Here is a 269,293-nt window from a genome sequence, read left to right as displayed (position 1 = left end):
GGGACCATATGGGATGCTGGAGGATTGATCCACGGTCCATCCTCAGCTAGTGCGTGCAAGGCAGACGCCTTACTCTCTGTGCCACTGCTCCAGCCCCCAGTTTTCTTTCTCTTTCTTTCTTTCTTTCTTTCTTTCTTTCTTTCTTTCTTTCTTTCTTTCTTTCTTTCTTTCTTTCTTTCTTTCTTTCTTTCTTTCTTTCTTTCTTTCTTTCTTTCTTTCTTTCTTTCTTTCTTTCTTTCTTTCTTTCGTTCTCTCTCTCTCTCTCCCTCCCTCCCTCCCTCCCTCCCTCCCTCCCTCCCTCCCTCCCTCCCTCCCTCCCTCCCTCTCTCTCTCTCTCTCTCTCTCTCTCTCTCTCTCTCTCTCTCTTTCTTTCTTTCTTTCTTTCTTTCTTTCTTTCTTTCTTTCTTTCTTTCTTTCTTTCTTTCTTTCTTTGTCACACCATGAGGTTCTCAGGGGCTCTTTCCAGAACTGTGTTCTCAGGGCTTCCTCCCAGTGGGGCTCAGGGGGGCCATAAGGGATCAGGAACAGAACTTAGAGTTCCCACAGGCAGAGATTCTGCTCTGGCCTTCTGAGTTTCTCTCAGGCCTCCAAATCTACCTGTTTTGTTTGTTTGTTTGTTTGTTTTGAACCAATCTGATGGTGCTCAGAGGCTCCTCCTGGCTCTGTACTCAGGAATCACTCCTGGCGATGCTCGGGGGACCATATGGGATGCCCAAGATTAAACTGGAGTCAGCCATGTGCAAGTCCCCTACCCACTGTACTATCACTCTGACCCCCAAATCTACCTTTTTTTTTTTTTAACAAACTAAAAGTGACCCCAATGGTGCCTGAGACTACAGGATGGCTCTGAGTAGCAGATTGCCCATTGTAAGAAGCAGTAACAGTACGTGGAAAAGATAAATGTTTGGGTCAAAGTGATAGTACAGCAGGGAGGGCGTTTGCCTTGCATACAGAAGATCTGCATTTGATACTTGGCCCCCATATGGTCCCCTGAGGTCTGCTAGGAGTGATTCCTAAGTGCAGAGCCAGGACTAACCCCTGAGCATCACAGAAGATGGCCCAAAAAGAGAATATTGGGAGTATACGTTTTGTTTTGGGGTCACACCCAACTGTGCTCAGAGCTTATTCCTGGCTGTGTTTAGGCATCTCTCTTGGCAGGACTCAGGACTATGTGGGGTGCTGAAGTTTGAAAACAGGTGTATACAAGGCAAGTGCCCTGCCTACTGTACTATCTTTCTGGCTCCTGGAAAAGATTTCTTGAATGAATGAATGAATGATAGAAAGCCAGAGTGGTGGCACAGTGGTAAGGCATTTTGCCTTGCACGTGGCTGACCCAGGATGAACCTGGGTTTGATCCCTGGTGTCCCATATGGTCCCCCAAGCCAGAAGTGATTCTGAGCATCACTGGGTGTGGGCCCATGGGCCCACCCCCCATAAAAAAAGGAATGTCCAGAATGCCACCACTTGCAAAGGAAAATCTTTCTTCTTAGATACTCACCTCTGCTCTTTTGCCAACTGTTTCTTCAATCCCACTTCGGTTTTTCTTCTTTTATTTTTTGGGGAATAATGGGTGGTACCCAGCTATGCTCAGGGCTGCTGATTCCTACCTCTGTACTCAGTCATCACTCCTGGTGGTTCCTTCCTCCCTCCCTTCCTCCCTTCCTCCCTTCCTCCCTCCCTTCCTCCCTTCCTTCCTTCCTTCCTTCCTTCCTTCCTTCCTTCCTTCCTTCCTTCCTTCCTTCCTTCCTTCCTTCCTTCCTTCCTTCCTTCCTTTCCTTTCCTTCCTTCCTTCCTTCCTTCCTTCCTTCCTTCCTTCCTTCCTTCCTTCCTTCCTTCCTTCCTTCCTTCCTTCCTTCCTTCCTTCCTTCCTTCCTTCCTTCCTCCCTCCCTCCCTTCCTCACTCCCTCCCTCTTTCCCTCCCTTCCTCCCTTCCTCCCTCCCCTCCTTCCCTCCCTCCCTCTCTCCCTCCCTCCCTCCTTCCTTCCTTCCTTGGTGTTTTTTTGGGCCACACCTGGTGGTACTCAGGGATTACTCCTGGCTTTGCACTCAGAAATCACTCCTGGCAGGCTTGGGGGACCATTTGGGATGCCAGGGATTGAACCAGGGTCAGTCCTGGGTCGGAGACATACAAGGCAAACACCCTGCCACTGACTATAGCTCTGGCTCCTCCTGGAGATTCTCAAAGGGACCGTATGGGATGCCAGGGATCAAGCCCAGGTCAGCTTGCCCATACTAGCCTTGCATTCTCCCAGACTTTGACCTGACAATGCTGTGAATTAAGGCTCCACTTTATTACAAGGCTCCTAGGTTCCCTGGGGGCTAAGAATATGCTCCGGGCCTGTGTCTTCATCACCTTATGAGTCTGAATCTTGCGACTCACTCAACCAGCCTTTGTATCGCCCATCACAGGGGAGGCAGCAAGTCACTGTTTACCTACTTTATAGGTGTGGAAACTGGGCCTGTGAGGCCTGCCTCCCACGTTGGCCTGCTCTGGAACCAGCTGGGCCATTCCTGCTGGGCCACAGTAAAAACTCCAGCACTGCTTCTGCAACCCCTGTCCCCATCAGCTTCTACATTTTCCTTCACGGGGATCCCCCCTTCCCTCCTCAGCTCCTCCTTTATGTCCCTTTGCCCCTTAGGCCAGTGGCAGAGATGGTCAGATGGAGCAAGGGCCCTGAAATTAGTCACAACCAAGACATTGTTCCTATTTGTAGGAGCCTGAGAGCTGCAGAGGCGGCTGTGGGTGACTATTAAGAGACAAGCAGGAGCTAGGGGCCAGTGGGACAGAGCCAGGAGGAGGGCACTGAACTCTGAGCCTGCCCCCAACCCCAGCTCTGTAAAGGGCCAGCTCCTGCCCCGCATTCTCCTCCCATGCCCCTCAGAACTTCCTGATCCACTGAATAACCCTGAGATGGCAAAACAGGCCAACTCATCTCTGGCAAACCAGCCGGGCAGGTCTTCTGGTGCCAGGTTGGAGGGTGGGGTAGCAGGCGAGCCGGTCACGGTGCAAGGGCATTCACCTGCAGGCTCTGTGCAGAGAGAGGGCTTCGGTGAGAAGCTGCCTGGCATATAGCAGCGGCCTCTTAGATCCACAGATGGGAGGCGGGATTCAAGGGGACCTTACTAGTGGCAGTTAGAAGCGATTTGAGCATATTTTGTGTATCTGTTTGTGTTCTGTAAGTCACACCTGGAGGTATTCAGAGCTTCCTCTTAGCTCTGCACTCAGGGATCACTCCTGTCAGAGTTCAGGGAGCATATGAGTGCCAGAGGCAAATCTGTTTGGTTCAATAAGATGTTCTTCATGTCAAGAGAGATCTCTGAGCACCAAACTAGGTGTAAGCCTTGAGCACAGTCTGGCAGGGCCTCAAAACCCAAACAGGGTACGGAGAGATAACACAGCGTTAAGGCATTTGTCTTAAGGCAGCTGATCCAGGACGAACGGTGGTTCAAATTCTGGCATCCCATATGGTCTCCTGTGCCTGCCAGGAGCGATTTCTGAGTGCAGAGCCAGATGTAACCCCTGAGCACAGCCGGGTGTGACCCAAAAACAAACAAAAAGAAAACAAAAACAAAAACACTCAAACTGAACAGAACAGGACAGAGAGAAGGTTTAAAGTCTTTGCCTGCAAGCTCAGCACCCTGGGGTCCCCTGAATCGTGGGATGGACCAAGTTGGGAGTAGCTCCTTGAACACCACTGGGTGGAGCCCTAAATCTAGAAACAACAAAGACTCCAGGCTGCACAGATTGAAGGCTGCAAAGTCAGAATACCTAGGTTGGGATCCACATTTTTTTAAATCTTATTTTATTCTTCTACTATTCATGTTATCTGCCTCCATCTCTTTGTCGTTGTTGATGTGGTTGCCATGACAGTGGCCTCACAAACCGTCAGGCTTTGGTGCTTTGATGTTTTGAGGAGGGTGACACTTCCGTTGGCAGGGCAGTCTCCCTGCTGGCCTCATTCTTGGTTCAGACACGCAGGACGGATGCAGGTTCAATCCCAAGGTATCCCATATGGTCCCCAGAGCCAGGAGCAATATCTGAGCGCAGAGCCAGAAGTGACTCCTGAGCGCTGCTGGCTGTGCCCCTCCCACAAAAATCAAAAACAAACACAAAAGAGTCACGCAGGTTATATTCGTTGTACTCACTAGGAGGCGCCATGTGCTCACACACAGGCAGCCCAGCATTGACACATCTCCCTGAGATGCTTGGAAATACCAGGCTGCAAAGTGACCAGAAGACACTGTTCACCGCAGAACAGCCACCAGAATCGCGCCTTCATGAGCTTTGGTTGTTTGAAAAAGACGCCCCAAAAATAAATAGAGCAATAGCACGGTGGGTAAGGCATTTGCCTTGCAGAAGGTTGACCAGGGTTTGATCCCTGGCATCCCACTCCTGAATTCATTCTGAGCACAGAGCCAGGAGTAACCCATGAATGCCGCTGGGTGTGTCACCCCCCCCCCCCCAATGTAACAAAGAATAGAAAAAGAAAAGAGACAGGTTGGAGCGAAAGCACAGTGGGTAGAATGTTTGCCTTGCACATGGCTGACCTGGGACCAACCTGGGTGAGATCCCAGGCATCCCATATGGTCTGAGTGCTGCAGGCTGTGGCCCCCTCAAAAAAATACAAAATCAGGGACCAGAGAGATAGCATGGAGGTAAGGCATTTGTCTTGCATGCAGAAGGATGGTGGATTGAATCTCAGCATTCCATATGGTCCCCCGAGCCTGCTGGGGGCAATCAATTTCTGAATGTAAAGCCAGGAATAACCCGAGCGCTGCCGGGTGTGACCCCAAAACCAAACAAACAAACAACCCCCCCAAACAAAAACAAAAACAATCTTCCCATGAGCAGAATCCAAGTGGGTGGTGTTAGGATGAAGGCCCTGGCCTCCCGGGTAGCAAATGTCTGAGTGAGGTTCTAGGGGTCATCATGTGATGTGCTGAACTAGTACCTGTGAGAAAAACACAAAACGCTGTCCCCTCCCCAAGCTCTGGCTTTCTTAGGGACATGGTCAGCCTTGATGCTTGTGAGGAGAGTGTGAGAGGTTGTTGAGGGGGATTCTGCGAGAGAAACTGCGGTTTCTGAGTGGGGTGCTGAGGATCCAGCCAAAGGCAGTGAGTGGCAGGGCTCTGACCATTGTCACTCACATCACAACCTTCGGACCATGTCTGAGTGGACACTGCCACCTGCAGGCAGCTATCTGCATGGCATTTAGAGATGAGCTTTGGGAGACTGGGTTTGCATTCTGCCACCTCTTCAGACATTTTAATTTTTTTATTTCTGGGACACACTTGGTGGTGCTCAGAGGCTACTCCTGGCTCTGTACTCAGAAATCACTCCTGGCTGGAATGGGGATCATACACGATGCCTGGGACTGAACCAGGTTGGCTATGTGCAAGGGAAATTTCCTACCCAAAGTACTATCACTCTCGCCCTTTCTTTTTTCCCATTTGTCATTTATTCCATATTAATCGCCCATTGTTTTTTACCTTTTTTTTGGGGGGGGACATTTAAGAATGCTCAGGAAATACTCTTGGTTACACGCTCAGGGATCACTATTGGCATTACTTGGGTATATATGGGATGCTAGGGATTGAACCTGGGTATACTACATACAATGTAAACACTTTATCTGCTATACTATCAGACTCCAGTTTTTAGGTTTTTTTTTTTTGGGGGGGGACACCCATTGATGCTCCTGAAGTAATTACTCCGGGCTAGACTCTGGGAACCATAAGGGATGCTGGGAGATTGAACCCTGGTCGGCCATTTCCAAGGCAAACACCCTACCTGCTGTACCATCATTCCTGCCCTAATACGGATTTGTTTGTTTGCTTTTGTTTTGGGGCCACACTGGGCTGTACTCACATCTGGTTGCCTCAGGAAATCAAACCTGAGTTTGTCTCATGCAGGACAAGTACCTTACCTCCTGTACCATCTCTCCAAGACCCTTATTCAGATGTTTGGGGAATTGTGTTTGAGCCTTATCTTGGCAGGGCTCATTGGATCCTCCTGGGTGTCTGGCCATGATTGGCTGCTTGAGATCTCAAGAAACCATGTGGTGCCAGGGATCCAATCAGGGTCAGCGCGCATAAGTGCATAAATCCCTCAACTTCCTCTGTGGTGCCCGAGTTTAACCAAACGTGAATATCTGAGATATAGCTAAAGGAACAGCACATGCTGAGGCCCCGAGCTGAGCCTCAACTCAGTCCCAGTCCTGACAGCAAGACAGTGCTCGGATGTGGGCTTACGAGTCACAGCATTGGCTTGTCTGGATCTTTCAACGGAGCAAGCTTGGGCAGGTGGCAGGAGGCTGAGCCCTGGCCTGTCCCAAGCTTCTAACACAGGAGCATCTGCCAGACTCTGAGCTTCAGGATCCTCAGCTGCCACCAGCTCCTTAGTGACTTGAGGTCCAGGTGCCACTGGAGACAGCCTGGGACCTGGAAAGGGCAAAGGGCCTAGTGTGCACTATGCATTCAGTCACTTCTCGCTCTGCACCCCTTTGTAGTGGGACCCAGAGTCTGAGGCAGGAGCAGCTTAGCCACCCGCGTGCTCCTTCCAGCCTGGCCAGTAGCCATGTGTCCCCTTTGGACGGTGTCTCCCTGCGAGCACACATCACATCCTGTGAGCACCACCCCCACACGCTGAACCACCAACTGAGGGGCCTGCCCAGCTCCCCTACTGCCCGCCTGCTCCCTGGACTGGGCATGCTGGATGCAATGAGGTGGCTGTAGAGTTTGAAGGGCTACTGACAAGTATTCTTGTAGAATTTGGAGGTGAAGTGCTGTCACTTTCTCATTTTGTTTATTGACTAGAAACTGTACCCCAAAACCATGCTCAAGGATCACTCCTGGCAGGACTTGCGGGACCATCAGTGATGCTAGGGATGGAGCCTGGGTTAGCCGGGAATAGGGCTGAAGTTGGTCATTCTGGGCAGTTCCAAACTCTAAACCCTCTGAGCCAGCAGGAGGCAGAACAGAAAGGTTGAAGATATGGTCTCCGTATGTCCAGTGGGCAGTAGGCAGCTAGGCCCAGAGCTTCTTCCTTCAGGGATTGACCTGGGGAAGGTCCCTCCCAATGTGGCATTTTCACCCTTACCTGCTCCTCAAAAGGCTAAAAAACAGAGCACAGGCTCTAGAGCTTGACTTCGACTCGGTCCTGGCTCTGTACACACTGGCTGTGCGATGCCAGGCCAGTCCCTTGGTCTCTCTGAGCCGGTTTCCCCCTGGGGAAATGGGATGAGGGGTGGGAGGCCTTTAGCTGTAGATCCTCTTGGGGTCAGTTTGGGGGCTGGGGACACAGGGATGGGAAGACAGTCATCACCACGTGACCTAGTGTTTATTTACAAAGAGGGGAGAAACGGACATTGGAGACCCAAGCACATTACAGACATGAAGTGAGAAACCCACATGTCTGCCTGCTTCTTCTCCGGCTCGGGGACCCCTCCTGACCCCACTTGGGATTTGTAGAAAAAGAGAGCTGACAATTTCCTGCCAGGGACTCTGTGCCTGGCTCACACCTGTGTGCCTGGGAGCCATCCAGGCCAGGATGGGATCAGTCGTTCAAGTCCAGGTCAAACTCTGGGTACAGCTCTTTGGTGGTGACACCCCGGATCATGGCTGGAAGGCAGAGAGGTGGGTTAAGGTTCTTAGCTCGAGGAAGGACCTGACCCAAGCTCACCTGCTCAGGTCCCTCAGCTGCACCCTTATGGCCCAAAGGAGTCCCCTTTGGGGTCCTGAGCTGGGGGCTGGACTAAGAGCAGGACAGTGATATCCTCTGTGTCTGGGATGCACGGATGAGGCCCAGCTCAGCGCTACCCCTGAGAGGAACAGTGCCCTGCTAGTCCGCCCTGTGGCTCACCGAGTTTCCCCAGCAGCATCTGCCCCACATCCTTGATGTCGTTGTACTCATGGAGCTGCGAGATGTGCTGGGCCAGTTCATCCTCACAGTAGCCGCTGGGAAGAATCATCAGGACTGAGCGTTTAGGACAGGAAGTGGGCAAGCACTGGTCTGTGTGCAGCCTACCCAGGATTGATCCCTGGTACCACCACCATCCCACAGCTCTGCAAGAGCAATCCCTGAGCACAGAGCCAGGAGGAAGCTCTGAGCACTGCTGGGTGTGACTCACAAATCATAAACACAAAAAAAACCCATAAGAATAAAAAGGAAGCCATGGCCCAGGGTCGAGTATGAGGCACCCAAGTCAACAGAAGTTCACAGGGCACCGGGGAGAGTTTGATGGGCTGAGCGGAGAGGCTCCCGAGCACCTCCAGGATCTATCAGGGAACACGGGGCAGAGAGAGGGAAAGAGAGAGAAACAGAAAAAAGGAGAGAGAGAGAGGAACAGAGAGAGAGAGACATGAGAGAGAGAATGCTACTCACAACCCAAGGAGGGAGGTCCCAGGCACACAGCAATGTGGACAGAGCCTGCTCCCAACGTCTTACATTACTGCAGGGATCTGCCCATCCCTCACCTAGCAAATGTCCCTTTGTCAGTCAGGCCCTGGGGTACAACCCTGGGGTTCATTCCTGACACTCCATGCCCCTGTGAAAGAGAAAAAGCAAGCCTAAAGGCTGCTTGGACTGGGGGCAGGAGCCGGCAATAAGGAAAAACCCAGGGACCACAGGGAGTTCCATCAACAATGACCCTCAGAAATGGGACAGAATCTATGCAGAGGCATAGAATGGAGACCCCAGGGAGGGTTCCCACAATCCTGAGACCCCTTAAGCCAATTCAGAGGCTGCTGAGAGACCCCAAGTCCAGCACCTCGGTTTCCACGCGGGCTCCTAGACACTCATCCAAAGTGATCTTCCATATGTGGGCCTGGACACTCACTCAGATTGGAGCTGGGCGATCTCCTGGTCTAGCTCCTCTTTCCTTTCCATCAGCTTCTCAATGTCCAGGTGTAGGGAAGCCTGGCCGGTGCCTTCAGCCTGGCCTGCCTTGGGAGAGGGCCGCTGAGACCCCAAAAGACATGAGGTCCCTCAGTCATAGTTCAGAACCTCCCAGAGGGTCCTGCAATAGCCACCCCACTCTGCTGAGTAAGTGACTTCCCCCACTCCAGAGATGACATTTCCCAGCTTCCTTGGGAATCCAACATGGCCAATAAAACTGTTTGTGAAACTGGGTCAGTAATGGAAGAGTCATGTATGGGCCTGTGCTTTCGCAGATAGTCCAACCTTTCTCTGGCTTTCTGGGTTTTGGTTTTAGGGTCACAGGCATCATTGCTCAAGGTTTATACTCTGGCTCAGTGTTCAGGGATGACTCCTGGTGTAATTTGGGGACCTTATGCAGTGCTGAGGATTGAACAGGGTCAGTTGTGTGCAAGGCAAATGCCCTACCCACTGTCTATCTCTCCAGATGCCTAAACCCAATTCTTTTTTTTTTTTGTTTGTTTTTGGGCCACACCCGGTAACACTCAGGGGTTACTCCTGGCTATGTGCTCAGAAGTTGCTCCTGGCTTGGGGGACCATATGGGACACCGGGGGATCGAACCCGCAGTCCGTCCAAGGCTGGCGCAGGCAAGGCAGGCACCTTACCTTTAGCGCCACCGCCCGGCTCTAAACCCAATTCTTTTTTTGTTTTTTGGGGGCCATACAGGTCCGATGCTCAGGGGTTATTCCTGGCTAAGAACTCCAAAACTGTGGCTGGTAGAGCTCAGGGGACCATATGGAATGTTGAGGATCAAACACAAGTTGGCAGAATGTATGGCAACTGCCCTACCCCTGTACAATCACTCCAGCTGTCCAAACCCAGTTCTAACTGAAGGGCCAAATAGGCCTTGAATTGACCTTAAGAGATGAGTCGGGGCCGGGCGGTGGCGCTAAAGGTAAGGTGCCTGCCTTGCCTGCGCTAGCCTTGGATGGACCGCGGTTCGATCCCCCGGTGTCCCATATGGTCCCCCAAGCCAGGAGCAACTTCTGAGCACATAGCCAGGAGTAACCCCTGAGCGTTACCGGGTGTGGCCCAAAAACCAAAAAAAAAAAAAAAAAAGGAAGAGATGAGTCAAATTTGCTTATTTTGCAGAGCCGGAATCAAGCCTAGGGCCCCTCACTTCCCCCGCAGAGCTCACAGCAAGCCTGAGAATGATGGTTTATTTAGCTGGATCCCTGTGACCACAGTTCAGTAGACCCATCTTCAGGAAATACATCAGATCAGTGTCACATGCAGTCCGGGAAGGGAACAAGGGAGAAGGGCCCTGCTTTCAACAGTCTGTCTCCAAGGAGGGAGCAAGCTGAGCTGCCGGGGGTTGCCGGTCAGAGACCCACGTTCCATCCCTGACAGCGCAGGTCTCCACAGTGTACATGGGCAGCCACTGAATTCTGAGGCTGCAAACCAGGATTCGCCTCTGAGTACTGTTGGGTATGGCCCCAAACCAAAAAATTAAATAATATAAAATGTGAATATGAAATAAATAAAAGTATAGAAAAAAGAAAAGTTCATTATAAATGAACTCATTTACAATGGTCACTCACGAAATATCTTTTATCCCAATGTTTTGTGAATGTCACCACTGGGCTGTTTCCTGTTCCTGTTTTCTTTCTTTTCTTTTTGGCACATCCCAGGAAGTGCTCAGGTCTTTGCATTGACTTTGCATTCAGGGATTACCTTGGAGGTATTACGGAATCACATAGGGGTGCTGGGAATCAAACCCAAGTCAGCTTCATGTAAACTGTGCAGTCACGCCAGCTCTCACAGCTTCCTTTTGGCTCTGTGATCAAGGATCAGTCCAGAAAAGACTTGGGGGAGCACAGGGTCACCTGCATATAAGTGCCATTTTGTTTGGTATTTTGGTCAAACTTGATGGTCCTCAGGGCTTACTTTTGGCTGAGCTCAGGGATCATTTTTGATGGGGTTCCAGAGATCCTCCATGGTATCAGGAGTGGAATAGGAATTAGGCACATGCATGGCAAGTAGCTTAAACCCTGCACTTTCTCTGTACTCAATTCGTAAGTCTGAAAGTACCTGGGAGGGGAAGGTTGGGGTAACCTGGTGGGTGTCTAAGAGGGAACAGAGATGCAAGCAGGAGTGAGGGGGTAAAGGGGGGAGAGAAAGTACATCGGGTAAGGAATTTGCCTTGCATGTGGCCGACCTGGGTTTATTCCCCAGCATCTCATATGGTCCCTTGAGCACCTCCAGGAGTGATTTCTAAACACAAAAGCAGAAGTAACCCCTGAGCATTGTCATGTGTGATCCCCCTCAAACCAAAACAGACAAAACCAAACCAAACCAAAACAAAAAGAAGCTGCAGTATGGAAGGACCTAGAAAAGTATTGCTTGGGACATAAATGATAGTACAGCAGCTAGGATGCTTACATTACATCCTGCTGACTTGGGTTCGATCTCCAGCACCCCATCTATCTTTAAAGTTAGATGGACAGGGCCGGAGCAATAGCACAGCGGCAGGGCATTTACCTTGCATGTGGCCAACACGAGACTGACCTCGGTTCAATCCCCAGCATCCTATATGGTCCCCCGAGCCTGCCAGGAGCGATTTCTGATCGCAGAGCCAGGAGTAACCTCTGAGCGCTGCTAGATATGGCCCCAAAACAAAAACAAAAAAAGGCAAAAGGAAAGGTCAACTGTTGGGGATGGGCCTAAGGTTCTGGTCCAGCACCCACCAACAGGAGGGTGGAAGGAAATGGAGATGGAGACATACTCACCGGGGATCGGAAGGTCCCACGGACACCTCTGGAAAGGCCTGGGTGAGTCCTGGAAAGGAAACGAGGAGATAGATTGGAGCACAAGGTGCTGGAGTGCAATTAGCATTGTGGGTGCGTGATGGAGCCGAACATAGTACCAGCGGGGTGCCTTCACCCAGCTGCCCCAAGTTCCATCCCGACACCCCATATGGTTTCCAGAATCTCCCTAGGAGTGACCTCTGAGAGTAGGGCCAGAAATAAGCCCTGAGGGTCCAGAGCGGTAGAGCAAGCGTAGGGCGTTTACCTTGTATTCTGCCAACTTAGGACGGACCTGGGTTCGATCCCCAGTGTCCCATATGGTCCCCCAAGCCAAGAGTGAGTTCTGAGCGCATAGCCAGGAGTAACCCCTGAGCATCGCCGGGAGTGGCCCCAAAACCAAAAAGACCCCCAAATAATCCTGATCATTGCAAAAAAGAAAACAACAGGGTGCAACCAGGGATGCACCAGCTAATTAATTGGCCACGGGACCGGGATCTGCTCTTAAGGGAGCCTCACCTGGAGGTATTCAGGGGCTACTGCTAGGAGGAGCAGGCGGTTCTGGGGGATCCAACACGACTCCTCGCATGCAGAAGATGGAGAGAACCAGTTAAAGTGATCTCTAGGGATTGCAAAAAATAGAGCTTTGCAGAGTTTGGCAAGGGTAGTGTATATCTTCCCCGCAGAAGACGCTCCTCGCTCACCCTCGGCGCCTGGGCGTTCGGGGTCCCCATCTAGGGGGAGTGTGCGATGCTGGGGGATCCAGGTTGGGGACCAGAGAGCATCCTTCAGGACCTGCCAGGTAGTGGTCCCTCTCCAAGCCGGAAGCGCCTCCGCCAAGCCCCGGCCACCGCTGCGCGCGCAGCCGACAAGTGGTGACGTCGACAGTTCCGCGTCAAACCAGGACTTCCGGGAGGCGGGTCGGGGCGTTCGCACTGGCCAATGGGATTAAAGAATACGGGCCACGCCCCGAGCTCCGCCAATGAAAAGTATGGCCCCGCCCCTCCTGGCCGCGCCCCGCGGCGACTCCGTGCGTCGCGTCGCGGGGCGCTTTTCTCGGACGCTCGGACGGAACTCGCGAGATGTTGCCCGAGTCCCCCTCCCCGAAGTTGAACATGGAAGAAACTCGGAAGATGAAGCTCGCCTCGGCCCGTAAGATGGTAAGAAAAAAAAAGAAATAAAAATAAATAAATAAAAGCGTTGAGACGTGGCTTCCCCCCCTCCCCGGCCACGGCCCAAGGCCCAACGGTGGCCGGCAGGGGTCAAAACGCGTTGCTCAAAGGCACCCTGGGGGGGGGGAGCCCCCTTGCCTGCCCCGGCCCGAGTCTTTCCGCCTGTCCCGCCCCCGGCTAACCCTCCCGGGGACTCCCTCCTGGTGACTTTGGTTGGGGACTCTCGGCTCACTCGTTATTTCAGCCCCCACCCCTCCTGCCACCCCCTGAACCCGACTCTGGGGCTCCCCTAAGACTCCCCCAGTTTAGGGTCCCGAATCCGGGGGGGCAGCCACAGTGCTCAGGAGTCAGGACGACCCTTTAGAACTGTCCTCTCTTCTTAGAACTCCTTAAGCGCCCCAAGTCTGCAAGCACCGAGAGTCTCAGGCCCTTTTTGGTTTCTGGTCCTGGGCCCTCAATTTCCAGTGGGGAAGTGATTAGGGTCCCTGAACCCCCTTACTGGAGGAGGCCACGGCTCTTAACTTGGATTTGAGAGTGTAGAAGGCACTGCCCACGTCTCTGTTTTGGGGCCACACCCAGCTGTGCTCGGGGATCACTCCTGATAGGAAGGACTTCAGGTTTCGGATCTAAGGGGGATCCGCCCAACCTACTGTACACACATCCCCCCCCCCCCAACACTTTCTCCAGGCCCTGGGTGATAATTTAGTTTGCATTTCTCCGATGTTTCTTAGTTTCCAGGTAATTTAGTATTTTCACCTGCTTTCTCACCGTCACATTCCAATTCTTGGGCCCTACTCAGAGCACTCTAGAGTCAGTTTGGAGGACAGATTCCTCCGGAAAGTGAACTTCAGAGCAGGCTCTGTGCCCTCCAAGTACCCTTCACCATACACACACATGTACTGCGAGAGTTTCAGAATTAATAGGGACTTGTGATACCCCATTCTGCTGACTTTTCATGAGACATAGCTTTAGATACTAGCATCTGTGGGTGAGGAGGGTTTGTGGCCTTTGGGGCTTATGCTGTTTAGGTTCCCTGGTCAGCTGGAGAAGACAAAGGGAGCTTCTGATCAAGGTGTAACCCTGATCCACTCCAGGACTTAAATTTAAATGTTCTCTTCTCTACTACGATCATGTCTGGTTTTGAATTTGAACCCCAGAATTTAGAGTTGGAACTATCAGTTAGACTCCATCAACCTGTGTCTTCAGCCACTGAAGCTCCCAGCCCCTTGCAGAGTTAGTGCCTCCCTGGGGCCAGTCGACTAGAATTTAGCAAGTAGGCTGTGAATATTAGTAGTTGACACATGCATTGCTTGCTTTTCTGCAGCTCCGGGACTATGAGATCAAGCACAACATTATTCCTGGCAAGAGCGGCAAGAAGAAGAAGATGTGCAGAGACAATGACCAGGACACTGCCACTGTTGAGGACCACCAGTTACCCAAAGGAGTAAGTCCTGTCTTGGGTGGCTTTCTAGGGTCCTGAGGGCTAGGGGAGGTTGTTTGTTCCAGGGATGTGGCAGGAGTGGTAAGGTAAGGGTTTTGGAAGGAGGGCCTCAGGATTGGACAGGAGTTTTGACCAGGAAGTTCTGCCTTTGAGAGAGTTAAAAGATGATGGTGGGTGTGTCCCTGGGCCACCAGCATGGTGAATGGGTTCAAGAAATTAGACTCTGATGTCTCCTCTGTCAGATGCTTTAGTCAGCAGATTGGGGCCTTTCAGACTGACCCACCACGGCCCCTCTTTGAGTGAACCCCTTGATTGGAAGTCTTGGCTCCTAAAATGAAGAAGGTTGTGGTGGTTAGGGGCCCCAATAAGAGGGACCCTAGGGCACAGTGAGAAGAGCCTGAGTTGGGACCCTGAGGTCAGGGACTCATCTGTTACCAGGCAAAGGTGCAGCCCTTTATTCTTTCCTGCGGGGTTTCTGTGCCCGGAACTGGGGTCTGCCCTGGCCCCCTACCCCCCCACCCGCCCCCCGGCCCCGATTACTTGGTCTCTCTCTGACTGCCCTCTTTCTCCCTGGCCCTTGTCTGCCCTGCCCTTCTCACTGCCTCTAGATTGAGGACATACTGGAGGTGCTGGTGTGCGACCTGAACCGTTCCAATGGGGTCGCGCTGTCCCCATTGGCCGAGTGGCAGGTGAGGCGGTGCTGGCCCTGCTGCCGTGCTCTCTGCCGCTCTGCATGCCTCAGGCCACTGCTTGTGTGTCGCTCTGCTTCTTCCTCGGCCTGTTTCTGCCGTGCCCTCTGCCCCTCTGCATGTGTGAGGCCGCAGTCCTGCTGCCCCACAGCTCATGTGTCGCTCTGGTGCCCTTTTAGCCTGTTCTTGCTGTGCTCTGGGCTCTTCTGTGCTGTTTGATTATTGGGTTTTCTTTTGTTAGTTTATTTATCTTCTTTTTTTTTTTACTCTACTCTTTAATGCCTGTCCACGGGGGCTGGAGAGAGAGAGAGAGAGAGTACAGCGGGTAGAGTACTTGAACCTGAGTTCAAGCCCTGAGCATCATCAGGAGTGATCCCTGAGCTCAGAGACAGGAGGAAGGCTTGAGAACTGCCTAGTGTAGCACAGAAAAAACACCCACACACAGAATAAGAAAAACCATCTGGGAGCAGGTGGCTATCACCTTAAGTGTTAAGGACAACTGGGGAATAGCTTCCGAGCAGGGGTGGTGCTTCTGCTTCTTAGACCTCAGTTGTGCTGCTAATGAGAGAAATGTATTCCCAGGCCTGATGTTCTGGGTCTCTGACCCTCAAAGGTCTCTGAAGCCTCCCTGGTAGTTTCTCACTTTACAAAGTGATGAATTTGGGACCTGACAACTAATATAGTAGGTAAGGCCTTTGACTGGCTTAGATTCCCCAGGACCCCCAAAGTCCTTCAAGCCCAGTTCAAGAGGGATATAAAAAGGCAGAACCAAGGTAAACCCTAAGCTAGATGGGTATGGGTCCCACACCAAATTGAAAACAAAGTGCTGAATTAGTTTTGGCTTGACAAAGAGGTGTGGGCCAGGAGAAGGGAGTGTGTGGGAGACAGGAGGGAGGTGAGTTTTTCAGAACTTTGCTGCCAGGAAGAAAGATTTCTTTTTTTTTTCTTTTTTTTGGTTTTTGGGTCACACCCGGCAGTGCTCAGGGGTTACTCCTGGCTGTCTGCTCAGAAATAGCTCCCGGCAGGCACGAGGGACCATATGGGACACCGGGATTTGAACCAACCACCTTTGGTCCTGGATCGGCTGTTTGCAGGCAAACGCCGCTGTGCTATCTCTCCGGGCCCAGGAAGAAAGATTTCTAAGCCAACTAATGAGTTGCTGGGACATTGGCTCTCTTTGTTCCATTTTGTTTTATTTTGTACCACACCCAGTAGTGCTCAGGGATTACTCCTGGCTCTGCGATCAGAATATACTCCTGGCAGACTGAAGGTACTGACCATAATGGATGCTAGGGTTCAGACCTGCGTCGGCCAGGTGCAAGGCTGGAGCCTTCCCTGCTGTGCTATGGCTCCAGCCAGGCTGGGTCTCTTTTCACTTTCCTAATCCATTTCACACTCAGCCCCCCTCATCTAAGTGAGGACCATTACCTGTCTCCCACTAGACTCCGGAACACAGAATGGGCAGGGGGAAGCCAGAGAGTGTCAGATGCCATTTCCCTGGGTGGGGTCTCATCCTCCACCGAGAGTCTGCGCCAATTCATCTTGACAGCAGCAATCTGTCTAGCCCAATGGCTGGGTTCTGAGACAAAGTCAGGACAGCCTTGGGGATACAGATCAGTGGAAGGGGTGGGGAGTGACTTTAAATAGGCAGCAGGCTGGAGGGTGTGCTGAGGATTGGGGTGGGGTCACTGGCATATGTGTGGCATGTAGTGGGCAGGGGACAGCCGAGTAGAGCAGGAGGCGGAGACCCCAGGTGGATGTGATGTCTCTGAGTGTGCTGTAGGCTTGTCTGCCACAGACTTCCTGGGAACTGCTGCCAGGTTAGGGGAGGAGGCTGGGCTGGATAGAGGAGGGTGGCATGGCATGGCCTGAAGCTTGCCAAGAGCAGCGCTCACACCCCAACACTCAGGTCTGTCAAGTTGCTGTGAGTCACTGGTGGATGCTTGCAGAGGAAGCCCAGGCCTGCAGGGAGGAGGTGCGCTGATATTCTGACTGCACCCATAAGTGTTCAGTCCTGCCTCTGCCCAATCCTGTGCTCCACACCCCATTTTCTGTCCTGGAATCAGAATCAGAACCAATGGTGTGAGACGAACAAAAAATAAAATAATTTGAGAGCTAAGAGCAATGATACAGTAGGAAGGGCGCTGGCCTTGCACAAGGCTGACCTGGGTTGGATTCCCGGTTAGATCCTCGTAGGGTTTCCTGAGCCCAGCCAGGAGTAACCTCTGAGTATTACCAGAAGGGGCTCAAAAACCAAAAAGGAAAAAGAAGAAAATCATTTTAGTGGAATGTGGGGCCTGAGGAAAGAGGCTGAGGATTCCTACACTCCAGAATCGGCTGCAGATTCCTGGGTGGAAGGACTTGGCACTCAGAGAGAGCAGCGCTCACAAGTGGGTTCAAGGCCTCCAACTGATCAATGTTTCCCTCCTGCAAGCCTGCTTGGACCAAAGCCAAGAGGCCTGGAGAGACCTAGAGGTCCCAGGGCTGGGGCGCCCAACTCCTCCAAAGCTCAGTGGTCCTGCCCTTCCCTCTTTCCTCTGTGACCGTATTTGTGACAGCACAAGCCCAGAGGTCACCACCCACAGGCTGACCTGGTATGGCTCTGAGGGGGCAGTCGATTTGGGGGCTCCAAAGCTAGATATGAGGGACTCTTGTGAGCCAGACTCCCTTCTCCTTGAGAGAAGGCAGTGACTTACTGAGGGCCAGCCAGGCTGAGTGTGGAGTGTGAGCTGGAGAGGCAGGGGATGCCTTGGGTCAAGCATGTGGGTGGAGAGGGGTGGAGGTGGGGGGCTATCTCTAGCTTCCTGCTGTCTCAGTCCCAGGGATATAGCTGAGGGGGACCCATCTTCCCTTGCAGTGCTCAGGAGGTTTCTGGTGGGGAGGTGGAAGACGTGGAAGTGGCCTTGGATATTTCTTTCTCTCTCTCTTTCTGCCTTCAGCTGTCAGGAGAGGCTTCTAGAATCTTCTGGCTGCTTCTGCCCCAGCAAAGGTCTGAGCAGGCAGCATCTCTGGGGAGGAGAAAGAGCAGGAGAAAGGCCAGGCGCTTCTGGGCTGATGTGCCTGGGCCTGGCAGACACTTGGGAGACGCTGCCTACCCAGAGCTCTGGAGGCTGCCAGTGCATGGAATCCCTGGGAGCAGACCCCAGTGTGCAGACAAGAGGGTGGGCGGGCAGATGCCCCTGCTTTGAGCCCGAGCGTGAGCAACTGTCTTGGCTGCAGCTTCCCATACCCCTTTTTTGCACCCCTGCAACCCAGAAACTGGGAGCCCGCCTTCCTGCCTGACCCTTCCCTACTCTCTTCTATGACAGGAACCTACAGACCAAGCCCCTCAGCCAGCTGGTGTGGATGACACTCCGTCCCCAAGTGTCCCATCGACCCCTCCCCGGGACCCCACCGCCACAGCAGCTCAGGTTGGTCTCGCCAAGCCTCCCCTCAGTCCTGCCTCCAGGCACAATCAGCTCTTCCTTGAGGTTTGGGGGGGGGGGGGCTGCAGGCCGTGGGCATGAGCTTGCCTGCTGCCCCAAGGAGCCTGTTTACCAGAAGTGAAGACCATTACCTGTCTCCCACTAGACTCCTGGAACACAGAACGGGCAGGGGGAAGCCAGAGCGTCAGATGCCATTTCCCTGGGTGGGGTCTCATCCTCCACCGAGAGTCTGCGCCAGCTCTCTCAGAAATTGAACGGACTGATTTCTGAGGTACTATGAAGGTTCCCCAGTGGGAGGAAGTGGGGAGTGTCTGTGGGAGAGAAACTGAGACCAAGCCGTATGCAGGAAGAGGCCAGGAGCATCAGGGCTGTGTGTGGCTAGTTATTATCCCTCCCTGAGCAGTGGGGGCTAGACAAATGACAGGGTTCTAGGAAGAACCCAACAGTGGGTGCCTCGGGAACAGGGTGGGGGTAGAGAAGATCCTGAAGGCGTTTGCCCCAGGGGGTTTCCTGGTGGAATGGTCAAGTAGGCAGAAAAGGCACCTGGCTGGTGGGTGGGCAGCGAGTCTATGTAGCCTCAGTGATTCCTGCTCTGATCCCCCAGCCATCACCCTGTGTGAAAGGCCAAGGTGTCATGTCCCCAGCAAGCCTGAAAAACCTGGAGGTAAGTGGGCTTGACCCCTGGGTCCTCCAGCCACCCCAAAGCCTGCAAACAAAACACCTCAACTCTCCCACATTGGGTGAGGGTGACCCCATGTGGGAAGGCTCTAGGGAGGAAAACCAGCTCCCAAGTGGAGACAGGGATCCCCTGCCTGTGAAGAAATCCCAGATACCCCTAAACCCACTAAACCCTAATATCCCACCCTCTTTGCCCCATACCTCCCTTCCCCCGATGTGCCTCAGAGTCGGTATCAGGAAATCTCACTGGCCCTGGACAAGAGCAACACGGAGAAAAAAGATCTTACCAGCCAGATCCTTGAATTGGTGAGCACACATGCTAGCTTGAGCCCATTTCCCCTGGGAATTCTAGACAGTGGGTGCTGGTTCCCTTTCAGATAAGGAACCCTGGCACATGCTGTCCCCAGATTTGTCTCCCGGAGTCCCCCAAACTCACTAGGTCTCTTTGTCCAAGAAGGAAGCTCAGACTGACTCAGCCACACACTGAGGCTTTGGTCTCAGTCCCTGAGGCAGAATCAGTGGGTGTCAGGGCCTCTCTTTCCATTCGCAGGCTTGGGTAGGTGCACAGGAACTCTCTGGACTGAAGGACCCTTCCTGACCCCTTTTGTATTTTGGGGACCTGCATTCCACTCCCAGTGCTGCCTTTCAGCTCCCACAGAGCTCTGTGACCCAGAGCTCTTGGGAGCTGTACACGGGGAATGACTCAAATCACAGAAGGGGCCATCTTATTTTATTCTTCATGTCACAGAGGGAGTGACAGGAATTGGGGCTCAGAACTTATTCTGGCTCTAGCTCAGGGATGTCTACTGGGAACTGGGGACTTGTGTGAAGCAGGGGATTGACCCTGACCAGTACGTGCCTGCTGTGTTGTCCTTTTGGGCTTGGAGAAGTGTCCACTTAAACTTCTGACCTCCCTGTGGTTAGGGACGACTGTTGGGAGGGCCCCCCAGCCACCATCCTCAGTCACCCTCTCTGCCTCTCTCCACAGCAACAGCAGCACCAGTGTGCAGTGGATCAGCTAGAAAAGGTGCTGGTTTGTGGGAACCCTGGCACCCTCTTTCCCTGTTGCTGCTCCCAGTTATCGACCCCACTCCCACCAGCCTAGACTCGCCCTCTCCTGGGGAAGCCTAGAATCTGCCTCACTTAGGACCTTGATGTGCTTGAGTGGAGCTCAGGCTTCCTCCTGGGTCTGTGCTGGGCATCACTCCTGATATGCCCGGAAACCTTATGTGTTGGCCAGCTTCCCCAGTGCCTTCCCCGCTGTCCTGTTTCACTGATCCCCACCTTGGTCTTGAGATGGGTTCCTGGTGGCCAGGGTCGGGGTCCATGGGTCTGCTTCAGCACTGCCCTCCAGTAAGGAATATGGCCCCCTCTGCCCACAGGAGAAGAAGGAGTTCGAGCAGAAACTGGCCAAAGAACAAGGGTCGCTGCGTGAGCAGTTACAGGTGTGTGGCCTATATGGCTCCTCGATCCCAGAATCCTCCCCACCTCTCGCGTTCTTGTCCTTACTCTAGTGTGCCTGCCACAGGTTCACATTCAGACCATCGGGATCCTGGTGTCGGAGAAGTCGGACCTGTACGCGGCCCTGACCCACACTCAGCAGGCTGTGAAGCAGAAGACAGGTGAGCCCCGCCATCCCTCCTGCCTGCTCTCCCCTGCCCGTGGGGCCACGCAGCTCATCTCTGTCCTGCAGGGGAATGTGAGGACATCACCAAGAAACTGCACGCATCCCGGCAGCGCGTGGGCGACCTGGAGCGCACCCTCTCAGCCCTGGCCACGCAGCAGAAGCAGGACGAGAAGGTGAGGGCCCTGCCACCCACAGCCTGGGAAAGGCACCAGAAAGGGCCAGAGCTGGAACCAAGCTGCCCCCCTTTGCTGAAAGGGAGCACAGCGCCCCTGGTGGCCATAAGAGGAGGCAGATGGGAGTGGGCCCCAGCAACCCTCCAGGCCCAGATAGGGACCTGCCCTGTGCCCATTGCTTTGGGCCTAGGCCACAGAAGAGCATCTGGAATGTGAAGGCCCAGGGCAAGGCTGAAGAACGTTCTGGGGCACGAGTGGGTGCAACAGCTTCCTCCAAAGTCCCAGAAAAAGACTAGGGCACACAAGCCTCTTTGTTGAGTTTTCTGGGTCCAGGAGATGGCCCGGAGTCCTCACCTGCCTCTTGTCTCCTGGGCACTGAGTCTGGAGCACGATGTGGGGACACAGCAGGGCAGCTGTGTGCACTGGGAAGCCATGGTGGTGTCATCTGGGAGCGCCCACTTGCCCCGTCCTGATGTCCCCCTTCTGGATTTGCAGCACAACAAGGATTTAACCAAGGAAAGAGATGATCTGAAGACGGAATTATTTCAGAAAAAGTACGAGGGTTTCAGGGTAGCCCGGGGTCAGCTCACAGCCTATGGTGAGGGTCTGAGGAGCTCAGACAGGTCCTGGCTGGCCCTGATCTTGCTCTTGGCCCTGCTGCCCCAGCAAAGGTGTGCAGGACCTGCAGGATCTGGTCAGTGAGCTCCAGGAGAAGCTGCGTGAGGCGCAAGCGGAGACGGACAACACCCGGCAGAGTGCGGTCGACCTGCAGAAGAAGCTGGAAATGACAGAGATGCTGCTGCTGCAGGTGATTTGGGGCTGGGTTGGAGGGGGGGGGGGGTCCTGATCCTGGCACTGACCCTGTGGGCCCACTGGGGCCTAGCCCTGTCTGCCTGGTTTCACCCCCTCTGCTCTCCCCTCCAGTTCACTGGCCCAACAGCAGCATCGGACAGTGACCCTCAGGTCGCTGATGCGCTCGGGGAGAAAAAGCAGATGGAAAAAGAAATTGAGGAGGTGAGGCTGGGAAAGTGGAGTGAGGCAGTACATGAGAACCCGCAGTGTTGAAGGGGCCTGACCAGGAATGTTCTACAGCTGAAGAGGCTGCTAAAGCAGTTGCAAGTGGAGCGAGACCAGCACATGGAACAGATCAAGGCCCAGGATGAATTTTGGCAACAGAGAGTCCAGCAGGCATTAGAGCAGGTACCACGAGAGCTGGGCCCCTCAGGGACTGGGCAGTGCCAAGGGTGGGGCGCACACTTTCTCTATATGTTCCCCAGCATGTTATTGACTTATTTGGGGAATGGAGCTGGGCCATCCCTGGCATTGCTGTGGGTCTTTCCATTTTGTGTGTGTATGTGTGTGTGTGTGTGTGTGTGTGTGTGTGTGTGTGTGTTTTGGGGTCACACCCAGCAGTGCTCAGGAGTTACTCCTGGCTCTGTACTCAGAAGTTACTCCTGGCAGGCTCGGTGGATCTATGGAATACAGGTTCGTCCTGTATTGGCCACATGCAAAGCAGACGCCTTACTGCTATGCTATTGCTCCGGCCCATATTGTGGGTCTTTCCTGCTCTGTGCTTTGGAGTGACCTTGGCAAACCCAAGAATTCTTGGTTTCATTCCGGGATCCAAGCAGGGTCAGTGGAAAAGTCTTAAACTGGGACCACTGTGATGCACAGCAGGTTAAAAGTTTGCCTTACACACTCCAGAACCTACGTTTGATATCTGTTATTCATAGGGTTCCTCAATCCCCCCAGGATTAATTTCTGAGCACAGAGCCTGGAGTAACTCTGGAACATCTCTGGGTGTGCTCTTTCCCTCAAAAAAAAAAAAAAGACCTAGGTTGGGCCCAACTTTACCACCCTGATATAATCCTGTGCTTTGGGCAGAGTGCAATATTGAAGGAAGAAAACGGAAAGAACATCACATACATTCAAGAGTTGGAAGCCCGCATGGCCAACCTAAAGGCCCAGTTGGGTGAGTGACTGGGGGTCCCAGGGCTGTGGGGTTGGGTTTCAACTGGGCCAAGGAGCGGTGCAGCAGGAGTTTGCAATGCCCTGGGAAGGGGCCTGTGGTAGGCAGATAGAAGCGTGAGCAGGAGCTGGGCAAATCCTGCTGCCTCTGGGCACCTCTGTGTCATCATTGGTATGGTGGATGCTGGCAAGCGAGGGGGCATCATCCCTCCCCAGAATATTTTAGCATCAAAAAACTGAGACTCCAGGCTGGAAAGATAGCACAGTGGTAGGACATTTGCCTTGCATGCGGTCAACTCAGGACGGACCAGGTTCAATCCCTGGTATTCCATATGGTCCCCAGAGTCTGTCAGGAATGATTTTATTTTTGGTCACACCTAGCGGCGCTCAGGAATTACTACTACTGGCTCTGTGCTCAAAAGTTGCTCCTGGAAGGCTTGGGGACCACATGGTATGCCATATTTGAACTGGGGTCTCTCTTGTGTTGGCCGAGTGCAAGATAGATGCCTTACCGCTGTGCTATCAGTTCAGCCCCCAGGAGTGATTTCTGAGCACAGAGCTGGGAGTAACCCCTGAGAGTCGGTGGGTGTGGCCAAAAAAAAAAAAAAAGAAAGAAAAGAAAGAAGAGCCTGAGCATTGCACAAGTAGTAAGGCATCTGCCTTGCTCATGCTAGCCCAGGATGGACTGCGGTTTGATTCTCTGGCATCCCATATAGTCCCCCAAGCGAGGAGCGATTTCTGAGTGCATAGCCAGGAGTAACCCCTGAGCATCACCGGAAGTGCCCCAAAATAACAACAAAAAGAAACACTGAGACTCCTGTCTGGAGAGAGGGAGCCCTCTCCTCTTCTGCCCCTTCCCTAAACTATATCAGGGGGCTCAATGAACTGTGAAGGGAAAGGATGTTTTTTTAAAGGACTTGAAATGGGCAGGCAGAGTGGTAACACAGGAGTGGGGCGTTTGCCTTGGTTGTAGCCAACCTTGAACAGATCAGGTTCAATCCCTGATATCCCCATATGGTCCCCTGAGCCTTTCAGGAGTGAATTCTATGCTCAGAGCCAGGAGTAACTCCTAGTGCTACCGGGTGTGACCAAAAAAAAAAAAAAGAGTACTTGAAACATCAGAGCAGAGAAGGGATCAGCCCACTCAGATGCGGGCAAAGGAACCCCAAGTTAGGTGCTAGTGCGGGGAGCTGCAGGGAGTCCAAAGAATTTCACTGTTGGCTCCCTCCTTCAGAGGCTCCGGCCCCTCAGGAGCCCCCTGTGAGGCCCACTGGGCTCTCGGAGATGGAAGAAGAGCTGCAGGCAGAGGCCAGGAGGCTGCAGGAAGAGCTGGCAAGCCTGGCCCAGCAGCTGCAGGCGCAGGTCCTGGACAACCAGAACCTGAGCCAGCTGAATGCCGAGCAGGGCCAGCGCCTCCTGCAGCTGGAGCGCGAGGCCGAGGTGTGGACTGAGCAGGCCGAGGCGCGCAGCCGCATCCTGGAGACCATGGAGAACGACCGCACCACCATCACGCGCGCCCTGGCCCAGAACCGCGAGCTCAAGCAGCAGCTGGCCGAGCTCCAGGACGGATTCGTGAAGCTGGTATGGCCCTGCATACCCGCCCGCCCCACCTTCCTCCTGCTCTCTTGTGGGGACAGATCCTCGCCTAGAGATTGGGTTTATACAGTGGAGGGGCTGTTGAGGCTCAAGGAGAGGCCCTGGAGGCCCAGGGCCCTGCCTAGATGGTGGGAGGGAGGCGGGAGGCATCTCCAGGGCAGGGTGGCGCTGACCTGACAGGCCCCTCTCTGCAGAGCAATGAGAACATGGAAGTGACATGCTCCTTACAAACTGAGCAGCATGCCAAGGACCAGTTGGCAGAGAAGCTCGGCAAGATGCATGAGAAATTGGCAGAGATGAAGGAGACGGTACGCAGGGTCCCGCAGGGGGCAGGTGGAGGGACTGCCGGAGCCAGGTTAGCACATAGACCTTCAAGTCCTGTCTGGGGTAGAGACCTGTGATGTCCTTGTGATATTTAGGATCTCAGCTGGGGCTACGGTCAGGGTCAAGGCTGAGGCAGGGAGCAAAAATGTGACCCAAGGAGTGATGACACGGGGACTCTCCTGTCACTCATAACCCACAGCAGCAGCTCAGGCGCCTCAGTGCCAGGGCAGGTTCCTGGGAGGAGGGGTGGGCATGAGGCAGGGGAGGCCCCATTCAGGCCCAGAGTGGGACTCTGAGGGGCCTGTAGGGTACAGGGCACCCCAGGTGCTGCACCTTTTCCGAAGTCTCCTGGCCCTGGTTCGGCCCTCCTGCCCCTACCCTCATGCCTGTGTGGTGGCCACAGGTGGAGCTGAAGGACACCGAGGCGCAGTCCCTGCAGCAGCAGCGGGACCAGTATCTGGGCCACCTGCAGCAGTACGTGGCCGCCTACCAGCAGCTGGTCGCTGAGAAGGAGCAACTGCACCAGCAGGTGCTACTGCAGAACCAGCACCTAGACCGGCTGCAGCACGAGCAAACTCAGGCCAAGGACGACCTGGACGAGGCCCAGGAGGAGCTGAAGGAGGCCCAGGTGAGAGGAATGTAAGCCCAGGCCACAGATTGCAGCCAGCTCCCTGGTCCTTTTCTCATGCTCTTCCCTCCCTCACCTTTAGGGACTCCTGAAGACCACCCAGGAGCAGAAACAGCAGCTCCAGTCGCAGCTGACAGCACTGCTGATGCCAGTGAAGGGTGAGGGCAGGTCCCAGGAGGGAGGAGCCGCCTTGGGAGGTCGGGCGCAGTTCTACATAGGGAGGAGAGGCAAGGCCCCACTGCAGGTCCCTGTTTTCCCTGGGGTGTCTGAGGCCCTGGGGCTCCTTCACAGAAAGTGAATTGGAAGAGGAAGAAGTGGAAAGTGACCCAAGGAAGCTGAGTCTGCCGGACGACCTGGAAACTAGAGAGGCCATGGTGAGCCTGAACCCCGTCCTTGGCTCTGAACCCCAGTCCGTGGCTCTTGGTTTGCTTCCCCGTCCCACCCAGGAGCCGAGGGAGGGGTTCTACCCAGGATACCCCTGCAAGCACCCCATGGCTTCTGTTCCCTCAGCTGGAGTTCTGCAACTCGGCCTTAGCAGAGGCAGACAGGGAGCGGGCCAGCCTGCGTGAGCAGCTGAGGCAGGAGAGAGCCAAGAACCAGTGTCTGGCCCAAACCGGGGCAGCCTCGAAGCTTTGGCTAGAGCAGGAGGCCACAGTGCCCCACACCGGGGGCCCCACTGTGCCCCAGGAGACACACGTGGCCCTGAAGGAGGCCATGGATTTGTTGCAAGTGAGCAGGGGTCCCTGAAGGTTAAGGGGGGAGGGACATTCATGCCCTGGCCCAGCTGAGCCTGCTGTCCCGGCTCCAGGCTCGCTTTGCGCAAATCATGCAAGAGAAGGTGGAGCTGAAGGAGCGTGTGGAAGAATTAGAGCATCGCTGCGTCCAGCTCTCAGGGGAGACAGAAACGATCGGTGAGTGGGGAGCGCAGGAGCTGCCCTGCCCATGGGGATCAGGCCCTGCCCCTGAGCCTGCCACTCTCCCTCTCTCTGTAGGGGAGTATATCACCCTCTACCACAACCAGAGGGCCGTGCTGAAGGCGCGGCACCGGGAGAAGGAGGAGTACATTACCCGCCTGGCACAGGACAAGGAGAACCTGAAGGTGGGCCGACCCCTGGGGCAGGCCTGGGGGTGGGCAGACAGGGCCGGGTGCTCAGTGCCGCCCCCTGCAGGTGCAACTGATGGAGCTGCAGGAGCTGGTGTTGATGCTGGTTAAGGACAGTTACTCCGCCCCAGGCACAAAGCCCCCCACCACAGTGCCCCTTGCCGGCAGCATGGCCGGCACCCCAGAAGGTAGGGAGAGCCTTGGAGGGTCCTGTGGGTGGCCAGCGGGGAGGGACATCCTGGCACTCGGTCTCTCTCTCTCCAAAGAAATCGCACAGGAGAGCAGCCCTGCCTCCGTGGAGCTGAGCCCCGCAGGGCCCCCAGCCGAGCCCTCGCCCACCACCAACCCCACGGCCTTGAAGATCATGCAGCTGCTGAGAGACATGCAGAACTGTAAGGAGCAGGCCGGCCTGGGCTCTGCGCCTTGCTCCCCCTGTATCCCCTTTTTCTACAAGGCTGATGAGAACGACCAAGTGAAGATCACCATGATCTAGCTCCAGCCCACTCCTCCCTGCCCTCCTCCTCTGCTTCTTTCTGCTGAGGAAGGAAGGGAAAGACTGTAGTGCTTCTGCGGGGAAATAAGGACAGACACGTCCCTCAGCGTTCTGGTGCTTCACCCTAGCAATGACCGTGAGTGAGGCCAAAGGCACCAGCCCTACAGGCAAACAGCCAAACAGCGTGGCCTGTTGAGATGAGCCTGGTGTTTGGTCTGTTGACATGTCCTACAAAAAGTGCCTCCTCTGTCTTTCAAAGGGTGAGCAGCGAAAGTAGGGAAGAAATGCTGAGGAAAACTATGGAAGGGAGACAAACCCTGGCATCATGAAGGGCTTGATGATACTGCCCACAACCCAAAAACTAGACTGCAGTCATCCCTTGGACTTCATTCCCCCAACACTAACCCACATGTATTTGGGAGTCAAAAATGTCCCTAATTCTAGACTTCAGAGGTTCCTGAAGGCAAAATCATCCACTCTAGGCCATAGTAGAGATGGAATAGAAAACCCCCCTGTCCGTAATTCGGCCTCGGGAAGAAACTGACCAGAAATTCCCACCTCTGCCCCGCCGCGTCCCCATTTGTCTACTCAAATGTTCAGCTTCTAGAAAAGCCAAGGTCAAAACTGGAGGTTGATTGCCCTTATGGAGAGCCAAGGTACGCCTCTCTGAGCATTTTACTTACCATTATGTCTGGTGTGGCTGGACGGAGGACAGTAAGTTGCTTTCTTTGCGCACAGCACCCTGGCTTCCATCTTCAGCACCCCTTCTAGTCCCTGAGTACAGCTGAGAGTGAGCCCTGAGAACCAAGCCAGGATTAAGCCTTGAGCACTGCTAAGTGTGATCCAAAAACCAAAACAGGACAAAAACTTGGTCCAGGAGGTCAGAGAAGAGGCTCTTGAGACAATTCAGTGCTCTGCAGGTCCAAGTCTATTCTTTAGAGCACTGGACTCCTGAGCACAAAGCCAGGAGTAACCTTGAGACACCCCCATACCAAAAAGAAAGCAAATTTAGCACAGGCACAGGGGCTTGGTAAGACTTGGAGATACTGGAGGGTGTGGAGGCACCCAATGCCTTAGAGAGACCCTCCTTCAGAGGGCCTCACCCCAAAAAGGCACTTTGGGGGCAAACAGGCCCCCCCTTTGGCCCAGGTCATAGCTGGGCCATACCTAGACTTTAGCCTATGGGCTGCCATGGCCCAGAAAGGTCTGAGCTGGGAGCGCCCTATCCCAGGACAGATTGTCTTGCGGGAGGCACCCAAGGAGTGGGTTGCTGACAGGGGCTGAGTTCTAGGCACTACTGGGGTGAGGGCAACTAATTTATTGGTGGCAGAGGACAGGGAGGGAGGAGGGGATGGACTGCTGTCCCCGAGACTCACTGTCCTATTTCCACTTGGGTTTCAATAAATGGATGTGGATCCATCCTAGGGCTATGTGTGTGTCACTGGGCAGGCTGAGTCCTGCTTGCAAAGGGCACTTGCAGTCAAGGCTCGACGACACCTGGGGCCGGAGCAATAGTAGAGCTGTAGGGTGTTTGCTTTGCACGGACCTGGTTCGATTCCTGGCATCCCATATGGTTCCCCAAGCCTGCCAGGAGCGATTTCTGAGCACAGAGCCAACAGTAACCCCTGAGTGCTGCTGGGTGTGACCCAAAAACTAAAACAACAAAAATCAAGGCTCAACACCTTGGTGGGGTGCTCAGGTTGGACAACAGATGGCACCACCCCAAGAATGCTGCCTTCAGGTCCAGGCCCTTTCCTGGCCCGGCCTCCCTCTCTGGTGGCTGTTACCCCTCTCCAGTGGCCCCCAAGGTTTCCATCTGTTCACCCTCCCCCCCTCACCCGAGTGGCTAGAGCAGATTTTACAGTTGAGACCAGGAACCTCTAGGCCTGTCTTGTACTGGCCTAAAAGGATGGGACCTTCTTCCTAGCCTTGTGCTCCAGTGTTGAACCCTGGGCAACCCCTAAACACCCCAGATAACACAAGCCCACAGACATTTCTTTCCTATCATTCAGAAATAGATTTTATTCTCAGATGAGAGCAAGACAGAGCGAAGTCAGAGATCCGGTCAGATGGCTGCATAGCAGTGGGGGCTGGCTGGCCTCAGGGCTGGGAGGACCAGGGTCTCATGAGGGGTCACTGTCCCTGCTGCTCTGATAATTGGTCCAGTCAGTGGTGCAGCTGGTGCCCAAGACCCAGGTAGATATTTACTGCTCTTGAGCCTGCTGGGTTCCACTCATGTGTCCTCTAGAACTTGTCCTTGCTCTGCTCATCGTATCCTGTCACTCCTGAACTGTCTGTCCCTGCTCAGCCTCTGGGTTGGCCTGCTCTGAGGTCCTGCCTCAGTTCCTGCTTCCTCCCTCCTCTCTGGCTCTGCAGACTAAATTCTTTGCAAGCCTCACCCTAGCTTCCCAAAGGGCTGATACCGATGAATGAGGAATCAGATTAAACTGCTGGAAATACTCAGGAATTTCTGGGCTTGGTGTGTGCTACACTCCCCCCTCCCCCCCCCCCCCCCCCCCCCCCCGAGAGCTGCTGGGACTGCAGTGGGGTGCCCAGGCATGAGGAAGCCAGGTAGAGTGTGACTCATGCCCTTAGCATTTTTTGTGACACATCATTTCAGTGAGTCCCCGAGTGCCTCTCGGCCTGACCAGTTGTCACAGCAGCTGCATCCTCGTCAAGATCTAGCCCTCTGCTGGGCAGCATGGGCCCAGGGCTGGCTATGGTTCTGAGCAACAGTGGCCCAACAGATAGTGTGACTGCCCAGTGTCCCCGGCATTCTGGATGTCTGGTAGGTCTTATCTGGTTAGCAACTGGATCCAGTGGCATTGCCCGCTCCTGTCACACCAACCCCTGGTCCACCCTGGTGATTCTCAGAGCAGCTGTTGATGAGCCAAGTCCCTTGGGCTGGGGTGAAACATCTGGGCTGCTCTGGGGGAGGATCATCGTCTCATTCCTTCCCTGACAGCCTGCTATGTCAGGCTTTATAAAATGTGTAATAGAAGGGGCTGGGCGGTGGCGCTGGAGGTAAGGTGCCTGCCTTGCCTGCGCTAGCCTAGGACCGACCGCGGTTCGATCCCCTGGCGTCCCATATGGTCCCCCAAGAAGCCAGGAGCAACTTCTGAGCGCATAGCCAGGAGTAACCCCTGAGCCTCACAGGGTGTGGCCCAAAAACCAAAAAAAAAAAAAAAAATGTGTAATAGGAGTCACGCATTAGTTATTAACCAGGTTTTTGGTTTGGTTTGGGGGCCACACCTGGCATGCTCAGGGGTTACTTCTGACTCTGTGCTCAGAAATCACTCCTGGTGAGGCCAGAGAGATAGCACAGTGGTAGGGTGTTTGCCTTGCACGCGGCCAACCCAGGACATATGGTGGTGGTTCAATTCCCAATTTCCCATATAGTCCACCAAGCCTGCCAGGAGCAATTTCTGAGCACAGAGCCAGGAGTAAACCCTGAGTGCCACCGGGTATGACCCAAAAATACAAAAGGAAAAAAATCGCTCCTGGCAGGCTCGGGGGACCATATGGGATGCCGGGAATCGAACCAGAGTCCATCCTGGGTTGGCCACGTGGAAGGCAAACGCACTGCTGTGCTATTGTTCTGGCCCTAACCAGGTTTTTTTTTTTTTTTTTTATTACTGATAAAGTTTGGCCGAATTCCATTTCTGAAAGCCCACCTCTGTCCTCATTCTCTGCTTTATCTTGTTCCTTTGTTTGACCACACCAGCACAGCTGAAATCTGTCTTAGCACCTCTGGACAGTTGGCTGTACATTTGTTTTTGGTTTTTGCAGGGGGGAACCCACACCCGGTAATGCTCAGGGGTTACTCCTGGCTCTGTGCTCAGAAATCACTCCTGGCTTGGGGGACCATATGGGATGCCTGGGGATCTGACTGAGGTCCGTACTGGGTCAGCTGCATGCAAGACAAACTCCTCCCTACCACTGTGCTATTGCTCCGACCCCTTGACTGCACATTTGGGCCAACTCAGAGCCTGAGTAGGGTTCTTGAGGTCTCCCCAACAGCTCCCTCTTTTCTATTTTTTTTCCAGAGGTGGGAGGCCAACACCCTGTTGTGCTCAGAGCTTACTCTTGGCTCTGCACTCCAGGATCACTTCTGGCAGGGCTCTGGGGCCATATAGGATGTTGAATCCAGGCTGGCTGCATACAAGGCAAACACCCTACCTGCTATATTGTCTCTCTGGCCCCACTGTTTCTCTTTTGTGGGAGCAGTTTGGGCAACAACTGGCTGCACTCAGGAATTATTTCTGGCGGTGGTTGGGGTCTCATATGGGATGCTAAGGATCAAACCCAGGCCAGCCGGGTGCAAGGCAGACACCCTACCCACTGTACTATATCTCTAGGCCCTCTAATTTTTATTTTGTTTGTCCTGTGCACCTCTGACTAGGGAAGGAAAATGGATGAGAAATAATATCGAATAACCCATAATCTTTAGTTTTAGAATAAACATTCTGAAAAAGTGACAAAGCTTGTCAGGAGCCAGAGAGATAGTACAGCAGGAAGGACATTTATCTTGGATGCAGCTGGCCTGGGTTCAGTCCCTGGCATGGCCTGAAATCCAAAACCAAAGAAAGTAAAATCAAACGATTATGGTATTGGGTCCACAAAGAGTCTGGACCTTGTGTGAGGCTGAGTAGTCTCCATCTGGGGTGCACTGACTCTGAACTCTTTTGTTTTTTCGGATCACACCCAGCAGTGCTCGGGTTATTTCTGGCTCTGTGCTCAGAAATCGCTCCTGGCAGGCACTGGGGACCATACGGGACGTCAAGGATCAAACCCGGGTTCATCCCGGCTTGGCACACCACTATACTATCTCTCTGGCCCTTTGCTGACTCTTGTTTGTTTGTTTTTGGTTTTTGGGTCACACCCGGCAGTGCTCAGGGGTTACTCCTGGCTATCTGCTCAGAAATCGCTCCTGGCAGGCTCGGGAGACCATATGGGATGCCGGGATTCAAACCACCGACTTTCTGCATGCAAGGCAAACACCTTACCCTCATGCTATCTCTCCGGCCCCAACTCTTGAATGCACTGTCTGAGCTGTGCCTCAGGTTGTAAGAGGGGAGCCAGGGAATCCCAGCCAATTCCCTGACATTGATTCATGGCTCCAGATTGCTCAGACCCTCTTCTCAAGGGAGTCAGGAGTTACTGGCGTCCCTGAAAGAGAACCCATGGGTCATAGCCAGGTGTTCCCCAAGTTACAGATCAACCAGGCAATCAGGACTTCTCACTGCTGACACTCTACATCTTTCCTGCCTGCTGGAGACCTCAACTCCCTGGCACAATTTCTCACCTCTTGTCTGGGCTACCTGTTAGCTGGCTTTACCTAAGGCCTCTAAGGGAGCCAGAGCGACAGCATAGTAAGGAAGGAACTCGCCTTGCATGTGGCCAACCTAGATTTGATTTGCAGCATCCCATATGGTCTCCTGAGCACTGCCAGGAGTAACCCCCGAGCATCATTGCATGTGGCCCAACACACACACACACACACACACACACACACACACAGCCCTCTAGGTGTCATATGAACCCATGCCACAGAGTCAGAACCTATTGAATATTGAAATGGGGGCACTCTACCACACTCCCTGTTTGTATGGAACCCTAAAGCTCTACAGACAGGTTGGGGTCAGTAGTGATAATGTTCAAGGCTGGAACTGGATTGATAGCACAACGAGTAGGGTGTTTACCTTGCACACGGCAGCCCCAGGTTTGATCCCTGGCATCCCATATGGTTCCCCTAGCCTGCCAAGAGTAATCTGAGTGCAGAGCCAGGAGTAATCCCTAAGCACTGCTGGGTGTGACCCAAAACAAAAAGGGACTGGAGAGAAAATAAAGAGCATAGGGTCATTGCCTTGAAAGTGGAGGACCTAAGCTCAATACCTTGTACTCTATGGAGATGAAGTGATAGCACAGCAGTAAGGCGTTTGCCTTGCATGTGGACAATACAAGATGGACCCTGGTTTGAATTCTGCCATCCCATATGGTCCCCCGAGCCTGCCAGGAACAATTTATGAGCACAGAGCCAGGAGTAGCTTCTGAGCACCAAGCGCTGGGTATGAACCCCCCAAAAAATACCTTGCACCTATATAGATTCCTGAGCCCTCCAAGAGCAATTCCTAAGTACATATTCCTTGCTCTGCACTTTGAAACTATTGTTTTAGTTAAAAGCCAAATTTGTATATTTTTTATGTATTATGGGTATACCTTAGTAACGGTATTGAATCTATATAGTGCTTTGGGAATATTGCCATTTGGAGGGGTGTTTGGGTCACAACTGGAGGTACTCAGCTTACTGATAACTCTAAACTCAGGGATCACTCCACATTCAATCCTTGGCATCTCTATAGTGTCCCCTGAACCTGCCAGGAGCGATTTCTGAGTGCTACTGGGTGTCCCCCAAAAACAAAAAAAAGAGTTGGATTTCAAGGGGCCAGAGAAAAAGACGGGGTGGCATTTGCCTTGCACAAACCCATTCTTGGATGTCTAAGGGCAGAGAGAAAATTCACACACTGACTGGTCTCTGAGCTGCTCGGAGAGCTGTAGGACACAGGTCAGCCCCTCCCCAAAGCAGAAGGGATGGTCTGTCAAGTGAGGGCCCCGATGGGCAACAGACAAGCCATGATGGGCTCATCCCAAGTCAAGAAAGAGCTGCCAGTTGAACTCTGACTTCTAAAGTCCCAGCCAATTCTTTTCTTTTCTTTTTTTTTTTTTTTTTTGGGCCACACCTGGCGGTGCTCAGGGGTTACTCCTGGCTGTCTGCTCAGAAATAGCTCCTGGCAGGCACGGGGACCATATGGGACACCGGGATTCGAACCAACCACCTTTGGTCCTGGATCGGCTGCTTGCAAGGCAAACGCTGCTGTGCTATCTCTCCGGGCCCCCAGCCAATTCTTGATGCCTTTTCTCAGCGGCACTCAGGTTACTTCTGGCTCTGTGCTCAGAAGTTGCTCCTGGTGGGCTCAGGGGACCATATAGGATGCCGGGAATAGAACCACCATTGTCCTGTGCTTTCTCTCCTGCCCCTCTTGATGCCTTTTCTTTTGGGGGGCCACACCCAGCGGCACTCAGGAGTTACTCCTGGCTCTCTGCTCAGAAATCGCTCCTGGCAGGCACGGGGGAACCATATGGGATGCTGAGATTTGAACCACTGTTGGTCTTGGGTTGGTCGCTTACAAGGCAAACGCCGTACCACTATGCTATCTTGATGCCCTTTCTAACAGTGAGCATTCACAACCCCTCCAACAGCTCAGGTTCTTTTTGTTTTGTTTTGTTTTGGATCACATCCAGTGGTGCTCAGGGGTTACTCCTGGCTCTGAACTCAGAAATTGCTCCTGGCAGGCTCCGGGGACCATATGGGATACTGGGAATCGAGTTTGGGTCCATCCCTGGCCTGTCCCTTGTAAAACAAATCCCCTACCACTATGCTATCTCAGGTTCTTAAGGAGGACTGCCTGGCAGCCATGCCCAGCAGGACATGTAGGACACTGGGATTCCTCTTAAAAATCCTGATAGCCGGGCCCGGAGAGATAGCACAGTAGCTTTTGCCTTGCAAGCAGCCGATCCAGGACCAAAGGTGGTTGGTTCGAATCCCGGTGTCCCATATGGTCCCCTGTGCCTGCCAGGAGCTACTTCTGAGCAGATAGCCAGGAGTAACCCTTGAGCAACGCCGGGTGTGGCCCAAAAACCAAAAAAAAAAAAAAAAAAAAAAAAAATCCTGATAACCATTACTTCCAGTGACCTTTGTTTTGGAGATCCCAAAGGATTCCTGACCTGCAGCTAGGCAGCACTGTCCTCTGTTAGAGGTTTTTTGGGTTTGATGTCTTTCTTGACAGTTCAGGCCCGAATGAAGCAATTGCAAAGGATTTCATTCCATGTTCCCCGCCTTGCAGCCAAGTCTCTCTCAGGGGAAAACAAACACCTTTCCCCTCCTCCTTCCAGGCTCATTGTATTTATTTTTATTTTATTTATTTTTTGGTTTTTGAGCTACACCAGCAGTGGCACTCAAGGTTCCAAGCTCAGCAATCACTCCTGGCAGACTTGGGGGAACCATATGGGATGCTGGGATTGAACCACTATCATTCTGCATGCATTCTGAGATGAACCCCTGGGTTATTCTCGGTTAGCAAGGCAAATGCTCTACTACTGTGCTATCTCTCTGGCTTCAGGCATGTTTTTTTGTTTGTTTGTGTTTTTTTGCTTTTAGGTCACACCAGGCAGCTATCAGGGGTTACACTCCTGGCTCTATGCTAAGAAATCACTCCTGGCAGGAACAGGGGACCATATGGGATGCCGGGATTTGAACCACCGTCAATCTGCATGCAAGGCAAATGCCCTTCCTCCATGCTATCTCTCTGGCCCCCAAGCTTGTTTTTTTTTTTTTTTTTTTTTTTTGATTTTTTGGGCCACACCCGGTGACGCTCAGGTGTTACTCCTGGCTATGCGCTCAGAAGTCGCTCCTGGCTTGGGGGACCATATGGGACGCCGGGGATCGAACCGAGGTCTGTCCTAGGATAGCGCAGGCAAGGCAGGCACCTTACCGCTAGCGCCACCGCCCGGCCCCCCCCAAGCTTGTTTTAAAGACAGGTCTTGCTAGAGTGATAGCACAGTGGAGAGAGTGTTTGCCTTCCATGCAATCACCCTGAGAGTTTGATACCCGGCATCCCACATGGATCAGCTATGCCAGGTGTAATCCTTGAACACAGTCAGGAGTGAGCCCCTAAGCAAAGAGTCAGGAGTGACCCTAAGCATCATCAGGTATGGTCCCTTCAAAAAAATTTAAAAAGGGGGGACAGAGTTGGTGCATATTGAATGCTCTCATCTGGACATCTGTTGGATGTGGAGGAGCAGGCTAGAACCCTACAGGAGTCTGTATTGGAGCACTTTTCTTAGTGCTCCCAGGCAGAGCACTTTGGAAAGAAATGAAATGTGTATCAGAGGTGACCCAGGTATTCTCCATGCAGGTTTGACTCTGATGGCCACTGGACCATCCCTGGCACTGTGCAAGAACTGGGCTAAGAGTAAGGAAAGGGGGCCTGGAGAGATAGCACAGCAGCATTTGCCTTGCAAGCAGTCAATCCAGGACCAAAGGTGGTTGGTTCGAATCCCGGTGTCCCATATGGTCCCCCGTGCCTGGCAGGAGCGATCTCTGAGCAGACAGCCAGGAGTAACCCCTGAGTACCGCCGGTGTGGCCCAAAAACCAAAAAAAAAAAAAAAAAAAAAAAGTAAGGAAAGGTGGTGCAATGTGGGTGCAGAGGCTTGTGATGGGGAGTCCCCAGCTCTGGGCCCTAGAAGGCCTAAGGTCAGAGCACTTATTTCTGAGCTCTGGGACAAAAGCTGTGTGTGTGCTCTGTTCTCACTGTTATCTCTGCTTAGCTGTGACCTTAAACAAGTCCTCTACCTTCTCTGAGCCTGTGTACTTTGAAAATGGGATGGAGGTAAGGGTTGAATAATACAGAGGTTAAAGCACGTGCCTTTCATGCAATTGATCTCAGTTCAATTCTTAGCTCTTGGATTAAATCACCAGGAAGGGTCTCCTGGCCTCCTGAACTCCACTTAAAAGGTCCCTGGCCCTCCAGTCTTCTCAAATAGTATGAGATAGAGAAAGGGGGTTGCAGAGGAAGTAGTGTCTACTTCACTGGGTGTTCTGAGAGTTAAATGAACTTGTTTTGTTTGTTTGTTTTTGGGTCATACCTAGCTGTGCTCAGGAGTTACTCCTGACTCTGTGCTCAGAAGTCGCTCCTGGCAGGCTCGGGGTGCCATAAGGGATGCCAGGATTTGAACCAGGGTCTGTCCTGTGTTGGCCTCATGCAAGAAAAATGCCTTACTGCTATGCTATCGCTCCAGCCCCTAAATTACCTTATTTAACTGAAGTTCTCAGAGTAATGACAAATACAGGGCATTATTATCATCACTGTTACTACAAGCAGCTACAATGAGAGAGAGAGCAATACTCAATAAACGGTGTTAGAGAACCCAGAAATACCCTGAGGAACCAGAGCAATAGTATAGCAAGGAGGGCACTTTCTTTGCATGTGCCTAACCCGGGTTCAATCCCCAACACCACAAGGTTCCTTGAGCCTGCCAAGAGGGATCCTTGAGCGCATAGCCAGGAGTAAGCCCTAACCACTGCTGGGTATGACCCCAAAGCAAAATTAAAAAATTTATTTGGTTTGTTTTTGTTACATTTGGCAGTGCTCAGGTGTTATTCCTGGGGTGGGTCATTCGACTTTTGCGCTACTCCAATGTCATAGGGGAAGGTAGGTTTTCTGCAAAGACAACCGACACAAAGCATGATGTAGGAGACACACTAAGTAGAGTTCTGATTACTAGATGTTAACAAGGAGGAGGCTGTCCCCAACTTGCTGTGGCATGTTGGGCCAACTCCCTTTCTTCACTGGCTTCCCTCCCCTGCAGCTACAACTGCGCAGCTCAGATGGTCTTTTTATGTTTTGGGGGTCCTATCCGGTTGTACAGGGGTAACTCCTGTCTCTACACTCAGAAATCACTCCCGGCAGGCTCGGGGGACCATATGGGATGCCAGGGATCCAATCCACGTCAGCTGCTTGTGAAGCAAAACACCCTACCCGCTGTGCTATTGCTCAGATTCCTTACTAATAGATTTAATGGCAAGAAAAACATTTTCCTGGGCTTACAGCACCATCTAGTGTGAATGTGAAAATAACACATGAGGGACAGTTTTAGTGCAGTTAGTTGTTCTTCCCATGGTCTCTTGGAAGATCCTGGGACAAACTAATAATCCTGTGAACTTGAGAGAAGTCAGTGTGTCTCCCACTGAACCTAATCCATGTGCACAACAACACAGTAAGTCTAAAAAGCAGATACGGGGGCCGGGCGGTGGCGCTAAAGGTAAGTTGCCTGCCTTGCCTGCACTAGCCTTGGACGGACCGCGGTTCGATCCCCCGGTGTCCCATATGGTCCCCCAAGCCAGGAGCAACTTCTGAGCACATAGCCAGGAGTAACCCCTGAGCATTACCGGGTGTGGCCCAAAAATCAAAAAAAAAAACAAAAAAAAACCCTAAAAAGCAGATAGATGCTTTGATGAAGGAGAAAAAGGAAGTTCGTGGATGCAGGCAACATACGTTTCAGGGGCCAAGAAACCCACAGATGACCCCGATTAACCCAAAATTAACCCACCACAACTGACACAAGTGGAATGTCACGTCATGCTTTCAGATTTGTAGGAAATGGAAAGAAAATGCCCAGGCTGAGCATCCCCTGGTCATGAAGGTTCGATTTCAAGCACAGAGCTGGGGGTAGCCCTGAGCAATGTCGAGTACCGCCGCCCCCCATTTATTGAGAATTATTACCATGTTTTGAAAGGGAATCTTTTATTTATTTAAGCTTTAGGTTTTGTCTAGAGGCCACACCCTGTGGTGTTCAGGAGTTATCCTTGGTTCTGTGCTCAGGAATTTATTCCTAGTGGTGATTGAGAAACCATATGGGATGCCTGGGATCGAACCCAGATTGATCATGTACAAGGCAAGCACCCTCCGCATAGAACTATCACTGCAGTTCCCAAAAGAACATGATAAATAGGCATTTGCTGAAAGTTCTGAATCAGTTCTTTTTTTTTTTTTTTGGGCCACACCCGGTGACGCTCAGGGGTTACTCCTGGCTATTGGCTCAGAAGTCGCTCCTGGCTTGGGGGACCATATGGGACGCCGGGGGATCGAACCACGGTCCGTCCTAGGCTAGCGCAGGCAAGGCAGGCACCTTACCTCCAGCGCCACCGCCCGGCCCTGAATCAGTTCTTTTTTTTTTTTTTTTTGGTTTTTGGGCCACACCCTGTGACGCTCAGGGGTTACTCCTGGCTATGTGCTCAGAAGTTGCTCCTGGCTTCTTGGGAGACCATATGGGACGCCGGGGGATCGAACCGCGGTCCGTCCTAGGCTAGCGCAGGCAAGGCAGGCACCTTACCTCCAGCGCCACCGCCCGGCCCCTGAATCAGTTCTTTTTTTTTTTTTTTTTTTTTTTTTTTTTTTTTTTTTTTTTTGGTTTTTGGGCCACACCCGGCAGTGCTCAGGGCTTACTCCTGGCTGTCTGCTCAGAAATAGCTCCTGGCAGGCACGGGGGACCATATGGGACACCGGGATTCGAACCAACCACCTTTCGGTCCTGGATCGGCTGCTTGCAAGGCAAACGCCGCTGTGCTATCTCTCCGGGCCCCTGAATCAGTTCTTAATGCACCTTGTTTCATTGACATTAGTGAAATAACTAATAAGCTAAAGGTTGGTCCTGCACATGGTTTGTTGTCTTAATATAAATTAAAAAGTCCTGGAATTGATGTGGGGTTGGTGAGGCCTTACTGGACTCAACCCGGCTCCCGCAGCCCCTACAGTCTTTCAGTTTTGAAGGTTTCAGGATGAGGACGGAGAGATTCACAAAGCAGTCAGATGAAGTTTCAGGAGTCAGCCAGCCTTATTTCACAGTCCCTACCACCATGTACATCTCCTCACATGGCCTCCCACACTAAGCTTTTTCCTCGAAGTTACCTCTCTACCCTACTGGCTTCTCTTGGCCTCTGTCTCCCTTTCAGCTGCCTCCACCAGGCTTCCTAACTGGCTTCCAGGCTGACTAACTCCCTTTGGTGATGTTACTGCTGCTGCTTCTCTGATGATACTGAATTGCTGATGCTGAAGCTGATGCTGTATCTCTGATGATGGCTTTCCCCTTATGATGCCTCTTATGATGATGCCTCTGTCTCTCTCTCTCTCACTTTGCTCTCTAACTCTCCTTCTTATTCCCTCTCTCTCCCCCCTGCAGACTCTTCTACCCACCCATTCCAGGTGTGGTCAGTTCTGATCATTCAGGTGGGATAGATGAGTTGGGGAGGGGGGATACCCACATTTTCCACCTTTTTTATATTAATACAGAAATATTATTGATAAGTCCTAGTGTTGGTGTGGGGAGATGGTGAGGCCTTACTCGTGGAGTTATCACTGGAGGTTGGTCATTGTCTGAGTCAGCACTGTCATGTGATTCAATTTTGTAAATAGAATCAGTCTTCACTTGTGGAGTTAGCACTGGAGGTTGGTCATTCCTGTTAAGATTTGAATTCGGGGGCCCAGAGAGATAGCACAGCGGTGTTTGCCTTGCAAGCAGCCGATCCAGGACCAAAGGTGGTTGGTTCGAATCCCGGTGTCCCATATGGTCCCCTGTGCCTGCCAGGAGCTATTTCTGAGCACACAGCCAGGAGTAACCCCTGAGCAACACCGGGTGTGGCCCAAAAACCAAAAAAAAAAAAAAAAAAAAAAAAAAAGATTTGAATTTGGAAAAAAGATTTGAATTCGGATCATGAATTTCTAATTTTTTTTCCGAGTTTTTTTTTTTCTGGTGCTGATTCTGAGGCTTTTGGCTTCAGCCATATCCCCGGAATAAAGCTGATATCTTCTGAAGCCTGACTGCCTGTTAGCTTTCTACCCGCCGCATTCACCTCAGAATCGCCGGCTGGACAGGGTGGCAGATGCATGGTCCGAGCTGGAGGAGAAAGACCTCATCCTCCATCCCTCCATCAGCCAGACCCATCAAGGGCTATTATGCAACAATGGTTGACCCAGGTTCGATCCACAACACCCCATATGGTCCCTCAAGTTCACTAGGTGTGATCCTTGAGCACAGAGTTAGGAGTAAGCCCTGAGCACTGCTGAGTGTGACTCATTCCACTCAAAAAGGGAGAAATTTCTCTTTTTTTCTTCTTTTTTTTTTTTTTTTTTTTTTGGTTTTTGGGCCACACCCTGTGACGCTCAGGGGTTACTCCTGGCTATGCGCTCAGAAGTTGCTCCTGGCTTCTTGGGGGACCATATGGGACACCGGGGGATCGAACCGCGGTCCGTCCTAGGCTAGCGCAGGCAAGGCAGGCACCTTACCTCCAGCGCCACCGCCCGGCCCCTTTTTTTCTTTTTTTGGCTTTTGGGCCACACCCAGTGATGCTCAGGCTCTGCCCTCAGAAACTGTTCCTGGCTTGGGGGATCATATGGGACGCTTGGGGATCAAATCGAGATCCATCCTAGGTCAGCTGCGTGCAAGGAAAATGCCCTACTGCTATGCCATTGCTCTGGCCCCTCAAATAAAGGAGAAATTTCAAGAGTGGTGTTAATTGGGCCCGGAGAGATAGCACAGTGGCGTTTGCCTTGCAAGCTGCCGATCCAGGACCTAAGGTGGTTCAAAAACCGGTGTCCCATATGGTCCCCAGTGCCTGCCAGAAGCTATTTCTGAGCAGACAGCCAGGAATAACCCCTGAGCACCGCCGGGTGTGGCCCAAAAAACAAAACAAAACAAAAAAAAGAGTGGTGTTAAATAATGTCTCATTCTGATAAGCGTGGTCGGCCCATTAAGTTTGAGGGGTCTGTGTTCTAGGAAGCCCCCTGGAACAGAAACAGACTTTACATGCCCTGGTGGACTCACATCATAAGGAGCAGGAGATAGGCAGACAGGCACTCCCCAGGGTGCCTCTCCCAGTACTGCTCTCTGTAATAGACGGTGATGGATTCACCTACAAGGGGGGAGGGCAGAATAAATCAGAAGCGGAGCAATCTCACCGCACTTCCACAGCTGTCTGCCCAAAGAGGAGGGTCCCTCAACCCTTAACTCTTGGGAAGTGGAGGGTAAGCCTATTGCCCAAAGCCACTCAACGGTTCCAGAACAAATCCCTGTGACCCTGGAGTCCCAGGCACAAAATTTCCAATCTGGGAAAGGATCTGGAAGAAGCCCACCGGACAACCTGGAAGGGACTGTACTCCATGATTCCTGGCTCCACATGGCTCTTAAAGTTGCAGGTCAAGGGGGCCGGGCGGTGGCGCTAGAGGTAAGGTGCCTGCCTTACCTGCACTAGCCTTGGATGGACCTCAGTTCGATCCCCCGGTGTCCCATATGGTCCCCCAAGCCAGGAGCGACTTCTGAGCACATAGCCAGGAGTAACCCCTGAGCGTTACTGGGTGTGGCCCCCCCAAAAAAAAGTTGCAGGCCAAGGGTCGGGGAGATAGCATGGAAGTAGGGCGTTTACCTTGCATGCAGAAGGACGGTTCAAGTCCTGGCATCACATATAGTCCCCCGAGCCTGCCAGGAGTGATTTCTGAGCGGAGAGCCAAGAAAAACCAAGCCGGGGGCCGGGCGGTGGCGCTGGAGGTAAGGTGCCTGCCTTGCCTGCGCTAGCCTAGGACGGACCGCGGTTCGATCCCCCGGCTCCCATATGGTCCCCCAAGAAGCCAGGAGCAACTTCTGAGCGCATAGCCAGGAGTAACCCCTGAGCGTCACAGGGTGTGGCCCAAAAACCAAAAAAAAAAAAAAAAAAAAAAAAAAAAAAAAAAAAAAAAAAAAAAAAAAAAAAAGAAAAACCAAGCCCTGCAAGGTGTGACCCAAAAACAAACAACAACAAAAAAGTTGCAGGCTAAGTGTCCTAGATTCAACACACAAGATGAAAGGGGAAGGCAAGAGCAGAGTAAGAATAAATCCAGAGGATGCATGAGTGGCAACCGAGCAGGACCCAGAGCAGTGACTGCCCACCTGGAACAGGGCAGCAGCATCACTGACTCGACCAACCATTAGGAGTGGGGAGAGGGTGACCCCGCCCCACAGTGTGCCACCCATGATGAGTATCCCTGTTCTCTCAGCTCTGTGGCTAGCCACACCTCTGCTCTTGTGCAGATATATGTCCAGGTCTCTGGTCTTGTTTCTTCTTGCTCTCTCTTGGCTAAGAATAAAATCCATGTTGAATGATGGGAAACCAATGAGTCTGTGTGTGTTGTCAGGGGGTACTCAGAAGGCAGTGAAGGGCTCAGCATTGGGACACAAAACTCGAATGGTAGTGCACGGGTAGGGTGCTTGCCTTGCATAAAGCAGAGCTGGGTTCAATCTCTAACACACCATATAGTCCATAGTCCCCTGAGCACCACCAGATACAATTCCTGTGCAGATACAGGAGTAAGCTGAGTACAGCTGGGTGTGGCCCAAAACATTCCATAAAAATCAACATTGGGCCACAGGACTAGGGGACGGTCCTTTCATGTCCAAGACTTGGAATGTACCTGGAGGTTCCTGGTTTCATCCTGTGAAACCTACTCTGGCCAGTAGGGGACAGGCAGGTGGACACCTCTGAGGCTACTGCAGAGGGAACAGGGGGAGGAGGCACCAGAGAGGGAGACCAGGCCAGAGAAGGGCCTGGACTGAAGACAGCGTTCTCAGGGCACTGTCAGTCTCTCTTCCTCCTGAGCACTCCACTAAGGTGTCGAGCCTTGACTGCAAGTGCCCTCTGCAGGCAGGACTCAGCCTGCCCAGTGACACACACACAGCCCTAGGATGGATTCACATCCATTTATTGAAACCCAAGTGGAAATAGGACAGCGAGTCTCAGGGACAGAAGTCCATCCTCTCTTTCCTCCCTGTCCTCTGCCATCAATAAATTAGTTGCCCTCACCCCAGTAGTGCTTAGAACTCAGCCCCTCTGCCAGCTCCCTGCTCCCCAGGGTGCCTCACCAGGGAAGGCAGTGCTCCCAGCTCACATCTTTTTGGGCCTTGAGAACCCATAAGCTACTGTTTGGGTGTGGGCCAAGAAGGGCCTGTTTTTCCCCAAAATGCCTATTGGGTGAGGCCCTCTGGTGGGTTACTCTAAGGCAGGGGTCTTCAAACTACGGCCCGCGGGCCACATGTGGCCGCAGAGGAGTCTGATCCGGCCCGCCAGCAGTGAGCGCTGTTTGGTTGCCAAGATACCTGCCAGCATATACACTCAGTGTATATCCAAATATCAGGAACCATGCACTCAAAATGGTAACCATCTTTGGTAGCACTTATGCCTGTGAACAGACTTTTTCAAGAATGAAACATCTGAAATCTCCAACCAGATCAAGATTAACTGATGCCCACTTGCATCACTTGTTATGGCTGACAAATATGGAACCGGACATTGACCCTTTCATTAGCCAAAAACAGGCCCACAGTTCCCATAGAAATACTGGTGTGTGATCTGTTTATTTATAAATGGTTTTCATTTTATTTATATAAGATATGTGCAGTGTGAGTAGGAATTAGTAAATCATATAGTTCGGCCCTCCAGCTCTCTAAGGGACTGTAATCCGGCCCCCACTTTAAAAAGTTTGAAGAACGGGGCCGGGCGGTGGCGCAAGAGGTAAGGTGCCTGCCTTGCCTGCGCTAGCCTTGGACGGACCGTGGTTCGATCCCCCGGTGTCCCATATGGTCCCCCAAGCCAGGAGCGACTTCTGAGCGCATAGCCAGGAGTTACCCCTGAGCGTTACCGGGTGTGGCCCAAAAACCAAAAAAAAAAAAAAAAAAAAAGTTTGAAGACCTCTGCTCTAAGGCATTGGGCCTTTCCACACCCTCCTCTGAGTAATTGTCTTACTGAGCTTCGTTGTCTGTGATTGATTTGCTTGGTTCTTAGTTTGGGATCTTGGGGTTACTCATGGCTTTGTGCTTGGGGGTTCAGTGGTCCAGGGAACAGATTTAGACCTGCACATAGCCTTGCACTGTCTCTGGAGCCTCCACTCCTGGCTTCTGGACATCATTTTAAGCAAGAAGGGGAAAGAAGCCTCCTGGTTCACCCAAAGGTGGCCCATAGCCAATTCTTTTCTTTTTTTTTTTTTTTTTTTTGGTTTTTGGGCCACACCCGGCAATGGTTAGGGGTTACTCCTGGCTGTCTGCTCAGAAATAGCTCCTGGCAGGCACGGGGGACCATATGGGACACCGGGATTCGAACCAACCACCTTTGGTCCTGGATCGGCTGCTTGCAAGGTAAACGCCACTATGCTATCTCTCCGGGCCGGCCAATTCTTTTCTTTGCTTTTCCCATATATAACGTTTCAGTGGGAGCAGGGGTACAATTCCTCTCCAGTCTCTTTCTTGGCCTACTTTTTTTTGTTAGTTTGTTTGTTTTTTAAGAAAAATTCTGTCCTGACTCTTCTCTTGCCTAGTGGTAGGACAATTCTGCCATAGAGATACCCTGAGTCATATGGGGAGAACATTTCAGTCTCTGAGACTGTCATTTCTATTACCTGATGTCTGGTATCTAGTAGGGGAATATTTCAGTAGCTCAAAACCTTGTAACTAGTATTATGGGCAAATGTCTGAGGTCTACTCTTTACATACACTTCCACTCCAATTCCTGGGCAATGGCAGGTACTTGTGCCCTCTGGATCATTGTTCCTGGGGGTCACAGACTCCCCTGAATACCCAGCAGGGGCCAAGCCAGGTTGTGGGTAGTTTCATAGTGCCGGGGTTTGGGTTTGTCTTCCTTCCCTAGTTTTTCTCAGCATATTTTTAGGACTTGTCAACAGACCAAACACCAGGCTCATCTCAACAGGCCACACTGGTTGGCTGTTTGTGCGTTGTTGGTTGGCTGCTGCCTTTGGCCTCACTCATGGACATTGCTAGGGTGAAGCACTTGGAGGCTGAGGGAGACGCAGCATGTGTCTGTCATTTGGGGTGAAGGCCTCTGGAGGGTCACTCTAAGGCACTGGGCCTTTCCACACCCTCCTCTGAGTAATTGTCTTACTGAGCTCCATTGCCTGTGATAGATTTGCTTGGTTCTTTGTTAGGGATCTTGGGGTTACAAGAAGCGCTACAGTCTTTCCCTTCCTCAGTGTGAAGGAGCAGAGGAAGAGTGCAGGGCGGAGCGGGCTGGAGCTAGATGATGGTGATCTTCACTTGGTCGTTCTCATCAGCCTTGTAGAAAAAGGGGATACAGGGGGAGCAAGGCGCAGAGCCCAGGCCGGCCTGCTCCTTACAGTTCTGCATGTCTCTCAGCAGCTGCATGATCTTCAAGGCCGTGGGGTTGGTGGTGGGCGAGGGCTCGGCTGGGGGCCCTGCGGGGCTCAGCTCCACGGAGGCAGGGCTGCTCTCCTGTGCGATTTCTTTGGAGAGAGAGAGACCGAGTGCCAGGATGTCCCTCCCCGCTGGCCACCCACAGGACCCTCCAAGGCTCTCCCTACCTTCTGGGGTGCCGGCCATGCTGCCGGCAAGGGGCACTGTGGTGGGGGGCTTTGTGCCTGGGGCGGAGTAACTGTCCTTAACCAGCATCAACACCAGCTCCTGCAGCTCCATCAGTTGCACCTGCAGGGGGCGGCACTGAGCACCCGGCCCTGTCTGCCCACCCCCAGGCCTGCCCCAGGGGTCGGCCCACCTTCAGGTTCTCCTTGTCCTGTGCCAGGCGGGTAATGTACTCCTCCTTCTCCCGGTGCCGCGCCTTCAGCACGGCCCTCTGGTTGTGGTAGAGGGTGATATACTCCCCTACAGAGAGAGGGAGAGTGGCAGGCTCAGGGGCAGGGCCCGATCCCCATGGGCAGGGCAGCTCCTGCGCTCCCCACTCACCGATCGTTTCTGTCTCCCCTGAGAGCTGGACGCAGCGATGCTCTAATTCTTCCACACGCTCCTTCAGCTCCACCTTCTCTTGCATGATTTGCGCAAAGCGAGCCTGGAGCCGGGACAGCAGGCTCAGCTGGGCCAGGGCATGAATGTCCCTCCCTCCTTAACCTTCAGGGACCCCTGCTCACTTGCAACAAATCCATGGCCTCCTTCAGGGCCACGTGTGTCTCCTGGGGCACAGTGGGGCCCCCGGTGTGGGGCACTGTGGCCTCCTGCTCTAGCCAGAGCTGCGCGGCTGCCCCGGTTTGGGCCAGACACTGGTTCTTGGCTCTCTCCTGCCTCAGCTGCTCACGCAGGCTGGCCCGCTCCCTGTCTGCCTCCACTAAGGCCGAGTTGCAGAACTCCAGCTGAGGGAACAGAAGCCATGGGGTGCTTGCAGGGGTATCCTGGGTAGAACCCCTCCCTCGGCTCCTGGGTGGGACAGGGAAGCAAACCAAGAGCCACGGACTGGGGTTCAGAGCCAAGGACGGGGTTCAGGCTCACCATGGCCTCTCTAGTTTCCAGGTCGTCCGGCAGACTCAGCTTCCTTGGGTCACTTTCCACTTCTTCCTCTTCCAATTCACTTTCTGTGAAGGAGCCCCAGGGCCTCAGACACCCCAGGGAAAACAGGGACCTGCAGTGGGGCCTTGCCTCTCCTCCCTATGTAGAACTGCGCCCGACCTCCCAAGGCGGCTCCTCCCTCCTGGGACCTGCCCTCACCCTTCACTGGCATCAGCAGTGCTGTCAGCTGCGACTGGAGCTGCTGTTTCTGCTCCTGGGTGGTCTTCAGGAGTCCCTAAAGGTGAGGGAGGGAAGAGCATGAGAAAAGGACCAGGGAGCTGGCTGCAATCTGTGGCCTGGGCTTACATTCCTCTCACCTGGGCCTCCTTCAGCTCCTCCTGGGCCTCGTCCAGGTCGTCCTTGGCCCGTGTTTGCTCGTGCTGTAGCCGGTCCAAGTGCTGGTTCTGCAGCAGCACTTGCTGGTACAGCTGCTCCTTCTCGGCGATCAGCTGCTGGTAGGCGGCCACGTACTGCTGCAGGTGGCCCAGATACTGGTCCCGCTGCTGCTGCAGAGACTGCGCCTCGGTGCCCTTCAGCTCCACCTGTGGCCACCACACCAGCATGAGGGTTGGCGAGAAAGGGCTGAACCAGGGCCAGGCGATGCGGGGGGTCACGCACTGACTCTGAAAAAGGCACAGCACCTGTGGTGCCCTGCCTGTGCCCCTAGAGGCCCCTCATAGTCTCACCTCCCAGAAACCTGCCCTCACACTGTGGCTCCTGAGCTGCGCTGTGGGTGATGAGTGTCTGTCCCTACTGCGCGGGTTTCTTTTCTGCTTCCTCAGCCTTGACCCTGACCCCAGCCCTAACTGAGACCTCCTAAATGTCACAAGGACATCACAGGTTTCTATCCCAGATAGGAACTGACAGTCTGTGTGCTGACCTGGCCCCAGCATTTCCTCCTGTGACCACCCCCCTGCGGAACCCTGGGTACCATCTCCTTCATCTCTGCCAATTTCTCATGCATCTTGCCGAGCTTCTCTGCCAGCTGGTCCTTGGCGTGCTGCTCAGTTTGTAAGGCGCATGTCACTTCCATGTTCTCATTGCTCTGCAGAGAGGGGCCCATCAGGTCAGTGCCACCCTGCCTTGGAGGTGCCTCCTGCCTCCCTCCCACCATCTAGGCAGGGCCCTGGGCCTCCAGGGCCTCTCCTTGAGCCTCAACAGCCCCTCCACTGTATAAACCCAATCTCTAGGTGAGGATCTGTCCCCACAAGAGAGCAGGAGGAAGGTGGGGCGGGCGGGTATGCAGGGCCATACCAGCTTCACGAATCCGTCCTGGAGCTCGGCCAGCTGCTGCTTGAGCTCGCGGTTCTGGGCCAGGGCGCGCGTGATGGTGGTGCGGTCGTTCTCCATGGTCTCCAGGATGCGGCTGCGCGCCTCGGCCTGCTCAGTCCACACCTCGGCCTCGCGCTCCAGCTGCAGGAGGCGCTGGCCCTGCTCGGCATTCAGCTGGCTCAGGTTCTGGTTGTCCAGGACCTGCGCCTGCAGCTGCTGGGCCAGGCTTGCCAGCTCTTCCTGCAGCCTCCTGGCCTCTGCCTGCAGCTCTTCTTCCATCTCCGAGAGCCCAGTGGGCCTCACAGGGGGCTCCTGAGGGTCAGGGGCTTCTTGAAGGAGGGAGATGACAGTTAAGCCCTTTGGACTCCCTGCAGCCCCCTTCAGCACCAGCCCCTAACTTGGGGTTCCTTTGCCTGCATCTGAGTGGGCTGATCCCTTCTCTGCTCTGATGCTTCAAGTCCCTTAAAAGAACATCATTCCCTTTCAGAGATCATTCGAGGTCCTTGGCAGTCAGGGAAGGGTCAAAAGAGACTAACAGAGACTGTGGGAATCCATCTTCCCAATCACAAATCTCAGTGTTTCGCTGCTGAAACATTCTGGGGATGGATGGTGCTCCCCTCCCCTGCCATCGCCCACCCTACTGAGGAGGACATGGAGGTGCCCAGAGGCAGCAGGATTTGCCTAGCTCCTGTTCAGGCCTCTATCTGCATGCCAAAGACCCTTTCCATACTGACCTCCCTGGGCATTGCAAACTCCCAATGCACCTCTCGTTGGCCCAGTTGAAACCCAACCCCACCGGCCCTGGAACCCCCAGTCACTCACCCAACTGGGCCATCAGGTCAGCCATGTGGGCCTCCAACTCTTGAATGTATGTGATGTTCTTTCCGTTTTCTTCCTTCAACATTGCACTCTGTCCAAAGCACAGGGATTATAACAGGGTTGTTAGGTCAGGCCCTGCCTAGGTCATTTTTTGGTGGTAGGGGTATACCAGGAGGTGATTTGGAGTTACTCCAGGATCTGTGCTCAAAAATTACTCCTGGGAGGCTGTAGCAATAGCACAGCATAGAGCCTTTGCCTTGCACATGGCTGACCCAGGACGGAACACGGTTAGATCCCTGGCATTCCATATGGTCTCCAGCGCCAGGAGCTATTTCTAAGCGAATAGCCAGGAGTAACCACTGAGCATCAAAGTGTTTTCCCCCCAAAAAAATTACTCCTGCGAGTCCGGGGATATATGAATACCAGAAATCGAACCTATGTTTGGATGTGCATAAAACAAATATTCTACCCGCTGTGCATGGCATTGGTCCTAGCTTAGGACTCTTCCACTGACCCTGCTTGGATCCCAGAATCAAAAGATCCTGGGTCAGCCAAGGTCACTCTAGAGCACAGACTGGGGATGTCCAGTCCTCATCCCCCAAAACAAGCCAAACTAATAACACACTGGGGGATGCATAGAGCAAGCGTGAAGCCAGGTGTCCCCCACCTCTGTGGCGCTGCCATGTCTCTAAGGGGCCCAGCTCTCAGTACCTGCTCTAGGGCCTGCTGGACTTTCTGCTGCCAAAATTCATCCTGGGCCTTGATCTGTTCCATGTGTTGGTCTCGCTCCACTTGTAACTGATTTAGCAGCCTCTTGAGCTGTAGGACATTCCCAGTCAGACCCCTTCAACACTGAGGGCTCTACCCCACTCCCCTCTCCCAGCCTCACCTCCTCAATTTCTCTTCCCATTTGCTTTTTCTCCCCGAGCGCCTCAGCGGCCTGAGGGTCACTACCCGATGCTGCTGTGGGACCAGTGAACTGGAGGGGAGAGAAGAGGGGGTGAAACCAGGCAGACAGGACTAGGCCCCAGTGGGCCCCACAGAGTCAGTGTGGGGAGCAGGACCCCCCTCCAACCCGGCCCCACATCACCTGCAGCAGCAGCATCTCTGTCATTTCCAGCTTCTTCTGTAGGTCGACCGCTCTCTGCCGGGTGTTGTCAGTCTCCGCTTGCGCCTCACGCAGCTTCTCCTGGAGCTCACTGACCAGATCCTGCAGGTCCTGCACACCTTTGCTGGGGCAGCAGGGCCAAGAGCAAGATCAGGGCCAGCCAGGACCTGTCTGAGCTCCTCAGACCCCCACCATAGGCTGTGAGCTGACCCCGGGCTACCCTGAACCCCTCGTACTTTTTCTGAAATAATTCCGTCTTCAGGTCATCTCGTTCCTTGGTTAAATCCTTGTTGTGCTGCAAATCCAGAAGGGGGACATCAGGACGGGGCAAGTGGGCGCTCCCAGATGACACCACCATGGCTTCCCAGTGCACACAGCTGCGCTGCTGTGTCCCCACATCGTGCTCCAGACTCAGTGCCCAGGAGACAAGAGGCAGGTGAGGACTCCGGGCCATCTCCTGGACCCAGAAAACTCAACAAAGAGGCTTGTGTGCCCTAGTCTTTTTCTGGGACTTTGGAGGAAGCTGTTGCACCCACCCGTGCCCCAGAACGTTCTTCAGCCTTGCCCTGGGCCTTCACATTCCAGTGGCTGTTCTGTGGCCTAGGCCCAAAGCAATAGGCGCAGGGCAGGTCCCTATCTGGGCCTGGAGGGTTGCTGGGGCCCACTCCCATCTGCCTCCTCTTGTGGCCACCAGGGGCGCTGTGCTCCCTTTCAGCAAAGTGGGGCAGCTTGGTTCCAGCTCTGGCCCTTTCTGGTGCCTTTCCCAGGCTGTGGGTGGCAGGGCCCTCACCTTCTCGTCCTGCTTCTGCTGCGTGGCCAGGGCTGAGAGGGTGCGCTCCAGGTCGCCCACGCGCTGCCGGGATGCGTGCAGTTTCTTGGTGATGTCCTCACATTCCCCTGCAGGACAGAGATGAGCTGCGTGGCCCCACGGGCAGGGGAGACAGGCAGGAGGGATGGCGGGGCTCACCTGTCTTCTGCTTCACAGCCTGCTGAGTGTGGGTCAGGGCCACGTACAGGTCCGACTTCTCCGACATCAGGATCCCGATGGTCTGAATGTGAATCTGTGGCAGACACACGGGAGTGAGGACAAGAACTCGAGAGGTGGGGAGGATTCTGGGATGGAGGAGCCATATAGGCCACACACCTGTAACTGCTCACGCAGCGACCCTTGTTCTTTGGCCAGTTTCTGCTCGAACTCCTCCTTCTCCTGTGGGCAGAGGGGGCCATATTCCTTACTGGAGGGCAGTGCTGAAGCAGACCCATGGACCCCGACCCTGGCCACCAGGAACCCATCTCAAGACCAAGGTGGGGATCAGTGAAACAGGACAGCAGGGAAGGCACTGGGGAAGCTGGCCAACAGGAGTTGATCCCGGAAACACATAAGGTTTCCGGGCATATCAGGAGTGATGCCCAGCACAGACCCAGGAGGAAGCCTGAGCTCCACTCAAGCACATCAAGGTCCTAAGTGAGGCAGATTCTAGGCTTCCCCAGGAGAGGGCGAGTCTAGGCTGGTGGGAGTGGGGTCGATAACTGGGAGCAGCAACAGGGAAAGAGGGTGCCAGGGTTCCCACAAACCAGCACCTTTTCTAGCTGATCCACTGCACACTGGTGCTGCTGTTGCTGTGGAGAGAGGCAGAGAGGGTGACTGAGGATGGTGGCTGGGGGGCCCTCCCAACAGTCGTCCCTAACCACAGGGAGGTCAGAAGTTTAAGTGGACACTTCTCCAAGCCCAAAAGGACAACACAGCAGGCACGTACTGGTCAGGGTCAATCCCCTGCTTCACACAAGTCCCCAGTTCCCAGTAGACATCCCTGAGCTAGAGCCAGAATAAGTTCTGAGCCCCAATTCCTGTCACTCCCTCTGTGACATGAAGAATAAAATAAGATGGCCCCTTCTGTGATTTGAGTCATTCCCCGTGTACAGCTCCCAAGAGCTCTGGGTCACAGAGCTCTGTGGGAGCTGAAAGGCAGCACTGGGAGTGGAATGCAGGTCCCCAAAATACAAAAGGGGTCAGGAAGGGTCCTTCAGTCCAGAGAGTTCCTGTGCACCTACCCAAGCCTGCGAATGGAAAGAGAGGCCCTGACACCCACTGATTCTGCCTCAGGGACTGAGACCAAAGCCTCAGTGTGTGGCTGAGTCAGTCTGAGCATCCGTCCTGGAAGTGAATTTCGGGGACTCAGGGAGACAAATCTGGGGACAGCATGTGCCAAGGATCCTCATCTGAGAGGAGTCCCCTTGGCACCAGCACCCACTGTTAGAATCCCCAGGGGAAATGGGGCTCAAGCTGGGCAAGTGTGTTCAAGAAGGGAAGGGCAGGGACCTCACTTTATGCTCACCATTTCAAAGATCTGGCTGGTAAGATCTTTTTCCTCCATGTTGCTCTTGTCCAGGGTCATTGAGATTTCTTGATACTGACCCTGAAGCTTATGCAGGGAGAATGATGAATATGAGAGTTTAGGGGTGTTTGGAATATCTTGGTAGGTAGGGGATCCCCTTGTTTCCACCTGGAAGCGGGGTCCACTTTCTGGAACCTTCCCACGTGCAGTTCCCCCCCCACACCCACAATGTGGGAGAGTTGGAGTTTGGGCCTGCAGTTTTCTAGGTGACAGGAGGACCCAGGAGTCAAACCCACTTACCTCTGGGTTTCTCAGGCTCGTTGGGGACATGACATCTTGGCCTTTCACACAGGGTGATGGCTGGGGGTCAGAGCAGGAAACTTAGACCTGCTGCCCTTTCACCTGCCAGATGCCTTTCCTGCCTTACTTGACCCCCTCCCCCAAATGAACAAAAGCCTTTGGGTTCTTCCTCTTGCCTCCATCCTGCTCCCTGAGCCGGGGCACCCAGTGTTAGGCTCTGTTAAGGAACCCTCGATGTGGTTGGAGTGATAGCACAGCATTATTTGCCTTGCATGCGGTCAACCCGGGATGAACCCTGATTCGATCCTCAGCATCCTATATGATCCCCCAGCCTGCCAGAGCGATTTTTGAGGGCAGAGCTAAGAGGAACCCCTGAGCTAGAGATCTGAGTGTGGCCCAAAAACCTAAATAAATAAATGTTTCAAAAAAAAAAAAAAAAGGAATCAGCCCTCCTTAGAGAGAGATAAAACTAGCCACACACTCAGCCCTGCTGCTCCCGGCCTCTCCCACCCTTGGGACTCTGCCTAAGTTTCTCTCCCACAGAGACACCGCTTCTTCCCACCTAGGCTTCCTCTTCAAGGTACCTTAGAAATGAGCTCTTTCATTTTATGAGAGAGTTGGTGCAGACCCTCAGTGGAAGATAAGACCCAGCCCAGGGAAATGGCATCTGACGCTCTGCTTTGCCCCTGCCCGTTCTGTGTTCCAAGAGTCTAATGGGAGACAGGTAATGGTCCTCACTTCCGGTAAACAGGCTCCTTGGGGTGCCAGGCAAGCTCATGCCCATGGCCTGCAGCCCCCCCTCAACCTCAAGGAAGAGCTGATTGTGCCTGGAGGCAGGACTGAGGGGGAGGCTTGGCCGGGACCAACCTGAGCTGCTGTGGCAGTGGGGTTCCGGGAAGGAGTTGATGGGATACTTGGGGACAGAGTGTCATCCACACCAGCTGGCTGAGGGGCTTGCTCTGTAAGTTCCTGTCACAGAAGAGAGTAGGGAAGGGTCAGGCAGGAAGGCAGGCACCCAGTTGCCGAGAGGGGGTATGGGGAGCTGGGTATCCCAGCCAGGATAGTCAACCATGATCAGGGTACCTGCCTGCCCACCTTGCCTCTGCGTGCTGGCAGCCTCCACAAGCCCTGGGCAGGCAGTGTCTCCCAAGTGCCTGCCAGGCCCAGGTACATTAGCAGAAGGAGGCTGAGCTGGGCAGGGCTCACCGCAGCTCCAGAAACTCCCAGCCTTTCTCCTGCTGTCCCTGTTTCTGGGGTTGCTGCCTTCTGAGATCTTGGCTGGGGCAGAAGCAGCCAGAAGATTCTAAAGGCCTCTCCTGGGGGGTGGGTTAAGTGGGAGGGAGGGAGAGGAACAGAGAGAGAGGGAGGGAAAGAAAGAGGAGGAAGGCACAGAGAGGGTGCACCAAGGCCACTTCTATCTCGAGCACCCTAAAGGAAGATGTGACCCTCTGAGCTACACCCCTGCAGCTGGGGATAGCAGGAGGCTGGAGACAGTCCCCCTTTTATTCCCTGGACCCCACATGCTTGGTCTAAGGCATCCCCTGCCTCTCCAGCTCACACCCCACACTCAACCAGGATGGTCCTCCAATAATTCACTGCCTTCTCTAGAGGACAAAGGAGGCTAGTTCTGAAGAGACTCTCAGGTTTGGCTCTAGAACCCCCAAATTGACTGCCCCCCCTCAGAACCATGCCAGGTCAGCTTGTGGTGGTGACTTCTGGGCCTGAACTTGCCATTTGTCATGACAAGCTTGCCACAGGGGGAAGAAGGAAGAGCAGGGCCACTGAGCTTTGAGGGAGTTGAACGCCCCAGCCTTGGGACCTCTAGGTTCCTCCAGGCCTCTTGACTTTGGTTGAAGTAGACTCAAGCAAGGGAAGTATTGATTTGTTGGGGGCCTTGAACCCACATGTGAGCACTGCTCTTTGAACACCAAGTCCATCCCCTAGAGTCTGGAGTGTAAAGTAACCTCGGGCCCTCCCTTCAGGCCCAGCATTCTACTCTAATGGCTTTCTTTTGGTGGCCCTCATACTGTGGGTAGGGTGCCTGTCTTTTTTTTTTGGTTTTTGGGTCACACCCGGCAGGGCTCATGGGTTCCTCCTGGCTCTATGCTCAGAAATCGCACCTGGCAGGCTTGGGGGCCCATCTGGGATGCCGGGATTCGAACCACCATCCTTCAGCATGCAAGGCAAATGCCTTACCTCCATGCTATCTCTCCGGCCCCAGTGTACCTGTCTTACACTCAGCCAACCCGAGTTCAATCCCCAGCATCTCACATGGTCCCCAAGCATGACTGTGATTCCTGAGTGCAGAGCCAGGAGTAATCCTTGACCATCATTCAAGTCTTACTCCTGGCTCAGTGCTCACAGACTTCTTGTGGTTTCAGTCAGGTAGTGAGGTCACTGCCATGTGATGTCAGGGATTGAACCCAGGTTGGCCACATGCGAGCCAAGATGTCCAATTTGCTGTATTATTGCTCCAGTCCATTGTCCAAGATTTTAATGAGCAGAAGAGCAAAAAAGAAATACAAATGGGGCCGGAGCAGTGGCACAAGCGGTAAGGCATCTGCCTTGCCCGTGCCTGCCTAGGACGGACCTTGGTTTGATCTCCTCACATCCCATATGGTCCCCCAAGCTAGGAGCGATTTCTGATCTCATACCCCTGAGCGTCACCAGGTGTGACCCCCCCCCCAAAAAAAAAAAGAAATACAAATGGCTGTAATCATCCAAGCAGTGGAGGACAGTCTGAGGAGGAAGCAAAGTGACCCACAAGGAGCAAGACTGTGGCCTAGCGCATGAAGAGTGGTGGTGGATGAGAAGTGAGCAAGTACTTCTTCACGTATCACTTAGCCAATGGAGGCAGCATGACCCCATTGGAGTGGTTCAGGTCACACACCAGCACCTCCAGTATGTTCTCAAACTTGAGTTGGTGAGACACAGGAGCCTGGTCTCCCTGAGCCTGCCCCACTCTGGAGGCCTAGGGACATGCCTGCCATCCTCTCCTAACTCTGTCTCAAAGGCAGAACTTCCTGGGTAAAGGTTGAATGCATCTCACTGACTGAGCACAGCCTGGGCATGTTGGGCCAGGCCTCCCCCTCCTTCCAAGACCTTGTCACTCCTGCTGTACCCCTAAAATATACTCTCCCCACTCCCAGGACTGTGGGAAGCCACCCAGGGCAGGACTCACTCCCTTGGTCAACTGTTGGCCTTCAACAGTGGAGGTGTCCTGGTTGCTGTCTCTGTACTTCTTCTTCTTCTTGCTGCTCTTCCCAGGAACAATGTCGTGCTTGATCTCATATTCCCGAAGCTACAAAAAAGCAAAGCAGTGCATCTTCAAAGCCTCCATCTTCGCAGCCTAGTTGGTAAATTCTAGTGGCCTGGCCCCCGGGGAAGCCCTAACTCTGCAAGTGTCTGGGATCCTTAGTGAGAGCCAGGGGCTAACACAATATGGGGGTAGGGAGGGACAGGACTGATGGAGTCTAACTGCTGATTTTTTTAATATAAAATCTTTATTTAGGCACCATAATTACAAGCATGATTGTATCTAACTGCTGATTCTATTTTTTTTTTTTTTTTTGGTTTTTGGGCCACACCCGGTAACGCTCAGGGGTTACTCCTGGCTATGCGCTCAGAAGTTGCTCCTGGCTTGGGGGACCATATGGGACACCGGTGGATCGAACCGCGGTCCATCCAAGGCTAGCGCAGGCAAGGCAGGCACCTTACCTTTAGCGCCACCGCCCGGCCCTGCTGCTGATTCTATTTTATTATTTATTTATTTATTTGGTTTTTGGGTCACACCTGGCAGCGCTCAGGGGTTATTCCTGGCTCTATGCTCGGAAATCGCTCCTGGCAGGCTTAGGGGACCATATGGGATGCCGGGATTCAAACCACCGTCCTTCTGCATGAAAGGCAAACACCTTACTTCCATGCTATCTCTCCAGCAACCTAACTGCTGATTTTAACTCCATATTTTGGGGGTTTGCCTCAAAACCAGATGTGGTAGTAGGAGAGAAGAGGAATGTTTAAGTCCTGGAGTGGGTTGGGGTTACACCTTGGTCAGAAGCTGCTTCAGTTCTCCAGCTGCCTCTGGGACCTGAACACAGCAGAAGCTCCCCAGATTATGAACTCTCTTCTACCACTATAAGTGGAGCCCCAGGCTCCAAAACCAGGATCTAGTGAGACCTAGAAGCAAACATTGACACAGAAAATAATCCACACAGGGGCTGGAGAGATAGCACGAAGGTAGGGCATTTGCCTTGCATGCGAAGGACGGTAGTTCAAATCACAGCATCCCATATGGTCCCTTGAGCCTGCCAGGAGTGATTTCTGAGCATAGAGCCAGGAGTAACCCCAGTGCTGCTGGGTGTGACCCAAAAAACGAATCAAAACAAAACAAAACCAAAACAACAACAATCCCCCCCCCAATAACTCACACAGTGAAAAGGTACAAGAAAAGGGGGTTGGGGTGGGGGAGGCACTGGAGTGATAGCACAGCAGTAGGGTCTTTGCCTTGCACGTGGCCAACCCAGGATAGACCCAGATTTGATTCCCAGCATCCTATATGGTCCCCAAGTCTGCTAGGAGTGATTTCCGAGCACAGAGGTAGGAGTAACCCCTGAGCACCGCTGGGTGTAGCCCAAAAACAAAAAAGAAGGGAGGGAGGGAGGGAGGGAGGGAAGGGAGGGAGGGAGAGGAGGGAAGGGAGGGAGGAAGGAAGGAAGGAAGGAAGGAAGGAAGGAAGGAAGGAAGGAAGGAAGGAAGGAAGGAAGGAAGGAAGGAAGGAAGGAAAGAAGGAAAAAAAAGGTACAAGAACAGGTTTAGGAAATCCAGAACTCAAGCAAAGAATTCCACCACATAAGCCTTCTGCTCCTAAGGAGGAAAGCAGTTTAGTGGATGAAGCCTGAAGAATGAGCACCTGCTTTCCTGCTTTTATTGACAAGAACCAGGCCACACCCTAGGGTGGGAAAGGTATACCAAGTAGGGAAATAATCCAATAATCCCATCATCAGGGGCTGAAGTTGTGGCACCTTTGCCTTGCACGAATTAACCTAGGATGGATTGAGGTTGGATTCCCCCAGCCCCCCATATATCCCCCAAGCCTGCCAGGAGCGATTTCTGAGTGCATAGCCAGGAGTAACCCCTTAGCATCACCAGGTGTGGCCAAAAACCAAAAAAAAAAAAAATCCCATTACCAGATCACACCCTAGGGTGGAGTATAAATATTGATTATGGTGGGACCAGTAATCCAACATCCCACAACTGTCAGAGTCTAAAACTTTCTCTCAACAGAAGTCAGCAAAACTTGGTGTCTCAAGTCCCTACTTTATTCTGTGCCTCTCACAGTACCTGTGTGAGTATGTGGGGGTACTTCAAGAGCAAAGAACCTGCTTTGAAGTTCACTTTCTGGGGAAACCTGTCTCCCAAACTCACTCTAGAGTGCCCTGACTGGGACCTCAAAATTAGAATGTTAGATGAGAAATCAATTGAAAATACTAAAGTGGGGGCTGGAGAGATAGCATGGAGGTAAGGCATATTTGCCTTGCATGAAGGACAGTGGTTCAAGTCCCAGCATCAAGTCCCAAGCCTGCCAGGAGCGATTTCTGAGTATAGAGATATGAGTAACCCCTGAGTGCTGCTGGGTGTGCCCAAAACAAACAAACAAAAATACTAAATTGTCTGGGAAAATGTGAGAAAACCAAATTAAATTGTTGCTCAGGGTTTGGAGAGAGATTTATAGGGGTGAAGGAGGTTGGGGAACCCTCAATAGATCCTGGAAACTGCAAAGGGTGATGGACCCCGCCAAGAGTGGGGATCACAGTTAAGTGTGGCCCCCAAATAGTCACCGGGACACGTGGTCAATTGCCTTATGCACTCTTTCAAGTCAAGAAAGGGTGATGATGGGGCCGGAGAGATAGCATGGAGGTAACGCGTTTGTCTTGCATGCAGAAGGACGGTGGTTCTAATCCTGGCATCCTATATGGTCCCCCGAGCCTGCCAGGAGCAACCCCTGAGCGCTGCCGGATGTGACCCCAAAACCAAAAAAAAAAAAAAAAAAAAAAGGAAGGGTGATGGCTCCAGTAATGTGGGGCCCACAGTCCCTAGTCATCTCCCAACTGAAAATGGGGTTCCCGATCTAAGGGGCTGAGACTCAAAGCTTAGGGCTCTAAAGTATCAGGATGGGCTCTGAGAAGTGATGACAGTTCCAAAGGGGTATCCTGAGTTCCCAGCATAGTGGCTACTCTGTCACAGGGAGGGACCTTATGGCAGCCATCGAGGTCCCTGGATCCCAGAGCTGAACCAGGGAGCCCAGGGGAGCCTAAGGGGGAGTCCAGGAGGTCAGTTTCTAGGGCAGGATGATCTGATCTGGAGAAGGGAGTCACTGGCCAAAGTCCTGCAGAGCCATAGAGTTGGAAGGGGGCAGAGGGATTCATCTCCAGAGAACATGCTCTGAGCAGTGCAGACCTCAGATGGCCATGGGCTGAGCTGGAGAGTCCTGGTACCATTTTCTTACCATCTTCCTGGCTGAGATGAGCTGCTTCTGCCTCCTTTCTTCCATGCTCAATTTCGGGGAGCTGGACTGGGGGCTCATCTGAGGACTTTGAGGTGTCTTTGAGGAGTTGTCCATAGGGCACAGAGTTCCTTCCAGCAGTTGACAGAAGTGCGTAGGGCCTTAAGGCGTGAGGCCTTGAGAAGAGTCGAGGAGGAATCGTTGGCGGTGGGCGTGGCCTGGCACGTTTGTGGGCGGGGCCCAAACTTTCCAACCCCATTGGTTGGTGTGAAGTTGATAACCTGGGAGCTCCAATGGCCAGAGGGACTGTGGGCGGGGCCTAAAAGAGGCGCTAATCTCTCCGTTGCCTCTTCCGGCTTCCCTGGTGGGCCTAAGGATGCTCAGCTCTATGGTCCTCACCCTGGACCTTCCAGTACCACTCACACCCCCAAGATGGGGACTTGGAGTCGCCAAAGCTCCCAGGGTGAGCCAGGAAAAGCGGGAAAACGTGTCCTTTTTTGCACTCGGACCCTTTCTGAACTTTCTGTAGCTATTTTCACATTTTTTTTCTGTCCCCCAAGATCACTTTCCAGATTTCTTCACCCTTTGCCTGGGAATCTCCTGATCCTCTGAGCAGAAGCAAGGAGTAGCCCTTGAGCATCACTAGGTGTGGCCTGCAAACCTTCCCCAAGAGCAGATCCTGATCCTCTTAGTTAATTAATTGCATCCCTGGCTGCCCCCCTTCTCATCTGCCACCCCTCCTCATCCCCCACAGTGTAGCTTGTACTACAGTACCCCATGCTCCAGACTGCCTTTCAGAGTTTTCTCTCCAGCATTCACCCAGCCCTTCTGATCCCTGGTGAGTTATTGGTCTCCACTACCCGCTTTGCCCACTGGCTACCTGCCAGTATCCATGCTGGACCCAGATATTCAGGCCCACCCACCCAGCTGATCCCCCGCAACTGACCCCCAACATCCAGACCTCTTGATGGTCCTTCTCCAGGCCATTTTATTTCACTGGAAAACTCCAGCCGTCTCTTCTGCATTTTTCCTTCTTTCTCTCCTGCTCTTTTTGCTTCAAAGCAGCAGCTGAGATCTGGTCTGTGTAGGGCCACTCTGGAACTTTCCAAGTGGACTACTTCTGCTTACTCAGAGTCACAAATGGAGGGTCTGCTCTGCACCCCTCAGCCATTCCATCCAACAGTGAAATTTGCCTCATGGCCAAAGACCATGATCTCTTCTGCCCTAGGGTACTTTGGGAAAAACTGACCCTGTTTGCAGTGCTTTTTCTTTTCTTTTTCTTTCTTTTTTTTTTTTGGTTATTTTTTTGGTTTTTGGGCCACACCCGAGATGCTCAGGAGTTACTCCTGGCTGTCTGCTCAGAAATGGCTCCTGGCAGGCACGGGGGACCATATGGGACACCGGGATTCGAACCAACCACCTTTGGTCCTGGATTGGCTGCTTGCAAGGCAAACGCTGCTGTGCTATCTCTCCGGGCCCTTTTTCTTTTCTTTTCTTTTTGGTTTTTTGTTTGTTTGTTTGGTTTTTGGTTTTTGGATCACACCCGGCCGCACTCAGGGATTACTCCTGGCTCTATGCTCAGAAGTCATTCCTGGCAGGCTCAAGGAACTATATGGGATGCCGGGATTCAAACCACCGACCTTCTGCAGGCAAGGCAACACTTTACTTCCATGCTATCTCTCCGGCCCCACAGTGCTTTTTTTCTTTTTGCCAGTTTAGGCTTTGCTCCTGGCTCTGTCCTCAGGGATCACTCCTGATGGAACTCGAGCCACTGTGATTTGCCAAGAATCAAACTGAGGTTGACAACCCATAGACCAGCCCAGCGCTCTGCCTGTATTAATGTTCTGGCCTAACCAGTACTTTTTTTTTTTTTTTTTTGACACTCAGGGGTTACTCTTGGCTATGCGCTCAGAAATCGCTCTTGGCTTGGGGACCATATGGGACACCGGGGGATCAAACTGTGGTCTGTCCTAGGCTAGCGCTTGCAAGGCAGCACCTTACCTCTAGCGCCACTGCTTCGGGCCCTAAGCAGTATTTTTCTTCCAGTTCCTTCTAAGATGTTGCCTCTTTTTTTGCAGCTGAACTTCCTTAAAGAAGCCTCCAGATACCCTTTTAGACACCTCCATGGCATCTTAAGCTTCCACTCCCAAACACTTTCAGACTTGTCATGAATTGGGTCTGGAGAGATAGCTCAGGGGTTAAAGTGCTTTCTGTGCAAGTGTCCAACCCCCATTCTCTTCCTGATACTAGCGGGTCCCCTCAGCTCTTCCAGGAGTGAACCCTGAGCAGAGAGCCAGAAATAAGTCTTGGGAATCTCCCAGTATGATGGGCAGAAAAAGAAAGAAAGAAAGAAAGAAAGAAAGAAAGAAAGAAAGAAAGAAAGAAAGAAAGAAAGAAAGAAAGAAAGAAAGAAAGAAAGAAAGAAAGAAAGAAAGAAAGAAAGAGAGAAAGAGAGAAAGAGAGAAAGAGAGAAAGAAAGAAAGAGAGAAAGAGAGAAAGAGAGAAAGAGAGAGAGAGAGAAAGAAAAAAAGAAAGAAAGAAAGGAAAGGAAGGAAGGAAGGAAGGAAGAAAGAGAGAGAAAGAAAGAAGAAAGAAAGAAAGAAAGAAAGAAAGAAAGAAAGAAAGAAAGAAAGAAAGAAAGAAAGAAAGAAAGAAAGAAAGAAAGAAAGAAAGAAAGAAAGAAAGAAAGAAAGAAAAAGAAAGATAGTTGCGTTGCTTTATATGCAAATGACCCCTGTGGTTACCCTGCCTACCAGGAGTGATCCCTTAGCATTGCTTGTTTGGTACCAAAAACTAAACAAATCAGTAAACAGTTAAATAAAGAAAATAAAATAAAATACAGAAAACAGTAGGGCCAGAGAGATAGCATTGAGGTAAGGTGTTTGCCTTGCATGCAGAAGGACAGTGGTTCAAATCCTGGTATCCCATATGGTCCCCAGAGCCTGCCAGGAGCAATTTCTGAGTGTACAACCAGGAGTGATCCCCGAGTGCCGCTGGATGTGACTCAAAAAAAAAATGGCAGAAAAATAAAGAAAACAGTAGGTACAGTGAACTGTATTTATGTCAAGTGGTGACATCTCTCAAAACAATGGGACAAAGGGTGTTTCATGAGTAACCATTGTAAATAGGTTCATAGGGTGGCTTTTCTTTTTTTCTTTTTTGGTTTTTGGGTCACACCCAATAGTGCTCAGGGGTTACTCCTGGCTCTACACTCAGAAATCGCTCCTGGCAGGCTCAGGGAACCATATGGGATGCCGGGATTCGAACCACTGTCCTTCTGCATGCAAGACAAACACCTTATTTCCATGCTATCTCTCTGGCCCCTGGCTTTTCTTTTTTATGTACTTTATGCTATTTATTATTTATCTACATTTTTAGTTTTGTAGTTTGGGGCCATGCCCAGCAGTACTCAGTGGCTACTCCTGATTTGGTGCTCAGGGGTCAGTGGTTCCCATGGGCACTGTGAGGACCATGAAGTCTCAGAGATAGAAAGTGGTCTCTGGCTGGGCAGGTCCACCATGAGCCTGGGTAGACTGAGGGGGACCGGGGCTCTGGTGATATCACTCTAGCACCCATATCGCTACAGGAGTGATCTGTTATGTCTGGCTAGAGTTTGGCTCCCTCATGGCCCCAGACATGTGTTAGGACAATGCTGAGGTGTGGCCTATGGGAACTGTGAGCACAGGTTCCTGCCTTGAGCTCAGAGTTGCTCACAGCCCATAAGACCCTTTGGCGAGGAAAAATCCCAGGAACTCGTGGACCAGTCTGGGAGGCTGATGGATAACTGAGAGGGACTTGGGCAAGGTGCATCTCGGTGTGGTTGGGATAGGTTGGGGGAGCTGCTGGCCAGAGTTGGAGTGCAGGCAGAAGGAGGAAGAGTAAGAAAAGGCTGCCCATGGGTTTGGAGCAATAGCACAGTGGGTAGCATGTTTGTTTTTTGCACAGGGGCCAACTAGCATCCCATATGCTCTCCTGAGCTCAGAGCCAAGAGTAATCCCTGAGCATCACTGGATGTGGCCCAAAAACACTGAGCCTGGGGCTGGAGTGATAGCATAGAGTTAGGGTGTTTGCCTTGCATGAGGCAGACTCAGACGGACCAGAGTTTATCCAGGAGCAATTTCTGAGTGTAGAGCCAGGAGTAACTCCTGAACGCCATTGGGTGTGACCCAAAGCCAAACAAACAATCAACAAAAACACTGAGCCACATGTTGGTGATTATCTTTTGTACTCCAAACCTCCAACCTGACCCCAAGATGGTCTGCGACTAGGGGTTCTTCCACCCTTCACCCCATTTCCCCAGGAGGAAATTGGCTCAGAGAGACCAAGGGACTGGCCTGGCATCACTCAGCCAATGAGTACAGAGCCAGAACTAAGCCCAAGTTAAGCTCTAGCGCCTGTGCTCTGTTGTTTAGCCTTTTGGGGAGCAGGTAAAGGTGAAAATACCACTTTAGGAGGGAACTTCCCCAGGTCCATTCCTAAAGGACAAGGAGGTTCCGGGCCTACTTGCCTGCTGCCTACTGGACATGCAGAGACCATATATTCATCCTTTCTTTTCCGCCTCCTGCTGGCAGCACTGACTCAGAAGGTTGAGGGTTTGGAGCTACCCAGAGTGGCTGACTTCAACTCCGTACCCAGCTTACCTGGGCTCCATCCCCAGTACCACTGATGGTCCCACAAGCCCACCTAGGAATGACCCTTGAGCATGGTTTTAGGGTATGGTTCATCATCAAAATGAGAGTAACAGCGCTTCACCCCCAAATTCTACCAGAGCACTCTCCAGCAGACCTTCTTCTGACCCTGTGGCCCCCTCACTGCACCCAGCCATGACCAGTCATATCAGGAGTGGCACTGTGTGTGGGGGTGGTGCCTGCAGGGGGGTGACATGGGGCAGACACCAGCTCCAAAGAGGACACATGGCTTCTGGTGGCAGACATTGTCCTGTAGTCTATGACAAGCCAAGCCATAGGGAGCATGGGGGTAGCTGAGTGTCTCCTGCCTAAGCATCCGGGTCTCATTGCAAAGGGGTGCAGGGTGGGAAAAGGACAATACCCAGAAGTTAACTTAAGGCTCCCAAGGCTGAGAAGGGGAGACACTCCAGGGAACAGGGCTGAAGCTGGCAGAAGGACTGAGTTCTAGGCACTACTGGGGAACTGGCAGAGAAACTGAGTTCTAGGCACTACTGGGGTGACTAGTTTATTTTTTATTGCTTTATATATATATATATATATATTTTGGTTTTGGGACCACCCCTTGGCAGCGCTCAGGGGTTACTCCTGGCTCTGCACTCGGGATCATATGGGATGCTGGGAATTGAACTGGGGTACCATGTGCAAGTCTATGCTATTTACTGCTGTGCTATTTCTCCAGCCCCAAGGGGTGACTAATTATATTAGTGGCAGAGGACAGGGAGAGAGGAGAGGATGGGCTGCTGTCCAAGACTCACTGTTCTATTTCCACTTGGGTTTCAATCAATGGATGTGGATCCATCCTGGAGCTGTGTGAACAGGCTGGGTCCTGCCTGCAGAGGACATGTGCTTCTGCTCAAGGCTTGACACTTTGGTGGAGTGCTCAGGAGGGAGAGCAGGTTGGCAGCTCCCCTCTGATCCCCATGCCCATGCCTTCAGATGCTCGTACCCATGTCTTCAGATCCAAGCCCTTCCCTGGCTTGACTTCCCCTCTAGTCCTGATTCTTCTGTCCCCTCTGCAGTGCATCCAGAGTGTCTGCCTCCCACCCCCTGGTGGCCAGAGCAGGTTTCACAGGATGAAACCAGGAACCTCCAGGTATTTTCCAAGCCTATCTTGGACTTTAGGGGACCTTCCACCCAGCCTTATGCTTCAATGTTGATTTTTGTTTTTGGTGTTTTGATCAGGGATTACTCCTGGCTCTTCACACAGGAATCACTCCTAGCAGAGCTTGAGGGGCCATGTGGTGTGACAGGGATAGAACCTGGGTCAGCTGTGTCTAGGCAAACACCCTACCTACTATACTATCATCTGATATTGTACCCCAATGTTGAACCTTGAGCATCCCAGACAACATAAGCCCACAGACACATTGGTTTCCCATTGTTCAGAAATGGGTTTTATTCTCAGCCAAGATAGAGCAAGACGGAGCGAGGTCAGAGACCTGGACAGATGCCCACACAGCAGCAGGGGGGCTGGCTGGCCACAGGGCCGGGAGAACAGGGGGGAACTTGTCATGGTGGCACACTGTGGGGTGGGCGATGTCGGGGTTGGAACATTCCCCGAGGGCAGCATGGTGAGGCTGAGCGGCCATAGATACACGTGTGTGTGTGTGTGTGTGTGTGTGTGTGTGTTTGCGCGCACGCAGATTGAGAAGAATTTCTAGAACAGGCCGGGAGCAATACCACAGAGGGGGCACAAGCTTCACCAACGTCACCTGGGTGTGCCAGCTCACCACTACGATGGACTACGTCACAGAGAAAGGAGGGGCAGGGCCTCGGGGGGAGCTGGGGAGTCTCGAAGTGGAGTCACGGTCCAGGCAGGCTTGGAAAGGAAAGTCTCCGAGGTACAGGAGGGATCTGGTTAGAGGTCGAAGGGGGGCCGGGGGCTCTCAGGACGGGATGGACTTGCCTGCCCCGATCGGCTGGCAGTTGGAGAGAAAGCAGAGGGAGAGAAGGGGAGAGAGAGGACAGAGAGAGCTGGTAAGGCCAGAGCAGAAGAGGGGAGGAGGGTGGAGAGAAGAGGTGGGGGAAAGGGTGGGAGAGGGTTCTGGGAGGAAAGGAACCAGGGGTTTGGGAGTGGGGCTGGAGACTGGGCGCCCTTCCTCTGCCACACACACTGGCCTCTCACGCTGCCAGGCAGGGCACCCCCAGGCCGCCTCAGACATGCCACTTCTGCCTTCCCGTTTCTCCCCTCCCTGCATCCACCCCCCAACTTTCAACCTACAGGCTCAGGGTCACCCTGGCCTTGGAGGAGCCGTGCGCCCCATTTCTGCCAGAGTCGGGAGAAAGAATACTGTTTGGTTGAACCCCAGGGGACAAGGCTAGAAGGATGGCTGTAGAGGATAGGGGCCACTGGAGACCCCCTCAGACTGGGCACGGAAGCCCGGGCGTTCCAGGAAGGCACCCTGAGGAGGTGGTGCCGGGCCAGGTGGGCCAGCAGCAGGATGCCAGGGGCCCCAGGTTTATAAGTCTAAGAGGGGAGCCTCGGCGGCGGGTCGGGGGACCGCTGGTCGTGTAGGTGAGGCTGGGCCCTTCCTGCTGGGGGAAGCAGAAGGGCAGGAATCAGTGTTGGGGAGAGAGAGGCAGGTGGCTTGCTGGGCACAGTGCTGGCTGGTAAGGGCAGCATTGAGAAGCCGGCCTGCCCCACTGAGCTGACATACTCCTCCACTTGGCTGAAAGGTGCCGGTCACCCCAGCACCCCTAGGAGTAGCCCTGCAGGAGGGACCGGGTCCCTCAAAGCTGCCCAGCCAGGGATGGGCTGAACCTTCTAGTGGTACAAATTGATTGTTTTGGGAGCTGGCTGCCTGCTCTGAATAGGTTACACCCCCAGGAGGAAGTTCCAATGATCCGGGCTGCTTGAGTCCAGTCCAGCCCTGCCCCCTGTGCCCCCACAAAAAAACCTTTTCATGTTTCTGCCCTTCTACTCAAACCAGAAGCATGGAGCCCCTCATCTAGCTCCTGCAACTGGTGCGGAGCCTGTCCCCAGCCAGAGTGCTCCACTCCGGGCTCAGCCCTGGAGGTCTCGGGGCCGGTGACACTGAGTCCCAAAGTGTGCCGAGAAGGGAGGTTGAGAGAGCCAGCCAGCAGCAAGGACAGAAAGAAGACAGAATAAATCTGGAGCTGCAGAAGTGGGGTGGGGTGCTCAGTGGCCCTGGGTGTGCCCCCCCCCCCCCGCCTTGCGGAGCTGGTGCAGCAGGGGGCAGACACACCGTTCATGCAGCAGGTTGAGAGGGGGCATGTACCTACCGTGGCTGCTTCTCCTCAGGGGTCACTGATAGTGATTCTGAAAGACAGCACGAAATCAACATGGCAGTTCACACGCACGCACGCATTCGAGGAGCCAGGCCTGCAGGGGGCGCCACGCACACGCACAGGCGTGCACACACATGCGGAGAGGAGGCCCCCCCGGGGGGCCCCCCACATGCACACGCTGACATACGTCCCACAGATGACACGCATTTGCCTCCCCCGTCACCCTCACTGGTCGGCACGTGCAGTGGGGCCTGGGCCATGCAGCCACGGGGGACAAGGAAGCCGAGTCACGACACAGAAGCTCACCCACGCGTGGGGGTCTGCACCAGCTCACTGCATGTGTGTGTCAGGGGGCTGAGTGTTCGGGCTCCGAAGGGGCAGGCTTTGCCGCTGAGAATCCCGAGGAACTCGTTCCACCCAGAGCTCCCTAAGGTCCCTTCAGCCTGTCCGACTCAGGCGGCCTGACTCAGGTGCCTGGGTTCTGGAAGGTTCTTTAGGCCGGCCCCATCCCTGTCCCTAGGTAGCCATTTATTTTGATCATTTTTGTTTTGTTTTGTTTTGTTTTGTTTTGTTTGGGGCCATATCCGGTGGTGCTCAGGGATTACTCCTGGCTCTGAGCTCAGGGGTAATTCCTGGCAGTACTGGGGGACCATCTGGGATGTCGAAGATCAAATCCAAGAGTTCCCCCCACCCCCACAAGCCAAATGCCCTAACTGCTATGCAATCACTCTGGCTCCATGGAAAGTCTTTTCTTGCTGCACTCTGGCTTTGGCCAGTGGCTCCCCCAACCTGTTCCAACCCCTCCAGCCCCTCAGTGGCCGGGCCCTGCCCAAGTCCCCCCATAGCCTCCCAGACTGATCTGAGTTTCTAGAAGTTTCCCTTCAAGGACAGTCACTTCAGGGACTCCAGCGAGTGAGCAACTTCAGTCTCCAGGGAATGAGCAACCCTGGGACCTGTGCTCATATTTCCCACAGGCCACACCTTAGCATCAGTCTGGCACATGTTTGAGACCATAAGGGAGTCACACTCCAGCCTGGCTTTAGCAGATCACCCCTGGTGTCTCTGCTTTGGTCCCCTAGGGTCCCCACCTACCCCGAGAGAGGGACACATGTGTGATCACAGGGTAGCAGGGCAAAGGCCTTAGAAGGAACATTTCTGGATGTTCCAGGACCAGGCCAGCATTCGGGTCCTGTCTGCCTGCCCCCCACTTCTGCATGATCACTGTTAAACCAGCCCTGTCTCCAGAGAGCCTGACCACCAACAATGTGGAAAGTGAGCTCCAAGCTCCAAGCTCTCTCTACTCCATAGAAGCTCAGTCAGATGGAGACAGGGCAGGCTGCACAGACACTCTATTCAGTGACAGGTCACACAGGGTGGGAAACACTTCCAGGCCAAAGGGTCACAGTTCAGAGGGCAAAGCTTCAAGAAGAATCACAATAAATACTTTATGGGGGGAGAGGGAGCCCACACCTAGTGGTGCTCAGGGCTTACACCTGGTTTTGCACTCAGGACTGCTCCTGGCAGTGCTGCAACAGCCGCATGCAAGACAAATGCCGCTCCAGCTCTCAGGAATTGCTTCTGGTGGGGCTTGGGGAACTGGACTAAATGAGGTTCGGGGATTGAACCAGTGTCACCCTCCTTGATGTATTACCACTCTGGCTCCAAACACAATTCTTTTTTACTTGAAAATTCCATGAATGGGGTGGACTGTGCCGGTTCCTGCCGCTTACACACACTGACCAGATAGAGTAGGGCACAGGAAACAGGAGGGCCCTGGGATTGATCCACGGACCCCAATACCTTTCCGGGGCTCGGGGGCTGCCCGTACACTCACACGGCTGTGCACGCCCCACACATGTGCTGCTCATCCGTGCCACACATCACACACACACAACTCACACACATACACACATGTGCTCCTGGGGGCCAGAGGCCAGCCCCCTCCTGGGAAGGGGAGGAAGGCACTAGGGGAGTCCCGAGTGCATCGAGATGGAATCTCTCTCCAGCTCTGGGTTTAGCTCCTCCAATCTAGCACAGTAGTAGGCTCAGAGGCTGGGAAAGAGAAGTAGAGGAAGGACAGGGCGAGAGGAGGGGGAAATGCCAAGTAGGAGAGAGCGGAGAGAGGGAGAGGAGGGAGCCATGCAGAAGGCTGGGAAGAAGGGGGGTGTCTCTCCCCAGAAACGAGAACGGGACTCAGCGACCCCCTGGGGGTGGGGGCAGGCTCCGCCAGCCCGCCCTTTTTCTCACCCCTCTTTCAGCTCCTGCACCCACCTTTTGAGGCCTGGGGATGGAGAAGGGCCTCCTGGACCTGCTGCTGCGCACCCAGAATCCGGCCCCACTTCCCTCCCAGCCTCAACCCCACAACCCCAGGGGCCGTGCCTCCACCGCACTGCACTGCACTCAGCCCCTTTTCCTTACTCACCTGGGGACCCCCGGCGGGGCGCGGTTGGGGCGCGAGGGCACCTGGGGGGGAGGACCGAAAGGGTCAGGGGAAGCCCCCGGCCTGGAGGGCACGGGGGGCGCCCCCCCCAGGGCGGACCCAGCAGGCGGAGGCCCAGGAGCAGGGCCCCGGGATCCGGGCCGGGCTGGGGGCACGGCGGGGGCTCTGCGCTGCGGCGTGGGGCTGGACGTGGGCGACCTGGTGGTGGGGAATAAGGATGCAGAAGAAGACAAGGGAGAGAGGGAAAGAGGTGAGCGGCCCCGCCCACCCAGAGGCCGGCCCCGCCCACGCATATAAAGCAAGCCCCGCCCCGGAGCACAAGCCCCGCCCTCGGCCCCCGCCCACCACAGGCTCCCCATATAAGGCCCCGCCCGGAGCCCCGCCCAACCAGCCATCCAAGCAGAAGCCCCGCCCCGCGAAGCCACGCCCTCTCTAAGCTCCGCCCCTCGCTCCAGGTGGGAGCCGTCCCCGGTCCTCCTCCTCCTCCTCCACCCGCGGGCCCCGGGTTCGGGGGGCTTTCGCAAGGGGCCGGCCCTGGTACCTGCGTCCGGCCGGTACGCTCTGCACCTGCAGCCAGGAGTCGTCCACGGGCGGGGGCATGGGCGTGCTGACGGTGGTCGTGTTGATGTCCCCGATGATGCTGAGCGCCTCCTTCAGGGCGTGGTACATGCGCAGCATCTCGTCGCGCCGCTGGGCCTGCTCGGCCGACTCCTCCATCAAGGTGTTCTGGTCCCCGCACGAGTACAGGTTGGCCAGGAGCTCCGAGAAGATGAACTCCTTGGTCTGCAGGAGGGAAAGGAAGGGAAAGAGCCGGGGTTGGGGATCTGCGCCCTTTCAGGGTCCTCAGAGCTTGGGGACCCACTTCTCCAAGCTCCTTGGGTCACTCACTCTGTTGCCCAGGAACACAGAGGTCCAGAGATGAAAAGGGATCTTTTCTATTCCAGACTGGAAGGGCACTTGGGGCCTTTCAATCAGCCAGAACGCTTGTTCTCCCTTCAAATTTTTTTTACTTTTATTTTATTTTATTTAATTAATTAATTAATTAATTAATTAATTAATTAATTTTGGTTTTTGGGCCACACCTGGCGGTGCTCAGGTTACTCCTGGCTGTCTGCTCAGAAATAGCTCCTGGCAGGCACGGGGGACCATATGGGACACCAGGATTCGAACCAACCACCTTTGGTCCTGGATCGGCTGCTTGCAAGGCAAACACCGCTGTGCTATCTCTCCGGGCCCTTTATTTTCTTTTTTTGGCCACACTCAGTGGAATGGTGCTCCGGAGTTACTCCTGGCTCTAAGCTCAGAAATTATTCCTGGTGGTGCTCAGGGGACCATAAGTGATGCCTAAGATCGAACCCTAGTCTGCCATGTACAAGGGAAACTTCCTACCAACTATGTTATCTATCGCTCTGGACCTCAACTCCCTGTTCCTGAAGCTTCAGTTTTCTTATAGGTAAAATGAGGCCTTTTCTTCTTCTTCTTTTTTTTTTTTTTTTTTGGTTTTTGGGCCACACCTGTTGACGCTCAGGGGTTACTCCTGGCTATGCGCTCAGAAGTCGCTCCTGGCTTGAGGGACCATATGGGACGCAGGGGGATCAAACCGCGGTCTGTCGTAGGCTAGCACAGGCAAGGCAGGCACCTTACCTCTAGCGCCACAGCCCGGCCCCCTTTTCCTCTTTTTCAAGCGTTTGCATGCATGATTGGACTCAGAGAAGTATGTGACAATCATACATTTTCTGAGTGCTCTAGAAGCAAAAGTATAGGTAGCAGGTGAACTGTAATATTTGTTTTCATTTGCTTGGTTTTAGGTCATAGCCAGATTTTGGAGCTTCTCCTGGCTCCGTTCTTGGAAGTGACCCACTGGTAATGCTCAGGGAACCCTATGTGGAACTGGAGACCAAACTGGGTTGGCACATGCAGTCCTGGGGAACAAGCTAGGTTGGAGTACCTTAGCCCCTGTACAATAATGCACAGGTAGGTTAATAATCTTCATAAAAGGCACCGAAGAGACAGTATAGAGCAGTGATGGCTAACCTTTTTGAGCCCGAGTGCCCAAACTGCCGCACAAAACCAAAGAATTTCCTCAAAAGTGCCAGTACGTCAATTAAATTTTAATATCAAGATTTTAGTATCTGGGCCGGGAGAGATAGCACAGCGGTGTTTGCCTTGCAAGCAGCCGATCCAGGACCAAAGGTGGTTGGTTCGAATCCCGGTGTCCCATATGGTCCCCCGTGCCTGCCAGGAGCTATTTCTGAGCAGACAGCCAGGAGTAACCCCTGAGCACTGCCGGGTGTGGCCCAAAAAACCAAAAAAAAAAAAAAAAAAAAAAAAGATTTTAGTATCTAAAAACTATGCGGCACGTGCAGCATATCTTAATTGTGGACCTTCCCACATGCCAACTGCAAGGTTTTCGCGTGCCACCACTGGCACGGGTGCCATAGGTTCGCCATTGTGGGTATAGAGGATAGGTGCCTTGTACACAGCTGACCTGGGTTCAAGTCTGGTATAACATTTATACAAAATCACCTGAGCACCATCAGGTGATCCCTGATCACAGAGCCAGGAGTAAGCCCTGATTACCTCTGGGGTGGTGCAAAAACAAAAACAACCAACAAACCAAACAAACAAACAAAAAAACCTCTCCTTAAATGTCCCAGGTAGGGGCTGGAGTAATAGCACAGTAGGTAGGGCATACTCAATTGAATCCCTGGCACCCCATATGGTCCTGAGAGTTCTGACAGCAGTAATTCCTGAGTGTAGGGCCAAGAGTTATGCCTGTGCACATCCAGGAGTAGCTGAGAAACAAACAACAACAACAACAAAAAAACCCGAAAAGTCCCAGGTATTGGGTTGAGGAGATGGTTCAGGGCTAGTAAGAGAACTGCAGCAATGGTACAGTGGAGAGGCACTTGCTTTTCACGTGGTTGACCCAGGTTTAATCCTGGCATCCCATATGCTCCCCTGAATATAGAGCAAGGAGTAACCCCTGAGTATTGCTGGGTGTGTCCCACTCCCCCCCTCCAAAAAAAAAAAAAGACAGTAAATAGGCTTTACGCTCCAGAGGTCCAGTTTTGATCTCTGGCAGCAAATAATACCCTGAGCACTGCCAGGAGTCACACTTCAGCACAGAGCCAAAAGTAGGCTGTCCCTGAGCACCCTGGCTGTTGTTCCCCCCTCCCAAATATCCAAACAAACATAAAGGGAAAAGTCTTGGGGGGGGGCAGGAGCAATAGCACAGCAGGAAGGATGTTTGCCTCGCACGGAGCTGACCTGGGTTTGATCCCTGGCATCCAATATGGTCCCCTGAGCCTGCCCGGAGTAATTTCTGAGTACAGAGCCAGGAGTAACACCTGAATGTGTGTGGCCCCTGAATGGGTGTGGCCCCAGCCTCCCACCACCACCACCAAAAAAACAAAAAGTCCCAGGTATGATCAAGCAGACTCTGAAGCTATATTGGAACTATTCATGGAGCTATGTTGAAGATTTTATAACCAGAAACCTGGATGTCATCTATCTGTTATGAAAACATGATTGGGTATCTCCTATTAGCTTGACACACTTCATATTTATTTGTTCTTTAATTCTATTGTTAGATGTATCTAATAGATGAGGGAACAGATGCTCAGAACTCATGTTTTGCATGTGGGAGCCCTGGTTTCCATACCTGTCATCACATGATTCACTGAACACTGTGCCAGGAGAAGTCCCAAGCACAACTCTCAAAGAAAATAAGTCACACAAGAGGGGCCGGAGAGATAGCATGGAGGTGATTCAAATCCTGGCATCCCATATGGTCCCCTGAGCCTGCCAGGAGCGATTTCTGAGCGCAGAGTCAGGAGTAACCCCCTGAGAGCTGCTGGGTGTGACCCAAAAACAAAAACAAAAAAAAATCACACAAGAAATATTGCCAAACCTGGGACTGGAGAGATAGCATGGAGGTAGTGTGTTTGCCTTGCATGCAGAAGGACGATGGCTCGAATCCCGGGGAGCTATTTCTGAGTGTAGAGCCAGGAGTAACCCCTGAGTGCAGCCGGGTGTGGCCCCCCCAAAAAGACAACCCCCAAAAAAGAAGAAATATTGCCAAACCTGGAAGTAAATCCTGTGCTAACTCCTCAAAGATGGTAGCTTTTCACTAAACTGGATCAAAGTGGTTCTTTGGATGAGTGTCTTTCCAAAGTATGCTCCGGGAGTTCTCAAAATTACAGATTCCTGGTACATGTTTGGAACAACTCACGTACGTAAGTTCTCCCCCTTGTTTATTTCCTTTTGGTTTTTGGGCCACTTGCAACAATGCTCGGGAATTACTACTGGTGGTTCTCAGGAGACTGTATGGGATGCCGGGGATTGAACTCAGTCAGTCCCATGCAAGGCAAACATCCTACCCATTGTGCTCTACTATAGTATAACTCCAGTCCCCTTTTTAATTGTAAAAATCCTGAAATCTAAATACAGATTGAAAGTATTTTCAGTAAAAGAAAAAGTCTGAATCATAAACCAGAGTGACAAAAAGTATAGAAAATGATCTTAATTGTTCTTATCATAATCATTTTGGTTTTGGGGTCATATGTAGGTCATATGCAGGATTTATTTCTGGCTCTGTGTTCAGGGATCATACCTGGTGGAAGGGTCAAAGGACCCTCTGGGATTCTGGAGATGGATCTGGGGTTGCCTGCATACAAGGCAATGGCCTTACCAACTGTGCTGTCCTCTCCAGTCTCCTTTATTTATTTTTCTTTAGTTTTTTTTGGTTTGTTTTTGTTTTCGGGTCACACATGATTGTGTTCAGGGTTCACTCCTGGCTCTGTACTCAGGTATCGCTCCTGGGAGGTTCAAGGGACCACATGGGCTGCCAGGAATCGAACCTGGATCAGTTGCATGCAAAGCAAGCAAGCAAGCAAGCACCCTACTCACTCTACTATTACTCATAAAAGCCTCCTACCTTTAATTATTTTTAGGATGAATGATATGTCAAAAAGATATTATTTTGAGCAGACCGAGTTACCTAAGGGATCAAAATTAATGTTGCCCTCTTTTACACCTCTTGCCTAGTAAAACTGTCTAGGAATAGAGGAAGCTCGTATCGCATTTCTTTCTTTGGAGTGGGGTTGGCTCACACTGGGGGTGCTGAGGGGTGCTGCGTGAACAATTTATTTTTAGTTCTTTGTTCAGGAGTGACCTCTAGTGTTGTTTTGGGGAGTCATCTGCAGGCACTGGAATCCGCTGTACCTTAACCGCCCTATGTTCTCTCTGGCCCCTTGCCCAGCCTTCCCACATATCCAGGGGTCCTGGACAGCAGCCCTGTGTCCTCCCTCCCCAGCTTCCCATCCCCGCAGTGGAGACTCACGTTGTTGATCATGAGGTGCATGATGGTCTTGGGCATGAGGTCCCGCACGGTCTTGTTGACGATGGCCATGTAGGAATCCACCAGGTTGCGGATGGTCTCCACCTGCCGCTCCAGCTGCGGGTCCATGGAGTGCATGAAGTTGTCCGAGCCATTCTCCTCCGACTCGCCACTCGCCTGGTAGTGACAGGACAGGAAGGACCTCAGGCTGTGTCCAGGCAGCCTGGAGCCAGGTGCCCCACCACAGCGTCTCAGCCCCTTTCCAGGGGCTCAGAACACGAAGGTACAGAGTTGATGCTGATGGTGCTGATGTTGGGGACACCCACATGCCCCTCCAAGCCCACTTCCTCATGCACACTTGCAGGCGCTGCCTCTCCACACCCCGTACCTCTCCAGGCAGCAAAATCTCCCTCTTTAAGCCTGATTTGGGGGGGGCACACTTGGCAGTGCTCAGGGGTTCCTTCTGGCTATGCATTCAGAAATCGCTCCTGGCAGGTGTAGGGGACCATATGGGATGCTAGGGATCGAATCCAGGTCCGTCTCAGGTTAGCATGTGCAAGGCAAATGCCCTACCACTGTGCTACTGCTTTGGGCCCTGATCTTGGCTTTTGGGTCTCCCAGTCTATGCATAAGGGGAGACACCCCTACACCCTTTCTGAGTGCTGAGGGTCTCTGAGCAGAGATAGCGCCAGGTGGATGTTTCCTGGTGGGAGAGGGGAACACTTACTTTCTCCTTGTCCTGAGGTACCAGCATCCAAACCAAATGGGTCACCATGCCAACAATGCCACCACCATCACCACAAGCGAGCAGGGCCGAAGCAGGCAGACAGACAGACAGACACACACATAGAGAGGGAAAGAGGAGAGATTGAGTGACCCCAGAGCACCAAGTTCTGATTCCAGACATTGCCATAGAGCAAGGAGGTCACAAAAGGAAGCCCAGCCAAGAAATGCCATTGGGGTCACTTACCCTTGGAGAAGGGGGAAGAGTTGACCTTAGAGCAGGCCTGGGGTGCTCCCTGCTGAGTCTACCAAGGGTGGGGAACTGTGGCAGGAGTTGGAACCCTGAGGAAGGTGCTCCTCATTGCTTTTAGTTTTGTTTTGTTTTGGATCACACCCGGCAGAACTCAGGGGTTACTCCTGGCTCTGAGCTCAGAAATTGCTCCTGGCTGACACGGGGGACCATATGGGATGCTGGAATTTGAACCACTGTCTGTCCTGGATCAACTGCGTGCAGGGCAAACGCCCTATTGCCGTGCTATCTCTCCAGCCCCCTTTATTTATTTGTTTGTTTGTTTATTTATTTTTGGTTTTTGGGTCACACCTGGCAGCACTCTGGGGTTACTCCTGGCACTACGCTCAGAAATTACTCCTGGCAGGCTCGGGCGACCATATGGGATACTGGGATTCGAACCACTGACCTTTTTGCATGCAAGGTAAATGCCCTACCTCCATGCTATCTCTCCGGCCCCCTATTTATTTATTTATTTATTTATTTATTTATTTATTTATTTATTTATTTATTTATTTGAGGGGAAGCCTGCCAGGGACCGAGCCTAGGACCTCACTTACTTGCCTTACTGAAACGCATCCCTGGGCTCCAGGCTTCCCACCCTGTTACCATGAGCTCTTTGACTCACCCCAACACGCTCGGGGTACACGCCAGCCCTCAGGAAGGAGGCCTTCCAGCTATCCACCTCCTCCTGAGTCTCACAGGCCAGCTCCAGCTGCCGGTAATCCTTGTACACATTCCTGCAAGAATGGGGAGATCAGGGAGAGAGGGGTGAAACCCAATCTTCTCGGGTAAGAGGGTTCAGGGCCTACATAGCCTGGGCTTCTGGCACTCCTGGGGCCGCATCTCTGGGTCTCTCTGGCCCAACTTTCATTTTCCCTGTCGCAAAGATTAGTCAGTCATTATCATCATTCCCGCCTGCCTGGGTCACTGTGAGGCTTCTGGGAACCCAATAGTGAAATGCATGGGTGGAAGGTTCCAGATACTTCTTAGCGCGGGGCTCCCTGGGAAGGGGACAAGGGCTGACAAGGGCTACCCCACTGATTGTGAAGGGTCAAAAGGGGCGAAGGGGATATGCAAGTGGGAGAAGGGAAGGAGAAGGAGACAGGAAGTGGATTCGGAAATGTCTTTTCACGATGGGGAAAGCCCATGGGGTAGCCCTTTCCGCCTATCTCTGACCCCCTCCCACTCAGTGGGGTTGGTGAAGGGCTGGCAGGGGGCAGGCAGGCACCTCTGCTCCGTGTTGAAGAGGGCAAAGATGTGTTTGCTGGACATGAAGCCCTTCTCCACGTCCCGCAGTTTCAGGTTGTCCACGGACAGCATGTACTTCTTCTCCTTCTCCTGGGGGGTCGAGGCAAGGGCACCCGTGAGGGGTGTCTGTGGCTGTCTAATCTTCCCCTCCTCCTATGCAGACATGCCTGGGCACCCCGAGTGGAAAGGCTGCGGGCAACCCCCCTCATCCCACCCACACACGCCAGTCCCGGATGGAAGCCAGGCCAGCCCCTGCCAGAGACCCCACGTTCTGGGCCGCTCTCGCCCCCCAGTCTGGCTGCTGGGACTTTGGATAAGACTCTGACTTCATTTCCTGATGGCAGAGACAGGAAAGGGGGGCCAGAGGCCCCCGCAGCTTCAAAGAGCTGGTTCAACCCGCAGCCCCCCCCACCCCCACCCACCCCGTCAGCTACCCATGTGTTTGCAATCAGTGCACGGCACAGGCCAGAAATGGTGAGTACGGACAACATGTGTGTGCTTGTGTGTGCGCTCACACTAGCGGCCTGAGCGCACAGACCGACGACGCCACGTGTGCGCCTGGGGCCTGGGGTACAGGGGGCGGGAGAGGGGGGCAGCTCTGAGTCAGGGTCTGTGTGTGGCTATGCATAGAAGTGTGTGTTGTCTGCGTGTCTATGTACTTGTGTTATGTTTGAGTATATAAGTATCTCTGTGTGTGTCTATTTGTCTCTCTTGTGTGTCTATGTGTTTGAATGTTTGTGTGTCTAAGGTCTGTGTGTGTCTGTATTTGTATCTGTGTCTTTCTGTGTGCCAAAGTGTCCTTGAGTGTGTGACTTTGTGTATCTGTGTATCTAAGTGCCTGTGAATGTATCTCTGTGTGATTCTGGGGGTCAGGGTGTGTGTTTTTGCATGTCTGCGTCTGTGTCTGAGCGTGTTATTGTGCATGCGTGCACTGTTGTCATTGTGTGTGGCAGCTGTGAAAGCCCCCCTGTTAGTCTGACCCTCCCGGGGTTCGAGGTTTGGATCCAGGATGCGGCTGTGTCCGTGGTGAAGGGTTGGCAAAGGGGTGTGTTTGCGGTGGGTTGTTGTGCCAGCAGACAGCTATGTCCCAGGGCGGGGGCTCTGGGGTCTGGGAGGGGGTACCCCAACAGAGATTTCTCGCCCAGAATCACAGAACCGGGCCGGGGTGGGGGCTGATGATTGGATCTCAGGCCCTCAGGGCCAGGGCAGGAGCTGACCCAGGATCTCAGGTTGGAAAGTGGATTGGGGCAAGGACCCAGTTTCTCTGCCCCCACCCCCAGCGACATAAAGCCCTCTTTATGGTGAAGGTGGCTGGGAGCCCCCAGAGTGGTGGGGAGGGATGGGGGAGGAAGAAGGAAGTGGGACTGGCCGCCAGAGAACATCTGGAAGCATTGGGGCCGCTGGGCAGGCGGCTGGGGGGTTGGACACTAGGTAGGGGCGGCCCCTCCCTCCCCACCCCTCCCTTCCTGCCGGCCGGCCCCCTCCTCAGGCCCCTCCTTCCCAGCCTCGCCGCCGCTCACCCCTGCCACGTCAAGAGGCAGAAGGGGAGTTGGGAGCAGAGAGGGGAGCACGGCTGGCTGGGCTGGGGCAGAGGGGACCCTGCTTGGTGGTGCCGGGGCTGGGGGCCTTGGAGCTCCAGGAGAGGGGCCGCCACCGGATGGACAGACAGCAGACACCTCCACTCCGTCTACCCAGTGTTTAGACTATCTGTTCAGGATCCCGAATTGCACAGTAGTCTGCACATTGGTTAGGCTGGGCTGGGTTAGACCCTCGGAGCGGCGCAGCAAGGATCGACCACCTGGACCGGCCAGCGGCCCCCAACTGGAGCCTGGAGCTGGGGCAGGGGGGCGGGAAGGGTGGGTTTGGGGGTGCTGGGAGGAGGCACAGAGCAGACGGAGGGCAGAATGAGGGTGCTGATGGGTGCTAAGGAGGACTGAGAGGATGGGGGGGGGATCCATGCGGGTTGGGGACGGGGGCGGTTGCCTGCCTGCCTCCTTTTCCCAAGGAGCAGAGGACTGGTGGCGGAGGGTCTGGGGGTCTGGGAGGGACAGACTGCTGCCTGCTCAGACCCAGACTACCCATATCCCCATGTCCCCAGCTGTGCTAGTATGAAAATTCAGTCACTCCCAACATCTTCCCTCACCAGTACCCCTACCCCGGGTGCAGAAGCAACTAGCCCTCACCTCCACCCAGGCATCAGAGTACACGCAGCCCCCCCCCCCCAAGATCACCAACCCTGTCCCAACCCCGCAGCCCCAATCCACACATCTTTCCTTGAGCCCACAAACCATGCAGACACACACCCACAAGAGGGGGTACACAGATATGCCCCCAACACCCACTACCCATTTACTTAGAATATTGATGTGCTGGCGCACAGCCTCCCCCCAATCTCCCCACACCCAGTCTCACTCCCACCCCCACACACTCAGATGCCCCAAAATACTCCAAAGAGTTCCCCCCCCCCCAGATCAGACAGTATAGGAGCCCTCCCAAATATTCCGGTCCCCAACATCAGGCCCTCCCTCAACCCCGCCATCCTGCAACTGCCCCCAGCCCATACTGGGGCCCCCATAACACAGGAGCACAGGGGCGGGGGTGTCGTCCTCTGCCCATGGGGGGTGTCTGGGGAGCAGGAAGCAACCCCCCCACCTGCATGCGTGTGCCCACGCCACCTCACGCTCCCCAACCCTGCCGGGGGGCCCCTGCTCGGGAGAGGCTGGGTTGGGGTAATGAGGTCCAGATGGTTTGGCGCCCCCGCCAGTGACGGCAGAGGTCCCCGCCCAAGGTGGGGGGCCCCCATCCAGGGTGACTAGGAGGGGGGCAGGGATCAGGAAGGGGCTCGAGGCTCAAAAGCACAGCCTCCATCCTCCCTGCTCCCTCATGATGACCCCCCTCCCCTCACATGGCGGCCCCCAAGGGATGAGGAGGGTCTGTCTCTTCCCCCTCTCAGGCCAGCTGGAGTTCATTACCACAAGCCCCCACTCCCAGCCCGCCCTCCCTGTTCTCTGGTCACCTCTGGAATCCAGATGTGCAAGCCACAGAGAAGCCTTCTTAAAGGGGACCCGTATTGGGGGGCTGTGGGGCGTAGGCTGGAGCTGTGGGGGTAGGCAGCCCTAGAGGGTGGCGGAGCCTTTGGATAGGGCCTCTACAGAACCCCCTTAGTCCTGGCCCCTCAGCCTGCAGGCCCCCTGGGTGTCTCCTTGGCTGACTGGGTCTGGGAACTGGGGTGCAGGGGTTAACACGGTGTCTGGCAGTTGGGCTCTATGTGTCATGACTTGGGGAGGAGGCCGTGCGCCTTGGTGGGGGCAGAGTAGGTTTCTGGCTTGGCCGAGGCAGGGAGGGGCACCCACACCCCTGCTCACCCTCTCCAGAGCCTCTGCTTCCTACTCTCCATCTCCTTTTGGCCTGGATGAGCCCCAAGAACACTTGCACCCCACTTCTGTCCAGTGCCTGAGACCTGATGGGGTGGACCCGGTCCACTCCGAGCTCATGGACAGCCCCTTGGTGTCCAGGCACCAACTCACCTCATCGTCCTTGTACCAGGACAGATTCTCGGCTGTCAGCACGAACCAGTATTCTTTCGACCCGCCCTTCATGATCCCAATGTTGTTGATGGTCAGCCAGCCCTTCCGGATGACCTGCAGGGGACGGCGGGGTCAGTGTGCAGGGGGGCAGGCAAATCCGCAGAAGGGGGGTGAGGCTGGGAGAGGCACCCCAAAGCCCAGCGCTTTAGCTGGCCCTTTGCAGAGGGTGAGGGCCAGATCTGCCTGGGGGAGGTGCACCAAGGAGGATGGGAGGGGGACCCTGGTGAGGCACCCTGGGCTGTAGGAGCCACTGAGGTCCGCAATGCTGGTGGCCTGGGTAGGGGAGGGTTAAGTTCCCCATCCTTGGAAAGATTCGAGCCGAGCTGGGGGGCCTTTCAGGCAAGACCACACTGATGTCTTCTCATGGTTCAGCTCCAGGTCCAGCTCTTTCTGACCTCAGGACTGGCTCCTGGCTGCGGTGGCCCCATCCTCGGGGGGCAGTCCAGAAGTTAATTCCCAGACCCTCCTCCACCCCCAATATAAGTCAGAACCTCTCCCCCCCACCCCCACCCCCCCGCCAACTCTAACCTCTTAATCCCCCTATGCTTCTCTATGATGTTAAATGCAGTTGCAAAGGAACTCTGTGTGTGCGTTTCTGCATGCAAAATGTACACATGTGAGCGTGTCTGTGAGTGTGTGTGCGTGTTTTATCTGTGGCTTCAGCCACTCCTGTAACTGGTCAGCTCTCTGGCTCCCTGCAAATCCAGCATCTCGAAGTCCTTGGCAGACCATGAGGGATGAGTAAGCCTTCGTGGCAGGAAGACGGGAGGGGCTTAGGTCCTGATCCCCCACAGGACTGGGGGAGTGGGAGTTGGTGTGGGGGGTAAGCAGGAAACGTCTTCTCCTCCCAGGCCCAAGGAGTGTCAAAGATAGATCTCTTGCCAGGGGCTGGAGTGACGGCAAAACGATAGGGCATTTGCCTTGCACATGGTAGACCCAGAATGGACCTGGGTTCAATCCCGGGCATCCCATATGGTTCCCTGAGCCTGCCAGGAGCTATTTCTGAGCACAGAGCCAGGAGTAACCCCTGAGTGCCTCCGGGTGTGGCCTAAAAGACCCCCACCAAAAAAAAAAATAGAGTAAAAAAGGAATGTCTTTTCAGCAGAGAGAACAGTTCTGAGTCCCTGCCTCTGCCCATAGTGAGAGGTCCTAAATCATAGGCTCCACCCAGGGAGTGCAGGTCTGATCCACAGACCCCACCCACAGTGGGGGTTTCTGAGCATAAGCCCCGCCCCTCTCCTGGTCTTGACCCCCCCCCTCACCTGCTTTCAGTGCATTCAGAAGAGACCCCCATCATGGAGTAGATAACCCTGTGCAAACCACTGGAAAGGCCCCAGGGTAGAACCAACTTCCTTTGGAGGCATCAGCATTTTCCTGTACTTGCTCAGAACCATTCCCATCAGAACCCCAGGGGAGCCCTTTTCTGTTCATCCTGTTTCATTGAGGGCCACTCTGGGGTCTTCTTGCTTCTCTGTTTCGTTTTGAGAGAAGGGGGCACACCTGGTGGTGCTCAGGCCTGACTGATTTGGGGTCACTCCCGATGGTGTTCAGAAAGTGCCAGGGTTGGATCCTGGCCTTCTGCATACAAAACCTGTGCTCAGTCCTCGGGAGCCCAGGCTTTAGAGTGAAGCTCCACAACTGAGCTCACACCTGAGTTCACATCCTGTATTCCGGGTCCCAGGGCAGCACCAGATGTGCTCGTCACCCTGTATTCCCTGGACCCTCAGCTCTGCTTTCCTCCCTGCTCACTCGAACTCTCCACCAAGGCATTCCCTCTCCACCACTACCTTCTCTTCCACACCCTCTGGGATCTTCCCATAGAGAGACAGTTGCCAGGGTGAATTACTCTCACTAATTCCTTCTTCTATAGAGCACTTGCTGAGCACCAGGCATTGTAGATTTACTGATGAAAAAGACCGACCCTGTCCTTTCCCTCTTGGGATGTGGGTGTGGGAAGAAACTAGATAGGAAGCCCCAAATCACGCAAACACCTAAATTGTCACAAAGACACCACAACCTTTGAAGTAGCTCAGAATCTGGAAGCTCATGTATAAAACAAGGACTGAAAAGGCTCCTGCTGAGAGATGGTTCAGCAGAACAGGGAAAGGAGTCTCAACATGTCAGTCATGGCTGCTGGCTTAGAAACCTATCTGTTGGGGCCGGAGAGATAGCATGGAGGTAAGGCATTTGCCTTTCATTGAAGGTCATTGGTTCGAATCCCGGCATACCATATGGTCCCCCGTGCCTGCCAGGAGCAATTTCTGAGCATGGAGCCAGGAGTAACTCCTGAGCACTGCTGAGTGTGACCCAAAAACCACACACACAAAAAAAAAGAAAGAAACCTATCTGTCATCCACATATCCATCCACTTATCCATTTATGCACCCACCCACCCACTCACCCTTTCATTCATCTACACACCCATATATTCACCCATCCATCCATCTATCCACCCCATCCATCTATCCACCCACCCATCCATCCAATTCATACACCCAAATATCCATTCATCCAGCCAGCTAGTCATCCATTGCATAGACCCATTAATCGATCCATCCACTTACCCATTCACTTCCCTTTCTCTCCATCTATCCATTCATCCACCCATCCATCCACCCATCCATCTACCCACCAATCTATCCATCCATCCATCCATCCATCCATCCATCCATCCATCCATCCATCCATCCATCCATCCATCCACCCACCTATCTACTCAGCCATCAACCTTTTAAGTTATCTATCTATCAATTAATCAATTAATCCAACCATCTATCCAGATAGCCAATCATCCATTCACTTGTGCATTTACAAACCTATCTATCAACCCACCCATCCACTTACCCACTTACTTTCCATTCATCCATCCATCCACCCACCCACCCAGTCATATATCCATTCACTCAAAAATTATTTAAGAAGCACATACTGAGTGCCAGTCCTCTGCCAGGCATTTTTATACCACGAGGTCATCTTTGCTGGAAGTAAATGCTTAGCTCAAGCGCACAGACAGGCTGATGAGACTAGGCAGTGTGGCCTTACTCTGGCCTCAGAGCATGTTTGGATCCCCATAAGCTGGTGTGTGCAAGCGGCTCAGCTCAAGGGTGCCCTTTTACCCCCTGCACACACACCCCAGAACCAAGAGACACCCTCCACCCCTCCCACAACACAAGGCAAGAGCCCCGGTCCTGGTACTTACCAGAATCTCATCCTGCAAAGAGGTAACCATAGCAACCACGAGAAGCATCGGGAGAGAGGAGAGAGGGTTACTGAGGCAGAGTGGGAGACTTGTGGCTGGCAGCTGACAGGCTCCTTGGCCCAGTGGGCGTGGGCCCGTTCCCCTTGGAGAGGGGCTCTCAGAGCCTGGCGTCCATCTGGTACCCTCCATTCCTCGGCCTGCGCGTGGGGCCCACTCACCTGGTTCCCTGAAGCCTTCTTCTTGTTCATCTGGCTGCTCCTCTGCTGAGCACTAAAGGGGAAGAGAGAAGCGCCTTAGAACATCTCAGCTCTCACTCACTGCTCAGTGGGCTCAGCCAGCAGGCCTGAGGCCTGTAAACATGAACACACACTGACACATGCCTGCTGACCTGTGCATCCAGAACACGCACCTAGACACACGGAGCATCCACCTTTTCTGCGCAGAAATACTCACTTGGCGAAGCCGATGAAGTCCTCGTGGTTGGTGTTCATGTAAGCCAGCTCAATGTCGATAAGAAGCATGACCTTCCGGGACACGCAGGCCAGCGGGTAAGTGGAAAAGACACCACAAAGTTTTCAAACGCAGGAATCGCTGGGAGAAACACACTTGCAGCCCATATCCAAATCCACCATCAGGAAACCCAGGACTCCCAACCCTCCCTCCATAACTGGAAGTCACCCAAGAGTTCAGATTAAGACCGAGGGCTGGAGGACAGATGAAACCTCTGAGTGACTGGTCAGAGAAGAGACTGGGCCATTTATGGGATTTGTGCCTATGCATCCCATCCTGAATAAAGACATGTCAATAAAGCTACGAGTCCCTTCCATGCACGTCAGACCAATAAAAAATATAGATCTGTTGGTGCAAAGTGAACTGTATAACTCAGAGTAGAAGTGTGAGTCAGTATCCTTTCCCTTTTTTGGGGGGGTGGGTTCACACTTGCAGTGCTCAGGGGTTACTCCTGGCTCTGCACTCAAAAATTATCCCTGGCAAGCTCAGGGGACCATATGGGATGCCTGGAATCAAGCCACCGTCTCCTGGGTTGGCCGTGTGCAAGGTAAATGTCCTTTCTCTAGGCTCTCTCTCTGGCCTCGTGTATCTCTCCTTTTTTCAGTTTATTTTTTATTTTATTTTATTTATTTATTTATTGTTTTTGGTTTTTGGGCCACATCTGGCAGTGCTCAGGGGTTACTCCTAGCTCTGTGCTCAGAAATTGCTCCTGGCAGGCACGTGGGACCATATGAGATGCCAGGATTCGAACCACCATTGGTCCTGGGTGGGCTGCTTGTAAGGCAAATGCTCTACCACTGTGCTATCTCTCTGGCCCCTTCAGTTTATTTTTGTTTTTTGGGGTGGTTACACCCTGAAATGCTTAGGCATTACTCCTATCTCAGCACACAGGAATCACTCCTGGCAGTACTCAGGGAATCCTCTGGGATACCAGGGATTGAACCCAGGTCAGCCACATGAAAGGCAAGTACCTTCCCTGTTGTGCTCTCGCTCTAGCCCCATCAGTACTATTTCTTTTTTCTTTCTTTTTTTCTTTTTGGTTTTTGGGTCACATCCAGCGGTGCTCAGGGGTTACTCCTGGCTCTACACTCAGAAATTGCTCCTGGCAGGCTCGGGGAACCATATGGGATGCCGGGATTCGAACCACCGTCCTTCTGCATGCAAGGCAAATGCCTTACCTCCATGCTATCTCTCCGGTCCCATCAGTACTATTTCTTGACAGGCAATATTGAAAACATGGAGACGCACATGGTCACTCTGAGAATCGGATTGTACAGATCAACTCTTCAAGTGAGCACACACACAGGACCCACATGGAAATGGTAATGGTGTGTAATTGAGACAACTATGACAAAGTCAGTGGCCAGCAGAAGGTGACGCAGACGAAGGCAGTGGCTCCACAACAGCCACTAGCATGCTCTGCTTCATGACAAACTCCTCCAAGGATGAAGAGGGAAAGATGGGGGATGTGGAATAATGGTGACACGTATCCCTTGCATGGCTGAAACCCTGGGGTTGTCATCCCTGGTACAGCAAGGAGAAAAATTAAAAAAAACAACCCGGGCCCGGAGAGATAGCACAGTGGTGTTTGCCTTGCAAGCAGCTGATCCAGGACCAAAGGTGGTTGGTTCGAATCCCGGTGTCCCATATGGTCCCCCGTGCCTGCCAGGAGCTATTTCTGAGCAGACAGCCAGGAGTAACCCCTGAGCACTGCTGGGTGTGGCTCAAAAACCAAACCAAACCAAAACAAAACAAAACAAAAAAAACAACCCAGGAGGACAATTTCTCAGTAATGGTGTGGAGACCCTCCATGCTCTTGAAATGTGAAACCCCACAGGGGTGCAGGCCAGATTTTTTGTTTTGTTTTGTTTTTGTTTTTGGGCCACACCCGGTGATGCTCAGGGGTCACTCCTGGCTGTCTGCTCAGAAATAGCTCCTGGCAGGCAGGGGGGATCATATGGGACACTGGGATTCGAACCAACCACCTTAGGTCCTGGATCGGCTGCTTGCAAGGCAAACACCGCTGTGCTATCTCTCCGGGCTGCAGGCCAGATTTTGACCTTCCTGGAGTTTATGGAGAAACCATGGAGCAGAGGCAGCAGGACTGGCACCTGTCTAGCAAGTCGGGGTGCCTGGCAGATGTGGGGGTCACTATTTTCCTGAAGCTAAGGAGGAATGATGAACAGTGAGGGGAACTTCTCCATGATGAAGCAGGAACTTCAGGGATCTATGTGGTCCTAAAAGAAACAATCTGAGGCTGGGAACAGGGGGTATCTTCCCCTGTAGACAACCATTTTATGGAGTGTCTATTCCTTTTGGACAAACAAAAGGACAATCAGAATTAAGGGTCAGGGACACACTGACTGGGACTCAAAGAAGCACCAAGTCTATGCCTGGTTCTGCTAGGGCAGTGGGCGTGTAGAGCAGAGGATCAAACTCAGGGCCTCCCAAATGTGAGGCAAAAGTTCTACTGCAGAATCATATCCCTGGTCCTATTCAGGATTTTATTTATTTATTATTTTGGTTTTTGGGCCACACCGGCGGTGCTCAGGGATTACTCCTGGCTGTCTGCTCAGAAATAGCTCCTGGCAGGCACGGGGGACCATATGGGACACCGGGATTCGAACCAACCACCTTTGGTCTTGGATTGGCTGCTTGCAAGGCAAACGCCACTGTGCTATCTCTCCGGTATTCAGGATTTTGTTTGTTTCTTCGTTTTGGAAGCCACACCTAGAGGTGCTCAGAAGTTACTATTGGCTTTGCGCTCAGTGATAGCACAGTGGTAGGGTGTTTACCTTGCACACGGCCAACTTGGGACAGAGCAGGGTTCGATCCCCAGCATTCCATATGGTTCCCTGAGCCTGACAGGAGCGATTTCTTAGTGCAGAGCCAGGAGTAACCCCTGAGCACTGCCAAGTGTAGTCTAAAACCAAAAAAAAAAAAAAAAAAAAAAAAGGGACTATATGGGATGGGGATGCTGGGAATTGAACCTCAGTGCAAGGCGATCACTTTGTTTTGCAAGCAACATTGCTTCAGCCCCAGAAACATTACTCTTGACAACAAGCATAGGGAAACAAATATGGTCCCTCTGCTCACCAGAATATTATTCGCCTTAAAAAGGAAGGCAATGGGGGCCGGAGCAGTGGCGCAGGCGGTAGAGTGTTTGCCTTGCAAATGCTAACCTCAGACAGAGAGCGGTTCGATCCCCTGGCATCCTATATGGTCCCCCAAGCCAGGGGTGATTTCTGAGCACATAGCCAGGAGTAACCCCTGAGCATCACTGGATAAGCAGTGATAGACAACCGGAAGTGTGTTTGCCTTGCACATGGCCAACCTGGATTGGATCCCCAACGCCACATATCTGATTCTCACCAGCAGAGATCCCTGAGCAAAGAACCAGGAGTAAGCTCTGAGTACCACTGGTTTGGTTAAAAACAAAGGCAAAAAAACAAAGAATGGTAGTAGTGATTGTACCATCGATGACTGAATGTCAATGAACTAACTATAGGCCTAAAAAATGGGTCAAATGACAAATCTTCTACTATAAATAGTGCATAGTACAACAGCGAAGGCACTTGACTTGCAAGTCCCTGAACACCCACCGAGAGAGAGAGAGAGAGAGAGAGAGAGAGAGAGAGAGAGAGAGAGAGAGAGAGAGAGAGAGAGAGAGAGAGAGAGAGAGAGAGAGAGAGAGAGAGAGAGAGAGAGAGAGAGAGAGAGAGCAGGAAGACAAAATGCGGATGGCCAAGGACACCAGTAATGTGGCAGACCAGACAGGGTTAGGGCAGGGTTCTGGGTTCTGGGCTCACCTGATCTTTGGTGCGCCCCTCGCGTTCTCGAATGTGGGTGGTCACAATCCGCTCCATCTCTTCCCGAAGCCGTGGGTACTGCTGGAGCTGGGAAAGGTGGGAAGCGAGAAAGCCAGGTACACAGGGGGCAGTGGGCAGGCAGCACCCGAGTCCCACCAGGGTCCAGGGATCAAGGCATGGTGTGGGGGAACACAGAAAAAGCCCAAGAAAGGGAAGAGACCCAGGCGCCCAGGAGGCCAAGGACACGGTGCCATAAAGAATCCACCCTGTCCCCATGCGAGATCCAAAGAGCAATTCAAGGGTCTTAATGGTGCAGGGCCTCTTCACTGGCCTAACAGGGCCACTGGGGATGGGAGCGGAGCGGGGGTGGGCATCAGGGAAGGTCAGCCATCTGGGCCAACAAACAGGCCACAGGCACCCCCCAACCCCTGCTGCCATCTTGGAAACCGAGTCCCCAGAAGCCTAGGTTTGGGTGAAGCAGCTTCTGCCCATCCTCAGGGCTCCCCCTGCCTGCTCAGAGGCTTGGAGAGAGTCAGGTTGGGGGCCCCTGGCAGAGATGAGCCCCTGGGGTGACAGTTTCGAGGTGCTAGTTGACCCCGAATCAGGCTGGGCACAGGCAATGCTCCTTCTGGGCTGGCAGGGCCGGGCTGGGAGGAGGGGGGAATGTCACACGGAGGACATGCAGGACCACAGGCAAGACCATGCGAAGTCGTGGGGGGCATGCGGAGTGGGGGCGCCAGCAGCATGAGCAGCACCCGCGGGGGACCTGGGGAGCACCCATTGGGCATGACCCACCCGGGATGGCCCCTTTGTGGGCCTCAGCCTGGCATTGTCCATTCTGGGTCAGGCTCCAACAGGCTGGCCCACCTCTCTAGCTCGCTGCCTTTATAGTCACTGAGGCCAGAGCAGACTTGGTGCCAGACACCCCCACCCCTCAACCCAGGCCTACAAGCTCTGCCCTCAGCCCCACCCAGAAAGCCGAAATGCTCTCAGGCTCCCAGCAGACCCTGCAGAATGTCACCTCCTTCAGGATGCCTTCCCCGCCACACCCAGAGCAGCTGGGAGCTCTCTCTGCCCCTACCCCAGCTCTTTGCTGTCTAGCTCTCACTGATCCCTGGCCTGAGGGCAGATGCAGAGGGAGTGAGAATGAAGGATGGATGTCTTGGCTGACACTTCCGCTCCCCCAGAATGGCTAAACTACTGATGGTGGGCCCCTTCTTCCCCTCTGCTGGCCCATGCTTTCCACTCTTGGCATCATGGGGCCCAGGCAGGTAATGTGTGTGTGGGGGGGAAACGACACTTTCAACAGGAAGGGAACTTCTGGGGTTCCCAGGCATGGGGTGAAGGGAAGGAAGGGCCCCGCGGGAGACAGAGCAGAAGGAGGGGAAAGGAAGAGGCTTCGGGCAGCCGGCCCAGGGGAAATGTGGAAGATGCCACATTCCAGTCCCAAGCCCCAGATTGGGGTGATGAGCTGGGGGTGTGGCTGATGGAGCCAAGCAAGGAGGGAGGGGTGAGCGTCCCCATCATCTCCCAATCTGGGCAAGGATTGGGGGGCTGAGTCACAGCCGAAGGCCTCCCTGAAGGGTGGGGGCTCACAGGAAGGGAGGGAAGGAGGGGCAGGGTCCACAGAGCATGGCCAGGCCGCCACGTGTCCACCCCACAGGGCAGCCCTGGCCCTTTCCAGAAGCTCCAGCTCTTTGAGCGTCTTTTTCCATTCAGGCTGCCTCAGAACGTTTCTGCCTCACAGCCAGTTTTCCAATGGAACCTTTTTTTTCCCTCTCCCAGACCTTGGCTGTGGGCCGGAGCACCCCACTGGCAGTGAGGGATAGAGGATAGTTGAAGCCAGTCCTGGCCTGACACCTCTCTTTGGACTTGTCTAAGCCTCAGTTTCTCCCTGAGTAAAATGGGGTCAGGATTGTGGGGAGGATCCCAGTGGGGCACATTCACGCTCAGTTTTGGGCTGGAGGTTTTATCCAGAGAGGAAACAAATCCCAGCAGAGGGCCAGAAAAATAGTCCAGGGGTGAAGGTGCTTGCCTTGCTCCAGGTCAACCCAGGTTCGATACCTAGTGTGACTCCTTACCAGTCAGTAGCTAAGCTTAGACCATTTAAGAAGGAAAAAAATAAATAAATAAAGACAAAGATGAGTGAATTTGGCTGAGCAAAAAAAGAAAAAGAAAAACACAGGGGGCCGGAGCAATAGTACAGTGGGTAGGGCGTTTTGCCTTGCACGTTGCTGAACCAGGATGGATCTAGGTTTGATCCCAGGCATTCCCATATGGTCCCCAGAGCCTGTCAGGAGCAATTTCTGAGCACAGAGCAGGAGTAAACCCTGAGTACCACCAGGTGTGGCCCAAAAACCACACACACACATACACACACACACACACACACACACACACACACACACACACACAGAAAAAAGAAAAGCAAGAAAATAAAACCACTATTCATTAACCAATCAAGATTCCAATCCCTAAATCATTTTAAAACTTCTTGGTTAAATGCTTTTGCTGATAATAATTTTTCTGCTTATGTAAAAAATTTGTATATGGGGCCGGCACGGTGGCGCTAGAGGTAAGGTGTCTGCCTTGCCAGCGCTAGCCTAGGACGGACCACGGTTCAATCCCCTGGTGTCCCATATGGTCCCCCAAGCCAGGAGTGACTTCTGAGCACATAGCCAGGAGTAACCCCTGAGCATCACCAGGTGTGGCCCAAAAACAAACAAACAAAAACAAAAAATAATTTGTATATAATCTCTAGCATCCCATCGAGTCCCCTGAATACCAGCAGGAGTGATCCCTGAGTGCAGAGCCAGAGGTAACCTCTGAGCACAGAGCACCAAAAAACCACATAAAAAGACATTTGAACATGGGGAGGCCAAAGAGAGAGAGTACAGGAGGGAAGGCACTTATCTTGCAAATGACTATGACATCTGTTGCCCCAACTTCCATCCCCAGCACCAGATACGATGCCCCAAGAACCACTTGAGCACTGGCAGAACCAGAAATAAGCACTGCTAGATGAGGCCCCAAAACCCAAAACATGACTAAAGTTGGTGAAATAGAAATGAAAAAAGGAAAAATTCCAATGTTCCTTGTCCTCTCAAGGGGCCCTAGGGGGTGCCAGGGACTGAACCCAGGTCAGCCACATGCAAGGCAAGCACCCTACCTGCTGTTCTATCCTTCAGGTCCTGATCAGCAATTTGGTGACAAGTCCATGGAAATGTGTAATTTGTCTACCTCTCCTGCAATACTAGGCATTTCTAAAAACCTACCTTTTCCACACAAATTCCTGTACTAAGACATGTAAATGAAGATGGATTTGCCTTGTCCTTGGCTTTTGGGCTACACTTGATGGTGCTCAGGGGCTACTCCCAAAAAACCTGTTCAGGGTTACTCCTGGAGGTGCTGAGGAAAACCTAAGGTGCGAGGGCTGGAACTGAGACCTCCCTGGGTCAAGCTGTGCTCCTGCCCTTTGAGTCATCTTCCTGGCCAGCCTTGGACTTTGGACCACTCTGGTCTCCCTCCATTTCTACTTGAAGCTTAGCAAGATCAATCGTTGCTTATGGGTGCTGAACTGGGCCAGAAATTCTACCCTTCACGATCATGATTGCTCCTCTTTTGGAATGCAGTGCAGCAATGTATTCTACAGTGTGCGAAAGCCTGTATCTAGGAATCAGCTACCAGGAATCTGTCCTGAGGAAATAATTTGAGAGGAAACAGAAAAATGTAGAATTTCACTGTTGGGTGATTTACCATTGTGAAAAAAATTGGAGACAAAGGAAATATCTACCCATTGGAAAATGATTAAGTTACATCATCATAGCTCCATTTCATAGACTATGTGTAACAGTGCTACTCCCCACCAAACTATGTTGCTTTTATTAAGGGCAGAGGCCAGGTCACACCAGGCAGTGCTCAGGACTTACTCCTGGCTCTGCATTCAGGAATCACTCCTAGTGGGGCTTCAAGGGACCAAATGGGATACTGGGGATCCAACTCGGATCATGCCTTACATGCAAGGCAAGTGCCCTAACTACTATACTATCACTCTGGCTCCCAAACCATCTTCTAAGAGAAAAAAAACACACGTTAACATATCTACAAAGGATAACTTAAGTAAATAAACTTATGTATGAAGAAGGGGAGAAACTGGGTAGAATAAGTTGATGGAAACTCCTTGAAGAGCAAAGTTGGGAAGTTATTAAAGTTCTGACAACTGGTCTGGAAAGGCAGTGCACAGGTTAAAGTGCTTTCCTCACATTTTATCTACCCCGGGTTGAACCCTGGCATCACAGATGGTGCTTCTAGCACTGCCAGGAGCCAGGAATAGCTCCTGAGTATGGTCCCCAAATAAACTAAAATATAAACACACTTTCCCTAAAAAAAAAAAAAAAATTGTGAGTGAATGCTGATATCCACTGTCCGGTCAACTCTCTAGAAATTTTCCCTCGAGTAAAGAAAATGGGAGGGGTTGAAGAGAGAACTCAAAGGTTGGGGCATGCGGGGCCCCTGGATTTGATACCTGGTACTACCTAGATCCTTCAAGCACCATCTGAGTGCTCCCTTGCCAAAAAGTCAACTGTATTGGGAGACTTCACTCTAGCACAGCTTGAGAAAGAAAAAACTTAAGGCATGTGTTGCCAGGGTCCAAGCTGCCCAAGTACACGTCACCTGCATCTCTCCTCCTGAGAGGTGCACTTTTCTACTTTGATGCCAGGCTGCATACTGGGGCTCTATGCACCTTTGGAGAAGCTGGCACTGTCTCTTAAGGACGTTATATGTTTCTTTCTTTATTTTGGGCAGGGGGTTTGGGTCACACCTGGCAGTGCCAGGTTACTCCTGGCTCTGTGCTCAGAAATCTCTCTGGGCAGGCTCGGGGAACCATATGAGATGCAGAAAATCGAATCGGGATTCATTTAAGGTTGGCCATGTGCAAGGCAAATGCCCTACCGCTGTGCTATTTGGCCCCATTACTCTCTTTCTTATCCTCTCCCTTGCCTTCCTTAGTACCTCCAAATAAAATCTGTGTATACTTAAAAAAAAAAAAAGAAGCTTGAAACAAACTAAACAGCAGCAGGATATTGAAGATATCAATGATACCTTCCTTCTACAGGACATTTTATCAATTCAAGGGCAAGATTTTGGGGGGAGGGTACCTGCATGCCCCTCCCAGCACTGTTGCTAGTCTGCCAGTGGTTCAGAGGGCCGAGGGTGCCATTATGAAGGGCTCCTTGGTGTCGGGGAACACCAGAACCACATGAGGTGGCACTCAGGAGCACATCTGTGCAATCGCATGCAAACTCCTCTGGCCATGTCCATTGAGAAAGTTTATTATTTTGTTTATTTGTCTTTTGGGGCCACACCCAGCAATGCTCAAGGATTACTCCTAGCTCTGTACTCAGAAATTACTCCTGGCTGTGCTCAGAGGAACATATGGAATGCCGGGGATTGAACCCTGGTTGGCTATGTACAAGGCAAATGTCCTACCAGCTGTGCTATCACTCCAGCCCCACCAAGGAAGTCTTGATGCTGTGCATAGGACTGACCTCATTTTGGTTCCATCTGGTGGATGCTTGTTTGGTTTGGGGGGGACACACCCAGTGGTGCTCAGGAATTACTCCTGGCAGTGCTCAGGGGAGAATAGGGATGTAGCAGATCCAATGGGGTCACAAGGCAAATATGGCCTACTGCTATATTATTGCTCCAGCCCCAAACAAGGTGTCTTAAGTACTTAAGAAATAAATATGGGGCCCAGAGAGATAGCACAGCGGTGTTTGCCTTGCAAGCAGCCGATCCAGGACCAAAGGTGGTTGGTTCGAATCCCGGTGTCCCATATGGTCCCCCGTGCCTGCCAGGAGCTATTTCTGAGCAGACAGCCAGGAGTAACCCCTGAGCACCGCCGGGTGTGGCCCCAAAACAAAAACAAACAAAAAATACTTTAAGAAAATAAGTACTATATCTCTAGCTTCTGGCCTTGCTATTTGGAAGGCACACCCAGCAGTGCTCAGGGATTACTTCAGGCTCTACAGTCAGGAATCAATCCTTGAGGTGCTTGAAGACCATATGGGATGCTGGGGATCTAACCCAGGTTGACTACATGTAAGGGAGATGCTCTGCCCACTGTGCTTGGGCCCATTTGAATAATTTTATAGTAATCATGAATGGCCAGAAGAAAATCCCCATCAATCATTTCACTATGTTATGCAAAGAGAATCTTTTTTTTTTTTTTTTTTTTGGTTTTTGGGCCACACCCGGTGATGCTCAGGGGTTACTCCTGGCTATGCGCTCAGAAGTCGCTCCTGGCTTGGGGGACCATATGGGACACCGGGGGATCGAACCTCGGTCCATCCAAGGCTAACGCAGGCAAGGCAGACACCTTACCTTTAGCGCCACCGCCCAGCCCCACAAAGAGAATCTTTGCCAGAAATGCACAGACATCTTACTAGGTAGGGATCTTTGCAGAGGGTGGGTGCCTTTTCATCCCAGCGTTAGCATTTCTCAAATTTGAACTGCAACTGTCTGATCCTTCTCAGGGAAGAAAAAAAAAATAACAACAACAAAAAAAAACAGCTCTAAAAATCTGTTGGTCTTTTTTCTTTTGTAAAGGGAGTTGTGGTGGCTTAAAACAAACTCCTTTTTTTTTGGGGGGGGGGGGAGAGTCACACCCGGCAGTGCTCAGGGGTTATTCCTGGCTCTACACTCAGAAATCGCTCCTGGCAGGCTTGGGAGACCATATGGGATGCCGAGATTTGAACCACAGTCCTTCTGCATGTAAGGCAAACACCCTACCTCCATGCTATCTCTTCAGCCTCCAACAAACTCCTCTTTTTTAAGGTTTAACCAGAGTGAGACTGAAAAAAAATGCTTTATCTTTAAGGCTCAGAAGTGGCAAGTAGCCTAAAAACTCTGTCCAGCCAGATTTTAATTCACCTGGAATAGGCTCTGAAAGATGCTCAAATTCAACACACACACACACACACACACACACACACACACACACACACACACACTCATACACCCTCAGTAAAATTTGGGTAAGAGTGAGATCGAATTGTGCTAAAGTCGCCTGTGACCAAGTTATAGGAATGAGCCACAAAAGCCATGATACTGATTTGCAAGCGATAACATAATACAAGCAGATTGCCCCACCCCTGTCCCCCAGAAGGAGCTTTTTTGAGGTGTGTCTGGGCTCCTGCCCTCTTCCTGCCTCGGATCCTGGCCCATTTACATTTTAGAAATAGTCCCCCAAGAGAAAGATTCTCAGGTAAGGGCTATTTCCTGCTATCTGGATCAAAGTCCTCAAAAAGCCCCAAAGAAAACAAGAAGGAAAAAGGTTCCTAAAAGTCAGCTGATGACTCAAACAGCGGCTGTCCCTGACTCATGCAGCTCAGTAATCCCAAGATGCTTTTAGGCAAACTGTTTTTGTTTGGTTTTGTTTTTGAGAGGTTGGGATAGCTCCCCCACCCAGGCTGCCCTGATCCTCAACCCTATTTCATGAGTTTCTAGGTCTGAACCCCACTCTGTCTTTTCTCTGACTCTTATTTTTTGTTGTTTTTGGCATTGCTGAATTTTCTTTTTGTTTCTTTTTGGTGGGAGGTGGGACAACCAGTAATACTCAGTCACTAGGGCTTTTTCCTGGCCTAGTGAGGTAGACCTAAGGCAAGCAAGAAACTTACCCGCTGTCCTATCTCACCAGCCCCAGACAGTTTATATATTTTTGGGGTGGGGGATGGAGTGAGCCACACCCAGCAACACTCAGGGGTTACTCCTGACTGCGCTCAGAAATCACTCCTGGCAGGCTTAGGGGACTATATGGGATGCTGGCAATCGAACCCAGGTCCATCCTGAATTGGCCCACATGCAAGGCAAATGCCCTACTGCTGTGCTATCTTTGGCCCACCCAGACACTGGTTTGTCATCAGCAACGTGGGGCTAATCCTGCCCTTCTTATAAGGTGATTGAGACAATGAAGTCAGGTCCCAAGGACAAGGCCCAGGGCTCCAGAAATTGCTCATGGCTTGGGGGACCATATGGAACGCCGGGGGATGGAACCGCTGTCCGTCCTAGGTAGCGTGTGCAAGGTCAATGCCCTACCGCTTGTGCCACCACTCCAGCCCCTCCCCACTGTCATTCCTACTGGCACAAATGGGCCACCCAGATGTCCCGGTGAAGCCGAGTCTTCGGGTGGGGACTGGCCAAAAGCAGTTGGACACACACAATCAGGGGCGGGCATAGAACCTTAGAGCCAGGGTCCCCGCCAGCACAGGCATTTGGGCCTACTGGGCCGCCAGCTCTGTTCCCGGTAGGCCCGCCCGGCTGCCCCGTACCTTTTCGCTACACTTTCTGATGGTGGTCGTGAGCTCACTGACTACCATATCCACACACTTGATACTGGGCTCTTTAAGCTTCTGCACCTGCTTTTTCACTGTGGCTTCAAAAGCGAGGTCAGGTGTGAAGAGGCCCGTCCTGCACCCAGGATTGGGGGAGGGGGCAAGGGGGGAATAAGAGGAGCAACCGCAGGGCGGGCAGGGCAAGGGGGGGGACAAGAAGCCAAGCAGGGGCAGAGGCCAGGGGCAGAGGATGGCACGGGCATGGGGAAGAGAGAGAGAGACATAGACACAGAAAGAGAGAACAGAAGACACGGTGAGCATGGGCTGGGGCCTCCCTGCGGATGCCCCCCAGGATGCGTATCCCCTCCCCAGGTGGCCAAGCATCCCCCAGGGGGTCTGGGTGGGGTCAGCTGGCAGGGCCCAAGCCTCTGCTCCACGCCAGCCCCCATACTGAGTTCGCACCTTCTCCCTGGGAGGGAGGCCTCCTTCCCAGCCCTTAGCTACCCCGAGTTTGCTCCAGCCTCTCTTTCCAAGTGCTATTCTTAGAGGGCCAGAGCAATCATACAGCCGGGAGGGTTTTTGCCTTGCACGCGGCCGACCTGGGTTCAATCCCGGCACCCCTTATGGTGTCCCAAGCTCTGCTTGGAGTGATTGCTGAGTACAGAGCCAGGAGTAAGCCCTGAGTACTGGTGGGTGTAGCCCAAAAGAAAAAAATACAGAAATACAAAAATCCCCACAAAATCCAAATCCCATCTTTGCCCAAATGGTTGACGTGACCAGGATCCCATCCAGCCCTGGTTTTCAAGGCTAAGTTCTGCACTCGCTTTGTCCTGACTCTCCATAGCCCAAACCCACTCTCTACCTTCCTACCTATCTACCACCAGGGTGGCTGAGTCCAGCTATCCAAGCTGTGCACTGCCCAACTCCAGGGATTGTGTGTGTGTGTGTGTGTCTCATTTGCAGTGGCGGACACAGATGCCGCCTCCTGAAGCCACAGTTGAGCTCCCAACCCCTCTTTCTCCTCCTGGGATGCCCTAACCTCCCAAAAGGGTCTGGAGGGACTCTGTTGGGAAAGACAGAAAGAGAGAGGAGAGCCAGGACAGAAAGAGTGGAGATGGAGAGAGGGAGGCGTGCCAAGGCAATGGTGGGGAGAGGGACAAAGGGCGGCTGGAGAGCGGACTCAAACAAGCACTGAACTGCGAGTCCAAAGCCTTGGCTTCCAGGCACAGCTCTGCCACCTGCACCCACCTTGGGCCCATCGAGTCAGCACCTGCTGTGAAAAGGGGGTCACCCCCACTCCCTCCCTCACTCCACACCCCGGGGGGAGGTCAGGTCAGGGGGTTCTTGAGGAGAGAAGGGGGAGGCTTCAGTCCCGGGAAAATCAGATGTGGATGGAAGGGAAAGGTGGGTCCCAAGGCAGGGTCCTGAGTGACGGTGGGGTGAGAATGGGGAGGACGGAGGCCAGTGGGGAGTTGGGGAAGCCTGAGTAAGTACTAAATCTGGCTCTGGAGCCCCCCCAAAATGAGCCCCCCGGGTCCCTTTCTGAGCTTGGAGAGCTTGGTGGGTTGTCATCCCTGGGGTCTCACTGGGGGGGGGTTGCAAAGGAGTGGGCGAGTCCCCTGTGCCCCTGGAGTTCTGCTGCCCTGGTGCATGGTGGCTGCCCCCCACCCCGCTGGGGCCTAGACATGCTACAGGGAGGGCGCGGGGAGGGCGCTGCACAATGCGGGCAGGCGGCGGTGGCGTTACCTTCTTGGTGCACTGCCTAACGGTGCTGATTAGTTCCGAGATAACCATGTCCACACACTTGAGACACGGTTCTCGGATCTTCTTCACCTGCTTTTTCACAATGGTCTCAAAGGCCATGTCTGGGGTGAAAAGCCCGGTTCTGAAGGGCCCGAGCGGGAGAAGGGACGCAGCGTCAGCCTCAGCGGCAGCTGGGCACAGACAGCCAGGCTAGGGGCCCGTCCCCACCCGGCTCAGCCCGCGGCCTCCCTCTGCCTGACTCTGGCCTTGCCTGTCCCCCTCTGTGAAACGGATTGGGATATTGTCTTTTTGTTGTTGTTGTTGTTGTTGGGTCACACCCAGCAGCTCTCAGGGGCCACTCCTGGCTCTACGCTCAGAAATCGCCCCTGGCAGGCTTGGGGGACCATATGGGATGCCGGGATTCGAACCACCATCCTTCTGCATGTAAGGCAAATGCCCTACCTCCATGCTATCTCTCCGGCCCCATGGGTGGGGATATTGTCACGTCACTCACTGTGAGGGACAGTGGGGACAGGTAGGACCAGGTGGGCATGTCTAGATGTGCTGGGCACAGGCTCGACCTTTACTGGTGGGGAGGGGGGGGTCTGTCCAGGCAGAATATTGTGACCAGAAATAGTTTGAAACCAGCCAAGCTGGCTTCTCTCTCTTTTTTTCTGGTTAGCTGGGGAGGTCCCCAACTGGCAGTTTTTGGGATAGATCAGGGGCCACTTGGGCCCACCTGGCAGTGCTCAGGGGTAATGCAGAGCTGGCCTCAAACCCAAGTGCTGGCATACAAACCTGTGCTGCAGCCCCTTGAAGAAGCGCATCCTTGCCCTGGCCTAGGTTTTCTCTAAGCTTCCTGGGACTCTAGTGTTTGCTTTTATGATGAGGGATTTTTTTTTCCCCTGAGTCTCCACCAATGCAGTGACTGTCTGTAAACCCCACATCGCTTCAGGATTGAACCCCTGGGGAAGTCGGGTATTATGGCTGTGCTTGGCACTTGGTAAGGAAGGGCCACTACCTGGTCTATTAGCTCAGTTTGGTTAAGGAAAATGGTGTGGATAGGCGAGTTTGAGGGGTGAGTGGCCTATCTCCCACACGCCCACTTTCTTGCTTTAGGCTCCAGCCTTGCTCTTCACTAGGGGAAGAATGGGGCTCTGGAAGGTCTGAAAGGGTGAGCACCCCGAGTAGAGACCCTTAGGACTGGGGGTGCTGCTCACCTGGGGAAGAGCAGGGGACCCAAGCCCAGAGGGTATGTCCCTGCACACCTGTGTCCTGAGTTCTGCCCAGCTGGTCCTGCTATGGGGGACAGCAGGTGGCAGGGAGGACAGCTGGCTCAGGGTCCCTCTACATCTTCCTTCCAACCAATCCAGAGAGCCAGAAAAGCAGAGTGGCGAAAACTGGAGCCTGGAGCTCTGGGTTTAGCCAAAGGGGAGCTCATGGCCTCACTCCCTGAACCCCTGCACTAGCTTCCCCCACTCTCCTCCCACCTTCTGGAATGCAGACCCCATCCCTGGCCCCAATACATGCCTAATGCCATGAATATTCTTGATGGCGTAGCTGATTTCTCTTCGAAGCTCCTTCTCGTCAAACTCCATCTGGGTGGGGGAAGAGCGAGAGAGCACTGGTGGGCGAGAAACCAGGCCTGTGAGGCAGTCAGGGCTCAGCAAAGAAAGGGACACAGAACGGCCAGGTGGGGTTACCCCCCCCAAGGTCTCCTGTTCCTCCCAACCCTTCTTACCTTGACCAGCTCAAAGGGGAAGCGCTCGTGGAAGATCCGGTTGATACGGGCTCCCCCAGACAGCTCGTACGTGTCAATCTGGTCACCGGAACCCTCAATGCGCTTCTCAAAGTCTACTGCAAACTGTTGGACCATCCTGGGGGCATTTGGGGGAGAGGACAGGGCAGGGGGGTATGTGTGATAGACTGAGGGGATAGCAACAGCCCTAGGAGATGGAGGCTGGGGGCAGGGAGTGGGGCAGAGTTTGGGGTGTTTGGGGGTGCCTCACTGAAGCAGGGCCTTGGTCTTGCGGCTTGGGTCGTCAGGGCGGAAGTTCTTGTATTCGTCCACCTCTTTCTCGATGGACAGCAGCTGGCTCTGCAGCTTGTTGCGAAGTCCGGGCAGGGTGTCCCGGATGTGGTTGGTCAGTTGCTGGAAGGGTGGGGGTGAGACAAGGATTGAGGTCCCAAAGTCATAGGTCAGAAGCCAGAGCGATAGTACAGTGGTAGGGCATTTGTCTTGCACACAGCCAACCCTAGATGAACCCTGGTTCAATTCCCGGCATCCCATCTGGTCCCCTGAGCCTGCCAGGAGCGATTTCTGAGCACAGAGCCAGGAGTAACCCCTGAGCGTCGCCGGGTGTGATCCCACCCCCTGCAAAAGAACCCAAAGTCACAGGCCCAGGCAGGGCCCAGAATGCCCATTTGGGCCATGCCCACCAGGACGAAAACTTCCTGTGACAGGTAAGGCTGAGCGATGTTATCAATCGAATGACTGAGTGAAGAAGTTGATTTTTGTGGAAGCTAGAAATCTAGATATTTCCTTGTCTCTTATTTTTGGGGTAAGAGGTTTAGGCCAGACCTGCTAATGTCTAGGGGCTCTTCCTGGCTCAGTACCCAAAGGAGTCATGTTTAGAAGTGCTCAGGGACTATGTGATGCCAGGTATGAAAGCTGGATCTCTCACATACAAAGCAAGTAATCATCCCTTTGATCTTGCTTTTGCTTATGTTTTTGTTTTGGGGGCCAAATCAGCAATGCTCAGAAGTTACTCCTGGAAGTGCTCATGGGACTGGACACATGGGGTGCCAGGATCAAACCTGGGTTGGCCATAGACAAGGCTATACTCCAGCCCCAAACTCACTGACCCTTGGAAACATTGAACTATCTAACTGGCCAAAAAACCTAGATTTCTTTTTCTTTTTCTTTTTTTTTGGGGGGGTCACACCCAGCAACCCTCAGGGGTTAATTCTGGCTCTACACTCAGAAATTGCTCCTGGCAGGCTCAGGGGACCATATGAGATGCCGGGATATAAACCACTGTCCTTCTGCATGCAAGACAAATGCCTTACCTTCATGCTATCTCTCCGGCCCCAGAACCTAGATTTCTATTTGAGATGACATATTAGACTTAGTTTTTCAATACTCTGAGGGCCAAACTAAGTGAACTGTGGACAGGGACAGCTAAAGGTCTACCCCCTAACACTTTAAGGTATAAGATTTTCCCTAAGGAATTGTTGGACTGGGATAGAATAATGCTCAAAAGTCAGAGGTCGGGGCATACACTTTGTATGCAGGTGCCCCAAGTTTAACCCCTAGCATGACAAGGTCCTCTAAGACCACCAAGTTTATTCTTCCCTATCTAAAATGAAATGCTTTTACTTTGAGACTCACTTAGGCATGCTTCTTATGTGTGTACTGCATGTAAACATGCACCAAAGAAGGGGCTGGAGAGACAGCCCAGCAGTAGGGCATTTGCCTTACACGCAGAGGACCCAGGATGGACCTGGGTTCAATTCATGGCATCCCAGATGGTCTCCGAGCCAGGAGCAATTTCTGAGCACAGAGCCAGGAATAACCCCTGATGCAGTGATCCTCAAACTATGGCCCACGGGCCACATATTGTATTTGTATCTGTTTTGTTTCTTCATTGCAAAATAAGATATATGCAGTGTGCATAAGAATTCGTTCATGGGCCCGGAGAGATAGCACAGCGGCGTTTGCCTTGCAAGCAGCCGATCCAGGACCAAAGGTGGTTGGTTCAAATCCCGGTGTCCCATATGGTCCCCTGTGCCTGCCAGGAGCTATTTCTGAGCAGACAGCCAGGAGTCACCCCTGAGCACCGCCGGGTGTGACCCAAAAACTAAAAAAAAAAAAAAAAAAAAAAAAGAATTCGTTCATAAGTTTTGTTTTTACTATAGTCAGACCCTCCAATGGTCTGAGGGACAGTGAACTGGCCCCCTGTTTAAAAAGTTTGAGGACCCCTGCATAGGGTGTGGCCCAAAAACAAAAACAATTGTAAACAATATTACTTTGTTTACATACACAACAAACAACAACAAAATGCACCATGGAACAGTCTTATTACCACAGTCATCTTGGGACTCACAGCTGAAGGAGGTCTCAGGGGGTAAATAACAAAGCTGGGATTGAAACCCAGGGCAGGGGCCTCCGGGGTCCCAGTTTTGCCCCTGCACACACTGCTCTCCTCACTGATTGTCCCACTCCATACATGTGTGCACCCTCAAACACACACACACACACACACACACACACACACACACACACACACACACAGAGGTATACCTCAGTTCTGGAAGCCCTGGTTTGTATTTTATATTTGTTTTGTTTTGGGATCATATCCAACAATGCTCAGAGGTTACACCTGGCTCTGATCTTAAAAATTACTTCTTGGGGCCAGAGAGATAGCACAGAGAAAGGGCGTTTGCTTTGCAAGCAGCCGATCTAGGACAGGTGGTGGTTCGAATCCTGGCATCCCTTATGGTCCCCTAAGCCTGCCAGCAGTAATTTCTGAGCAGAGCCAGGAGTAGCCCGAGTGCTGCCAGGTGTGAGCCCAAAACCAAAAAAAAATTACTCCTGGTTCACAGCAGTAGGGCGTTTGCCTTGCACGTGGCTGACCTAGGATGGACCTCGGTTCAATCCCTGGCATCCCATGTGATCACCCAAACCAGGAGCGATTTCTGAGCTCGTAGCCAGGAGTAATTCCTGAGTGTTACAGGGTGTGGCCCCAAAACCAAAAAAGAAAAAATTACTCTGATTGGGGATATAGAGATAGCACAGCGGTAGGGCATTTGCCTTGTACTTGGCTGCCCCAGGACCGATGGTGGTTTGATCCCCGGCATCCTGTATCGTCCCCTGAGCCTGCCAGGGGTGATTTCTGAGTGCAGAGCCAGGAGTAACCCCTGAGCGTTGCCAGTGTGACCCAAAAAGTAAATTAAAAAAAATTAAGGGTGGGGAAAAATTTACTCCTGGTGGTGTGCTTGGGGGACCGTATGGAATGCCAGGGATTGAATCTTGGTGGTGAGAATGCTAAGCAAGTGCCCTGCCAGTCATACTATTGCTCCAACCTCTGGAAGCCCTGTTTTAATTAAGGAATGTTCTGGCAAGTCCCTTCAATCCCTTACTATCAACATCAGCTTCTGCCTAGTTCATAAAGGCTCCTCAGTCCTGCTCAAGCCCATTTCAGAGCCATACTCCATCCTGAAAGGGCAAGAGCAGGTCAGCAAAGCTCTGGGACTTGGGCAGAAGCGCTACTTCTCTGGGCTTGTGGGTGGCACCAGGGGGCTGCTAACCTGGCTGGTCACCTGCACAAAATGACCATCAGTGATTCTCTGGCTGGCTGGACTGAACCCCTACCTGATTGAGCACTTTCTGGAGGTAGGGGGTGCCCATACGGTCGGCCAAATGGCGGTAAGATGGGTGTGAGAGAAAGAACTTGCGCTCAGCAGCCAATGCAGCCGTGATGTCCTTCTTGCCATCAATGTCCTTCTGGCTCCGGTTCACCACCCCGATGTAGCCTGCAGAAGGGGTCAGAGTCAGGGCCACGGGCGTAACGGGCAGTGCAAAGAGTGGACCAGGGCCTGCCACCTGCTGAAGGGGACGGAGTCACCCACCTCTGCGCAGAGGAAGCAACTTGTTTTCCAGCACGTCTCGGGCATCGGTGCCCTCATCCATCAGGTCCAGCTTGGTGATGACGCCAATGGTGCGCTGACCTGGTGGACAGCAGGAGAGGGCTAACTACCGCGGCATCAGCCCTTGCACAGGAGACCCCATGCACACCCTCTCATCCTTGCTTTCCACCCTTTTTTTGGGAGGGGGCCACATCCTGCTGTGCTCAGGACTCTCTCCTGGCTGTGCACATTGGCATCATTCTTGGCAGAGCTTAGGGGATCCTATCGGGTGCTAGCGATAAACCCAGGTCAGCTACTTGCAAAGCAAGTGCCCTACCTGCTGTACTATATCTTCAGCTCCTCTCCCCCCAAGGTCATGCAAAATGACCTTTAAAGGCTTAAGTAAAATAATAATAACAATATTAATATTAATGGGGCTAGAGTGGTGGCGCAGGCAGTAGTACAAATGCCTTGCACACGCTAACCTAGGACAGTCTGCAGTTCGATCCCTGGTGTCCCATATTGTCCTCCAGGCCAGGAGTGATTTTTTTTTAGGCCAGGAGCAATTTCTGAGCACATAGCCAGGAGTAACCCCTGAGCATCATTGGGTGTGGCCCATAAACAAACAAAAAAAAAAACCAAAATTAATATCAATAATAATAAAAGTATAAGTTGGATCCCCCACTATTCACTTAGACCCTCAGACGGATCCTCTACACTGAGAAAAGACTCCAGGTCTTTGCGTGTCCATCCCCGGGGTACCCACCCTGGGGGTCCACCTCCTTGGCAATCTTAAGAGCATCAGAGTTGGCCAGGTCAGAGTTGGCCGGGGATACGGCCAGGATGAGGCAGTTCTCCTTGGTGACAAACTGCATCAGCATGTCCCGGATCTGGAACTCGATGTCGGGAGGCTGGTCCCCAACTGGAACCTTGGTCATTCCAGGCAGGTCTACCAGGGTCAGGTTCAGCACTGGGCAGGATGGGAGAGAAGGCAGGCTCAAGGTGAGGCACAGGGTGAGCATTTTAAGGGCAAGGGGCTTTTTAGACAGGGTCTGTAGTAGTCTGTGGCCAGAGGTTGGAGGACTTAGGTTAGGCACTAGAGGCATGGCCAGAGTTGAGCAGAGCTGGAGGGTGCAGCCTGGGATTAGATGCACTGAGGCAGGTTGGCAGTGGGCAACAAAGGCTGCAGGTGGGCAGAGGCCAGGGAAGGGCATTCCCCAAGGGGTATAGTCATATGTGGGCGAAGTCTTGCAGGATGGGGTTTGGAATTGGGTATCCTCAGGCTGCATGAGCAGAGCCCAGGCGAAGGTACTAAGGAGGGTGTGAGGCTACCCCAAAGGTCCCCTAAATTGGCCCAGCAGGGCCAGGGCAGGGCCAAATCTCACCATGAGGTGAGTAGACACGAAGGTTGATAGGGACAGGAGAGATGCCTTTGTTGGTTCCCGTGACCCGGTCGGTCTCAGCCTCGATCTCCAGGCGCACCTCCTCAAAGTCGGTGAATTTCTTCCCCTTGCAGTGCAAAAATTCGGCATATTCTGTTCCCCAAAATGGGGGAAAATGTGATAGAGATAATATAAGCATTCTATATAAAGGACTGGGTCCCCTTCTCGCTGGGAACACACCCCCCACATATTCACACACAAAAGGATGGACCCTTCCCTAACAAGACTTGAGCTTTCCTGGTTTGGTTTGGGCCAGGGCTACACTTAGCAGCCCTCAAGGGTTATTACAATTCCTTGTTTGGTGGGAGACATGCGGTCAGCCATCTTCCTAGCCTCTCCAATTTAGATTTTACAACTTTGGGGGTGCTATACTCAGGGGACCAGAAACTGCCAGAGATCAAACCTGGGACACCTACGTGCAAAGACTACACTCAGCCTGTTGAGGGCTGTCTCACATAGTCAGAATTTCTTCTTGTTTATTTCTTTACTTTTTCGGGGTTTGGAGGCCACACCCAGAAGCGATCAGGAACTGCTACTGGCTCAGTGCTTTGGGGTTGCTCCTAATGGCACGAAGGCAGGGCCAGGGGGTGTGCTGGGATTCAAACTGGCAGCTTCCAAAAACAATACAGGTAGGTTCTCTAGCTCACTGCAATATCTTTCTGGCTTTCCCACAATGCATTTTATTTATTTATTTATTTATTTATTTATTTATTTATTTATTTATTATTTAGGGTTTTGACTATGCTCAGTTGTAGTCAGGGCTCACTCACTCCTGGATATGTGCTCAGGAATCACTCCTAGCAATGTTTAGGAGACTTACGCCTGTCAGGAATGGAACCTGGATCAGCCACATGCAAGGCAAGCGTTTTATCCACCGTAGCATTTCTCTAGCCCTATAATGCACTTTATTTGGGGCCGGAGAGATAGCACAGCGGTAGGGCATTTGCTTTGCATGCAGCTGATCTAGGACTGATGGTGGTTAGAATCCCGGCATCCATGTGGTCCCCAGTGCCTGCCAGGGGCGATTTCTGAGCGCAGAGCCATGAGTAACCCCTGAGTGTCACCGAGTGTGACCCAAAAACAAAAACAAAAAATACTTTATTTTACCTTTTTTTTTTTTTTGATTTTTGGGTCACACCCGGCGGTGCTCAGGGGTTACTCCTGGCTGTCTGCTCAGAAATAGCTCCTGGCAGGCACAGGGGACCCTATGGGACACCGGGATTTGAACCAACCACCTTAGGTCCTGGATCGACTGCTTGCAAGGCAAACACCGCTGTGCTATCTCTCCGGGCCCTATTTTACTTTTTTTTGGGTTTTTTTTTGGGTCACACCCGGCAGTGCTCAGGGGTTGCTCCTGGCTCTAGGCTCAGAAATCAACCTTGGCAGGCACAGGGGTCCATATGGGATGCCGGGATTCGATCCACTGTCCTTCTGCATGAAAGGCAAACGCCTTATCTCCACGCTATCTCTCTGGCCCCACTTTATTTTACTTTTATGTGTATGTGTTTGTGTGTGGGACCACATCTGGTGGTGCTCAGGGATTACTTCCGGTTCTGGATTCAGGGATTCCTCCTCCTGGTGAGGCTCAGATGACTCTCTGTGGTGCCAGGGATCAAACCCAGATCAATCACGTTTGAGGCAAATACCTCAACCCATGTATTCTCTCTCTGATCCCAACCATGATGCAGTCTAACCCCACTCTCCAGATGTGGACCCAGGTCATAGAGCAGGCAAGTGTAGGGGTTAGGCTAGCCCAGTGGTCGGCACCCTTTTTTTTTTCAACTGAGCCAAATCTCGCCAAAACCACGATTGAAATTTATTTTGAGAGCCACACAGGGCGCGCACTGACAGAGAGCGGCCGCCCGGCACACAGAAGAGCCAAATTAAAAGTGTAAAGAGCCAAATGTGGCTTGAGAGCCACAGGTTGCCGACCACTGGGCTAGCCCATTCCTCCAGGTGGGCTAGAGAGGCCAGGCCTGGCTGCTGAGGGGTAGAGGTTGAAAGCAGGACAGACAAACCTGTGGAAGAATTGACCAGCTGCAAGACCAGGGGCCTTCGGGTGACAATGCCAGATCCACGGGGTAGGAAGTCCCTGCAGAGAGATGAGGGTGAGAGCAGGATCAAGATCTGAGGAAGTTAATTTGTCACAGGGACCTGTTATGAGGTACCCAGAACTCCCCAACTTATCCAAAAACTTCAGATCCCCTCAAAAAATTGTGGCTTAGAAATGTGGAGAAGAAGACCCCCAGGTGTCCTGGGTCTCAAAGTTGGTAAAGCGACACTGCCAGGTGACAGCCAGCAATGTCCAGACCTCTATACTATGTAACCTGGGTTGGTTCTGCGCAGAAAAGAAGGCCCTACCCCATTCCTGCCACTGCCATTCAAACCTGGAGAAACTGAGGCATTAGAGTTCGTGTCCACAGAGCAGATCCCAGAGAACCACCAGGCTGCACCTCCTCCCTTCCCTTCTGTTGTGGGGAAAAGCAAATCTCACTTCTCCTCACTTCCCCTTCCATAAGGGCAGATGTTGCAGATGTTGAAGCTGGGTGATGGTGGCAGAAGGACCAGGGAAACTCATACTTCCTAATGCACTCGCATGCCAGGCTCTTCATGGGCAGTGCCTCGGGGACTCCACACAGGAGCCCTGGGAGATGAGAGCTGGGATCGTTCCCATTTTACAGATGGACATTTGGAGGCTCTGGACACCCACCTGGCTTCTACCACAGCAGGGCCTGATCTGAGTTGGTTGACTCTGCTCTTTAGCACCTGCAGACCTCATCGTGGAAGTGCCACACTGAGGGGTTCAAAGTCACTGCTGGCCCCCCCACCCCGAGCAGGTGTGTATCACTGAGATATCAGCTCATGCCCAAGTGTCAACCTCAGGGGGGCCATATCTGGTGGTGCTCAGGGGTGACTCCTGGCTCTGAGTTCAGGAATTACTCCTAGAGGGGCTCAAGGAACCACATGGGATACCGGAGATTGAACCCAGGCTGGCTTCATGCAAGGCAAATGCCCTCCCTGCTGTCCACTCTCTTTGTGTGTTTTTGTTTGTTTGGTTTGTTTTCGGGTCACACACGGTGGCGATCAGGGGTTACTCCTGGCTCTGTGCTCAGGAGTTGTTTCTGGCAGGCTCAGGGAACCATATGGGATGTGGGGACTCGAACTAGAGGCCGTTGGGGTTTGCCTCGTTTAAGACAAATGCTCTACTGCTGCTGTGCTATCACTCACTCTGGCCCCCTCTTTGTATGTTTTTATCTGTGGCCATACCTGGTTATACTAGGGGCTACTCCTATCTCAGTGTCTCAGGTGTCTCTTTCAGTGGTTGTCAGAAAACCATATGATATGGGGATGAAACCGGGGTCTCTTTCATGCCAAGCATGAACTCCAGTCGTCTAAGTTCTCTCCAGCCCTCTGGCTAACTCTTATAGGGGCCAGTTCTCTCTGCCCTGTCTGTTCTCATGTCTACACACTGTGTTCTATACAGGCCAGCACAAAATAAGAGGAAGGCCCAGTGAGGGACAAGGCTGCTGGGACCAGCAGTCTTGGGATCTGGAGGACCAGGAAAGGGTGGAGCAGTCCAGAGACCCACAAAGTCCCTTCCTCCAGGGGAAGGACAGGCAAGGACATTTCAAATTCCTACAGGGCTGCAGCAGAGTCAGAGTGGGGGTCTGCTTCTCCCTCCCAGAGCAAGACCCCAACTCACAGAACTTCCTGCACTGCAGACCATGGGGGCCCATATTACAGAGTGACCCAATTTGCAAGATCCATTAATCTTAGGGAGGTCACACTCTAGTTTCCTGTCCTTACCCAGCCCCACCTCTAGGGGGCACAGTGGCCAATGGCCCAGCACCTACCATGGGGAAGGAAGAGGGTGACAAACCTCAGCTTTATTCGTCATTTCTGGGTGCCAGGCCAGCACTTTTTATTTTTGCAAGGCAAGCCTGGAAGCTCTCTACCAGTTACTATGCCCCATGGCCCAGCAGCAGGCTTGGCCAGGTCCTTCCCACACAGTAACTGAATGTTCAAATCCTCAAAACACTGCTCACAGCAATGGTGAGAGGCCAGTCACCTTGGCCGAGGCAATCCACGAGACACATCAGATGCCAGTTCCACCCCACATGTCTGCTGGGCCCCAGCTCCCAACCCAAAGGGCCAGATAGGGGCCCATTTTTTTAAATTATGCCTTTGGGGGGCTGGAGAGATAGCACAGGGGTAGGGCATTTGCATTGCAAGCAGCTATTACAGGATGGACAGTGGTTCGAATCCCAGCATCCCATATGGTCCCCCATGCCTGCCAGGAGTGATTTTGAGCATAGAGCCAGGAGTAATCCCTGAGCGCTGCCGGGTATGACCCAAAAACAAAAACAAAAACACCAACAAAATAAAAGTCTTTGTGAGGGGCCGGGTAGGTGGCGCTGGAGGTAAGGTGTCTGCCTTGCAAGCGCTAGCCAAGGAAGGACCGCGGTTCGATCCCCCGGCGTCCCATATGGTCCCCCCAAGCCAGGGGCGATTTCTGAGCACATAGCCAGGAGTAACCCCTGAGCGTCAAACGGGTGTGGCCCAAAAACCAAAAAAAAAAAAAAAGTCTTTGTGGGACCAGAGAGATAGCACAGAGGTAGGGTGTTTGCCTTGCACACAGCCAACACAGGAGATGGTGGTTTAAATCCTGGATAGTTTGGGTTTTTGTTTGTTTGTTTTTGGGTCACACCCGGCAGAGCTCAGGGGTTACTCCTGGCTCTATGCTCAGAATTCGCTCCTGCAGGCTCAGGGGACCATGTGGGATGCCGGGATTCGAACCACCGTCCTTCTGCATGCAAGGCAAACACCTTACCTCCATGCTATCTCTCCGGCCCCCTGGGTGGTTTGAATTCTGACATTCCATATGGTCTCCCATGGCTGCCAAGGGTGAATTTCTGAGCACAGAACTAGGAATAACCCCTGAGCGACATCAGGTGTAAACTCCCCCCCAAATGTTTTGGGGCCACACCCAGCTGTGCTGAGGCCTTATTCCTGGCTCTGCACTCAGAAATTACTCCTGGCAGGCTCGGGGGACCATATGAGATGCCAGGGATTGAACCCCGGTTAGCTGCATGCAAGGCAAACACCCTATCAGATGTTCTATTGCTCTGGCCCCACACTCGGCTATTTAAATGCGACACGGTGGAAGTGGGTCTGGAACACATTGGGAGCAGCTGCTCTGTGCCAGGCCCAGAGCTGGGCCCTGGGGATGGAGGTGATGAGTCAGTCTCCCCCCAGGAGCGGCAGGGGGGGGCCGAGCCAACTGAGTAAACAGATAATGCAATGCAGTGTGAGAGGCGAGGAGCACAAGGAGGTGCTAACAGGGGGGCTGAGGGGTGCCTCCAACTCTCCCAGCCTTGGCTCCGTCAAGGGTGACCCTCCTCATGGTGGGGATCCCCCAGGGCTGGGAAGATGGGACCATCTGTTCTCCCAGAAACTGGGGTGGCGTGGGCACCTGGGGTCCACCTGCTTTCCCATCAGCTCTTCACCCAGCAGTACCATGGCAACTACTCGTTGCTATGGGAACCACAGGATGGGCTGGGGCTCCCCACAGAGAGCCCCACGCAGAGGCCTGGACCTTCTTCTAGGCCTCCCCCATGCAGACGGGCTGGCTGAGGGGTTCAAGGGGTGCTCAAGGGTGCAGGAGCCCAGAGCCCAGCTGCAGGGGAGCTCAGGGGTCTACCCCAAATCATGGATCCCCCACTTCCGGCGGGGCTGCTTCTAAAACAAACGCCTTCAGGGAGCAGAGGTGAAAGGATGGGGTGTCACTCCAGTCCACCCTCTCTGGGCCCCAAGGTGAGTATTGGGGTGGTGCCTGGTGGGGAGCCCCAGGTCTGCCATCCCTGGGGCTCCAGAACTCAGGCTGTATAGACAGTCCTCAGGGAGCTTCCGAAAAGGCCCCCCTCTTCCAGCATGCCGGATGAGAACTGTGGGGAGTGGAACAAGGGGTGCACCTGGATTTTACCCCACACTGTCCGGTGATTTCAGGTTCCCCTTCAAATCTCAGGGTCCCTGGTGCCACAGTTAGGACCCAGCACGCACCAGAGGATTTGAATCTCACTGCTTCCTGAGGTCTTGTGCCTCTGGCTTGGATGTAAACGGGCTCTGCACATGAGCCATGCAATACGTGAGGGGGACGTGAGGCTGCGGGGGAGAGGGGATGGTCTCTGCAGCCTTTGCCTGGGAGCTCAGCCCTGCCACTTGCAGGGCAGCCATCAAGGAAGCAACCCCAGGGCTGGAGAGATAGCATGGAGGTAAGGCATTTGCCTTGCATGCAGGAGGACGGTGGTTCGAATCTCAGCATCCCATATGGTCCCCTGAGTCTGCCAGGAGCGATTTCTGAGCATAGATCCAGGAGTAACCTCTGAGTGCCACCCAAACCCCACCCCCCAAAAAGAAAGCAACCCCCCCTCCCGTCCCCAGCCTCCTGTCCATGGATCCCCACACTCCTGCAAGGACCCCACAGAACCCTAAGTCTCTCCAGGCAGAATCGACTCTTCTTGGAATTGTGACCCCGACAGAGAGTGATGGGGTGAGGAAAGGGATCAGATCAGGAGACCAGAGTAGTTGAAGTGAGAAAGGAGGTTGGGATGGGACCAGCACTCCCAAACTGCTGCTGGCATAGATGGTAGAGAGCCTGGGGGTAAGGCCCTATATTCTTGCTCTGGGCTCCTGACTCCTGCTCATTTACTGGGACACAGGAAGTGTCAAAACATGGTTCACAGGGGCCAGAGAGATAGCACAGCGGTAGGGCATTTGCCTTGCATGCAACCAATCCAGGCATCAAATCCCGGCATCCCATATGGTCCCTCAAGCCTACCAGGAGTGACTTCTGAGCACAGAGCCAGGAGTAACCCCTGCGTGCTGCCGGGTATGACCCAAAAACAAAAACTAAAAAAAAAAAAAAAAAAAAAAAAAGGTGGTTCACAGCACTTTCCCTTCTCCTGGGTCCACAGCCTGTCTGGGTGCCCTAGAGACATTTGCTGCATGCAAGGCAAATGCCCTATCGCTGTGCTATCTCACCAGCCCTGGAAGCATCCTTTGGATGGGTGCCTTAGACCACCTGTTCTCCTCCCCAGGGTGTGGTCTGGCTCTCCCTAATAAAGACCCGAGTCTCAGAAAAATCACTTGCTGTGTTGGTTTTCCACCACTGAGCTATCTGCTTCTTAGGAGTGGAAGGCTCGTGTGAGGAAGTTCCTGAAACTGTTTTATCTCCTTAACCACATGTGGATTATTTCCTGCATCAGCGTTTGCTTCCAGACTCATGTCCAATGCCTTGGACTTGGGCCATGAAGCTTTTTAAGCAATTTTTTTTTTTTTAAGCAACCTGGTAGTTTCCCACCCTGACCCCTAAGCCACACACTTGTCTCTGATGGGTGCTGCCACCCCTCAGAGAAGGAAGAGCTGAGATCTAGAGCCAGAGATCCAGGATGTGTTTCCCAGGGGTGCTCAAGGCCAGAAAAGTGTGTGCAGGCTGCCTGGTGGTAATGATCCCCCTAAAGCCACTTGTATCCTACGCTGAGGTCATAGACACATGCCAAAGGCTCATGACTTGCTGCACTTCAGTTTCCACATCAGGAAAATGGGTTTGGGAGGAGACTCTGGGGAAGACTATGGGGAGGAAGGGCAGTTTGGGCGAGGAACTTATTGAGCAAGAGGAAAACCCAGGCAGGTCTCCGGGAAGCGGGTCATGAAATGATGCAGCAGGGAGGGCCTGGTAAGGCCAGTCTCCTGGGGACTGGCTGGAGGCGGACCCTGGTCAGCACCAACCCAACCTCGGCCCTGCCAGCAGAAGGCAAAGGGGGTCCTGTGGTCAGAGATGCCCTCAGAAGCAGGAGCTGGGGTGTGGTGAGAAAGAGAGAGGGGACAGGCCAAGAAACACAGAGGGAGGAAGTGAGGTTCCTGCCATCAACAAGGGCCCCCCTGTTCCACTGCCCAGGAGGCCCCAGGCACCCCACCCAGGACTGTCCAGTGTGTTAGTATTAAGCCCAGCAGTGGAGGCTGGAATATTTTCAGGCCATGTTAGCTTCGGCCTACTCCAAAGTTTAGATGCTTTGAAAGCCAGTAGTTCTATTCCAGCCACCTCCTCAACCCGTCCAGTTCCCAGCTGTGAACTCATACATGGGACAGCTCCCCGTCCCCACAAGTCAGGATTCACTTCCCAAAGGCTCGCTCAGTCTTCGTTGTGCAGAAGTGGAAACCGAGGCACACTAAGAGGGAAGATAGCATTGCAGACTGGGGGTCCGGGCAGCTCTGAGCCCAACCTCTGTGGCTTGCCATAATTCCTCACCCCTTATAGAAACCTCTTCCCTCTCTTTCCTCCTCTCTTTAACTACCCCTTTTCCTTCCTTTCAAGTATGTTTCTTCTAAAAAACATGTATTTGTCGGGGTCAGAGAGATAGATAGTGCAGCGGTAGGGTGTTTGCCTTGCATGCAGCCGACCCAGTACAGATGGTGGTTCAATTCCCAGCATCCTATATGGTCCCCCAAACCTGCCAGGAGTGACTTTTGAGTGCAGAACCAGTAGTAACCCCTAAGCACTGCTGGGTGTGGCCAAAAACCCAAACACACAAACAAACAAAAGAAACCAACTTATATTTGGGGCCATAGCATAGCGATGGAGCATTTGCCTTGCATGCTGCCGACCTGGGACGGACCCAGGTTTGATCCTCGGCATTTCATGTGGTGCCCCAAGCCTGCCAGGAGCTATTTCTGAGCACAGAGTAGAGTGAGCACCACCTGGTATGACACAAAAATAAACAGGGGCCAGAGAGATAGCCTGGAGTAGGGCGTTTGCCTTGCATGCAGAAGGAAGGTGGTTCGAATTCCGGCATTCTATGTGGTCCCCTGAGCCTGCCAGGACCCCTGAGTGTTGTTGGGTGTGACCCAAAATAAAAACAAAACAAAACAAAAAAAACAAAACAAAGAAAAAACCTCCATAACTCCATATATTTGGGGGTTAGAGAATGTACAAAGATTAAGGTGTCTGCCTTGCAGGCAGTGTGGTGTTTAAATCCCAGCACCCCATATGGACCCCTCAGCACTACTGGGAGTGATCCCTGAGCACAGAGCCAGGAGTAGCTCCTGAGCACTGCCTGGTGTGGCCCCCCCAAACCCAAAATAAGTAAATAAATAAAAAGGAAAAAGAAAAATCCTATGGCTGACTGGCGAGATAATGCAGGAGCTAAGGTATTTGCCTTGCATATGACTGACCTGCATGGATACCTGAGCACAGAGCCAGGAGTAAGCCCTGAGCAATGCCAGATGTAGCCCCTAAAAAAAAAAAACAAAACAAAAAAAAAAACACCCAAATAGCAAACAAATCATGTGTTCTTACTTTGGGACAAAAAGTTCAGAAAACACAATATGTTAAAAAAAAAAAAAAAAAAAAAAAAAAAGAGGGGCCGGGCGGTGGCGCTGGAGGTAAGGTGTCTGCCTTACCTTCGCTAGCCTTGGAAGGACCGTGGTTCGATCCTCCGGCATCCCATATGGTCCCCCAAGCCAGGAGCGACTTCTGAGTGCATAGCCAGGAGTAACCCCTGAGCGTCACCAGGTGTGGCCCAAAAACAAAACAAAACAAAACAAAAAAAAAAAAAAGAAAAGAAAAGAAAAGAAAGAAAAAGAAAAACCATGTGGCCAAAACATGGAGCGCATCATGTCAACATTTCATTGTGGGTCATCGTCGTGGCTACCAGGATGGCCAGGGACTCTGCCAGGGGCTTTAAAATCTGCACCATCACGAGGTCTGGGGGGTGTGATGGAAGAATTCTAAAATTAGATGTGATGGTGCTTGCACAATTCTGTAAAGACACTAAAAATCGTTGAATCAGGCTTTAAAAATGGCTATTTACAGCATGTAAATTAGATCCTAATGAAGCTATTTAAGAAATTTTCTGCTGGGACTGGGGAAGGAGTACAGTAGGCAGAGAAATAGTCCTGCAAGTGGCTGGCCCAAGTTCAGTCCCCGGCATCCCACATGATTTTCTTAGGCCTGCCAGGCATGCTCCCGGGACAGAGAACTAGGAGTAAGTCCTGAGTATTTGTCAGGTATTTCCCCCCCCCCCAAAAAAAAAAAGGGAACCTATATCCCAGGAATTAGAATAAGGAAAAGGGGGGCCGGAGAGATAGCACAGTGGCGTTTGCCTTACAAGCACCCAACCCAGGACCTAAGGTGGTAGGTTCGAATCCCCAGCGTCCCATATGGTCCCTGTGCCTGCCAGGAGCTATTTCTGAGCAGATAGCCAGGAGTAAACCCTGAGCACCGCCGGGTTAGCCCAAAAACCAAAAAAAAAAAAAAAAAAAAGAATAGGGAAGAGGTTGGGTGGGAGTGTGTGCACCCAACGTGTGAGGTCCTGGATGTCAGGTAAGGAAGGAGAGAGGAAGACAGGGGAGGGGAAGGAAGGCAGAAAAGAAAGAAAAGAGAGAGAGAAAGAAGGGAGAGAGGGAGGAGGAGAGGGAGGAAGGAGGAATGGAGGAAGGAGAAGGGGAAGGAAGAGGAAAGGGAGAAGAGGGAGGAGAGAGGGAGAGGAAGGAAGGAAGAGGAAAGGGAGAAGAGGGAGGAGAGAGGGAGAGGAAGGAAGGGAGGGAGAGAGGGAAGAAGGAAGGAAGGAAGAAGGAAGGAGGGAGGGAGAACAGAGGAAAGGGAGGAATGAAAGAGGAAGGAAGAGAGAAGAGGGAGGAGAGGAAGGAAGGGATGGGGAAAGGCAGAAAGAAGGAAAATAAAAGGAGGGGAGAGAAGGGAGAGGAGGGAGCAGGGAAGAAGTGACACAAACCAGCATCCTCTTACCTAGTTGGGGGTGCAGCTTGTGAGACTGATGTGCCCACTTTCCTGGGGTACAGGGGTGCTAGGAGGAACCGGAAGCTCAGAGACTCACCACGTGGCCTCACTCCTGGGGCTCTGCCAACTGTACACGGGGCTATTTAGCAAACTATCAAAACTGACCTATATCCAGATACTGATTATTTCTTGTCTTTTCAAAAAAAAACTTGTGTGGGTCACTCCTGGTGGTCCTTAGTGCCTTAGAGCCACACCTGGAGGTGCTGGGGGGGCCAGGCAGTTTGCCAGAGATGGAACCAGGACCTCCCACACATAGCCGCCTGCTCTGCCATCAGCCACATCCCTGGATCCTTCTCTCCCTTCCTCCTTCCTTCCTTTCTTTCCTTTTTTCAGGTCACACTCAAATACTCAGGGCTTCCTCCTAGCTTTGTGCTCAGGGACCGCTCCCGGGGACCCTTTGTGGTGTCGGGGATCAAAGCCAGGTTGGCTGCCTGCAAGTCAGCGTCCTCCCCTGCTGTCCTATTGCTGTGGCCCAGATCCTTATTGCTTATCTCCAGCAGTTTGAGGAAAAAAGAATTTTATCTGTGCCCTTATATCATCTCCCAGTTCCTTTAAATCAGGGCTCCCACCTTTTTCATAGCAACTTGGGACATGGATTATTTTATTTTACCACATTTTCCTGCATTTTTCTATAAAACCAAGAAGAGAGGAATAAAGGAAGGCTAGGGGCCAGGGGCTGTCACCCCACCCTAGGCTAAATGTTAATATTACTTGATGGCCAGACCCTCCCACATCTGGGAGGGGTCTATGGAAGTAACAAAGGGTTGCCTGAAAAGGGGGGGGGATTTAGAGAGAGATTCAGCAGAAGAGTCAGCAAGAAGCAGCACGGGGATTTGGCAGCATGGAGAGATAAGAAACAAGTTTAAGTGCAGGGCTTCTTATGGAGCCTGCTTAAAAGGTTTAGCTTAGAAGCCACACTTGATGGCGAGGGCCTGGAATAAAGCTGATGTCTCCTGAATCTGATTGCCTGTGGATCATTCCCTCACCGCTACTCTGAACCCGCAGACCTGCCGGCTAGAAGGGGGTGCAGGTGCTGGCCCAGCCAAGAAAGGCTTCATCATCATCCACCACCATCCAGGACTCTATAATTAATATGGAATTCTACAGGGCCAAGTGATCTCTAATGCTTTGGTGGGGGAATAAGTAAGGACAAAACTAAATATCCAAGCCAAAGTCAATTGGACCTAAACTTTAACAATCTAAACTTAAAGGGGCCTGTTACACTGGGGCAAAAGGGGTCAAAGGGTGGTAGAATATGAAGCACCCTGGTGCCATTGGTGGAAGGAGGTTGACAGAGGTGGTGGAAAGGGCCCTCGTTGTACAACTGAAATTCAGCTCCGAAGGACTTTGTAGATCACAATTGTTTCAATAAAATAAAATAAAAGATCTCCCAGTTCCAAGCCTCAGTTTCCCTATCTTTATTCAGAAAGGCCAGTCGCTCCCTCAAGCTCTGCTTTGATGATGGGTTCCAACTGTGCCAGAGAAGACTATACCCACTGGAGTGGAGGCATCGGGTGCCCATGTGCCGGCCGGGTGCCAGCTGGCCTGTGTGTGCTGAGTCCAGCCAGGATGCGCCAAGGAGCACATGGACGCAAGTGCAGTGACTGTCCTGTCCAGACTGCAGTCTCCTTTGCTGTGCTAAGACCAGATGCCCTGAGCAGCTGGGGAATAAGCATGGGATATGCTTTCAGCCCAAAACAAGACTCTTGAGCTGGTGAGACAGCAGAGCGGTAGGGTGTTTGCCTTGCACGCAGTCACTCCAGGACAGACGGTGGTTCGAATCCCGGCAACCCCATATGGTCCCCCGTGCCTGCCAGGAGCGACTTTTGAGCACAGAGCCAGGAGTAACCTCTGAGCACTGCTAGGTGTGACCCAAAAATAAAAACCAAATAAAAAAAAACAACAACAAAAAACAAACCAAAACAAAACTCTTTCCTCCCCTGCAGTCAGACATTGGGGTCCACCCACAGCCTAGTCAGCTCAGTGAGCTGGGGAGGCTGGTCAGAGAAGGCTTCCCAGAGGAGGTGCCAGCTGAGGGAGACTTGGGGAGATGCATGGTGGGAGGGTGGAAGGATACAGTGCCTGGAGGTCACATAAAGGGGCCCCCCAGGGAGCACACACAGCCCAGTTTTTCCAAGCACTGAGGCCCAGTCTGGGAAGCAGTCTGGGTAAGAGGGTTCTCGAGTTCCAACTCAAGAACAAGGCCAGGTTTGGAGGGCTTAAGCAGAGGGAGTCGGGGATCGAAGCGACAGTACAGCGGGCAAGGAGCTGGCTTTGCCACCCAGGTTTGATTCCCTGCACCCAATATGGTCCCCCAAGTCCACCAGGAATGATTCCTGAGTACAGAGCCAAGATTAAGCCCTGAGCACTGCCAGGTGTGACCCCAAACCAAAAAAAAGCAAGGGTCAGGTTGGAAGGTTCTAGAGAATTCCACACTGCGGGTGGAGATTAGACGAGAGTGGGGCAGAGCGGAAGCGGGGTGTAGAACCCACAGGCTAAAAGACTGAATCAGAGGTGGAGAGAGCTGAGGTCTCTGAGATGCTCTGGGGTCTCTGCTGGGCACAGGACAGGTCTCTATATCCAGGGGTGGAGAGATGGTACTGGGGGGACAGTATTTGCATCGTGAACTCCCCAGTTCCACTCAGGGTCCTCTAAACATAGCCAGGAGCAATCCTCAAACACGGTAGCCCCTGAGCACTGCAGGGTATGGCTTAAACACACAAATGCACACACAAGGCATCTAAGAATCCCCAAGACCAGAAGCCACTGTGGCCTGGAGTTGTTTCCTGCTTCTGGCTAGACTCGAGTCCTGGGATGAGAAGTATGTCAAAGAGCAAGGAGGAAGCTAGGGGTGTGAGGGTGAAATGGGCATGTGGCTCACTGCCCTGTCTGGGCCATTTTAGCAATGGAACCCCCTAGGAGGAAAGAAACTGCTTCTCCCACTGTGGGTTGCTGATTCAAGAAGACAGTGGCTGGGACCAGTTCAATTCGGGACTGGGATGTGGGATGTGGGAGTCCCTCCCCGACACCCTGGTCCTCACTGCAGAGAGGCAAGGCAGGATGTGTGTGTGTGTGTGTGTGTGTGTGTGTGTGTGTCTCCAGACACAGACAGGGAAGACCAGGATGAGAAGGGCAGTTTGGGTGGGGTGGGGTGGTATCTACTCCAGGATCAAGCTGACCTGGCAGAAGGTCAGTGAGACATTTAGATTCCGCTCCTGGGCTAAGCCCCACTCGCCCTTGCCTGCTCTTCCAGGCCCTGCACCCCAGTCCCACCCCTTTCCCCTAGATTCTAGATTCCGACCCTCTGACCCCAGGCCTGGCTGGCGCCAGAGCAAGATCAGATGAAGTGCACCGGGCTCACCTTTCATTCTGGCGCTCTGGGGCCACCACCTGGCCTCCCCCAGCCCAGGTCTCCAATCTGAACAGGGAACAGGCGAAGTTGGGGAAGGGGAAGAGGAAGGGGCAGGAACAGGTCCTGTGCGAGGGGGTGGAGGCTGTCATGGAGTTCTGGGACCCTGCTCGCCTCTCGGCCACCCTGCCCTTTGTGGATTTCTCTGTGTCCCTTCCACCTGCAGCCTTTGCTTGGTGCATTGTTGTCCTCCTTTGGCTTAAGTGCCCCCCAAAAGTCACCTTTTGGGGCAGGCTTCCTGTCCTTCCTGTCACCTTCTCCAAACACACAACAAATTATACTCTTGGGGTGGGACCAGCCTGCTCCTGACCCTGCACCAGGGCATGTGGGGTGGATGTCTAATGGCTGTGGGGCCCTCGACTCTCCTAGACTCAGGCTAGTATCTCTCAGAACTCCCTAAATTCCTTGGACCCCTCAAATCTGAGAAATGGGACCACAAGAGTTGCCCCTGAAAAGTGCAGGGCCCACCCCAGAGACAGACTCTCAGAGGCACAAGAGCAGTAGCCAGCAGTGGGCTGGGACTCAAGAGGGATGGAACCCACCCACCGCCTGGCATGCATACCCTCTACTTTTTGGGTCCCCCCATAGTCAGCACTGAATGGGCACATCCTCTGCCCCCAAGTTCTCCCAAGCAGGGTCACCAACACATCCTGACGAAGGTGCTATACTTAGCCCCATTTAACAGACCGCACTGCACCCTAGAATCCTTTTTATGCCTTATTAAAAAAAAAAAGTGGGGGTGTGATAAAATATGTGAAGCTTTAAAAAATATTCAGGGGCCAAAGAAATAATGTAGTGGGTAGGACACACTTGTATTGCACACAGCAGACCTGGGTTCGGTCCTGGACACCCTATATGGTGTCCTAAGCCCTGCCAGGAATAATCCCTGAATGCAGAGTCTGGAGTAACCCCTAAACATCTCTGGGTATGGCTTGAAACCAAACAAAAATTCAAGGACCAAGAGATAGTACAGTGGATAGGAGACTTGCCTTGTACGCAGGTTACCCAGGTTTTTCCAGAGAACCCCATATGCTCCCATAAGCCAGGAATGATCCCTGTCAGCAGAGACAAGAGTCATCCCTGAGCACCAAATGTGGCCTAAAAAACAAACCAAACCAAAAAATAGCTCCAGACAAGTGCCCTGAATGTGGCTTAAAGTCAGTGTATGTGGTCTGAAAGCAGAGCTGGGTTCCAGTCCCAGCCCAGCACGGTCTCTTGAGCACCCTGATTGTTTTATTTATTTATTTTTGGTTTTTGAGCCCCACCTGGTGACGCTCAGGGGTTACTTCTGGCTATGCGTTCAGAAATCGCTCCTGGCTTGGGGGACCATATAGGACGCCAGGGATGGAACTGTGGTCCGTCCTAGGTCAGCATGTGCAAGGCAGACGCCCTACCGTTTACGCCACCACTCTGGCCCCTGATTGTTTTATGTTTTGTTTTATTTTGGTTTGGTTTGGTTTTTGGTAGCCCCGGCGATGCTCAGGGGCTACTCCTGGCTGTCTGCTCAGAAATAGCTCCTGAAAGGCACGGGGGACCATATGGGACACCGGGATTCGAACCAACCACCTTTGGTCTTGGATCGGCTGCTTGCAAGGCAAACGCCGCTGTGCTATCTCTCCGGGCCCTAATTGTTTTATGTTCTATACCACACCTGAATGTGGAGAGGCTTAACTCCTAGCTCTGTGCTCAGGGATCACTTCTGGTGGGGCTCCAGGGACTTTAAGTGGTCAGCTGCTGAATCCCGTTCAGCTACATGCAAGACAACTTTCCTACCTGCCTCACTATCTATTTGTTTGTTTGGTTTTGGTTTTTGGGCCACACCCAGAGGCGCTCAGGGGTTACTCCTGGCTATGTTCTGAAGTTGTCTCTGGCAGGCTCGAGGGACCATTTGGGATGCTGGGGATGGAACCTGGGTCTGTCCTAGGTTGTCTGCATGCAAGGCAAACGCCCTACCGCTGTGCTATCACTCTGGCTCCTGCCTCCCTATCTTTAGGGCCCAAAAGTAGTGCCTGAATATTGCCAGGTATGACACCACAAATTCAACAACAGCTTCTAATCATTTTGAAATACCCTGCACCACTCTTTCGGTTAAGACTCTTCCATGGCTGCCCTCACCTCTCTTCTGCTGTGTCTCCTGCCGCATGGTTCCTTTCTAGTCAACTGTTCTGTCTTTGCTACGCCTTGTGCCTTGTTCCTTAGTATGTCGTGCTCTTTCTTGGGACCGAAAGCCTCTTTCCTCCAGTCACGTGGCTTCCCATCCTTCCCTTCTTATCTCTGATGCCACCTCACCACAATCCCTCTGACCTCAACCTTCACCCTATGAGTGCCTGGAAGGAACCTCATTCTTCCTAGTACCTCCTCTTAGGGCAGGAGGAATTCTGTGTGCCCCAACATCCCATCCAGGCTGCACAGCCTTGGCCCCGCCTGCCCCGATTGCTCAGGGACGGACGAGATGCCACAGAGATTCTTGAGGGACTGCACTCAGGTGACAGGGCATAAGAAATTGGGGTCAGAGCAATAGCATGGCGGGGAGGGCGTTTGTTTGCCTTGCACACAGCCAACCTGGGTTTGATCCCTGGCATCACATATGATCCCCCGAGCCTGCCAGGAGTCATTTTGGAGTGCAGAGTCAGGAGTAACTCCTGAACACCCCAGAGAATGACCCCACATCCAAAACAAAACAAAAAAAATATATGTGTGCCTGGAAAAATCCTTTGTGGCTGCATGCTTCTGGGCCAGCTCCACTATGCAGCTGATATGGGGGAGTCAAGCCTGGATGGTGTCACCTCTATGAACTCGGATGCATTTTCCATTTCCTCTCCCAGTGGGATTGCCGCAGTCCTGGGGGTAGAAGCTGTTACTAAGTTCAAGGGCTTGGGGACCCAACCAGAGGCAGGGAAGTGGGAGCTGAGGAGGAGGGAACCCAGGAGGGAGCAGGCAGGAGGGTGTAGTGGAAAGAGCTGGGTCTCAGTGTCCCACCCCCTGTGCCCCAGCTCTGGCCTGCTCACTTTTCAGCTTGGTCAGCCCAAGCGATTTCTTGCAGGGCCCAGTGACCATGAGGTCAGAGTCCGCAGTTCATTGCGAGGTTCCACAGGCAGATGCATGAGCTGGTGGCATCCCCAGGACTGGCCTGCAGAAGCTTTCAGTGCAGGGGTGTGACCTCCAAAATGGGATGGAATGAGGAGGTTGCTAGCAGCACTCCACCGTTCCCCTCCCACCACCACCCCCAGCCTGATGGTGGAGACACTTCCCCAAGAAGCTGTTCCTATTCCCAGGTTCCTAGGCCAGAGAGAGGGACAGAGGCCAGCAGCTGGCCCCTGGAGGTGGTGCAGGTGGAAATGGGGAGCTCTGGAGGGCAAAGACTCCAGCCTTCAGAGCTGTGACCTTGGACACTGCTGCCTCTCACCTGGGGTTCAGTGTCCTGGGGACCCTGGATCCTTTGGGTGTGCAGAGGCAGCTGTGAGGCCTGTGGGAAGGACTGGGGGAGTTCTGCTACTGCCCCTGCCCAGAGCACACCGCCTGGGCTGTTTGGCACTCCCAAGAAGTGCCCCCAGACTCGTCTCTGGTAAGCCCATCTGCTTGTCCCTTGCTGGGGTGTCTCTGAGCTCTGGGGGTCACGTGAGCAGGAGTGGGGGGGTTCTGTGAAGCCAGTCCCCAAAAGACAGACTGCCTTCCCCTCTGCTGACCAGATGGGCTGAGCCACCCCCACAGAAACATGTTAGGGGGAGCCCTCCCCCCAGGGCTGGCACTGAGCCCCCAGGTCACCTGAGAGGCAGAGACCAACACGGGGGTGGGGGAGCTAACTGTCTATGGAAGAGACAGGCCAGTCTGAGCCCATGGGAGCCCAGGAGCCTCTCCCCCCAGAACCCCATTCCTCTGCGGGGGAGCCCCCCCCCAAGGACTGCATTTCCCTGAGCCATGAAGGTCACTGAAGGAAAACTAGGGTTCCCTTAGAAGGCGAGGGGGGGAAGGAAATGGGGGGGCAATGCCCATTCTCAGCCTCCTCCCTCAACCTGCCCAACCCCCCAGTCTACTTCAGCATCTCTCCCTTGGCACCCCCAAATGGGAAGCCATCTCTGCTTCCCATTTCTGGGGGATCCTCGCGGGGGGGGGGGGAGAGTAAACAGGTCACCACCGCAGCACCCCAACACCTTGGTCCTTTATGGAGAGGCCACCCTGCCCCTCCCCACCCCACCTGAGATTGTGGGATCAGCTGCAAAAGGGGATTAAGTGCTGCAAATGGCTCCCCACTCCCAACCAAGCAGCCTGGCGGCTTCTCGGTTCTCCCCGACACCTCTTCACCCTCCAGCAGCGGCCTGGTGTCCGGCCAAGGAGAGGGCGACATTGACAGCGTCCATCCCTCCCCATCAGAGCCAGGGTGGCCCCCCCAACACCAGCACCCCGCAATGCCTCCCCCCCTCGCCCTTGCACTGCGCGCGGATGGTGGCGGCGCTGCAGAGAGGTGCACCATCCATCTGGGGGGGGCCTGCCACCCTGTCAGAGGGGGATGAAGGGTGGTCCTTCGTGACACCCAGCATGGAGGGGGGCCCTGCTCCAGAAAGGGGGGTGCTGCCCGCCCCTCGGGGACTCTAGGGCTGGGAGGAAAGGAAGGAAGAGAGGGAGGGAGGCAGGGAAGACAGGAGGCCTTGGTGATGCAGACGCCCTTGCACCCTTGGGGAGGGAGGGGAGCAGGGTCTTACACCCCTAAAAAGATGGGGCTTAGGGAGTATGTGATGCTGTGTCAGGAGGCGGGATGAGGATTGCAAATCCTGGGGTTTGGGGTGGGGAGCACTGAGGGGTCCCCCAAAAAAAGGGGCCAAGGGGGCTCCCCAAAATGGGGCAGGGCCTCCTCTCTCTGGCTTGGAGATGGGGCTGCGGGGCTGGGGGTGTGGGGGAGGTTTGGGGGATGTTATTAGGGGGGATCCTGACTGGAGGCCTCTGACCCCCCTGAACCCCACGATCACCCACCCCACCCCCCACCTACCTGCCTACGAAATTCTCCAGCACCGAGCTCTTGCCGGCGCTCTGGCCGCCCACCACGGCGATCTGGGGCAGGTCGAGGTCCGCGTTCTGGCCGATGGCGGCGAAGGCATCTTGCATGCGGTTGACGAGCGGGATGAGGTCTTCCATGCCCCGGTTGCCCATGGCTGCGGCGATGCGGGAGAGCCAGCCGCTAGGGCTCGGGGCTCGGGCTCCGCCGACTGCCTGCCTGCCTGCCTGCCCGCCCGCCTGCCAAGCACCTCCCGAGTCCAGCCGGCACCGCCGCCGCAACGCCGCCAGAGGGCGCCCGCGCAGCTCTGCGGGGACACCTTCGCCTCCTGCGCGCGCGCGCCTCCCGAGGCAGTCTGGGAATTGTAGTTTTCTCCTGCTGCAGTTTTCTTGGCCCTCAAGGGGCGGGGGGAGCAGGGAGGGTGCACCTAAATAAAAAGGAATCATTTCTGGAAAACCGACAGAGCTCGCTCTGCTCCCAGGTTCCTCGGATTTTGGATTGTGGGCAGAGTGCTTCCACTTTATTTTCCGGATAGGGAAACTGAGGATGGGGATTGTATTGGGACACTACTTAAAGGTCACTAGAGGTCTATTGACCTGCATGCAGTTTCCCCTGGGCTTCATGAAATCTGGGCCTCATGACTCTAGACTCAGACTTTACCTTCTCTGAATGTCCCTTCCCGTGGCTGGGCCTCAGTTTCTGCGTTTTCAGAAGGAGAAAGGTAATTTAGTCAGCCACGATTCATCTGTCTTCTCTGAGTAAGGTCTCACCCACTTTATGAGCCAGAGGTAAGTGTCATTCCAGTTCATCTTACACTCAGGGAGTAGATGGAGAATTAATAAATACAGTAGCTACAGTGTTTGTCTTGCATGCAGTTGACCAGGGTTCCATCCTCAGTCTCAGGGATTACTAGCTCTATGTTCAGAAATTGCTCCTGGCAGGCTCAGGGGACCATATAGGATGCCAGGATTTGAACCACAGACCTTCTGCATGAAAGGCAAACGCCTTACCTCCATGCTTTCTCTCTGGCCCCTCACTTGCTCCTTCTAAGCTGTCTCCTAGCCCTGGGATTCTCACTAGTTGATTAAGGAGCTGTGCAGACATAGAACCAAGCATGAGAGAGTCCAGGCCCAATAGGGGCAAATGAGACTCAAAGAAGCCCACAAGGTCAGGCTAGCCTCAAAGAGAGTTCAAGGGGCAGAGGCAGGTAGGCTTTGCCTGTGTGAGACCTTGAAGTTGGATTCCTGGTTCCACATACTCTGGTGGAACCCAGCAGCCTTGAACCTGAGTAGCATCCGGTCCCCTAATTTGAGTGTCATTAGAATGGGTCACCAGACTCCCTGCGCATTTATTTCTTGGGTAGTCCCCACTGTGAAGAAAAATAAAAGTTAGCCTAAGTTCAGTGGTAAGAACACTTTGGAATATAAGGTGGGGCTGGAGCAGGCGTGAGGAAGTTGTTTTGTACACAGTGGTCAGGAAGGACATTGGGAACTAAAAATCTTAGTCATGCATCTCCTGAAGGAGGTAAGAGAGCCACCCACAAAGTCAGTGAGAGGACAGCGAGGAGAGGGATTTGTCTATGCAGGTAGAGGGGAATGAATGATCTGGCCCTCTTCTCTCACCTGGGGAATAGTGACTGTTAGCAGGTTCCTCCTGGAAGCCCTCTTGGCTTCCCCTGTCCTCTGAACACAGACAGGCATCTGAGCAGCTGTCCTGGCTGGCCAGTTCCTGGGCTCTGAGATGCAGAGTAGTCAGGGAATAGAGCTGAGAGGTGCCCACTCTAGGTTCTCCTCACTACCACAAAATTGGGTTCCCGACTTCTGGGTTCTCACTGCCAGCCTGGAAGCCCAGGTAGGACTTAAAGTTTGCCAGAAATGCAGAATCTCAGGCCTCAAAGGCCGAATGGAAGGGCCGGAGTTATAGCACAGCAGTATGGCATTTGCCTTGCATGTAGCTGACCAAGGATGTACCTGGGTTTGATCCCTGGCACCCCATATGGTCGCCAGGACAGGAGTAATTTCTGAGTACATAGCCACGAGTAACCTCTGAGGATCACTGGGTGTGACCCAAAAACAAAACAAAATAAAACAAAAGGGTTAATGGATCGCAACTTTCATGTAGGGTCAGAGCAATAATACAACAGGTAGAGTGCTTGCCTCACACAGAACCTACTTGGGTTTGATCCCTGGTACCCCATCTTATCCCCTGAATCCCACCAGAAGTGACCCGCCCCCTGAGTGCAGAACCAGCAGCAAGCCCTGAGCAAGGCCAGGTGTGGCCCCAAAACAAAATAAAGCAAAACAACATTGAAGAAGCCCTGCTAGGTCTTAATCTTCACAACTTGCTCTTATCTGAGTGTTGGTGACCCCAGGTATTACTCAAGGTCTATTCCTGGCTTTGTGCTCAGGAGTGACCCCTGGCATTGCTCCAGGGGCCCTGTGCAGTGCTGGGGAATGAATCAGGGTCATCCATACCAGAGGCACTGACTTTGGGTATCCCGCGAGGCAAGAGCCTTCATTCCTGCACTATCTCTCTGGCCCACTATTGCCCTGGTGGTCTATGCAGAGCACATTCCGGTTGAGATTTTGGGTCTATCTGCTGTCAGGCCTATTTGAACAGGCACCCTGGGGGCTTGGGAGCCAAGGTTTGGGCCAAGGAACCACATAAGCAAAGGCAAAGGGACCATAGGGAAACAAGTCTGAAATCTCTGAACCTGCTTCTCATGGAATTCTGTGAGGATGGAAGGGAACCTGAGCAAAGATTCTCTCCCTTGCCAGAAGCAGGGGACCCTCTGAGCCCCTGGTGTGACGTCTGGATGTCATAGCAATGACTTTCACCAATTCACTGAGCTGCAGGCATGAACCCTCCCTCCAGAACCCCCTGTGCTAGCAAACAAATGAAGGGGGCATTCACTGAGCATGCCTTCCCAGCTGAAGTAACCTCTGGATTGACTTTTTTTTTTTTGCTTATTGCTTTTGTTTTTTATTTATTTTTATTTTTTTGGTTTTTGGGTCACACCCAGTAGTGCTCAGGGGTTACTCCTATCTCTATGCTCAGAAATTGCCCCTGGCAGGCACAGGGGACCATATGGGATGCCGGGATTCGAACCACCATCCTTCTGTATGAAAGGCAAATGCCTTACCTCCATGCTATCTCTCTGGCCCCCTGCTTTTGTTTCTTTTTTTTTTTTTTTTTTTGGTTTTTGGGCCACACCCTGTGACGCTCAGGGGTTACTCCTGGCTATGCGCTCAGAAGTTGCTCCTGGCTTCTTGGGGGACCATATGGGACGCCGGGGGATCGAACCGCGGTCCGTCCTAGGCTAGCGCAGGCAAGGCAGGCACCTTACCTCCAGCGCCACCGCCCGGCCCCGCTTTTGTTTCTTTTGATTTTGTGGAATGTGTTTTCAATGTGGTGGTGAGTCTCAGAATGCCTCTCCTTTAACAACTTTTTTTCTTTTTTTTTTTTTCTTTTTTTTTTAGTTTTTGGGTCACACCCGGCGGTGCTCAGGGGTTACTCCTGGCTGTCTGCTCAGAAATAGCTCCTGGCAGGCACGGGGGACCATATGGGGCACCGGGATTCAAACCTTTGGTCCTGGATCGACTGCTTGCAAGGCAAACGCCGCTGTGCCATCTCTCCGGGCCCACAACTTTTTTTTTCTTTTTCTTTCTTTCTTTTTCTTTTTTATTATATATATATATTGGTCTTTCAAGCCTTTATTGAAGAGCTATGGCCCTAAGATTTAGATCTTGTTGAAAGCAGCCACATCCATGGACTGTACGTAGTCCTCAAAAGCCGTGATCTGCTCCTCCAGCATGTCTGTCCCTACTTTATCGTCTTCAACCACACACTGTAGTTGAAGTTTTTTGATTCCATATCCCTTTGGTACCAGTTTTGAAGAGCCCCAAACCAAGCCATCTGCTTAAATGCTTCGGACGCACTCCTCCAACTTGGCCATATCTGTCTCATCATCCCAAGGTTTCAACATCTAGTAAGATGGACGACCTGGCCACAAGTGCAGGTCTAATTCTATTTGAATTCCATTATCTCCACAGTGTTGTATGCCTACTCTCTGTTTGGCTAAGAAAAAGGTATTGACTTACGCAACAATTTCTTTCCCACAGAGGAATGCTGCAACAGCCACTTTTAGAGCAGTTGCAGACCAGTTAGCTGTGGTGTGTATTATATTTTTTGTTTATTTAGTTTGCTTTTGGTCACAAATGCCGTGTTCATGGTTAACTCCTGGCTCTACACTCAGGGGTTATTCCTTGCAGGTTCAGGGGACCAAATGGCATGCTGGGGATCGAACCTGGGTAATCTGTGTGCAAGCAGACATCCTCTTTGCTGTGCTATGGTTTTGGCCACATCCTCTGTGTATAGTGTTTGACACTTTTTTTTTCAGGGTCACACCCAGTGATACTTAGGGGATAATCCTGGCTCTGGACTCAGGGATCACTCCTGAGTCTGAGCTCAGGGATTACTCCTGGGGGAATCATATGAGGTGATGGGGATCAAACCCAGATTAGCTACTTGCAAGGCAAAGGTCCTTTCTGCAGTACTATCACTCTGCCCTCACCACTTATGTATGTTTAATGCATATGAAATAAAACACTTTGCCTTCCTTGCCATACTGTCTCTCAGGCTCCTCCCTGGGAAATCTTAGGGCCACACAGCATGGACCCCAGTCTGGACCAGCTGCCCCCGCAGTTATGACCTATGTCACAGTGGGCATTGGAGACAACTATTTTGTGCATGACCTCTCTTTCTACTCTGCTTTGGCCCTATCATCCAGTTCTGAGCAATGTTCTGTATATTTGATATGAAAGGAGCTGTGATGATGGATGGAGGTGGAAGAAAAATCCACCAGTTACCATCTCAGGGGCCCCTCGGAGAGCACCCTGGGACCTATCCTGGAGTCTTCTCACCCCCCTGAAGATGAGTCAGCCACAGAGACTCTTCAAGATGACTGTGTGACCTAGGGAAAAGAGGAAAGCAGGGCCAGGTCCAAAACATAGCTCATCATCTTAGCCATCTGAGACATGCCTCCCTCTAGCTTTGCTACAACTGTCAACTCCTTTTCCTCCCTCCTTCCTTCCCTTTCTCCTTCCTTCCTTCCTTCTTCTTCCTTCCTTTCTCTCTCTTTCTCTCTCTCTTTCTTTCTCTCTCTCTCTCTCTCTCTTTCTTTCTTTCTTTCTTTCTTTCTTTCTTTCTTTCTTTCTTTCTTTCTTTCTTTCTTTCTTTCTTTCTTTCTTTCTTTCTTTCTTTCTTTCTTTCTTTCTTTCTTTCTTTCTTTTTTTCTTTCTTTCTTTCTTTTGGTTTTTGGGCCACACCCTGTGACGCTCAGGGGTTACTCCTGGCTATGCGCTCAGAAGTTGCTCCTGGCTTCTTGGGGGACCATATGGGACGCCGGGGGGATCGAACCTCGGTCCGTCCTAGGCTAGCGCAGGCAAGGCAGGCACCTTACCTCCAGCGCCACCACCCGGCCCCCTTTCTTTCTTCTTTCTAACCACACTCAATACTCCTGCCTCTTCACTCAGGGATTCCTCTTAGCAGGCTTGGGTGACCATCAGGGGTGCCAAGGTTAGCCATATGAAGGCAAGCATCATGCCCACTCCCACTATATTATCACTTCAGCCCCACAGCTGTAAATTTCTTTCCCAAGCAATCTGACAGAAGCCTCTTACCCCAACCTGAGTAGTAAGATGTTCTGGGGGCTGGAAGGTATCAACCTGCCTTGAGTTGCTAACCCCTGAATAAACTTATTTTTTGGTTTTTGGGCCACACCTGGTGGTGTTCAGGGGTTACTTCTTGCTCTGAGCTCAGAAATCACTCCTGACAGGCTCAGGGGACCATAGAGGATGCTGGGGATCAAACCTAGGTCAGTCCCGGGTCTGCTGTGTGCAAGACATAATGCCCTACCTGCTGTGATATCATTCTGGCCCCTGAATAAACTTTTATCACATCAACTCTCTCTCTTGAACAATTGGCCTTTGAATGATAAGCACCTAAACTTGGATTCAGTAACACGAAGCCCACTCTTGAAGGACAACCCTCAGATCTTATGGATCTTTTTTTTTTTTTTTTTTTTTTTTTTGGTTTTTGGGCCACACCTGTGACACTCAGGGTTACTCCTGGCTATGCGCTCAGAAGTCGCTCCTGGCTTGGGGGACCATATGGGACGCCGGGGGATCGAACCGCGGTCCGTCTCCTAGGCTAGCGCAGGCAAGGCAGGCACCTTACCTCCAGCGCCACCGCCCGGCCCCAGATCTTATGGATCTTATGGATCCTGCCATCTCCCTATGTCTGGCAGTAAGTACATATAGATTAATGCCTGTTGGTGAATGACTGGATGAAAAAACAAATAAATGAGTCTCAAAGGATCAGACCCCCAAAAGATTTAGTGACTGTGAGATGGCTTCATCCAGGCATGGTAAAATAAGGCCGCCATTCAATTTCTTTAGTTTCTTTTTGCTTGGGGGTCTTACTTCTAGCACTATGTTCAGGGAACTTTTTTTTTTTTTTTTTTTTTTTTGGTTTTGGGGCCACACCCGTTTGATGCTCAGGGGTTACTCCTGGCTATGCGCTCAGAAATCGCCCCCGGCTTGGGGGGACCATATGGGACGCCGGGGGGTTCGAACTGCGGTCCGTCCTACGCTAGCGCTTGCAAGGTAGACACCTTACCTCTAGCGCCACCTTCCCGGCCCCTCTCTCTTTTTTTTTTTTTTTTTTTTTTAGACACTGTGATTAACAATATTGTCACTTGGGCCGGGAAGGTGGCGCTAGACGTAAGGTGTCTAGCAAGCGCTAGCGTAGGACGGACTGCAGTTCGATCCCCCGTCGTCCCATATGGTCCCCCCAAGCCAGGAGCGATTTCTGAGCGCATAGCCAGGAGTAACCCCTGAGTGTCGAATGGGTGTGACTCAAAAACAAACAAACAAACAAACAAAAAGACAATATTGTTACTGAAGGAGTTTTATGCATATCATTTATTTCCTTTCTGCACAAATGGCTGGTTTTTATTTTTTGGTTTTGTTTGGTTTGTGAACCTCCCAAATGGTGCTCTGAGAACCCATTCCACTGTGTAGATAGATATATCACCATTTCTGTATCCACTCATCTATTCTTGGGAACTCAGGCTGTTTAAGATTCTGGCTGCTGTGCATTGTGCTGCAATGAATATAGGAGTATAGGAGTGCAGATGTCATTTTTTTAATTATGCTTTTGGACCCTTGGGTCCAAAGAGTAGAATTGCTAGGTCATCAGGAAGTTCAATTGTTAGTTTTTTGAGTTCTGAGCATATAGACTTCCAAAAAGGCTGGAACTGTAATTTTGTATGTTATAGGCACCCTACCTAGTAGAATGGTGATGAGGATGGAACCACTCCTTATGGTCTGGGCCTGGAAGAGCTCAGGGTTATGCCCAACAGTGCTCAGGAGACCATGAGGAGTTGGTCATGGAACTCAGAGCTGCCAATCTGCTACATATGTGCTCTGTCACTTGAGCCATAACCCAAGCCCTTCACCTCATTCTTTGGGGGCACATACCCAGTGTTGCTTGGAAATCTTGTGGTACCAGGAAGTACATGTGGGGCTCCTAAATGCAAAGTGTGTGCTCCAGTCCCCTTTGAGCTGCCTCCCCAGGCCTCTTCCCTCATTTTAAAACAGAAAATCTTAAAACAAACAAACAAAAAAAAAAAAAACCCAGAAAATCTTAACACAATGATTTCAGTTCTCACAGCTCAAGCTTCCATCCTTTCACTCCACACTGCTCAGAGCATTGTCAGGTATGACCCAAAATATGAAAAAAGTTATCTCTCATGCAAGGTGCTCCATCTGGGACCAGAGATGTAGTGCAGCATGTAAAACACTGCATTTCATTCAGCTGATCCTGTTCAGACCTTGACATACCATATAGTTCCTGGAGCTCCAACAGTGCTATTTGATCTGTGAGTGCAGAGCCAGGAGTAAGCCCTGAGCACCACTGGGTGTGACCCTCCATAAACAAACCAAAAACAAAATGGAACCGTATGTTTACTAACTGGTCACATTCTTTGGCAAATTCTTATTATGTTGTGCTTTGGGGCTCTAGCCCAGAGTACTCAGGGACTTAGTGACAAAAGACCAATCCCCGTGGCTCTTGGGAAGCCTGAGGAACTGGGGGTGCTGAATGGGTGACCAAACTCAGGCCTCCCACATTCAGAGCGTGCACTCTTTTTTTTTGTTGTTTTTTTGGTTTTTTTTTTGTTTTGTTTTTTGTTTTTTGGGTCACACCGGCAGTGCTCAGGGGTTACTCCTGGCTGTCTGCTCAGAAATAGCTCCTGGCAGGCACGGGGGACCATATGGGACACCGGGATTCGAACCAACCACCTTGGGTTCTGGATCAGCTGCTTGCAAGGCAAACACCTCTGTGCTATCTCTCCGGGCCCCAGAGCCTGTACTCTTGCCCTCTGCATTCCCATCAGTCCCCTAGGCAAAAATCTGATGGGAGTTGGGACAAGAGGGAAGATTTGACAAAGTCACTCTACAATTTATCTGAAGAAAGGAAAAATCAATCTTGCCGAAGGAGACTCAGTAAGAATGTTTTCTTGTGCCATCAGATGTTAAACAATGTTCCAGGTTGGCCGATGAGACAAAGTGATATGGGGAATGCAATGAGATTCCTGGGGCAGGAGCGGCCTGGGCTTTGATCCGTGAAAGCAGAAGAATCTATTTAGTGATAAAGGCACAGCTCAGTCAGAGAAAGAAGACTCCAGGCGACCACTATAACCTGGGACTTAATTAGAATGGATAAACCACACCGAAAGCACCTCCATTTGCAGAATTTTGCCTGCAAGGGACTAGAAAAGCAATTAGTACCAAGCTAGCCCCAAAGAGAGTTCATAAAATGATCTCACTCATTCATTGTCTGGTTTAGTCTAGAGGCACAGCACGGGGCTGGGAGATAGCATGGAGTTAAGATGTTTGCCTTGCTTGCAGAAGGATGGTGGTTCAAATCCCGGCATCCCATATGGTCCCCTGAGCCTACCAGGAGCAATTTCTGAGTATAGAGCCAGGAGTAACCCCTGAGCGCTGCCGGCTGTGACCCTTGCCTTACATACCGCTGACCAGGGTTCAGATGGTCCCCCCAATCCAATCAGGAATGATTCCTGAGTGCAGAGACAGGAGTAATCTCTGAGCACTTCTGGGTGTGATCCCAAAGCAAAATAAAACAAAAAGAATCTGGTGGTGGTGCAAAGAGATAGTTGAGCAGGTGCATTTTGTTATGTTTGCCTTGTACTCGGTGACCTGGGTACAATCCCCAGAGTTCTATATCATCACCTATGCCTGCTAGGAATAATTTTTTTGTTTTGTTTTGTTTTTTGGGTCACACCCGGCAGTGCTCAGGGGTTATTCCTGGCTCTATGCTCAGAAATTGCTCCTGGCAGGCACGGAGGACTATATGGGATGCCAGGATTCGAACCACCGTCCTTCTGCATGCAAGGCATATGCCTTACCTCCATGCTATCTCTCTGGCCCCGTACTAGGAATACTTCTTTTTTTATTATTTTTTTTCAGGCCACACCCGTTTGATGCTCAGGGGTTACTCCTGGCTAAATGCTTAGAAATTGCCCCTGGCTTGGGGGGACCATATGGGACTCCGGGGGATCTAACCATGATCCTTTCTTGACTAGCGCTTGCAAGGCAGACACCTTACCTCTAGCGCTACCTCACCGATCCCAGGAATAATTCTTTTTTTTTGGTTTTTGGGCCACTCCCGGTAATGCTCAGGGGTTACTCCTGGCTATGCGCTCAGAAGTCGCTCCTGGCTTGGGGGACCATATGGGACACCGGGGGATCGAACCGCGGTCCATCCTAGGCTAGCGCAGGCAAGGCAGGCACCTTACCTCTTGCGCCACCGCCCGGCCCCCAGGAATAATTCTTAACTGCAGAGTCAGGAGTAACCTCTGAGTACAGGCAGGGGTGATCCCCAAACTAAAAAATGGCGGGGAGGCCGGAACAATAGCACAGATGCCATCATTGCCTTGTGCATGTACAACTCGGGTATGGTCTCCGGAGCCTGCCAAGAGTAATTTCTGAGAACAGAGCCAGGAGTAACCCCCGAGCATGGCCAGGTATGATCCCAAAATAAAAGTAAAAAAATGGAATCTTGGGCCGGAGAGATAGCACAGCGGTGTTTGCCTTGCAAGCAGCCTATCCAGGACCTAAGGTGTTTGATTCGAATCCCGACACCCTGCCCTGAATGATTCCCAGTGCCTGCCAGGAGCTATTTCTGAGCAGATAACCAGGAGTAACCCCTGAGCACTGCTGGGTGTAGCCCAAAAACAAAAACAAAAAAAACAAAAACAAAAACAAAAAAAAAAAAACAGAAATTAAAAAAGAATGAGATTTCTTGATGTCAGAGAAATAGTAGAGTGGGAAAGCGACTTCTTGAGTTGTTTAGTTTGATTTGGACCCTCTGTTCTTGCTTTATGTTTTCAATATCCGTGCTGCTCAGGGGTTACTCCTGACTCTGCATGAAGGAATCATTCCTGTTGGTGCTCTGAGGGGGCCATATGGGATGCCAGAAATTGAACCCAAGCCAGCCATGTGCAAGACAAGAACTCTTCCTGCTGTACTATCTCTTCAGCCCCTGTTTCTTGACTTGTATATGTGATAACTTAAGTTTGATTCCTTGCACCCTATATGATCCTTTGAACCCTGTCAAGAGCGATCACTGAGGACCAAGTCAGGAGTTAACCTGAATACAGCTGAGTATGGTCCCCCCAAAATACCAAAACAGAAGAATTTCACACTCTCCCCACAGTCATACACATCAATAGAAATAAAAAGAAAGGAAAAGTCCCTGAGAACCCACTGTGAAGAGATGTATTCGGTATAATTACAGAAATACACACAGGCATTTTTCTTTCTGAAACTGAGGTCATAACAAGCATAAGGGTTAATTAGCTTGCAGACATCTCTGCGAGTCATATGGTGAATGTGCAGACACCTTTCGTCTGTTCCCAAAGTCATCATTTCCCAGATGGCTGTTATTAGGTTGCTGCGAACAACCCTGCTTGGCTTTTGAAAAAAAAATTTTTTTTCTGATCCTATTTACGGGTTAGATTCCTTTGGCTAGTTACCACGCCAAAGCACTGAACCCTTTCAAGAATCTCAGCCGAGAGAATCTGCAATTTGCTTTCTAGAAAGATGCACCAGTTCAGTTGGCTCCCTTTTACCTTCACCGACGCGAGCATTATTTTTAGTCTCCTTCCTCTGGCAATATGCTAAGCGGGCTTTGTGCCAGGCGCCAATGCTAAGCAAAGCATTACGTAATAGAGTTCGTACATCCCTTTGGGAAAAGGGTTTGGGGGTGTGTGTGTGTGTGTGTGTGGAACAGTCTTGAGTCAAACAGACACCCTCTTAGATCACCATAACAGTCTATGGAGAGCCCCTGGCAAATTGGGATTTCTCCAGCATCAGCTCTTAGATCAGAGGTGCTAGGACTTTTGTGTAAAACAGACACCCTCTTAGATCACCATCATAGTCTATGGGGAGCTTCTAGCAAATTGGGATTTCTCCAACACCAGCTCTTATCTTACTTAGATCAGGGGGTGCTAGGGCCTGATTGGAAGCTTCAATCCTGCCTGATCTTCTAGGCAGGGGTTTCTCACCTTTCCACTCCCCCTGTACCCCATACCCAGGCTTCACACCCATCTCCAGCCTAGGCCCCCTGTCTCCAGTGGGTGAGGCCCATCTCTCCCCTGGGTGCTTTCAAGGCCTTTGCAAGCAGCCAAGCTCCGGCCAGGTCCCTTTTGCACCCAGGCCCCACACTGGTGCGTGCACTGCCTCGCCCGCACATCCCCACCCACCAGGCAGGGCCGGGTAAGGGGGTGGGCAGTGCAGTGTAGTGCAGTGCAGCAGCCCAGGTCTGCGGGGCAGTGGACAGCGCTCGTCACGTGACTGCGGCGCTGGGCCGCAAGCCTCGAGCGCCACCTAGCGCCCACCTTGCGGCAGTACACCCAGCGGCCACTGGAGCAGGCCACGGAACCCACGATTCGAAATTCCTAGGGTCCCCCCGGGGCCCGACCTTTTTAAACTGAGCATGATCTCGTTTTTTAACTGGGTTAATAGGGGCCATTCCAGGGGATGCTCGGCCGTGAAGGTGATGGGGTCCTCCTGCAGGCAGTGTGCTCAGGTGCCACCATCAGGGCCACCCCCAATGCGTGGCAGGCCACTTGCAATGCCAGGCTCCTGCCAGGCATTTGATTTACCCCTGGGGTTATCTCCCAGCCTCCCCGAGATACCCTGTTTCTTTGCACCCCTAGCAAATCCGCTCCAAATCTGGGGGGCGGGAAAGGAAATGTCTTAGCAGCCAAGTGTGTCCCCCTTGATCTCACCCAGGGCCAGATCGTCGGCCCCCCCTTGTCCCACCGAGAGCACTCGCCCTTGTTTTCCCTGATTCTCGGGACCCCCGAATGTTCCATCGGGGCTGAGCTGCTCGCTCCCTCTCCCACACCCCAGCTCCGATCGCAGTGGCCATGAGACACCCTCTTCCTGGGTATCGTCGCCCTCCATGTCACCGAAAGACGACAGATCCCTCCGGGCGACTGACAGACAGATCTGGGTCCCGGAGATCGCTTTGCCACCCCGGAGCCGCGCCGGGTCCGCGCGGTGACAGCTCGGTGCGCAGTGAGCATGCGCGCTGCGCGGACGGCGGCAGTCAGACCTCCGCTCCTCTAGAGGACGCTGTCGGCGGTCGAGCTCCTCCAAGGGGCTTTGAGAACGGGCACGTCTAGGAACAGGCGCGGGAGTCTTTGTTGCCCGGGTCCTGCCTGGCCCATGCTTAGCTGAGAGCAGAGAAAGGTCCTACCCAGGACACCAGGCCGGCTTGGGGGCCCCACTTGAATGGCTGTAGGCAGGTGGGCTGATCGCATGCCTTTTTGCCTCTACAGGAGGGGGTAGAGGAATGCGGGTGCAATTGGAGGTAGGGGAGGCCTTCTCATGGGGTCCCTTGGGGTGCTGAGGGTGGAGGTCCCTGGGGGGCAGGGACATAGACTGGTGAGCTTGGGATGGGTGTGGGGTGTGGGTGCATCTGCACCCCTGAACCTGGTGAAGGAAGGGGAGGCTAGAGGAGAAGACCAGATGAGATTGGCAAAATGCTTGTATAGGGTGGGTAGGGATAAACCAAGTGGCCTTTGGGTGCTGGAATTCTAGGGGGACCCTATAAGGAGGGAGCTGAGGGACACTGCCTGGTGTCGGGGTGAGCCTTGGGGTCTGCTGGGTGGGTGGCCAAGGAGCCGCCCTGAACTCTGACGGCTCCCCACCCCACCCCTTCCCCAGTCGCTATGTTCAGCCAACAGCAGAATCCACAGCAACAACAGTTGCAGCAGCTCCAGCAGTTGCAGCAGCAGCAGCTCCAGCAACTCCAGCAGCAGCAGTTGCAGCAACAGCAGCTGCTGCAGCTCCAGCAGCTGCTCCAGCAGTCCCCACCTCCAGCTCCACTGCCTGTGACTATGGGCCAGTAAGTTCCCCATTCCCACTCCCTTTCCTAACTGCTGGGTGGGTGGGTGGGAGCAGGGGCCAGTGAGGGTCTGAGTTCTCCCACTAATCTCCCTTTGCCTCAGGAGGCTCCCACCACCGCCACCCCAGCAGCAACTTCTGAACCTCTCCAGCTCTGCCTCCTCACTCCAGAGGGCTTTGTTTCTGCAGCAGTTGCAAGGTATGGGGGCGCAGGGTGCTTGCCCCAGTGGTACTGAACCTCATCAAAGCCTGCACAGCTGGGGTCTAAGCTATAGAACAGTGGGGAGGGCGTTTGCATGCGGCTGACCCTAGTTCGATCCTCAGCATCCCTTCTGGTCCCCTGAGCACTGCCAGGAGTGATTCCTGAGTGCAGAACCACTGTGCACAACCACTGGGTGTGGCCCCAAAACTAAAACAACTTCATACAGGCAGCTTCGCTTGGGACAGCGAAGAGAACAAGGATCAGGCTCCCTTCGCAGGACACACAGCTCTGGGCTCTGTTTGTGGCCACCATGCTGACTCAGGGGGGCCCTTCTCTGGCCCTCAGATGAAATGATTTGATAGAGGGCAAGACTAGTTTAGACCACCCTCCTCATTTCCCATCTGTTAGAGGCAGCTGAAGAAACACTGTCATTGTATAGCAGGTAGGGCAAATGCATGGCATGCGGCCAAACTGGATTCAATCTCTGCACCAAATAAGGCCCCTCATACCCTGGGTCCCTCCAAGAGTGATCCCTGAGCACACACCAGGAGTCATTCCTGAGCGACGCTGAGTGTGGAAAAGAATCAGAGGATGGGCCCAGAGAGATAGCACAGCGGCATTTGCCTTGCAAGCAGCCGATCCAGGACCAAAGGTGGTTGGTTCGAATCCCGGTGTCCCATATGGTCCCCTGTGCCTGCCAGTAGCTATTTCTGAGCAGACAGCCAGGAGTAACCCCTGAGCAACGCCGGGTGTGGCCCAAAAAACAAAAAACAACAACAACAACAACAAAAAATCAGAGGGGACATCATTGACCCGGAATCAGATAATACTTGCCCAGGAACTGAGACCCAGGGTCTCTAGCTTTGTGTCTGAAGCCTGCCTGAACTTAGTGTCCCCTGAAACATAATATCGTGGTCCAGTGCTCCCTACAGACCTTTTTTGATACTTGTGGCTTCTTGGAAGCTCCCATTGGGCTGTGAACCTCACTGGGCCCTTGAACAAGTGAATTCCTTGATTCTGCTGAGAAATCCCGGGTGGGGGGGGGGGTCATCTTCTCATGAGCCTCTTATACAGATGGGGAAACTCAGATCCTGTAACTATTAGGAGCTGATTACAAGGAGATTAAGAGCCCAGGGTTTCCCACATAGCTGCGTACTTGGACTTGAGGCCCGCCTGGGTCACATAGGGTGTACAGCCAGTTCTGCCAAGGATGGTCACTTTTTGTTTTGTTTTTGGGCCACACCAGGGGTGACTCCTGGATCAGTATTCAGAAATCACTCCTGGTGGTCTCAGGGGGACCTATGGGATGCCAGAGGGGAACGAACCTGGGTTGGCTGCATACAAGGCAAATATTCTACCTGCTGTGCTGTTGCTCCAGCTCCAGGATGGTTTCTCTTGTCCTTGTGAGTGTGGCTGATCTGAGGGTGGACACACAAGTCATAGGGGGCTGGGGATCGAGAAACAGTATCTTGGGAGACTCACAATGTGTCTATTACGGTTTTCATTTCTGCAAGTCATGCTTCAGACAAAACAAAAGCTGGAAGAACAGTGTCAGAGAGGAAAAGGAAGCTCAAATCATTGCATATAGTCTTCTAAAGAGTGACCTGCCAGGGCTGGAGCACTTGGTCAGCAGGGAGAGCACTTGCCTTGCACATGGTAGATCCTGGGTTAGGTCCCCGCATCCCATATGTTCCCTGAGCAGTGCCAGGAGAGATCCCTAAACAGAGCCACAAGTTGCCCCTGGGTGTGTGGCCCAGAAATAACTGCTCCCCACTCCCTCAAAAAAGAAAAATTAAAATCTACCATGCCAGAGAGATAATATAGTAGGTAGGACTTTTACCTCACACACAGCCTACCCAGGCTCGATTCCTAGCACCCTATAGGGTCCCCCAAATCCTCTCAGGAATTATCTCAAGGCACAGTGCTAGGAGTAAGCCCTGAACACCATCAGGTATATTATGAAAATCAAAAAGAAAGAACCTACTTGCCAAAATTTTACTGCCTTCAGCCCCTGCTTTCTTTTTCTTTTGCTTGTGCTATATCCAGTGGTGATCCAAGCTTACTCCTGACTCTGCACACAAGATTCACCCTGGTAGGGTTGGGGGAACCATAAGGGGTGTTGGAGATCAAACCCAGGAATGCCTCTTGCAAGAGTCTGTCTGCCCTTTGTCCTATCGCTTTAGCTCAGCCCACTGTTTTTCCTGAGCCCTGCCAAGAATGACTTCTTTTTTTTTTTTTTTTTTTTTTGGTTTTTGGGCCACACCCTGTGACGCTCAGGGGTTACTCCTGGCTATGCGCTCAGAAGTTGCTCCTGGCTTCTTGGGGGACCATATGGGACGCCGGGGGATCCAACCGCGGTCCGTCCTAGGCTAGCGCAGGCAAGGCAGGCACCTTACCTCCAGCGCCACCGCCCGGCCCCTCAAGAATGACTTCTGAGCATAGAACCTGGAGTAAGCCCTGAGCACTTCTGAGCACTTCCCATATAAAACAAAAACATTAAAATAAATAAAAGCGAGGGGCTAGGGAGAGTACAGCGAGTAGGGTACTTGTCTTATGCACACAGGTTGACCTGGGTCCAATACCCAACATTCCATATGGTCCCCCAAATCTCGGTAGGAGTTATCCTGCATGCAGAGTAAGGAGTCACCCCTGAGCATCTTTGGGTTTGGCCCAAAAAACTTAAAAAAAATTCCGGGGCCAGACACATTGTAGAGGTTAAAGTATATATAGTCCTCTGAGCATCACCATCAGCATTATAAGCCTGACCTTATCCCCCCCCCCAACAAAAATAGTCCCAGAGAGCATCTAGGAGAAAAGCACTTGCCTTGTTATAGACTACCTAGGTTTGATTCCCAGCACCACACAGGGTCCACTGAGGTTTATTCCTGAACTCAGCCAGGAATAGCCTTGAGTCCTACCAGGTATGGTTTGTTTACCTCCTATCTCCCCAAAAAGCTACTTGATATTCTTAGGCTGGAGAGATGTTAACATAAAGGACCGAGCACTGCTTTGTAAGCAGGAGGCTCAGGTTTCATCCCTGTACCACACATTTCCCAGAGCCCAAGCACTGCCAGGCGTGTTGATCCCTCCTTCCCAGGTATGGGCCAAAAGCTGAAGTTTCATTTCCCTTTTTGCTATATTTGTTTGCTTTTGTGACGGGGTGTGTTAAGTGTGAGTTCCTCACTCTGAAGTGCTCAGTGCTGGCTCCTGGCTCTGTGCTCAGGGATCACTCCGAGCAGGGTCAGGGGACCATCTCAGGGGTCATGAGTTGAGTCCTAGTCAGCCACGTGCAAGGCAAGTGCCCTCCCCTCTATGTTATTTCCTTGGCTCTCTCTTGTTTTGAGGTGATTTTCCAAGCATTGAGTCCTGCTTGTAGAAAGAGGGGGTCGTAGGTGATGGGATGGATGTTTAATGGCTCTTGACAAGTCTTGCAATATGCTTTCCCAAAGGACTGGACCAGTTTGCAGTGCCACCAGCCATGTATGACAGTGCCGGTCTCGCCATGCCCATGACCACTTTGGGTAGTATCTGCTTCTTTTATTTTCATCTATCCACATGCTTTGTTGGCCAAAACAGGCTTCCTCAGTTATGTACTCATTTTTGTTATGTGGTGTGTTTATACAACTGAACGTTTTATATTTGTCTGTTAAGTGTGTGTGTGTGTGTGTGTGTGTGTGTGTCTATGTGAGTGAGTGTGAGAGAGGGAGAGAGACTTGTTAATGTCCTTTGATCCTTTTTTTTTTAAAGTAAAAGCAGGTTTTATTTAGAGCAGGGGTCTTCAAACTACGGCCCGCAGGTCACATATTGTATTTATTCCCATTTTGTTTCTTCACTTCTAAATAAGATATATGCAGTGTGCATAAAAATTTGTTCATAATTTTTGTTTTTACTATAATCTGGCCCTCCAACAGTCTGAAGGACAGTGAACTGGCCCCCTGTTTAAAAAGTTTGAGGACCCCTGATAGAGATTCTGTGGAAGAGGAGAGAGAGGAAGAAAAAGAGTTATGTGCTTGAGGGGCTGGCATGGTGGCACTAGAGGTAAGGTGTCTGCCTTGCCAGTGCTACCCTGGGATGGACCTTGGTTCGATCCCCCAGCATCCCATATGGTCCCCCAAGCCAGGAGCGACTTCTGAGCGCATAGCCAGGAGTAACCCCTGAGCGTTACCGGGTGTGGGCCCCCCCCCAAAAAAAAAGTAAGAGTTATGTGTTTGAGAGAATTTGGGCTTCTCCAAAGGCAGGGAGAGCACACAACAGCGCTAAAATATTGAAGTACAGGCCAGAGTGATAGCACAGTGGGTAGGGTACTTTCCTTGCACACAGCTGACCAGGGTTCGATTCCCTTTTCCCATATGCTTCCCTGAGCACTGCCAGGAATATCCCCTGAGCACAGAGCCAGGAGTAGCCCTTGTGCATCACCAAGTGGGGCCCCCAACCCCCCAAAAAAGTGAAAGTATGAAAGTAAAGTAAAAGCAGCGGGTGATTGGGCACCAGCAACATGTATGTTGCTTTGATTTCGGGGACTAACTGTCTTGCTGGTTATCCTTGTGGCTCCCAAATTGGCATTTTTACATCCTTTAAGGTGTACCCTAAAGCATGCCTGGGGCAGGAAAGTGGGGGTACCGGAAGGTCATACTCCTCCTCTCCACTACTAGGCCAGAAAGCTAGGCCTGAGGCCTTCTCTGACCACTGCTATAGAAGTTACTTCCCATGAGGCTCTGGGGACCAGCATCACGCCCCCCCCCCATTTCTCTCTTCTCCTTCCATGCAGGTAACTTTCGCAGCTACAACCTGGCAGCCCCAAATATTCCCACTCCCAGCCTCACATCACCCCAGCTGGCTGCCCCAAATCTACAGCAGATCTTCCCTCAGGCCACACGGCAGTCTCTGCTGGGGCCCCCTCCTGCTGGGGTTCCCATCAACCCGCCCCAGCAGCGCCATTTAAGTAGGAACCATCATAAACAGACACGGCCCTTTCCTACTCGGAAGGTGAGTGGGAGGAAAAGGCAGGGAGAGGGGGGACTTGCCCATCTCCCAGCCCAGCTTGGACATGTCACACCCTTCTTATTGCCTTAGTTTCCCCATCTGGAGAGGGATAAATTGGTCAGTTGGTATCTGATATTCCCCCCAAACTCTATCTGTTCCTACGTCTCTGACTGTCACATCCAGAAAGGTAGATCTGGGGACAGATTGGCAGATGGCACCAAACTGGGGACTCAGGCTGAGGTACAGAAGAAAATACCCCAAAGTTCTTCTGAGACATCATAGGAGGCTTTTGGCGGAAGATGAGAGATGCTACTTTGTGGAGAAGAGGGTGGGAAGTCAGGACAGGAGAAGGCTTGTGTCCCCCAAACAGGCTGACTTTAACAGGCATAGCAGGAAGGCACCTGGTCAAACCTGGTTCAGTCCCTGGAATCCATCTGGTCCCCTGATCCTTGCCATGAGTGATCTCTGAGCACAGCCCAGAGGGAGCCCTGAATGCTAAAAACAGAACAAACCAAAACTACAATACGAGGGGCCGGAGCAATAGCACAGTGGGTAAGGTGTTTATCTTGCCAGGGTCTGACCCAGGTTCAATCCCTGGCATTCCCTATGGTTCCCCAAGCCTGTTAGGATTAATTTCTGAGCACAAAGTCAGGAGTAACCCCTGAACGCCTTGAGTGTGGCCCAAAAACCAAAAGCCACAAACACAAACAAAAACAAAAAACCCTAAAACCAGTTAGGCAGTGAATGGAACCTCTGGTTATATCCCCAGAAAGGGGCAGAGGATCAATTCATTCCATCTCTGGGGGCCAGAGGCAGGACACCCTCCCCCCATGAAGGGGTAATTTTGAGAGTGGCACTGGAAATGCAGATGGTTTCTGAATGGAAGCAGGATTTTTCTTCGCAGACAGTGCCCCTGGAAGACCCCCTAGAGGGGTCTGAAGATGGAGAGCCCCAAGCAGAGACACTCGGTAAGGGACAGAGGTGGCAGGCTCTTTAAGGGGACAATGGGGGGGGGCAGGGGTCTTGGTAAGGGGCACCGGCACCCATTCTCCTGCTCCTCCACAGCAGATCAAGATTCCTCATCTGAGCCAGACAGCATCGCTCAGGAGAAAGATGCTCCAGCCTCCCAGCCTGAGTCTCTAGAAGAGGATTGTGAGCCCCCTGTGAAGAGGACCAAGAGGTAACCGAGTCTGCAAGTGCGGTTGGTAGCCTGAGCCTTGCTGTTGCTGAGGCAGGGCCAGACCTCTTGGGGCCCTGCAGCAGGTTCAGTTACTGTCTAATCGTGTTATGTACCTTCCCCAGGAAGACCCCAACCCCTGCTGAACCTGGGACTGAACGTTGAGCGTGGGGGTGGGAGGGCAGGCAGGTGTCTAGGGGGGACCCATGTAGAGACTGGGGTTCCGCAGAAGCCGCATCAGCAACTGAAAAGTGGCATGAGTGTCCTTCCTAGTTATTTTGGGCCATGACGGGAGAGGTACAGTGTGCAGGGCACTTGCCTTATAAGCAGCAGACCTGGGTTTGATCCCCAGCACTGCGTAGGGTCTCCTGAGCACCACTAGGTGTGGGCCAACCTTCTCCCCTCCCCAAATAGTTGTTTAGGCAAAACCAAGCCTCAAAGAGTGCAGTGGCTGGTCAGATACCCAGCGTGTCGGTGCTAGGCCAGGAGCCTCGAAGATGTGGATTTGGTCTTTTATTTTCTGGGTTCTGAGCCTTACTCTGTCAGCACTCAAGGACTGCTCCCGACTCAGCCCTTAGTTGTGGGTTGAGGGGTTGAACTCCTAGTGGTACTCAGTCTTCATGTGGTACTGGGGGTTATACCCAGGTCTCTAGCATGGGAAGCTGTAATCTAGCTGGTTGAGCTCCATCTAGCCAGAATGTCATCTTTTTTGCTTTTGTTTTTTTAAATTTGGACCATACCCAGCAGTGCTCAGAGTTTATTCCTGACTGCTCAGAAATCACTTCTGATTTCTAGGGGCCACATGGGATGCTTGAGATCAACCTGGGTTGACCACATGCAAAGCAAACTTCTTCCCACTGTGTTATCGCTACAACCCCGGAATGTCATCTTTTTCTTCACAGCTCCAAGGAATCCTCAGAGAAGGGGCACCCAGGGCAGCTGCAGGCAAAAGTGCAGCCTCAGGCCAGAATGATGGCCCCGAAGCAGACACAGACGTCTGAGGTGACCCTAGACACCCCGGAAGCCCGAGTACTGCCCCGTTTCCAGTTCCGGGCTCTGCAGGTCCAAGCCCAGGTGCAGCCTCAGTCTCAGTCCCGCGTGTCCCCTGCTGACGTCCAGGCCCCAGAAAGGCCCCGGAAGCCGGTTCAGACCCAGACCTCAGAGCTTGCCCCGGTGCCAGAACAGGTGCGACGGTGGGAGGAGATGGAGCCAGGGGTGCACGCAGGGGCAGGTGCAGAAGTTGGAACAGATCCAAACCCATGTGCCTGCAGGTTCAGATCAGAGACGCACAGCCAGCAGAGCAGCAGCCGCAGGAGCAGACCCAAGTGCCCATGGCAGAGGGCGCTCCAGCTCCTGGTCACAGTGAGGGGCTCCACAGGCCATCTGGGACTATTGGGGCTGCAGAAGGTACATATACTGGTGAGGGGACAAAAGTCCAGCCCTGACTGGATTACCTCCCGGGACCAGGCAGCCAGACTTCAAGGCCCTGGGCCTAGTCCTTGTGGGTCCAGAAAGCGGCACATCTGTCATTTCAGGCCCCAGTGAGCCAGTGGGCCCCCAGCTCAGCACTGAGGAGAGTCCACAGGAGCTGCCCAGTTCTCTGGACGTGAGAGAATTCGAGAGAAAATCCCGAGACATGCTAGGGGTGGGTAAGGGGCCAGGCTGATTTGTGATCCTTTCAGACTAGGTTTTTTGTTTTTTTTTTTTTGTTTTTTGCCAGGCCAGGGATTGAACCCAGCTCTCTTGTGGGCCAATTTTGTGCTCTGCTGAAGGGTCGTGGTGCCAACAGCGAGACAGCTTCTTTGTTTTAATGGTTTTGTTTGGGTTGGGTTTGGGAGCCATACCTGTCTGTGTTTGGGGGTTATTCCTGGCTCTGCTCAGGGGATACTCCTGGTGGGGCTCAAGGGACCATATGGGGTGCTGGGGATTGAGCCTGGGTGAGCTGCATGCAAGCCAAGAGCCCTCCCTGCTATTATACTCTTGGCAACAGCCCCATAGGGTGACCTCTTTTTACCTAGCCTGCCCCATTCTGCACCCCTTCATCCCTAGTCTGCTGACAGCAGCCCTTATCTGGGCTCCATGGACAGAGCCTTGGAAGGCCTGGATGGGCTTTGGGTGACAAGATGTGCTCCCACCAGAATTGTCCAGAACCTGGGGCCAGAGTGATAGCACAGCGGTAAGGTGTTGTTTGCCTTGCACGCAGCCAACACCGGATGAACCTCGGTTCTAATCCCGGCATCCCATATGGTCCCCTAAGCCTTCTAGGAGCAATTTCTGAGTGCAGAACCAGGAGTAACCCCCTGAGCACTGCCGGGTGTGATCCAAAAACAAAAAACAAACAAAAAAAAGAAATGTCCAGAACCATCACCCCCAGGCCCAACTGCTAGTGAAGGCACCAGATTTGCTTATGGCTAACTTGATTTCGGTCCCCCCAGGCACTGCCTAGGGCAGTGGTCAGCAAGCCGAGGCTGGGCTCCTTACATTTTTTGTTTGTTTGTTTGTTTTGTTTTTGGGCCACACCAGGCATTGCTCAGGGGTTACTCCTGGCTGTCTGCTCAGAAATAACTCCTGGCAGGCACGGGGGACCATATGGGCACCAGGATTCGAACCAACCACCTTTGGTCCTGGATCGGCTGCTTACAAGGCAAACACCGCTGTGCTATCTCTCCGGGCCCATGGGCTCCTTACACTTTTTAATGCAGCTGTTCTCTGTGCCGGGTGTCAGGACTCCGCTCCTAGCCTCTATCAGTGCACGCCCTATGTGGCTCTCAAAATAAAGTTCAATTATGGTTTTGGCAAGATTTGGCTCAATTGAAAAAAAGGTTGCCCACCACTGGCCTAGGGTCACCCGAGCCCAGCCAGGAGGGATCCTTGAGCGCAGAGCCAAGAGTAAGGAGCACTGTTGGGTGTGGCCGAAAACTAGAACCAAAAATTAGCACTTCCAGTTTCCTCCCTGGCAGCCCAGCCATAGAGACCAAGGCCAGTGGGCGCCATATTGTGGGAACTGGCCCAACTTGGCTTCTCATAGTCTCCCAACTGTCACTTGCGGGCATGGGAAAGCCAACCCCAGGATGTCCTAGCTGGGGGTATTTGCGGGGGAAGGACACGGGGTGGATGTCATTAATCCCTGGCAGCTTGGAGTCTCAGTTTCCCCTATCTGTCAAATGACCCTTTGGCACATCGTGCTGGCACTTGTTCACCATCCTGATAGGAGCAGACACTAACTTTCTTCCTTGTCCTGGTACAGACGTGGGGTGCTGGGGCCTCCCTGAAGGTCACCATCCAGCAGAGCAACAGCAGCCGGGCTTTCAGCACCTTGCCCGTCACCCCTGCACCACGTCCCAATGATGTGGCCTCTGCCGACCCTCCCGCCCTGCCCTCCAAGCAGGGCTTACAGTTCTGCTGCTGCATTTGCAAAGCCAACTGTGGTTCCCAGCAGGTACCACCAGGAGCCCTGGAGCTGGGCAAGGGAGGGGTGAGGAGTGAGAGCAGCCATGAACCCTGGGGATGCTGGGAGAGCTGTCATAGCCAAGTCCCCAAGACCCTGGTCCTTAGTCTATGTTGATTGTAAGGAGCAGGAGCCCTGGCTAAGGTGTGCTTGCTCGCTGCCTCAGCTTACCACCTGACTCGCCCTGGCAGGGAGAAAGCCAGCCTGTGGGTGATGAGGGGGGTGTGTAGGCAGAGCTGAGTTTGGAGGTGGGATCTGGGGACCTGGCTCCAGTGCCTATGCTCACACCTCGCACCGCACCCCCAGGAATTCCAGGAGCACCTGGCAAGCACCGAGCACCAGCAGCGGCTTGGGGAGATCCAGCACACGAACCAGACCTGCCTCCTGTCGCTCCTGCCCATGCCTCGGGATGTCCTGGACAAAGAGCGCGAGTGAGTTGGTGGCAGCTGGGAGCACAATGGGGGGAGCATGGTGGTGGGGATCAGTGCACTCACTGGCTTCCCGGAACTCATGCTTTGAGCTGGAACCCCATCACCCTGTTCCATTGTCATTCAGAGAGCCACCATCCCAGCGCTGGTGCCACACCTGCCAGGCGAACTACACTGGAGACCTGATCCAGCACCGCAGGACAAAGGAGCACAAGGTAGAAGCACCCTTCTACCACTCTTGCTGTCAGCAAACTGGGGTCCGGGAAGAGGGGAGCCAGGGGTATGTGGAGTCAGTGCCTACCGGGTCTTCCTCACTGCAGGGCCCCATACCCAAATATGCTTTCAGTGTTGCTTCTTAGGATTTCAGTCTCCCTCTGATCCACGTGGGCAAGGGACTACCTCACCATCCTTGGGGGTGTGGGTGCCCTCTCAGCTGCTTTCTGGGGTGGGGGTGTTGTCGGTGTTGATATAACACCTGGGGCTCTTGGGGCTGGAGTCATAGCACAGCAAGGAGGGCACTTGCCTTGCAAGCAGCCTACCCGGGTTTGATCCCCGGCATCCCATATGGTTGGTCCTGGAGTACCACCAGGAGTGATTCCTGAGTGCAGAGCCAGGAGTGAGCTCTGAGCATTGTCAGGTCTGACCCTCCAAAACAGCTAGAAAAACCATAGGGATGGGGGCAAGTAGGGCTCTGACAGCTGATTCCAGGCGTAGTGTGTCTGAGTTGGGGGCACATCACCTCCTCTGCTTCCTCCCCAGACTGCCAAACAGTCCCTGAGACCTTTCTGCATGGTTTGTGATCGGTCCTTTAAGACACCCCGCAAGTTTGTGGAACATGTGAAGTCCCAGGGGCACAAGGACAAAGCCAAGGAGGTAACCCACAATTCCCTCCGGGGACACGGGCCCAGAGAGGTATGGCACCTTGGCCAATGTCAAACAGCACCAAGTGGGAGGTTACCCGGGCCTGAGCTCGTGGTGGGTGGGGAAGGGCTTGATGTGCTGTGCTGGGAGAGGGGACCAAGGATATTGCTTCCTGGAACTGATCTGAATCCTCGCCCATGTTTTGGAAAGCTGAAAGTGCTTGAAATAGCCGGCCAGGACGATGACCAGTTCATCACCGTGGACGCTGTGGGCTGCTTTGAGGGCGATGAAGAGGAAGAGGAGGAGGAGGAAGAGGAGGAAGGAGACATAGAGGTGGAGGATGAAGTCTGCAAGCAGGTGCTTACATGGGCTGGAGTGAGTGGTGGCAGGAAGCCAGGTTGGATGCACAGCTTCAGCTAGGGGCTGGGCCCCAGGCAGAGTGCTCGAGCGCGCGCGCGCACACACACACACACACACACACACACACACACACACACACACACACACACACACACACACACACACACACACACACACAATTGGAATGTCTGTAGCTAAGGTGGGCCCCAGGCTGCCTCCTTGCGCGCGCATACTGGAGCTTCCGGTGAAAAGTGCAGGGGACAAGGGGCTGGAGCGATGGCACATTGGTAAGGCGTTTGCCTTGCACGCAGCCAATACAGGATGGACCCCGGTTCGGATCCCAGCATCCATATGGTCCCCCGTGCCTGCCAGGAGCGATTTCTGAGCACTGAGCCAGGAGTAACCCCTGAGCGTAGCCAGGTGTGACCCCTCCCCAAATAAAGGTGCAGGAGACAGAGGAGAGAGAGGACAGCAGGAAGGCATTATTTACCTTGCACTCAGCCATCTCAGATTTGACCCTGGCACCTCATATGGTCACCAAGCACAGCCAGGAGTGGTCCCTGAGCACCCGCAAAACCTCCAAAAGGAACAAAAAGAAAAGAAAGGCGCCATGGGCTGGTGGGCTGACGGGCATGGCGATTGTACCCTGAAAGCAAAAGGCACTGCAGGTTGGGGGGAGAGTCTTTGTGAAGGCCCCAAATGAGTGATGTGGGACCCACAGGAGGAAACCAGCCAAAGTTAGGGGAATATTGAGTGGATAGCACGTGTAGCAGAGTGCCAGGGATGGTGGATCCTTTTTTTTTGTTTGTTTTTTGTTTGTTTTTTTTGTTTTTTGTTTTTGGGCCACACCCAGCAGTGCTCAGGGGTTACTCCTGGCTGTCTGCTCAGAAATAGCTCCTGGCAGGCACGGGGGACCATATGGGACACTGGGATTCAAACCAACCACCTTTTGGTCCTGGATCGGCTGCTTGCAAGGCAAACGCCGCTGTGCTATCTCTCCGGGCCCAGGTGGATCCTTCTTAGCCCCTGCTGAAACTCTCCTCTCTGCCTCATGGACACGTATGTAGCCACAGCACTGAGGTGCTTCTCTGTTGAAGAAATGTTTCCAGGAGCTCTTTTTTTTTTTTTTTTTTTTGAGCCACACCAGTGACGCTTAGGGGTTACTCCTGGTTATGCGCTCAGAAACCACCCCTGGCTTGGGGGGGCCATATGAGACGCCGGGGGGATCAAATCGCGGTTGGTCCTAGGCTAACGCATGCAAGGCAGACGCCTTACTACTTGCACCACCGCTCCGGCACATTTCTGGCAGCTTGAGAGATAGCTGTGGGGTAGGGAGGGCACGAGGCTGATCTCCGGCACCCCATATGGCCAGGAGTGATCCCTGAATCCAGAGCTAAGAGTAACCCTGGAGCACCACCAGGTGTAGCCCCAGAACCAAAGCCAGTGTTTCCCGAGCACCCCGTTGCAGCAGGGCACAAGGAATCCTGGGGGCCACATCTGGCCCCAGACTACACAGAACTGGTCTATGTCTACCCAAAATGGTCAAGAGTATTCACTGTATTGGATTAAGGGTTGGAGATCCTCCAGCCAATAGGGAGCAGCACTGTTCCTCAGCAGCGTGGGGACAGCCCCCCTCTACCCTCTACCTCTCTCCCTGTGCTTGAGATAGCTCTATGACAGCAGCTCCCCATTAGTAGGTGGATTGGGGATGGGGATCAGTGTCACACAGGAATACTATAGCATCAAGTGAGAATTCAGGGAGCTGGCAGGGGGCTCACAGCGAAGGATGGGGTCGGGCTAGAGCCCTTGGTTTATGGCCTGGATCCTTATTTTGGGGGGGTTATACCTGGCAGCGCTCAGGGGTTACTCCTGGCTCTACGTTCAGAAATAGCTCCTGGCAGGCTCGGGGGACTCTATGGGATGTCGGGATTTGAACCACCGTCCTTCTGCATGCGAGGAATGCACTACCTCCATGCTATCTCTCCAGCCCCAGTTTCCATGTATGTTAAGATGTACACATCAGAGAGGGTCAGGAAAGAGGATCTTGGCAGTAATCTGGGCATCAGGCACACACCCAGTGAGGATAAGGTCAGAGGGAGTAGGCAGGCTTCCTAGAGGAGGAGACTAAGCGAGCTGAGCCTAGAAAGTATGGTCTGGGAACTGGCACTTAGGGAGGGTGAAGGGTGCCATCCACCATCCCCTGGAAACCGAAGGAGGGTGTTCTTCAGAGCACAGGCACCCAGAACTTCGGAAGGAGCTGGAAGAGCCTGTGACCAAGTCTCATACTTGTATCTTTCAGATGAAAGCCAAAGATGAGTCCACAGAAAAGCAGAAGGAGCCAGAGACCTACAGCCCTAACACCGCCTATGGTAGGAGTCTTGTCCCTGGAAGCCCCCCCCAGAAGCCCCCCACTCCTGCTCAGTGACCCCCACCCCCAATTGCAGCCCCTGGTGCAGTGATTGACATGCGAGCCAAAGCCACTGTTTCCTGGCTGGGCGGCCTCTTCCCCTAGCCTAGATCATGGGGTGGGGGGCATTGCCCAGACCCCAGAAAGGGCAGGCCTCCTGCCTGGCCAGTGAAAGGGACATGACCATGCTGTGTATCCCTCAGGAGTGGATTTCCTGGTGCCTGCGACGGGCCACGTGTGCCGCGCTTGTCGCAAGTTCTACCCAGGTGGCGAGGGGACGAAGCTCAGCCACTGCAAGTCCTTGGCCCACTTTGAGAACCTACAGGTGAGCTACCCGTGGGAACGTGGGGACCCCTCCTCCTCTCGCTGATACATGATTTCATCCTTGGGGTACCCTCACACACACACACATCCTTGGGGTATCCTTTCTCCTCTCGCTGATCCATGACTTTTATTCTTGGGGTACCCCCCCCCACACACACACACTGGGTCTGGGCTGGGCTTGGCTGGACTGGAGGACTCTTTCTGCTGTGGTTCTGGGTGGTACTGTGGGTCCTAGCAATATCACCTGGGCCAGAGAGGTTGAGCACATCCAACAGGGTCGCACAGCACCTATCACATCCTGTCCCCATCTCTGCCCAGGTGGGAGAGCAACTCCTGGCCAGGAAAGCAGTGGGAGGGTGATAGGGGGAGGATGTGCCACCTCACTCTGCCCCCTCCTGCATCCAGAAAAACAAGAAGGCCAAGAAGCCCAGTCCCATCCCCAGACCAGTGAGCCGCCGCTGTGCCATTAACGCCCGCAATGCACTGTCTGCCCTGTTCACCCACGGTGGCCGCTCCCCCAACCAGCACAGCACCCAGGACATGGCCAAGGCCCCCAGCAGGGGGGCACAGTCCACGGCCCCACCACCCAGGCGCTCTTCCCGCCTTCGAACCTGAGCAGGATGTCGCAGCCGTCCACTTGGAAGCCGATGAGCTCTGCTTTCTTCCTTCATGGTGTGGATATTGGGTTTTTCACTCAAAGGCCCAATAAACCAGTAGGATTTGAGTGTGTGACCATCGCCCATGGCACTTGTTGGGAGCAGGTGGGAAGGGGGAAGGGACATCTCAGCCAGCTCCAGCTCTCTGGGTGTAGTGGGAAGACCCATCTCCCCAAGTTCCCGGGACACGGGGTGCCTCCCCTTAAATAGCTTCCCCCCAAGTCGGAACTGAAGAAGTCCTCAAGTCAGATCTGTGGGCCCAGGGAGATCGCACAGGGACTAAGTCTTGTGCAAGGCATGCACGGGCTGGACCCAGCTTCCATCGTTCCATGTGGTCCCTCCATACCCACAGAATTGGGTGCAGTGCTACAGGCCTGAGGTCTGCCAGGCCTGATCATCCCTGGCACCACAATATTGCCCACATCCTGAGCTGCTGGCAAAGTTGGTTGAGGGTTTCCTGGAGGCCTCTAGAGCACTGCCAGGTCAGATTGGGCTCACCACGGCCAACAGCTGCATCTTGTTACCCCAAGTGTCTGAGGAAGAAACAGCCTGGCAGGAGCAGGTTATCCATGAAGGCCAACTGTCTGCCAATCAGTCACAGTGCTGGGCCCTGTGGACGTGTTTCTGAAGCCTTGCTGGCCTGGCACAGGCCTCTGGTTCATCCATGGGGTGCTGGACTGATTCAGGGAGGCTGAATATCCCCTCAGTTCCAATATTCCCTCCATTGCATTGATGTTTTGGTGGGAAGGCACATGAGCTACAGCTGGCATTGCTCAGGGGTTGTTCTTTGTTCACCCATGGTGGTGCTCAAAGATCCCCCTTCAGTACCTGGGCTCAAACCAGGGGTCAGCTGCATGCAAGACAAGCACCTTGGTCTGTTGTACTGTTTGGGGCCCTACTTAGCCATTTATTTCGTTTTATGCCAGACATCCTGGTGTCTATGCATTGTGTCTGTGGTCTATAGATTTTGAGAAGGTTTTTTTTTGGGGGGGGGGCCACACCCGGCGGTGCTCAGGGGTCACTCCTGGCTGTCTGCTCAGAAATAGCTCCTGGCAGGCACGTGGGACCATATGGGACACCGGGATTCCAACCAACCACCTTTGGTCCTGGATCAGCTGCTTGCAAGGCAAACACCACTGTGCTATCTCTCCGGGCCTGGGTTTTTTGCAAAACATTTTCCACACTACACCTAGAGTGTTTCCATTTCATTTGTTTTAGGGCCCCACTTGGCAGTACTCAGGGTGTACTTCCAGTTTTATACTCAGAGATCACTCCTGGCAGTGCTCAGGGGACCCTAAGTGATGTTGGGGATTAAAATCCAGGGTGAGGGGCTGGAGAGATAGCATAGTGGTAGGGCGTTTGCCTTGCATGTAGTAGATACAGGATAGATCCGAGTTCGATTTTCAGAATCCCATATGATCTCCCAAGCCGGCCAGGGGCGACTTCTGAGTGCAGAGCCAAGAGTAACCCGAGTGCTGCTGGGTATGGCCCAAAAAGCCAAGGGGAAAAAAAAAATCCAGGGTGATGGCATGGAAAGCAAGTGCCCAGCCTCCTATATTATTCCAGCCCCCACATTTTAAAACGTCCTTAAAAGGAAGCACTTAAGACCAACCCTATTGTTGACAAGCAGGGGAAACTGAAGTCAAAGGAAGCAGGCAAGGCTCATAGTATGGCTTTGTTATCTTAGTGTACCCAGAGAGATATTACAGAGGGTCACACAGCATTATCTGGTGGTGTCTCAGCCGGGAAACACTGCTTCACCCAGTTCCTCTGTGTTCAGAGGAGTACAAACAAGCCAAGAAGCCCAGCACCCCTTTGTGGCCCCCACAGCACAGTGGGAATGATTTGTCCTTCCCCTAACCATGGGCATCCTCACCTAGGGGTACAGAGGAGCAAGAAAAGGGGTGGTTGTGTTGGAGATCAGTTTAATGTGGGTAGAGCAGGCAGTGCCCCAGGGTTAGGCAGGCAGGGAACTAAATTGGTGGGTCCAGGGACCAAGAGGAACTGCCAGGTTGCCAGTGTCCACTGGGCATCTAGAGACCAGTCCCTTGAGAGGGATGGAGGCCAGGTTGTCTTTGAACCAGGCTGCAGCGTGGCTGGCGAGGCAAGGTTGGAGCCCAGGGCCTAGGCGCTGGCCTGGCCGGGGCTGTCCCCAAGCTGCTGCTGCTGGAACTCAAGCCGTGTCTGCCGGTTGGACTCCAGCAGCTCCTGCAGGCGTGCATGGAGGTGGTCGTTCTTCTCCTCCAGGTGGTCCAGGCAGGAGTTGATCTGGTCCAGCATGGAGTTGATGGCTGCGTATTCTGGAGGAGAGAGATGACCAGTTTCCTGCGGGTCTCTCGGGGACCCACAGACTTTCCCTCTCAGAACACCTGTCTACCTCCAAATTGATTTTGGGCCCTTTCTTTCTTTTTGGTTTTTGGGCCACACCTGGCCAGCGCTCAGGGGTTACTCCTGGCTCTGTACTCAAAAGTCACTCCTGGCAGGCTCGGGGGACCATATAGGATGCCAGGAATCAAACCAAGGCAAACGCCCTACTGTTGTGCTAACTGTCCGGCCCCCCTTCCTCTTTTTTGTTTTTTTGTTTGTTTTTGGGCCACACCCCGTGATGCTCAGGGTTACTCCTGGCTATGCACTCAGAAGTCGCTGCTGGCTTGGGGGACCATATGGGACGCCGGGGGATCGAACCGAGGTCCTTCCAAGGCTAGCGTAGGCAGGGCAGGCACCTTACCTCTAGCGCCACAGCCCGGTCCCCTCTTCCTCTTTTTTTTTTTTTTTTTTTTTTTTTTGGTTTTTTGGGCCACATCTGGTGAACCTCCTGGCTTGGGGGACCATATGGGATCTGGGGGATCAAACCACAGTCCATCCTAGGCTAGCACAGGTAAGGCAAATGCCTTACTGCTTATGCTACTGCTCTGCCCCCCCCTTTTTTTATGGACCACCCCGCAGTGCTCAAGGCTGACTCCTTGATCTGCACTTGGTGATCACTCGTGCTTGGAGGACCCTCTGGGATGCCAGGGATCGAACCTGGGTTGGCCATGTGTCAAGGAACTGCTTTTCCCACTGGTCTGTCTCTCAGGCCACTGCAGCCTTTCTTCGAGGCCAGGGTCCAGTGTCCTACTCCCATCCTTGGCCACTGGAGGCCAGAGAGCAGCTTCCGGAGTCAGGACTGAGCCAGAGCTGGCCTGGTCTTGTACTTCCTGCCTTCAACCTCCCCAGTTCCTGGCATGGCCTCGCCTCTCACCCAGGCTCCTGAGTCCTCTACTTCCAGGCTGCAACCCCAAATGTTGCCTCACAGAGCCTTGCTCATGTCCCCGACTGAGCTCTTGCCCTGCTCCCGAGCCTCTCTACCCCTCACAGCTCTGCAGCTGTGTCACTGCTCTGGTGTCACTATGTTGCACTGGTTCCACTGCACTGGAAGGCCCTGGGGGATTGTGCTCACTGTTCTTTCCTGAGTGCTCTCACTGCCACACAAGAAGTATATGCCAAGTGAGTGAGTGAATGAATGAATGAATGAATGAAGCCTCTGACTTTTTTTGATTTTTCCTGCCCCTTAGAATGCCTCAACCCCCACATTCAGTCCTTCAAGAAACAGCTCAGAAATGCTACCTCGTGGGGCCCGGAGCAATAGCTCAGCGGTAGGGCATCTGCCTTGCACACGGCTGACCAGAATGGACCTCGGTTTGGTCCCCAGTATCCGATATAATCCCCGATCCCCCAGCATCCCATATGGTCCCCAGAACCAGGAGTGATTTCTGAGCGCATAGTCAGGACTAACCTCTGAACGTCACCGGATTTGGCCCAAAAAACAAACAAAAACAAAGAAATGCTACCTCTGGGGCCGGAGCAGTGGTGCAAGCGGTAAGGCGTCTGCTTTGCCTGTGCTAGCCTAAGACAAACCACAGTTCGATTCCCCGCAGCGTCCCATATGGTCCCCCCAAGCCAGGAGCAATTTCTGAGCTCATAGCCAGGAGTAACCCGAGTGTCACCGGGTGTGACCCAAAAACCAAAAAAAAAAAAAAGGAAAGAAAAGAAAAGAAAAAAAAAATGCTACCTCTTACAAGAAGCCTGCTTTGGTGGCCACCAGAAGCCATATTACTCACAGCCACTGCTGATCTGCCTCTCAGCCAGTGTCCTGCAGAGTCTAAGTTCTGGGTCTGTGCACACTGCGGAACCCAGCTTGGGATGCCAGTCTGTGACTCACGAGCCCTCAGCCAGTTGCCAAGCCTGAGTCCAGCCAGTAATATCTGGCCAAGGCTGGGAGCATCCCTAGGTTTTGGGGGTGCAAATGTCTGCTTTCTGAGTAATGACACCTGAAATCCAAACTGGCAGAGCCCTCTTGAAAGCTTGCTTGATCTTAGGAGTCTACTGTCTCTGGGGCACAAATGAAGAAACCAGGGGCCAGAGCGATAGTCCAGAGGGCTATCTTGCACACGGCCAAGACAGGTTTGAACCCCGGCATCTCATATGGTCCCCGAGCCTGCCAGAATTATTTTCTGAGCCCAAACTCAGGAATAACCCCTAAGTGCCTCCGGGTATAGTCCCAAAACAAACAAAACCAAAAAACAAGTGGGGAGACCAGAGGACAGAAGGCACCTGCCCAGTGGCAGAGACAAAATTCAGAGCATGAGCTGTAGAGCTGGAGTGGGAGGGCACTTGCTTTCATGGGGCCAACCCAGGTTTGATCCCTGGCATCTCATGTGATCCCCAGAGCCTGCCAGGAGTGACTTCTGAGTGTAGAGTCAAGAGTAACCCCTGAACATCTCCAGGTGTGACCCTAAAAAAAAATCCTGAAGGGGTACAGGGGCAGTGGAACTCATCAGTGCTGGCTCACCCTTCACAGCGAGTTCCCCCACTAGTGTGGAAACGGGCTAGTCACTGGGCAGTGAATGACCAATAGCAAAGAACTCAGGCAGGGCTGGCTGGGCAGTGAAGGTCACTGCCCATGGTCTCACCACCTTCACATTCTGGATCAGACACAGCCTGGAGGCTGAGGGAGCCTGCAGTCATCACTGCAGGGCAGACCTCTTAACTGTGTCAAGGGCACTGCCCAGTTCCTTGAGCAAGGCACCTTCCTCCTAGGCCATTCCTGATGCCCCCTCCACAGCTCCCAGACATCTCTGGCCAGCAGCAGTGACCAGGGTAGCTTCACCAACACGCCAGATAGCCACAGCCTTCTGTCCTTTCATGGGTGATGGCATGGTCTACTGGTCTAGCTCAAACTGAGGTGCTAGTGGACACATAATTTTGACTACCCTAAACCCCTCTGAAGGAGAGGATCTGTTTTGTTTGGAAGCCACACCCTGCAGTATTCAGGGGCTACTCCTAGCTCTATGCTCAGGGATTACTACTGACATCTGTTGGGGACAGGGATTTGAATCAGGGTCAGCGGGATGCCAGCCAAGCCCCTTAACCACTTACTCTGCGCATATATGCATGCTGGGAACCCACCACATACTTTTCCATTTATCTTCCTATTTCACTCTGACACATCTCAAACGCCGGCAACGTTCATCATGACGCTTATTTAGCAAACGGAGAAACAGGCAGGAGCTGGTGAGGAGGAAGTGAGTGGGGGGCTGACTGTCTACAGTCCCAGTACCCCCGTACCCCTTAATGTTAGGATGCTTTATAGGCAGAGCACGTTGGCAGCGCTGGCACCACCAAGTTCCCCTTTACTCCATGGGGCCAAGGTGGCAGAGATGATGACTCAGCAGGGTGGGTATGGCCCCCCAAAAGCACCCACCACCACCCCAAGCTCCCTTGCTAAGTCCAACGTCCTACTAGGCCTGAGATCCCTCTTCATTGGGGTGCAAGCAAATCCCCAAAGGCAGAGGGATCCCTGCAGAGGCCTCAGCTGCTCCATTTGCAAAACGGAGTCGGTGGCGACAGATGCAGCCGCTTGCAGGGACCCAAGGGCAGGTGCTGGCCCTGAACCCCCAAAGTGGCTGGCTGCTCTCCCTGAACCAGCCACAGCTGCACTCCAACCCTCTTCCCCTTCCTTCCCAGGATGGGGGGTCCCCTAAAACGCAAAGGTTAAGGTCAGCACCCCGCCCGGGTCACCTGCTTCTCCGAAGCTGTCGTCCTCGCCTTCCGCGCCCGCTTCCACCGGCATGTCCAGGTCCCCGTTAGGGCCCGACATTGCTAACTTGGGCGCCGGAAGGGCCCAACTCCGGGCGGAACAAGGAGGCAGTGGGCAGGTCGCGGGACCGGAATAGAGCGATGCGCATGCGCACAGTCGTCCCTGGCATCCAATCACAGCTCGCGCCTCACCGTCAGCCAATCCTCGCGCTTCTCCGTGCCCCGCCTCATCCCGGAGCCACGCCCCTCTCATCAGGACCGCGCCCCTTGTCTGAGCCAAGCCCCTTCTCACACTACCCGCCCCCAGAACGCAGCCACGCCCACTTTATGCCACGCCCCCTAAAGTCTGAGCCAAAGGCGCTCCTTCTGCTCGCTGCTGCCGGAGGTTCGATTCCCAGCATCCCATATTTTCCCCACCAAGCCTATCCAAGAGTGATTCCTAAGTGCAGATTCAGGAGTAACACCTGAGCTAATGCTAGGTATGGTCCAAAAGCAAACTAAAAATTGCAGACTCCTCCCCAAGAGCCTGCCCACTCCCTTTCTCTTATAGTGACCTCCACCTACTCCCTTAGTACACCCTTCCTTGTTCTTTGGGCAGGCACCAGAGCTGGTACCTCTACCCTCCTTGTGCTCTCATACATCTGTGCTTGCCTTTCTCCTGGGCTGTGCATCCTTCAAGAGATAAATGGGCTCAGCGTGATGCCTGGTCTCATGTTCACCTCAGTGGCCCATGCTTCTACTGTAATTTGGGGGGGGGGGTCACACCCGGCTGCGCTCAGCGGTTACTCCTGGCTCTGTGCTCAGAAATCGCCCCTGGCAGGCATGGGACCATATGGGATGCCGGGATTCGAACCAATGATCTTCTGCATGAAAAGCAAACGCCTTACCTCCATGCTTTCTCTCCGGCCCTTCTGCTGTATCTTTACCACCTAGGGACCCAGAGTCTGTGCCCAACTGGTGACATGGGTTTATCCTCTCAGGAGTGCTAGAACTCTGCAGGCCCAGAAAAGTTTGACATGAACCAACCCTGCCCATTTCTGTGGCCTCTCTCCCAGGGAGACAGGCCAGCCCTCACATTCAGGATCTGGCCCCATCATGAAGACCAGCAGGGCTATTGGTCTACACTGTATGGAGAACAGGGCAGGGCTGGCAGCACTATTCAAGCCCCATATTAGGACTAGCACCCCTAAAAGCTGTTAGGGACTGAACTCTGAGCCCCAATAGCTGCGTGGTGCAGCCCAGTGCAGGGCTGAGGGTTAGGTGTGCAGGAGGAAGGGCCTGGAGCCAGTTAAAGCCCAACCTTTCACTGGCCTCCCTCACTGGATGGGGAGGGAACAGCGAACCATTCCCTGATTCACCCTTTCTCTAGCTCCAAGGTCAGAGTTTGCCAGGATCTTCCCACATACCCCACTTTTAGGTGAAGGCCCAGAGAAAGAACCCCAGGAAAAGAGCCACCTATTCCCATCAGCCTGGGGTCAGTCTGGCACAGCCCCCAACCCCAGCCTATGCAAATATTCATAAGATCACTGGAAGCCGGCTGGAGTGGTGGTGCGGAGCGTTAAGTCATCAGCCTTGCCTGTGCTAGCCTAGGGCAGACTGCGGTTCGATCCCCTGGCATCCCATATGGTCCCCCAAGCCAGGAGCGATTTCTGAGCACATAGCCAGAAGTAACCCCTGAGCATCATCAGTGTGCCCCCCCCAAAATAAAAACAAAACAAAACAAAAGAAAAAGATCACTGGAAGCACCTCAGTCCCCCAAATTCCCTCCTGCTTCCTATTCGGGCTGCCTCAGGGCTGTAGGATCAGGACAAACATCTAGGTGGTTGATGTGGGCATTTGCATAGCCCGTGACCCCCCAGTAGGGCCTGCAAGGTTGCTGCACATTGGGTGGGGGTCTTTAGTTGGAGCTGGGCTGAGCTGCTGAGGATGGGGACCCACCTCCCCAGGGCCTGTTGTCTGAATGGTTCAGGAATCAAGGAGCAGATTGCAGTGTGGGAGTGGAGTGAGGGATGCATTTATTCATGAGGTAAGGAAAAGGGGCATGAGCTGTGCCAGAGCTGGGACTCTTGCCTCTGTCGTTGGTGGAGCCCAAGCTGGGTATTGATGTCCAACTGAGTGGGCAGAGACTCTTGGGAGGCAACCGTGGGTGGCAAAGGGGGGGGGGGGGGCTGCAACCTCGCTGACTCTGTGGCTCCCTTCAGCCTGATCCTGCTGTTCACTGGTCATCGATGCACCTATCTGGGGGGAGAAAAGTGAGTCAGAACAGGTGGGGGATAAGCCCTGCCCCTAAAGAGGACCTAAAGGGAACTGAGATAAGGGCCTAACATGAATGGGCTTTGGGTCCCTGACTCCAGAGGGAGCAACGAGGGCCCAGACATCCCTGTGGGCCTCCTAGGCATATGCACAGTTTTGGCCCTGGGGTCCTGTTATCCCTGAATCCTTAGGCAGTGAGGTGCTTTGAGCACCAAGCTGGAAGCTGCTCAGGACAGAAAGTTGTCCTAACCAGTGGGGTCACTGGCTGTCGAGGGAGGTGGCCTGGAGCAGTGGGACCTGGAGATCTGATTATTCATCTGGATGCACTTTAACTCCCAGCAGGGGTGGGGATGCCAGAGAGCCCCAGGATGGGGGATAAAATTTTCCTGAACCCCAAGGTGCTGTCAAGAGCTAAGCCTGGAGCAGGGGACACAACCTCTCCTGTCCCCCATCTCACCACCATTTGCATCTCTCCACATTACCGATAGGGGCAGGGAAGACAATGTTGTTATCTCTGAGACCCAGGGACTTGGCGAAGGTGATGAACTTCTCCTTCAGCTCAGGACTCAGCTCCTTGGTCCTCCCTGTGGACAAAATGGCCACCAAGAGGACAAGGAACAGCCATGAATATTGTAGGATTTTTGTTTGTTGGTGTGTTTGTAATATTTGGGTCACATCTGGCAGTGCTCAGGGGTTACTCCTGGCTCTGTCCCAAGAATCACTTCTGGTGGTGCTTGAGGATTGAACTCAGGTCAGCTGCATGCAAGGAAAGTGCATTACCACTTTACTATCACTTGGGTCCTGTTTATCAGATATATTTATTTGGTTGGTTTGATTTGGTTTGGTTTGGGGGCCTCTCTGCTGATACTTGGGTTACTCCTGGCTCTGCACTCAGTAATACCTCCTGAATGTGCTCAGGGCACCATATGGGATTCCAGGGATCGAACCAGGTAGGCCATGAATAAGGCAAGCACCTTGCTCTCTGTAGTATTTATCTGTCTCATTTTTGTTATATTTTGAGTTTGGAGCCAACCTGGCAATGCTCGGGTTTACTTTTGACTCTGCACTCAAAAATCACTTCTGGGGCCCAGAGAGATAGCACAGCGGCGTTTGCCTTCCAAGCAGCCGATCTAGGACCAAAGGTGGTTGGTTCGAATACCGGTGTCCCATATGGTCCCCCGTGCCTGCCAGGAGCTATTTCTGAGCAAGACAGCCAGGAGTAACCCCTGAGCAATGCCGGGTGTGACCCAAAAACCAAAAATAAAATAAAATTTAAAAAAAGAATATAAAAGAAAAAAATTCACTTCTGTGGAGTCAAAGCAGTGGCGCAGGGCATAAGGCATCTGCCTTGCCCATGCTAGCCGAGGACAGACCTTGGTTTGATCCCCCAAGGACCTTAAGGTCCCCCAAGCCAGGGGCGATTTCTAAGCGTATAGCCAGGAGTAACCCCTGATCGTCACAGGTGTGGCCCAAAATCCCACCCCAAAAATCACTTCTGGTGATGCTCAGGGACTAGATGGGATGCAGAGGATCAAATCCAGGTTGGCTGTGTGCAAAGCAAATGCTCTGCCCACTAAATTATCCTTCCAGCCCCCATGAACATTACAGGAGCCTTCCTCATGCCCTTCCTTGCCACCCACGGACCCCCAAAGCCCTAGGGTATGGGTGTGCACGATCCTCTCCCTACTTCAGAGTGATAGTGTTGGGGGGCACCTACCATAGAGGGTGATCTTGAAGTGCTTGCTGTAGTCTATGTGCATCCTCTTGAAGAGCATTGTGGCTGTCTGGTTGTAGTCCGTAGATACCACACGCATGTGGTAGCTCCGTATTTCTGGGTAGCCTTAGGGTGCAGTGGGCTCAGCTAGGTAGGACCAAGCAGCCTCCTCTCCTCAGCACCTCTGCAAGGCCCCCACCATGACAAGCATCAGTGTCCCCCAGTGGAACCCCCACTCCAGAACTTACTCTTAATGTTGTCCAGGTAGAACTGGCCAGGCAGGTTGCTTGGCAGGAAGGTCCTGACTCTGTAGTTACAGCGCTGGTCCCTGAGAGATGGGGAGGATGAGAAAGGGGCTCAGCTCAGGAGTCCCAAGGAGGGGGCAAAATTCTTTTTTTTATTAATTTATTTTTTGAGTTTTGAGGTCACGCACGGCAGTGTTCAGGGGTTACTTCCGGCTCTGCACTTAGAAATCACTCCTGGCAGGCTCGGGGGACCATAGGAGATGCTGGGAATCAAACCTTGGTCCATCTGAGGTTGGACACTTGAAGAAAATTCCCTATCACTGTGTTATTGCTCCAGGCCCATGGGCCTGGACAGCCCATAACTGGCCCTTCTGAGTCTCTCCTCAGAGCTCCTTATGGCCCACAACTCCAGCCATGTCCACCTTCTGCTCTAGGAGACCTCCTCACTCATTTCCTAGGGACAGTCTATCTGTCCATGAAGCCCAATTCTGGACAGACCAAGGACTACTGATGGAAAAGCTGAGGGAGGAGGAATGAGTAAATAAGTGAATGAATAAGTAAATGAGTAAATGAATGAATAATTGAGAAAATAAGTGAGTGAATGGGTGCTGGAGCACTGGCGCAAGAGGTAGGGCACTTTCATTTTATGCGCTAACCTAGGATGGACCACATGGTGTTATGGCCCCCTAAGCCAGGAGCGATTTCTGAGTGCATAGCCAGGAGTAACCCCTGAGCTTTACCGAATGTGGCCCCCCCCAAAAAAAACGTGAGTGAATGAACAAATGAGTAAACAGTAAGTGAATGAGTGAACAGTGAGTGAATGAGAATGAATGAATGAACAAGTGAATAAATGAGTGAGTAATAAATGAGTTGTTAGACACCAGACCCTGAAGTTCTAACTTGTCTTAATAAGCATCAAGCCTGTAGCAGCTTGAAAGTTTTTCATCCTTCCCCCTCCTTTCCCAGATACTGCTCCTCCTCGCATTACAGTTTAAAGCTCCTTGTTATGAAGGCCATTTTGATTTTCAACCCAAAAGGTATCTCATACCAAATAAAGAGGGAGAGGGCAGGAGTTAGGTCATCTGTGAGACATGAGACACTTGTGTAGGGGTCAGAGCAATAGCACAGCAGTAGGGCATTTGCCTTGCATGCAGCTGTCACAGAAGAGACCTGGGTTCAATTCCCCTGGTGTCCCATATTGTCCCCAGAGCCAGAAGCGATGATCTGAGTGTAGAGCTAGGATTAACCCTGAGTAGGTCCGGGAAGGTTGTGCTAGAGATAAGGTGTCTGCCTTGCAAGCACTAGCGTAGGACGGACCGTGGTTTGATCCCCTGGCATCCCATATAGTCCCCCCAAGCCAGGGGCGATTTCTGAGCGCATAGCCAGGAGTAACCCCTGAGCATCAAATGGGTGTGGCCCAAAAACAAAACAAAAAAAAAGGATTAACCCTGAGCGTCACCAGATGTGCCCCAAAAAGAGAGAAGAGAAGAGAAGAGAAGAGAAGAGAAGAGAAGAGAAGAGAAGAGAAGAGAAGAGAAGAGAAGAGAAGAGAAGAGAAGAGAAAGAGAGAGAGACCTCTGTAAGGGATGGAAACAGAGCAAAATTAAAAATTGAATGAGTCATGTATACTGTGGAAGATATAAATTTTGTATTAATCAATGACATACTTAGCCTGCCTAAGCCTGTAAACTCTATATTAACTGCCTGTTAGTTTCATACAGGGCCTCTGCCTTCCAAAACAGAGGGCCCAGCTAGAGCTGAATAAACTCCCTTTTGCATTTTACATTATCAGAGGTGGTCTTTGACTCTAAGCACCAGTCAGGTTATCTGCTCGGACCCTAACAGAGGGAGTGAATAAGTGAATAAATGAGTCAATGAGTGAACAAGTAAATGAAAGTGAGGAGTGAGTGAGTGAGTGAGTGAGTGAGTGAGTGAGTGAGTGAAACAAATGAGTGCCTGGGTGAAAAAGTGACTGAATGAATAATTAAGTAAGTGACTCCAGCATTGGATTGTGATGTTCTTATCGCAGTGACATGGGGATAGTCTCTCAGGGGCCTCACCACAGCAGGATGGAGGTGGCCTTGTAGCTGCCGTCTTCCTACAGCTGGTACATGGTGGCGTACATCTTTGTCTGTCTGGCGGCATTTCAGCGGATGTCATTCCCTGCCAGACCCACCTGCGGTGTCCTGAAGCCCCCCAGGGGGGGACCCGGCCAGCAGGAATTAGCTGGGAAGGCTTCTCAGACAACCGCACTCCTATTTTGCTGAGCAGGAGAGCAACCACACCTGTAAAAAATCTGTGAGAGGTTAATAATAAAGACCCAAGGCAGCGTCTCACTGTTCAAGGGTACCTTTATTGGCTACAGTTCCTTCTTATATAGTGAAGGAGAAGGGGGCAGTACAAAGGTGATGTCAGTCATACTTTTGGCGCGAAGGCCCATACAAGGCAAGGATATATTTCAGGCTTTAAGGAACAAAGAAAGTGAAGCATTCTCTAAATAAGGAAGTGGGCAGTGGGCTAGGGGGGCTGGATGACCTTCAAGCTATGATGAACGTGCTGTTTCCATGGAAATTTCTAGTGTCCTTCTAGCTGCATTCCTAATTGCTTGACCATCAGGAGCTGGTGCAAGATGTGCCTGCCTCAGTGATCTTGAACAGACAATGTAGCATACATTTATTGATAATAGCCTAGTTCACTCCGAAATGTGGTCTTAAGGAGTGAGGCCTAGTTTCTGATAACGGTACCAGGCAGCTTTTGCTCTCCTCCGGGCTAGAGCTAATTATATCTACAGTTGCACATTCCTTTCTCTATAGCTCAAAAACTTACAGCAAGACTGCAAAATAGCTTTTAGGTGAAAAGCTGGAATATGGCAGAAAGAACAGCAAAATGGCCTCAAACAAGTCAGTCCCCAACATCTCCCCCTTTCTCTTCTAATAAAAGAAGGAAAGTCGTGAGCGGGTGGAAGAACCGTGTCTTAGGCTACAAGGTTTGACCAGGTCGGACACGGCCAAAGCCGCATTTAAAAGGTGGCTACAAACGCCGTGGGTGTGCACAGGGATCCGAATTATGCGCTGTAGCCTTTTTGGGCCGTGCCCTAACTGGGACCTTGCTAATCCCGTCGTAGGTGTCTCCACAGCCGAGAGCACAAGTGCCGGAGCGAGCTCCGCTTGTTAGCTATGCACTCTATCTCCTGGAAACTTAGTGGCTGGAAAGGCGGCTTGGTGACTAAAGCCAAGTTTTCACAGGAGTCACGCGGGGTTAGACGCTGGTAGTTAACCTGAATAGAGGTTTTTGCCTGTTCATCTACCTGGTTCTTAATAAAGGCAGTGATTTTGCGGAAAATCCATGGGCCAAGAGAAAAGAGCAGCATGAGGCTAATAAGAGGGCCCACAACGGTGGACAAGATTGTGTGGAACCAAGGAGAAGAGAAAAACCAATCCTGGTACCAGCCTTGTTCTTCAACGAAATGTTTTTCAAAATCTTTTATACCATCGCCAATATGTTGAACGCTATCTCTAACTAATCCAGTTTTGTCTTTAAAAATACAACATTGTTCCTTAAGGGCTACACAGACTCCCCCCTCTTTCATAAGGGCAAAATATAAAGCACGACGATTTTGGAGAACAACATCAGCAAGGGAACTAATAGTATCTGTGAGAAATTGCAGACTAGTTTTGATTTCATTAATGTCTTGTTGCACTGCTTGAGTAAGAGTGCGGAAATTGGATTGAGAGGATACAAGAGAGTAGATACCAGTGCCAGCGCCAGTAGCGCCAACAGCAAGGAGCACTGCAAGTGTAACGGAGGTGAAGGGCTCACGGCGTTGTCGAGAAAGGGATTGAGAAGAATAGGAATAGGGTGAGGTGGCAGGAGAGGGAAAGATATGTTCTGAGTGAATGGTGATTTTTGGAATGAGAATAACGAGAACACAGTAGTCATGCGAAAGGAGGAAAGAAGAACGAATGACAAAAGGAGTAAGACGAGAAGCACAGGCAAAATAAGTACGATTGGGAGCTAACAGATAGGGTTGTGAGGAGGAAGAATTGTAGATGTCAATAGTTTCGTTGCACACGTCACGTAATTGGGTAGGAAGCAGGGAGTCGTTAGGCTTAATGCAGAGGCCAGAGCCTACGACTTGACCGACTGTAATGCCATGTTGAGGTTGTGTGTTCCAACGGAGGTCAGAGGGGTTGGAGGTAGAGGAAAGGTTGCCAAACACTGCAACACCTTTATAGAAAGGAGGTTGAGGAGAAAAACAAAGCCAACATCTTTCATAGGCAGGATCTGTAAGGGCAAGAGCAGAAGCATTCATGAGATTGAGAATAACCTGAGAGGACGGAGAAGGACCTGAAGGCATAGTGAGCTGTCTGAGAGAAGGAGAGGCAGATGGAAGAGGATAAGGAGGAGAAGGCATGTGTGATGGACCTGAATGAGGATGAAGAAAGGTGTTAGGACCAACGGCGAGGGGGTGAGAATTCGGCAACTGTTTAAGTAAACGGAGGGAAAAAAGAAGTCCAGGGTCGGTACGCCTAACGTAAAGTCTGAGTCCCCATTGTACGGGTTGAGTCTAGTGATGCTGACGTCCAGCAGCAGTAAAATTGATGAGGATGGGGTTACACGAACCACGGGTAGCAGAGGATGCATCACAGTTCAGAAAAGGAGGAGTTGGGGGGCGTGAAACGGTGATGAAGTCCCAGGAGGAAGAGGGTTTCCAATAAGCAGTTCCGGTGGTTTCACAGCCCCAGGAGGCGCAAAAGTGTTGGTTATGAGCGCCACACTTATAGTCGCTGGAACGGGGCCGGTGGTGACCAGGGCAGACGTAGAAGGTGGTGAAGGGGTGGCGTAGTACATCACGGCGAATAACAGAGTTGCAGCCACCGCTAGCAGGGGAGTAATAGTCATCGGGGTTGGGCGCCAAAATGCGGTGTCCTGAAGCCCCCCAGGGGGGGACCTGGCCAGCAGGAATTAGCTGGGAAGGCTTCTCAGACAACCGCACTCCTATTTTGCTGAGCAGGAGAGCAACCACACCTGTAAAAAATCTGTGAGAGGTTAATAATAAAGACCCAAGGCAGCGTCTCACTGTTCAAGGGTACCTTTATTGGCTACAGTTCCTTCTTATATAGTAAAGGAGAAGGGGGCAGTACAAAGGTGATGTCAGTCATACTTTTGGCGCGAAGGCCCATACAAGGCAAGGATATATTTCAGGCTTTAAGGAACAAAGAAAGTGAAGCATTCTCTAAATAAGGAAGTGGGCAGTGGGCTAGGGGGGCTGGATGACCTTCAAGCTATAATGAACGTGCTGTTTCCATGGAAATTTCTAGTGTCCTTCTAGCTGCATTCCTAATTGCTTGACCATCAGGAGCTGGTGCAAGATGTGCCTGCCTCAGTGATCTTGAACAGACAATGTAGCATACATTTATTGATAATAGCCTAGTTCACTCCGAAATGTGGTCTTAAGGAGTGAGGCCTAGTTTCTGATAACGGTACCAGGCAGCTTTTGCTCTCCTCCGGGCTAGAGCTAATTATATCTACAGTTGCACATTCCTTTCTCTATAGCTCAAAAACTTACAGCAAGACTGCAAAATAGCTTTTAGGTGAAAAGCTGGAATATGGCAGAAAGAACAGCAAAATGGCCTCAAACAAGTCAGTCCCCAACACCCACCGAGTACCACTTCCCCTGGAACTGCATGGAAGAATGCCAGGCTGAGCCCAGGAAGTTCCCAGAGAGTGGCGCCTCTCACAGGGCAGCAGAGCTGCTAGACATTGGCTGGCACTGATGAAGCTAGGGCTAGCAAATGCCCTTCCTGCTCTGTTATTGCTCCTGTGCCTCCTCTTCCTCCTCCTCTTCTAACCTCTCCTCAAGACTCTTTATTAAAGGAGACTGGAGCAATAGCACAGTGGTAGGGCATATCCCTTGCACGCAGCCAACCTGGGTTCGATCCTTGGCATTGCATATGGTCCCAGAGCCTGCCAGGAGTAGTTTCTGAGCACAGAGCCAGAAATAACCCCTTAGTGCCAGGAAGACCCTGGCTTGAATCCCAGCATCCCTTATGATCTCCTGAGCCTGCAAGAGCGCAGCTGGGTATGACCCACCCCCCAAAAAAGACTATTAAAAATATAAAAATTTTGGGGGCCAGAGAGATAGCATGGAGGTAAGCCATTTTCCTTTCATGCAGAAGGACAGTGGTTAGAATCCTGACATCCCATATATTCCCCTGTGCCTGCCAAGGGCGATTTCTGAGCATAGAGCCAGGAGTGGCCCCTGAGTGCTGCCAGGTATGACCAAAACCAATATATATATATATATTTAATTTGATTTAAAAAAACATAATTTACATAGTGATTGAGAATTTATTTTTTTGGGTGGCTGGAGAGATAGCATAGCGGTAGGGCACATGCCTTCTACGCAGCCAATCCAGAACTGATAGTGGTTCGAATCCCTGTAACCCATATGGTCCACCTTGCCTACCAGGAGTGATGTCTGAGCACAGAGCCAGGAGTAACACCTGAGTACAACCGGGTGTGACCCAAAAAACAAAAAACAAACAAAACAAAACAAAAAAAGACAGAGAATTGATTTTGGGGCATGTAATATGCCAACCTAAACTTGCCACCAGTGTCAACCTCCCTCCACCACGGTTCCCATACTTCCTTCTATCCCTCAAAGCCCCTCTATTAAAATTTTTTGAAGCGGGCCCGGAGAGATAGCACAGCGGTATTTGCCTTGCAAGCAACCGATCCAGGACCAAAGGTGGTTGGTTCGAATTCCGGTGTCCCATATGGTCCCCTGTGCCTGCCAGGAGCTATTTCTGAGCAGACAGCCAGGAGTAACCCCTGAGCACCGCCGGGTGTGGCCCAAAAACCAAAAAAAAAAATTTTTTTTTGAAGCGATAAAATGTAATGTGATAGTTCAATGGGTAGGGATGTTTGTCTTGCACACACCCAATTTGGGTTCATTCCCCAGCATCCCTATTGGCTCTGTGATCACCAGAAGTAATTTCTGAGCACAGAGCTGGAGTAAACCTTGAACCCTGCCAGCGGTCGCTTAAAAATCAAAACAAAAATTTGTAAAGGGGCCTCTCCTAGCGAGGCTGGGGAGCAAACTCAGGAACCCCACATTGTGGAGTTACCCATCCTTATGTTTTGTCTCTGCCCAGAGCACCCCACCCTTTTATTTTGTTTGCTTATTTGTTCTTCTTTTTCTTGGTAGGACTCACCAGTAGTACTTAGGCCTTACCGAGGTTTTGTGTTTAGAGTTGGATCTTAGAGAACCATAGAGAATGCTGGGGATTGAAGCTGGGTCAAGCCAGTGCCCTCCCTGCAGTGCTATGGCTCCAGCTCCTTTGGATGGCTTCTCTCCTCTCCTCTTTTCACCCTCACTTCCAGCACTCTGTACTGTCCCTAGGCCTCTTACCTGGTCGTCCCGGAAGTCTCGCTGCAGAGGGACACTGAGCAGGGGTGAGTCTGGAACATGGCTCTGATCGGTGGAGGGATCGGCCTGGACCTGCAGTATCCCCATTAGGGCAAGGCCCAGCCACAGCAGACAAGAGAGGCTCATGCTGTTAAGTCCAGGAGAACGATGTGCCTTTCAAAGACACCAAGACCCCAGTCTCACGCAGAAGCAGAGGGTTTATTTTCTTTCAAGCATATGCAGGGGCTGTGCTAGAAACCAGCATAAGCCAGTAACTGCCAGCCCCGAGCCCATGAGTTTACAAGCTGTATATAGCATTTCAAACAATAGAAAGTTACAGTAGATTTATTTGCTTCAGGAAGTACAAGACATCTGGCATTTGCTCAATTACATTTTGCAAGGTTTAGGTGCAGGCTTACAGGGTAAACATGACCATGTCAAAACCATGTCAGAACAGAAAAGCAGTTAAATTGTAACTGGTTCACAAGTTCCCAGAATTATGAAGGGGGTGGGTGATCAGGGCAGTCAGGAAACTCAGGGAAATTTTTCCTTTTCAATGCTTGCGGTGGATGTTGGTATTGGTGGTATCAAGGCGAAGAGTGGGGAGCTGGTCTGGAGCACCCTACTTATGGTATTCCACCTGGCCATCAGCCAGGCCAGGATGGATGAAACACCCGTTTTCAAAACAAGTTTTATTCTTGCTAAACAAAATTACTTGACAAGACTTATGTATGCTGCCTGCCTTTCAGGTCAGGGTGGCATAAGGAGAGTTGGGGAGCAGCACAGAAAAGAGATGTGTGGCTTGGTGCTGGTGGGCTCAGCTAAGGAGGGGGCTGGCCCTCTGCTGCCTAGGAATTTCCCTCTGTGGCTTTCCTGAGCCCAGGGCAGGCCCTCTCCCTCCCACACTGTAAATTATCTGTGCTGTTAAATCCTTTGTTGGGTATTTGTGAATCCAAGAACAGTCCCCAGAATGAGAAATTACTTCCCATCCCCTTGTCCCCTTTCAGGGGGAGACCTTGGTAATATTTATCCACAGCAAATAATAATCCACACAGACAAGAAGGATAGGGTGTAAAAGATTGGGCAAAGAGAGCGAGAGAATCCTCTTGCAGCCTGCAAACAGCTTTCGCCAAAGGACCCCTCTCCCGTGTCCATCAAGCTATTTATTGCCAACTCCACAGCGCCCCCACCTGGAAGGGCTAGGTGGGGCAATAGTCACAGAACAATCCTAAGGAAATATTTTTATATACAACAATTCCAAGAATAATCTTTTTTTTTTTTTTTTTTTTTTTTGGTTTTTGGGTCACACCTGGCAGTGCTCAGGGGTTATTCCTGGCTCCAGGCTCAGAAATTGCTCCTGGCAGGCACAGGGGACCATATGGGGCGCCGGGATTCGAACTGATGACCTCCTGCATGAAAGGCAAACGCCTTACCTCCATGCTATCTCTCCGGCCCCCCAAGAATAATCTTATGGAAACTTTTTTTATATACTACAATCCCCCCCTTTTTTTGTAAAGAAACAATAATAATGTACAGAAGTAAGTAATATTTTTTATAATTGTAAAAAGAACAACTAAGCAATGGTAAAAGAGTGGCTGTTTGCCTAAGTGCATCACCGGAAAAAGTATAGAAAAAAATGTTTAACCTAACACAGGGTGTTCAAAACCAGAAACAGATGTAAAAGAATAAGGGGGAGATGTAACTCCACCCTGGATTTAGGTGTATCTACCTGAGACCTGCCCATTTCTGGGAGGGGGGTCTTGGGAACCGGATATTACGTGTAACCTTACCTGCAAGATCCCTCCCATTCTGGGGAGTGGTGTTGGAAGGTTATATAAGGCCTTTGACCCAGGGGATTAGTCCCTTTTGGTCTTTTGCCAGCATGGGGGTCAAAGGGAAGATGGCTGAAAGGAGTTAAGATGCAGGGCTAGCTAAGAATGGCTGAATGCTTAAAAGGTGATGATATAGGCCACACATGTGGTGGATAGGGCATGAATAAAGTTGATGTTTCCTGAAGCCTGTCGGTGAGTGAGTTAAATACCCATCGTTTTCCTGGACCCCAGACCCGCCGGTTGATGGGGGATGAAGCCACATGGCCATGGCCTAAGAATAAAGGCCTCCATCCTTCACCATCCACCACCATCTCTAATTATTTATGCAACACCACACAATGGATGTAGGAAGGATGCACCCCAACTTCCTGGGTCTCTGGGTCCCTGAAAGGACAGAAAAGTGGGGGCAGGACTTGTGACTTCAGGGCTCCCGATTCAGATCCTAATAATCTCTGGGGCCCCGGGCCAGCCCCTTTGCACAACCCACTGAGACTGTCCCCATAGTTGGCCATCTTCCCTCTCCCTTTGCAGAAGCTGCTCCATTTGCTGCCTGAAGTCCACCTCTGTCTCCTGTGAACAAGTGACCACACACCCACCCCTGGAGCCATTTGCAAGCCCAGGCAGAGAATAAACTGGAAACTCAGTCTCTTGCTGGGTGGGGGCTAGCAGCAGACTCGGCCCCAATTCTCAGAAGCTTGCAGGGAGCTTGGGTTACAGCCAGGGCAAGACTTGCCCTTAACTTTGAGGAGTTCTTGACAAGAAGCACCCTATACCCCCTCATGGCAACACCTTGGCTCCATTCTGACCTTAAAAGGAGTGGGGGGCCTAAGTGATAGCACAGTGAGTAGGGTTTTTGCCTTAGACAGGCCAACCCAGGTTGGATCCTTGACATCCTATATGGTCCCTTGAGCATGCCAGGAGTTATCCTCTGAGCACTTCTGGAGAGGGTACAAAGGGCTAGAGCCCTGGTCCCCCACCCTCAATGTGACACTCTCCCCCTAGAACCTCCAGGTATGACCCCCAAACCAAAAATAAATAAGGTTTCCCTGATTGTACTGTCTGTTGGGTATAGAAAAGACTGATTGAGGTTGCAAAACCCCCCCCCCCCAATTCTGGGCCATCCTCTGGGGCTACTCTTTTTTGCTTGTTTGTTTTTGTTGTTGTTTTGGGGTCACACCAGTGACACTCAGGGGTTACTTCTGGCTATGTGATCAGAAATCACTCCTGGCATTGGGGACCATATGGGATGCTGGGGAATCGAATTGCAGTCCTTTCTAGGTCAGTCGTGCACATGGCAAACGCCCTACCGCTGCACCACCAATCCAGCCCCTCAGGGGCTACTCTTAGGCTTTGTACTTGGGGGCTTGCTCCTGGAGGTACTCAGGAGACCATGAGGAGCCAGAAGTCAAAATGCGGCTCCTGTATGCTTTCCTTGCGTGCAGCTGACCTGAGTTCAATCCTCAAGCACCACCAGAAGTGATTCCTGGGTTCAGAGTCTCAGAGCCAGGAGTAACCCCTGAGCACTGCCACATATGACCCCAAAATTACAAACAAACAAACAAAAACCCCACAATATTCACAGCTATTCCTTGTCTTCTTGGCGACTATTTTGTTCACAGAGAGGACCAAGGAGCTGAATACTGAGCTGAAAGAGAAGTTCATCATCTGGGTCTCAGGAATGACAACATTGTCTTCCCTGCCCCTATTGATAATGTGGAGAGATGCAGGGAACACGATGCAGATAGTGGTGGGATGGGAGACAGGAGAGGCTGTGTTCCCTGCTCTGGGCTTAGCTCCTGACAGCCCCTTGGGGTTCAGGAAAATTTTATCTCCCATCCTGGGGCTCTGTGGGCATCCCCACCCCAGCAGGGAGTTGAGGTGCATCAGATGAATAATCAGGTCTCCAGATCCCACTGCTCCAGGCCACCTTCCTTGACAGCCAGTGACCCCCATGGTTGGGACAACTTTCTGTCCTGAGCACCTTCCAGCTTGGTGCTCGAAGCACCTCACTGCCCAAGGATTCAGGGGTAGCAGGGCCCCAGGGCCAAAGCTGTGCATGTGCCTGGCAGACCCACAGGGATGTCTGGGCCCTCGTTGCTCCCTCTGGAGTCATGGACTCCGAAGCCCATTCATGTCAGGCCCTTATCCCAGTTCCCTTTAGGTCCCTGGGCAGGGCTCATTGCCCATCTGTTCTGATCCACTTCTCTTCCTCAGATCAGTGCATCGATGACCAGTGAACAGTTCACTACCTACCACAAGCTTCTAGGAGCCAGTTCCGGGGGTTAGATGAGATCATAAACCGTCTGAATCTCTGTTGTAATAAATGGATTTCCTTCTCTTCAGGATAATTCTTTGCTGGTGCTTGTCACTCATTAGATTGAAGCACCTGTGGATTGGTCTCTTACCCTACCTGCTCTCCATCCCAGGGGGTGGTCTTTCGCATCCCAATAACGACCCCAATGTCTCAGGGAGAAATAGGCTGGCAATTTCACTTTTTTCCACAACTTAGCTATCTACCTGCTAGCTGAAGTGTTAGGAACAGGAATGCCTGTGGTGGAATTTTCCTGGGCCTGTACCATCCCCTTTAACTTTGTGTGGCTTATTTCCTGTATGGATATATATATATATTTTTTGGGGGGGGCCACACCCATTTGACGCTCAGGGGTTACTCCTGACTATGCACTCAGAAATTGCCCCTGGCTTGGGGGGACCATATGGGACACCAGTGGATCGAACCGAGGTCCGTCCTACGCTAGCACTCGCAAGGCAGACACCTTACCTCTAGCGCCACCTTCCCGGCCCCCCTGTATGGATATTTGCTGTCTGACCTGCACACCCATTTTCCAATCCCTTAAGATTGGGGTTTGAGACTCCCCAGAAGGTGGATTAGACCCGATCAAAAGATGGATCACGGAGAGATCATGGAGAGATAGCACAGCGGTAAGGCATTTGCCTTAGACGTAGAAGGATGGTGGTTCGAATCCCTGCATCCCATATGGTCTCCTGTGCCTGCCAGGGGCGATTTCTGAGTATAGAGCCAGGAGTAACCCCTGAGCGCTGCTGGGTGTGACCCAAAAACCAAAAACCAAAAAAAAAAAAAAAAAAAAAAGGATGGATCACTGAGAGCCTCTGGTACAGTGGGAAAAGGGAGAGCTGTAAGCCCCCATACCCCACTTCCTATCCCAGAGCAGTGCATGGCTGGGCCCTGTTGCATTCCTGCATCCAGGTGGGACAGTTTTGACTCTTTTTTTTTTATTTTTTTCTAACAATTCACTCACTTATCTACTCATTTATTTACTCATTCCTCCATCCCTCAGCTCTTCCATCAGCAGTCCTTTGTCTGTCCAGAATTGGGCTTGATGGACAGATAGACTCTCCCCAGGAAATGAGGAGGGAGGTCCCCTAGAGCAGGAGGTGACCCAGCAGGAGTTGTGGGCCATGAGGAGCTCTGAGGGGAGACCCAGGATGGCCAGATACGGGCTGTTCAGGCATCAAATAGCCGTCTGTGCTAAGAATGTGACATCCTGGGGCCGGAGAGATAGCATGGAGGAAAGGTATTTGCCTTGCATGCAGAAGATCGGTGGTTCAAATCCTGGCATTCTATATGGTCCCCTGAGCCTGCCAGGAGCGATTTCTGGGCGTAGAGCCAAGAGTAACCCCTGAGTGCTGTCAGGTGTAACCCAAAAACAAACAAACAAACAAACAAACAAAAAGAATGTGACTTCCTAGCGGGCCTTCTGTCCGTCCTCCTTATAGAAATACAGAAATTTCTTTTTTTTTTTCTTTTTTGGGCCACACCCAGTAACGCTCAGGGGTTACTCCTGGCTATGTGCTCAGAAGTTGCTCCTGGCTTGGGGGACCATATGGGACACCGGGGGATCGAACCTCGGTCCGTCCAAGGCTAGCGCAGGAAAGGTAGGCACCTTACCTCTAGCGCCACCGCCCGGCCCCGAAATACAGAAATTTCTACTAATAATGTAACACCCTGAAGCTCTAACACACCTTAATAAGCATCAAGCCTGTAGCTGCTTGACCATTTATTTCCCCTTTCCCCTTCCCTTCTCAGATACTGATCCCCTTGTATTCCCAGGCAAATTCTGAAAAAAAAAAAATGAGATGTCAACCTAAACTGTAGAGTAGCCAAGGTCTCCTTGTTATGAAGGCCATTCTGATTTTCAGGGGAGGGAGGAGTTAGGTCATCTGTGAGATATGAGAAACCTGTGTAAGGGATGGATGCAGAGAGTAAAATTAAAAATTGAATCAATCATGAATCCTGTGGAATTTAACTGTTTGTATTAACCAATGAAATACTTAGCCTGCTGAAGCCTGTTAACTCTCTATGCTCCTAGCAGGCTCGGAGGATGCCAGGATTCAAACCACCGTCGTTCTGCATGCAAGTCAAACACCCTACCTCCATGCTATCTCTCCGGCCCCTCCCTTTTGCATTTTATATTATCAGAGGTCATCTTTGACTCTCAGCACTGGTCAGGTTATCTGTTTGGATCCTAACAGAGTGAGTGAACAACTGAATAAACGAATGAGTGAATGAATGATCAAATAAATGAAAGTGAAACAAATAAGTGAGTGAGTGAGTGACTCCTGCACTAGGCTGAGATGTTAGTGTCACAGTGACACGGGGATAGTTCAACAGAGGGCCTCACCACAGCAGGATAGAAGTGAAGTGGCCTTGTAGCTGCCGTCTTCCTTCAGCTGGTACACGATGGCGTACATCTTTGACTGGCTGGCAGCATCTCTGCGGATGTCATTCCCCTGGAACTGCATTGCAGGATGCCAGGCTGAGTCCAGGAAGTGCCCAGAGGGTGACGCCTCTCACAGGGCAGCAGGGCCGTTAGGCATCGAGGCTGGCACGAATGAGTTGGGGATCTGGAGGATTTGCTGACTCTGACAGAAGGGGTGACCTGCTGGTCTCTCTCATTGTGCAGGGTTTCTGATGCAAGTTCCACACAGGTGCCACAGGGAGACTATCGAAGTGACCCTCACAGATGACACTATGTTCAGGTGGGGGCAAATGGGACAGAAGGTGAAGCTTCCATCAGGGCTCTCAAGGATAAGCTGAGTCACAGCACAGTTCAGCCTTTTCTCCTTCATTTTTTATTTTTATGTTTTTCCCCCACAACTCAATTGCACTCAGGGATTACTCCTGGCTATTTGCTCAGAAACTATTTCTGGCAGGCTCAGGGGACCCTATGGAATGCCAAGGATCAAACCCATGTTGGCTATGTTCAAGGCAAACACTTTTCCTACTCTGCTATCCTTTGGTCCCTCCTCCTCCTCTTCTAACCTCTCCTTAAGATTCTTTATTAAAAATTAAAAAAATTGGGGCTGGAGAGATAGCATGGAGGTAGGTGTTTGCCTTTCATGCAGAAGGTCATTGGCTCAAAAACCGGGGTCCCATATGGTCCCCTGTGCCTTCCAGGGCTATTTCTGAGCAGATAGCCAGGAGTAACCCTTGAGCACTGCCAGGTGTGCCCCCAAAACAAAAACAAAAACAAAAAAATTTAAAAATTTAAAAAAATTAAAAAAAATTGATGAAAGAACCATAATTTACAAAGTGATTGAGAATTAATTTTGGGGTATATGATATTTCCACACCAATCTTGCCACCAGTGATAACTTCTCTCCACCAATGCTCCCATAAAAACTCCTGCTCCCCAAAATCCCTCTATTATTTATTTATTTATTTATTTATTTATTTATTTGGTTTTTGGGTCACACCCGGCAGCGCTCAGGAGTTACTCCTGGCTCTACAGCCAGAAATCACTCCTGGCAGGCTCAGGGGACCATATAGGATGCTGGGATTTGAACTACTGACCTTCTGCATGCAAGGCAAACACCTTATCTCTATATCATCTTTCTGGCTCCACCTCTATTAAATTTTTAAAGGGGGTACAGAACGATAGTTCAGTGGGAAGGGATGTTTGTCTTGCATACAGCCAACTTGGGTTCATTCCCCAGCACTCACTATGGTCCCCAACAGTGCTCAGGCCTTATCTAGGTTCTGTGTTTAGAGATGAATCTTAGGAGACCATAGAGAATGCTGGGGATAGAGGTCAGCCACGTGTAAAGCCAGTGCTCTCCCCAGTGTACTATGGCTCCAAATCCTTTTGATGGCTTCACTCCTCTCTCCTTTACTCTCACTTCCAGAACTCTGTACTGTCCCTAGACCTCTTATCTGGTCATCCTGGAAGTCCAGCTGCTGAGGAATCCTGAGCAGAAGTGGGGCTGGAACAAGGCCCTGCTCAGTGGAGGGCTCAGCCTGGACCTGAAGGATCCCCATCAAGGTCAGGCCCAGCCGTAGCAGACACGTGGGGGTCATGGTTGAGGTGGAAGCTGGCGCTATGGAGGCTGCTAGGCCTGGTGTTGTAAAGGCAAGATTGGGGAGATGGCCTGGGGAACCCTATATATGGTATTCTACCTGGCCATGAGACAACCAGAATGGATGAATCACCCTTTGTCAAAACCAGGAAGGGCATGGCAATGGTCAGTAACTCCTGCCATGGAACTACTTGGCAATATTTCTATTGCCTGCCCTCGGGTCGGGATGGTGTAAGGAGATTTGGGGAACAGCACAGAAAGGGGTATGTGCCTTGGTGCGAGTGGGCTCTGGTGAGGAGGGGGCTGGCCTTCTGCTGCCCAGAAATTTCCCTCTTTGCTTTTCCTGAGCCTAGGACAGGCCCCTCCCTCCACATAATGGATGCAGGAAGTTTACACCCCAAATTCATAGGTCTCGAAAGAGATGGAAAAGTGGGGCAGGACACCTGTGATTTCAGGGCTCCTTGGACCTAGATCCTGATCCTCCGCAAGGGCCCTGGGCCAGCCTATTTGCACAACCCACTGAGACTATCCTCATGATTAACCATCTCCCCCTGCCTTTGCAGAAGCTATTCCATTTACCGTCTGCTGTGCACCCTGTCCCCTGTTGGATAAGTGACCACACAACCACCCCTGGAGCCATTTGCAAGCACAGGAAGAGACTAAACTGGAAGCTGAACCTCATGTTGGATGGGGGCTAGCAGCAGACTTGTCCCTGTTTCTCAGGAACTCACAAGGTGCTTGGGTCACAGTCAGGGCAAGGACCTGCCCTTAACTTTGAATAGGTCCTTGACAAAAAACACCCTATACCCCTTCGTGTCTGCACTGTCTCCACTCTGACCTCAAAAGGAGTGGGGGGCCGGAGAGATACACAGTGAGTAGGGTTTTTGCCTTAGGCCAGTCAACTTGGCATTCTATTAGGTTCCTCCTTTCCAGGAGTTGACCTCTGAGCACCACCGGTTATGTTGCAAAGGGATAGAGATCTGGTCCTGACTCTCACACTGCACACTCTTCCCTCAAGCACCTCCAGTTGTGACCCCTAAACCAAAACTAAATAAGGTGTCCCTAAGTGCACTGATTTTTGGGTATAGGAAAGACTTAACGAGGATGCACCCCCCCCCAATTATGGGCCAGAGCTCAAGGGCTACCCTTAGGCTCTGTACTTGGGGGCTTCTCCTGGGTATGATCAGGAAACCATGAGAAGCCAGAAACCAAAATGAGCCTCTTGTATGCAAGACCTGTGCTCACTGTTGAACTATCACTCTGGCAACCCAATTTTGGGGGTTGGAGTCTGCTCAGGGATCACTTCTGATGGGTATTATGGGGCCACATGGGGTGCCGGGAATTGAACCTAGGTCAGCTGTGTGCCAGGCAAGCACTTTACACACTGTGCTGTCCCTAGACCCAGCCTGTACCCCAAATTTTGGTCATGCTGAACTTGTAGGCCTCACTGCCCTCATGTGGGGGTTCATGCTTTGACTTCCCAGATTATAAAGTAGGGAGGCCTGAGAGGCAGGACCAATGACTAAAAAACCTGGGGGGGGGGCTGTGGAAAAATCCACTGGGGCCAGATTCTCAGCTGCTTCAGAGGCTGAAATAGAGGGCTCTGTGACACAGATCCACGCACAGGAATTTGGAGCCAACCCACACAGGATCTGACCTGCTCAGACCATAACTTCTTCCTGCCTCTGTCCCTACTTTTGCATGTTCATGTCTCAGCTGCCATGTGTACACCCAAACTTCTCCTCACTTTGCCAAGAAGAGGACTGGGCTGGTGCATCGGGGAGAACTGGGGAGAACTGAGCTGGAGTGGAACAGTGCATACTGTCTCAGCAGTACGTAGGCACCAGCCAGAACTCAGGGCCATGGGGTACAAGTAACCCACATCAGCCTTGGGCCCAAGCTCACCAGCTGACTGCATTCTATCTCAGGAAGAGAGGAGAGGGGAAGCAGAGCTGGGTTGGGGCAAGGTCTGAGGAGGCTGTGGTGTAGACCTAGATCAAAGGATTCTGGTGTGGACCTGTCTGGAGTCCAGCTAACTCTAGGGTTGCTGGGATTCCCACCCCTACCCACCTGCTTCCTGCCAGGCTGGGACCTGCAGGTTCCCTACACAGAGGACTGCAGTCAGGAGTATTTGGGACAGGGTAGTACTGGAGGGGCCTTCAGTGAGTGTCCAGAGTCAGCCTGACTGGTCCCATGGAGCCATCCCACCAGTTTACTGCAGTTTCCTACAGCTCCAGCGATTCTTGGTGAGGCCCCGCAGAGGATGAGGTGTTGCTATCCTGGATGAAGCAAGGCTAGACCTGCTAAGACTTCTACAGCCTCTTCAGAGATGAGGATGACGGAACTCAGAACCATCATATGGGATGTGGGAACTCAAACAGCCACACCTGGACCCAAGAGATAGTATAGTGGGGAAGGCATCTGCCTTGCATGAGTCCAACCTGGGTTCAGTCCCTGGCATCTCACATGGTCCTCTAAGCTCTGCCAGGAGTGATTCCTGAGAGTAGAGCCAGAAGTAACCTCTGAACCTCTGATGGGGAGGCCCCCAAAACAAACAAAAAAGTTAAACAAGATATTAGGGGCTAGAGCAATAGCATGGAAGGTATGGCACACAACCAACCAGGGGTTCAATATCCGGTACACCGTATGTTGGCCCCAAACAAACAACAATCATTCACACCTGAATTAGAAACTCAAAACTGGGGGTCAGAGAGATATCATGGAGGTAAAGCGTTTGCCTTGCATGTAGAAGGATGGTGGTTTGAATCCCAGCATCCCATATGGTCCCCCAAGCTTGCCAGGAGCGATTTCTAAGCATAGAGTCTGGAGTAACCCCTGAGCGTTGCTGGGTGTGGCCCAAAAACCAAAAAAAGAAGAAAGAAAAAAACTCAAAACTGTCCCACCTGGAGCCAGAAACGAAACAGGGCCCAGCCCTTTACTGCTCTGGGATAGGAAGTGGAGGGGTTTACAGGTCTACCTTTTCCCACTGCCCCAGAGTCTCCCAGTGGTCCATCTATTGCTCGGTTCTAGTCTGCCCTCTGGGGGTCTGAAGTGGAAGTATCAAACCCCAATCCCAAATGATCAGAAAATGGGTGTGCAGGTTAGCCAGCAAATGCCGACACAGGGAAATAATCCACACAAAGTTGAAGAGGATGGTACAGGTCCAGGAACATTCCACCACAAGCTTTCCCGCTCCCAACACTTAGGACAGCAGGCAGATGACTCAGTTGTGGAAAACAAAATCCTCCAGCTCTTTCTTCCTGAAACCTGGGGTCTTTATTGGGAAGTGAAACATCACCCCCTGGGGTGGAGAACAGGTATGGTAAAGGACCAATCCAAAAGGTGCTTCAATCAATGAGTGACAAACACCATCAAAGAATTATCCTAAATAGAAGAAAAACGGGGGCCAGAGAGATAGCATGGAGGTAAGGCGTTTGCCTTGCATGCAGAAGGACAGTGGTTCAAATCCCGGCATCCCTTATGGTCCCCCGAGCCTGCCAGGAGCGATTTCTGAGCGTGGAGCCAGGAGTAACCCCTGAGCGCTCCTGGGTGTGACCCAAAAAAAAAATCCAAACAAATAGAAGGAAAACCATTTATTACAACAGAGGTTCAGGCGGTTCACGATCTCGTCTGATCCTTGGAACTGGCTTCTTCCTAGAAGCTTGTGCTGGGTAGTGAGCTATTCACTGGTCACCGATGCACTGATCTGGAGGGAGAAAAGTGGGTCAGAACAGGTTGGGGATGAGCCCTGCCACTAAAGGGACCTAAAGGGGACTGGGATAAGGACCTGGCATGAATGGGCTTCAGGCTCCCTGACTCCAGAGCGAGCAGGAAGGGCCCAGACATCCTTGTGGGCCTCCTAGGCACATGCACAGCTTTGGCCCTGGGGCCCTGCTACTCCTGAATCCTTGGACAGTGAGGTGAGTAGAGCACCAAGCTGGAAGCTGCTCAGGACAGAAAGTTGTCCCAACCAGTGGGGTCACTGGCTGTCAGGGAGGTAGCCTGGGAGTGGGACCTGGAAATTCCTCAGTTGAGTGTCTTTTGTTGTTGTTGTTATTGTTTGTTTTCATTTTTGAGGTCACACCCGGTGGTGCTCAGGGGTTACTCCTGGCTCTGTGCTCAGAAATAACTCCTGGCAAGCATAGGGGACCATATGAGATGCCGGGATTTGAACCACAGTTGGTCCTGAATAGTCTGCTTGCAAGGTAAACATTCTACCACTGTCTTATCTCTCCATCCCACTGATTCCTCATTTATATGCACCTCACCTCACTGCAGAGGCTGGGTTTGCCCACAAAGCCTAAAGGTGGGGGGATAGAATTTTCCTGAACCCCAAGGTGCTGTCAGGGGCTAAGCCCAGAGCAGGGTCACAGCCTCTTCTGTTCCCATCCTACCACCATCTGCATCGTATTCCTTGCATCTCTCCACATTACCGATAGGGGTAGGGAAGACAATGTTGTCATCCCTGAGACCCAGGGACTTGGAGAAGGCGACGAATTCCTCCTTCAGCTTAGGACTCAGCTCCTTGGTCCTCCCTGTGGACAAAATGGCCACCAAATGGCCAAGGAACAGCTGTAAATATTGTTTATTTTTGTTTGTAATTGGTCCTTCCTGTGGACAAAATGGCCACCAAATGGCCAAGGAACAGCTGTAAATATTGTTTATTTTTGTTTGTAATTTTTGGGTCACATCTGGCAGTGCTCAGGGGTTACTCCTGGCTCTGAACCCAGGAATCACTTCTGGTGGTGCTCAGGGAACCATATGGGATGCCGGGATTAAACTGGGTAGGCCATGCATGAGGCAAGCACTTGCTCTCTGTAGTATCTCTCTGTCCCATTTGCATTTGTTAGGTTTTGAGTTTGGGGCCACATCTGGCAATGCTCAGGTTACTCCTGGTTCTGCACTCATAAATCACTTTTGGTGGTGCTTGGGGACCATATGGGATGCAGAAGATCAAATCCATGTAGCCATGTGCAAAGCAAATGCCCATTAAATTATCCTTCTGCCCCCCCCCCCATGAACATTATGGGAGCCTTCCCCATGCCCTTAATGGGGAAGACTCTCTCCCTTGCCACCCACGTGATCCCCCAGAGCAGGACTCAGGGTATGGGTTGGAATAGTCCTCTCCCACCCCAGGGTGACAGTGTTGGGGGGTACCCACCATAGAGGGTGATCTTGAAGTGCTCCTTGTTGTCTCTGTCCACCTTCTTGAAGAACACTGTGGCTGTCTGGGTATAGTCCGTGGACACCACACGCACGGTGTAGCTCAGTATTTGCGGGTAGCCTTAGGGTACACAGTGGACTCAGCTAGGTAGGAGCAAGCAGCCTCCTCTCCCCAGCACCCCTGCAAGCCCCCCCCCCCCATGACAAGCATCAATGCCCCCAACAGACCCCTCACTCCCAGAACTTACTCTTTTTTTTTTTGGGCCACACCCGTTTGATGCTCAGGGGTTACTCCTGGCTAAGCGCTCAAAAATCACCCCTGGCTTGGGGGGACCATATGGGACGCCAGGGGATCGAAACTCGGTCGAGATCTTTCCTTGGCTAGCGCTTGCAAGGCAGACACCTCACGTCTAGCGCCACCTCGCCAGTTCCCAGAACTTACTCTTGATGTTGCCCAGATTGAACTGGCCAGGCTGGAAGCTCGGCAGGAAGGTCCTGACCCAGTAATTACAGCGCTGGTCCCTGGGAGATGGGAAGGATGAAGGAGAGGGCTCAGCCCAGGAGTCCTGGGGGAGGGGGCAACATTCTGATGCCTGAACAGCCCATATCTGGCCATCCTGGGTCTGCCCTCAGAGCTTCTCATGGCCCACAACCCCTTCTGGGTCCGCCTCCTGCTCTAGGAAACCTCCCCTCTTATTTCCTGGGGACAGTTTGTCCATCAAGCCCAGTTCTGGACAGACCAAGACTGCTAATGGAAGAGCTGAGGGATGGAGGGAATGAGTAAATAAGTGAGTGAATAAGTGAGTGAATGAGTAAATGAATGAACAACTGAGTAAATGAGTGAATGAATGAACTAGTTAATAAATGAGTGCATGAACAAATGAGTGAACAAGTGAGTGAATAAACAGTTGAGTAAGTGAACGACTGAGTGAGTAAACAAGTGAATAAGTGAATGAATGAATGAGTGAGTGAATGAGTGAACAAGTGAATAAATGAGTGAGTGAATGAATGAGTGAGTGAATGAGTGAACAAGTGAATAAATGAGTGAGTGAACAAATGAGTGAGTGAACAAGTGAATAAATGAGTCAGTGAACAAATGAGTGAATAAGTGAACAAATGAGTGAGTGAATGAATGAGTGAACAAGTGAGTGAATGAGTGAACAAGTGAATAAATGAGTGAGTGAACAAATGAGTGAGTGAACAAGTGAATAAATGAGTGAGTGAACAAATGAGTGAATAAGTGAACAAATGAGTGAGTGAATGAATGAGTGAACAAATGAGTGAGTGAATGAATGAGTGAACAAGTGAGTGAATGAGTGAACAAGTGAATAAATGAGTGAGTGAACAAATGAGTGAGTGAACAAGTGAATAAATGAGTGAGTGAACAAATGAGTGAATAAGTGAACAAATGAGTGAGTGAATGAATGAGTGAACAAGTGAGTGAATGAGTAAACAAGTGAATAAATGAGTGAGTGAATGAGTGAGTGAACAAGTGAATGAGTGAATGAGTGAGTGAACAAGTGAATAAATGAGTGAGTGAATGAATGAGTGAGTGAATGAGTAAACAAGTGAATAAATGAGTGAGTGAATGAGTGAGTGAACAAGTGAATGAGTGAATGAGTGAGTGAACAAGTGAATGAGTGAATAAATGAGTGAACAAGCACATCAAAGTGAAGCTCAATCCTGGACAGACCAAGCTACTATAGAAGAGCTGAGGGATGGAGTGAATAAGTGAGTGAATAAGCAAGTGAGTGAATGAGTAAATGAATGAACAATTGAGTAAATAAGTGAGTGAATAAATGAATGAGTTAATAAATGAGTAAGTGAATAAGTGGGTCAGTAAACGAATGATTGAGTGAGTGACTCCAGCACTGGCTGTGATATTAATGTCGCTGTGACATGGGCACAGTCTCGCAGGGGCCTCACCGCAGCAGGATGGAGGTGACGTTGTAGCTGCCGTCTTCGTTCAGATCATATACGGTGGCGTACATCTTTGACTGGCTGGCAGCATCTCTGCGGACGTTATTCCCCGCCAGGCCCACCACGTACCACTTCCCCTTGAACTGCATGGAAGGATGCCAGGCTGAGCCCAGGAAGTGCCCAGAGGGTGGCGCCTCTCCTGGGGCAGCAGGGCCGCTAGGCATCGGGGCTGGCTTTGATGAAGCTGGGGGCCTGGAGGGAGTGCTCAGTCTGACAGAAGGGGTGACCCGTTGGCCTCTGTGTTGGTCCTCTCATTGTGCAGGGGGTCTGACATGGGTTCCACACAGGTGCCACAAGGGGGGACTATCGAAGTGACCCTCACAGATGACACTATGCTCAGGTGGGGGCGAATGGGGACATAAGGTGAAGCTTCCATCAGGGCTCTCGAGGACAGGCTGAGCCACAGCTGGAGGGTCAGAGGTTCCCTCCGATCTGCCCTTCCTCCCCACCCCACCCCCCCATAACCCAGTGGTATTCAGGGGTTACTCGTGGCTCAGAAACTACTCCTGGCAGGCTTGGGAGACTATATGGGATGGCAAGGATCAAACCCAGGTTGGCTGCGTTCAAGGCAAACACCCTTCTTGCTCTGTTATCACTCTGGTCCCTCCTCTTCTAACCCCTCCTTAAGACTCTTTAATTAAAAAAAAAAAATGGGGGGCCGGGCGGTGGCGCTGGAGCTAAGGTGCCTGCCTTGCCTGCGCACGGACCGCGGTTCGATCCCCCGGCGTCCCATATGGTCCCCCAAGAAGCCAGGAGCAACTTCTGAGCGCATAGCCAGGAGTAACCCCTGAGCGTCACAGGGTGTGGCCCAAAAAAAAAACCAAAAAAAAAAAAAAAAATGGGGCCGGAGAGATAGCATGGAGGTAAGGCGTTTGCCTTTCATGAAGAAGGATGGTGGTTCGAATCCCGGCATCTCATATGGTCCCGAGTCTGCCAGGGGCAATTTCTGAGCCTAGAGCCAGGAGCAACCCCTGAGCACTGCCGAGTGTGACCCCCCAAAAAAAATTGATTAAGGAACCATAATTTACAAAGTGACTGAGAGTTGATTTTTGGGCATGTAATAGTTCAATCTTGCCACCAGTGTCGACTTTGCTCCACCAATGTTCCCATATTTCCTCCTGCCCCCCCAAAGCCCCTCTATTAAAAATTTCCAGAGGGGGACTAGAGTGATAATACAATGAGAAGGGAACATATGCCTTCCATAACATCAACCTGGATTCATTCCCCAGCATCCCCTATGGTCGCCGTGCCAACCAGAAGTGATTTCTGAGCACAGAGTTAGGAATAACCCCTGAGCACTGCCAGCTGTGGCTTAAACACAAAAACAAAAATATTTGTTTTTTTTTTGTTTTTTTTTTTGTTTTTTTTTTTGGTTTTTGGGCCACACCCGGCGGTGCTCAGGGTTACTCCTGGCTGTCTGCTCAGAAATAGCTCCTGGCAGGCACAGGGGACCATATGGGACACCGGGATTCGAACCAACCACCTTTGGTCCTGGATTGGCTGCTTGCAAGGCAAACGCCGCTGTGCTATCTCTCCGGGCCCTTTTTTTTGTTTTTGGTTTTTGGACCACACCCAGCGGTGCTAAGGGGTTACTCCTGGCTGTCTGCTCAGAAATAGCTCCTAACAGGCACGGGGGACCATATGGGACACTGGGATTCGAACCAACCACCTTTGGTCCTGGATCGACTGCTTGCAAGGCAAACACCTCTGTGCTATCTCTCTGGGCCCTAAAAACAAAAAATTTGTAAAGGGTCCTCTCCTAGCAAGTCTGGGGAGCAAACCCAGGGCCTCACACCTGCTTGGCATATGATCATCGTGGAGGCACTCCCCTCTTGTGTTTTGTCTCTGCCCAGAGCACCCCACCCTTGCGTTTTGTTTACTTGTTTGTTCTCGTTGTCCTTGGTGGGGCTCGCCCAACAGTGTTTAGGCCTTATCCTAGGTTCTGTGTTTAGAGAGGGATCTTAGGGGACCATGGAGAATGCTGGGGATTGAAGCTGGGCCAGCCACGTACAAGGCCTATGCCCTCCCTGCTGTGCTATGGCTCCAGCTCCTTTGGATGACTTCATTCCTCTCCCCTTTCACCCTCACTTCCAGCACTCTGTACTGTCCCTAGGCCTCTCACCTGGTCGTCTTGGAAGTCGGGTTGCAGAGGAAGCCTGAGCAGGGGTGGGGCTGGAACCCGGCCCTGCTCGATGGAGGACTCAGCCTGGACCTGCAGGAACCCCATCAGGGCCAGGCCCAGACACAGCAGACACGAGGAGGTCATGGTTGACAGGTGGAGGTTGGCACTGCGGTAGCTGCTGGGCCTGGCAGTGTAGAAGCGGAGAGTGGGGAGCTGGCTTGGGGAACCCTATATATGGTACTCCACTTGGCTACCAGCCCGCAGAGGGTGGATGAATCACTCTGTCAAAACCAGGAAGGGTGAGGCAATTGTCAGCAATTTCTGTGGAGCGGAACCACTTGGCAAGATTTCCACTGCCTGTCCTCTGGGTCGGGATGGCATAAGGAGAGTTGGGGAGCAGCACAGAAAAGGGTGTGTGTGTGGCTTAGCACTGGGGGAGGGCTCTGGAGAGGAAGGGGTTGGCTCTTTGCTGCCCAGGAATTTCCCTCTTTGCCTTTCCTGAGCCCAGGGCAGGTTCCTCCCTCCCTCACAATAAATGCAGGAAGGTTGCACCCCAACTTCCTGGGTCTCTGAAGGGACAAAAAGATGGGGCTGGACACCTGTGCTTTCAGGGCTTCCTGGATCCAGAATCTGATCCTCCCTGGGGGGCCTTGGGCCAGCCCTTTTGCACAACCCACTGAGAATGTCTCCATAGTTAACCATCCTCCCCCTCCCTTTGCAGAAGCTGCTCCATTTGCTGTCTGCAGTTCACCATTGTCCCCTATTGGCCCAGTGACCAGTCCACCTGTAGTCTTCTATGGACCCAGTTGTCCCACACCCATTTGCAAGTCCAGGCAGAGACTAAACTGGAACCTGAGCCACATGCTAGGTGGGAGCTAGCAGCAAACTTGGCCCCATTTCTCAGGAACTTGCAGGATGCTTGGGTCACAGCAAGGCAAGGACCTGTCCTTAACTTTGAAGAGTCCTTGACAAGAAGCACCCCATATCACCTCACGGCTGCACCCTGGCTCCACTCTGACCTTAATAGTGGTGGCTGAAGAGAGTGCACAGCAGGTAAGGTTTTTGTCTTAGATAGGCCAGCCCAGGTTCAATCCTCGGCATCCCATATGGTCCCTCGAGTCTGCCAGGAATTAATCTGAGTGCCACTGGAGAGGGTGCAAAGGTCTAGAATCCTGGTCCCCCACCCCCACTCTGTACACTCTCCCCCCAAATCAAAATAAGTGTGACCCCAAATCAAAAATAAATATGTTCAGGCCCGGAGAGATAGTACAGCGGTGTTTGCCTTGCAAGCAGCTGATCCAGGACCAAAGGTGGTTGGTTCGAATCCCGGTGTCCATATGGTCCCCCGTGCCTGCCAGGAGCTATTTCTGAGCAGACAGCCAGGAATAACCCCTGAGAATAACCCCTGGGTGTGGCCCAAAACCAAAAAAAAAAGTTCTTGAGTGCAGTGACTGTTGGGTATAGAAAAGACTGACTGAGGATGAAACCCCCAATTATGGGCCATAGATCAGGGACTACTCTTGGGTTTTGTATTTGAGGGCTTGCTCCTGGGTGTGCTCGAGAGACCACGAGGAGCCAGAGATCAAAATGGGGCTCCTGTATGAAAAGCCTGTGCTCAATGTTGAGCTATTTCTCTGGCAATCCATTTTGGGGGTTAGGGACTGTGGGATTACTGGGATTGAGTTGTTTCTACCTCACTCAGTATACTTGTTACTCATTAGTTGGAATTATCTTGGAATGTAGCACCTTGGATTGTTGTTGAGACCACCTGGTCCCATACCCTCTAGGTGTGACCATTTTCCTTCAGATTAAATACGCCCGATGGAGAGGAAGTCTCCCTCTTACATTTCCAGACCTCCTCAGAGCAGGCTGTTTCTTAGAAGCTAAGGATAAACGTGGGAACTCCTGAAAAATCCTTTTCTCTCTCCATGCGTGTGTGACTTATTTTATGCCATCCCATTCCAGATCTGTATCTCTCCAGTGTTCTGGTGTTTGAATCTGAGGACTTTATTTAATAGTTGTCTGCTTAGGGATCTCTCCTAGTGGGTCTTAGGAGTTCATATGGGGTGCCAAGAATTAAACCTAGATCAACTGTGCGCCAGGCAAGCACTTTTCACACTGTGCTGTCCCTCACACGCAGCCTGCAGTCCAAAGTTAAGTAAGGGAGGGAGATTTTGATCATGTGAAAGTTGCAGGCCTCACTGCCCCCATGTGGGGGTTCGTGCTCTGAATCCCTAGAATATGAAGTAGGGAGGTCCTGAGAGGCAGTGCCAGCAGTTAAAAAATCTGGTGGGCAGAGGAGCAGATTCTCAGCTGATTTAGAGGCTTGTGGGTCTCTGTGACAGATCCACACACAGGAATTCCGGACCCAACCCACACAGGATCTGTCCTGCTCAGACCATGGTCTATTCCTGCCTCTCTCCCTACTTCTGTGTGTTCGTGCCTCAGTTGCCACCTGAACAGCCAAACCCCCTTCCTTCTCGAAGAGGACTGGGCTGGTGCTTTGGGGAGAATAGTGAGCTGGAGAGTAGGGTCAATCAGGCCCTGTTTCAGCAGTATGTAGACCCTGGGTCATGGGGCACAAGTGGCCCACACAGCCTTGGGCCCAAGCCCACCAGCTGGCTGCATTCTGCCTCAGGAAGGGAGGGAGTGGAGGGAAGGAAGGACGAACTGGGTTGTGAGCAAGGTCTGAGGAGGCTGTGGTGTAGACCTAGATCAAAGGACTATGGTGTTTGGAGTCCAGCTAACTCCATGGCTGCTGGGATTTCCATCACTATCCACCCATTTCCTGTCAGGCTTGGGACCTGCAAATTCCTAACAAAGGGGGCCACAGTTAGGGGTATATGGGACAGGGTACTTGGGGGACCCTTAGTGAGTGTTCAGAGTCAGCCTGACTGGTCCCATGGGGCCACCCCACCAGCTTCCTCCAGTTTCCTGAAGCTCCTGAGATCCCTCACGAGGCCCCATAGAAGCCTGAGGTGAGGCTCTCCTGGGTGAAGCAAGGCTGGATCTGCCAAGACATCTGCTGCCTCTTTGGAGATGAGGATGATGGAACCCAGAACCATCTTGGTGATGCAGGAACTCTGCCACACCTGGACTTGAGAGATGGGTGGCTGGGCTTTTGCCTAGCATGAGGTCGACCTGGGTTCAATCCCTGGCATGTCATATGGTCCTCTGAGCTCTGCCAGGAGTGATTTCTGAGAGTAGAGTCAGGAGTAACCCTTGAACATTGCCTGGGTGGCCCCCCAAAACAAACACAAAAGGTTAAACAAGATTTTTGGGGCTGGATTGATAGCATAGATAGAGGGTAGGGCACACAACCAATCAGGGGTTCAATTCACGACACCCCTAGGAGTGATCCCTGAGCACCATCAGGTGTAGCCCCCAAACAAACAACAAATCATCCATACCTGAATTAAAACTCAAAACTGTCACACCTGGATTCGGGAACAAAACAGGGCCTAGCCCTGTACTGCTATGGGATAGGAAGGAGGGGGCATTTACAGGTCTCCCCTTTCCAGAGGCTCCCAGTGACCCATCTATTGATTGGGTCTAATCTGCCTTCTGGGGGTTTGAAGTGGAAGTCTCAAAACTCAATCCCAAGGGATTGGGAAATGGGTTCACAGGTCAGACAGCAAACATCCATCCAGCAAACAGAAAATAATCCACACAAAGCTGAAGGGGATGGTACAGGTCCAGGAAAATTCCACCGCAAGCTTTCCCACTCCTAACACTTAGGCCAGCAGGTAGATAGCTAAGTTGTGGACAAATGAAACTGCCAACCCACTTCTCCCTGAGACCTGGGGTGTTTATTGGGAAGCAAAAGACCATCTCTTGGGGTGGAGAACAAGTAGGGTAAGGGACCAAACCAAAAGGTGCGTCAATCCAATGAGTGATAAGCACCTGCAGAGAATTATCCTGAATAGAATGAAAACCGATTATTCCAACAGGGGTCCAGGCAGTTAACAATTTCATTTAACCCCCGAAACTGGCTCCTGGAAGCTTGTGCTGGGTAGTGAGCCCCACCTTGAACAGTCTCCCCTGCAGTATAGTGGTAGGATCTGGCTAGTGTTTTAGGATCACCAGAGTGGCACTGCCAAGGGGCACAAATAGCTGTGCACTTTTTCTTCATTTTACTTTCTGGGTTATTTAAAGACACAGTAGTAGTGCCCAGGGATTACTCCCAGTTGGTTCTTAGGGCACTAAGGGATGCCAGGGATGGATGCCCGGGTCTGCCTATTGAGCTAGCTCCTGGAGCCCGGAGAGTTGATTTTTTTTTTTTGTGGGCCACACCCAGCGGTGCTCAGGGGTTACTCCTGGCTGTCTGTTCAGAAATAGCTCCTGGCAGGCACGGGGGACCATATGGGACACCGGGATTCGAACCAACCACCTTTGGTCCTGGATTGGCTGCTTGCAAGGCGAATGCCGCTGTGCTATCTCTCCGGGCCTCGGAGAGTTGATTTTTGATGGTGTTGGATGAATGAGGCTGTGCAGGGCAGGGAGGACTACCTGAGTCTCCTCCTCAATATGGCCATTTTCCTCAGGAGGTGGGGGCCAGTGAGGGACTCAGGGTTAATCTTCAGAATCAGATGTCATGCAGAAGCCTGGACAGAAGTTTGAGGGCAAATCTGTGACCCACCCTGGGTCCATGCAGCTCCTCGGTCTAGACTTAGCTGTATCGCCACAGCTGTGAACCCTGATATCCAGGTCCTCTGTTATGGGTGAATAAATATAGGAGTTTATTTCTCTTATCCCTACAGGCCCTTCAAACCTGTGCTTTGAACTCAGACTCCCCACCCAGCTGGGACTCTGCCAGCCCGCCACTGGTCCCTTTCCACAAGCGCGTTTCCCAACACCCAGCTCCCAGTGCTGCAAGCCTTTGCAATCCTGGTTGCAGGATTTCCCGTTGGTCAGTTACTGCAATAGATCAGGGTCCCTTACGGATTCTTCTGCCTTAGAAGGACAGGACGGGCTGTCCCAGGGCTGCTGTAGAGGACGCTGTGATCAGAGTTTCCACTTCAGACCCCGCCTCTGGCTGCCGCTTCACCACTGGGGGCTACAGGGCTGTCCATTACTGCCTGACTTCACCCCTTCCCATTTCTGACCCAGGCATTTCTGGCATCCTGGACCCACCTGGAGTGCTCCTTGAACAAAGAGCCAGGAGTAAGTCCCAGATATCACTGGGTATGGCAAAAATAAGTCAGAGAGGGAGTGTAAAGAAAATATGGGAAATTGAAGTTTGCAGCAGAAAGGAATGAAGTGGAAAGGAAGGTAGAATTGAGATAGCACAAGTAACATCCCTAGCCCTGCCAGAGAGCAAGCAAGTTCAGAACAACCTCCGGGTTGCCTTAAGCCCCTTGGCTCCCTCACGTTACAATAAAAGAGCTTTCTGGGCCAAATGGATTCGAGAAAGAGCCCAATCATTCTTTTTTTTTTTTTTTTTTTTTGGTTTTTGGGTCACACCCGGCAGTGCTCAGGGGTTACTCCTGGCTGTCTGCTCAGAAATAGCTCCTGGCAGGCACGGGGGACCATATGGGACACCGGGATTCGAACCAACCACCTTTGGTCCTGGATTGGCTGCTTGCAAGGCAAACACCGCTGTGCTATCTCTCCGGGCCCCCAAACATTCTTTAGATCACAGAAATCACTCTTTAGTTATAAAAAAGAACACCCCCCCCTTCACCGGTGCAGCCTTCCCACCACCAATGGCCTTCCCTCCCTCTTTCCCTCCCTCCTTCCCCAACCCCCTGCCTGTTTTCGAAACAGGCATTCTATTTCTCTCACTCACTAGTCATGATAGTTGTTGATGTAGTTATTTCTCTAACTGCACTCAACATTCTTTGTGGTAAGCTTCATATCATGAGCTGGTCCTTCCAGCCCTCATCTCTATTGTCTCTGGGTATTATTATAATAATATCTTTTATTTTTCTTAAATCTCACAGATGAGTGAGAATATTTGGTGTGTCTCTCTAACTTATTTCACTCAGCATAATAGCTTCTATGTCCATCCATGTATAGGAAAATTTCATGACTTCATTTTTCCTGACAGCTGCATAGTAATCTAGTGTGTATATGTACCACAGTTTCTTTAGCCACTCATCTGTTGTCAGGCATCTGGGTTGTTAGCACTGCAATGAATATATATATTTGGTTTTTGGATCACATCCGGCAGCGCTCAGGGGTTACTCCTGGCTCTGCTCAAGTTAGTCCTAGCAGTCTCAGAAGACCATGTGGGATGCTGGGATTCGAGCCAGGGTCTGTCCTCTTTTGGCCATGTGCAAGGCAAAACGCCTTACTGCTGTGCTATTACTCCAGCCCCCAGAAGGCCTTTTTGCATTGCATTTTTGTGTTCCTAGGCTATATCCCTAGGAGTGGTATTGCTGGATCATAGGGGAGCTCAATTTCCAGTTTTTTGAGGAATCTCCATATTGTTTTCCATAAAGGCTGGACTAGACAGCATTCCCACCAGTAGTGAATGAGAGTTCATTCTCCCCACATCCCTGCCAGCACTGATTGTTATGTGTGTCAGTCTCTGTGGCATGAGATGGTACCTCATTGTTGTTTTGATTTGCATCTGATGTGAAAGCCAACTACAAACATGTTTGTAATCATGATGCTCAAATAAAGATATTACAAAAAAGAATCACTCTTTAGATCACATTTTAGAGATCTTTCCAGAACAGTGCAACTCCCGCAATGACCCAGTGAATACCTTACCAATATTTTTAAAATGAGTATTTCATTTTAGATTTACAGAAAAACTGCAAAGTGCATCGAGTTTTCCCAGCACCCAGCAGCTGCTTCCCACTTTTTATTTTTGTTTTTTTTTTTTGGAGGGGCCACATCCGACGGGGTAACCCACATTCAGAGTTTACTCCTGGCTCAGCGTCAGAAATCACTTCTGGTGGGCTCAGGGGACCATATGGGTTGCTGGGGATCAAAACCAGGTCTGTCATGTGCAAGACAAGAGTCCTCCCGACTATATAGACTATAGCTTGGAGGCCCACGCCCTGTCTGTCTTGGATAAAATGAGAGGCCTAGTTAGAGGCTGGAGCAAATCCCCCAAAGGCCCTAATGGCCCTGCAGCAGCCTCAGTCACCCCACCTGTAAAACAAGGTCAGTGGCTTTGAGATCACTGATGCTGCCATTTCCAGGCACCCATTAAAAGTGCTCCCCCTGAATCCTGAGTAGGTTCCAGTAGCTCGCTGCTCAGCAGGGCATAGCTCAGGCTCTGCAGAACCCCCTAATCCTGCACTGGAACCCTATTCCCCTTCCCCAAGAAAGCACAGGGAAGCCTGCTTGGGGCCACTGCTTCCACGCGCATGCGCAGCCCCCCCCCCCTTGCAAGCGTGAGCATAACACTCTGGAAGCGGCGACTGCCGTGGACTTTAGGGGGCGCTCTAGAGCCGAAAAGCGAGACTGGCCCCGCCCCATCCGCCTGCTAGAGCCAATCCCCAGGCTCGGTTTGCAGGCGGAGCGCCCGCCCCTTCCGCCTACAGCCAATCCCCAGGCTCGGACTCAACTCTCGCGTTGCTCGCAGCCCAAATCTCGCGTTTCCACGCTCGCCCCGCTCACATCCGCCGCCATCTTGTCCTTTTCCGCCGGCGACGGGGCCGGCTTGTGCCCGAGGTGCTCGCGGTAAAGTCAAAGACATGAAGTTTCGAGCGGGGGCTCGTAAGGAACCCCAACTCGGCTCCGCTCCAGCTAGCCTCGCGGGACTTCCGGGTCCGGCGCCTGCTTCCGGGTCCGGCGCGGCGAGTCACGTGGTTCCTGCGATTGCGGAAGGGTGGAGAAGTCTTTATGTTTCGCGCCACGTCGTCGTGTGTGCGGGAGGGCTGAAAAGCGCGAACCCGGCGGCCCTTAACCCTTTTCCCCCCGACGTTTTGGATTGGTGCCGGAGTCGACGACGTTGCAAATCACGCCTCTGGACCACGCTGCTGCTCGGGGAGGTCGGGATCCTCCACCTAACCGAGTCGCCTCTCCTGGATCAAGGGATTGGAGCGATTGCTTGCATCTCCCAACCAACCAGCGATTGCATTTGAATGGCGATTATTTTGCACCCTTGCAAGCCCGGATTCGATCCCTTTGCACCGCGTCGGGTTGCCCCAGAGAGATTCCTGAGTGCAGAAGCAGGAGTGAGCCTTGAGCATTAGCGGATCTACGCAAACACTTATAAAAATATATTTTAAAAAAATTTAAGGATCAAGGACATTGGGGCCGGAGAGATAGATGGCATGGAGATAGGGCATATGTTTGCCTTGCATGCAGAGGGACGGTGGTTCGAATCCCGGCATCGCCTAGGGTCCCCCCTTGAGCCTGGCAGGAGCGATTTCTGAGGAACCCCTGAGCAAAGCCGGGTGTGACTCAAAACCAAAACAAAACAAGAAGTCAAGGACATTCAGTGAACTTGCAGAAGAGATTTCCGCAGCGCGGATCGGGGTGCGGAAAGCCGGGATCCCGACTCGCCCTTTCCTCCTCCTGCTGCCTGGAGAATCTTCGCTTCTCGCTCTCCCAGTAGCTGTCATTCGTCTCCCGTCACCCCTGGCAACCAGCAACGCGGGACCTTTAACCCGCGTCTGACTTGTTTCGCGCGCCCGCCCGCCCGTCCTTGGCGCCGGCAGAGCGCAACATGGCCCGGGCCGCGCGCGCGCTGTGGCCGGCCGGGCGCCTGCTGGCCTGGAGGCTGGGCAGCCTGCCCCGGGCCTCGCACCCCGCGCACGGCCGGGCCGGGCTCGCAGGGGCGGCGGGGGGTCCGGATCCCGCTGCTGCCGCCCGCTGGGGCCGCCCTCGGGTCCTGGGGGCTGCGGCGCTGGCCCTGGGGGGCGCCCTGGGGCTGTACCACTCTGCACGGTGGCACCTGTCAGCCCAGGATCTGCAAGCCCAGCGCCTGGCCGCCGAGGTGAGCGCCCCCCGGGTGCGCCCAGGGCTCTGCCCGCCTCCCCTCCAGCCTCCCGGTGACCTTGGGGGAGCCTCGTGGTCTGCAGATCCCCAGATCCCCGGCTGCATCGTCCTCTGGGCAGTGGGAGCCTTGCCCCGGGCCTGGGCGAATATTCGGCCTGGCAGGGCTCAGGGATTCCTTCCTCCTGGCTCTGCTCGGGGATCGAACCCGGGCCCACCGCATGCAAAGCAAGCGCCCCTCTCCCTCTCTGGACTGTACCTCCAACCCTTCCTTCCTGGGAGGACATTTTCATGGGAAGATTGGGAGGTCCCTTTCCAGACTTTTGCCCCCCCCCCTTCTCAGCTGTCATCACAGCTTGTGGTTGTATACTGATGTATCATCCTGATTTTTGTTGTTGTTGTTGTTATTTTGGGGCCACTCCTGGTAGGCTCTGGGGGTACCGTATGGGATGCCAGGGATCAAACCCAGAGCCTTCCCAAGTCAGCCACCTGCAAGGAAAACGCCCTACCACTGTGCTATTGCTCTGGCCCCTGATTTCGTCCTTTTTGGGGGGGGGGTGAGGGAGGGGATCACACCTGATGGCCTTCAAGGGTTATTCCTGGCTCTGCACTCAGAAATTGCTCCTGGCAGCTGGGGGAGAACTTTATGGGATGCCAGGGGATCAAACCCGGGTCCTTCCCAGGTCAGCCATGTGCAAGTCAAACTCCCAAATGCTATCGCTCTAGTCCCCGATTTGGGCGTTTTAAGGGTCTGATGACCCACGTGGCAGCGACATGCGTCGCCAGCCCTCACCTCCAGAGTTTCTCTGTCATGGCCCCTTCCTGAGTCTCAAGAGTGTGGGGTAGGAATGGGCATCCTTCCAGCCTCCTGCCCACCCCCAGGGCCCAGCCTCAGTCTGCAAGGCCACCACCCTGGCAAAATGTCAGGCAGTTGGAACCGAGGCCCAGTTTTCTCAGTGGAAACTTTTCGTTTTAGGGTTTTTGTTTTGTTTTGTTTTTGGGTTACACCCCGCGGTGTTCAGCTGTTACTCCTGGCTCTATGCTTAGAAGTGTTCCTGGCAGGCACGGGGTACCATATACGATGCCAGGATTCGAACCAGTATTTGTTCGAATCAATTGCGTGCAAGGCAAATGCCCTACCACTGTGCTATCTCTCCAGCCCCTTCAGTGGGAACTTTTTGCTCTGCCTCTGAGGGGCCTCTTGGGAAGGGGTACAGTGCTGACCAGAGACGGGTTTCCTTCTTGGCTCTGGAGCCTGGATTGCTCTGGTCTCTTCTCCCACAGTGACTGGGTGGGATCCAGGCCTCAGACTCTGTCCCTGTCTCCACAGCTCTCCCTGTCGGGCCGCCTGCAGCTGACCCTGTACCAGTACAAAACATGCCCCTTCTGCAGCAAGGTCCGTGCCTTCCTGGACTTCCACGCGCTGCCCTACCAGGTGGTGGAGGTGAACCCAGTACGCAGGAGTGAGATCAAGTTCTCCTCCTACCGCAAAGTGCCCATCCTGCTGGCCCAGGAAGGAGAAAACTCGGTGAGTCCTGTGGCACGGCCCAGATGTGAGCTGGAAGTGGTGCATACAGTTAGTGTCCCATAAACAGTGGAGCCCCTCCCTGGCTGCCCGCCCCCCAGCTCAGTGTCTGAAAAAACGAGGTGGTGCAGGGTTGTGTTTGGGGGAGAAGATACTCGAACTCTCTGGCCGTGTGATCTTGGGATTGGGGAGAGCTCCTTGGCTGTTGGGATTTATGGTTCAGCCCAGGGTTGAGTTGGGAAAACAGGGTCAGCTTTCCCCCAAGGACCCTGGCAAGGACCCTGAGGTTCTGCCCATAGCTTGGTGTTCCCCCTTTCCCCTTCCCACCTGACCTGGCCTCTGCCCCTCTAGCAACAGCTGAATGATTCCTCGGTGATCATTAGTGCCCTCAAGACCTACCTGGTATCTGGGTAAGGAGCCTTGGGGCGGCCTCTTCTCTCCCTGGGGGGGTGGGTCCCGGGAGACTGGGGCTCTGCTGCTCCCAGTTATGTATCTGGGCATCCTTGATACCCCTTCTCTATACTTCTGATATGAGGGTGACCCTGGCCTGCTCCACCCCTTACCCTGGTGCCCCAAGGTCTTCTCCACCCCTCACCCCTGTGCCCTCCAGATGTTTCACCCCCCCAACCCTTGTGCCCCCAAGCCTGCACTCACCCCTTACCCCAGGCTGTGTCCTGGCTCCCTGGGGCCATGCTGGGCTGCATCGGGAGGGGCAGGGGCGTGGGGTGAGACTCTGGGTGTCCCCTGAAGGCAGCCCCTGGACGCCGTCATCAGCTACTACCCCCCCATGAAGGCCACCAACGAGCAGGGCAAGGAAGTGACCGAGTTCTGCAACAAGTACTGGCTCATGCTGGATGAGCGCGAGGCCCAGCGCATGTACGGCGGGAAGGAGGCCAGGACGTGAGTGGGGCCAGCGGGGTTGCCGGGGGTCCAGGCCACCTGGGGCGGCCTCTGAGCACTGTCCCCGGCCCGCAGGGAAGAGATGAAGTGGCGGCAATGGGCGGACGACTGGCTGGTGCATCTTATCTCGCCCAACGTGTACCGCACGCCCACTGAGGCCCTGGCTTCCTTTGACTACATCGTGAAAGAGGGCAGATTCGGGCTGGTGGAGGGCGCCGTGGCGAAGTATGTGGGCGCCGCGGCCATGTATCTCATCAGCAAGCGGCTCAAGAGCAGGTGAGGGTCTTGGGTTGCTGCCAGCTGGAGTGTGAACCCAGAAACCCGGGACCTCTTTAGCCCACCGGAGAGTGGGCTGGCCTCAGCCCTGTTCCTGTCCCCAGCACCCAGCCTGGTCTGCAGGGTTCCTCTGACACACTCTTCCCTGTAGGCACCACCTTCGAGATGATGTGCGTCAGGACCTCTATGAAGCGGCGGACAAGTGGGTGGCTGCAGTGGGCAAACACAGACCTTTCATGGGGGGCCAGAAGCCGAACCTAGCCGATCTGGTGAGTGTGGGGACTGGATGAGGGGCTTGGCAGAATCTAGGGGCAGTAGGTAGGGAAAGATCAGGCTATATTATCACTCTCTCTACAGTGTGGGCATGGCCTTTGGAGAAACAGCCATGAGGCTGTCTGGACTCTTGGCTGCATTCAGAGCAGGGGCTGGCTTCAGGCACAGCTGGATCCAGGATCTGGGTGAAGAGAGGTCGCAGGGCTCAAGCTCTCCCGGCTCCATGCACTTGGCTTTTGTCTGGGTCAGCCCTGGGTCCAGCTAAAGTACAGAGTGGCTCATTTTCCAGCTTCAGTGCCAGTGTTAGGAGGCTCCTCTTAGGTGTGAGCCCTGTGTGAGGCCACTGAGCCATATTTCATAACCCTGGTGCCTTCCTGGGGTCCCACATCCAGGATTGATCATATTGCCAAGTCTGGGTCTTGGGGGTGAGTGTCCCCGAGGGAACTGGGTGGGATGTTGCCTGAAGAGGGATTGTGAGGATCCACACCCATGGGCACTCACCTTCATAGCTGTGCTCAGAGCCATGTGGGTAAGGCGGGTGGGAGGTATGGGCAGTGTGGAGTGGTAACGTGACTGTCCTGGCAGGCGGTATGGGGGGGGCATTAGGGTATCCAATGCAGGGAAGTGACGTGCTGTCTCCACAGGCGGTGTATGGCGTGCTGCGGGTGATGGAGGGCCTGGAGGCCTTTGATGACCTGATGCGCCACTCCCGCATCCAACCATGGTACCTGCGGGTGGAGAAGGCCATTGCACAGGCCCCCAGAGACTGAGCCCTGTTGGGCCGGTGGCCATGGACACACTTGCTGCCAGCACAGAGCCGGGGCCAGGATGCTGTGTGTGGAGCCAGGATGATGTGCCCTGCCCTGTCCCCCAGCTTTTGACTCCGGAGAAGTGGAGCTAGGATTCATATCCCTCCTGGACCTCAGTGACAGTCTTGAAAGGGCCCCTCATCCTCATCCTCATCGCTGGATTCCTGGCCTCCCTGATGTGCCACGTGTCTCCCAGGACTGACTTCTCCAAAACTGACGATTTGGGGCCCTCTCCCCTGCTCCTGCTCCTCCAGGGTGCCCGGACTGTTGTACTCTCAATAAAACAGAGGTGAGGGGCAGTGTATGGCTGTGTGCTCATGGGGGTTAAATGTATGTATGTATGGCTGTGGCTGTGTCTACACAAATATGCAGTGTGTGGCTCAGTCCACAGGGGGCATTGTGCAGCTCTGTTCATGTGAGCTGTGGTTCTGGGTGGGTGGGGGTGAGACCTCTTTTGGCTCAGTGGGCACAAGGGATGGCGGCAGGAAAGACACTGGGTAGCAGTGCCTCTCTGATCCTCAGTGTTTTCATCAGTCAAGTGAGCACAGTGAGCTCAGCAGGGAGGTGGGTTCCCTGTCATGAGTCTGGTTCAGGGAAACAGGTTTGTTTGATAGTTTTGGGGCTATCCTCCTGGCAGACCCTGGGTGCTGGGAATGGATCCCGGGCTTCTGGCAAGAAGGTCTGCACCCAGCCCTTCTCCCCACCCACAGTCCTTTCATTGTCATGTGGTCATAGTTGCATTGACCCTGTTGCTTGGCTGCACTCTGCTCCTCTGTCCAGGCCCCTCTCTGGAGCATTATCTGAGAGGGTTGCTTTGTTTTTTTTTTTGTTTTGTTTTTGGGCCACACCCTGTGACGCTCAGGGGTTACTCCTGGCTATGCGCTCAGAAGTCACTCCTGGCTTGGGGGACCATATGGGATGCCGGGGGATCGAACCGCGGTCCGTCCTAGGCCAGCGCAGGCAAGGCAGGCACCTTACCTCCAGCGCCACCGCCCGGCCCCCTGCTTTGGTTTTTGTTCTAGAGTCACAGGTAGCAGTCCCTGCTTTGCCTTGGGAATGTTTTTTTTTTTTTTACCACCACCAGAGGGTAGAAGAGAGGATGCAAAGTCCTTTCAGGTCAAGTGCCGCCATCTTGTGGCCAATTCTAGGGTCACAGCCTGAGTGGACTTCATGGTGGGTTAAGCTGGTGGCAGGCAGGAAAGGGTGGCAGAACAGAACAGGATCCCCTTCTCTGTTTTTATCACACTCAGGTCATGACTGACGTGTGTCCTGTGGCCTTGATGACTAGGAATCAGGGACGTGGCACCACTCCAGTGTTCCTTCTGGTTCCGCTCTCAGGAATTACTCCTTTTGGGGCCGGGGGCATCCTTATAGGATGCTGAGGATCTCTCTGGCCCCTCAGCTACAACCCCTTTAAAAGTCCTTAAAGCTGAATTAAATCCCGCAGAGGTGTAGTTAGCGAGGGTTTGCTTGTCTTTGCTATGGGGGAACCCACCCAAGGGCCCTACGGGCTGCTCTCTGGACAAAATTCCTCCTTCGCTGGAGGCCTCCAGACTCTGGTCTCTGGAAAGAATAACAGTCGGAGGGCTCTCAAAGGGAGGAGGAGAGCCTTCTCCCCTTTTCAGTTTTGTCAGTGTTATGTCCTTAAAAAGTTCAACTGTGGTCATGCAAGAATTTCTTGTACAAAATCAGAACTTGCAGACAAGCAGATAGTATCAGCCCAGGGCAGTCAGTCACCCAGACACAGCCCTTCATGGGGTTTCAATGAGTGAGGGAGATGATTCTGTGCAGGCAGCTGACCCCACCACAAATGACCCCTAAGCACAGAACCCTGAGTGCTGGGTGTGGCTCAGCCTTTTGCCACCCCACCCTAAATAGGTTACGTTGTGGGGGGCATACCCAGCCATGCTTAGGGGTTGGCTTTGCACTCAGGGATCACTCCTGGTGGGGATTGGTACCATGAGATAGTGGGATCGAACCCATCCAAGCGCCCTGCCTGCTGTACTATCACTATGGCCATCCCTGTAGATTTTCAAAAACTGAATCATAGAATTCAGAGACTAATTTGTTTGGGTTGGGGCCATACCTGGTGGTGCTCAGAGAACTGCTAGGAATCAAACCCAGGACGCTAGAATTAGAAGCACTCACTTTCTAGTCCCTTGAACCATCTTCCCCTTCCCAAACACTACTTTTGTGTGGGGGTGAGGGAGTGCCTGGGATGGAACCCAATATGCATTTCACCCCAGACACTTAAATTTTATCACCATGAGATACACAAAGTTGCTTATGATTTTCATGCAATGTCCAATACCCATTTCTTCATCAGTGCACATTTCCTTCCACCAATGTCCCCAGTTTGCTTCACACCCTTCTCTAGGCAGTCTTCTGCCTCCCTCTCTCCTCCTCTCTTTCTCTCTCCTCACTCTCTCTCCTCCCTTTCTCTCCCCCTCTCCTCTCCTCTCCTTTTTCTTTTATAAATACTAGTTTGCAACGTGGTTACTGAGGATCATGTACATCACTTTCCCCCCTTTTAGCACCCATTTCTTGTCCAGAGTGGTCATTTCTGTCAGTGATCCCTTCCCTGCCTTCACTGCACTGTCCCGCAGAGCCACCTTCTCTTGGTGTACTCTGAGGCCCCCCATGCAGCCTCAGAGCAACAGCACCTTGGAAAGACCCTGTAGCTCCCAGCACCCCCGGGGCAGGTTTGTGCTGGCCCCTCAGAAAGACTCACTTTTTTTTTCTTTTTTTGGGCCTCACCTGTTGCTACTCAGAGGTTACTCCTAACTATGCGCTCAGAAGTCGTCCCTGGCTTAGGGGACCATATGGGACACCAGGGATTCGAACCGTGGTCTGTCATGGGGCAGCTGCGTGCAAGGCAAACGCCCTATTGCTGCACCATTGCTCCAGCCCCAGAAAGACTCCCTTTTCTTAGCCCTGAAGGCTATACCCGCTCACCCCAATTCCTTTGTAGTCTTGAGTAACTACATCCCAGAAGCTGGGCTCTAGAGGGTATGTGGCACCTAGGACCCAGCACCAGCCTCACCACCAAACAGCTCTGGACAGAAGACAACTCCAAGGGTCAGAGCCATAGCACAGCAGGTAGGGCAGTTTGCCTTGCACGTGGCAGACTCAGGTTCGATTCCAGCATCCCACATGGTCTCCTGAGCCTGCCAGGAGCGATTTCTGAGTGGAAAGCCAGGAGTTACCCCACGGCCCAAAAACAAAACCCAAAAGGGACTGATGGCTGGAGCAGGCCACAGCACTGCTGGCCAAGGGCCTGGCTAGGGACATTCAAAGTACCATGACCTGGTGGGCCTCAGAGCCAGGATGGGAGGGAGAGACCCCTACGCTCTTTCCCAGACTGTTTCCCCATTACATAGGACTGCTGACTGATCACTGCCATCCCCAGGGGCAGTCTGGACAGAGAGGGATTGACTGGCCAACCAGGTGTCTGTGAAGTGATTCCTGTCCCTTCCCATCCGGCATAGAGGCATGTGGGCCAACAAGGTCTGCAGGCTGCAGACACCGGGGGCCTCCTGTGGGAGGAAGATGCTCCGGCCCACTGCCCTACATCAGGCGAAGAAAATGGCGCCTACTCCACAGCAAGGCCCTCTAAACAAACCCAGACCAGAAAAGCCATGGCTGTAGGCTCAGCTTTGAAACAACTTTATTAGAAGCTGTTCGAGATTGTTTCCAAGTCTTAATCTGCTTTGCACAAGTTCCAGTTGTTTTGGTTTGCGCTGATCACATCCTGCCTCAGCGTCCGCCAGCGGGGGAGCAGGGGCGAGCGGGCAGCTAGAGGGCCCCCCACAGGAGGAGCTGGCTGCTTCTTTTCAAGGCCATCACCCGCCGCCTCAGATCCTGACCGTAGGTTCCCAGGATGATGGTCTCACTTCTAGGTGCCAACCTCCCACGCTCCCCACCCCAAACCCGCCTCAGGACTGCCTTTCCTGGGTGGGACCCCCCTGCTGCCATGACACTCGGTGAAGCTGAGGGGGCAGGAAGGTGATTCCCCCACCACCTACCCCCAATCCACAGGCGCTGGAAAGGTGCAATCAAGCACAAACATAAATACGAATAAAAAAAAACGAACTTGAAAATGACAGGCTATTAAACAAATCTATAAAAATAGGACGTAACTCTGTTCAAATAAATATGAAATAAATAGGCTCCAAGCAGTGGTGGGCTGCGTGGTGGAATGTGAGGCTGAACTCCAGGCTGGCCCAGCCTGCTCCCCCTCCCGAGGCATACAGCTCACACACTTGTGGGCCCAATGTCCAGGACAAAACCCTTTTCGGCAGTGCGCGGGAAGATCCTCCCCCCTTTTTGGGCCAGGGCACACAGGGCACAATGCCTCATCGGCGGCCCTCCTGCCTGAGCAGGGTCAGGCTGTTTCTGTGCTGGGGCCATGCCTGCGGGAAGAAACCAAGGCCCCCAGTGCCAGTCCCAGCCATTTGGAAAGCCATGCGCCAGGGCAGCCAGGCAGGGCAGCCAAGAGCAGGCTGGGCCTTGCCACCCCTCCCTATCCATGCCACCACATCATGGTCCCATCTGCTGCCAGGTTCAGACGAAGGGAGCATGGAACTCAGGCCCCCCTCTTTCCCTGAACAGCCTCAGGAAGCCAGGGGGTGGAGGGCAAGTGGAGCTCCCTCCCTTCAGGAGAGGGGTGCAGAGAAACAGCAGCAAGGAAGGAAGCAGAGTGGGCACAGGCAGAAGGACAGACTGCAAATGTCTGTCCCCACACCAGTGGCCTGGGTCTTGCTGGACCCAGTGCAGCAGGCCTGGCCGGGCACCCACAGCTCGGTTCACCAGCTTAGTGTTGGCACATTCACAGAATGAGATGCTGCACGCCCGGGCGCAGTGTCCAGGCTCAGCGAGTCCCTGGCCCGTCACCGCGACTGCACACCCAGGGTGATCTTCAGGTTCTCGTACACTACATAGCTGATGCTCACAGCTGGAATCACCTTCATGAAGTTGGGGGCCAGCCCCCGGTACAGGCCAAAGGCCCCCTCAGTCCGCAGGATATGCTTGAAGAGGCTGCTCATGGTCACCTCTGGAGCGCCTTCGATAGAAGCTGCAGTGAGAGAAACTGGTTAGGGCTCTTGCCAGCTCCTCCCAGGACGCCCCCCCCCCCGTCCCATCTGTGCAGGGCAGGGGGGCTTGGGGAGGGAGGGAGAGACAGAGAGACAAACATACAGAGGGGACCGTGTGTGTTCGTGCGTGCCTGGGGCCTTACCTTGGGCCTGCATCCGGGTCCTGACCAAGGCCAGAGGGTAGCTGGCCAACTGACCACAGGTGCTGGACACAGTGCCACAGGCCAGCAGCACAAACACGCCGGGGTCGGCACTGTTCACGGCGTAGCGCTGCAGCCAGGCATTCTTGAGCGTCTGCAGGGAAGGGGCAGGGGTGAGCACCCGAGAAACAGGAACAGCATTGGGTCCCTCCCAAAAGGGCCACTGAGTCTTTGAGTCTGGGTGAGTCTAGGGCTGGAGACCTGGCCTTTGTTTTCTGCTCCCATGGAGACTCCCCATTAGAAGGCTGCACCCCATTCTCCCAGCTCTATCTGACTGCTGTGAAGGGATGTTCACTGGGGCCACAGGACACCTGCTGCCCAAGGGCTCAAGCCCCAGGCAATGAGAAGGGGAGCCAGTCCCTGGATGTGGCTCTAGGCCCTTCCTCTGCAGGGGGCAGATAGTGGCATGGCTCCTGGTTCTGGGCCACCCTAATGTGCAAAGGGGAGAGAGCAGAACGGGGTAAGGTCTGAACATGCTTCGCGTACCTCGTACACGGCCAGGTCAATGCCGGCGTAGGGGATAATGCCCAGCATGTTGGGGACGTAGCCCTTGTAGAAGGCTGTCATGCCTTCCTTAGCCATGATCTTCCGGGCACAGTCCAACATGCCCGAATACTGGCCGGTCTTCCGCAGGGCCATCCGGGTCTTCAGGACCTGTGGAACCATGAGGTGCAGGGAAGGAGGGTGAGGTGAGCAAGCCCCCCCACTGACTGCCCACTCACCCTACCCCAGCTCTGCTCTGCAGTCCCAGAGGCCTCACCTCCATGGGGTAGATACTGCTCTGGGCGATGGCCCCCGCCAGGGACCCAGCCACAAGCCGTTCGTGAATGCGCAGCGTCTCCTGGTCACTCCCCACGAGGCGTTTGATCTGCAACAGGGAGCAGGTAGGTTCATCTCTGGAGACTCCCCCCACCTCCAGTCTCTAGGCTATGGATCTGCGCCTGCCCTGCCTCGGTACAGGACAGCGGCCGGTCCAGGGGGATCAGAGCGGGGACCCCAGCCTGGCAAACACTCAGGAAGTGGCTACCCACCTGTTCGTAAGCCATGAACTTGATGGCCGACTCGGGGGCGATCTTGAGGACATTGATGCCATTACCCCGCCACAGGGACTTGGCGCCTCCCTCGCGGACCATCTGTGTGAAGCCACCCACGATGCACATGTTGTTGCTGCGGGAAGCGTGGACCTGGGGGGAAGGGCACGTGCGGTCACAAGGCTGCGGGCAGCTACATTCCTACTGCTCATGGATCCTGTGCACCAGTGCACACCTGCATCAACCTTGGCAAAACCTGTCAAGACGTCCCTTTTTTTTGAGGGGTGAGAGCACACCCAGAGGTGCTCAGGGGCTATTCTTGACTCAGCTGAAGGAACCACACAACACAGGTGCTAAGGATCTGAACTGGGGTTGGCTGCATACAACAAGGTTGTTCCCCTGGAAGACTCTAGTAGCACCACAGTGAGGAGCCAGAGGTTGGTGGAGCACACCTGAGTACGGCTGTGGACTCCCCAGCACTGAAGGCCACCTTCTTCTCTGCAGCTTACTTGGGAGCCCAGGGCCAGAGACTGGGGTTCTGGGCGTATATGTGGGAGGCCCAGCCGGATCAGAATTAGGAGCAGCCTCTGGGCATGAGGTGGTGTAGCCCCCAAACGACATCAAGCTTGAAGCTGAAGTAACTGCCCATGGTCACCCAGGGGGATGGGGAGGACCCCATTTTCCCCAATTCCTGCCTAAAGCTCTTTCTTGGAATCACTGGCTGCCTGGTTCAGCTTCTGGGTCAGAGGTTTTATCCACTGAATTTCTGCACCAGTGTTGCCCAGCAGAGCAGGCTCAGGAGGACAAAGCAGGTGAGTGGCCCAGCACGGTCATGTGCAGGCAGATACTGGGTCCCCCGAAGATGTGGAGGGAGTCAGGTGTCCCCGGAGCCTAGCCAGCCCATGCGGGTCTGGGAAGTTCCTCCCAGTTTCTGCCACACCCATTCTCCTGGCCTGGCCTGACCTGCCTGCCTGCCTTGTATCCCATGACGTGACGTGGCCAGGATGAAAGGTCACCAAAGTCTGACATAAGACCAACCTTGCCTGAGTCCTCGGGTTGAACAGAGGGGGCACCAGCCCATGAGCCATTCGTACCTGCATGAGCACCTTCAGTCTGTCCAGGGGGGCAGTGCATGTCCTGGACACGGCCCCTGCCCCTCCTCCAGCCACCAGGTGTCTCCACCACATCCCTGTCTGCCTCTCCTCCACGGTGAACTCATCTGGGACAGTCAGATTCTCACCCACATCGAAGATCTGTGAGGAAGACGACAGAGATCCCCATCAATGAAGCAGGTTCCTGGCACCAGGGCACCAGCCCTCCCAGAACCTTTCTCCAAGTTTTCCACCGGGTCCCCCCAGACCCTCTCTCAAGATCTGTCAGAACTTTCCTCAGCCCCGCCCCTAGAGTCTCCCTCAGGGACCTCTGATGGTGAGAATCATGGACTCTGGTCCCTGATGAGGCCCTGGTGTGGGTTCTGAGGACGGCCCCACTGGCAGGAGGCAGTTACATAATGCCAGGAGGTCCCCGGAGTGTGCAAAAGCAGCACCTGGCTCTGCTGAGGGATGGGGCCAGGAGCCAGTGTGGAACCAGATCAGGCTGGCAGGACATCAGGTAGGGCTGGGCAAACATGAGAAGGGGCGATGCTTGCGTCAGGCGGCAGTCAGGCTGGCAGGCAGCCTGCTCCACTCCGGGCCCCACCCCCGCCAGCCTGGCAGCCTCAAGCAGCCTCGGAGCCTCCCCCAGAGGGATATCAGGCACCCCCAGAGGATGAGACACCAGCCTGGGTACTGCAAGGGCTGACAAGGACCCTTCTGAGCCCTGCTCTGTGGGACCATTGGGCTGGATAAGTGTGAACCCCAGAGGGATGATGTGAAGATCTCAAGCTTGAGCTTCAATTGAGTTCCCCAAGCACTGCTCAGAGCAAACCTCCTCAAAAAATTGAAAAAACAAGATGCCACTCAAGGTGTGCTCAGCAGAGGCCATGTGCAAATCATGAGCTGCATCAGTAAGATCTCTTTTCCCTTTACAGAGGGCAAAGGATCTAATTTTTGTGGAGGGAGTCGGACTGAGCCACACCTGCCACTGCTATGGGCTTACTACTGGCTCTGTACTCAGGGATCACACCTGGTTGTAGAGCTGAGGGGAACCACAAGTGCTGTCGGGATCAAATCAGGGTCAGCCGTGTACAAGAAGTGCCTTGACCCATGCCTGTACTACGTAATTTTTCATATGAATTTCGTTTTGGGTGCTGGGGCAGAACTTGGGTTTCACACACGCCAAGCCTGAGCATTGCCAGGCACAGCATTCCAGGGCCCTGGATCCAATATTCCTGACAGGAGGAGTAGAAGCAAGTATGTGCCTGTGGGGCTGGGTTCATGGACTTGCAAGGAAGCGAAAGAGTTCCTCCAAGTCCATGGAGTGGCGTCCCCTGTTGGAGGAAGGATGCTACTGTCCGCAGGAGAACAGGAACAGCCAAAGAAGCCAAAGAGTGTGGGGAAGGAGGGGGGCCGGAGTGCGGGCTCACCGTGGAGTGCTTCCAGTAGAGGATGATCTCGGGAATGTTCTCCACAGGGTGCAGGAGGTGATAGTCACGCCACTCATTCCAGTCGATGGTCATCGTGCCATTCTTGTCCATGCTGTGGGGCAAAGGGGCTGTGGTCAGCAGGTTCTTCCCGTTGTCGCCAGGAGAGCATGGAGGGTGCCTCTGCCCTCCAGGAGAGATGGCCAGGAGGCTATCCCCCCCACTGTGCACAGGAACTGAAATACACGGGCCCCCCAAGTATGCCCCATGCTGGCCAGACACAGTGGAGAAGGCAGTCCCAAGGGTGACTTTGATACTTACTAGGTGACAGGGCCCCAGAAATGGCCCGTCCGAATTCTGACAGACAGACAGAGGATGCAGAGGAGAGAGGAGAAACAACACACTTAAGTGCTTGAGCAGGAGTTAGCGAGGCAAGCACACAGCATGAACACAGAGCGCACCCTAGAGGCTGGGCAGTGCACAACACGGGCGTACAGTGCCCCCTTAGTGGATGGGGAAGGCACAGAATGGACACATGAGGTAGTGGAGGGTGCCCAGCAGCACGAAAAAACCCAGTCCCACGACCAGTGGCTTTGGATTCATTTTATGTTTGTCTGTTTGCTTTGGGGCCACACCTGGCAGTGCTCAGGGGTTACTCCTGGCTCTGCCCTAGGAATCACTCCTGGTGGACTCGGGGGACCATATGGGATGCATTGGCTAGGGGTAAGGTCAGTGTTCTACCCACTGTCCCACCCACTGTCCCATTGTACTACTACTACTACTCCATCCCGGGTGGGGAGAAAGACCCGCCCCCATCTGGTCCCTTGGGCAAGATATAACAAAGAAAGCTGTCTGCCTGAGGGAGGAAGCCATTCTCAGGGGTTCTATCCTTTCAGATCAGCTTGTCTTCCCCCTCTCTGGACCTCCTCAGTCAGGGATCAGGGGGAACCATGGCATTGCTGGGTGCTTGGGAATTTTTTTGTACCTGGAATTAGGGGTGGCTGGTCTTGGGGAAGGATGGGTGATGTATTCATCCCTGTACTCCACCCAAAGCTCAAGTTTGGAGAAAAGAGGTTCGAAAGTGAGTGGCAGCCCAAGACCAACCTCTACTGTCACCCGGCCTGAACGGAATGGTGGGTTGGCACTCACCTCCGGAGGATTTTCTCGGCCTGCTGTTCAGAAATCTTGACTCCCAGGTCCCGCAGGGATTGCATGATCTCCTGAGCATCAATTCGGCCTGGAATGAGACTGAGGTGAGCCAGAGGTCAGGCCAGGGAACCCCCAAGTGAAGGCAGAACCTAAGGGCACGCTCACCATCGTTCTTTCTGTCCAAACTCTTAAACACCAGCCGCAGCTTCTTCTCATGATCCTGGAGGTAGTGGACAAACTCCTCAAAGTCTAGCTGGCCGTCCAGGTCTTTATCACCAGCTTGGACGATTTTCTATAAAACACAAGCAAGACTTAGTATGCAGGAGCCCAAGCCTGTCTTTTGTTTGTCTGTCTGTTTTTTGTTTTGGGCCACACCCGGTGCGCAAGGGCCATAGGGGATGCCGGGGATTAAACCTGAGTCAGGCGCGTGTATGGCAAGTGCCTTACTTACTCGCTGTACTATGGCTCTAGCACCAAAACCTGTCTTTTCTTGACTAACCTTTGTGATACAACTGTGCTAATCTGGGACCAGAGGTGGCCCCAATAGTCCGGAACACTACTTTTACTCCAACCCAAATGCCTCTGAGGCCAGAGCCTCCATTGGACTCCCTAAGTGCAGGTTGCACCCATGCCAGCTAAGGGAGGCCCCACAGACTGGCCAGCAGTGGCAAGCCAGGCACCTCTGTGTGCCAAGTGTTCTCATGACTGGCGAGTCTTCCAGGCCAGCTGCCTGGCCCCACAGTGCTGTCCCTGGGGCCGGCCTATAGTCCACATGCTCCCTGGCCAGTGTGGGGGAGGCCTTGGAGTTCCAGGTCCTTTCAGGAACCCCACAGTCGACTAGTGCCCCTGTGTATGGCCTTGGCCCCAAAGAGAGTTGGGCAACAGGGCCTAGGCTGGCCTAGCGGCAGGCAGAAGGGCTCAGAGCCAAGGGGAACATGTGACCAACAGTCGCCTAGACAGGGGTGCCTGGTGATGAAACCACCTGACTCTCTAGTGGGCTTCCAGTCCTATGTCCCTCAAAGCCTTCAAAGAGCCCCTGGCCCTGTGCTGAGAGCTTTGTCCAACCCCTGCAGTTTGGCTTATGCTCGGAGGCCAGTTCCCTGCAGCCCTGGGGCCCACTGCTGCCTGATTCCAGGAACCTGAACGTCTTCTCTCAAGACTCAGCTCAGGCCCCAAAGGAGGAAACAAGCTCAGTGAAGTTATGTGGTGCTTCCAAAGTCACACAGCCTGGGAATCCTGCTACTACCCTCATGGGAATCCCCAAGTGTGGGGGGGATATCCCCAAGTCCAGACTCCAACTAGGGCCTCATCCCAAAACTGGTCCAAGAAGCCATTCTAGTTCTGAGTGAGCAGCAGTCACCCCTGCTCACCAACCCAGAGTGGGAGGCAATCTGACTTTTCACTAGCTGGTTTGCAATTTCAATTTGCTAGATCGCTGGCTGGCTCGAGCACTCTGATCTGTCCCTCTCTACCCCTGTGGGGGTTCTCGGTAACTGTCACTCAGCAGCTGAGGGAGCAAGCAGCCCTGAAAACCAAACGCTGGAGCGGAAGCAGAAGAGCCACACCACGAAGGGAGAGGATGGCCTCCCCCTCCCCCCCCCGCATCTCTACTCCATGGGCCGCACCACCACCGCCCATATGCTTTCCGGGGTGTGTACCCCTGATGCTGACACAGAGGAGCTCATCACTACATACGCCCCATTCTCCTAGTGTGAGTTCCTGTCTCAACCACAGTGCCCACTGGGCCCCCAACCACTTTCAGAGGGTGCTCATGCCTCTGAAAGAGACGGCAATGGTGCTGGAAGAGGTCCAGGCACCCCCTCAGGGACAATCTCCCAGTGTTGTAGGGGTTTCCCCATCTTCAAAGGGCGAGGTTTCCGTCTCCCCACAAACACTTCATTCTGTGTGTGGAGGTTCCCTGTGCCCAGCCCCAGTGCTTGTCCCTGGCAGCAACTTGGCTCCCAGTCCTTCCCGCCCACTGCTCCAGCCTGGCTCTGAGAATCAGCCCAAGGCAGCTAGAGTGCCCCCCCCCCATTTTTAAGTCTGTGCTTCCCCTGAGCACCCCATCCATATTTCACCCCACTATCCCCAGCGCCTTCCCATGACACGAATCTGCAAGGAAGTTTCTCAAAAGTCAGTCATTCTTAAGAGACTAGAGCCACATGACCACGTGGGGGGGGGGCACTCCCACATTTCTGACATTCTTCCCTGGAGGGCCCCAATGCACAGACCTGCTTCCACCGGCGGAAGGTGGAGAACTCCTGCGAGGGGATGAGCACGCTGAGCCTGAAGATGGACTTTAGCTCAGACGGGAGGCCCCTGGATTCAAAGTACTGGAACTCGGTTGGGGTCTCCCCGGGGAGCAATACTGTCAGGCAGAGGCAGAGCATGGCTGAGGGTGGGCTGTGGGGCAGGCGGCTGGTGGCTCCCCAGAGGACCGGCTGAGGCACACAAGGTGCCCGGGCAACCTCCCTTTTTACTCCATTGAAACCCACCCGCCCACTGCCCCTGATGCCAGCCAATGGGCTCAGACTCCAGAGGAGGCGCCTGCCGGTTCCGGGAGAGGTGGAAAGCTCGGGGTTGACGTCACCGCTCCCGGTTAACTCTTGGGGGCCGGGCAGAGTGCTCCACCCAGCCTTGTTCTCCTGCCTGCAGCTGCACCCCCAAATACAGCCAATGGCCTTCGGTCTGTTTCTCCACAAGGTCTACAGATGCGTCATTCCATGTACGATGGCTCACTTATGGGGAAATCGGTCCGACAGCTAAAGAGAAGATCGATGCTATTGAGCCTGGCTTCAGCCTGGAACTAGACTGCCACCAGCTCCGAGCTGAGCTGAGAGAAGCGAGACACCTTTGGCTAAAGGTCATTTCTCCCCCTTTTTGAGCCACACCCAGCCAGGCTTAGGGAATAAGACAAAAGTCCGACCAGCTGCACTATTGCTGCAGCCCCAAAAGTGTCATTTTTAAAGAGGTTCCCCAGAGTCTTAAGTCCAGGGTAGCCAGGGGCCTATGTCTGAGCACAGACTTGTTCTCAGGAAAGTTTCTACAACCTTCCCACCTACACCTGTGTTGACCTTCAAAGTCATAAGATGGGAAATAGGAGTCCAGGAATAAGGGCCGGACAATAAACTGGTGATGTGCAAGGTCCAGGTGGATTGCAGCACTGTGCAGTCCTGGGGGTCCCAGCACTGAAATTAAACCAACCACACAAAATGAGGCTTGGGAATGTGGCTCGTAGTAAGAGGGCTTGCCTTGCATGGAATCCATTCCTGGCACTAACAAGAGCAATAAAACAAACTGAAAACAAAAAACAAAACAGGCACTCTTTGCACAAGGCTGACCTAGGTTCGAATCCCAGCACTGCATGATACCCTTGCGTAGCACCAGGAGTGATCCCTGAAGGCAGAGCCAAGAGTAAGCCCTGAATACTGCTAGCATGGCCTCAAACCATAACCAATCAAAGAACCCCAAACACTAAAGTTAACTAATGACTGAAGTCAAAAAATTCTGCTGGTCAGCCCTGTGCTCACAGGTCTGAGACACCCCTGAGCATCATCAGCAACACAGAAAGAGGGCAAGTCAGATTCCAAGTCCAACTTTTCACTTTCTTTGTGCAAATCTCGCAGGGCTGGGGAAGAGACCTGAGGCCTCACACGTGCCTTGAATCTAAGATAGGGGACTCTGCAGGCCAGCACAGTCTCCCCCATCCTCTTTTCTCCCTAAGTGGAGTGTTGCTTGTTGCGGAGGACGAAGCCACGTCACGTCACGGAGGCGAAAAAGGAATTGGTTTCACCCGTGCTCCCTTTGCAGTGAGCTAATTCCTAATATAGATGCAGCCTCAGTGCCAGGACGGGACTACAAGAAGCTGTTCACGCGCCCCCCCCCAATCCCTGACACTCTTCTTAATTCACCCACCAACTTTCGGGGAAGAATGCTAAAAACGAATTCCAAAAGAAGCACGGAGCTTACGTAAAAGGTTATGAAACGGATCTTAAATAACTTAGATGGTATTTCAGTCTGTGAGAGAGAGGTGCATTGGGCGTCTGGAAATTGGGTCTTGGGCCACACTGGGCCACTCAGAAGGATCCAGGTGGATTCCACTGTCTACTCTAAATTGTCTAAACCAGAATGTTCTGCCTGAGGAAGCTATGTTTTCATCCACTTTCCCTTGACTGTGAAAGTCCTTGAAGGAAATGCGTAGGCCAGCTGTTTTTATTTATTGTTTTTGGGCCACACCATGCAACGCTCAGAGATTACTCCTGGCTCTGCACTCAAGAATTACTCCTGGGGGCTGGAGAGATAGCATGGAGGTAAGGCGTTTGCCTTTCATGCAAGAGGTCATCGGTTCGAATCCCAGCGTCCCATATGGTCCCCCGTGCCTGCTAGGAGCAATTTCTGAGCATGGAGCCAGGAGTAACCCCTGAGCACTGCCGGGTGTGACCCAAAAACCACAAAAAAAAAAAAAAAAAAAAAAAAAAAAAAGAATTACTCCTGGCTGTGCTTGGGGGACCATATGGGATGCTGGGATCAAACCTGGGTCAGCCACATACGAGGACGAGGACGAGGCAAACAGCCTCCCCGCTGTGCTCTTGTTCAGGCCCCCAGGTCAGTATTGTTCTATTAGGTTGTTGGTTGTAATTACATTCCCTATCCCTTATTATACATACACACATATCACATGTATATATACACCCCTATTTTGGTTTTAGGTTTGTTTGGTTTTTGTTTTTGTCTTGTTTTGCTTTGGTTTGGTTTTTTGGGCCACACTTGATGATGCTCAGGTGTTACTCCTGGCTATGCACTCAGAAATCGCTCCCAGGGACTGGAGATATAGCACAATGGTAGGGCGTTTGCCTTGCATACAGAAGGAATCCCAGCATCTTGTAAGGTCCCCCGAGCCAGCCAGGGCAATTTCTGAGCATAGAGCCAGGAATAAACCCTGAGCGCTGCCAGGTGTGACCTATAAACCAAAAAAAAAAAAAATTGCTCCTAGCTCGGGGGACCATATGGGATGCTGGGGATCGAACCGAGGTCCATCCTGGGTCTGCTGCATGGAAGGCATAAGCCCTATCGCTGCACTATTGTTCCAGCCCTGGTTTTAGTGTGATCAATTTGTTGTTTTCAGTCTTCTTTTTTGTCCCTTGGTTTATCTACAGACACACACATTTTGGGTTTGGAGCCACACCTGGTGGTGCTCAGTGTTTAGGGATGATTCCTGGTGGGGTTCAGGGGGAATATACAGGGTGCTGGGGATCAAACCCAGGATGGCAACATACAAGTCAAATCCCTTACCTGCTGTACTATCTCTCCAGCACCCCTTACATTTAAAAAAATAAATTCAAGGCAGGGTGGAAAGGGGACTCAGTGGGCTGAGAACATGCCAATTTGCATTTGAGAAATCTAGGTTTAATCCCTGGTCCCCTGAGCACTGAGCTAGGAGTATCCCCCTGAGTACAGCCAGGTATGACTCAAAAGCAAAACAATCACTCAAACACTGCCACAAAAGAGGCTCAGGGGATGAGGAGAGGCTCAAGGGCTAGAACAGCAGCTTTGAGCCTACTGAATTTCTCAGTAATTCAGAATTCCATTTTTTTTTTCAGTGAATGTTGTGCTAGTCACGTCCAGCAGGATCCCAGGTCCAAGCTTAGCGCCCACCTTGGGCCACTTGAGCCAGACCCCAGATCCCAGAACTCCAACTTTATACAGGAACCGGAGTCCTTCCAACTGAAGCCTGGAGTGAATGAAAGGATTTAAACAGCAGGACTGCGACAGCCTGCCTACACAGGGCACTAGGACCCTGCTGTAACTTGAGAGGAGCCAAGAGCCAGGGGAGGTGACCTGGCCAGTCGGGGCCACAAAGCCTGTCGGGGAACAGGGTTGAGCCTCACCCCAGTCTGGTTATTGTTACCACATCCACTTAAAACAGCACCCAACCCCGATACTGCCATAAAAGAAATTTTAGTGCTCAGTTTTCGGGGAAGGCCGGGTGCTCAGAAGCAGCTCTGCACAGTGTGGGAAAGGGGTCGTCTTGGTCGAAATACTGTGTCACTGCCCCGGAACACAAGAGCAATACAAATGGGAAAAGAAGACAAAAGCGGAGTTGTGTTCCCTTCAGGAGTATCACCCTGGCTGGCTCCTGTTCTTCCAGCCCCAACCCTGCCTTTGCTACTGAATTCTCCTCTAGTGACCCTGCTACTGTTTGTACCCCATTTCTACTGTGTCATCTCTTCTCCCAGGGCTGTTCCCATAACCCAGAGCAGCGATCTGGAGCCCCTGAATTGGCTGGTGTTTCGTTTCACTAACGCTGCCAAGCAGCGCTTTCTCCTAAGATTCTCCAGCCAGGGGCCCGGAGAGATAGCACAGCGGCGGTTGCCTTGCAAGCAGCCGATCCAGGACCAAAGGTGGTTGGTTCGAATCCCGGTGTCCCATATGGTCCCCAGTGCCTGACAGGAGCTATTTCTGAGTAGACAGCCAGGAGTAATGCCTGAGCATCGCCGGGTGTGGCCCAAAAACCAAAAAAAAAAAAAAGATTCTCCAGTCCACCTCCAACCTGCCAGTTGCCACCAGAAGCTTTCCCGGCCCTGCTAGGGGTTTCGAGTCCAAGAGCAGGTGCCTGCTGCCAGCAGAACGCCTGGAGGAGGAGGAAGAAGGCAGAGGCAGCAGCTTGGGTAGTACAGCATTAGGTCATCCAGGATCCCCCTTCCGCCCCTTCACAGTGACTCAGACCAAGTTAACAAGGAGAACTGCAGGACCCGCCCACCTGGATGGATGGAACCTCATTCGTTGATCTGGTTGCCATGGTGCCTCACACAGCCCATTTCTAAAGCCAAGAGCTTAGGCTTGGCACCGAGTTATGGATGGCCTGGCCCCTCCCCGTCCCCCTGCAAACTGACAGTGTGCCAGAGTCCCCCCTAGAAAAATACACACACACAGGCAAAGCTCAACTCTAGCAGAAAACACACACACACACACACACACACACACACACACACACACACACACACACACACACACACACACACAAAACCAGGCAAAGCTCAGCTCTAGCAGAAAAGCAGCAGGAAGCTGCCTTCTGAGCAGACCCAGCTAAAGTGGGAAGTGAGAGCAGAACTAAGTAGTTCTCACAACCCGGAAATGAGAAGCCTGGGAGCCTAGGAACCCGGTGCTGCTCGGAAAGTTTCCATGAGGTCCTGTGGCCTCTTCCTAACAATGCCGGGCAGGCCAGGCCAGGCCCCTCCCAGGTTCCGGCACCAGAAAAGGACACCCTTTCACAACAGAAATCCCCAACTTCTTCAAATCAGCTCCTGATGTACACACAAATCCAGGGCATTTCCCTTCCAGAGTCAAACCAAACTGGCCCAAATTCCCCCCAACTCCGCCACTGAGGGTGGAATGACTCCCACCCCTTTTGGGGGGAACTCAGCCAGTTTCAATCTGCAAGGCTCTGGGGCTGCAGGTGAGGGATTTAAGCAAGGGTTTAAGCAAGGTCTCAGATGAGGAGGCTATGTAAAGGTGGGGGGGCCCAGGCAGGACAGGCCAGTAAAGGTGGGGGGGCCCAGGCAGGACAGGCCAGTAAGAACCAACCAATGGTTCATGACAAAAGTGGGAGGTTAAAAGAGAGCCCTGGGGCTGGAGAGATAGCATGGAGGTAAGGCATTTGCCTTGCATGCAGAAGGACAGTCATTCAAATCCCGGCAACCCATATGGTCCCCCAAGCCTGCCGGGGCGATTTCTGAGCATAAAGCCAGGAGTAAGCCCTGAGTGCCGCCAGGTGTGATCCAAATACACACACACACACACACACATACACGCACGCACACACACACACACACACACACACACACACACACACACACAAGAGGGGGAGCCCTACAGCAATGGGGTATGCAGACCTCTGAGTTCATCCAAATAATTAAAGGAGGGGAGGGTCACACCCAGTGAGGTGTGAGGGATGAGACCCACCAGACCACAACCCCAAGACTCTCATCTGTGCTCACTTTTCAAGGACTGCAAAGCTGGTCCCACCCAAAGTCCCTCCCACTTTAGCGCAGGGAAACCTGAACAGGCGGTCCAGTGCAGGGATGCTAGGCCACCCAAACTGCTGAGGTATTGGCCACGTGCCCCCGCTGGGCCGGGCCACCATCCCTCCTGCTCATGATCTGGCAAGAGTCGAAGTAACCAAAGTTTAGGAAGGGAACAAGGTCACTCCTTAAGGCAGCGGGCAGCACAGCAGGGCCCAAAAGCCCCCTCTTTCAAGCCAACGGGCAGGGCAATGCGCTCATTAGAATGGAGACCAAATCTCAGCTTGGCTAGGGCAGTCCTGGGCTGAGGACAGTCTCTCTGCATCTCAGTTTCCTTGTCTACAAAATGGGGGTGCTACCACTTACCTTGGCTCTTGTGTTATCGGTCAGCTCACAATGACCTATGCTTGGGGCATGGGCTGGCGCCCGCAGGGAACCTTGTGCTTCCTGCCTCTCCTCAGCCTACTCCTCTCCAACTCCAGATCCTTCCGGACCTACAGGGCCAGGTGGCTCAGGGTCAGGACCTTGCAACTGCAGGCAGACGTCCTGGGTCCCTGCTATGGGCTTCAACATCCAAAGTTCTCCCTCCTGCCTGGGTGGCAGGTTCCGAGTCCCAAAGGCTACATTCTCTCTCCGCACAGTCAAACAGATCTCAAGCCACTGCTGCCTTCAACCTTCCTGCTTTTATAGTGGGGGCCCTGCTCTCCGACTGGAGTGATGTCCTCCCTTCCTCCCCACAATCCTGGTCTTTCCAGGAACAGGATGGGTGCCCGGCCCCTCCACTGGCGGGGGCCCTCTGGAGGCTGCTTTACCTTGGGAAACTGCTCTGCAGGTCCGACCACCAGCAGAATAGTGGGTCTCTTTTCTGCTGCCTCAGCCCTTCCGTCCTGTTTCCCCAAAAAGCTCGGTCCTGCATCTCCCCGCGCTGGAGGTGGAGGTGGAGGTGGGGTGCCGGGGGCTTGCTGATCGCTCCCCTCTCTGGAGCCTTGGCACCCGGCCCCGGCCCCGGGGAGAAAGCTGGACAGAAACTGCCAGAGCATCTGCAGCATCACGGCTCCCTCGCGTTGCCGGCGGCGACTGCTCTCCTGGGAAGGTGACCGCGGTGCCCAGGGTCAGTCAGTCGCGGGGAAGGCTACCCAGGGGGGGTCGGGAGGCAGAGCGATCGGCATACAGGGCCCGGCCTTTTCAAATGTGGGTACACGGCTGTCGTGCTGACCTGACAAGGAGCCTCCCTCTAAGCGGGCCCGGCCCTGCAGGTTGCTGGCTATGGGGCAGCTGGAGCTTTTTCTTCCAGAGAGTGCGCTGCTGCAGGGGGAGCTGATGGAGGTGGAGGTGGTGGTGGTGAGGAAACGTGGGGCTTTAAGAAAGGGCCACGGCAGGTGCACCCAGCAGACCTCCTCCGGAGTCAGAAGCAAGTTGAGCCCCGACTCTTCTATTCGGCTGTCCTCGATCCACTAGCAAGCCTAGCAAGCCTAGCAAGCCTCGGGCCAGTGAGGCCCAGCATCCCGGCCGGCCGCAGCCCCACTGCAGCAGGGTGCGGCCAATCCCCTCTGCCGACACTACCGAGTTCCCTCTCCCAGCCGCAGCCGCCGTCCAATCACAGGCGGCCGCGCTTCTGCAGGGTGGTGGCCACGGCAACCCCAGGCAGGACCAGCATCCCCGGCACCGCAGCCAGCCTGGACGGGGGCCGCCCGGGGTTACCCCAGCCCGGGGTGGGGCTTCCCCACACGCGTAGCCACACTCTCTCCCCCTTGTTCTCTCCAACTGGGCAGGCACTCAATGCCAGCGTAGATGGACAGAGGGACTTCTCCTGTGCCTGGATGCCAAGAGCTACTGGGGACAGGGACCAGGGCACACCGATCTTTCTGGCCCGAGCATCTAGAAGCAGGCAGAGTCAGTGTGTACAGGCTGAACCGAGTTAAGAATTATGAATCAGGCAATGAAAGCAATAGAGCAATAGAGGGGAGGGTGATTGCCTTGCTTGCAGGCTGGCCTGGTTTGATCCCAGCACCCCGGATGGTTTCACTAGCTTCTCCCCCAGGAGAAGTTCCTGAGCACAGACAGAGCCAGGCGTAAGCCCCTGAGCACCTCAACCACCCTCTTCTGCTCCCCCAGAAAGAATTCATGAATTAAAAGGAATTACGTTTTGGACTTTACTAACAGAGACCAACTTCTGTTATCCTTCCAAAAGGGCTGGTGACACAGCTGAGCAGGTAAGGCATATTTGTCTTGTACACTGACTGACTGACACAGGCTCTATCCTGGCACCCCATATGTCCCCCTGAGCCCTGCCAGGAGTGATCCCTAAGTAGATGCTGGAAGTGGCTCGAAATTAAAAAAAAAAAAAAAAAAAGTAAAAAGTGACCCCTTGATACTCTGCCCAGTCATTCTTTCTAAAACATGGGGCTAGAAACAGATAATATAGGGGTAAGGTGCATGTGGTCCAGGTCAGTCCCTGGCACAACATACGATTTACACCCTCCAGTACCACCAGAAGTGACCCAAGAGCACAGAGCTGGAAGAAGCCCCTAAGCATTCTGGATGTGGCCCCAAACTGAACATTTTTTTTGGGGGGGGCCACACCTGGTGACGCTCAGGGGTTACTCCTGGCTATGCACTCAGAAGTCGCTCCTGGCTTGGGGGACCATATGGGACGCCGGGGGATCGAACCGCGGTCCGTCCAAGGCTAGCGAAGGTAAGGCAGGCACCTTACCTCTAGCGCCACAGCCCGGCCCCCAAACTGAACATTTTTAAAGTTAAAACAATATCAACAGGGGCTGGAGAGATAGCATGGAGGTAAGGCGTTTGCCTTTCATGCAGAAGGTTGGTGGTTTGAATCTCGGCATCCCCTATGGTCCCCTGTGCCTACCAGGGGCGATTTCTGAGCCTAGAGCCAGGAATAACCCCTGAGCACTGCCGCGTGTGACCCAAAAACCAAAAACCAAACCAAACAGAACAAAAACAAAAAAAAACCAACATCAACAACAAACACCAAAAAGCCCCCCCAACACCAAATCACAAATATCCAAAATATTTAATAAATTGTTTTGGGGAGACTGGGGGGAAAGGGGCCCTTGAGATCTCGAAGTGGGAATCAGTACAAGGACTTGGGCCACAGCTATCAGCTTTCAGACACATGCACGCTTTGACATGGGCAGTTCACTTCTTGCAATTTATTCTATAGCTTTTTTGGGTACACCTGGGAAATCCTGTATGCATATACATGATCCATAGGTGACTCATCTACTGGAAAAGAAGACCTTTGGTATCCTTATCTATAGCAGCACAGGTCTGAAAACCTTAAAAGGGAGCAGGTGCATACAAAGCCACAGGAAAGGGGCCCCAGAGAAAGCCAAGGAGCTGGGCACTGCACAATCAACTGATCACTGCTGGAAGTAACCCCTTACTACAGAGCTAGAAGTAGCTCCTGAGTAATCTTGAGTATGACCCAAAAAATGGAAGGGAGGGAGAAAAGGAGGGAAGAAGGGCAGAAGGAAGGAGGAAAGAAAGATACGCAGCCTATGGTCGGTCCCCCAAGCAATACCAAGAGTGACCCCCCTCAAGTATTACTGGTGTGGCCTACCCCATAAAGGGTAGAAAAAGTTTTCATTTGTAAGACAGCAAAAGAAATAAAAATAATGGGCCCGGAGAGATAGCACAGCGGCGTTTGCCATGCAAGCAGCCAATCCAGGACCTAAGGTGGTTGGTTCGAATCCCGGTGTCCCATATGGTCCCCCGTGCCTGCCAGTGGCTATTTCTGAGCAGACAGCCAGGAGTAACCTCTGAGCACTGCCGGGTATGGCCCAAAAAAAAAAAAAAAAAAAAAAAAAAAAAAAAAGAAATAAAAATAGAACTGAAACAAATAGCAAAATGAGAGTCTCGTATGTATACATGTGTATAAAGATACACACATACACACAACATGTAAATGATTAAGATATACTCCAATGAAAAGTATTGTCAGGGGCTGGAAGGAAAGTACAGCTGGTCCAGGGCATTTGTGTTGAATGTGGCCGACCCATGTTAGATCCCCAGCACCACTGGGAATAATACCTGAGAGAAGCCAGGAGTAACCTCTGAGCACTGCCAGTTGTAGCCCAAATCCCCCCCCACCAAAAAAAAAACCAAAACCAAAAAACTGTTGTCAGGTTGAATTAAAAAAAAAAGGGGGGGGGTGGAGAGATAGCATGGAGGTAAGGTGTTTGCCTTTCATGCAGGAGGTCATCGGTTCGAATCCCAGCGTCCCACATGGTCCCCCGTGCCTGCCAGGAGCAATTTCTGAGCCTGGAGCCAGGAATAACCCCTGAGCACTGCCGGGTGTGACCCAAAAACCACAAAAAAAAAAAACAAAAGGAAGATTGAGGTACATATTGAATATAGAAAAAATACTTTTTTTTTTTTTTTTTTTTTGTGGTTTTTGAGTCCACCCGGCAGTGCTCAGGGGTTATTCCTGGTTCCATGTTCAGAAATTGCTCCTGGCAGGCACAGGGGACCATATGGGACGCCGGGATTCGAACCGATGACCTTTTGCATGAAAGGCAAATGCCTTACCTCCATGCTATCTCTCCGGCCCCTAGAAAAAATACTTTAAACCAGAGCTGGGAATGGTAAATAGCAAAGTCTTGGTCATATCATTGTAACTGTCATGTCATTTAGATCTGATGTGGAATCAAGTCAGAGAGAAGAGAACAAAGCTCCATGTTTTTGCTCCAACTTCTGGAACTTCCAAACACTTGAAACAATAGCCCAAGGAAAAGAAAGGGGACAAATCTGTGCCAATGACAATCAGAGACCTTATCATTCTCTCAGTCACAGGTAGCGGAACAGATGGAATCGATACAGAAAACACAAGAACACAGCCAGGACACAGGGCATTCTCTAGGCACACAAGGACCTACGCAAGGCTCACTGAACTCAAAGAATCCACTTTGTACACAGTGTTCTTGAACCAAGAGAAACTTAATTAGAAGCTAATGACAGAAAAATATCTGGAAAGTACCTAAATATTTAGGAATGAACATACTTCTAAATAACTCGTGTCAAAGCAGAAATAGAAAACAAAGATTAGAAAATAATGTGATGAGGAAGAACATCATAGCATTAGATGTGGGGGCTGGAGAGAGCATAGCAGGGAGGGCTCTTGCCTTAAATGCAGTCCTTTTGGGTTCAATCCCTGGTACTTCAGATGGTCACCCGATCCCCAGAGTGATCCCAAAGCACAGAACCAGATCTGAGCACTGCTGGATATGGCCCCCAAACAAAAACAACAAATTATAAAATGCGGCCAAAGTATCAGGTAAGAGGGAAATAGCTTACATTAGCATTTGTATGGGGATAATATATACACAGGTAGCAGTGTTGTGGGGGCACGACATGTGGTGCCAGAAAACAAAGCCAGGGTTTCTACCTGGAAAGCAAAAATTCATGGCTATACCTTCTACCTCAAGAACTAAAATAATAATTAAACTCAAAGTTAATAGAAGAGGGGCCAGAGAGATAGCATGGAGGTAAGGCATTTAAATGCCTTGCATGCAGAGGGTCGGTGTTGAATCCCGGCATCCCATATGGTCCCCCAAGACTGGCAGGAGCAATTTCTGAGCATAGAGCCAGGAGTAACCCCTGAGAGCTGCCGGGTGTGACCCAAAAAACAAAATAAATAAATAAATAAGTTAACAGAAGAAAGTAAATAAACTTGGCCAGGAAATGGCTGTCTTATGCAATAATATGTTAAATAATGAGTTAACAGCAGTTAAGTCTCTTGCCTTGCACATGGTTGACACTGGTTGATCTCTGGTACCATACAGGGTCCCCTTGGGTGATGCCAGGAATGCCTTCCTAAGCATAGAGCCAGAGTAAGCCCAGAGCACAAGGGTCATGAGGGAGGTTGGGGGGGAAAATAATGGGAGGGAGGTATGGATGGAGGGAGATCAGGCTTAATACAGTTTAACTCTCTCCTTACACCACATAATACCACAACAGGCAGAACCCAATAGACCATGAGCTGTTGCCTCTGCAACAATGAGCTTCCTTGGATCCGAGTCATCACTCACAACCAAACACAAGGATGGGGAAATACAACCTTTCTGTGACTGCAGCTTACAAACTTGAGCAGAATCTGGTTAAGAACAATTAGATTCAGGGCCCGGAGAGATAGCACAGCGGCACAGCGGCGTTTGCCTTGCAAGCAGCCGATCCAGGACCAAAGGTGGTTGGTTCGAATCCCGGTGTCCCATATGGTCCCCTGTGCCTGCCAGGAGCTATTTCTGAGCAGACAGCCAGGAGTAACCCCTGAGCACTGCCAGGTGTGGCCCAAAAACAAAAACAAAAACAAACAAAAAAAAAGAACAATTAGATTCTGATCCTTCTCATCACCCAAAGAAGGAATCCCAAATCTAGAAAATAGGATCTACTGGTTATAAAGAAATCACAGGATCCCCCCCCCCACACACACTATTTTTCAGAAATGCACCCAATTTCTAACGGGATGAAAGGGAACCCATTCTGAATTCACCGGAACTGGCCCAGGCAGACAAGCCCCTATGACCCAGGCAGAAGGACATGAGCTTACTAGGCCCTGCGGGGGCCTCTACCAAGGACTCCAGGGTGATGTTGCCAGTAGACCTGCCACCTGTCAGCATTTGGACACGATGCTGTGGGGAGAAAACTATTAACCCTTCTTAAAAAGGGGTCAAAAAATTACATATGATAGAAAGCCAGAGGATTGAACTGAAAACAGCCTGGATGAGCCAATCTAGTTACATGAAAGGCATTTTTTTTTTTATAAATCTGAGTGAGACAAAATGGCAAAATTTGGGGCCAGAGCGATAGCACAGCAGGTAGGGTGTTTGCTTTGTATAAGCCAAACCAAGTTTGACCCCAACATCCAATATGATCCCTGGGTTGTTTTTTTTTTTTTTTTTGGTTTTTGGGCCACACCCGTTTGACGCTCAGGGGTTACTCCTGGCTATGTGCTCAGAAATCGCCCCTGGCTTGGGGGGACCATATGGGACGCCGGGGGGGATCGAACCGCGGTCCTTCCTTGGCTAGCGCTTGCAAGGCAGACACCTTACCTCCAGCGCCACCTACCCGGCCCCGATTCCTGGGTTTGATAAACGTCATCCCATATGGTCCCCTGAGAGCAGATTCACTGAGCACTGCCAGGTGTGGCTCAAAAACAAAAATATAAAACCAAAAAGGCAAAATTGTTTTTGCTCATAATCAGAACCTAAACCAACAAACCAATACAAATGCAGGTGCAAAGGGTTGGAAAGAGAATAGAGGAGTTAAGGCCCTGGCCTTGGCATGGGAAAGATGCCAGTTCCAATCTCCAGCACTACATATAGTCCCCCAAGCACTGCCAAGGGGGTCAGTCCTGAACACTGAGCCTGAGTGGTGCTGGGGAGACGAGGGACTTCAGGGTAAATGCCCCGGGACCATGTGATTGCAGGGTGGGACCTTGGCTTCCTGCGTGCTTTCCAAGGATGAGCCAAGCCCTTCAAGTCTTAATAGATTGATAGGGGCGTACCTGGTAGGTACTCAGTATTCTGGTGACTGTCCCTGAAATGAATCATTTGTCCAACTTAAATGCTTATATCCGGTGTACTCTGGGCCCGGCATCCAGGTTGCTGGAGTGAAGGTAAGACTCCCATCAGCACTGACTCAGCCCACAATTAGCCAGACACTCATCTTTTGGCAAATGAAATACGGCACTGAAGATGCCAACTCTGCAGTGATTAAAAAGGACAAAATCCCTTCATTTACTTCCATTTGCGGACGTTTCATGGGAAAATCAAGCTGGGACTGAAACACCCTGTTGGAAGCTCCTGTGTGAGAGGAGATGGTGGAAAGAAAACAATCTCTCAGCTCGCGTGTTTTACTCCTGAAACACCTACACACTTCACGGGAGTACTAAGTCCAAGGCAATGTCGACTAATACATCATTTCCCTTTCTCTAGAACAAACTAGGTGTAAACAAAGTCAACCCACTTGGCAGTGTGGAGTTTGAGCTATAACATGTCAAGGGTCGAGGCTGGAAAGAGAGTAAGTACATAGGGGAGAGCGCTTATCTTGTACACATCTGACTTGGGTTCAATGCCCAGCATCCCAGGTCCCCTGAGCTCTGCCAGGTGGAATCCTTGAACTCACAGCCAGGAGTAAGTCTTGAAACACTGCCCAGTGTGCCCCCAAACAAAACCAACAAAATAAAAAACATGGGCCGGAGCAATAGCACAGCAGTAGGGTGATTGCCTTGCATGCGCCAACCCCAGACAGATCCAGTTGATCCCTGACACAAAAACAAACAAAAACAAAACTAAAAAAAAAAATACAACTAAATGAAAAACAAAGCATGTAAAGGAACACACAACATTGTTTCTCTTGATCTTATCATAGGATCAGATCAGCTATGTACTGAGGGGGAAAGAGAGGTACTGAGCTCAGGAAGATGTGAGTGCCAGGGATTCTCTACAGGTCCCAAAGTGACCTTTAGGAGCTTCTCCCACATTGTGCCCCCCTGCAAAGCACCACCTACATACTGAAGCCTTCACATTCTTCCTGGTTTCCCTGCATCCACAGGAAAAGGCCAATGGATAAATTTCTGAAGAAAGCAACACTGAATATTTCTCATTTCTGAAATCTGATTTCAGGATCGCACTCTCAAACTGAAACCGCCAGAGTGAGTGCAAACACAGCTCTCGCACCAGCTGCTCACTCTGAAACTCTGCCATGGGAGGATTGCAGCAAGTAGAGCCCACAGACAGCATGAACCCTGGCCCCTCCCCTCCAGTCTTCAGCAAGTCCTCCTGGCCACTGCTCAGTCTGAGAAGTGCAGGGGTGTAGGGGGGCGGGGCCTCATGGTAAGAATAACTGGTCTGGGGCCGGAGAGATAGCATGGAGGGTAAGGCATTTGCCTTTCATGCAGAAGGTCATTGGTTCAAATCCCAGCGTTCCATATGGTCCCCTGAGCCTGCCAGGAGCGATTTCTGAGCATAGAGCCAGGAGTAACCCCTGAGTGATGCAGGGTGTGACCCAAACCCCCCCCCCAAAAAAAAAAAAAAAGAATAACTGATCTTTGGGGCCGGAGCAGTGGTGCGAGCGGCAGAGCATTTGCCTTGCATGCGCTAGCCTAGGACAAACCGCATTCAACCCCCAGCGTCCCATATAGTCCCCAAGCCAGGGACAATTTCTGAGCGCATAGCTAGGAGTAATCCCTGAGCGTTGCCAGATGTGGCCCCCCCAAAAGAAAAAAGAATAGCTGGTCTTGAGACAGTTACAGCACAGTGGGTAGGGAGTTTGCCTTGTACACGGCTGCCCTGGGTTCTATCCCCAGCATCCCCAATGGTTACCCGAGCCTGCCAGGAATAATTTCTGAACATAGAGCCAAGAGTAACTTGATTGCTGCCAGAAGTGGACCAAAAACAAAAACAAACACACAAAAAAGAATATTTGGTCTCGGTGACTGGAGAGAGTACAGGCTGTAGGGTGCTTGCCTCGCATGTGACTCACCTGGATTCTATCCCTGGCACCCATATGGTCCCTAGAGCCTGCCAGGAGTAATTCCTGAACAGAGTCGAGAGTAAGCCCTGAGCACTGTCAGATCCAGGCCAACCTATCTACTCCTTGCAAATTTTGAAATTCTTTTTTTTTTTTTTTTTGGTTTTTGGGTCACACCCGGTAATGCTCAGGGGTTACTCCTGGCTATGTGCTCAGAAGTTGCTCCTGGCTTGGGGGACCATATGGGACACCGGGGGATCGAACCGCGGTCCGTCCAAGGTTAGCGCAGGCAAGGCAGGCACCTTACCTTTAGCGCCACCGCCCGGCCTCCTTGCAAATTTTGAGAAAATAAATAAATAACTGGTCTTGAGAAGGTGAAATCCTACCTTTGGCTACAGCTTGAATGGAACTAGAAGGTGTCACAGTATGTGAAGTAAGAGGGAGAGGGGCCGAAGACATAGCATAGAGGTGGGGCGTTTGCCTTGCATGCAGAAGGAAGGTGGTTCAAATCCTGGCATCCCACATGGTCTCTCAAGCCTGACAGGAGCAATTTCTGAGCACAGAACCAGGAGTAACTCCTGAGCGCTGCTGGGTGTGACCCAAAAATAAAAAGCAAAACAAACAAACAAACAAATTAAAAACCAAATAAAAGAAAGGAAAGGGAATGGCTGGTGGGCAATAAAAACAAACCCTGGGACTCTGAAAATAAATCTAAAGTTACCTACATATAAGGTAGAGAGGAAGGGAAGCTAGATAACATTAGCATTACTAAAAACTAAAAACAAGTAAAGGGAAAAAAGAAAAGACTTATCACAAAGCTGGAATGTAGTTTAGAGCACTTGCTTTACTTGTGAGGACCTGGGTTTGATACTCAGCATGAGGGATGGGGTGGGTGTTGAACTGAAGTTTAAATCTGTGGCGTAGGGGCTGGAGTGATAGCACAAGGATAGGGCATTTGCCTTGCAAGCGGCCAACCTGGGACTGACCACAGTTTGATTCCCAGCATCCCACAAGATCCCCTGAGTCAGGAGCAATTTCTGAGTGCAAAGCAAGGAGTAATCCCCGAGTGTGTGTGTGTCCCCCACAAAACAAAACAAAACAAAACAAAACAAACAATAGTTGGGCCTCAAAAATTAAAAATTCATTTATACAAAGACAACTCTTAAGAAAAATTTATAAAAGAGGTTTTATTTCTAGGGGCAGTTTGGGTCAGGGCTTGGGTCAATTCTCAGGGCTTACTCATAGCTGGGCTTGGGGAACCATATAGGGCTGGTGGTTAAACCTGGGGCAGCGCTGTGCAAGGCAAGCACCTTACTCCCTGGACTCTCTCCAGCCCCAAGAGAACAGGCAGTTTCTAAGCTACAGCTATTTACCAGGTTCTGGCTTGACTTACTCCCTATAGACCACCAGAGAGAGAGAATGTATAGCATTTGTCTTGCATGTGACCTGAGCTTGATCCACCCAATATCCCTTCAACCAATTATCCCCAAGCACTAGAGCCAGAAGTGACCTCTGAGCAGCAACAGGAGTGGCCCAAGAACACAAAGCAAAACAAAACACACTAAGAAAGATGTGGTTGCAATGAGGAAAATGCGCTTGTCCCTTTACCTTATCTCCCTCACCCAGGAGGTCTCCTAGTACCTCGCCTTCCTCCCTCTGGCTACTGGAGCCTGAACTTGAGGCCCACAGGAAGGGGACAGATCTAGAAACACTCGTGATATGAGAATGCTTGGGGTCAAACCCAGATACTGACCCAGTGGAGAGGAGAAAGGCCTAGAGGCTAATGCAGGCAGGCACTGAGCTAACAGCTCACCACTCACAGGCCCCTAGCCACAGACAGGTGTGGGCAGGCACTGGGTTGGGAGAAAACTCTGCCCTCTTTAATCCCTCGGGACACTTCCAAGTAGATAATGGAATGTCACATCAGGTCAGGGGTGGAGCCCTGTGTGGGTGAGGCCACCTTTGGCTGGCACCATCAAACTACAAGTCCCCTCTGATTCCAGCCAAGCAGAAACTGGAGGAATGCAGGTGTGGAAGAGGCCAGGGGTGGTGGGATAACATGGAACACTTCCTCAAATGACAGCAGGATAGGGCGCCTCCGCTTTCCCCTTTATCCCGAGTTAAAGGAGAAATGACTCACCTCCCTTTCGAGCTTCCTGGCGAACTTGGCCAACACTTTACAGGAGCTAAGAACAAGCCGGCTCTGCTTTACCTTTGACACTCGTTTATTTACTATAAGTCGGTGCAGTTACTGGTTATTGTTTTTTAGGTACTGGTTGAGTCTTTTATAGACTCATAGAGGAAGTTTCAGTCACTGCTTCCTGAACACCATGGGGGCCTCTGAAGGCAGAGCTCGGATACGGCAGAGGGCTGGCAGGCCCAGCAAGGGTGAAAATGAACATGGCCAGGTTTCAGGCTGAAGCACAGATCTGGGCTCTATTGCTGGCTTGCCTGCCCATTAGTTTCAACCAAATAGGACACATGTGAGGAGGTCACCCGTGCTTTCTTTTTTTTTGTTTGTTTTTTTTGGGGGGAGCCACACCCAGTGATGCTCAGGGGTTACTCCTGGCTATGCGCTCAGAAATCACCCCTGGGGAAAAAAAAAAAAGAAATCACCCCTGGCTTGGGGGGACCATATGGGACGCCAGGGGATAGAACCGGGATCCATTCTAGGCTAGTGCCAGCAAGGCAGACAGCTTACCTCTAGCGCCACCGCTCTGGCCCCAATCACCTGTGCTTTCACTCACTTCAAGCTGCAGTCTCCAAAGGCTCATGGGATTCAAAGGATTCAGCGGGAATCCCAGGTCTGTGGAGAGCCCATATGTGGCAGCTGAAAACGGGAAGCAACTTGCAAGGGCAGTGTGCGGGTGTGGGTGGGGAGTGGCTGTGGGGTCGGGGGAATACACTTCTCTGCTGGGAAACACCTACCCCCATCCTTCCAATTCTTCATCTCTCTGGAGAAATCCCCTGCTTCCAGGCTGGTTTCTTTTTGACTTAATATTCCAAGTGGGCCGGAGAGATAGCATGGAGGTAAGGCATTTGCCTTTCATGCAGAAGGTTGGTGGTTTGAATCCCGGCATCCCATATGGTCCCCTGAGCCTGCCAGGAGCGATTTCTGAGCATAGAGCCAGGAGTAACCCCTGAGCACTGCCAGGTGTGACCCCCCCCCCCCAAAAAAAAATTCCAGAGTGGACAACGGTCTAGAATTTCTCCCAGGAGCACAGAAGACCCCCTTCTGCTCTAGACTGCTGATAGGAACATGTTCTACCCATGTTCTTTCTTTCTTTCTGGGTGAAACTCACCCTTGGCTAGCGATGTCCTACACACCCTCCTCTTCTCCCCTCTATCCCCCTTTCCACGATTGACATCAGGGGTAAAACCTAATGACTGATGTTTGACTTGAAAAAGCCCAGCAGGCAGGAGCATTTGCCTTGCATGCGGCTAACCAGGGTTCGATTTCCAGACCCATATGGTACCCTGAGCCTGTCAGAAGCGATTTCTGGGCACAGAACCAGGAGTAATCACTGAATGCCGCCAGGTGTGACCCAAAAAACAAACAAAAAAGGAGGCAAAAACTGTTGCTCTGTACTGAACATGCTTGTGTGGGCCTCAGAGAAAGGCTTAGAGACTTCCTCTAGCTAAATCGGTACAACAAAAGGAAGTGATCACTGAGGTGGAGACTCCTGCAGGTTACCAGGGCAAAGGAACAAAATCTAACCTAAGCTCCATATCTTTAGGTTTTTGCTTGTGCTACAACAGCTTGGCAGGGAGCAGCAGGGTGCTGGTAAGTTTTACTGAGGTAAATTCTATGCCATATATACAACTGTGTGCCAGGCCTAATTTTCATAACATTTTCCCAACTTGGAAAGAAGCCCTTTACCCTTCAGCTACATTAGGGCTACCCCCTCATTCAGACCTCAGCAGTATCGCTAATCCCTCTTGCCACTTGACTTCCTGTCTTTTTAATCTTCCCTGTCTGGACTCCTTTACACAAGAACTATACTACAGTAGCCCCACTTCCACCCCAGATGCAAGGAATTCATTCAACAGCTCCCAGGCAATCCTCAAAACTACAGATAGTACTGAATTCAAAACAATCTTCTTTTCTTACATAGATACACCAATGAGCTTCTAAATCAGGTGTAGGGGGAGATGGACCAGTAATAACAAAACAGAACAGCTACAATAGACTGAGTGTGCTCTCAAAACATTCTACCGGGCTTATCTACCCTGACACCATGTGGTAATTGATACCTGCAAAGCATGAATTCGGGGGGCCCTCCGTGCTATTAAATCTCAGGCTGCCTGCCTCAGCTGAGAAAGACGTAAGCAGCAAGACACATGAGCAGACACATGATAGACTGTACTTAGCAACAGGCAAAACTGCAATAAGACAAGACGCCTACTTCCAGATACTCAAAGGTTCCTCAGGTCCCTTTGGCCCCTGAAGAACTTTGAAGAAGATGAGAGCAGACACAGTGGACTGACTTCTGACACAAGTTCACTGACCACTAGAGACACTTCCCAAAATCCTTTTGTTTTGGTTTGGGAAACAAAGTAAAAAGGAAAGGATAAGAAGTGAAAAGGAATTTAGTATAGGACTAAGTTCATCTTTTTGCTTTGTTTTTTTTTTTTTTTTTTTTTTTGATTTTTGGGCCACACCCAGTAATGCTCAGGGGTTACTCCTGGCTATGTGCTCAGAAGTTGCTCCTGGCTTGGGGGACCATATGGGACACCGGGGGATCGAACCGCGGTCCGTCCAAGGCTAGCGCAGGCAAGGCAGGCACCTTACCTTTAGCGCCACCGCCCGGCCCCTTGCTTTGTTTTTTTATAGAGTCCATATGGGTGTGGGGGATTGAATCTGGGTTGCCATGTGCAAGTCAAGTACCCCACCTAATATGCTATTGCCCTGGCTCCCTAAAGTCATCATTTTTGGGGTGGAGGGTAGACTGAGCTACATTCAGCTATGCTCAGGGGACCATATGCGATGCCAGGATTTGAACCCAGGCCATAAATGTATAAGGCAAGCAAGCCCCTTACCTGTTGCACCATCTCTCCAGCCCTCACACTAATGTCCTGGATATCAGAAGGAATGACAGAAATGAAAAGTATGTCCAGACTAACTCGTTCTAAACACTTCACTTACAGAATCCATTCCATTAGCACACTCGGCTGCTATAGAAATAAAGACCAGCAACATATTACCTCACTTCCTGGGGTTTCTGTGCCACTTTGATACCTAATGATCAAACATCAAAGGACTTCTTCCAGCTGAAGTGGCCACAGGATTGTACTGGGATATTCCTGTGATGCTTTTGTGTACCACTGAGGGTACAAGGCACCTGACGCCCATTTCCCAAATAAGACACAAGGGCCAAGAGACAGGACAGAGGTTAAGATGCTCACCTTGGGGCCGGCGAGGTGTTGCTAGAGGTAAAGTGTCTGCCTTGCAAGCGCTAGCCAAGGAAGGATCGCGGTTCGATCCCCCGGCATCCCATATGGTCCCCCCAAGCCAGGGGCAATTTCTGAGCACTTAGCCAGGAGTAACCCCTGAGCATGAGCATCGAATGGGTGTGGCCCGAAAAAACAAAACAAAAAAAAAGATGATCACCTTGTATCCCACTGACTGGGATGCAAATCCCTGGCTCTACATGATCTCCCCACCCCCCAGCACCTCCAATATGGGCCAACCACCCTCACCCCCTCTATATACCTCCTTAAATTGATAATTACTAAGTCAGTAACCAGTTTTGCAAAAATATAGTTCAATTGCTTTAATGTATTAACTCAAACAGCACAGCACATTTCTTCTTGGGTCACACCCAATAGTGCTGAGGGCTTATTCTTGGCTCTGTGTGCTCAGGGGACAGTGTGGGGTGTAGGTACTTTTCCTTTTTCAAACAAGCTATTCCTTTTGATGGAAGTAAATAAATGTTTTCTTCTGCAGACTGTGAGATCTAAATCCAGTTCCTCAGTCCAACAGCTTCCCTACAAAAGGCCAAATATTTAAAAAGGCAAACCAGTTCAAGAGCACTGTCTGATTAAGCAACTGCCTTTAATGATTTTTCTATTGGATTCTTTGCCTCCTGTGCTGCTTGCTTGGGTCAAGGAGAGAATAAGAGCAGGACGGATTTGCATTGGATAATCTCCAGATAATCTCTAAACCTATTTTAGAATTTATAGATGAGTTTAGAAACTAATCTTTTATCTTCAATTCTTCTAAAAGTCCTGGACAGAATTTGCTTCAGATTTCACCAAAAGCGCTGGAGCCATATAACAGCACAGTGTGTAGGGCTTTTGCCATGCACACGACCAACCCTGGACAGACCCGGGTCTGATTCCCAGCATCCTATATGGTTCCCTGAGCTTGTCAGGAGCGATTTCTGAGCGCAGAGCCAGGGGTAACCCCTGAGCGCTGGGGTCAAACAAAATTTCACCAAAAGACAAAACGGTCACAAAGGTAGCGACGGAGGATGAGGGGTGGGTGGGGTTGTAAATCCAACTTGACATCATGGGTGCTGAATTGGCAAGACCTCTCTCTTCTAGAATACTCACCTGCACACCAGCCCCAAAGGAGCGCCTAGGCTAAAGGGACAACTGTTTATACTTTGAACTCAGATTCTTTCTTCCTCTTACTGACTGCCTCTGCTTGAAATCTGTTTTCAGACAAAGTCTCACTTGGTCACATGAAAATGCCTTAAATAGACAATACTATAATTAGCTCCAGCTGAAGCCGATCCCTTGTCATCATCTTTTCTTTCCTTAACAAACCCTTCCCTTTTGTCCCAGGATGCTTTTTGTTCACATGCTTCTTCCGTAGTAAATTCCCCTGGCTGGCTGCCATCACCCTCCATCCGTCCACTTCCATTTGAAGTCATTTTCCTCTCGACGCTCTCAATTTCTCTGGAAACAAAGGCAGTCGCTGAAGGCTGCCTGTTCTTTTAAAACAAAAACTTGCCCCCAAGTTCACTCACCACCCACAACTGATTCCTGCTCAAACCCTGACGTCCCCAGACTGGTCCATGGGGATAGACAAAAACAGTGGCCCAAGTTTGCTGTTTTTCAAAACCTATTTCCTTAAAACTGGCAAGACAGAGAGCCTCTGTCTGCTCTAGGGGCCCCCTGGATCTTTGCTCCTCTGCAAAAGTTCAGTCCTGCCTGTTTAGTAGGTAGTTAATATTAATACTTCTCAACAGGAAGTAGTATTGGGTTCAAGAAGCAGGGCGTCTTCCGGTTGCCCAGCTAGCTACAAAAAGACAGACCCTGAAACTGAAAACACTGTCCCCACATTTGTGCAACCATTTGTTGCTCCTCTTCTGGTATGAATAGGGACCAGATCAACAGATGACCTCTTGAGCTCCATTCTGTCCCCAGGCCCTCCGCAGATTCAAAAGTAAAGCCCTCCTTATCAGAATGACAGAAAGAAAATTAAAAATAAATAAATAAATAAAAAAGAGAAGAGGAAGCTGGAGCCATAGCACAAAGGATAAGGAGTTTGCCTTGCACAAGGCCGACCCAGGTTCAATCCCTAACATCCCATGTGGTCTCCTGAGCCTGTCAGAAGTGATTTCTGAGTGCAGGGCCTGAGTACTGCCGGGTATGACTCCAAAACAAAACAAACACAACAAAAAAATAAAAATAAAGGGAAAGGAAAGAATAGTGGCCGGCTATTCTGTCTCCCTCAGAACTGCAGATATCATTTATCTACTGTAACTTAGTTCCGAAGAGTGAAAAAAAAAATTAAGCCCATAGAAAAAAATGTTTTAGGGCTGGAGCTTGCCTTTTATAGGGCTGACCAGCGTTCTATCCCCACATCCCACATGGTCCATGAGCACTAAGAGGGGTAATTCCTGAGTGCAGCCAAGAATAAATAAACCCAGAGCACTGCCGGGTGTGGCTTCAAAACCAAAAGTAAATTCTTTTTCATCTCGTAGAAATTACGTTACTTAAGAGTTCAAGATTTTAGAACCTACGGGACTTCCTTCCTTCCCCCCTCCAGGATCAGGCTCCCTTCTTTTATCAATCATTTTCTTTCTGTATTGAAATGAAAAATAAAGGTCACTTTCTCCTTATTTGCCCTCAGATAGTTACTGCCCAAAAAAAAAAAAAATGGATTAGGCTCAATATCATATGTGCCCTGACCCACACAAACACTGAAACTTGAGTCGAGGTACAAAGTCTGGTATCCCCCATGAATATAATCCTGCAGCTGGATACCCAGGAGGTGCTGAGCAGTACATCAAGCAAAACAAGGTTCCTTAAAGCAAGGGGGTGTCTAGGTGGTCCCCTCCTTCCAAACAGCTGGGGGGCGGCGCATCCTCAGAATTTAGCTGTATTCTATCTTTCTAAATGACTTATTCATCAGATACATGTGGGAAAAGAGCCAGCTCACACCATTTTGTGTAAAACTAGCCTAAAAATGCATTTTTAGGACTTACTGGAGACAGCTGGGACTTCATCCACTTAAGTCTCACTTGTGAGTGTCACCATGGGTCTTTCCAAGGCTGATCACACAAGTGGGTTAAATCCCTTAGATGTTAGTCTAAGATTCAAAATATTCTAAGATGTGTTTATTATGTTACTATTAATAATAAATGTATTCTAAATAAAACTTATAAGTGCAAAAATACCTTCTGGGAGCAGTATAGCGTTTGCCTTGCAAGCGGCCAACCCAGGACCAACAGTGGTTCGAATCCCGGGATCCCACATGGTCCCCTCTGTACCTGCCAGGAGTGGGATTTCTGAGCAGAGAGCCAGGAGTAACCCCTGAAGCACTGCCGGGTGTAGCCCAAAAGCCACAAGCAAACAAACACACAAATAAAAATCTTCTGGACACCCCCACTCCACCAACAAATTGACGCACTTTGTTGATGCCGTACTAGATTTCTTCATGCATGGTAAGGAGCCAGTTACACTGCTGGGTGGACAGAGAATGACCAAAGGGAGGAAGTTGGGAGACAGGTTACTTGGTAAAGGGCCCCTAGAGGCAAATGTGTGTGTGTGTGTGTATCTGTCTGTGTGTCCATCTGGAGAAATGCAAATGCTGCGTGCGTGTGCGTGTGTCTATCTGGACAAATGCAAATGCTGCCTGTGTTTGTGTGTGTGTGTCCATCTGGACAAATGCAAATGCTGCGTGTGTGTGCATGTGTGTGTCTATGTCTATCTGGACAAATGCAAATGCTGCCTGTGTGTGTGTGTGTCCATCTGGATAAACGCAAATGCTGCCTGTATGTTATAAATGCCAGGTGTGTGTGTCATGTGTTGTGTGCATGTGTGTGTGTGTGCGCGAGTAAAAGACAGAGAGACAAACCATTGCCTGCCATCCCTCGGGCTTAAGCCAAAAGCCAGAATCAGTCACTGGAAGCCAAGCGAAGAAGCAACCACTACATAAGAGGACAAGACTACATTGCTTTTTAGAAACCAGGCCACTGTCCCCCCATCCACCCATCCACCCCGACCCCCACATCCTCCCACTCTTACCTCGCAGCTCGGCCCACCTAAAAACTACCACTGCCTTCTGGGCTCCCGGCCCCACTGTGTCCAACTGAGAACAGCGAGTCCCAGCCGCCCACCACAGCTCTGCTCGCAAACCTAGTTCCCATCCTCCCCGCCAGGCCCCCCAGCCAGCCCCCCGATCCCCACCCCGCACCCCCAGAACTCCCACATTGCGCCAAGAGAGAGGAAGGAAGCAGACGGGAGCTTTGCCCCAAGCTGGCAGGGAAGCCAAAAGGGGGCAGAAGGGGCCGGCCGGCCGGACGGATTGACAGATGGACAGACTGACAGCCGGACGGCCCGAGCGAGCGACCTACCCGGAGCTCGCCCTCGGTGCGGTGCAGCCCCAGGCGCCGGAGCCCCACGGCCAGGTCGTTGACGCAGAGGCCGCCGTCGCGGTTGACGTCGAGGGCCTGGAAGAGGCTCCAGAGACGCAGGCGGTGGTCGGGGCCCCCGCAGACGGCGCCGCCGCACGGGTCCCCCGCGGAGCTGCTCGGCGACGACGACGAGGCGGTGGCGGCGGCGTCGGGCGGCGGGGAAGCCACGCAGCGGCACAACACGCTGCTCACCATCGGGCGCGACACGCAGGCCCGGCCGGGCGCCGAGAGAAGGCGGAGAAGGCGGCGGAGGATCGAGACACACGCGCCGGAGACTGGACTCGAATGACGAGCGCGGGCTCCGGGCTGATGTACCGGGTGGCGAGCCGGCGGCGGGAATGGGGGGAGCCGCTTCCGGGAACACCGCCCCCTTCGTCCAGGCCACGCCCCCCGGGAGGCACCTCGAACCAATCGCAAGCGAGAATGGGCGTCCTGGGTGGGCGGGGTCTTCTAGAGAACCGCCCCCACGCCAATCACAGCCTCGTGTATCCGCCTTTGTGGGGCGTGGTCTTGTTCGGGGCCGCCCCCAGGACTCAATGAAGTGGGCGGGGCGATTGACCGGCTCGAGCTCGTCCTGGGATTGATTCAAACTGAGAAGGGGCGGGACTAGCCGGGCCCGGCGAGAGGAAAGCTCTTTCTGATTGGTTGAAGTGATGTGATGGACGGGCCGCACGCCCAATGTCCGACTTCCATGAGGAAACGCCGCTTGAGCGGCGGATTCGTTCGCCGCGGAGGAGCGGTAGTGGACCCCATTGGCCGTACTGAAGTTTGGAAACTTGCAGACTTGTTGCTTGGAAGAAGTAGCAGCAGCTGGAAGCTGAGATGGCGGAGAGGAATAGAGTTAAAAAATTGGCCTAACTTTCAAAACCTAAAGCACTCATAGGATCCTCAGGTTTTGATATGGGGGAGCCTAAACCCCCCACTAAAAAGCTAAATGTCAAGGCGTCATGCCGATGATTGAGTGACAAAACTTCCCAATGGCCGTGAGGCAAGCGAGGTAGGCGGGGAGTCCTGGAGAGAGCGACACTTCTCTAAACCAATGAGCGAGCTAGTTTTTAGTAAGTGGGCGGGTTATTTCTCTGAGCGACGGCTCTGAGAGCCAATAAGAGAGCTAGATTTAGAAAGAGGGCGGGTTCTTTCGCTGAGCGGCGGCTCCGAAAGCCAATGAGCAACTTGATCGTTCCGTCGCGACCAATCGGGAAGGCGTATTGCCCTCGGGAAGGCGGGACGTGGGCGAGGCAGTGGGTGGAACTCCGCACGCTCCAGCGGAAGAGGCAGATTCAGGAAGCCATTACGCAGCTGGCTTGGCAGCGACTGGGCCGGTCGGGCCTGGGCCCTACGCACTTTGCGTAGCGAGGGGGGGTTGCCTTGGGCCTGGTTGCTTGACTTTGGTTTTAGGCAAGCTTGGCCTATTCCCTGGTAGGGGGCTTAGGAAGAAGGGAAGGGGGATTATCGAGAGGAATTAAAATTTATTTCTTTTTGGGTTTTTTTTTTTTGTTGTTGTTGTTAAATAAAGAAGTGGGAGAGGGGGGTTGCCTAATGGCTTGGTGCTTGACTTTGGGTTTAGGCAAGCTTGGCCTATATTCCCTGCAAGGGGGCATAGGAAGAAGAGAAGGGGGATTGTCAAAGGGAATTAAAATTGATTTCTTTTTGTTATTATTATTATTATTTTTTTTTTTTTTGTTAAATAAAGGAGGGGAGAGGGGGGGATTGCCTAAAGGCATGGTACTTGACTTTGGTTTTAGCAAGCTTGGCCTATCCCCTGGAAGGGGGCTTAGGAAAAGAGAATGGGGATTGTCGAGGGGAATTAAAATTGATTTCTTTTTGTTGTTTTTTGTTTGTTAAATAAAGGGGTGGAAGAGAGAGGCCATGGCTGGCCCAGCCAAGAAAAGGAAGATGAACTTCTCCGAGCGAGAAGTGGAAATCATCGTGGAGGAGCTGGAACTCAAGAAGCACCTGCTGGTGAACCATTTCAACGCCGGGGTCCCTCTGGCTGCTAAGAGCGCCGCCTGGCATAGCATCCTGCGGAGGGTCAACGCCGTGGCCACATGCCGCAGGGAGCTGCCCGAAGTCAAGAAGAAGTGGTCCGATCTCAAGACCGAGGTTCGGCGCAAGGTGGCCCAGGTTCGGGCAGCCGTCGAGGGCGGAGAGGCCCCAGGTCCTCATGAGGACGAGGATGATGGAGCTGGTGGTGGTGGCCCTGGGACTGGTGGTGCCAATGGCAACGGGGGCCCAGCTGTGGCCCCTGTGCTACTCACCCCCATGCAGCAGCGCATCTGTAATCTGCTGGGTGAAGCCACCATCATCAGTCTGCCCAGTACCACGGAGATCCACCCCGTGGCCCTGGGATCCACGACCACTGCCCACGCAGCTACGGTCACGCTGACGCAGAGTGAGTGTGACCTCTCCTGCCCAGGTCGCAGTGCAGGATGGGAAGGGCCATCGGGGTGCTGGGGCCACCCTGGGGAAGGTGGCTGCCACAGGTTAGAGTTCCACGAGGGTCTCAGAAGACCTGGGGTCAGTGTTTTTACCCCCACTGATACTGTTCCCTCTTCTCCGGTGTGTCCCCTACTGTGCCTCTCCAAGCAAGCCACTATGTTCTGGATTTGGATTTGCCACCCAAATTGTGTGGTCCTTGAAGACAGGCCAGAGCTATTCTCCAGCCCAATGGTTCCCAGGGCTGGATAGCTTAGTCAAGGAATAGTTCTGGATGGAGCAGGTGAATGGAAATGCCTCACCCCCTCAGAGCAGTTCTGGACAAAGACTGGTCTTGCAGGGCAACGAGGTCCAGGGTAGAGATGACCCTAGATTGATGATGTTCATCTCATTCATTTTATCCACACATCATCTGGATCCAATTGCCCTAATGTGGGCCAGTACTATACTGTAAGGCCCAAGGTAGACCCAGCTAGACCCATTGGGAGTACCTCAAGGTAGAAAGGGAAGACTGAACTGTGTGTCTCTATATGGAGGCCAGCATGCCTGGAACCCCTTCAGTGGTTCTCAGCAATGTGTGACAGCAGAGCCACTTTGGTTGGACTTTGTCACTCAAATAAGGGTTTTTGCCTTTGAACAGTATACTTCGCCTTTGGCCGTGGATTGAGGCCTCTGCTTCCCTACAGGGCAGGGGGAACACTGATATGTGTGACACAGGTATATGTGAGAAGCTTGTTTCTCTAAGCCAAGGAGGCCAACTCAATCTAAATCACTGGCTCTTGTGGAATGTGAAGGACCTTTAGGTATTGCTTGGAGGGAGGTACTTAGGGGAGACATTTACAGTGCTGCTATTTTACCCCATCTTTGCCTCTTTTCCTCTTGGTCCAGAGAGACCAGACACTGGCCATGGCTAAGCGGCTGATAGAGAGTCTCTCTGGGCACTGGCCCTGTGCGAGTAGAGGGCCACCTTTACGGGGTAGGCATTGCTAGCTGTGTGGTTGTAAGCACGTATATCTGGGATGTGGCTTTTCTCCCTGGCCCTGCTGAGTAATGGAGTGATCTTAGGCAAGTTGCTTTGTGCTTTATGGGCTGCTTCAAGAGTCCCTAGGGGCCAGAGCAATAGCACGGCACAATATCATAGCACAACATTTGCCTGGCACACGGTCAAGCCAGGTTCAATCCTTGGCATCCCATATGATCCCCACAAGCCTGCCAGGAGTGATTTCTGTGCAGAGCCAGTAGTAACCCCTGAGCACCACTGGGTGTGTGCCCCCTCCCCCAGAATAAAGAAGAGTCCCTGAACGTGATAGCAACAGGATCTCTCCCTAGGTGTCATTGTGGGTTGATGGAATTCCTGAGTAAGTACGCAGGTGCTTGGCCCACAGTCAAGCCTTGAAACATTTGTGCCAGGTTTATTTTTTTGGTCTCTTAGCTTTTGCTAGATCCAGAGCTGGCCCCGAGATTAGATGCTAAACCCCTGAGAGACTAGGCTGCTGCAAGAAGGTATTTTCAAGCTCTGGGAAAGACGATAGCTTAGAATTCAGCTTATAGGTGTCTCCTGTCTCCCCGCTGCCAGCTTCACGTGCTCCTGAGTGACCTGTTGCTGCCTTTGCTCTCTGTCCTCCCCGCAGTTCCCACCGAGACCACCTACCACACGCTGGAGGAGGGGGTAGTGGAGTACTGCACCGCTGAGGCACCCCCAGCCCTGCCAACCGAGGCCCCCGTGGAGATGATGACCCCGCATCCCGACGCTTCGGTCAAGCCGCAGGCCCTCAAGAGCCGAATTGCCCTCAACTCGGCCAAGCTGATCCAGGAGCAGCGTGTCACCAACCTGCACGTGAAGGAGATCGCCCAGCACCTGGAGCAGCAGAACGACCTGCTGCAAATGATCCGCCGCTCCCAGGAGGTGCAGGCCTGCGCCCAGGAGCGCCAGGCCCAGGCCATGGAGGGCACCCAGGCAGCTCTGAGCGTCCTCATCCAGGTCCTCCGGCCTATGATCAAAGATTTCCGCCGCTACCTGCAGAGCAACACGCCCGCCCCTGGCCCGGCCTCTGAATCCACACAGATGGCCCAGAATGGGCAGCCCGACAGCCTCATCCAGTGAGGGCAGGGTTCAGCCAGCCCATTGCTGTGACCAGATCCCTGCAGCCTGGATGTGTAAGTGGGTTCCGTGCTCGGCAGCAGGCATTGTGGGGCAGGGGAGGAGAGTGTTTCTAAGAAATGAAGGAACCCGGGAAAAGTCCTTATAGAGCTATGAGGACTCAAACTCATTGCTTCCCTCCATTCCTGGGGCAGCCTTGCAAAGAGCCCCAAAAATGACTATTTGGGAGTCAGGTCCAGTGGTCTGGAAGAATCTCACCTATTGTGCAAGACCTCTCATCTACAGATTCCACATTTTTTTGAGTCACCATGACAGAGGCCGGAAAGATAGTATAGTGGGCAGGGCACTTGGCCACTTGGCCAACTAGGGTTTGATCTCTAGCATCCCATATGGTTCCTGAGCTCCACCAGGAGTGATTCCTGAGTGTAGAGCCAGGAGTAATCCCCGAATATCACTGGGTAAAGCCCAAAAACAAACAAAATATGTCACTGGTCTTCTTTCTCCCTCTGGAGATGGAATGATGAGGCCTCAAGAGGAAGTTGTCCTTTTCTCCTTCTCACTGGCCTCCGGGAAAATCTGTACTTTGGCCGGGTTTATTGGTACTTCTGGTTCCAGATACTGGAAGCTGTGTGACTCTCCTCTACATCCCGGACAGCCATATGGGGGTTTGTCCTGTGGCCGTGACTTGGCTCAGGGACCAGGCTCTGGCAACCGTCATCAATCTTAAAGCACATAAACTGGTATCTGACTTAAAGCACATGAACTTCGGTTTGCCCTGAGCCCTTTACAGAACCCTTCAATGGACCTCTCTGGCTTGGCACCCAGAACACAGTGCCCAGCCTGACACCCTGCACCATGACTTTGCACCGTGGGCTCTTGAGAGATGCCCTCCTTTGACGGTGGGTATCTGCTGGTCTGGGAGAGTTGAAGCTGTTTGAGGGGAGGCCGGATTTCTGTGCTGAAGGACAGCTGACTCCCCTGTGACCCATATCGTCCTTTCTGAAGAGAATTGACCCAGACCATGTTTATTTGTGTTTGTCATTTTCAGATCTGCCAGCAGTTCCTGAGGCCTACGATGTCTTCCCGGACAATTTCTCAAGGTGACGCATTAGCTGCTGGGGCTTTGACCCTGCAACCCGCCTCAGTCCAGGACTGCAAGAGCCCGACTGTGAGCTCCAGAGCTCTAAACCACAGAGGTGCTGCCCTTTTGGGCACGGACCCTTGTATCCACTCAGCTCCACTGGCAGGACATGGCATGATGCCACCAGAGACATTTGAGGCAGGACTACTGTCCCCTGGGGTATGTGCGTGTGGTGCTGGCTGCAGAGACTGAGGAACCAGTCTGAGTGGCAGGAAGGGCAGCGCTGGCAGCCGGGTACTTTTCCCTCCATGGAGTACAAGGGCTTGCCAGGAGCTTTCCCTCAGCTTGGTTTTTCTCTGGGTGGAAAATCTGAGCCAAGATTGTCAGATTCAGTTGGGGACGCAGAGGAAGAGCCTGACTGACTTGAGCCATTCCTTTCCAGGTTGGAACTATAAATTAAAGACAAAAAAAAAAAAAAAATTAAAGACATAGCTCTCTTTTTATACACAACTGCCTCTGTCTTTGATGGTTGTCCGTGAAAGAGATGGTTCCTGCCAGAGAGTAGGTACCGGAACCCATAGCTCAAATCCCACCCAACACATAGACTATAAATCCAGTTTTATCAGAACACTCCCTGCCCCTTTATGCAATGTTTGGCTACCTTTGTATTGCCATAGCAAAGTCAAGCCATAGTTACCTCCTGGTGAGCTCAGGCAAAGGTATGGGATTGATTCAGGGTTGGCTGTGTGTAGGGCCAGCGCCCATTCACTGTACTATTGCTTCAGCCCCAGGAGGGATCTTTCTGAGATCCTGAGGTGATGGAGTTGATGATCAAAATGAAATGTGTGAATTTCCATGGGAGTGAGACTCACTACAACCACAGAAAAGAGGGCTCCCCAGGCATATGCTAGGCTATAGATGTAAACTGGGCCCTGCAGTTTGCAGTTGACCAGTGCTTAGGGCCATAAGACTGGACTCTGACCCTTCCCAGGGGCAGACTGCCATACCCTTAGGCAGAGTTTCAGCTCCTGAGGGGAATTACTGAGGTGTTTGTCAGACAGACCCAAAATCCCAGATGTCCCTGAGCCCCAGAGAGGGAGAGCACAAAGGATATGTAAACAAGCCCCCTGGGTGCACTGAGTCTCCTCAGAAAGAGGCTGAGAGACTCAGGTCATCCCAAGAGAAGGGCTGGTTTGTGGGAGTTTCTGCTGAAGTCTTGCCAAGCATATTTATATTTGCAGGCCAGAGAGAGAGCACAGCGGTAGGGGGTTTGCCTTGCACACAGCCGACCAGGGAGGGACCCGGTTGGATCCCTGGCACCCCATTTGGTCCCCCAGCCTGCCAGGGGTGATTTCTGACTGCAGAGTTAGGAGTAACCCCTGAGTGCCTGCAGGGTATGACCCAAAAACAAACAAAACCAAAATATTTATATTTGTCATAGACTTGCCTTTATTCTGGAGGGGTCCTAGATTCTCTCTCTCTCTCTCTCTCTCTCTCTCTCTCTCTCTCTCTCTCTCTCTCTCTCTCTCTCTCTCTCTCTCTCTCTCTCTCTCTTCTTCTCTCTCTCATACTTAGTAATAATAAAAACAGACAGTTATTAAGCACTTACTCTATCCAGGTCTCTAAGCAATAGCACAGTGAATAGGGCAGTTGCTTTGCTCGAAGCAGATCGGGTGTGGCCCAAAAACAAAAACCTACATGCTGCTCCTGATTCTTGGATTGCTATTGATTATACAGAGGATCAGAGCGGTTAATTGCTTTGCTAAAGTAACACAGCAAGATATCTACCTTACTCCTTCCAGTGGCCCATGCTCTTTAGGCTTGCTAGTTTTTGTTTTATGGCCATAGATAACAGAGCTCAGAGGGTTCTCCTGGCTCTGGAGCCACTGCAGCTATGTTTGGCTGTGAGGCTGGGGATCGAACCTGGGCCGCCTCCATGCAAGCATGTGCTCCAGCCTGTGCAGGCCAGTTTTCCGGCCCCTGTTACTTTCTCTTTTTGTTTGTTTGTTTGTTTGCTTGCTTGCTTGCTTGCTTGAGGGCCACCCCTGGAGATGTTCAGGGTTGACTCCTGGCTCTACACTGAGGAATAACTCCTGGAGGTGCCCAGGGGACCCCATTGGATACCAAAGATTGGCTTATACATAGGTTGTCTGTGTATTAGGCAAGTGTCCTCCCCACTGTACTATTGTTTTGGCCTCTGTTCTTTCCTTTGGTCTGAGGGTGGAACCGGGGACATAAAACATGTGCACCACTGAACAGCACCCCAGGGCACCCCCTTCCCATGCCATCTTAGCTCCTCTGTTCTGGCAGCTAGAGAGATGTGAGACCAGCAGGAGGTCACTTGAGGGGAGAGGCCTCAGTCTTATTCTTGCTGGAGACACAGCAGCTCTCTTGTTTATGAAGAGAGAGAAAAGTGTCAGGATAGAGTGAAACCCAAATCTAGGAGAAAATTTAAAAGGCAAAGCACGCCAATTAGGGATCTAGGAATTATGGTTGAGGGCACATAACTTTTGTAGAAAACCTAAAGGGAGAAACTAAAGGGTTTTGTGGAAGACCCAAGCCCTCCCTAAGGGATAATACCGGGGCCTTTCTGCAAGGAAGAAGAGGTAGGTAGAACTGATGAGCGGAAGTCTTTGATCCCTTTTGCCAAGCTTACTCTGTTCTTCACTGATTCTCTGCAAGCTAAAAAGGGAACTGCCAGCGTCCTGGCTTAAAATCCACAACCACCTAACAATTGCTTATTTATGTTTCTCAAACCAATTGCTTTGAGCCCAATTCAAAGACCCATGACCTAAAACACAGGGAACAGGCAATGCTATTTCTCTGGAAAGGTTCTTGGCTGCATTTTAAAAATGGCTTCAGAGGGGCCAGAGAGATAGCATGGAGGTAAGGCATTTGCTTTGCATGCAGAAGGACGATGGTTCAAATCCTGGCATCCCATATGGTCCCCTGAGCCTGCTAGGAGTGATTTCTGAGCATAGAGCCAGGAGTAACCCCTGGGCACTGCTGGATGTGACCCAAAAAAAAAAAAAAAAAAAAAAACAAAAATGGCTTCACAAATGACAGACTTTTTAGTTCTTCCTCAAATGTGGAATTTTACAGAGATGAAGTCCTCTCAGCCACCTAAGTCAAGTACTTTAAAACTTAGGGGCCAGGGGCCGGAGCCATAGCACAGCAGTAAGGCATTCGCCTTGCATGCAACCAACACAGGATGGATCCCAGTTCAAATCCCAGCATCCCATAAGGTCCGCCCACCAAGCCTGCCAGGAGCGATTTCTGAGCACAGAGCCAGGAGTAACCCCTGAGCGCTGCTGGGTGTGACCCAAAACAAAACAAAACTTAGTGGCCAGAGCTATAGTACAGCTGTTGTTGACTCAAGTTTGATCCTGGGTATCCCATAAGGTCTCCCAAACTGCTTTCCCCATCTGGTCCTTATAACTAGACACTCACCTCCCTTCCCCCAGCATATTCAAGAGGCAGTGGGTCCCAATTTTCTCAGTTCTAAAAGAGAGATGAAGGGCTGGAGAGATGGGCTGCTTGTTTTGCATGTGTCTGACACAGTTCAATCTCCAGCCCAGCACTGCAAATGCTCCCCCCAAGTACATCAGGAGTAACTGAACACAAAGTAATGACTTGTTTAAAGTACCACCAGGTGTAGCTCAGATGCTTTTCCTCCAAAAATAATTGATAAAAGAGGGGACTAGAGGGGCCGAGCGGTGGCGCTAGAAGTAAGTTGCCTGCCTTGCCTGCGCTAGCGTAGGACGGACCGCGGTTCGATCCCCTGGCGTCCCATATGGTCCCCCAAGCCAGAAGCGACTTCTGAGCACATAGCCAGGAGTAACCCCTGAGTGTCACCGGATGTGGCCCAAAAACCAAAAACCAAAACCAAAACAAAAACAAAAAAAAAAAAGAGGGGACTAGAAAGATAGTAAGTGGGCAGGGCATTTGCTTGCATTCTGCTGATCTGAGTTCTTCTCCACCTCCCATCACCTAAGTCCCCTGAGCACAGCCAGGGGTGATCCCTTAGGTCAAAAGTAGGAGTAAGCCTTGTCAGGTGTGGCCCCCAAATGGAACAAAACAAAGAATCTTAGTGTGACAGGGATCTATCTGTTGGGATGACGGCCCAGTCTGGGACATGCATAAGGCTCTCAGCACTGTGCCAGCCCAACTCATGACTTCCTCCAGGGTAAAATTATTGGGCCTTGGGCCCGGAGAGATAGCACAGCGGCATTTGCCTTGCAAGCAGCTGATCCAGGACCAAAGGTGGTTGGTTCGAATCCCGGTGTCCCATATGGTCCCCCGTGCCTGCCAGGAGCTATTTCTGAGCAGACAGCCAGGAGTAACCTTTGAGCACCACCAGGTGTGACTCAAAAACCAAAAAAAAAAAAAAAAAATTATTGGGCCTTTTCTTTTATCTAAATGCATTTTTATTCTATCATTATTTTGTTTTTGTTTTTGTTTTTTTTGGGCCATACCCGTTTGATGCTCAGGGGTTACTCCTGGCTAAGCACTCAGTAATTGCCCCTGGGTTGTGGGGACCATATGGGATGCCAGGGGATCGAACCTCGGTCCTTCCTTGGCTAGCGCTTGCAAGGCAGACACCTTACCTCTAGCACCACCTCACTGGCCCCTCTATCATTAATTTTATTATTAATTTTTTGTGGGGTGTTTTGGGCCATACCTGGCAATACTCAATGGCTACTCCTTGCTCTGCACTCAGGAATTACTCCTGGTGGAGCTCAAGGAAACCGTATTGGTCTGAGGATCAAACCCAGGTCAACTGTGTGCTAGACAAGCACCTTCCTCTTTGTACTATCACTCTGGTTCCTTTTGAGCCTTTTCTGGAGGGCACAAATGGAGCCTTGGCAAAAGTGATTGGTGCCGGGAACAGACCTCAGCAAGTTAGTACTTGCATGTGTGAGGTTCTGGGTTCAGTCCCCAGACAATCCCCAGAAAGACAAAGGAAAAAAACAAAAGCTAATGTGATTGGAGCATGTTACAGAAGATGGAGACTGTGGAACTGAACAATGGCAGTAGTCCAGGGATCGGGGACAGGAAGAATAAAGGTAATGCTTGGGCTCAAGACCAGTGGTGCCAGGACATGCTAGGAGCCAGGAAAGTCTTGCAGCTTTTGCTATGGGAAATGCAGATGAAACAAGAGCATAGGAGTGTGTGTGTGTGTGTGTGTGTGTGTGTGTGTGTGTGTGTGTGTGTGTGTGTGAATATGTGTGTTGGGAAATGGGAGAATGGAACAGTCCTAAGTAATGAGTCATAACCCACAACTCTGAACCCCCAGGTAAGGACAATTCCTGGGAAGGCCTTTAGCTGAGGCCCACAGTCAAACTTTAGTTGACAAGTCTCCAATAAAAAGAACTGAATGGAAGGATCTGTGGGTGCAGCACTCATCCCTTTTCCCCCAAACGGGCCTGTCATGCCTTTTCTTTTTTTTTTTTTTTTTTTTTTTTTTTTGGTTTTTGGGCCACACCCGTTTGACGCTCAGGGGTTACTCCTGGCTATGCGCTCAGAAATCACCCCTGGCTTGGGGGACCATATGGGACACCGGGGGATCGAACCGCGGTCCATCCTCTTGCAAGGCAGACACCTAACCTGTAGCGCCACCTTCCCGGCCCCTGTCATGCCTTTTCAAGCCCAGAAAGACCATGCAGGTTTGTGGAAGGTGCTAGATGCCTAACAAAAAAATATCAGCCTTATTAATTTTATTTTGGCCACACTCAGCAGTGCTCAGGTTACTTCCTGCTCTGTGATTAACCTTGCAAAATGATCGTTCCTTGGCATTGTAGTGGGCACTGTCCTGTGTATGATGAAATGTTCAGCATTCCTGAGCTCTTCATGCCAGGTGCCAATAGCAACTTCAGTTCCAACTGTGAGCATCAGAAAAATGCCCAGATGGTGCCAAATGTTCCTGGTGTGGACAATCACTGCTGATTAAGATTAAGAACAACTGTGCCACATGGCAAGGTTTGAGGTGCAGGAATATGAGGACTAAAATTCTCCCAGACGAGCCCTGGCTGGTTTGAAGCTTTCAGTTCCCCACTCTCCAAACATACATATATTAGCAGTTCCCTTCTAGAATGTCCATACCCTCGTGTCTTGGATATCCAAATTCTTCACATGCCTTAGTCCTGAATTTTTTTTTTTTTGTTTGTTTTTGTTTTTGGGCCACACCCAGCGGTGCTCAGGGGTTACTCCTGGCTATCTGCTCAGAAATAGCTCCTAGCAGGCACGGGGGACCATATGGGACACCGGGATTCGAACCAACCACCTTAGGTCCTGGATCTGCTGCTTGCAAGGCAAACACTGCTGTGCTATCTCTCCAGGCCCCTTAGTCCTGAAATTTTACCCTCAACTTTTTTTTCCAGTGGATCTGGGAAGAATATTAGCTCAAATAGCCTCATTCTTTATAGTTTTCCATCTTGAACCAATCAATTTTATATATAGCCACACCTACTAAGGTAGATGTTACGAGTCAACACATTCTATAAAAATTTGGGAAAAGGGCCAAAGAGATAGTACAAGGGTTGAAATATTTGCCTTGCGCAGCAAACCAAGCCTGCTTTGATCCCCTGAAATGCATATGGTTCCTTCAGCACAGCCTGGAGTGTTCCCTGGGCCAGCAGTCAGCCTTTAGCACTACCACATATGGTCACAAAACAGAACTGAACAAAGCAAAACAAAACAAAACAAAACAAAACAACATTTTGGGGAAGGAGAGAACTAGCCCAGTACCAGGAAGAAGGCTCAAAGGAGAGTTTACCTGGCTTGCACTGGACCCTGGATTTGATCCCGGGCACCTCAGTGTCCCCTTCTACCATCTCTGGTGTAGCTCCCAAATACCTCCCTCCCCAAGCACCACCAGGAGGGCCCAAAAGCAAGGACCAAACTAAAAAGAAGCATGTTCCCACTTCTGTCTGACTCATACAGCCCAGCCCTTGAGCAGAGAGAGAGAGAGCAAAATCTGCAGGGAAATGCCGACGGCCAGATGTGAACCCCGGGGTCACATTCCTGTAAAATGTTTGGCATTTCCTGAGTGGTGGAGATGAAGGGACAAAAGCCAAGTCTCACCCGACTCACACATGATCTGTAAGTGGCACCTGCTCTTGTGACTCAGGGCGTGGGAGTATGAATCAACCTAGGGCTGGACTAGGTCTTGACACTGGGCTGGGGGCAGGTGGAAGAGGAACCCCACCTGGGCTGCCCCCCCTACTCCTGAGAGATATGATGTTGGTCAACTGACCTCTCCATTTTTTTTTGTTGTTTTGTTTGTTTTGGGGTTAGACCCGTTTGACGCTCAGGGGTTATTCCTGGCTATGCGCTCAGAAATCGCCCCTGGTTTTGGGGGACCATATGGGACACCGGGGGACCGAACCGAGGTCCATCCTACGCTAGCGCTTGCAAGGCAGACACCTTACCTCTAGCGCCACCTTCCTGGCCTGACCTCTCCATTCCATTTTCTTTTTTTCTTCCATCGTGTGTGTGTGTGTGTGTGTGTGTGTGTGTGTGTGTGTGTGTGTGTGTATGCCACACCTGGCAGCACTCAAAGGTTACTCCTGGCTCTGTGCTCAGAAATCGCTCCTGACAGGCTCAGGAGACCATATGGGATGCCGGGAACCAAACCCGGATCTGTCGTCCCAGGTTGGTTGCTTGCCAGGCAAATGCCCTGCCTCTGTACTATCCCTCTGGCCCTCCCTCCCATTCTTTTTTTTTTTTATGGGGCGGGGTCATGCCCGGCAGTGATCAGGGGTTACTCCTGGCTCTATGCTCAGAAATTGCCCCTGGCAGGCTCGGGGGACCATATGGAATGCCAGGATTCAAACCAATAACCTTCTGCATGAAAGGCAAATGCCTTACCTCCATGCTATCTCTCCGGCACCTCTCCCTCCAGTTCTTAAGCCCTAACTCTAGGATATTTTGTTTTTTGTGGGTCACATTCAGAGATGCTCAGGGGTTTTTCCTGGCTCTGTGCTCAGGAATCATTCTGCGCAGGCTTGGGGAACCATATAGGAGCTGAAGATAGAATTTATAGTGGAGGACTAATCCCCAGTAGATACTCCCCAAGCGTAATCCCCAACTCCATAATATGTCCCCTGTGAAGGAGATTAGCCGAGAAGAGGCTGAACTAGAAACATGGTTTGAGGGAATTACATCTTGCAAAAGCAGCTAAAACTGGGGCTTTTTACTTTGGTATGGGACCACACCCAGTGGTGCATGGAGATTATTCCCCCTGCTCAGTGGGGGCAGGGGGGGACACTATGAATTACCCCAGGGGCAGTTCATCTTGCCCACCATGAACAAGTCCAGTGTAACATGCCTGTCTGCGGGGCCGGAGAGATAGCATGGAGGTAAGGCGTTTGCCTTTCATGCAGGAGGTCATCGGTTCGAATCCCGGCGTCCCATATGGTCCCCCGTGCCTGCCAGGAACAATTTCTGAGCCTGGAGCCAGGAATAATCCCTGAGCACTGCCGGGTGTGACCCAAAAACCACAAAAAAAAAAAAAAAAAAAAAAAAAAAAAAACATGCCTGTCTGCCCTCCCAGCTGCAGTTAGACACTCTCCTGAGACTTTGGATGCCAGTGACAAAGCTACATTATTATCACCCAGGCTCAGACTAACTGGGTTTTTTTGTTTGTTTGAAAATGGAACGTTGGGTCTACGGCCATACCACCCTGAACGCGCCCGATCTCGTCTGATCTCGGAAGCTAAGCAGGGTCGGGCCTGGTTAGTACTTGAATGGGAGACCGCTTGGGAATACCGGGTGCTGTAGGCTTAAAAAAAAAAGAAAAAAAAAATAGAAAAAAAAAAAAAAAGAAAATGGAACGTTGGGCCCGGAGAGATAGCACAGCGGCGTTTGCCTTGCAAGCAGCCGATCCAGGACCAAAGGTGGTTGGTTCGAATCCCGGTGTCCCATATGATCCCCTGTGCCTGCCAGGAGCTATTTCTGAGCAGACAGCCAGGAGTAACCCCTGAGCACTGCAGGGTGTGGCCCAAAAACCAAAAACCAAAAAAAAAATTGAACGTTGAGGGGCCGGAGAGATAGCATGGAGGTAAGCATTTGCCTTTAATGCAGAAGGATGGTGGTTCGAATCCCGGCGTCCCATATGGTCCCCCGAGCCTGCCAGGAGCGATTTCTGAGCCTAGAGCCAAGAGGAACCCCTGAGAGCTGCCGGTGTGATCCAAAAAACCAAAAAATAAGAAAAAGAAAATGGAGCGTTGGAGCCGGAGAGATAACACAGCGATAGGGTGTTTTTGCCTTGCACACAGCCGACTCAGGATGGATCGTGGTTCAAATCCCTGCATCCCATATGGTCCCTTGAGCCTGCCAGGGCGATTTCTGAGCACAGAGCCAGGAGTAACCCCTGAGTGCTGCTAGGTGTACCCAAAAATCAAACAAACCACAAAAAAGAAAATGGAGGATAATACCCAGAGCAGCTGGTGCTACTTCTGGTGATGCTCAGGGCCCATGCAAGCAGTACTGAGGATTGAACCTAGGGATCCCACATACAAAGTACAGGCCCCAGCCTTTTTTTTTTTTTTTTTTTTTTAAGGCCCCAGCCTTCTGAATCATCTCCCAGCCCAGAACAATCCACTCCAGTCCCTCCTCAGGTTTGAGTCACTTGGCAGCTCAGTCCCTGAGCTCAGCAAATGCATTTACTCAATTGCTTATGGTTTTCTGGTGAAGACGCCTACTCAGAAACAGCTGATGGAAAGACTGGGGGCACTGAGATAGGGTGCAATACTCTGGTGTGTCTTCTGGCTTTGCACTCCCGGTGGTGCTTGTGGGCACCATACAGAATGCTGGGGACGAGATGTTGATCCTTCAAGGCAAGCACCCCACCTACTGTTATCTCTCTGGCCCCCCACCTTTAAGATTTTAAAGAGACCTTAAGGAAGCATGAAGAGTTCTGTTATTTGCTCAGAATATATATATATATATATGTATATATATTTTTTTGTTTGTTTGTTTTTGGGCCACACCCATTTGATGCTCAGGGGTTACTCCTGGCTATGTGCTCAGAAATTGCCCCTGGCTTTCGGGGACCATATGGGACACCGGGGGATAGAACCACAGTCCTTCCTTGGCTAGCGCTTGCAAGGCTAACACCTTACCTCTAGTGCCACCTTCCCGGCCCCTATTTGCTCAGAAGACTCAGTCTCCAGCTTCTTCCAGGTCTGAATGGGCTGAAAGGCTCCACCATGAGATCACATACTGGGTTCTCTATGCAGCCGAATGCCACCCCTGGAAACTCATTTCCTTCACATACCAGGATGCCTTTATCATTCTCAACATTTAGGAGATCCCAAGGATTGGACTGAGGGGTGTGAGGAAAATTGCAGATGAACCTAATAGATAGGAGAAATAGATAATTTTTATATATATATATATACATATATATATATGTATATATACATATATATGTATATATGTATATATATATATATATATATACACACACACACCGTATTTTCCGGTGTATAAAACGACTGGGCATATAAGACGAACCCCCTAATTTTACAGTTAAAACATAGGTTTAGGCCTACATTCACTGTAATAGACTTCCTCTCTGACTCTGGCCAATCCGAGCAGGCTTTTGACAGTGTAGATTTGGGTGCAGAACATTTTCTAATTTGCATGCATTAAAAGCCTGCTTGGATTGGCTGAGTTAGAGAGGCGGTTCGAGCAGCCTTGCAGTGTTTGATGCAGAGCATTGTCTAATTTGTATGCATAAAAAGCTTGGATTGACTGAGAGCAGCCTTGCAGTGATTGGTACAGGATCGAGTTGGAAAATTCGTTTTGTGGGAGACAATTTTCGTTTAGTGGCATATTGAAACGTTCTTCAGGATATACTCAGCGTATAAGATGACCCCCAATTTTCGGTTGACTTTTTGTTGTTTCAAAAGTCGTCTTATACGCCAGAAAATACGGTGTGTGTGTGTGTGTGTGTGTGTGTGTGTGTGTATATATATATATATATTTGCCTTACCTGGCTGTGCTCAGGGTTTACTCCTGGCTTTGCACTCAGAGATCATTTCTGGGTTCAGGGAGCCATGGGAAGGGTGCTGAGGATTGAACCTGGATCAGCTATGTGCAAGGCAAATGCTCCCCCCACCCCCACCCCACCCCCTCCACCCCCATTTCATCCCTACAGTCCCTGAGATGAGAAATAGCATGTAATCACCAGGAGAATGAAACCCATTTTCCTTGTGTATCTCCCCTTTCCCTCTCTTCATTGCTGTGGTGATGGGGATTATGGGGTTGATGGGGGAGATCACACACCCACTTGGTTGTGGTGCTCACAGGAGGTACATTGGCTGGTACTGCCCTCACACTTGGCCTTGGGGCACACTGATGCCAGGCTTTACACACATGTAGTGCTGGCTGCAAGATGTAGGAGATCACACACTTTGTCGGGTGCCAGATTTCCAGAACATCAAAGTCACACATCAAAGTCACTGGCACCTTGCTTGTGCCAGGAAATAAGCCATCTCCCCAGACCTACATAGACTCTTGCTTTTGCATTCATTCATTTATTTTATTTTGGATTTGGGGCTATATTTGGATGTGCTTAGGGCTTATTGGCTCTGCACTTAGGGATCACTCCTGGCTGGGCCCAGGGAACCTTTTGTGGGTGCCTGGAATCGAACTATGGTTGGGCTCCTTCCCACTGTACTATTATCACTTGGGCTCTGTGTATGTTCTTTGGGGAGGGGCACACTTGGTGATGTTCCGGGGTTACTCCTGGCTATGCTCTCAGAAATCGCTCCTGACTTGGGGGACCATCTGAAACACCGGGGGATCGAACCTCGGTTCATCCTAGGCTAACGTGTGCAAGACAGACGCCCTTACTGCTGTGCCACCACTCCGACCCCTGTGTCTGCCATTTTTGAGTTGGTGTTTATCACAAGAACTGAAAAAGTCCTAAACCCTTCTCCTGAGGGTCTGAGATCCTGTAATTCAAAAGATCTGCAGGACATTTGCCTAAACCAGATGTTTCACCACTGAAAAAAATCAGAACCCGAGCTCAGATCAGCACAAAGTTTCTGGAAAGGACGTGGACTCGGAGAGCCTAGGTGCAGGTTACCTTGTGCTTAAAGACACAACTCCCCTAACTTCCTCCTCCAGGTGTTTGAACCAAATGACCCCATCGCTCTGGCTACAACTGATTGGAAAGAATATGTGGTCCAAATTGGACCAATCATTTCCTCTCCTCAATATTTGAATTCAAAGACCAATATAGGATGGGACTGGAGATCTAGCACAGCAGTAGGGTGCTTGCCTTGCAAGCTCCCAACCCAGGTTCCATTCCCGGTATCCCATATGGTCCCCAGAACCTGCCAGGAGCGATTTCTGAGCACAGAGCCAGGAGTAACCCCCGAGTGCTGCCAGGTGTGGCCCCAAAACAAAACAAAACAAACAAACAAAAATCAAAGACCAATATAATCTCCCAGCTCTTTGAACCTTTTGCTTCTGAAGTCCCAAACTCCCAAGTTTTCTGAAACGGGGGATTACAGAGATAGGACAGATAAAAACCCTACCCATTGTACTACCAACTGTTCTTCACTGTACTGTCAGCATGTCCCCCGCCCCCTTTTTGGGGGGGGTCCGCCCTTCAACATGTCTCTTGAATTGTTTTGATTTGCGTTTCCCTGATAAGTGACATAGAGCATTTTTTCTATATACCTTTTGGCCATTTGTATGCCTTTTTTTTTTTTTTTTGAGTCACACCCAATAGTCCTCGGGTGTTGCATTAAATAATTAACGATGGTGGAGGATGGAGATGGATGGATGGAGGGATATTTCTCTGCCATCCCAGGCCACGTGGCTCCGCAATCCCCATTCAGCTGGCGGGTCTCAGGTTTAGGTGAACGGCGGAATCACTCATCCAGAGACAGGCATCAGGAAGCATCAACTTTATTCATAACCTTTTAAGCATTTGCTATTCTTAGCTAGCCCTGCATCTTAACTCCTTTCAGCCATCTTCCATTTGACCTCCATGCTGGTCAAAGACCAAAATGCCCAAGACCCTAATCCCCTGGGTCAAAGGCCTTATCTACCTTTTCCAAGACCCCTCCCAGGAATGGGCGGGGTCTTGCAGGTAAGGTCAAGTTACCTAGGAAAAATGGGTGGGGGATGAGGTTTCACCTCCCCCTTCTCTGAAATATAAAAGAACCTTTTGTAATCCTGACTCCACCTTTAGCCAAAGGCGGGTAATACTCAGGACTGAAACTTTGTTGCCGAAAATCCTTTTTCCAAAAACCTCGGCCTCCTCAGATACTGATGGAGGGCCTTAATTGGAAAAGATTCAGAAAGAAAAAGCTTCTACAAGCGGACTGATTTTCTGAGAATGACCTTCGGCTTGAATTTGGATTTCGACTTTGGAAATTTTGGACTGGACTTTTAGTTTAAACCACTTTGAACTCTTAACATCCAGACTCGCCCTGTAACTCCACCTGGATCTAGGTGTACCTATCTGAGACCTGCCCATTTCTGGGAGGGGTCTTAGGAACTGAATATTAGGTGTGACCTTACCTGCAAGACCCCGCCCATTCCTGGGAGGGGTCTTGGAATAGGTAGATAAGCCTTTGAGCCAGGGAATTAGCCCCGTTTGCCCTGCTGGGCTCTCTGGCTTTTGGGTCTCTGTGTTCTGGTCTTTGACCAGCATGGAGCCCAAAGGAAAAATGGCTGAAAGGAGTTAAGATGCAGGGCTAGCGAAGTATGGCTGTGCTTGAAAGGTTATGATAGAGACCACACATATGGTGGATAGGGATGAATAAAGCTGATGCTTCCTGATGCCTGTTTCTGAATGAGTCTGATTCCATCGTTTACCTGGGCCTGGGACCCGCCGGCTGGATGGGGGTTGCGGAGCCACGTGGCCTGGGATGGCAGAGAGAAATCCATCCTTCACCATCCATCGCCATCCAGCTCAATTATTAATTATTTGATTCAACAGCGCGCTACAGAAAAAGCTGTGGACAAGTTGCGTTGCAGCAACTGTGGCAGCGGAGCCGGCTTCCAAAGTGCTTTCTGAAAGAAAAGGCAGCTGTAATCAGCCAAGAACTCCAACCCTGTGGCAGAAAAGCGGTGAAAAGTGCCTAATCCGACCCAAAGCGGCGAGCCTGGGATCCGCCCTACAAATCAGAAAGGTGAAACCGCAGGAGCTAACCGGCTGTGGGACCTGGGACCACATGGTCAACAACAGCACGAGCAAACCATCTGCGGAGCCTGGGACTATGGAAGTAAACCATGTGGTGAGAACAGCGTGGGACAAATTAATCATCTGGACATTTGGTTTTAGGTGAAGGAATTTCTTATTTATTTATTTATTTATTTATTTATTTATTTATTTATTTTTATTTTGAATTATGAGAACAAAAGATGCAAAGAAAGAGGACAAGGTAAAGTTACAGTGGAAGGATAATCACCCATAACATAATTCTCAGAAGTCCCCTTGCTGATATCTTAACTTTGAACTTTCAGCCAAAGAACGTTAAGATAAATAAAACAGAATCCATGTACAATTATTTTGTCCCTCAAGTCCCCAGATTGTAGCACATTATAATATTTCTTAACAGCACACAGGACAATCTAAAGCCATAAAACTTCCGTAACTCCTTAAACATTAGAGGCATAGTATTTTTTACATTTCCATGTACATGCATATTAGCTTAAGTTAACCTCCAATTTTAAGTGGGTGCATTTTAAGGATTAGAGTCAAAGGAGCACAGTAAAAACGGTGTTAGAGTGGCAATTGTTGTTTGCATAGGCCCACCAAAATATGAGAGGCATGGAAAGGAATAACCTTGGCCTAAATACAAAGAGATCCTACCCCTGAAGTTTCCTGGCATAAGACCAACTCTAGGCTTCAGGCAAGTTATCGTCCGATCCAAGACATTGTCCGTAGTGCCAACACACTTTTCACACAGTCTCTGTTGTTGGTATCATGTTTCTGTATTAAAGATCCTGGAATCTGCATGTCCTACATTGAAGTCATGATGTGGAGTAGGTGAAGGAATTTCACAATTGGTGTTGGTAATGGGAAAAAATTAGGTAGTAGTGTAAAAAAAAAGGAGTAATAGCAGTTTAGCCCATTTAAAGATCTGATTTCTAACCGCCTGCATCTTTGTCTTGATTAAGTCATTTTCTTTATAATTTAAATTTTTTTTGTTTTCCATAGTTAATATTTTCTTTTTTTTTTTTTTTGGTTTTTGGGCCACACCCGGCGGTGCTCAGGGGTTACTCCTGGCTATCTGCTCAGAAATAGCTCCTGACAGGCACGGGGGACCATATGGGACACCGGGATTCGAACCAACCACCTTTGGTCCTGGATCGGCTGCTTGCAAGGCAAACGCCGCTGTGCTATCTCTCCGGGCCCCATAGTTAATATTTTCAATTGCAAAATGTTTTACTGTATAAAAATGTTTTACAGTGTGTATTTAATGTAGTTAGCCTGTTTTTAAAATGTATGTTATGTATTTATGCTGTAGTACTTGTGTGTAGGGAAGGTTAATAGGAACAGAAAGTTCCCCCAATATAGTTTAAAAGTATAGGAACATGAAAGTTCCGGAATAGTGCTTGGTAGAAAAGCATTAAGAAAATTTTAAGTTACAGGTGTATAGTATATTTTGCAGAAATGTTATGTTTTTGAAAAGGGCTGGTATGTTAACTTTCACTTTATTACGTTGTTGCATGAAAATATTAACCCACCTTTGGCTAAAGGTGGAGTCAGGATTACAAAAGGTTCTTTTATATTTCAGAGAAGGGGGAGATGAAGTCTTATCCCCCACCCTTTCTCCCTAGGTAACTTGACCTTACCTGCAAGACCCCGCCCATTCCTGGGAGGGGTCTTGGAAAAGGTAGATAAGGCCTTTGACCCAGGGGATTAGGGTCTTGGGCTTTTTGGTCTTTGACCAGCATGGAGGTCAAATGGAAGATGGCTGAAAGGAGTTAAGATGCAGGGCTAGCTAAGAATAGCAAATGCTTAAAAGGTTATGATAGAGGCCACACATGTGGTGGACAGGGTATGAATAAAGTTGATGCTTCCTGATGCCTGTCTCTGGATGAGTGATTTCGCCGTTCACCTAAACCTGGGACCCACCAGCTGAATGGGGATTGCGGAGCCACGTGGCCTGGGATGGCAGAGAAAAATCCATCCTTCACCATCCACCTCTATCCAGCCCCATTGTTAATTTTTTTTTGGGGGGGACACACCCCGAGGTGCTCAGGGGTTACTCCTGGCTGTCTGCTCAGAAATAGCTCCTGGCAGGCACGGGGGACCATATGGGACACCGGGATTCGAACCAACCACCTTAGGTCCTGGATTGGCTGCTTGCAAGGCAAACACCGCTGTGCTATCTCTCTGGGCCCATCGTTAATTATTTAATGCTATACTCAGGGATCAGTCCTGGTGGAGCTCTGGAGCCATATGGGGTGCTGAGGATTGAACTCAGGTCTGCTACATGCAAAATAAATACCCTACTTGCTATACTATTGCTCTGGTCTAAAAGAAACTTGAGTTTTGCTGCAATTTGAAAGAATGGGTGTGGCTGTGGGGAGGTACTTACTAACTGAAGTGAAGTCAAAGGGAAAGACAAACACGAAATGATCTCATTCATCTTGTGGTGTAGAGAGAGATAAAACAAGAGAAAGGCAATATTGGTGATAAAACCTTAACCTTGGGCCCTAAAACTAAGATTACTAAGCACCAGGGAAAGGTGGTGGTAGGGTGAGGAGAGGGAGGGGAGGAAGAAGTGGGCCAGAAGTAATATAAGGACATTGGTGGAGAGTCTTAGGCATTTTGTTGGTGGTGAGGAGAGTCACAAACATTGAGAGAGGAGCTGGAGCAGTGGCACAGCGGTAGGGTGTTTGCCTTGCACTCGGCTGACCTAGGACAGATTGCAGTTCGATCCCTGGGGTCCCATATGGTCCCCCAAGCCAGGAGCGATTTCTGAGCACATAACCAGGAGTAACCCCTGAGCATTACTGGGTGAGGCCAAAAACAAACAAAACACACACACACACACACACACACATTGAGAGAGTATCCTGGTATGCGTAAGGCATCTGCCTTGCCTGCAGCTGGCCCAGTTTGATCTCTGGAACCAAATATGATCCCGTGAGCACCATCAAGTGTCATCCCTGATCACAGAGTCAGGAGAAGCCCTTTATCATTGCTAACGTGTGAACCAAAAAACCACCTCCTAAAAATGCTTCCCCAAATAAACATTTGCACTATTATAAATATGTGACTTAAATTATAGTTCTAAGAATTGAAAGGAAAAAAGATAAACTGCTAACTAACCATTTTCTCTCCTTTCTGGGAGAGGTCAGCAGTGGTGCTGGGGGACCATGTCATGCTGGAGATCCAAAGCGAGGCTTCTGTGTAAAATGCCTGTGCTCAGTCTTGTGTCTCCTGGCCCCTTTTAGCGTGTTACATATCTAGTGCTTTTTTGTTTGTTTTTGTTTGTTTTTGGGTCACGCCCAGTAACACTCAGGGGTTACACCTGGCTCTACCCTCAGAAATCGCTCATGGCAGGCTCGGGGGACCATATGGGATGCCAGGATTCGAACCAAAAAGACAAAAGCCCTACCTCCACGCTATCTCTACGGCCCCTACTCATCTAGTTCTAAGTCCTTTGTTAGCACTATTTTGCAGACATATACATTTCATTTTCATAACACAGACTGCAAATGCAAACAAAAGAGATGGCATCCTGTTTTATTGTTTGGTTTTGGTTTTTGGGCAATAAATACCCAGCAGTACTCAAGAGTTGGGCCCGGAGAGATAGCACAGCGGCATTTGCCTTGCAAGCAGCCGATCCAGGACCAAAGGTGGTTGGTTCGAATTCCGGTGTCCCATATGGTCCCCAGTGCCTGCCAGGAGCTATTTCTGAGCAGACAGCCAGGAGTAACCTCTGAGCACTGCTGGGTGTGACCCAAAAAAAAAAAAAAAAAAAGAGTTACTCCTGGTTCTGCACTCAGAAATTCCTGGGAGGCTCAGGGAACTATATGAGATTCTGGAAATTGAACCTGGGTCCATCCAGGGTTGGTCGTGTGCAAGGCAAACACCTCAACACTGTGCTATCACTCTGGTCCCAAGATGCCAGCCTATATGAGTGGCTGAAATAAAGGAAAGGCGGCTGGAGAGATAGCACAGTGTGTAAGAGGCAAGACTGATAGGGATTTGATCGCTGGCATCCCATATTGACATCTGAGCAATTTCAGGAGTCATTTCCTGAGAGCAGAGCTGGGAGTAAGCCTTAAGTACTGCTGGGTGTGGCCCAAAACAAAACAAAAAAGAGAGGGTCAGAGAGATAGCACAACAAGTAGAGCATTTGTCTTGCAGGTACCTGACTGGGGACCAAAATTCAGCATCCTATATGGTCTCCTGAGCCTGCCAGGAGCTATTTCTGAGTACAGAGTCAGGAGTAACCCCTGAATGCTGCTGTGTGTGGCCCCCTCGAAAGAAAAGAGAGAGGGCCCGGAGAGATAGCACAGTGGCATTTGCCTTGCAACCAGCCGGTCCAGGACCAAAGGTGGTTGGTTCGAATCCTAGTGTCCCATATGGTTCCCCGTGCTTGCCAGGAGCTATTTCTGAGCAGACAGCCAGGAGTAATCCCTGAGCACCACTGGGTGTGACCCAAAAACCAAAAAAAAAAAAAAAAAAAAAAAAAAAAAAAAAAGAAAGAATTCTTGGGCCTGGAGAGATAGCACAGCGACATTTGCCTTGCAAGCAGCCGATCCAGGACCAAAGGTGGTTGTTCGAATCCCGGTGTCCCATATGGTCCCCCATGCCTGCCAGGAGCTATTTCTGAGCAGATAGCCAGGAGTAACCCCTGAGCGCTGCCGGGTGTGGCCCAAAAACAAACAAAAAAAAAAAAAGAAAGAAAGAAGGAAGGAAGGAAGGAAGGAAGGAAGGAAGGAAGGAAGGAAGAAAGAAAGAGAGAGAGAGAAAGAGAGAGAAAGAAAGAAAGAAAGAAAGAAAGAAAGAAAGAAAGAAAGAAAGAAAGAAAGAAAGAAAGAAAGAAAGAAAGAAAGAAAGAAAGAAAGAAAGAAAAGAGAGAGAGAGGGCCAGAGAGAGGAGAATTAAGGCACTTGTCTTGCACCTGGTTGATCATGGTTTGATCCCCAGGACTGCATAGGATCTCAGGATCAGTCCTGAGATGGAGCCAGGAATAGCCTCTGAGCAATGCTCTGAGTGTTCCCCAAACCCCTTCCCCTAAAAAAGCATAAATAAGAGGGCCCTTGCCTCAAATATTCCAACTAGTTGCACTGTTGCAGAAAAAAAAAGGTTTTTTTGTTTTTTTTTCTTTTTTGGTTTTTGGGTCACACCCGGCTGTACTCAGGGGTTACTCTGGCTCTTTGTTCAGAAATAGCTCCTGGCAGGCTCGGGGGACCATATGGGATGCCGGGATTCAAACCACAGTCCTTCTGCATCTAAGGCAAATGCCCTACTGCTGTGCTATCTCTCCAGCCCCCAACTTGCAGAAAATATTTATAATGGGCCAAAGTGATAGCACAGCAGTAGGGCCTTGCGTGCAGCCAGCCTAAGATGGGCCCAGGTTTGAATCCCGGCATCGCATATGGTCTCCTGAGCCTATCAGGAATGATTTCTGAGCTCAGAGCCAGGAGTAACCCCTGATTGCCGCTGGGTGTGGCCCCAAAACAAAAAGAAAAGGAAAGAAAATATTTATAACTACTTCACAGAAAATACACGGTTTTTCAAAATTAGCATCTGGGATGGATACATCAAATCTAAATATCATAGTCTATAAGTTTATAGCTTTGAAGCATCAAACCTAAGACTGAGCTTCTAGATATTTGATCAATACAGGCCTCCTCTGGTTATTATTAATCTTCCTTCCTCTCACCTGCCCAGATACTCATGTGTGCTGGAAAGGCCCAAAAAGTTGAGTTTAGGTTTAACTGACAGAGATCTATAATTTTGGAGGGTAAGCTTGTTTTTCAAAGCAAGAAAAGCCAGTTAAGGAACACGTCTGACTAATACTTAAGTTTGACAAAAGGGTGTGTAGGAATATACAGATGGAAGCTCGGATACACTCCTCCACAGTTCTTGAGGTGATGGGCTGTCCCAGCAAGTCTTGGGGTTAATGGCTAGCTGTGACCACAAGCCAAGATGTTTAATGCAAGCTTTATGCACTGAAGGTACTTGTCCAAACCCCAACATAAGACTCTGTGTTTCCTACAGGCTAGCCCTGGAAGATAAGAAGGTAAGAGAACACTGAACTGAACGGGTTCCAATTTTCCATCCTAGTACTAAAACATCACTTATTTGGGGGGGGGGGTATCATGCCCAGCAGTACTCAAGGGTTACTCCTAGCTCTGCGCTCAGAAATTACTCCTGGCAGGCTCGGGGACTGTATGGAATGCCAGGGTTGGTTATGTTCAAGGCAAACGCCCTACCGCTATGCTTTTTTTGTTTGTTTGTTTTTGGGTCACACCTGGCAGCACTCAGGGGTTACTCTTAGCTCTACACTCAGAAATCACCCCCCAGCAGGTTCGGGGGACCATATGGGATGCCGGAATTTGAACCACCGTCCTTCTGCATGCAAGGCAAGCGCCCTATCTCTATGTTATCTCTCCAGTCCCCTGCTATGCTCTTGTTCTGGCCCTATAACATTTAGGTAGTTCTTCTTTCCTATTGCTTGTCCTGCAGAAATGAAATATAACCAGAGTGATCTGTAAACGAAGAAACTACAGGAGAGCTGAGTAGAGGGCTAGAGCAGAGTGTAGGCCCCAGGCAGATCTCAGGAGTGGAGATCTTGTCAGAATGCATGAACCCTGTGTCCTTGAGGGTCCTGAGACGAACTAACTTGGACATCAGGCCAATCTCCAAGTGGGTGATGCCATCATTGTTGAGGGAAATATGGAGCGAACCTTCTGGAGGGAACTGCAGAGACCTACACACAATGTAGTGGGTGATGTCGGCATGGCAGGTGAAGATCTCAAAACTGTCCTCTTGGGGCTGGAGTGATAGCAAAGCGGTAGGGCATTTGCCTTGCACTTTGCTGACCTGGGACTGATCCAGGTTCGATCCCCAGCAACCCATATGGTCCCCTGAGCCTCCCAGGAGCTATTTCTTCTTTCTTTCTTTCTTTCTTTCTTTCTTTCTTTCTTTCTTTCTTTCTTTCTTTCTTTCTTTCTTTCTTTCTTTCTTTCTTTCTTTCTTTCTTTCTTTCTTTCTTTCTTTCTTTCTTTCTTTCTTTCTTTTTGTTTGGTTTTTTTTTGGGGGGGTTACATACCCAATGACGCTTAGGGGTTACTCCTGGCTATGCACTCAGAAAATGCTCCTGGCTTGGGGGACTATATGGGACACTGGGGGATTGAACCACAGTCCATCCTAGGCTACCATGGGCAAGGCAGACGCCCTACTGCTTGTGCCACTGTTCCGGTCCCTAGGAGCGATTTCTGAGGGCAGAGTAACCCCTGAGAGCTACTATTGTGCCCCCCACCCAAAAGAATCAAAACGGTCCTCTTGCTGCTTGGTGGATACCTGGTGGATGTAGTTATGGAAGGCAGCCTTGATCCAGGCTCCATCTTCGTAATACTGCACTGCCTCTGCCTTCTAGTGAGACATGGGTGGGTGGGACTGAATGGGGGCACCTTCTCATAGCAAGTCTGTGCTACCTCTGCTAACATATTTACTAATGATCTCAGTGGTTTCTATCACTCAGGTCTAGAGGAATGAATAATTTTTATTAAACTTAGATCCCATATTTGCAAGTCGGAGACCAGTTAGTTCAGCTTCTTCCTGCCCCAGAGGCATCAGGGTGTGGTCCTTTTCCTGTGAAGCCTCCACATGGTACTGAGAGTACCTGTCAAGGAAGATGTGCTAGATAACCTTGGTTTTGTAGTGGCCCAGCCTGGAGGGCAGCACCTTTTCTCCACACTCCAAGCTCCTTTTCTGCAGGTTGACCAGAGACAGTGACTCTCTCCTTTCCTTGTTGGGGTCCCAGATGCCTTGCCAGGGGCTGTGGGCAACTCAGCCTTCACGATCGAGAAGAGCACTGTGGCTGAGTCCTCAGCCAGGCCACAGGCCGCTGGCTACAACACCTGCTGGAATGCCATCAGATGCAAAATTCTTTTTTTGTTTGTTTGTTTGTTTGTTTGTTTTTTGGGTCACACCCACTGACGCTCAGGGTTTATTCCTGGCTATGCGCTCAGAGATTGCTCCTGGCTTGGGGGACCATATGGAACGCCAGGAAATTGAACTGTGGTCTATCCTAGGCTAGCCCGTGCAAGGCAGACGCCTTACCGCTTGGACCACCGCCCTGGGAGATGAGATTTTTTTTGTTATGTTTTGTTTTTTGGGCCACACCTGGTGGTGCTCAGGGGTTACACCTGGCTGTCTGCTCAGAAATAGCTCCTGGCAGGCATGGGGGACCATATGGGACACCGGGATTCGAACCAACCACCTTTGGTCCTGGATCGGCTGCTTGCAAGGCAAACGCTGCTGTGCTAATCTCTCCAGGCCCGAGATGAGAAATTTTAACAGAATAGTGCAAATTCTTTTTTTGTTTGTTTGTTTTTTTGGTTTTTTGGCCACATCCGTTTGATGCTCAGGGGTTACTTCTGGCTAAGGGCTCAGAAATTGCCCCTGGCTTGGGGGGACCATATGTAGCCGGGGAATCGGTCCTTCCTTGGCTAGTGCTTGCAAGGCAGACACCTTACCTCTAGCGCCACCTCACCGGCTCTCAGTAGTGCAAATGCTAACAGACTAGTGCAGTAACAGTTTATCCAAAATCCTTCTGGGGATGCCAGAGAGATAACACAGTGGGTAGGGCATTTGTCTTGTATGCAATCAACCTGAGTTTGATCTCTGGCATCCATATGGATCCCTGAGCCTGCCAGAAGTAATTTCTGAGCATAGAGCTAAGAGTAATCCCTGAGGGGTCAGAGAGATAGCATAGAGGTAAGGTGTTTGCAGAAGGACGGTGGTTCAAATCCAGGCATCCCATATGGTCCCCTGAGCCTGCCAGGAGCGATTTCTGAGCATGGAGCCAGGAGTAACCCCTGAACGCTGCTGGGTGTGACCCAAAAACCAGGCTCAAAAACAAAATCTTTCAGGGTCTGGAGAGATAGTCCAGCAGATAAAGCATATGCCTTGCATTAAGCTGACCTAGATTGTTTCCCCATCACTGCATGTGATTCCTGAGCACTTCAGGATATGCCCTGCAGTCCCCAAGCAAGTAAGGTGGAAATCAAAACAAAAGCTTTCAATGTGAGTTTTGTTGACTCAGCATGTTCAGTTCTAGAAAAATTTTTTAGAAACTAAACAGATTGGGGTTAGAGCAGATAGGATGTTTGCCTTGCACACAGCCAGATTGAGTTCTATTTCTGGTATGCCATATAGTCTCCTGAGCACCTTCAAGAAAAATTTCGGAGTGTGGAGTCAGGAGTGACTTCTGAGCATCGCCAGGAGTGGCCCCCAAACAAAATAAACTAAACAAAATGTATCAAAAGAAAGAAAAACTTGGGGCTGGAGAGATAGCATGGAGGGAGGGCATTTGCCTTGCATGCAGAAGGATGGTGGTTCTAATCCCGGCATCCTGCTAAGAGCAATTTCTGAGCATAGGGCCAGGACTAACCCCTGAGTGCTGCAGGATGTGACCCCAAAAAACAAAACAAAACAAAAAAAAAACCACCAAACAAACTTAAAGGCAAAACTAAATTGGGATTGAAATGATAGCACAGTGGTAGGGTATTTGCCTTGTATGCGGCCAACCTGGAATGGGCCTGGGTTCGATCCCATATGAACCCCTGAGCCTGCCAGGAAAGATTTTTTTTTTGGGGGGGGGCCACACCTGTTTGATGCTCAGAGGCTTCTCCTGGCTAAGCACTCAAAAATTGCCCCTGGCTTGGGGGAACCATATGGGACGCCAGGGGATCAAACCACGATCCTTCCTTGGCAAGTGCTTGCAAGGTAGACACCTTACCTATAGCGCCACCTCACCGGCCCCCAGGAAAGGTTTTTTGAGTGCAGAGCCAGGAGTAATCTCTGAGCATTGCTGGGTGTGGGCCTCAAAAAACAAAAACAAAACAAAACAAAAAACTCAACCAATGAACCAAACAAACAAAACCAAAAAGCCAAAACCAATAAAAACAACGCTAAGTTTTTTGTTTTGTTTTTTCTGTGCTGAACTCGTTGGTCCTGGAGAGCTACAGACTAAGATGCAGAGCTACAGACTATTCTGGATCTGGGGTCTGTTAAAAGCCTTTGACCATCAAGCCTGGATAGAAGGCGCAGGGCACAGGGAGTTAAGTGGGACTGGCATTGGCCCCATTCTCTGCAGGGCAGACAGAGGAAAGGGCTGTGGTGGCCTCTTCAGTTGCATCAGAGTTCCAGGGCCACTAAGTCAGACCTGCACTTGGGTTGGGACCAGCCATCCCCAGCACAAGCAGAAAGCAGAGACCTTTGCTCTCCAAGCTACTACGATTTCCTAGGACTCGGCGGTGGGGCAAGAGCTGGATCTGGGCATAAGCAGATGGCTGAGGGCTTGGAGACCAGAGTTCTGGATTATGCCTGGCCTGCTGGGCCACTTAATTCAGCCCTTTCTCTTCCCAGACCAGTTTCCTCAGTTAGATGGTCTCCTAGTGTCTTCCAGCCCTCCTAGGAAGGGTAGAATGGGGTGCTGGAACCAGCTAGTTTGGAGTTCCACTCTCTGGGGCTTGGCAAGTTAGAGAACTGCTTTGTGCTTTAGTTTCTTAACTCAGCTTGACGCCCTGCAATGGCTTCCTGTTATGTTTTGAAAAAAGGGTCTTGTGATCTGCATGTCCCCGTTTCAACTGCTGTCCCTGTCCCTGTCCTCTTCATTCACTGTATTCTAGTTACTTGGAAGTTTCTTTTTTTTTCTCTCTTTTTCGCTCTTTCTTTCTCTCTTTCTCGCTCTTTCTTTTTCTCTTTCTCGCTCTTTCTTTCTCTCTTTCTCGCTCTTTCTTTCTTTCTTTCTTTCTTTCTTTCTTTCTTTCTTTCTTTCTTTCTTTCTTTCTTTCTTTCTTTCTCCTTCCTTCCTTCCTTCCTTCCTTCCTTCCTTCCTTCCTTCCTTCCTTCCTTCCTTCCTTCCTTCCTTCCTTCCTTCCTTCCTTCCTTCCTTCCTTCCTTCCTTTCTTTCTTTCTTTCTTTCTTTCTTTCTTTCTTTCTTCTTTCTTTCCTCTTTTGTCACACTAGATGTGCTCAGGATTTACTCCTGTCTTTTGTGCTCAGAGTTCATTCTTGGCAAGGCTTAGGAGACCATATGGGGTGCCCAGGATAGAACCTGACGACTGTATAAAAGACAAGTGCACTTCTTGCTTTACTATTACTCTGACCGCTCCCCCCCCCCCCTTGTGTCTGCTTTTGCCT

At 52.0% G+C, this 269,293-nt stretch overlaps 10 protein-coding genes, 2 non-coding genes and 1 pseudogene across 19 annotated transcripts; 5 read left to right on the top strand and 8 right to left on the bottom strand.

Moving 5' to 3' along the window:
- Positions 1 to 7,320: 7,320 nt before the first annotated feature.
- SWI5 (SWI5 homologous recombination repair protein) lies at positions 7,321 to 12,569 on the bottom strand (the record flags this gene model as incomplete). The annotated part of the gene is made up of 5 exons (XM_049773815.1): positions 7,321 to 7,620; positions 7,862 to 7,956; positions 8,838 to 8,959; positions 11,666 to 11,714; positions 12,385 to 12,569. Coding segments are annotated over 5 exons (516 nt in total), but the record flags the coding sequence as incomplete, so codon positions are not given.
- A 136-nt stretch (positions 12,570 to 12,705) lies between these two features.
- LOC126009604 (golgin subfamily A member 2-like) lies at positions 12,706 to 28,415 on the top strand. Its single transcript, XM_049774132.1, has 26 exons — positions 12,706 to 12,840; positions 14,177 to 14,296; positions 14,902 to 14,982; positions 18,291 to 18,392; positions 18,553 to 18,678; positions 19,012 to 19,071; positions 19,311 to 19,391; positions 20,074 to 20,112; positions 20,468 to 20,530; positions 20,614 to 20,707; positions 20,779 to 20,885; positions 21,381 to 21,439; positions 21,552 to 21,693; positions 21,810 to 21,899; positions 21,978 to 22,085; positions 22,770 to 22,857; positions 24,088 to 24,434; positions 24,644 to 24,757; positions 25,177 to 25,401; positions 25,484 to 25,559; positions 25,693 to 25,775; positions 25,912 to 26,130; positions 26,210 to 26,312; positions 26,394 to 26,500; positions 26,571 to 26,691; positions 26,770 to 28,415. The coding sequence occupies exons 1-26, from the start codon at positions 12,763 to 12,765 to the stop codon at positions 26,994 to 26,996; spliced, it is 3,060 nt and encodes a 1,019-aa protein (XP_049630089.1). The 5' UTR covers positions 12,706 to 12,762; the 3' UTR covers positions 26,997 to 28,415.
- A 17,057-nt stretch (positions 28,416 to 45,472) lies between these two features.
- LOC126009414 (golgin subfamily A member 2-like) lies at positions 45,473 to 59,395 on the bottom strand. Its single transcript, XM_049773814.1, has 25 exons — positions 59,282 to 59,395; positions 55,958 to 56,077; positions 53,983 to 54,092; positions 53,691 to 53,745; positions 52,777 to 52,836; positions 52,477 to 52,563; positions 51,722 to 51,760; positions 51,285 to 51,347; positions 51,108 to 51,201; positions 50,931 to 51,037; positions 50,377 to 50,435; positions 50,123 to 50,264; positions 49,922 to 50,011; positions 49,744 to 49,851; positions 49,036 to 49,123; positions 48,196 to 48,542; positions 47,873 to 47,986; positions 47,259 to 47,483; positions 47,101 to 47,176; positions 46,885 to 46,967; positions 46,530 to 46,748; positions 46,348 to 46,450; positions 46,160 to 46,266; positions 45,969 to 46,089; positions 45,473 to 45,890 (listed from the first exon to the last, which is right to left on the bottom strand). Exons 1-25 carry the CDS (start codon positions 59,393 to 59,395, stop codon positions 45,664 to 45,666), a joined length of 2,958 nt encoding a protein of 985 aa, XP_049629771.1. The 3' UTR covers positions 45,473 to 45,663.
- A 5,942-nt stretch (positions 59,396 to 65,337) lies between these two features.
- On the bottom strand, positions 65,338 to 125,028 carry DNM1 (dynamin 1). 3 transcript variants are annotated; one of them, XM_049774234.1, is made up of 22 exons: positions 124,759 to 125,028; positions 107,529 to 107,602; positions 105,454 to 105,603; positions 104,835 to 105,038; positions 104,072 to 104,170; positions 103,815 to 103,975; positions 100,450 to 100,592; positions 100,182 to 100,317; positions 99,971 to 100,038; positions 98,444 to 98,582; positions 88,365 to 88,451; positions 84,499 to 84,569; positions 84,264 to 84,315; positions 84,046 to 84,057; positions 80,787 to 80,900; positions 77,240 to 77,349; positions 76,637 to 76,748; positions 75,724 to 75,735; positions 75,000 to 75,173; positions 70,197 to 70,438; positions 69,638 to 69,853; positions 65,338 to 65,885 (listed from the first exon to the last, which is right to left on the bottom strand). In XM_049774234.1, exons 1-22 carry the CDS (start codon positions 124,917 to 124,919, stop codon positions 65,825 to 65,827), a joined length of 2,598 nt encoding a protein of 865 aa, XP_049630191.1. In that variant the 5' UTR covers positions 124,920 to 125,028; the 3' UTR covers positions 65,338 to 65,824. The 3 variants fall into 3 exon arrangements, with proteins under 3 accessions (XP_049630191.1, XP_049630193.1, XP_049630194.1); XM_049774236.1 differs by lacking the exon at positions 98,444 to 98,582 and adding an exon at positions 96,695 to 96,833; XM_049774237.1 differs by lacking the exon at positions 65,338 to 65,885 and adding an exon at positions 65,902 to 66,498.
- A 3,776-nt stretch (positions 125,029 to 128,804) lies between these two features.
- Positions 128,805 to 128,939, bottom strand: LOC126009969 (small nucleolar RNA SNORA41). Its single transcript, XR_007496117.1, has one exon. It is a non-coding gene; the product is annotated as a small nucleolar RNA SNORA41 (small nucleolar RNA).
- Positions 128,940 to 137,395: 8,456 nt separating this feature from the next.
- Positions 137,396 to 153,182, top strand: CIZ1 (CDKN1A interacting zinc finger protein 1). The gene is made up of 18 exons (XM_049774145.1): positions 137,396 to 137,662; positions 138,084 to 138,264; positions 138,368 to 138,462; positions 141,915 to 141,989; positions 143,234 to 143,451; positions 144,338 to 144,416; positions 144,517 to 144,628; positions 145,528 to 145,810; positions 145,897 to 146,032; positions 146,161 to 146,270; positions 147,873 to 148,064; positions 148,380 to 148,504; positions 148,629 to 148,716; positions 149,261 to 149,374; positions 149,573 to 149,719; positions 152,022 to 152,091; positions 152,333 to 152,454; positions 152,859 to 153,182. The coding sequence occupies exons 2-18, from the start codon at positions 138,089 to 138,091 to the stop codon at positions 153,066 to 153,068; spliced, it is 2,352 nt and encodes a 783-aa protein (XP_049630102.1). The 5' UTR covers positions 137,396 to 137,662; positions 138,084 to 138,088; the 3' UTR covers positions 153,069 to 153,182.
- Positions 153,183 to 155,032: 1,850 nt separating this feature from the next.
- On the bottom strand, positions 155,033 to 159,292 carry BBLN (bublin coiled coil protein). Its single transcript, XM_049774229.1, has 2 exons — positions 159,170 to 159,292; positions 155,033 to 155,409 (listed from the first exon to the last, which is right to left on the bottom strand). The coding sequence occupies exons 1-2, from the start codon at positions 159,246 to 159,248 to the stop codon at positions 155,234 to 155,236; spliced, it is 255 nt and encodes an 84-aa protein (XP_049630186.1). The 5' UTR covers positions 159,249 to 159,292; the 3' UTR covers positions 155,033 to 155,233.
- Positions 159,293 to 161,402: 2,110 nt separating this feature from the next.
- LCN2 (lipocalin 2) lies at positions 161,403 to 188,674 on the bottom strand. The gene is made up of 6 exons (XM_049773813.1): positions 188,244 to 188,674; positions 186,068 to 186,204; positions 184,584 to 184,663; positions 184,140 to 184,262; positions 161,923 to 162,024; positions 161,403 to 161,425 (listed from the first exon to the last, which is right to left on the bottom strand). The coding sequence occupies exons 1-6, from the start codon at positions 188,385 to 188,387 to the stop codon at positions 161,403 to 161,405; spliced, it is 609 nt and encodes a 202-aa protein (XP_049629770.1). The 5' UTR covers positions 188,388 to 188,674.
- Positions 188,675 to 196,857: 8,183 nt separating this feature from the next.
- Positions 196,858 to 201,050, top strand: PTGES2 (prostaglandin E synthase 2). The gene is made up of 7 exons (XM_049774186.1): positions 196,858 to 197,142; positions 198,472 to 198,669; positions 199,018 to 199,076; positions 199,417 to 199,566; positions 199,642 to 199,842; positions 199,994 to 200,111; positions 200,760 to 201,050. The coding sequence occupies exons 1-7, from the start codon at positions 196,873 to 196,875 to the stop codon at positions 200,883 to 200,885; spliced, it is 1,122 nt and encodes a 373-aa protein (XP_049630143.1). The 5' UTR covers positions 196,858 to 196,872; the 3' UTR covers positions 200,886 to 201,050.
- Positions 201,051 to 204,574: 3,524 nt separating this feature from the next.
- SLC25A25 (solute carrier family 25 member 25) lies at positions 204,575 to 238,510 on the bottom strand. Of its 6 annotated transcripts, none has more exons than XM_049774170.1 (11): positions 238,241 to 238,510; positions 211,084 to 211,210; positions 210,919 to 211,006; positions 210,091 to 210,126; positions 209,773 to 209,884; positions 208,343 to 208,501; positions 207,249 to 207,401; positions 206,978 to 207,085; positions 206,704 to 206,871; positions 206,161 to 206,311; positions 204,575 to 205,998 (listed from the first exon to the last, which is right to left on the bottom strand). In XM_049774170.1, exons 1-11 carry the CDS (start codon positions 238,493 to 238,495, stop codon positions 205,814 to 205,816), a joined length of 1,542 nt encoding a protein of 513 aa, XP_049630127.1. In that variant the 5' UTR covers positions 238,496 to 238,510; the 3' UTR covers positions 204,575 to 205,813. The 6 variants fall into 6 exon arrangements, with proteins under 6 accessions (XP_049630127.1, XP_049630125.1, XP_049630129.1 ...); XM_049774168.1 differs by lacking the exon at positions 238,241 to 238,510 and adding an exon at positions 219,752 to 220,141; XM_049774172.1 differs by lacking the exon at positions 238,241 to 238,510 and adding an exon at positions 213,150 to 213,323.
- A 1,646-nt stretch (positions 238,511 to 240,156) lies between these two features.
- On the top strand, positions 240,157 to 242,883 carry NAIF1 (nuclear apoptosis inducing factor 1). The gene is made up of 2 exons (XM_049774198.1): positions 240,157 to 240,692; positions 242,368 to 242,883. The coding sequence occupies exons 1-2, from the start codon at positions 240,170 to 240,172 to the stop codon at positions 242,838 to 242,840; spliced, it is 996 nt and encodes a 331-aa protein (XP_049630155.1). The 5' UTR covers positions 240,157 to 240,169; the 3' UTR covers positions 242,841 to 242,883.
- A 9,700-nt stretch (positions 242,884 to 252,583) lies between these two features.
- Positions 252,584 to 252,702, top strand: LOC126010340 (5S ribosomal RNA). Its single transcript, XR_007496412.1, has one exon. It is a non-coding gene; the product is annotated as a 5S ribosomal RNA (ribosomal RNA).
- Positions 252,703 to 264,140: 11,438 nt separating this feature from the next.
- Positions 264,141 to 266,019, bottom strand: LOC126009412 (serine/threonine-protein phosphatase PGAM5, mitochondrial-like; annotated as a pseudogene).
- Between the last annotated feature and the right edge of the window lie 3,274 nt (positions 266,020 to 269,293).

This window comes from Suncus etruscus, chromosome 5, assembly GCF_024139225.1.
Source record: "Suncus etruscus isolate mSunEtr1 chromosome 5, mSunEtr1.pri.cur, whole genome shotgun sequence".
Classification (NCBI taxonomy): domain Eukaryota; kingdom Metazoa; phylum Chordata; class Mammalia; order Eulipotyphla; family Soricidae; genus Suncus; species Suncus etruscus.
This window is presented reverse-complemented; position numbering and strand designations above follow the sequence as displayed.

Bases quoted from the DNA above. Each gene is read 5' to 3' on its own strand.
- LOC126009604 (XM_049774132.1), top strand. From the start codon at position 12,763: ATGTTGCCCGAGTCCCCCTCCCCGAAGTTGAACATGGAAGAAACTCGG. The intron at 22,858-24,087 runs GTGAGTGACTGG...TCCCTCCTTCAG, and splicing joins CAACCTAAAGGCCCAGTTGG to AGGCTCCGGCCCCTCAGGAG. The intron at 25,402-25,483 runs GTGAGAGGAATG...CCTCACCTTTAG, and splicing joins AGGAGCTGAAGGAGGCCCAG to GGACTCCTGAAGACCACCCA.
- LOC126009414 (XM_049773814.1), bottom strand. From the start codon at position 59,395: ATGGACAACTCCTCAAAGACACCTCAAAGTCCTCAGATGAGCCCCCAG. The intron at 54,093-55,957 runs GTGAGTCCTGCC...CCCACCCCCCAG, and splicing joins GCCAACAGTTGACCAAGGGA to GAGAGGCCTTTAGAATCTTC. The intron at 51,348-51,721 runs GTGCTGGTTTGT...CTCTGCCCACAG, and splicing joins CAGTGGATCAGCTAGAAAAG to GAGAAGGAGGAGTTCGAGCA.
- DNM1 (XM_049774237.1), bottom strand. From the start codon at position 124,919: ATGGGCAACCGGGGCATGGAAGACCTCATCCCGCTCGTCAACCGCATG. The intron at 88,452-98,443 runs GTAACGCCACCG...CACCTTTCCCAG, and splicing joins TTAGGCAGTGCACCAAGAAG to CTCCAGCAGTACCCACGGCT. The intron at 77,350-80,786 runs GTGAGTTGGTGC...TCGACCCCCCAG, and splicing joins CCTGGTACAAGGACGATGAG to GAGAAGGAGAAGAAGTACAT.
- CIZ1 (XM_049774145.1), top strand. From the start codon at position 138,089: ATGTTCAGCCAACAGCAGAATCCACAGCAACAACAGTTGCAGCAGCTC. The intron at 138,463-141,914 runs GTATGGGGGCGC...GCTTTCCCAAAG, and splicing joins GTTTCTGCAGCAGTTGCAAG to GACTGGACCAGTTTGCAGTG. The intron at 149,375-149,572 runs GTAACCCACAAT...TGTTTTGGAAAG, and splicing joins ACAAGGACAAAGCCAAGGAG to CTGAAAGTGCTTGAAATAGC.
- BBLN (XM_049774229.1), bottom strand. From the start codon at position 159,248: ATGTCGGGCCCTAACGGGGACCTGGACATGCCGGTGGAAGCGGGCGCG. The intron at 155,410-159,169 runs GTGACCCGGGCG...TCTCTCCTCCAG, and splicing joins CGACAGCTTCGGAGAAGCAG to AATACGCAGCCATCAACTCC.
- LCN2 (XM_049773813.1), bottom strand. From the start codon at position 188,387: ATGACCTCCTCGTGTCTGCTGTGTCTGGGCCTGGCCCTGATGGGGTTC. The intron at 184,664-186,067 runs GTGAGGCCCCTG...CCCATCTCCCAG, and splicing joins GTCACCTCCATCCTGCTGCG to GGACCAGCGCTGTAATTACT. The intron at 162,025-184,139 runs GTGGGTACCCCC...TTTTGTCCACAG, and splicing joins CTTCAAGATCACCCTCTATG to GGAGGACCAAGGAGCTGAGT.
- PTGES2 (XM_049774186.1), top strand. From the start codon at position 196,873: ATGGCCCGGGCCGCGCGCGCGCTGTGGCCGGCCGGGCGCCTGCTGGCC. The intron at 197,143-198,471 runs GTGAGCGCCCCC...CTGTCTCCACAG, and splicing joins CCCAGCGCCTGGCCGCCGAG to CTCTCCCTGTCGGGCCGCCT. The intron at 198,670-199,017 runs GTGAGTCCTGTG...CTGCCCCTCTAG, and splicing joins CCCAGGAAGGAGAAAACTCG to CAACAGCTGAATGATTCCTC.
- SLC25A25 (XM_049774170.1), bottom strand. From the start codon at position 238,495: ATGGTGAGCAGCGTGTTGTGCCGCTGCGTGGCTTCCCCGCCGCCCGAC. The intron at 210,127-210,918 runs GTGAGTGCCAAC...TCTGTCTGTCAG, and splicing joins GCCGAGAAAATCCTCCGGAG to AATTCGGACGGGCCATTTCT. The intron at 205,999-206,160 runs GTAAGGCCCCAG...CTCTCACTGCAG, and splicing joins GACCCGGATGCAGGCCCAAG to CTTCTATCGAAGGCGCTCCA.
- NAIF1 (XM_049774198.1), top strand. From the start codon at position 240,170: ATGGCTGGCCCAGCCAAGAAAAGGAAGATGAACTTCTCCGAGCGAGAA. The intron at 240,693-242,367 runs GTGAGTGTGACC...TCCTCCCCGCAG, and splicing joins TACGGTCACGCTGACGCAGA to TTCCCACCGAGACCACCTAC.